At 36.6% G+C, this 288,358-nt stretch overlaps 6 protein-coding genes and 1 long non-coding RNA gene across 12 annotated transcripts in view; 5 read left to right on the top strand and 2 right to left on the bottom strand.

Annotated features, from left to right (window-relative positions):
* ACTR10 (actin related protein 10) overlaps positions 1 to 25,113 on the top strand; it is a 26,059-nt gene extending 946 nt beyond the window's left edge. The window contains exons 2-13 of the mRNA XM_079912196.1: positions 1,374 to 1,446; positions 3,346 to 3,428; positions 4,682 to 4,790; positions 6,416 to 6,523; positions 8,760 to 8,827; positions 9,098 to 9,177; positions 13,857 to 13,892; positions 17,437 to 17,516; positions 17,596 to 17,669; positions 20,229 to 20,310; positions 21,758 to 21,959; positions 23,269 to 25,113. Of these exons, the coding sequence (XP_079768322.1) occupies positions 1,374 to 1,446; positions 3,346 to 3,428; positions 4,682 to 4,790; positions 6,416 to 6,523; positions 8,760 to 8,827; positions 9,098 to 9,177; positions 13,857 to 13,892; positions 17,437 to 17,516; positions 17,596 to 17,669; positions 20,229 to 20,310; positions 21,758 to 21,959; positions 23,269 to 23,450 (1,177 nt within the window). The 3' untranslated portion in view covers positions 23,451 to 25,113. The remainder of the gene's footprint in view (positions 1 to 1,373; positions 1,447 to 3,345; positions 3,429 to 4,681; positions 4,791 to 6,415; positions 6,524 to 8,759; positions 8,828 to 9,097; positions 9,178 to 13,856; positions 13,893 to 17,436; positions 17,517 to 17,595; positions 17,670 to 20,228; positions 20,311 to 21,757; positions 21,960 to 23,268) is intronic.
* Positions 25,114 to 32,543: 7,430 nt separating this feature from the next.
* PSMA3 (proteasome 20S subunit alpha 3) lies at positions 32,544 to 55,205 on the top strand. 4 transcript variants are annotated; one of them, XM_079914455.1, is made up of 12 exons: positions 32,693 to 32,728; positions 35,284 to 35,366; positions 37,834 to 37,912; positions 41,359 to 41,477; positions 44,158 to 44,259; positions 44,338 to 44,411; positions 46,437 to 46,509; positions 48,030 to 48,095; positions 51,044 to 51,090; positions 53,148 to 53,215; positions 54,542 to 54,606; positions 55,012 to 55,205. In XM_079914455.1, the coding sequence occupies exons 4-12, from the start codon at positions 41,475 to 41,477 to the stop codon at positions 55,054 to 55,056; spliced, it is 543 nt and encodes a 180-aa protein (XP_079770581.1). In that variant the 5' UTR covers positions 32,693 to 32,728; positions 35,284 to 35,366; positions 37,834 to 37,912; positions 41,359 to 41,474; the 3' UTR covers positions 55,057 to 55,205. The 4 variants fall into 4 exon arrangements, with proteins under 4 accessions (XP_079770578.1, XP_079770580.1, XP_079770581.1 ...); XM_079914453.1 differs by having other exon boundaries at positions 41,354 to 41,477; XM_079914452.1 differs by lacking the exon at positions 37,834 to 37,912 and having other exon boundaries at positions 32,544 to 32,728; positions 41,354 to 41,477.
* Positions 55,206 to 57,076: 1,871 nt separating this feature from the next.
* On the bottom strand, positions 57,077 to 71,735 carry LOC307182849. Its single transcript, XR_013827276.1, has 4 exons — positions 71,508 to 71,735; positions 70,393 to 70,445; positions 60,813 to 60,875; positions 57,077 to 57,214 (listed from the first exon to the last, which is right to left on the bottom strand). It is a non-coding gene; the product is annotated as an uncharacterized lncRNA (long non-coding RNA).
* A 379-nt stretch (positions 71,736 to 72,114) lies between these two features.
* On the top strand, positions 72,115 to 131,358 carry ARID4A (AT-rich interaction domain 4A). Of its 2 annotated transcripts, XM_079912900.1 has the most exons (24): positions 72,115 to 72,250; positions 73,335 to 73,391; positions 75,395 to 75,505; positions 77,567 to 77,632; positions 78,655 to 78,745; positions 86,876 to 86,955; positions 87,045 to 87,139; positions 88,388 to 88,520; positions 91,739 to 91,818; positions 93,448 to 93,524; positions 93,911 to 94,077; positions 104,202 to 104,274; positions 105,319 to 105,413; positions 105,567 to 105,664; positions 106,213 to 106,444; positions 109,326 to 109,576; positions 112,059 to 112,256; positions 114,921 to 115,005; positions 115,820 to 115,961; positions 118,906 to 120,042; positions 120,326 to 120,430; positions 123,929 to 124,135; positions 124,765 to 124,911; positions 128,923 to 131,358. In XM_079912900.1, exons 2-24 carry the CDS (start codon positions 73,386 to 73,388, stop codon positions 129,024 to 129,026), a joined length of 3,780 nt encoding a protein of 1,259 aa, XP_079769026.1. In that variant the 5' UTR covers positions 72,115 to 72,250; positions 73,335 to 73,385; the 3' UTR covers positions 129,027 to 131,358. The 2 variants fall into 2 exon arrangements, with proteins under 2 accessions (XP_079769026.1, XP_079769025.1); XM_079912899.1 differs by lacking the exons at positions 72,115 to 72,250; positions 73,335 to 73,391 and having other exon boundaries at positions 75,073 to 75,505.
* Positions 131,359 to 142,721: 11,363 nt separating this feature from the next.
* On the top strand, positions 142,722 to 153,581 carry TOMM20L (translocase of outer mitochondrial membrane 20 like; the record flags this gene model as incomplete). Its single annotated transcript, XM_079911889.1, is given in 6 exon segments — positions 142,722 to 143,239; positions 143,243 to 143,323; positions 149,237 to 149,315; positions 152,413 to 152,420; positions 152,424 to 152,555; positions 153,528 to 153,581. Coding segments are annotated over 6 exon segments (477 nt in total). The 5' UTR covers positions 142,722 to 143,116.
* On the bottom strand, positions 153,235 to 167,394 carry TIMM9 (translocase of inner mitochondrial membrane 9). Its single transcript, XM_079911888.1, has 5 exons — positions 167,098 to 167,394; positions 164,704 to 164,792; positions 155,612 to 155,676; positions 155,162 to 155,257; positions 153,235 to 154,162 (listed from the first exon to the last, which is right to left on the bottom strand). The coding sequence occupies exons 3-5, from the start codon at positions 155,648 to 155,650 to the stop codon at positions 154,028 to 154,030; spliced, it is 270 nt and encodes an 89-aa protein (XP_079768014.1). The 5' UTR covers positions 155,651 to 155,676; positions 164,704 to 164,792; positions 167,098 to 167,394; the 3' UTR covers positions 153,235 to 154,027.
* A 393-nt stretch (positions 167,395 to 167,787) lies between these two features.
* KIAA0586 lies at positions 167,788 to 273,314 on the top strand. Of its 2 annotated transcripts, XM_079911887.1 has the most exons (32): positions 167,788 to 167,997; positions 168,331 to 168,612; positions 169,509 to 169,579; positions 171,284 to 171,353; positions 172,288 to 172,357; positions 177,492 to 177,666; positions 178,398 to 178,619; positions 181,203 to 181,356; positions 182,604 to 182,771; positions 184,005 to 184,128; positions 188,063 to 188,195; positions 188,802 to 189,019; positions 189,423 to 189,495; positions 190,941 to 191,168; positions 192,126 to 192,300; positions 195,852 to 196,046; positions 197,513 to 197,700; positions 199,503 to 199,616; positions 201,131 to 201,211; positions 208,511 to 208,704; positions 210,268 to 210,386; positions 215,264 to 215,463; positions 219,274 to 219,433; positions 219,848 to 220,067; positions 220,652 to 220,905; positions 222,213 to 222,289; positions 226,996 to 227,130; positions 231,938 to 232,115; positions 240,753 to 240,907; positions 244,475 to 244,583; positions 265,774 to 265,839; positions 272,832 to 273,314. In XM_079911887.1, the coding sequence occupies exons 2-32, from the start codon at positions 168,357 to 168,359 to the stop codon at positions 272,981 to 272,983; spliced, it is 4,734 nt and encodes a 1,577-aa protein (XP_079768013.1). In that variant the 5' UTR covers positions 167,788 to 167,997; positions 168,331 to 168,356; the 3' UTR covers positions 272,984 to 273,314. The 2 variants fall into 2 exon arrangements, with proteins under 2 accessions (XP_079768013.1, XP_079768012.1); XM_079911886.1 differs by having other exon boundaries at positions 167,788 to 168,612.
* Positions 273,315 to 288,358: the final 15,044 nt, after the last annotated feature.

Raw genomic sequence — 288,358 nt, 5'->3', positions numbered from 1 at the left:
CCTTGTACTGCTCTCAAGAAAAAGGAACGTGACAGCCAGAATTGCATCTTCTATCTGAAATGGAAACATTTGAAAAAATTTTGTATGTCTCTGAACAGTGCCTGACATGTAGTATGTGTTCAATAACTATTTGTTGAACAAGTGGTCAAAAGAGCCTATTTCAGAATTGGAGGGAATTCCCTGGCGCTGCAGTGGTTATGACTGGGCATTTTCACTGCCGAGGGCCAGGTTCAGTCCCTGGTTGGGGAACTAAGATCCCACAAGACGCCCAGTGCTGCCAAAGAAAAAAAACAAAAAAAACAGGAAAATTGGACTTCAGGTGCTCCAGAATTGGATTAAACATAGTCCTTGGTTCATGTTATTCTCTTACTGTTCTAAGCAAGATGCTCCCATAATTATATATTTTTATTTATCTTTAAAGGTTTATTTAAATACCATAGTAAGTACCTTGAGGCTGACACCCAAAGATAATTATTTTAGGTATGCTGTGGCAATGAGAAATGGAACTACTATATAGGAGGACGGTTATTGACAAAGACAACAGGAGGGTGATAAGATGAGTTTGTGCATCCTGGGGAATTTGAGGAGCACTGGTACAAGTCAAGTAAACATGGGGATGTGACTAAAAGAAGATGGAGAGAGCTATTTGGGAATAGGAGGAGAGCAGTACTGAAAACCAGACAGGACAAGGAAAGATATTAAGACTAAACTTACATGGCAATCCTTTTTAACAACATTTTTAGCAAAGTTTTGTTTTACGTGAAACAGAAATGGAAATACTTAAATACTCTAGAAAGGAGAATAGTTTTTTAAAAGGGATGAAATATTTTATGCAATTTAAAAAATGATAGCAGTGAAGACTAACAATATGGGCAGAATCTTATTTTATGAATTCATGATGTGTGAACAGTGTGATTATAATTATGTCACATATGCATAGTTTAAAAACTAGACCAAAGGAAATGCATCAATATGGAAGCTGATATTAGAATGATGGAATTATGAGTAACATGAATTATAGACATGAAGTCAGATAGTGGAGTACAGATTCAGGACTGTAGAGATGTGTTACCTAAAATTCAAGTAAAATTAAAAACAGAAAAAAAAGTAAATGCGACCCTAAAATAATACACTGGTTTATTTCACTGTCACTAATTTGAAAAAATTTTATTTTTTACCTTTAATACATAATTATGAATAGGTGGTATTAACTTTTCCCTAGTTTTTTGTCCCTTTGAATACATCAGAGATGTTTCTAGTTGTTTTTGTGACCACTGCTTTGAAAAAAATACAGAAAAACTTGTTTCTGTGACAAATATATAAAAAGAATGTTATAATAAGTTGAATTGTTTCAATTTTCTATTTATTTGTAGATGTGGATTTGCTGGAGAAACTGGTCCAAGATGCATAATTCCTAGTGTGATAAAAAAAGCTGGCATGCCTAAGGTATTTTTTTTATGACAAATTAGGAAAATAAATGCTGTACTGTAAAATATTTTTAAATGTGACTTTAAATAAGATTGATTAGAACAGTGCTAAATGTATAGCTTAGACTGTATTCCAAGAAAACTTTTTTGATTCTTTATTTAGGTTTAATTTTGCATACCATAAAATTCATCTATTTTAAGTGTGCGATTCAGTGATTTTTAGTAAATATATCAAGTTGTGCAGCCATCACCACAGTTCAGTTTTAGAACATTTTTGTCATTCCAGTAGCATCACTAATGCCTACTTATAGTTAATCCCCATTCCCACCCCGAGCCCACCACGGATGTTCTTTGTCTTATAGATTTGCTTTTTCTATTTAATGTATATAAATGAAATTATATAACATTAAGAGAAAGTTTTTGAGCTCAATAAAATAATTGCCTGAGCCTTGTAATGTAATTGTAGAATCATTTTATTCTTACCCTGTTCAGAATATGAGCCAGGTCCTCATTTCTTTATCTGTAATTCAAAAGACCTGTGAAAAACACAGTTTTTAAAAGCAAGTCTTGCCAAAGTTAATTTTGTAGAGTAGGAATTGTAGAACAATAGAAAGAATAATTTTACATGCCATAAAATTTGCCTGTAAAATCAAATACAGATTTTTCTACCATAACTTAATATTTGCATTCCTGAAAAACCTCTTCTTGATAGCAAACAAAAACAGGTTTTGGGGAAAAGTAGGTTGGGGTAGATTATTTAAAACCCATGAAACTTTGTAATCCGAGCATTAGAAAAACAAAAATTAATACCTCAGGAAAAAATTGGAATAGCTTTGAGTTGCAATTGAGTGTGGCTGGAAACTCTCTTGGGGACATATAAAATAAAATGAAATAATTGAAACTGTTGGTTGGTGGGTGCTGAAACAATGCAGATATAAAAATGAGCTCTGAGCCTCTCTGACTGTTGTTAAGGTGGGACCAGGAAGAAATGCAGCTCAGTAAAGAGTCTTGAAGGGGTCCACTCTGTTACGGGAGCCCCTGGTACACGGGATCATTTAAAATTTTTAAAAATAGATCTGAAAGAATGCTGATTTGTGTGACCACTGAGTTGATGACTTTCTTTACCTTGATGAAGGTTATAACCCTGCTGTCATCATTTCAGCTCCTCTTGCCTAATATGAACTGTACAGCCTTCACATCATATAGACATTATTCCCTTATTTAACAAATATGAGCATATTTGTTTTCATAAAAGCACATATTGGAGCAAGATACAGTAAATGGAGCCCTTGTGATGTGTTAGTGTTGACTTAGCACCCATGGTTTGGTAGGTTTACTTTAGTGCTAATGGTGCATGTTTTCATTTTTGCCACACATATTTATGAGCTGTTTGCTTTGTTCCTGGCACTGTATCAGTTGAAGGAGGATATATCATAAGCAAGCCAGAAGTAGTTCTTGCCCCATGGAGTTTGTAGTCTAATGGGAAGGTAGACATTTTACAAGTAATTAAGTGGGGTGATGCTACAGAAGGAAAAGTGTCAATGCTTTGGGAGTAAATAACAGGGACTGAACCAAGTCTGGAGTATTTGAGGAAGCCTTTGATGCTTTTTAATTGATGCTGCTTTTTATCGGTGATGCCAAAATAATGTCAGATGGAAGAAAAATGTGATGAGTACAGCTCTTTACTTACTGTGGACACAGATTTTTTATTCCATAAACCAAAACATTTTGTCATCTTGGACATGCCAGTTCTTAAACATTTCTAATTTAAGTGATTATATTTGATGTTTGTATCTATTCTCAATACAAATTGCTTTTGACTTATTACCAGAAAATCCATTAGAAAAATAAATAAGCATGTTTTAGTTTGAGATTATTTTATTATTATAAATTAATAAATCATTTTAATTTTTTATAGCCTATCAAAGTTGTACAATATAATATCAATACAGAAGAATTATATTCCTACCTAAAGGAATTCATCCACATACTGTATTTCAGGTAAAATGCAATTGTGTTTCCCCCGCCCCCCAGCTTTTCCTAGTGCCCATCCTACTGATATTTGGTTGTATTATTTCTAATGCAAAAAAAAGGTTAATTTCCATTGCCATTTTAACTTTCTTACTTTCAATCTTTTCAAAAATATATTTGAAGACTAGGAAACTAGCAAGCATAAGGAAATATCGAAAATAAGTCAAATGTCTATTAATAAAGGGGATTGGATAATTTAATTATTGTACATCCATATAGTGAAACACTATATTGTCATTTAAAAAGTTCTGTATCTATATGTACTGATACAGAAAGATGTCTTAGATATTCTGATAATTGAAAACATGTTGCAGAAGAACATCTATGGAATGAATATTTTTGTTAAAATATATGTGTGGACATACACAATAATGAAAATCTATAAACTGCTGTAAGTGAAAGTTTCTGGGTAGTAGAGGTATATGGTATTTTTGTATTTTCCAAGTTATAAGCTTCTATAATATTTGGAGTCTTGTGAGCATATACTACTTTTGTAGCTTAAAAAAAGAAAATATCTTTTTAATGGCTCAACTCAGTATTCATAATAGGCTATAGTTTTTGTTTTCTGAGATAAACGAGTTAATAGATGTAAATTTCCTGACACAGTACATGGCACGTAGTAAGAGTTCAAAAATGTTATCTTTCTGTGGCATATATATTGATATATTCCATGGACTACTACTGAGCCATAAAAAACCCCCGAAATTTTGCCATTTGCAGCAACATGGATGGATTTGGAGGGCATTATGCTAAGTGAAACAAGTCAGACAGAGACAGACAAACACTATATGATATCACTTCTTTGTGGAATCTAAAAAATACTACAAACTAGTGAATATAACAAAGAAGAAGCAGACTCACAGATATAGAGAGCAAACTAAGGGCTACCAGGGACAACATAGGGGTGAGGGAGTGGGAGGCACAAACTACTGGGTATACGATAGGCTCGGGGCTGTATTGTACAACACAGGGATAGAGCCAATATTTTGTAATAACTGTGAATGGAAAATAACCTTTCAAAACTGAATAAAAAATTTTAAAACATTTAAAAATTTAAAAAATGAAAATGTGATCTTTCACAGATAATAAAATGAAGATGTCTTTTTGTTGTAAAGCTTCTTAAGTGAAGGTGGTACGATTTCTCTAATCTTAACAAATTGCATTATGTACCAAAATAAATACAAACTTTTATTTACTTTTAAAACAAAACTATCACTTTTCAGGCATCTATTGGTGAATCCCAGAGACCGCAGAGTTGTGGTTATTGAGTCGGTATTATGTCCTTCCCACTTCAGAGAGACACTCACTCGTGTTCTTTTCAAGTATTTTGAGGTACCTGTTTTTTATTTTGTTGTTTTTAGTAGGTACTCAAAGCTTAAACTAAAAGGTCCTCATTTTATTTCCTTCATTGGAAAGAGGAATTGGATGACAAAATAAACTGAATCCTTTACAAATTGACCGTTTATTTTCTTTCTTTGTGTGGTTACTTCATGCGTAATAAGCATTTCATCTAATACTTAGATAATTGAAGGTTTCTTTTTATTGCTGTTTCCCTTGTTTGTTTAGTTTAGTACAGGTTTTAAGTTTTGGGACTTCTTTCTGAAATTAAAAGTTATATTCTGTGCTGTGAAGTTGATGTTTTTCTTCCAGGTCTTTTCTAGTTTTCATTGTTTAGTTATGCTGACTGTTCTAAATTCTCCAATTCTTTCATTTCAGGCTTTAAATTCCCCTTAAATGGAGTATTCAAATAATGTCTCCCATAGAGTAAGTGGGCAGTGCCAGGAGTGACTCTTATATCTTGATATTAGTAATATTACTTGTAGCTTTCATTTTATAGGAGTCAAGATTATTTTAAAGACCAAAATTATGACTTAAATGATTACATTTCATAGTAGGCCAGAATCTTTATTATTTAACTTTTTAAAAAAATCTCTGCCTTAGGAATTTAGAGTTTTTCAGCAATTTAGAAGAATGTATAAAATGCGTATAGTATATAAGAAATTAAGCACATGTAAATGTAATTTTCATACATTCTACTGAACACAAAATATATCAAAAATCACAATGTATTTATGAGATAAGGGCAGTTAATATTTAGTAAGACAGGCACAGAGAAACAGGTTACATACCCTCCTGTACTTACTGATGTCACTAATTCAGGAATTTGGTTTGCAATAGGGAGAACACAAAACACAGCAGGAAGTCACTTTAGCTCTTACCTGAATAAAATAGATGATTTTCTGTATTTTTACTTGAACTTAGCATTTTAGTTATATTTATGTTAGTATGCTTATCTGGTGTATAACCAGAATACCTGCTGTACTTAGATAAAGGAAATATAGCCATTATTTTGTTTGCCACTTGGTTCTTATGGACTTCCATATTTCGATTGAATATTTACCTGATATTTGGGATGTCACCAGATCTGGCAAATTTTCACTGAAAAATGTCACTTAGAGCTAAGGATTTTTGTAGTTCTTCAATTTAATTTTAACTGCTACATTATAATATTTTTAGAATATAGTTCATATTGTGAACTTTGTGAATGAGGACAATCAAGAATTCTTCTTCTCTATTTCTATTTTGATGATAAAGGCATCTCTTTATTTTTTAAATTTAGCATCTTCCTTTGAATGTATGTTTCTGGACCTCTTCTTTTATCCTTTTCAGTTTTCCCTCCAAAAGAGAACTGAATTAATTAAAATGCTTCATAATTGTCATTTCAGAATGAAAAGACTTAGAGAACTTAAAGAGTGTTTCTATTCGTTACAGTGTATTTTGTTTATTGTGTAAATTCAAATAAATCAACTAATTCTTAATTTAGTGCCATAAAATGGTTGAGTAGGTATCATAATTATGAATTTTTTCAAATATATTTGAAATGTAAGGGAAACACCTTCAACTACTGACATTCATTCTGGTTTTGTTGTTGTTGTTTTGGATTTGTTGTTTTCTAGGTTCCATCTGTCTTGCTTGCTCCAAGTCATCTAATGGCTCTTCTTACACTTGGGATAAACTCTGCCATGGTCCTGGATTGTGGATATAGGGAAAGCCTGGTGTTACCTGTATCTTTTTTGTAAACCAGCTAATTTTGCAGTTTTTACTCTACTTTAGAATAATTAGGCTTATTACAAATTGTTTTTATTGCATCAAGCTATTTTGGGTTATCATGTACAAATATGACATATGTGGAAAAAATTCACAGGATTGTGAGACTTAAATTTACTTTTTGTAGAAATTGTCATTATGACTTGGTCCCAATATAAACTCCAGAGATCAGACCTATTACGTTCAGTTTTTAAGAGGAATATCCGCTAATTAGGATGTGTCAAAGAAGATGGGTAGGATAGTCAAGTTCTAAGAAAAGATCATATGAAGAATAACTGGAAACAGAAATGAAAAAGTTAGGGACTTCCCTGGCAGTCCAGTGGTTGAGACTTTGCCTTCCAGTGCAGAGGGTGCGGGTTCAATCCCTGGTTGGGGAACTAAGATCTGACATGCCTCACGGCCAAAAAGCCAAAACATAAAACAGAAGCAATATTGTAACATATTCAATAAAGACTTTAAAAATGGTCCACGTAAAAAAAAAAAAAGAAAAAGAAAAAAAGGCAGATGTAGATTAGTGGTTTCCAGGGGCTAGAGGGAGTGTAGAATAGGGGAATGAAAAATAAATAAATAAAAATAAAAAAATTAAAAAAGATAAATGAGAAAGTTAAATCAAAAGTTAAAACTTAAATGGCAACGTGAAATCTGCTTTCAAGTAGCTGAAGGGCTCACTGTGGAAAAGTAAATAGATTTTTTTTTCAATCTATTTCCTGAGGCTATGATGGGGGCAGTATGACAGCTAAGCTTCTTTCTAGTTGTATGATTTTGGTCAAGTAGCTTAATCTCTTTTGGGCTTAGTCTCCTCATCTGTAAAATGGGAATTATAATAATTCCACCTCATAGGGGCATTGTGTATCTTGAGTGAGATAATGTATTTAAAATATTTAGCGTAAGACCTAGCACGTAAATTGCACAGTAAGTGCTGTAGTTTTTATATCATTTGCCATTAGGAAGAACTCCCTAGTAATTTAAGCTGTTCCACAGTGAAATTACTGACTATAAACTGGTCCATTCCCCATCATTAGAAGAATTTAAGTAGAGTATAGGTAAACATCTCTTAGAAATGTTACAGTAGACATTTGCTACATTTGAAAAGGAGTTTGAAGTACATAAATGCAAGACTCTTGCAATTTTGAGACCTATATGTGTATTTATTAGAAGAAGTACTCATGGGAAGGAAATCAAGAATCATTAGCTCCTAAAGAACTAAACTAGGCAATAGCTTTTTTAAATATAAAGTATTTTGTGTGTTAGTCCCTGCAACAAAAGTATTATTCTCTTCATTATATGATTGAAAGTTGAGATGGTAGTTGACCCAAGTTAATATTAAGTGTATAGCCAAGATATAAACCCATGTTTGTCTCCAAAGCCAGTGCTCTTAACAATATACTTTTTTCTTTTTCATAAATAATGTACTTATGAAACATCAGCAAAAACAATATATAAAATAAAGTAGCAAACCTACAGTACAGTATTGTCCACTGTCCTCTCAGCTCTGATAGAAATACAGTGTGAGACATATGTAATTTAAAATTTTTCTAAGAGCTACAAATTTTAAAAGTTCAGGGGCTTCCCTGATGGCACAGTGATTGAGAGTCCGCCTGCTGATGCAGGGGACACGGGTTTGTGCCCCGGTTCGGGAAGATCCCACATGCCGCGGAGGGGCTGGGCCCGTGAGCCATGGCCGCTGAGCCTGCGTGTCCGGAGCCTGTGCTCCGCAACGGGAGAGGCCATTAGTAGTGTATTTTATCTAGCTCAATGTATTTAAAATACTATCATTTCAATATGTAGTCAATATAATAAATTATAATGAGATATTTTACAGGTTTTTTTTTTTATTACTAAGTTTCCTGTGTTTGCTGTGGAGGTTATTCTTACAGCACATCTCAATTCGGACCAGCCATATTTCAAGTGCTCAATAGCCACATGTGGTCAGTGGCTACATTGTTGGACACCCAAGCTCTAACGAATGAATTCTGTGTGTGTGTGTGTGTGTGTATGTATTTGTGTATGTATATGTTTAACTGTTTTCTTTGGAGAAGGAAAAAGACTCTGATTTTTCTGTAACTCTTTTTAAAAAAAGAAATAAGAATTTGCCAGCCAAGCTGATTTAGAACAATAATGCAGAGGTGAAGAAAATACTGAGGGAAACACATTTTACCTCCTAAAATAGTAATACCCTTGACTGCCTTATAGATATATGAAGGAATCCCAGTACTAAATTGTTGGGGAGCACTCCCCCTAGGAGGAAAAGCTCTTCACAAGTAAGTTTCTTGGCATTTAGCACATTTGCTTCACCTGTGCCAAAAAACAAGCAATTTTTTTTTACAGTGATCAATAGAGGACTTGTAGTATGGACATTTAATGTTATTTATTCCATTCTTTACTAGCCTTGAGTATATTCATCTTTTAAGGGTAAAACCACTTTTATTTAAAGCATCATGATCTGTTATGAAGTAAAAGTATTAAATAAGAAAAGGATATCAGTTGCATTATTGTAATTCCAGTAACTTTTTTTTTTTTTTAATCTTCAGGGAGTTGGAAACTCAACTATTGGAACAATGTACTGTTGACACAGGTGCTGCTAAAGAACAGAGCCTTCCCTCTGTGATGGGTAAAATCATTATAAACTTTGAGTGGTTTACATTCCCTTTTCGTTCAACTCATTTCCCCCCCCCCCCCCCATTGCATAGCTATTCTCTTTCTCACATCACTCTGGTGACATGGCTCCAATTATAAGGTCATCATTGAGCTGTTAATCACCAAATCCAGTAGTTGAATTTTATTCATTCTTTCCAGAACTTTTGACATTATGGATTATCATATACTCTTTTTAAAAAAATTTTATTGAAGTATAGTTGAATTACAATGTTGTTAATTTCTGCTGCATAGCGAAGTGACTCAGTTATACATATATATACTTTTTTCATATTCTTTTCCATTATGGCTTATCACAGGATATTGAATGTAGTTCCCTGTGCTATACAATAGGACCTTGTCGTTTATCCATCCTATATATAATAGTTTGCATCTGGATTATCATATACTCTTTTTTTTCTTTGATACGCGGGCCTCTCACTGTTGTGGCCTCTCCCGTTGCGGAGCGCAGACTCCGCAGCCGTGGCTCACGGGCCCAGCCACTCCACGGCATGTGGGATCTTCCTGGACCGGGGCACGAACCCGTGTCCCCTGCATCGGCAGGCGGACTCTCAACCACTGCGCCACCAGGGAAGCCCTGTCATATACTCTTGTTATTATCTCTTCCCTTGGCTTTCAGGACTTTTCTTCCTTTATGGTTTTCTCTTATTTCTCCAAGTATTCCTTCTTAATTTCCTCTGCTCTTGCTTTCTCTGCTGATATTCTTCTAGCGGTTTATTTTTTGTTCCTTTTTTTCTTCCTACTGTCTTTTTAAAAGTGATCTCATGGGGCTTCCCTGGTGGCACAGTGGTTGGGAGTCCACCTGCCAATGCAGGGGATGCGGGTTTGTGCCCCGGTCCGGGAGGATCCTGCGTGCCGCGGAGCGGCTGGGCCCGTGAGCCATGGGCACTGGGCCTGCGCGTCCGGAGCCTGTGCTCCGCAGCGGGAGAGGCCGCAGCAGTGAGAGGCCCGCGTACCGCAAAAAAAAAAAAAAAAAGAAAAAAAAAAAAGTGATCTCATGTGTTCCCGTAACTTCAGCTACATCAATATGCTGTTGGTTCTTAAGTGTATCACTGGGCCCAACCCTTCTTCTAAACTTCATATTCATAATTCCAATTGATTATTAGATATAAACTAGGCATCCCTCTCGGCACCTCAAACTTAAGACTTCCAGAAGTAAATACATTATCTCTTTCTCTAAATTCATTTTAACAAATCATGGTTAGATAAAGATAATATCTTACTGAGCTCCCATTTTAGATAACTGGGAGTTTATCAGTCCTTTCAATTCTCCCTCAGAAATCTCTTTTTCATCTCTTTTTTTTCTGTCCTCCACAACACAGAACATCTGAAAACAAAGACGTCAACTAGGCCCTCATTGCTTCTTGCTTGGATTATTACAGGAGCCTGCTTTTTGGACCCATTTAGTCTATTTCACACTGTTAGCAGGAATAACTTTCACAAAATTAATCTGATTACATTTCTCTTTTGCTTGAGAATTTTTGCTGGCCTCCACAGGTTAAAACCCAAATTATCTGTTTGATATGCATGTTTCTTCACAATCCGACTTTATTCTACCTCTTAGCTTTAACTACTAAACTCAACCCTTTGCACCTTATTTCAGCTACAGTAAATTTCATACATCTTCCTGGCACCATTGTTCTTCGACAACCCTGTGCCTTCATTTATACTATTTCTTTACCTGGGATGTTTTTCTTTACCTATTTGGGTTTTTGATCCCTCTACATGACTCAACTGAAAGATTATCTTGATTGTGAAACCTTCCTCATTTTCCCTAAGCAGAATAAATTGCTCCCTTCTCTGTTACACCCTCAGCAGTATTTATTATAGTACATATAACAGCCTCATTTACCTGATAACTGTTTCCCTCGATAGACTTTGAGAATCCCTGTCTTATTTATTTTTCAAGTGCCTGGGCACTGAATAAATGTTGGAAAGACAAAGGTGGGTTGTTAGGACATTTATCCTTGCATATATTGTTTTCCTGTTCTTCTTTAGGTAGTTAAGATAATAGCACATTCTTCATTCTGTAGATCAGATTATTATTTTTCTATTCCAGATAAACTTTGTTACCTTTTTAGTATATCATGATGACAGTTAGTTAATAAAAGATATCCAAAGGTAATAAGTTTAGTGTAGCATCCCAAGTTTTTTTTCTTTTTTTTTTTTTTTTTTTGGTGGCCATGCCACGGCATGCAGGATCTTAGTTCTCAGACCAGGGATCGAACCCATGCCCCCTGCAATGGAAGCGCGGAGTCTTAACCACTAGACCGCCAGGGAAGTCTCCCAGATGTTTTTTTTTTTTTTTTTTTTTTTTTTTCTTTTTGCGGTACGCGGGCCTCTCACTGTTGGGGCCTCTCCCGTTGCGGAGCACAGGCTCCGGACGCGCAGGCTCAGCGGCCATGGCTCACGGGCCCAGCCGCTCCGCGGCATGTGGGATCCTCCCGGACCGGGGCACGAACCCGCGTCCCCTGCATCGGCAGGCGGACGCTCAACCACTGCGCCACCAGGGAAGCCCCCAGATGTTTTTAATAAAGCTCTTCACTAAAACTATGACATTTCCTTAAAATTCTAAACTGTATGTTCTTGGACACCCCTTTCTTTAACCAACTGTCTTGGACTGTGATTCTAATCTTTCCCTCTCATATGCCCCAAAAGTCTTGAGTCTGCAATCCTAATAATTGAGGAATTAAATCATATCACTGTTTGCTGAAGGATCCACTTAGGAGGATCAGAAATGCAAATGTATTTTAAATATCTCTTGTCAAGGTCCTTAGCAAAGATTAGATATAAGTCTTACATATACTGGGATATCCTTAAGTGAACTTTGAATGAGCCTCTTTCATTTAGTATTTAGAACCTAGTTCAAAAAAGAATGAATATACTACCTTAAAACTTACAAAGACTAACCTAAGTACATTGATTTGAAAAGTGTACAGTTGAAAAGTAAACTATATATAGAATATTGTACTTCTTATTCTCCTTAATTAGCTGAAATTTAAATATGATTTTTCAAAGCCAGAGCCAGTGAATGCCTCTTATTTCTACTCCTCATTTGCAAAGTTTAAATGGCTGTGATTATTCCCTAAGATTGAAAAGTCCCTTCCCAAAGCACCATCTACGCCCAGCTAAAATAAGCCCTTTATTTTGAAGCCTGCCTTCCATGTTGCCTAAAGAAAACTGTTTTTCATATTACCAAATGTCTCTGGCACATGTTGGAATTTATTTGAATATTCCTAGAGAGAGTTTAGCACATGTGAAAAGTTACGGTTTTTAGCACTTATTCTTAAATTTCCAGGTTCTTATAATCTAGTTACATTTCTCTTATCTATTCATAGCCAGGTTTAAATCATTTTGGAAATCTTTATCCCCCTGTGAGATAAATTTTAATATTTAACAATAGGAGTCTTCAAACTTTTTGATCACACACTGACCGCATAGTAAAAAAATTTTGAGCATGTACCTGCAATACATATTTATGTCTATATTTATTTATAAACTATATGTGTATCATTATTACTATATTACAAAACACAGAGGTAAGAATTTGGAAAGGACAATATAATAAAGGTAAAATAATAATTCTCAAGTCATACTTACTAATGGTAAATTTTTTTTGCTCCCTCTCAGAATAGCAATGTGATTAAATATTGTTTATTATTTTTAAAAAGTTATGGCTTAACATTTTGAAAGTGTGGTTTTAATTTTATCTTAATTCTTAGTTTCAGTAGCTGTCATAACGTAAAGATGTAGCTAACAAGATACGTAGCTCCAGATGGAAGAAGTGCCTGATTACCCTTATTAAATCATTCCTTTTGTAGCTATAAATTTCTGTCTTCATTGATATAAATAATTTGTTCTTACAGATCAATCAGAATATTTTTACATACTTAACAATGAGTTAAAAATTCTGAGTTTAGAAGATTCTAAACTTAGAAAACTTTGTTTCTCAGTCTGACTTGGAAACCTAGATTTATTGGCAACAAAATCACATAACAGTGGTAACATATGCAAATACTATCTTCTAAAGTCATCCTGTATTATATAGGTTTCTTTGAATAGCTACTTTCTCACTCATTTTTTAAAATGTCACGTTTACCTTGAAAAAAATTAAAAGTCTGTGTGTGATCCTTTTTACAAATATGTATTAGGTTAGCATGTCACTGACAGTCATTTATTATCACAGAAAAGGTAAGCAAACTTGAAACTTCACTTTTTGTTAAAGAAAAGTAAATAGCTCATGTTTAAGCCCTACCATTTCTTCTAAGTACTTTAACACAGATAACCAGCAAATCTTTTTATGGTAGAAAATATTTTCTTGGTCAATTCCTATCTACTGCCAATTATTCTATGATATTTTTAAGGTCTTATTTTTATCAAATTTATGAGTATTAGTGACTTTCTTCAGCACCTTGTGCACATCTGGCTTCAACTTCCGTGCTTTGGCTTGGCTTCGAATGCTGAAGTTTCTTCCCTAAAAGCAAAGTTGAATTTTTTATTTGGCTTTTAAAAAATTATGGTACTTCTAAATTTTTTTTTAGGTTGCTGAAATGGAAAATGGAAATGTGAATGCAATTTTACAGACTGTTTCTGCTTATAAAGTTCTGTAGTTCTAAATAAAAATTTCTGTTTTAGGTTCAATTCCAGAAGGTATCTTGGAGGACATTAAAGGTAAACTAAGTTCCCATTTTTGTCCCCTTCATCATTAAGTATTCATTTGGAGGGCAAGTGTTTCTAAGTATTTACACAGATATAAAATATATTAAATTCATAATGTAATATCCTAAAAATATTTAACATTTAGGCTATAGAATAACGTAAATAAAATATTGGTTTTTCTTCAGATTTATGGAAGCTTTTGGTATTACTTTTTTTTTTTGGCCACACCATGTGGCTTGCAAGATCTTAGTTCCCTGACCAGGAATTGAACCCAGGCCTTCGGCAGTGAAAGTATGGAGTCCTAACCACTCGACCACCAGAGAATTCCCTTTTGGCATTACTTTTGATGTATTATTATTTTTATTTATTTATTTATTTTTTTTTTTGCGCTACGCAGGCCTCTCACTGTTGTGGCCTCTCCCGTTGCGGAGCACACGCTCCGGACGCGCAGGCTCAGCGGCCATGGCTCATGGGCCCAGCCGCTTCGCGGCATATGGGATCCTCCCGGGCCGGGGCACGTACCCGTGTCCCCTGCATCGGCAGGCGGACTCTCAACCACTGTGCCACCAGGGAAGCCTGATGTATTATTGAAGAAACTTCTCAATGATAGAGTATAGAGAGTTACTAGGGAATTAGTAGTTTTCACAGTATGAATTAACAGTTACATTACTTATGAAAGCCACTGATTTTATGTTGTTTAGCATTTTTTTAAACTCTAGTATTTTAAAGGTCATTTTTATAAGGTCAGTCATTTTACTGATTTCAGAAATTCTACAGTTGGGTAAAGTATATTAGATTCACTTTAATAAGATATGTTACTTCTCCTTTGCTAGAGTGTATTTTTATGATAATATTTAAATTGAGTTTTCTGGTATTTTGATTCACTAAAAGGAAAAGCAGTTAAACTATAATGTAATGTTCTTCATTACTGAAAGTGTCATGTAAAATTAATACTCTAGAATATTTAATAGAGAATTAGACAATAATGGATTTTAGAGTTAAATGGGACCTGGAGGTAATCTGGTACAATTGGGTCCCTGAAATATTAAGTGATTTGTTCAGTGTCACACAATAGGTAGGGTTAGACCTAGGGCTGTAAAATGGATCTTGTTCTTCATTATATTGCTTACTTATGTTGTATAATTACCTAAAATCTCTTCAGTTATTATAAAATTTCAGTCATTTGTACATGCTTATTGCAAAAGCTCAAATAATACAGAAATATCTCAAGTGAAACAAATAGTTTCCCTTTCGTTCTTCCAGTCCTATCCCCCATGATGTAACAGTTGATAATTCCTTGGAATGTTTCTTTCCATATAGCTTCCATCTTGTGAAAAGATGTTCAACTTTCCCATTACCCAGGGAAACATCAGATTGGCAAAAATTTGAAAGATAGACATTTAGTATTCGTGAGATTATGGGAAAATTAATATATTGCTATTAGTAAGAATTGAAAATTAAACTCTTTGGAAAGCATTCTGACATATATATAAAAATTGAAAAGTGTGCATCCTATCTAAGAGTGTATGTTGAATGAAATTTGGTGACTTCATAATAAGGAATATCATATAGCTTTTATTTATTTGTTTTTTAAAATATTTATTTATTTAATTTTTGGCTGCGTCGGGTCTTAGTTGCGGCACACAGGATCTTTTGTTGCGGCGCGTGGATTCTCTCTAGTTGTGGTGCACAGGCTTAGTTGCCCCTGCATTGCAAGGTGGATTCTTAACCACTGGACCACCAGGGAAGTCCCACCATATAGCTTTTTAAAAGGAGGAGCTAGATGTATTGATTTGGAAGGATATCCATAATGTATTAAGGGAAAAAGCATGTTGCTGAATAATATGTACAGTAGGAACCCGTTTCTATTAAAAACAAATATGCAATACGTACACATACTCTTGCCCACTCATTTATATTACTTATGTAGTACCTACATTTTTTTCAATTATTTTAAAATCCTTAAGTGTAATTTATCTGTTCTTAGATTTTTAATTCAGTGAATTTGGTTTCCTTAAAGAAGAACACCTTCATATGCCAAGTATATAAGATGTAGAAGTCTAAGTATTTACCTTGCTTAGTTATGAGGACTTAAAGTATAAAATATGTAAATAACTTGAGCACGTAGCTTACTGTCTAGCATATTAGCATATTGTAAACTTTTTTTTTAAAATTGAAGTATAGTTGATTTACAGTGTCTCAGGGTACAGCAAACTGATTCAGCTTTATATATTCTTTTCTTTTTTTTTTTTTTTTTTGGCTGTGCCATGCAATCTATGGGATCTTAGTTCCCCGACCAGGGATCAAACACATGCATTGGGAGCACAGAGTCTTAACCACTGGACTGCCAGGGAAGTCCCCAGTTATATATATTCTTTTTCAGAATCTTTTCTATTATAGGTTATTACAAGATTTTATTGAATATAGTTTCCTGCGCTATACAGTTCTTGGCATATTGTAGATTCTTAACAAATATATTTTGAATTAGTAAATGAAAAGAATTTTGTATAATATATAAGTTTATGTCAGCATGTTTTGCAAGTCATTAACCAAATCATTAGATTTCTTGCTCTCTACATCAATTTTTAAAAATTAATTAATATATTTATTTGGTCTTCATTGCTGCACATGGGCTGTCTCTATTTGCGGCGAGCAGGGGCTACTCTTCGTTGCAGTGCACTGGCTTCTCATTGCAGTGCCTTCTCTTGTTGTGGAGCACGGGCTCTAGGTACACGGGCTTCAGTAGTTGTGGCACGCAGACTCTAGAGTGCAGGCTCAGTAGTTGTGGTGCACAGGCTTAGTTGCTCCGTGGCATGTGGGATCTTCCCGGACCAGGGCTGGAACCCATGTCCCCTGCAATGGCAGGCGGATTCTTAACCACTGAGCCACCAGGGAAGTCCCTCAACATCAATTTTGTCTCTACTTGAAAAAATTTTTTATTCCTTACCTATTTCTGAAAATAATTTGCACCCACTTATTATAAAAGGTACTTTGCAACAGAAATAATCTTTAAAAGAATAAATGTTCATAGTGAAAGAAAAGAAGATAAAGTGTGCAAGAGGGAGAAAATTATCATCCCAGAAAACCCTAAACTAAGGAGTGTTACTGTAACTAAGACCAAAATTTAGCTTTGTGTTCTGACCAACCAACATTTTTAAAAAAGAATAGGATAGATAAGTAGGATTAGATATAAATCAATCTGGTTCAAAGAGATATGCTGTTCAATTAGAATGGCTACATTTTCATGCTGCTAAAATTTATTTTTATTATGGTACTCTTTATACAAGGAATATCAAAGAACATAAGTTTCCTCAAATATGGTTTTGTTTTTTTTTTAATGTGGCTTTGTGGAAGACGAACATGGAACATGTCTTATGATTCCTCAGTGAATGAAAAGTTTTTTATATGTGTATAAATTGTCATAAGCTAACTAAAGACGGAGATAGTTTATAAAATTGGAAGGAACAGGTGATTAACATGTCCACTTGAATAGAATTGTTTTAACTGGGACATTGATTCAATCACAAACCATAACAATGTCTCCTTTTCTTTTAAGTGCGCACTTGCTTTGTTAGTGATCTGAAGCGTGGACTAAAAATCCAAGCAGCAAAATTTAATATTGATGGGAATACTGAGGTAAGCTAAAAATAAATGTATATTCTTTTTTTCAGAGGTTGTAATTTGTATACTTATGCTTATGATACTTATATTTCAGCGTCCCTCACCACCTCCAAATGTTGACTACCCATTAGATGGAGAGAAGATTTTACATGTCCTTGGATCAATCAGGTTAGACCTTAATTTTTATGAGCAAAATAATGAACTAAAATAAATTTTTGGCCTGAATATTTGTATAAGCCTTTAGTATTGTTGATTTAATAATTATGTGTTTTTCATTAAGCCTCATCACTCGTGTTTATTTTTATTATTCGACTTCTTAATGTTTTAAAACATAAAAAAAATTTTTTTTCTGTTCTTCAAAGTAATTCAGAATCAACCATTCTTTGAGATGGAGAATAAAGTATGATACTTTAAAACAGGATTCATCAGACTTTTTCTGTAAAGGACCAAATGGTAAATACCTTAGGATTGGTGGGCCATATGGTCTCTGTTGCAGCTACTCAGCTGTACAGTTGGAGTGCAGAATCAGCCATAGGCAATGTGTAAATGAGTGAGCATGACTTGTGTTCCAATAAAACTTTATTTGAAAAAACAGACAGTGGGCTGGATTTGGCTTGCAGGCCATAGTTTGCTGACTCCTGCTTTAAAACATTGGCTTGTTAGAAAGAATGCATTCTTCCAAATATACTAAATCTTTAGGACCAGTTAGTAATTCACCTTTTTATTATTCATTATTCGGTCTGATGATGCAATATAAGTTGTCAAGGACTTACATGATTATATTGGTAACAATGTAATTTTTGTTTATACCCAAGCTATATAAAATTTGTATTATAAAAGTTTCATCTGTAAAATACTAGATCAGAAGATGCACAGAAAAGAATTATATAAATATAGAAGATCCTGTTAGATTTTGAGATAATTAACATAGAGGTTGAGATACTAGAAGGATGAACATAAATATACAGATGTTAAAGATAGTAGGTTGGGGAAACAAAAAAGTCAGAATGTAACACTTTTTGGTAGTAAGTTTTTATCATTTTACCTTTTAGTTAAGTTATATTCACTAATTTACTACGTAAAAATTTCTCCTGATTGTTTAGTGGAGCCCAGAATAACAGAAGAAAATAAGTGTTTATTTTCTACCATAATATTTCATTGCTTAAGTGATAATTGTTAAATTATGTCATTTCAATATCAAATTAACTGACAAAGATTTGGGAAAAGAAAACTGATGCTTTGTGAGTATTTAGCTCAACTGGTAGAAGCAAAAGTATGCAGGCATAGAGGCAAGTGGCTAACTAACTGTGAGTGAGTGAGTGTTCAGCATACTGTAGATCTCAGTATACTGAGATCAAAATCGACAGTTAGGAAGTAGGTTGAATATCAGGAAGAGAATTTTATGTTTTGAAAAAGATTCAAAACTCTTTAAAGTAGTATGCATAGTATAGTCCCAGTTTTATTTTAAAAGATATTGTATGTATATGTATATGTATAGCTTTATATTGCATTGGTTAGGGTTCAGTTTGTTTACCAGTTATACAAACCTGAAAATAGTGGCTTCAACAGGATAGAATTTGTCTGTCATTTAAAAGAAGTTCAGAGGTAGATAGTCCAAGGATGGTATGATAACTGCTACCAGTGACCCAAGCTTCCTTCCACCTATCATCTTTGAGGTGTAGCCCTTGTCCTTGGGGTCCAGGGTAGCTGGTAAAGTTAGCTACTCCATCCGTGTTTCAAGCATGCAATCCTAGGAAGGAAAAGAGAAAAATGCTTCCTCTCCTTTTAAAGTGGACTTTCTAGCAGTCCCACATACTACTTTTGCCTCCATCTCATTGTCCGGTACTTAGCTATATCTAGCTGCAAGGGAGGCTGATAAATACAGTGTTTCAACTGGGGAGGGGCATTGTATCCAGCTTATAGGAGTTTTATCTTTTTTTATTTTCAAATAATTACAGATTCACAGGCAGTTGCCAAGATAATATAGAGAGGTCCCATGTACTCTTCACCCAGTTTCTCCCAATGGATACATCTTATGTAACTATAGTACAATATCAAAACCAGTAAATTGGCATTGGTGCAGTGTGTATATATTGTTCTGTGTAATTGTATCACATGTAGATTTCCATAATCAGCACCAACCACCACGATCAAGATATAGAACTATTCCATCACAACAAAGATCTTCCTTGTGCTACCAAAAATAACCCTAATAGTTCTATATCTTTTAATTTGAAAATGAACAGGCACATGAATATTTTATTAGGCAACTAGCCATCTTTGCCATGTATTGTTTTTAAAAACAAAGAAATACTTTGGGCTGGGTGGGGGAGGGTCTTGTTTGGTTTCAAATCTGTTGTATCACTACTGATCTGCTTGTTGAATTCTACCAACTATTACAGAATTTCGCTCCTTTTCTGTTATTAGGTTTAAGGTGGACAAAATATTTGTAAATCTATACATAATAATAATAGTTATAGTTAGTACTTAGGGAGTACCTCCTATGTGCCAGGCACTGTTCTATTAACTCATTGAATCTCTATCACAACACCTGTGAGGCAAGTGCTATTATTTTTCTCATTTACAAATGCAAACACCTTGTGTTTTAACCATTACTCTACATTAATATAGTACTGGTACCTAAAAATATGTCAGTAGAACTAATGGTATATACTATGTCATATTATGTGATGCCAACAAAACACTGTCTGTTTTTAATCTCATTAGAGATTCGGTTGTGGAAATCCTTTTTGAGCAAGATAATGAAGAGAAATCAGTTGCCACTTTAATATTGGATTCCCTTATGCAGGTACTTTTATTTTGTAAAAGGTTTCAATTTATGAATACAGCCCTTTACAGAGAAATTTTAAAAATCATATTGTCTGTATTTTTAATTTTAGCCATTAGTTACATTTTTTAGCTTTTATGTGAAGTTTTATAGTTAATGAGTTTTACTTTGGCACTTATATATGGTACCCACAACATTTCAAACCCGGGATAATACGTTCTATAGACACATCATGCATTTTTTCCATGACAATGATAACAGATTTTTATTTTGTACCTAGTATGGCTTGTAGTTTCTTCAAATGTAGGTTTGTGTAGTATGAAGTTTTTCATTCCACAAGGTATATGTCTCTTTTGTTTAATGACTGTGGGACCATAGAACTCCTATAAAATACTATCACTTTGGGAGATATTGTCTACCTCTATGGCTCTACTTGAGGACTTTATGAAAAACATAACATCATTGAAGGACTGTAACATTCCTGATGCTTAGAGAGAACTGATGTGGAAACAATTTTTCTAAGAATGTTATCTTCCCACTCGATAACAGGCTCTGGATATAATGGATATAGTACCTTAGAAAAATCAGGTTTCCACATGTTTTCCTTACTAAAAAAGAAATGAAAAGTTATTTCTTCTCATGTTCTTTGCTCAGCTCAGTCATTCTACCCTGAAAATGAGAATACTCCCATATTACTACTATATTCCCTGTGGAATTTAAAAGTCTACACTATTAGCTTTTTAAATCTTTAAGGATTTATATAAGTACATGATAATATTATCATGGGGTTTATTTGCCACTTGAAAAACTCTTGTCAAAGAAACCTTGCTGTAGCCCTTTCTGAGGGGTGGGATGAACTAGGAGATTGGGATTTACATATATACACTAATATTATAAAATAGATAACTAATAAGAACCTGCTGTATAGCACAGGGAACTCCACTTAGCTGTGCAGCAGAAACTAACACAACATTGTACAACAATTATACCCCAATTAAAAAAACAAAAAGATAAAAGGGCTTCCCTGGTGGCGCAGTGGTTAAGAATCCTCCTGCCAGTGCAGGGCACACGGGTTCAAGCCCTGGTCCGGGAAGATCCCACATGCCGTGGAGCAACGAAGCCCATGTGTCACAACTACTGAGCCTGTGTGCCACAACTACTGAAGCCCATGCGCCTAGAGCCCGTGCTCCACAGCAAGAGAAGCCACTGCAATGAGAAGACCACACACTGCAATGAAGAGTAGCCCCCGCTCGCCACAACTAGAGAAAGCTCGCACACAGCAGCGAGGACTCAATGCAGCCAAAGACAGATAGATAGGTAGATAAATAGATTAATTAATTAAAGAAAAGAAACCTTGCTGTGGCCCTTTTTTGTAATACAAATGATCACCTAATAATGTGTATATTTTCTTAAATTCAATCAAGCATTATTTATAGTTAATTCTTTTTTTCTTTCTCTTTAATAACAGTGCCCAATAGACACTAGGAAGCAACTAGCAGAGAACTTGGTAGTCATAGGTGGCACGTCTATGTTGCCAGGATTCCTCCACAGACTACTTGCAGAAATAAGGTATTTGGTAGAAAAACCAAAATATAAAAAAATACTTGGCACCAAGACATTCCGAATTCATACTCCACCTGCAAAGGCTAATTGTGTAGCCTGGTTGGGAGGTAAGAACTGCTTTTTTTTCTTTTTTGTTTTTGTCTTTGTTTTTGTTTTGTCCATACCATATGTCTTGCGGGATCTTAGTTCCCCGACCAGGGATTGAATCCAGGCACCCCAGCAGTGGAAGTGTGGAGTCCTAACCACTGGACTGCCAGGGAATTCCCAAGAATTTCACTTTTAAAAATAATGATTATATAGTAATTGGTTCCTGAATGACATTACTAATGGTTATATTAGAACAGATGATTCATTGTTCAAAATTGTGTACTTAGTAAACTAATAGAACTATTAAATAATTTTCTTTGAACATTTACTTTTCCTTAAATTATTAGTTTTCAGAATTATATACTTATTTCTCTTATCATTTGCACTTCTATTTTTTTTTCAGTGAACTCTGTCCAATTAAAGTCATCCTGCATAATGATAGTGATAGCTATGCATTTATTTTAATTATGCTACCATTGCTTAGAACCCTTGTTTTAATTCCTTACAAAGCTAATTTGTGAGCCATATATGAAAACTGATCTCTTTATTTTATAATTACACTATATTTTGTGACTGAGTTTATTGAATGTTTTAGGAAATGATAGTTTTATTAGTTTTATTGAAATACGGAAATAGCCTAATAAAGAGACTACTTTGAAGAGAGAACAATCATAGATGTGTATATTTGTGTAAGTTCTGATATGTGTCTTATGATGCAGTTACAGCTCATAGGTATCAGGATCATTTAGAGAGAAAAAACAAGTCTTGAGATTTAAATTGATACGTATTATATTTCTTATAAAGTAGAATTTGGTCAAAACGTAATTTTGATCTAGGAAGAATGGATTTGGTCACTAAGTTATTTTTTTGAAACTGCCTTGTGGGTCTTATAAGGTCTTCAGCATAGACTCTTAGGATACTACGGTTGGCTTATTGAGTTTTGCACTGCTGTTTTTTTACTGACATATAATCTTAGAGTGTGGCAAAGAAAACTAAGATGATTATTTCTTGTGTTTACACAGAGTTGAAAATACTTTCCACCTTACTCTACCTCACTCTACCTGCATTTGAACACAGTAATACTTATCATTTTCACTATAATCTAGTTTAGAACATTTAAGTTAGTTTCAACACAGGAGTTATGGCTTAGCCTGTTTTTCAAAATATAGGATATAGAACAACTTAACCGGAATTAATTTGAAGACTGTGAATATGCATTACTGAATTTTACCTGTTCTCTCTTGTCATATAATGAAGTGGATGTATGTGTACATAAAATTTTCCAGTAAAAGTTTTCATATCAGCTATAAAAATATGTTTACCACACAGGAGCTATTTTTGGAGCACTGCAAGACATACTTGGGAGCCGTTCAGTCTCAAAGGAATATTACAACCAGACAGGCCGTATACCTGATTGGTGTTCTCTTAATAACCCACCTTTGGAAATGATGTTTGATGTCGGGAAGGCTCAACCACCTCTGATGAAGAGAGCATTTTCCACTGAGAAATGAAAGTTTGATTAAAATTCAGCTTTGCTTCTTTTCAAATATCAATTACAAGCAAACTGTACAAAGTATATGGGATGGTGTTAGAGATGACTTTAGTAGACGTGCAAGCGTTTCTGTAATTATACTTCACATTAGTATTTAATCATTTTGCCTTTGGTGTAATGGTAGAATGGTAGCTGATGCTTATTGAAATTAGTTGTATTTATATCAATAAAATATAGTAAAGCAGTTAATTTTGGAAGTTTGTTGCATAGTTCATTTTTCAAAAAGAATAAAAACATTGTCCCTCCACAATTCACATAATCTGTCCTGGGCATTGGAGACTTCATTAATTTCATTGTGTTCAACAATTATTTTATTTAAAGAATAATGTTACCAGTTATTTCAAGTATTAACATGGGTCTGTGTCTTAAAATCCTTTTGTTTTGATGTTTGTGTCCATGTTATAATTATGCTACTTTTGGGCTGAGAATGTTGGGTAGCATAGTTAAGCATTTGGTAAGGAAAATGGGGAAATGTTCACTTTTTAACTTTACAGTTTATTTTATGAATTGCTAAGAAAAAAGATATTTCATTTTTATGCGGAGATACTCATTTTATGCATTTTTATGAAACTGCTTTATAAACATGTATTCATAATGTCTTTAATCTTTTGTGCTTTTTATCTTCTAAGGCAGGGGTTCTTTGAAATATGTACTCAGTCATTATTTAATTTTTATTTTTGTTTGTTTTTCTTCCTTTGTTTTTAATGAACTGCCTCTTACGAGAATTTTGCTGGTTTCATTCTTTCTAAATACCTATGAATGGGAAATATATGCGTATGTATGCTCATAGTCCTGAAGACCGATTATGAATTTATACATTTTCTAGACTATATATCCCAAGTCCATTTTTACTCATAGTTCAATCATTTTGATTGTCCTTTTTCTGGATCCTTCCTACTTTTGCTATATGATTTATGTATGAAGATACCAACACCAAGTCACACTTGAAAGAGCTGGTTCCTGGCATTAAGAACAGGAAAGGATTGGGGCTTCCCTGGTGGCGCAGTGGTTGAGAATCCGCCTGCCAATGCAGGGGACACGGGTTCGAGCCCTGGTCTGGGAAGATCCCACATGCTGCAGAACAACTAAGCCTGTGCGCCACAACTACTGAGCCTGCGCTCTAGAACCCGCGAGCCACAACTACTGAAGCCTGCGTGCCTATGCCTAGAGCCTGTGCTTCGCTACAAGAGAAGCCACCGCAGTGAGAAGCCCAGGCACCGCAACGAAGAGTAGCCCCCGCTCGCCACGACTAGAGAGAGAGCCTGCGCGCATCAACGAAGACCCAACACAGCCAACAATAAAATAAATATATTAAAAAAAAAAGAATAGGAAAGGATTCATTTGTGTGTGTGTGTGTGTGTGTGTGTGTATTACTTTAAAAAATACTACTAGCTCTACTTTGTCACCATGTAATCCTACTTTAGTAGCCCCAAACTAAGATTCATTCAGTATTTATTGACTCTCTACTGCGTACCTAGTATAGTTTTAGATTCTATAACTGCTGCAACAGGAAGACATGGACCTTTGCCCTTAGAGGGGTTGCAGGTTAGCAGAAGTGGATGTGTACACAGGTGACGATAAACAGTGTGGTGTGTGCCATAAAGGGATCAATTGCTTATTGCTGATGTAGTTAGTTCTGACCAGGGAGCCAAGGAAGCCTTCATAGAGGAGGCTTTTGACCTTGTTCCTGAAGGATGAGGAGAATTTCAGTCCAGGCTACGTGAACTGAATTCTTGACACAAAGCATTGAGATGAAGCATTGCAAATTACAATTTAGGATTCAATCACAAAGAACTTGAAAGCCATATTAAACCAGTGAATAAACTATGAAAATTCAGTTTTACCATCCAGTTTCCCAATATATTCATTCCTAAAGTGAGACCCCTCTGCCCTCTGGGACTTAACTGCTTTCCACAGCACCCTTTCCCCCAAGGTAGTGATCTCTCTCATAAGCACATTATCTGTAACCGAGGCACTTACAATTTCACCTTGTATTTGTTTCTATACAGGTTTTATCTTCCTTTCTGGAATATAAGTTCCATAAGAACAAAGCTCCATTTCTTAACTTTGAAACCCACCAGTGGGATGGCCAGGAATAGGTGTACTCATTGTCAGTCTTAAGGATTCAGTATTTTATTAACATTATCTCTTGTAGTAAACATAAAATTGTCTTTTGTAGAATTCGGATTATTTATTAGAAGATTTTCATTATTGGATAATACAAAATATAAGCTGAAATATAGCTTTATAGAAAGCTATAAAGCGGCAGACACCCAGTGGCTGAGGTTAAGGAATGGAGCCCTCTTTTAAGGGTTGAGTTGTATGCCCCAGAGAGATACGTTGAAGTCCGAACTCCTAACACCTATGAATGTGGCCTTACTTGGAAGTAAAGTCTTTGCAGATATAATCAAATTAAGATGAGGTTATTAGGGTGAGCCCTAATCAGGCACTATGACTGGTGTCCTCATACAAAAAGGAAAATACCATGTGAGACAGAAACACAAGGAGAAAGGATGTAACAACAGAGGCAGAGATTGGAGTTAGGCACCTGCAAACCAAGGAACACCAAGGGTAGCTGATGACAGCAGAAAGCTAACAGAAAGAAGCAAAGAACAGATTCTTCAAGACAGTCTTTGAGAGCATGACTCTGCCTACACCTTGATTTCAAGCTTCTAGCCTCCAGAATTGTGAGACAATACATTTCTTTTAAGTAACTCAGTTTGGGGTACTTTGTTTATGGCAGCCCTAGGAAACTAATACACCCTTCTTAATTCACTAATTCAACGCATACTTACTGAACATCTGCCAGATACTAATTTAGGTGCTTGAGATACATTCGTGAGCAAAGACAAAGACCATGCCTTTGTGGACCAACATTCCAAGGGTGTGGGTGAAAGTGAAGAGAGGTAATAATAAAAGAAGATGATACCTTCTATAGAAAAAATAGTGTAGGGCTTCCCTGGTGGCGCAGTGGTTGAGAGTCCGCCTGCCGATGCAGGGGACACGGGTTCGTGCCCCGGACTGGGAAGATCCCACATGCCGGCGGAGCGGGTGGGCCCGTGAGCCATGGCTGCTGAGCCTGTGCGTCCAGAGCCTGTGCTCCGCAACGGGAGAGGCCACAACAGTGAGAGGCCTGCGTACGGCAAAAAAAAAAAAAAAATAGTGTAGGATAAAGTGGATGGTGGGGTAGTTGCCAGTTAGGGTGATTGTGGTTGGGCTTATAGCGACTCAAAGACAAATTAGGCAAGTGTGACATAATAAGTATATATTTGGTGTCTGCCCCTAGTTTCTGACACAGAGCTCCTAAAATCCTTGTCAATTCCTGCATGATGGGGGTGTTAGGAGCATCTTACACAGAGCTTCTAAATCCCTTGGAATTTCCTGGGTAATAGGAGTGTCTTGTTCTAATGAGGCAACTCTTGGAGGGCTCCTGGATGATTTCTGGATGAGGTCTGGTCGCCAGAAAGTCTAAGTCATGATTAGAAACAGAACTTGGAAATTGATCAATAACTGATCATGCCTGTGTGATGAAGCCTCCATAAAAATCCCTAAAATACAGGGTTCACAGAGCTTCCAGGATGGCGAACATATTCAGGTGCTGGGAGAGTGCCATGCCAAGGAGAGGACGTGGGAGTTCCATGCTCCTTCCCCATACCTTGCCCTATGCATCTCTCCCATTTGGCTGCTCCTGAGTTGTAACCTTTATAATAAACCAGGAATAAGTAAACTGTTTTCCGGAGTTCTGTGAGCCATTCTAGGAAATTAACAAACCTCAGGAGAGATTGTGAGAACCCCTGATTTATAGTGGGTTTGTCACAAGTGGGGAGGCCTGGACTTGGAATTGGCATCTCACAGAACCATTCACTTTAGACAAGTTGGTCCCTGTCCAGCTCAAAACACCAAACATCATGCTCTCCTGCTAAATGAGTGACTTTACCAGTTTCAGCTTTATCCCTCCTTTAGTCTGTTTTCCCTATAGGTAAGATTTATTTAGATGATAGAATTGCCCTTGCTTTCTGAGAACACCCAATCCAAAAGGAACCCTCACTTCCTTAGACCCTCCGCAAAATTCCACAACTATAGCCCCAATCCTATAATAGGTTCTTTCTAACTCCCTCTTACTGAGACACCCCACAGGTCTCCCTCGCTGCAAGGGATTTTTTTTTTGGCTGAAGGGCATTGTCAGGTTTAAGAGATGGGAGGAGAGGAATGTGACCTTAGGCGACTGTGGGGTAACTTACCCCAAAGAGGAACAGAGAAATACTGTAGAACGGTAGCCTACAGGGAAACTAGGTCAAAGTTTTCGTTTTCTTTTAAGATAGAGAATTAACAGCATGTTGTACGTTGAAGGGAAAAACCGAGAGAGACAAATGGGTCGTTTAGCAGGAGACACGCCGAGTACAGGAACTAGTGCTTCAGGTAGGAGCATGCGTCGTTCACCTGCAGGGTCGGGTGAGTGAGATCCTGGAACGTGCCTGGCTGTGGTGTGGACATTCTCTTCCTGATTACTTCAAAGTTCTCAGTGAAGAGGCGAAAAAGGCGGAAGTCCTGCCTCCCACAATATCTAATTGTCTATTAGAAATTTCACGTCTCAGTCCTTTTGTGCTTCTGTTTCAAAGAGCCTCCCCTCTACCGGAATATTAATTTCCCTAATACCTATCCAATTGTATGGTTAGATTCCAAATACAGTCCCACGAACAATGGGAGAAAACCTGATTGTGCCCTAGTTGTCTAGATCTCACAACAGAAGGAAACATTTCTCACTGTGTATTTCTCCACAAGACATTCCCCCACCTCCACCCCAGGACAAGCCCTATATTGAGAAGAAAAAAAGTAAAATAAACAAGAAAGGACTTTCTTCGAAGTCCTCCGACTCTCTAACTGCTTTTACATAGGATCGCTTGTTTTAGAAAAGCTGCCAATATTGAGGCTCATAATTTTGGTCCGATAGAATAAAACACTGCCCTCTATCAGCAGTAATGCAGGTATGCACAGTAACACAGAAAATCAATTTCAACTTTAAACAGTGGCCTTTTCAGTTTCTTCTGTGCTTTACGGAGGAAGTAGGCGAGGGATCCGGGAGAGGAAGAAAAACTTGCGCTTTTAAGTGCGCAAGCGCAGTTTGAGAACTGTTTCGTTCGCAAACTGGTCTTTTTTCCGAAGATCTGGTTAATATTGACAGTACGTAAATTAATCCGGTTTAAAAAACAAACAAAACCGTTCTTAATTACAGTGCTGTGGAGAGACCTCAAAATATTCAAGGGAAATTAAGTGCTATAACAAAAGGTACCTTGCGCCCAACGTGGGGCTCGAACCCACGACCCTGGGATTAAGAGTCCCATGCTCTACCGACTGAGCTAGCCGGGCACTTAGGTGCCCGGTTTCTTTTTTCTTCTCTTGAAGGGTTCAATTACATTTCATTTTTGTTTTCCTATGATTCTTTATTTACATTAAAAAATTTGTCATACTATAACCTCCAAATTCGTTTCTTAAATTCTTTGAAACAGTTCTTTAATTGTATTTAGATTTAATATTTTTTAGTGCGTGTGTATCCCAAAGGCACTGAAAACACGCGTTTCTCATTACAGAATCACTGAATCTCTTTTTCTGCAGTGTTTTAAAATATTTACTGCCCAATACGTTATCTTCTTTACATAAACACGTATCAAGACTGTTCACTTTCTATCAAATGGCATAATGGATTCCTACAATTTTGGACGCGGCATTAAAAAACAAAGTTTTTAATGAAGTTAGTTACACACACGGAAGAAAAATGGAGCTTAGCTATTTTCCTTTAATAGGATCTAGTCAAGGAAAGTTAAATTGAGGAAGGGGATACTGGTTCAGTTAAAATAAGCCCTCTTTCCGGTAACTGCCTGACAATTGAAAGATAGGACCCTGAGAGGTTGTCATTACCATCCATCTCAAGAGACAAGCTGAGAGGAAAGGACTGTAGAGACTGTGGGTCTTCTGGCAAAGAAAGTTACTTCTAGAAGAAAAGGAGAAGAACTGATTCTGACCAAATTATGACAAGCTGAGACAATGGAATAATCTTCTATGGAAATATATATATTCTGAGATACTAGTGAAGTTCTCTAGATAAGGAACTCTGCAGATTTCTGTGATGGGAGTGGTGTCTATCCTACTGCTCAGAACAGCAAGCTAAAGCCTAATTGTTAACCTGGGAGTAACAGAATCCTTAGGTTACTATCCCTGAAACCCTAAAACACAGTATTTAGAAGTTAAACACATTGCGCATCACATTTCCGAGCTGCTTAATTAACACATAATAATAAGGTATGGCATAAAATATGTTTAGATTCCTCAAAGTGCACCTAGGATTTAAGTAGAATATTTAAAATTTCCAAGCTTGAAATATTAATGCAATTATTCACCAACAATTTTTTCCTGCAGTTGCAAATTCTGGCTTATTTTGACAATTTTATAACTTGGCAGAATGTAACTGGGAATTGAATTTGTATTTATTTGCATTTTCAACACATTTATTAAGTACCTATCATGTACAAAGCACTGTGTTATGTATTCTAATAGATGGAAGTATAAACCAGACTCTGATAACTAAAAATACCTTATCACCCTCTAAGAAAGACATGTAGATTACATACCGATTTTATATGCACTACTTCTAAAGTAATTTAAAGTAATTAAAACAAACACATCCATACTCACACCTTTTAAGTCTTCTAATGAATCAGGCAATCACGAACCTTAGACCACAATTCAGTGTATTCTTCCAAGATACGAGATATATCAACAATCCAGCCCCCAAATAGGCAGTTCATCGAGTTCAGAAAGCGTTCCAAATTCATAATTATTAATCAATACACAGTAGGCATTAGACACTCAAATTGTGTTTATCACACACAAGCAGGAAAGTTAATTAAGAGTTTAACTGGATCCCTAAACAAGTTTGGAGTACTTGTAGTTTACCTTCAAGGTGAACCCTCCTAGGACTATACTCTTCAGCTTTCTTCAGCACTTTCTTGGCCTACCCTGGACTAACTCAGGACCCTTCATGAAAAAATTGCAACTAGAATATTTCAGTGAGGGTAGGCAAATTAAATGGCTAGTCTTCCAAGTATATCCAAATCCTTTCTTTATCCATTTGTTCAAGAATAAAAACTAACCTTTAATTATAATGCTTCATTAGCAGAAATTAGCAATTGAATTTCCTCCTTCTCTCTCACTTTCTACATCTAATTTTTCAGCAAGCCCTACACTTCTAAAATCCATCCACGTATTTCCACCTCCACTGCCGCCACTCTGCTCATTCTCCATTACTGCTTGCCCACGGGACTGCAATAGCTTTCCAACTAGTCTCTGTGCTTCTGTTCTTCCCTGTATTTATCATTCTTCACACAGAAGCAAGAGAGATCATTTAATAAATAAATTAGATCATATCATTCTGCTTAAAAAACTGATGACCTCATGGTAGAAAGCCAATCATTAACTGTGGAAGGAATGACAGAATTAGAAAATCACCATTTGGCAACCATCATCATAATAATTGATTCAAATATGAATCATGGGATACTATAATTAGTGGGTGAAAGGTGAAGGAGTTGCAGGATATTTACATAGTTTCAAGGTGTTTCTTCACAAGATATTTATTAATTACAAAGGGCAAAATTGAAACTATAGTGGAGAAATCTTAAGTGATCAAAGTTAACATCATCTGTAGTGGAACAAACTGACATCACGTGCCTCCTAATATAAGATTCTAATATGAATACAAGGTTACTTTTGTGGCATTCCTGACAAAGAATGCATCACCCAAATCTAATCATGAAAAAAGTCACACAAACCTAAACTGCAGAATATTCTACAAAGCAAATGTTTTGTATTCTTCAAGTGTTAATGCCATGAAACCTAAAGAAATATTAAGAAACAATTTTCCAGATTAAAGGAGACTAGAGACATGACAACTGAATGCAATGTGTGATCTTGGATTTTCTTTTGCTATGAAGGGCATTACTGAGAGATTTGCCAAAATCTAAATGAAGTCTGCAGATCAGAAAAAAGTATTGTTAATTTTCTAATTTTCATAGTTTTACTGTGGATATGTAAAATGATGTTCTTGATTTTGGGGAAATACACACTGAAGTATTTAGCAGTTAAAAATGGCTTTCCAGGGGAAAGGGGGGGAAAATGGCTTTCCATTTAAAATCAGATTAAAATCCAAACCACTACAAGGTCTGATCCCACTTCCACCTCTCTGATTTCACTTCCTGTCACTCTCCCCCACTTAATCTCTATGACAGGCCACACTGATCTGACAGTTCCCATAACAAGCCAAGTTTATATTTCGATAACAACCCCAAGTTTCAGTTTAAATATCACCCATTCAGAAAGTCTTTCCTTAAGTATCAATAATAGGTCTAAAGTTCAAACTTCCATTGTCTCTTTTTTTTTTTTACCACAAGATGCAACTATTTGCCTATTTACTTTTTGTTGCCTATTTTTTCTCACTGAATGTAAATGTCTCCTTCACCGTTTTATCAGCCAGCAGTATTTAACTGAGTACTTGGGACATATAGAGCTCAACAAATAATAGTTAATCAGTCTTATCCTTAATTCTACTAAATAGAGTCACACTCAAAGAGTCCTAATGCTTCTGTAAAATTCCGACCTGAGCTTAAAGGTGATACCCTTAGAGCGCACGTTCCTTCTTTTTTGTTAGAATAGGTGGATGAAGGGGATGCCATCAATATACTGGTTTAGAACAAGGCCGCCAAGGGTGGAGGGAAACCCTCTCCCCTACCGTTTTCTCTGGTCTTTGTAAGAGTATAAGAACATCTCTCTGCTTTGCTCTAAGAAAGAATTAGGCAGAGAAAGAGAGGGATAAAAGATAAATAATAATTCCTAGGAAAAGGAATGGCGCAGCTCCTCAAGCCATCCGAAAACTTAAAGTTTCTCAACGACCCTCAAGACCGAAACCTGACTCTCAGAAGTAAGCAGAATCCTACGTAACCCCACTTCTATTGCTTCTGCACATGCGCGTTGCACCCCACGCACATCCCCTTCCTTTTCCCACAATCCTCTGTTCCTGGGCTAAGGCCCCAGGAACGAGCCACAGAGAAGGCTATTGGTGGAAAGAAGAGCCAATGAGAGAGCCTGTTACTCGTCTGCGTGCTGCAGCGTAGGGGGATCGCTTTAGATCCTGAAGACCTAGGCGTCCCCGTGGGTTTTAGCGCGATGAGCTCAATCGGCACCGGGGTGAGTTCGTTGTCTCTCGGCGTGATAGTCTACATAAGGATTAGCGTGGGAAGGGAACGCGGACGGACCGCGAGGGGTGCGCCGGCCCGGGGTGCGCTGGTACTTCCTGGAGGCAGGTGGGCCGCTTCCAGTTGCGCGGTGGACCGGGGGTCTTTCCGACGCTGATTGCTAGGCCCGCGTCTGCAGTGACCGTGGCTTGAAGCTTCTCAGCTCAGGTGTGGCGGGCTTGCCGCGCAGCAGTTAGATTTGGAGCCGCTTTGGGTTGCTGAGTCACTTTCTTTAGTCGCTTAGGGAAACCGAAAGTGAAAACTCGTGGGGCCTGAAATTGTGTGTGAGTGAAGGGTTTGGGCGACAGTTAGCCTCTTGAGAACCACTGAGGCAAGGCGGCTTGAGAGTCCAAGGGCAGAGACGCCGCTTTCCAAGGAACCCCTTTGCAGTTCCTGGGGTGCTGCTGCCTCACGGGGATTCTCTGTCTTTCCTTCGAGTGTAGTGATGGACCGCTCTGTATGAGTCCCTGGAGCCTTCTCAGAACTGATAAGAAAAATAGTCTAAAAAGCGGAATCGGAAGAATCCTTTCCATTTTTCCTGTGTCTCAGCTTTTCCTGTACAAATCACTTAACAGCACTATGAGGTGTCAGTACCGTTAAGCGTTTAAATGGTTAGCTACAGACTTAACCGCTTCTGACTTTGAAGACAGTTCAGGATTTTGGAGTTGGATTTGTTAACTTTTTCGGCCTACTACTTTCCTTTGTCAAACGAACTGCATATATGCAATCTTCTGCTTACTCCTTTTATGTATTTCTCCATGTAGAAAATAGTTTTTGTTTAGAAATATTTATTGGTGGTTTTCACTAGAGGCATTGAATGATGGGTTTCTCAGTTCATTTTATACTCCTACTGTGCACAAGACTTTTATACTCACCATTAGGCCCAAATACTGGTTTTCCGAGTTTGATAATACGCAACTTATACTTGGAATGGTTTAATCCATTCGGTTATGAGATGCTAACATTGTCATATAGTTTTTGGATTAGTTGATGCTCAGTAATGCCTGTTGTAGCAAATTGACTTTGCAACTACATTAATATTACCCTAGATTAATAGTGTTCTAAAGGGTTCTACAAACGCTTTAAAAATATTTGATAATATAACCAGGTGAGATATTTCGGTATTACAGTGGTAGAGTTAAGGATCTTCATTTAACAAATCAACAAACTGAGACCAGGAAGCACCACTGTTGAAGACTTATCTCCTGTCTTTACTTGTCCCAAGAACTCTGGATATGAAGACCTGTCTTCTTGACATTTCTCTCCACTTGATTAATAGCCATTTCAAATGACATGTCCAAAGTAGATCTCTGGGTTTTCTTTTTCCCTTGCCATTTTGCATCTCCTACAATTTTCATTTCAGTGAATGGGCGAGTTCTAGTTGCGCAAATGAAAAATAATCTATGATGCACTTTTAATTTCTTTTTTACTCTACTCCTAGGGCCAATCCATTAGCAAGGTTTTTCTGATTGTACCCTCCAACGATAACACCTTCCATCTCTTTTTCTATAGTCTAAGACACTACCTTTGGAATACTTAACCTCTGCTTCCACTCTTGTTCCCTCTCTAATTAATTTTCCAGATGAACAACGTTTTAAAAAAATTAGACATAACCTCTCCCCCTTTCCCCCTCAAACTCCAATGACTTTCTGTTGGATTTAGAATAGAAATCAAAACTTCCTACTCCAGCCTAAAAGACTTAACATAGTTTGGCCCTTATATGCCTCTGATATAGTTTACTCTTCTGTTTACCACTTATGGTGCTCAAGATACAGTGGCCTTATTTCTTTTTCTTATTGTGCTCAGCTTATTTCTACCCTAAGGTCTTTTATGCCAAATACCAGGACGCTCCTCCTCCATATCCTAAATGACTAATTACTTGTTATTAATTCTAGCTTAGCCTAAATAACTAAATATAATTGCCCCAACAATGCCTTACTTGATCAGGTAGTCTGTGGTAGTCCCTGAGACTATCACTTCACCCTGTCTTATTTTCATCATAGTACCTTTTCTGATTTACTGCTGTATCTTCAGCTCCTAGATTTGTTCATGGTCTGATTTTTGAAGATGAAGGACTTCTAGAATGAGTAGTCTTTGTATTTCCTTATAGTGACTAACATATAATAGATGCTTATTAAATGTCTGAATGCTAAATGATGTGTCCAAGGTCCCTCAGTTTCTTAGTGCCACAGCTATGAATTAAAATGCTCCAATGCTGTTTTTACCATAGCAGTTTTTTCAGAAATGAGCCATTTCCTGTGTGGGAAAAGTTCTGACTTGATGCAGGACTTGTATCCATTGCTTTTCTAGCAGAAATCTAAAGTGTATAACTTTGTCTTAGCTTCTGTTGCTGCTCTGACATGCTTCCCCTTTCTCTTTAAAGCAAAATCTGTGTTGAGATTTAACACACATTTCTGATGTGTAAGCCATTTAGGGGGAAAAAAAAGTGTAAGGTTATTACTGCCAAAGATACATCATTATAAGCTTATTATTGCCTTTTCCTCCTAGTATGACCTGTCAGCCTCTACATTCTCTCCTGATGGAAGAGTTTTTCAAGTTGAGTATGCTATGAAGGCTGTGGAAAATAGTAGGTAAGAAACATTGTTTTACTTGAAATTACCATGTTTTAACCAGGTATTAAATGTCTTCTTTTCTATATTTTTGGTAATTAGGGTTTGTTATGTTACTTTGGCACAGAATAATATATGCCCTAAAATAATCTCAATTTATTAGTCATTTCCAGATCTCTCTTTAGGCCAGATCTTTCCATGTGCCTATATTTTCAGTTGACTCCAGAATTATCCACTTAGACATTCTGCCAAGTCTCAAATGAAGTGTATAAAACCAAATTCATCAACATCTTTGCTAGACCTTTATTCCTTTTTCAAATTCCTGATACATATCATTGTTTTCCTTGGCCATTAGGATTGCGACTTTATCGTCTGATCTTTTATTTCCTTGTGTTTTAAATGTCCTGTGCAGTTGGTCACATGATCATCTCAGCAGGGATGTTTTTTATTTTTCTCTTCTGCTGCCATACTCCAAAAGGTGTAGGATCACTAAGATATTTTCCCGTTGGACTTATTTCCTTCACTCTGTCTTTTTTTGTTTAGAGTAATTCACTAAAATGATTCCTTGCCACCACTGTAACATCTTAGTTGAATTACTGGCTTATTGACAAATTCTCTGAGTCTTATATTGAAGAATTTTTGCAATCAGTTATATGATCTTTTTTTTAAATTTTTTTTTTTATACAGCAGGTTCTTATTAGTCATCCATTTTATACACATCAGTGTATACATGTCAATCCCAATCTCCCAATTCATCCCACCACCAACACCACCCCCCGCCGCTTTCCCCCCTTGGTGTCCATACGTTTGTTCTCTACATCTGTGTCTCATATATGATCATTTAAAAAAAAAATCATTTCTAATTGAACATAGTCTGCACAAACTGGTTTCATTTTTAATTTTTTTTAATAGAGTTTGTTTGTTTATTTATTTATGGCTGTATTGGGTCTTTGTTGCTGCGCACAGGCTTTCTCTAGTCGTGGCGAGCGGGAGCAACTCTTCATTGCGGTGCCTGGGCTTCTCATTGCGGTGGCTTCTCTTGTTGCGGAGCACAGGCTCAGTAGTTGTGGTGCATGGGCTGAGTTGCTTAGTTGCTCCGCGGCATGTGGGATCTTCCTGTGCCAGGGCTCGAACCCGTGTCCCCTGCATTGGCAGGCAGATTCTTAACCACTGAGCCACCAAGGAAGCCCCTTTAATTTTTTTTTTATTGAGGTATAGTTAATTTACAATGTTGTGTTAGTTTCAAGTGTACAGCTCAGTGATTCAGTTTTATTTATATATATATATATATATATATATATATATATAAAAATAATCGTATTTTTGAATCTAAAGCAGCTTCGGGATGAAAAAAATTTTGTTCATGACATCTCATTCAGATCTCTCAAAAATTTTTTTTTAGGCCTACTAAACAAATGGTGTTGATGTTTGAGCTTGGTGTTTTCATTATAATGAAAACCTGTGTAGTAGGGAAATGTGTCCAGAATTTTAGAAAAGTCCACGTGTAGATGTAGTTTTTTCACTTTCTACTAGTATCTTCGATATTTGATTATGGAAGTTTCATGAGGGTAGAGACTGTAACTGGTCTTTGCATGGGCTAGCACATAGCCCTCAGTAGTTACTGAATAAATAAATGTTCATTTTTTACATTTTCTGGGTGGTAGAAAGAAGGTATGTGGATTTCTAATGGTTTATGAAATAGTATTTTAAAGTTTTTGAGCAAAAATATTTTTTAAGTCTTCTTACAGGATTTGTTAATGAAGCTAGTAGATTCTGTGTTTAAATGTATTATTATAGATATTGTTACTTACAAACTGTCAGTATCTGATAATATAATAGAAGTAAGGCTGTTAAGAATTTTAGGCTGCACTGTATTTGTCGTTGTGTGCAAGGCCTGAAAGAGTTTAGAAGAGAGTCAAATTCAAGAAAAAAGTTGACAATAAAAAAATTTAAAAATTAAAAAAAAATGAAAGCAAATAAGTGTACTGGGGAAACTGGACAGCTACATGTAAAAAAGAGTGAAATTAAAACATTTTTTCACGCCAGACACAAAAATAAACTCAAAATGGATTAAAGACCTAAAAAAAAAAAAGAAAAAATAAGTTGACACTTTTTTTTCCTGTTGGTTAAAGAAGATAGGCTCATAGGCCAAGGAGCTGGAGAAAGACTTGAGGAAGTCATTGTTTTTCTCTTCCTCCTTTGCATTCTTGCATTTTCATTGGTGTAAAAAACTGGTGGGAGATGTCTTGACTAAGGGAAAAACTGGAGATGCATTTTGAAGTCATCTGTAACCCAGAAAATTGAGACTAGCCTGTGAGGGTCTGGGTATCTTAGCAATTTGTTTTCTATAAAGTATTTCTAAATATGGTTTAAAACAGTTACATTTAAGCAAACTTGAAGAAATATAATTTTTTAAAATGGAAACATTAAAAATTAATGTATTTTTCCTGCATAAAGAAAAATTACTAGGAAAGTTCCTCTTTTAAAGGGATCTGTGTAACTTGATATGATGGAATACTGGATGAGGATCAGAAGATGTGAATTTTTCTCCTAGCTGCTGCCTAATGGTAATATTATATAGGTTTCCACTATTCAGTCCTCTGAATGTTACTTTTCTGTCTGTAAAATTGGGATGTGGACATCTAACCTAACTACTTCATATACCTTACCATAAGAATGAAATTTGAAAATGTTTGTTTTGTGGGCACAGAAAGTAGAAAATAGAAAAATTACATATGAATTTTCTTACGAGTCTGGCATATAAACTGATAGAAAACATTTAACCAAATAATTTGATATGATTATATTCTGCATTAAAAAGAGATAAATTCTTTTTTTTTAATTTTTTATTTATATTATTATTTTTTGGCTGTGCCTGTACAGCATGTCAGATTTTAGTTCTCCAGCCAGGGATCAAACCCATGCTCCCTACAATGGAAGCGTGGAGTCTTAACCACTGGACTGCCAGGGAAGTCCTGGAGATAGAAATTCAATCTCGGGAATTTAGAAGGCAAATACTTTTGAGTACCTGTTACGTTAAGCATAGGAACTACCAAAACAAATAATTGACATATAAGTGAATACTTAAAAACATTTTATTAAAAAAAATATATATATATATATCATGATCAAAACTATTTTATAAAAGTATGCTCCTAGCAGGTAATATGCAAAAGGAGAAACGGGGTAAAATTATAATCGTTCCCTTTAGCCTCATTGAGGAGACAGGATATGAAAGGAAGATTGAGCAACATAACTGAAAGGCTAGATTGTTTGGAACAAAAATGTACACAAAATTTTGGCCTTAGGACCCCTTTATACCTGGAAAAAAAAATCACTGAGGACCTTGAAGAACATTTAATTATGTAGGTTGTAGGTTCTATCAATATTTAACATCACCCTGAAGAGCATTTATTTATGCAGGTTATTGGTTCATCAATATTTACCATATTAGAAATTGAAACTGAAAAATTAAAAATACTTATAAATTCATTTAAGTAACAGTAATAAACACAACTGCATGTTAACAAATAATTTAAATTAACATTTATTAAAATATTTGAGTAACATTAATAACATTTTTTTTGAAGATGTTGGGGGTAGGAGTTTATTAATTTATTTATTTTTGCTGTGTTGGGTCTTCGTTTCTGTGCAAGGACTTTCTCTAGTTGTGCCAAGCGGGGGCCACTCTTTATCACGGTGCGTGGGCCTCTCACTATCGCGGCTTCTCTTGTTGCGGAGCACAGGCTCCAGATGCGCAGGCTCAGTAGTTGTGGCTCACGGGCCTAGTTGCTCCGCAGCATGTGGGATCCTCCCAGACCAGGGCTGGAACCTTTGTCCCCTGCATTAGCAGGCAGATTCTCAACCACTGCGCCACCAGGGAAGCCCATTAATAACATTTTTAATGCAAATTACTTTTCCAAAACATAGAAAAAAATGTTGTGAGAAGAGTGGCATTGTTTTACATTTTTGTAAATCTCAATAATTAATTGAATCTTAATTAAAGAGAGTCTCATATCTCCTTCTGCTTCAGTATGTTGTTACTTTTGTTGGAGCTTGTGAAACAAATCAGGCTTCATGTTGTTTTATGATACTATACCAAAACTGGACAAATGTTAGTTTCTTAAAGATTAGTTGCAGTGTGGAGTCAGAAAACATAACAATGAACTTTTTCTACTTTTACATTAAAATCTGTTGGGCTGTCTTACACTTTGCATGTTTTACCCGTCAACATTGTGAGTTGGTCATTTGGAAAATATTGGTTCACTGAGTTATAACAGAGCTTCCAAATTAGACATATTTCATTATAAACTATCAGAAACATCACACTTTTTTTTTTTTTTTTTTGCGGTACGAGGGCCTCTCACCGTTGTGGCCTCTCCCGCTGCGGAGCACAGGCTCCGGACGCGCAGGCTCAGCGGCCAGGGCCCACGGGCCCAGCCGCTCCAAGGCACGTGGGATCCACCCGGACCAGGGCATGAACCCGTGTCCCCTGCATCGGCAGGCGGACTCTCAACCACTGCGCCACCAGGGACGCCCCTGTCTTTGTATTTTTATGAAAATAATTTTGACCTCACAAACCACACTTTTAGAACTTTTAGTTTAGAAAAAAGAATGTTTTAGGTTCTGAAAGGTGAGGAAGATGATGAGTTGGGATAATTGGGAATGGCTACCTGAGGCTATTCAAGTGACTTTGCAAAAGTTTGTGGAAATTTATTTAAATGGGCAGTGGTGAGGAGGAAGTGTATTCTAGTACCCAGGATAACCGCAATAAAGACAGAAAAGCAAAAATGAACATTAAGGTGTTTGAGGGGTGACAGTGAGGTTGAATTTGGTAGAGCACAAGACCTCTATAACAGGAAACTGAATTCGCTAGATGGGCTTTGCAGATTCTTGGGGAGTGCTGAAAGCTGGGCCAAGGAGTTTAAACTTGAAAAGATACCTGAAGTGTGGGGGAAGGAGTGTCTGCAATTCTTTACATATTTGTGCCTGTGGCTCAGCTCATTTTTCTGGTTGTTTCTCTTTGTTAAAAGAATTAGAAGATTAAAGTAATTCATGTATTTTCATCTTGAAGTGGCAATGTATAATTTCTCCACATTTTACTTCAGATTATTTTTTGATCTACTTTGTTTTAAACAGTTGTACAAAATGTTTATTCTTTTACACTTAAATAGTAAGCAACACATGATTATTGCAGAAAAAGCAAAAGAAAGAAAAAGAATTATAATCTTTCCACCGAGAATAGTCACTGGTAACTTTTTAGTTTGTATGTAGCCTGTCTTTTGTATGCATATTATGTACCATTTTTTTTTAAATAATAAATTAATTTTTTTGGCTGCGTTGGGTTTTCGTTGCTGCATGCCGGCTTTCTCTAGTGTGGTCAGCGGGGGCTACTCTTTGTTGCGGTGCGCGGGCTTCTCATTGCCGTGGCTTCTATTTGTTGTGGAGCACGGGCTCTAGGCGCATGGGCTTCAGTAGTTGTGGCACACGGGCTCAGTAGTTGTGGCTTGCGAGCTCTAGAGCGCAGGCTCAGTAGTTGTGGCGCACGGGCTTAGTTGCTCCGCGGCATGCAGGATCTTCCCTGCCTAGGACTCGAACCCATGTCCCCTCCATTGGCAGGCGGATTCTTAGCCACTGCTCCACCAGGGAAGCCCTTACATACCAGTTTTAATTGCACATGACTTTAGTCGGCATTTGTTGTAAGATGGCTAATATATGCTAGACACTGTGCCATTTGGTACATATTTTGTTGGCATCTTTTTTCACTTATGTATTAATATCTTTCCATGTCATGATATGAGATTTTTGGTCACATGATTATTTATATGGATCTAATTCATCACATTTTAGACTGTCCTTTCTAGTTTTCAAATGTATTTATTTTAAAGACTTGATATGCTTTAAGAAACAAATTTGCCTGTTTTCGTGGTTTTTGTTTTTTAAACTTGGGTTTACAAAGTTTCTTTTATTTTCAGTTAAAAAAATTGATTTTCTTCTACTTGTTTCAGTACAGCTATTGGAATCAGATGTAAAGATGGCGTTGTCTTTGGGGTAGAAAAATTAGTCCTTTCTAAACTTTATGAAGAAGGTTCTAACAAACGACTTTTTAATGTTGATCGGCATGTCGGAATGGTAAGGTTACATTTAAAAATGTTCCTTTTTGCCTTGTCCAGTTTCTTGTGAAATAACTAACTGGAATATGTGAAAATGTGATTGTTAAGAACCCATTTAATACTTCAGCACTGAGGCAGAAACAGCAGAGAGCAGCTATAGAAGTAATCAGAAAGTTACTGGTTTGTGAACAGCTCACTGTCTAAAAGGAAGGTAGCATTCTTATTGTATAACCTGATTGGAGATAGATATGAAAAACCAAGTTGCCTTAAGAAAAGGAGGGGGGGAGGGGGTGAGAAGTATGGGTTAAAAAGAAATCTTGGCAGTATAGATCAATGAAGGTACATGCTTGAGAGGCAATGAATCTTTGGCTTTTTGTATCCTTTCTGGGGATCACTGTTACACTGAAGATGTTATCAGAAAGAGAAGACCTTTATAGTAAGGTGGAGCATCAGGAAAGGATGTCCGATGAAGGGAAAAGTGAACACATGCTTTCTAGTAGCTTCATAAGCATCACTGTATTTATTTCATGCAGCTGGTATCTTGAGTGACTGCTTTGCACAGTTGCAGGCCAAGACATAGATACATTACTGGTATATACTGAAGTCATCCTATATAGATGTCAGACTTTCTTCAGTAAGAGCAACAATCCAAAAAAAAAAGAAAAGAAATGATTTTTAACTTTGCTTACTGAAAAGTCAAGGAAGAAAAGAGAACACTGTGTGCTAGGTACTATGCTAGTTCTTTACATAAATTATCTCATTTAATCCTGACAACCCAGTACAAGTAATATTAATCCCATTTTTACAGATGAGAAAAAGATGCACAGGTGGTAAAGAAATATGCTGGGATTCATACTTGGGTCTGCATGGTCTGTGTGTTACTCTAGAGACCATTCTGCAGGGTGAGATCCTATAGGATCCACTCATTCTGCTGAAATACGAGTAGCTTTGTTATTTCTAAATGAGATGTGTTACAAACACAAAAAGGACTAGCAAAATATAGCCAGTAAACTATAAAGCTACAGATAAAAATTTTTTTTTTTTTTTTTTGCTTCAGATTTTTTTTTTTTGAACTTGTTTTCTCTCCTGAACAAATTTATTATTGCCAGTGAAACTGGTATGTTTTCTTGAAACTTGCCAGATTGTAACCTAGCTGGTATGAGGTAAGGAATCCTGCTTTCTTTCACTTAAAAAAACTTTAGATAGGTATATTTTGGAAAAAAATCATATATGCTTATAAGCATTTTAGTGATGGAAAGAATTTTATCATCCTAGAATTTTCACATTTGTCCCATTTGTTATTTAAAGCCAGGAAACTGATGGCATTCCTTATAGCTGGAAATTGGCAAAACATTTAGACATTGAACAGGGTTGGAGAAAATGAAGGATTAATGTTCTGTCTCCAAGTGATTTGATAAATTTTTAGACTTCACAGTGGGTTTTATCCAAAGCAATGGAAGATTGTTTAAATGGTGAAAATTACTACCTGGGTATCCTTGTGGAAGTTATTGTAAACAGCAGTTTTCTAACCTGCAAAACTATGGTGGTAATAGTACCTACCTACCTTCATGTATAATTATGTAAAATGCTTATTAGCATGTAATGAATGATCAATAATATGTTAAGGATTTTCATCATTATTACTACTACTAGGTAGCAGTAGAAAAAAAGGCTGTTAAAAATTTTGATAGTACTTATTTTTAAATTCTGCAAATCTTCTGTGCCACTGGTTCCCAGTACCCATAAGTGTTTCAGTAGTTTTTTCTGTTTTCATGGCTTCCCTAGACCAAAAGAAATACCCAGTGGTTCTGTTTATTATATATGTAGGTCTAAACAACTAAGTGGTTGTGTCCTAAAAACTTAGTAGCTGTAAAAACAAAACAAAAACAAACTCACCACATACAGCAAAAGAAAAATATTTTTAAACAGTCACAGTTAACTAATGTGCACTGCACAACTTCTTAAACTTTGGAATTGGATTAGATGCCGCCCCCCACCTCCACCCCGTTTCCTGTTCTGCACTGTTTTTTGCACAGTACTTATTTTATATCATGGCAACCCAGCTTTTCAACGAGCGGATGGCAGTAAAAAGAATGTAGAATGATCTAATGTTGAAACCGTTAAGTACTTCAACATATGTTTCCCCCAAACTTAAAATGCCCCACAACTCTGAGTTCACTATAGTGCCCTGGGATGTCTCAGCACGTGGTTTAGTAATTGCAATTCTAAGCCACCAGATTTGTGGTTTGTCATGTTTTGATTTGTCATTACAATTTATTAGTTAAGCTGAAAAAGGAATTTGAGGTTGTGCCTTTTAGGTGAAAACTTTTAATAGCTTTTTGAACACAGAATGGCTTTAAATAAAGGATCAGTTCTAACCAAAACAAATGGTTATATTCTTCTTTTTTGTTGTTTTGTTCTTTATAATGAAGTGGAGAATGGGGAGACATGGAGGTTTTTCTGAATGTGATCAATGGACAAAACAATGTAGTCACACTTGGGAAATTTCCAAATTGTAATCCCGTACTCAAGCATCAAAATGCCAGAATGCCTTGTAAAGAAAGACCTTTAAGCCAAACAGATTTATTCTAATAGTGATACTTGTTAAAAATATCAAATAAGCCTGTAATAATTGCATACTTTCCTTGATTTGTGATAGGAATGTTATCTACTGAATTGGTACTTTTTTTTTCTTTCAGGCCGTAGCGGGTTTGTTGGCAGATGCTCGTTCTTTAGCAGACATTGCTAGAGAAGAGGCTTCCAACTTTAGATCTAACTTTGGATATAACATTCCACTAAAAGTAAGCTGATAACATGTTGAAGAGCCTTTGGAACAGAAAGAGAAGAGTATTAATAAGCTCTTCTGTTTTTCCCCACAGCATCTTGCAGACAGAGTGGCCATGTATGTACATGCCTATACACTCTACAGTGCTGTTAGACCTTTTGGCTGCAGGTATGAAATTTACTGAGATATTCAGTGATATCTGTACTGTAGGTATTTGTTTTCTCAGAATCTAATTAGCCTTTTATACCCTTAAAAAATGAAGTATCATCAAGAAGTATTAGGGCAGTGATTAAATAAAATGATGTACTTAAAAATAAAAACTGAAAAATGAAAGACTATGCAGATTTGGACAGGATAAAACACAGAATTCATAGTAATATTTTAATCTAATTATAATAAATTCTCTGGAGGAAGGTGGTCAAAAGGTATATAAACTTTTTTTAAAATTATTTTTGGCTGCGTTGGGTCTTCATTGCTGTGCACGGGCTTTCTCTAGTTGCAGCGAGAGGGGGCTACTCTTCGTTGCAGTACATGGGCTTGTCATTGCGGTGGCTTGTCTTTGTCGTGGAGCACGGGCTCTAGGCATGTGGGCTTCAGTAGTTGCAGCGCATGGGCTCAGTAGTTGTGGCTCGCAGGCTCTAGAGCACAGGCTCAGTAGTTGTGGTGCACGGGCTTAGTTGCTGCTCCGTGGCATGTGGGATCTTCCAGGACCAGCGCTCAAACCCATGTCCCCTGCACTGGCAGGTAGATTCCCAACCACTGCCCCACAAGGTAAGTCCCAAAAGGTATATAAACTTTTAAAGTACTAGGGATATAATGTACAACACGATGACTATAGTTAACACTGATGTGTGATAAAAAGGAAAATTTTTAATATAGTAGATCCCTTAGAGTTCGTCACAAAAGGAGGAAGTTTTTTTTCTTTTAATTGTATCTATATGAGATGATGCATGTTAACTAAACCTATTGTGCTAATCATTTCACAGTGTATGTAAATCAGACCATCATGCTGTGCACCTTACATTTATATAACAATGTATGTCAATTATTTCCCAATAAAACTGGGGGAAAAAAGTATCTGGAACTAAACCCAAACATTTTCAGGAAATGGCAAACTGATTTTAAATATATTCCATGTTGTTACTATTTAGTAGCCAATTATACTGACACTTCAGTTTTCTCATTAGTTTCCATCTGATATACTTTAAGCAATAGGTCAGATGTTCTTAAATGGGATGTAGCTGTTACAGTATTCTGCACATGAAATGATAAGGCTGGTTTCTTTTCTACTTGTAATTTCAAAATATCAGTAATTCATATGATTTTTTAATACCCTAATTTTAATTTGTTGAGCATAAAAAAAATGCATTGAACCAATTTTCCTGCAATTTTTATTGCAGGAAAATAAATGGAGGAATACCGGGGAATAGCCAGAAAAGAATGAAGGGTGGAACAAGAGTTTTAGGTAGTTTCAGTGTATTCACATCAGGAATTTTGTCCCCTTGGCTTTTTCATGTTTATTCCTTTAGCTGTTGGGCCCCCTTATTACTTGTCCATCTATCAGTACTCCTTTCTCTCCACTGCTGTCCTCTCAGGAAAGTTTCATCAGAAAGTTTAATACTAAACAAAGGCACATGAATTGTGAAAAGTTTTCAAGTATATACTAGTTTTTATCCAAACTACATTATCAAAGTGTTTACTATGAGTTATATGGGTATTAGTAAATGTTTGTCTTAGAAAGTACAATTGCATTTTTATCACAGTACTTTTTATTTTTTAAATTTTATTTATTATTATAAATTTATTTATTTTTGGCTGCATTGGGTCTTTGTTGCTGCGCACGGGCATTCTGTAGTTGCGGCGAGTGGGGGCTGCTTTGCGTTGCGGTTCGCGGGCTTCTTATTGTGGTGGCTTCTCTTGTTGCAGAGCACGGGCTCTAGGCGCTTGGGCTTAACTAGTTGTAGCTTGCGGGCTCTAGAGCGCAGGCTCAGTAGTTGTGGCACATGGGCTTAGTTGCTTAGTTGCTTCGCAGCATGTGGGATCTTCCCGGACCAGGGCTCGAACCTGGGTCCCCTGCATTGGCAGGCGGATTCTTAACCACTGTGCCACCAGAGAAGCCCTATCACTGTACTTTTTAATACTTTTCTGGTATTAAGAATCATGGTTTAAAATTACTAATTTACTTTTATGTAGTTTCATGTTAGGGTCTTACAGTGTGAATGATGGTGCACAACTCTACATGATTGACCCATCGGGTGTTTCATATGTGAGTAGTTTTGAATCATCTGAAATTCTATTTCTAGTTTAATGGTCTCTCATTAAGCACTTAAATCATGTATTTGGATTATATGAGGTTTCTTTAATATTCTTTCAAGGAAGGTAACATTTTTTTCTTGTTTTAACATTAATGACAATAACCTATGAATGTGAGGCAGAGGAAGATCTGTGGCTTTTTTTTTTTTGGTTTTCTGGCCGAGCCATGCCACATGCAGGATCTTAGTTCGCCCAGCAGGGATCGCCCCCTGCATTGGGAGTGTGGAGTCTTAACCACTGGACCATCAGGGAAGTCCCAGATTTGTGGCTTTAAATATGCTATTATAGAAACTGCATAGTGAAGATAAAATCTTGAATATGTGCTATTTCCTTTATTACTACAAATATTAGCAGTATCTTAAAAATGAATGTAAAAGTGAATGTAATGCCATCCTTTTTTTTATTTTGCGGTACGCGGGCCTCTCACTGTTGTGGCCTCTCCCGCTGCGGAGCACAGGCTCCGGACGTGCAGGCCCAGCGGCCATGACTCACGGGCCCAGCTGCTCTGCGGCATGTGGGATCTTCCCGGACCGGGGCACGAACCCGTGTCCCCTGCATTGGCAGGCGGACTCTTCAACCACTGCGCCACCAGGGAAGCCCAATGCCGTCCCTTTTAAAGTTTTGTTTTTGTTGTGTTTTTTTGGCTGTGCCACACGGCTTGTGGGATCTTAGTTTCCCACCCAAGGATCTAACCCAGGTCCATGGCAGTGAAAGCCTGTGTCCTAACCACTGCACCACCAGGGAGTTCCCCAATTCCCTTTTTAAAAAGGATTTCAAGTGGGATTTCTTGGACGTTTCTCTAATTACCTTTTCTTAAGTGTCTTCTGAGATTTTTATGGTTTTTTTAATACTCATTAAAAAAAATGTTCTTTATGTTTTGTCTTTATACACTGGTTACACAAGTAAAAAAACCTTTACAGTATAAATTAGGGGATTCCCTGGCTGTCCAGTGGTTAGGACTCCGTGCTCTCACTGCTGAGGCCCCAGGTTCAATCCCTGGTTGGGAAACTAAAATCCCACAAGTTGTGCTGGTGTGGCAAAAAAAAAAAACAGTATATATTCACACACACATAATTCATATGTATATATTAAAAAAAGGCTTATTTAACTCTTAGGAATTATTTCTTTCTCTAAAATAACTTCCATTGTCAGAATGCTAAAATTTTTTCTATTCCTGTCCTCAGAAGTGCTTATAGTTCATGAAGTGTATATACATAATGAAATAATTTGTTTTTCTTTGGATATACTTCTTGAAAATAATACAGATTACTCTAGATTTAAGTTATTTTAATTGTTTTGAGTCCCTTGGTGGTCATTAAAATGTCTTTTGACTATATTTCTCCAGATGTGCTTTTGAATGTCATTTAACAACCTTTCATTAACCTTTAAATAAACAGTAGCCATTAATGACTTATGATAGTATATTAATTTAATAATACATATGTATTTTTCGTGTATGTTCTTTTTAAATAGGGTTATTGGGGCTGTGCCATTGGCAAAGCCAGACAAGCTGCAAAGACAGAAATCGAAAAGCTTCAGGTAATACATACATATTTACTGCTTGAAATTTTGCTATAGCATTATCCTCATGTGGTGAAATTTTATCACCACAAACTAAACCTTTTACTCCAAGTGTGGTTTGCTGTTTTGAGTAGAGCTTTCTGAAGCTGCTAGCTAGGTGGCTGAGTAGGAAAGCTGGTAGCATATTACCTGTAGAGTTGGGTCATGGATCCCTTTATGATTTTGGTGGCTGCTTAATCCAAAAAAAATACGAACAAATCTTCATATAATGTCACAAAATCCTTGAAGCCCATTCATGGAGCCCTGTGACCCTTAGGCTGAGAACTTTGCTCTTTTATTGTATCATTTCTTCCATCTGGAGAACAGCTTTTGTCTGTGGAAGTCTTACACATTAAGAGTCTGTGCTCCTTTGCTTCTCTTTCCTTTTTGTTCCTAGCTAAATAGGGCATGGGAACCCATCATCTATCTATTAGTGTGAAAAAGGTTTCTTAAAAATTTGCTGGCTTTCCTTTTAGCCATAAATTGATCAACTTTATATTGAAACAGTACCCACCAACTCTTCATTGCTTATCAGAAACTTCCCTAAAGACAGGTGTATGATTCATCAACATTTTGGTAAATTACAGTGAGAAAAAATTTTATATACATTTAAATATTAATGCTCAACTAATTAACTTATTCAGCTTATTTAAGGCTAGGTCCTAGAAAACATTTTTTTAGTGCTTGGAATTTAATGGCAAGTTCTAGACGTATAAAAGCCTAATTTATGTTTGGTATTTTAGTATTGATAAAATTGACAAAAGGACTTTAGAGATCACTTAGTCCAAGTCCAGCCCTGGGTTAAACATACTGGCTAGAGTCATAGAATATTGCTTATGAACAATTCACAGACCTAATAACTCTTAGACCAGTGTTCTTTTCCATCATATACTCCCTGGTTTGTGCTAAGTCCCTGTCTTCTACTATCTTCTCTTTTGCTTTGATCTCTCCGTAGTATTATGTGGAAATTTGAAAATAGATTGTTTAGTACAATTGTTCTTTTGTCCTCTGTGGTTAAATCCTAGCAAGGAATGGGAATACTAACAAATCGTACTTAAGAATTGAGAACGATTACTTCTATTGAGGAACATGTACACTTAATGATGAAAACATATGCTCTAAATCAGAGGTTAGCAAACTGGCCCACTGCCTGCATTTTTTTTTTTTTAAAGTGAAGTATAGTTGATTTACAATGTTGTGCTGATTTCTGCTGTACAGCAAAGTGATTCAGTTATACAAATACATACATTCTTTTTTTATATTCTTTTCTATTATGGTTTATCATAGGATATTGAATATATTTCCTTGTGCTGTACAGCAGAACCTTGTTTATCCATTCTGTATATAATAGTTACATCTGCCAACCCCAACCTCCCACTCCATCCCTCCCCCAGTCCCCTCCCCCTTGGCAACCACAGCTCTGTTCTCTGTGTCTGAGTCTGTTTTTGTTACATAGATAAGTTCATTTGTGTCACATTTTAGATTGCACATATAAGTGATGTCATATGGTTATTTGTCTTTCTCTGACTTCACTTCGTATGATAATCTCTAGTTGCAATGCTTTTTAAAGTTTTATTGAAACCCAGCCATATTCAGTCTCTGGCTTTTGCCCTAGTACAACAGTGGAGTTTAGTTGGTGACGGGGACCAAACACCATATCCCAATAAGTCTAATAAAATATTTACTACTTGGCTCTTTACAAAAAGAGTTTGCCAACCCCTGCATTACTCTGGTCTGCTTTTCTGCTTGTGTTCTGTTTTACCAAGAATATAACTTTATGAAATAAACTTTACCAACATATATAAAAATATTTTTGACATTTAAGATGTATCTTTTCAAGTTTAAGTTTGTCTTTGTATGTTACAATTAATATACTAAATATAGAACTTAACATGTAAGGGCAAAAGTATGAATATTGGTATTTTCCTTTTCTTCACTCCCAGTTTTAACATGAAAAAAATTAATCATCAGAAAAGATACTGTACAACAAAATATCTCCATCTAGATTGAGTGAACAGTTGTTATTTTCCAATATTTTACCTATTTGTATAAGCTGGGTGATCAAGATTTCTAAATATAAAAAAATACCAAAAATAAATAATAAGCCTAGATATACACCTCAAGTCTGGACTGCTGTATGACTATATTCATTATTTTTCACCATTTTCCATCCTCCTCCACATATCCAGAATATGAACACTAGTTTGCTCTTTTTTTGTCAGCTGTGTTCAGAAACACATATTCCTAAAAAAATTTTTGCATTGGTTACTTCCAGTACCTACAGTACAGCAGACTTTTCTGCTGGGCATTTAAGGGCTGTTTTTCTACCCTGATTTCCAAATGTTCACTTTTGCTTTGTGCTGTTCATTTATCTTCCTCAAAATCAAATCAGATCCAACTAAGACCCCACTCAGATCTTGGTTCTTCAAAGCTTTCCCTGACATTTTGCATTTTTGTCTTAAACAGTTTCATGAGGGACAATTTATTTCACTCCTTCATCCCCCTCTAGAATATAGAAGGTATTCGTGGTTTGTTTACATTTTATTATCCTGAATTGGCTATAAAGAAGAAAAGAAAAAAACATTTCTTTGCTAATGTTTTAAATGTCAGGGTCTGCCTGTGAATAAATTCATAAAGGAATCTAGATTTTTATAAACTTTAATATTTTTCACAAAATTAGTGGTGCCCAAGGGTTGTCCAGAATATGTTTTGGCATAATCATTAAAAAACATTACACTGTAAATAAAAAACTTTGGTTCTGGTCTTTTTGTATTTCAGGTTATTTTCTTTGGTTTTATATCTGAGAATCTATCTCAAGAGCATGGGGTTACTGATAAAAGTTGTGGAAAGAACCTGGAAAGTTACACAGGTGGAAAGCGTTCTTCTTTGAATCATAACATAATGAATATATATTTTATTTTCTGTAGATGAAAGAAATGACCTGCTGTGATGTTGTTAAAGAAGTTGCAAAAATGTAAGTTGAAATTTTCCTTAGCATTGACAAAAATATTTCACTTGACCTTACCTTATACATTAACCCTGAGGCCGTTTTGTTTGGAAATAACTTGTTGCATAAGTTTTAGAAGGTGAATCCAACATTCTCAGATGGCTCATTAAGGAGAATATCCAAGTGACAATGAATAGGATGGGGAAAAATAGCTTTTGACAAAATATACTCCTGTTCAGGTGACAGAATTCAAGAATAGGAGGATATAGTGAACCTCTACGGACTTCATTTGATAGCTCCCGACTTCTTAAATCTCAGAAGTCCCGATAATATTAACCTTAGCTTACAACTTTAAGGTCTACAGCTAAAGTTGTAACAAGATGAAAAGAGCAGTGTTTCAAAACATCTAGCAATAGCTGAAGAAAGCCTGAAGTAGTTCATATTACAGTAATAGTAAGCAACAACAAAGCCAGTAAAAGCTCAGTGAACATGCTTCAAAGCCCATGATTTTTTTTACATCAAAGAAGGCAGGCATTTGGTATTTCAAAAAATCTAATAAAATGCTGGTGTTGCAGCCAGCTTTTCAGAGTTAAAAGTAGTAAATGTAATATTCCAGAGAATTCACAGAGACTTCTAACTACTCCACATTAGAACTACATGAACATGGTCTAGTCAGCATTTTGTGCACGTGTCTCAGGTTTTACATCTAATAACACATGCAAGGGAAAAGTCTTGGAGGGCTCTATTATATAATAATAAATATACTATTTGAATGGTACCCTTAATCTCTATACTGATGGTTGTAGCAAAGTATTAAAATCACAAGTGTTTTATAATTTTGTACTAATCGTCCACCACTCCTGCTACCCTCACTTCCCACCCCCCACCCCCCTTTACCATGAGACCCTTCCCCCCTTTCCAGTTGTGAAGAAGCAGAATCCATTCCATTCTATGACTGTCAGTTAATAACAACCTAGGGGACACTGGCAACTAACATATAATAGAACTAGTTAAAAAGTAATCCTTATTGAATTGCACACCAGTTTAACATGATAACTCAATTTCCTTCACTGAGAAGTCTTCTGGAAATCAGTTCTTCCTGCACCTTTTATGTTTAAATGTAACACTAGACTCTACTTTGTTCCGTGTAGGAAAGCCATCCCTTTATCATTTAATAAAATGGAGCACTATGCTTCTTTTACTTAGTTCTAGCAATTTTAAGGTGCTTTCTTAAAGCAAGGCTTTAGGAATACTCTCCAAATTACTTTCGTTACTTTGTTGTATAAGATGGTGGAAAGTATAAAATAAGAAAGTTTTGCTGATACTTTGTTTTTACTTCTACTTTAATATGTTGTGTGACAGTGCCTTCTTGCTGGCAGCAATTTGTCATGTACTGTTTGAAGGCCAGGTTAAGGGACATACCTTAAGGGGTTTAAAAATATTCCTGCCAAGAAGGTGCAGAACGAAGAGACCACTAATTGTAAACTAATGAATTAGTTTGGTTTTTAAAAAAATCAGTTAATGAATGGAAAAAAATATACTGAAAAGGCACACAGGGAATGATGGCCTTTTCCCATTTGAATATATGTTCCTTAGGAGGTATCTTTCAGGTATGTCTCTAAAAGAATGTATCAAGGGCTTCCCTGGTGGCTCAGTGGTTGAGAGTCCGCCTGCTGATGCAGGGGACACAGGTTCGTGCCCCAGTCCGGGAAGATCCCACATGCCGCGGAGTGGCTAGGCTTGTGAGCCATGGCCGCTGAGCCGGCGCGTCCGGCGCCTGTGCTCCACAACGGGAGAGGCCACAACAGTGAGAGGCCTGCATACAGCACAAAAAAAAAAAAAAAAAAAAAAAAATCAAAAGAAACAACTTGGGTTGTAAAGGTGTAAGGTATATTGAATCCTTTGTAGTGAGTGTTTAATTTTTTAATCAGTCCTAGTGTAATTTTCATAATAGACTGTATATAATGTGTGTATCATTTTATAGATACTTACATTAGGAATGGCTGTTCTAATTTGCTGAGCTAGGTGCATGAACTATGTATGTAGATGACCAAATGAATGTTAACGTCCTCTTTCTGTTCTAGAATTTACATAGTACATGATGAAGTTAAGGATAAAGCTTTTGAACTAGAGCTCAGCTGGGTTGGTGAAAGTAAGTTATTTTTCTACATTTATTTGCTCTCAGAGTCATCTGTACCAAACCTAATGTACTACTGGGTGCCTTATTTTTTCTTAAAAACAACAAAAAATTAGTAATGGTGTATACACATATAAGAGTACACAAATAACAAATGAATTGATAACTGTCACAACATGGATACATTCATGTAAATACTGCTTTGGTCAACAAGTAGACCAGCCCCCCAGATCACCCCTTAGGCTTCTCCCCAGAGGTAACCACTATCCTGAATCCTAACACCATAGTTCTTGACCTGTTGTTGAATTTTATATAAATGGAATTAGACATTATGGATTCTTTTGTTCCTCATTTCTTTTCACAAAATTATATTTGTGTAAATCAGTTTTGTTACATACAGTAGTATTTTTGTTCATTTGGCTTGCTGTACAGTGTTCTGTTGTCTGAAAATAACACTTTATTCATCTCCTCTTCTGTTGTTACACCGTTAGGCACTTTCCAGTGTTTGTTTACTGTAAAATGAACAATGCAGCTGTGGACATCTTGTACATCTATTGTGGTACACATATGTAGTAGCATTTTAGAAATATATGTTAAGAGTGGAATTGCTGGGTCATGAAATAGGCACACATTCAACTGCAATATTGGCCACAATGTGTTCTGACCACTGGGTGCCCTTCTAATACAAACAGAGCCAGAACAAATTTAGGAGGTACTCTATTTTTGAAGGAAAAGCTCTGCTTAATAATTGACTAAAGCTGTGACTAGTTTATTTACTTTTTTTGAAACATCCATTGCATTTTTTTTTTTTTTTTTTTTTTGCGGTACGCGGGCCTCTCACTGTTGTGGCCTCTCCCGTTGTGGGGCACAGGCTCCGGACGCGCAGGCTCAGCAGCCATGGCTCACGAGCCCAGCCGCTCCGCGGCATGCGGGATCCTCCCGGACCTGGGCACGAACCCGTGTCCCCTGCATCGGCAGGTGGACTCTCAACCACTGCGCCACCAGGGAAGCCCCATTGCATATTTTAAAGAAGAATTACTGGGAAATCACCATTTTTCTTTCTAGCATGGCAACTGTAAGGCTTCAAGGACAGCTTTTAAAATCTAACCATGCTGTGAATGAATGCTCAGGACTTAATAGCATCAGGATAAATCTTAGCATAATGTATTCTTTATTATAAGAGCTAAATTTGGGCAGATTTAATATGTAGGGAAAACACACAAAGATGAGTTCAGAGAATCTGGTATTTACACTTGTAGATTGGCTAGATTATATGGTATTTGCAAATCACAATTACAGTCCTTGTTTTTAATTCATTTAAATATATGGCTTAATTTACAGTAACTAACGGAAGACATGAAATTGTTCCAAAAGATATAAGGGAAGAGGCAGAGAAATATGCCAAGGTAAGCCACAGCATGAAAACGATTCTAGCTGAAGATATGGAGATACGTTGAATTTTCTTAAATAACCCTTAAGAGTTGAGCTGAACTGAAGGATGAAAACTTTCTAGGTTATCCTCAATGGGGATAAAGTTGCCCTGGTTCCAAAAAAAATTTTTTGTGCTTGTGAAAATGGCAAAGTTTTTTCAGGACATTTAATGCTTTCATACTGTGTGTATCCTATCAAGAATATAGTCATTGATTGTTACAGCAAGATGTACTTTAGTTACCCGTTTCTTTACTTGAATGTCTTATTCTAAACCAGTGTTCATTTTCACTTACAAAGAATTTTAATGACAAGTGCTTAATTAGATTCAGGCTGTTATAGCAATGCTAAAAATTGATTTTAAACACTTTTCTCTTTAACAGGAATCTTTGAAGGAAGAAGATGAATCAGATGATGATAACATGTAACATTTACTTCGTTTACTTCTATTTAACTATTTAGCCCTTTGGATTAATACATACCCACTGACAAACTTTCATTAAATCTTTGTCTTGTAACGACTGAAGTTTGGTTAATATCTGCTTGACAAAATTGGTGGGGGTAGCTGAGCACATATTTATTCAGCATTAGGATGCTGCTTTATGCCTGTTGTAAAATTCCTTGCTCTGGAATCAGATTAATTCAAAACTCCATTTCTTCACTCATCTATAACCTAAAGATCATATCCTGCTGGGCTGTTGTGTAAAAAGTACCTACCAACTTTGTAGGCAATTGATGCCACTGCCCAATTTTGTATTTAGTGAGATGATTGTCGGTCATCAGACACTGTTAATCTTTAGAATTTTATTTTTTTTTACTTTGAGGAGTGGATTTAAGGATTCAGAAAGCCCCTATCCTGTCACTTAAAGAATTTCTTGATCTGTAAAGCTGAAATAAAAATACCCACATTTAATGCTTAAAAATAAATTAGAATGCATGTGGAAACAGAACTGATACTGAGTGGAAAAATGAGTATTGGAAGAAACAGTCTGAACTCAGGCCAAGCGTGCCAGGCGTACACACACCCTTTATTGGCCTCATGCCAGTATCACTCCATTCAACTGTCATGCTTTCCTGAGGTCACTGAGTTTATTAGCAGCAGGGTGTTGCCGGACTTTGAACATCTGTATAGTTTAAACAGCAAATCATTATACCAGAATACTTAACTACTATACAAACAACTCAAGAGCAGTATCTCATTACCATGGCTGCTTTTATGTAAAATTACCTGCTACATCTTACAACCCGTATATTTAACTCAGAATGACACCAGTGGCCTTGGGCAGACACCTAAACAACTTAAGCTGGATGGATAATAAGTTGAGTATCCCTAAGCCAGTCTGACCATTCTATACTTTTCCAACTTCCAAAGTATGAATGGCACATGAATCTTCTATTTTCATTGTACTGTGAGTACATCTGTTCTTAAATTCACATTGGAATAGCTAATAATCCTCTTTAAAAAAACAGACAATGGTTCTCAAGAAACTTAAATCTGAGCAGCTAAGCCACCTCAAAAACATATATCAGATAAATCTAAAACTAAGCTTCTCAGCTATTAGAAAAGAAAAGCAATTGATTTTCATAAAACTATACAAAGGAGTAATAAATAATCTAGGTTCAGCTGTAGGGGCACTTCGTAACTGCACCACTGAGGCATGATTAGCCTCTGGGGGGAAAAATGGCTGGCACATTTTACTTTGACAAGATAACAAATTTATTTTCAGCAAAGACTGAATACCTTATTACTGTAAACCTCGATACTGGTACCTAGGAAAGAAAATTACAAACGTTTTAAAGAATAAAGTTTTGGTTTAGAGATTACAAATAATATTGGGTTGGCCAAAGAAGTTTGTTCGGATTCTTCCATAACATCTCTTCTATTCCACATTATTGTACAGTATCCAATTTTCATTGCCCATCACAATTTGTTTTTAAAAACGGAATGTTTTCGTTACGTAAGTAGAGAATCGCAGTGCAGAAATATGGTCAAGGTTTCTTTCGCTTAACATGGAACCCAAACATCAAAGCGATTAACATAACCAAGCTGGTGCGAATGATTTTCAACACCTGATTTGGAGATTTTGAGTGTGTCGGCTTATCTCCTGCGTGGTATAACGTTGATTGTTCTGAAATTTACGTCTCGATCTGACTGCTATCAACTTGAACTGGTCTCCCCGACCATGGAGCATCGTCCAGTCAGAAATCTCTACCACAAAACTTTGCAAACCACTTTTGACACGTTCAGTCACGGCACCTTTTCCATACACTGCACGAATGTTTTGCCTTTTCAGTTGTGTTTTAACCTTTCTTGAATAAAGCATAATATGCTGCTGTTTTTTTCCTTCCATCTTCAATATTAAAATGGCTACACAAAAATTCACCAATTTTGATGCTTTTTTTAAAAAAGGACGCTGATATGACAGCTATCACAATACAATCTAACAAAATTGTTTCAAATGAAGTTAAAGACAACTAAGCACTACTAAAGCCATCTTATGGAAGAAACCGAATACATTCAGATAAAAAAGCACTTATCTGATAAGACTATCCCTTTGCTTTCATTTCTATCATTCTCAAAGGAACCTGAAAAATAAATGAGAAAAATAAAGTTGTAGGTCCTCAATATGTTTAACTGATTGAAACATTAAAATACTCTTCAAATTAAGATTTGAAAAGCAAATTAAGGTTACAAATTAATATCTCGTTAAAAAAATCTATCAAAATGCTACTAAGAAATCAGAAGAAATCCACAAATGAAAAAAATGAAGTCTTAATGTAAAACAATTCTAATGCTGTTCCTCACCTTGGAAATGAAACCCAGGCGGAACCTTTTACTTTCCTGCGCTCTACCACATCCATATTGTATTTACTGTGCCTAGGCTACCTCTTAACTGGTCTTTCTGAAGGACTCCCACCACCTACAAAAGCAAGCCTTCTGAAATGATTGACATATTTCTCCCTCTCAAAGCCCTTTACACGTTTCCCTCTTAATAGTTTTCAAACTATTTTTTTTTAAAAGGAACTCCGAAATATGAAATAAGAGTGCAGCCTACTCTTAACCCCAACCAAGTAGAAGCTTTTGTTCCACCATTGACCATGTGTATATATCTATTACAGTGTTTACTATAGTAAAATTTACTATAATTATATAAATGTATTCCTCCTCCCCCACCGTCCCTTGGGAGTTGTTCAAGAAATCATCTTTGTATCTCTACTGGTGAGCACACAGTATGTAATCAAATGCTAAAGGTATGTATTTTTAAAACTAAAATAACTCATACTAGTTAACTACAGGGTGAGATATTCAATATATTTAAAAACACTGGTTCACTACTGTATTGATCAGAGGCTTCTAAATTAAGACAAACGTGGTTTAAACGATTTGAACAGATCTGGAAAACCTAAGCTCAGGAAACATAAACTTTGGGGGAATCAATTCTTTTATACCATCATGATAATGGGATTTTTCTTGTTAAAAAAAGTTGGGGCTGCTTCTCTGTCACCATTGTAACCACAATTTCAGAATAAGAAAACCAGCATCATAATTAAAACCAGGATAGTGGTTTATAAGCTAACGTAGGTTTCATACTGGCTTTGTCACTTAATAATTGTGTCACCTTGGGCAAGTTACTTATTCCCTCGTCTATAAAATGAGGATTATGTACCACTTTTAAAATGACATCAAAAACAGGAATACTTAGATATAAATTTAAATTTGTACAAGATTTTGTGTTGAAAATTATAAAATGTTGGTGAGAAAGTGAACTATATAAACAAACTGATCAGAAGACTCAGTATTGTCAGTTCTCCTTAAACTGATTTATAGATTCAATGTAAAACCCAATCAAATTTGCAAGAGGGTTTTTTTTTGGGGGGGGGAGGGGTGTGTTTGTGGAAAGAAATCAACAAGCTTATTTCTAAAATTTATTTGGGAAAAGAAATTAGAATAGCCAAAACAATTTCAAAAGAGAAAAAGTTACAAGGCCTATGCCATCTGATTTCAAGACTTACTATAAAATTAATGTAATATTATTAATGGAAAAGAATAGAGTCTAGAAATAGAAATATATGGTTAATTGACAAAGGTGCAAAGGCAAATCAATGCACAAAGATAGTGTTTTTCCACAAATGGTGCTTGAACAACTGGACACCAAACACCAAACCATACCTTGTACCATATACAAAAATTAACTCAAAGTGATAAGTCAAAATGTACCTCAGGGCTTCCCTGGTGGCGCAGTGGTTGAGAGTCTGCCTGCCGATGCAGGGGACACGGGTTCGTGCCCTGGTCCAGAAAGATCCTACATGCCGCGGAGCAGCTGGGCCCGTGAGCCATGGCTGCTGAGCCTGCGCGGAGCCTGTGCTCCGCAACGGGAGAGGCCACAACAGTGAGAGGCCCGTGTACCGCCAAAAAAAAACCAAAAAAATAATGTACCTCAAAGTCTAAAACTTCTGGATGAAAACAGAAAACCTTTGTGACCCTGGTTTAAAAAAGAGCTCTCAGATACTACACCAAAAGCATGATACATAAATGAAAAAAACTGACAGTGAATTTCACCAAAATTAAAAGCTTCTGCTCTCCTTTAAGAGAATGAAAAAAAACTCTAGACAAAATATTTGCAAATCACATATTTGACAAAGGATATTTGTCCAGAATGTATAAAGAACTCTCAAAATTCAACAACCCAATATTTAAAAATGGGCGAAAGACTCAGATAATTCATATTACAAATAAAACTAATGTTCCTTCTTTAACCATCCTAACCCTGCAAGAGGTAATCACCATATTATGTATATCCTTCCAGCCAATAAATATTAATTCTTTCAAAGAGTAAATGCTAGTGTAATTATAAAGATGTTGAAGAGCAAGGGTACTCACACACCTTGAGTCTGTGTTTGAAGTGTATGATTTGGAATTTGATTTTGATTTTTACTATGTGGAACCATGAAGTGGAATTTTAGGAAAAAGTCATTTAAATAAGTTGAACTATATGATCCATATGGGATTTATTAAAACTTTTTAATTTTTTTAGGAAAAGCCAATAGGCTTCAAGATATAATATGGTAGAATCTGACATATAAAGATGATAACCTACCTTTAATAGACCGATTGGTTTAAGAGTCAGCAGCAACCAAGTGATAGTAAAGATTCAATGCAAAAATTTAGATGTCTAAAATGGATCATACTGCCAGGAAAGATTAAAAAAAAATAATATGCAATTCTTTCCCCAGTGGGAAAAACAGACACATTTAAAAATCACTAGGAAAGTATATTAGAAATACATGGGGACTTCCCTGGTGGCACAGTGGTTAAGAATCTGCCTTTCAATGCAGGGGACGTGGGTTTGATCCCTGGTCAAGGAACTAGATCCCACATGCATGCTGCAACTAAGAGTTCACATGCCACAACTAAGGGGCCTGCTGGCCGCAACTAAGACCCGGCACAACCGAAATAATAAAATTTAAAAAAAATATTTCATATCCATTAAAAAAAAGAAATACATGTTCATGTATTATTAAGTATACATAGCCTGTATGTATATACTGACCATAAATGTGTACTCTGAGAAGGGGGGAGCAGGGGAGGACATAAATCCTGACAAGGAATTTTGGACAGTTCCCTGGATATCTGGTGCATTAGCTCTCCAATTCAGTGAACTGGATGAAAAACTAAGGATGACAATAATAGGAAAAAATCTGAGATGTCAATAATTGAAACAAAGTAAAAAAACTAATCCATATAAGAATATGAAGAACAGAATTTAGATGGGCGTGCACGTAAGTTGATAACTGTTTCTCCATCTTGTTCAGAGACCACCCGCATAAGAATTCTCCATGGATCTGAATTCACCAGATCTGAAGCGAGGCCCAGGAATCTGTATTTTGAACAAACAACTGATGTAATGCTTATGAATACACTAAAATTTGAGAATCACTGATTTGGACACAGCTTATTAAAATGAGAATACAGCAACAGAATGGTTATTAAAGGGTTTCAAGAAAAGAGATTTCTGATATATAGCAAAACGGAGGATGAAGCTGTAGGGCATGATGGGTACTTGGGAAAACTTTTTTCCATTGGATTTTTAAAGAAATACATGTCTCAGAAATAGAAGCACATAACTAGATGATAAAAAGAGAAGTATCTGATAGAAACTTTATAATAGATGGTTTCTAATACCTTATGATTCAGCATCAGTTCTCTCACCATTTCCAACATGAGGGTGGACAAAGAGCCAGGGAGCTGATAAAGAAGAAAATGCATATGAATTCAGAGATTAAAAAGCATCTTTTATATTTTACTGACAGGTCAAGAGAAAGAAAAATAGCTCCGACTTAAGACAGGCCAGGTCAATATGGCCAAAGAAAATTTTATATTAAGGGCTCAGTTCTGCCACTGCAAAAGAACCTTAACACAAGATTCCCTTACCAGCAATATCAAGGGATTCAGGTTTACACTGAAAGTATCTTCTACTGACACGTTCTACTAACACCTAATTCGAAGTTCATTTCATAGGATAAAAATAAGTGACAGATAATTCATTGTTTAGATAAATGTTGTATTTACTCACTATTTTACTAACAAAAGAGTAACATCATTTTACTGCAAACTTTCCCCCAAAGATATTCAATATTCACAAGGCAGCCCATTTCTATTCTAATCACCATTTGACCTTTCACCTGTCCCTACTGAAAATGGAGTAAATGTGGCTGAATGCAGTTCTTACATATTTCTAGAGGAAAGGTCTACTAGAAGTGAACAAAGATAACAACACTTCCTTCAGAGGCAATACAATGATTCATTCACAGACTGAAACACGTTTGACAGGGAAAGTCTAAAAGGCAAGCCACCAATGTTGGCAAGTCATACATTAGTAATTATTTCTGACAACTAAGTTTTTCCTTCCTTGTCGGCAACCCTGGCTTTCATGATATGAAGCCAAATGAAACTTTCTGACAGATGACTTCATGTGAAGACATGACGTGCCACCCCCATTCCTCAATCTAGATATTTGGACAGCTTCCAAAAAGAATTTCAGAAGAGATGCTTTAAACATGAAACTCAAGCTTGTCTACTCTAAATCCATTCTTTTCCCTACATGGAAATCTGACAAAACAGGAAGTACTTGGCAGGATGGAGAAGCAAGTCTTGCGGCTTAAGTATTTACTGGTAACAGACTAAGTTCTTCGTGACTGTGTAATAAAATGCAGAACTACAAATTTGAGAAGAAAACAGCAAAAACTTGCCTTGGTTACCAAGCTTCCCTTGGCAATTTAAAGGCCTTAAAAAGACAGTATATCACATGATACATAGAGGAATAAGAAACAGGAAGATGGCTTTTTTTTTTGTTATGGTACTTCATGTGAGAATCCCTCTCCCTACCCTGTCAGACCAAGATCTAAGCCACCAAAATTATACAAACACTGAAAGGAGTTTTGTGACTATATAAAAACTAAGAAACACAAAGATTCAAAACAAAACAAAACAAAGATTTCTGGTTTCATTTGAGAGAACATACTTGGGGAAAATCTTTGGTCTACGTTTGCCGAAGGATCTGAGTATAAATACAGTATCCTAACTACAAATAAATACAAATATAAATATACACCCTTAAATGGGCTGTTAGGATTAGCAGAATCAATAACACACTAGCAAACATACTAAGGAAAAAAGAATCCCTCCCCCATGACTCCTTCCAGCTGCCACCCCCAGCCCCAACTGAACTGTTGTTGAAACAACTAGAAGCATTTTCAGTTAACAGTTAGTTTGTATCTTCACTTTTAAGCTATCACACTTAAGGGTACAGCAGTATATCAAAGTGCCCAGTGAATGTTAAAAACTACCAAACAAATGTAAAGCACTGTTATCTAGTCCATTTGCCTACCCCTCAAAAGCAGGTTCAGACCCACAGTAAGTCATAAAATCAATTCGTGGGTCACAACAGATTTTATAAAAAAGTGCACTACAGGACAAAATACTGGAGGGCACTGTACTTTCGTCTGTGGTGTGTATGAGCAATACACACACATACACAGAATAGAAACTTCACTATAAAGAAATTAATCCACGACCTTCCTTAGCTATTATTTCAAATATCTGTTTTACTAGAACACTTGTTATATAAAACAGTGAGGTAGGTAAGGACATTAAAGCTTCTGTCAATTTGATAATAGCAGCAACTTCCTTAAGTGCTAAAATTATCAAGTCAGTGTCTGATACTTCTGATTTTCAGAAGTATCATTTAACCTTTCAGGGATACATAAATATTAGAAATATGCTTAGGAATTCTTATTAGAAAAATATGGTGCTGGATTAGAACCATTAAGTATTAAGAGCTGTAAATACCTAGCCCCATGTCCCTTATACTTTAAAAGCAAACACTCATGTAGAGTAATGTATCCCAACCAATGAGAACAGGCTTATGATCAGAACACAGAACACCTGGTCTTCAAATCCAGTGTTTCTACAGTAGGATACTTACTGAAATCAACATCCCATTGAACTATTGTAAAAATTCTGAGCATTTTCGAGCTAAGAGTACATAACTGCTGCTTTAGCTCTAAAAATGCCTACTATGAGCCTGATTTTTTAACTTATCTCCCCATTTCCCAACATTTCCATTTCTTCTAAATCTAGAGGCATAGACCCCGTCAATCTTACAGTAACTAAAGGTCAAGTAAGTGTCCTCATGAAATGTCTCACCCAGTTCCTATTTTCAGCCTACTCCTATTTTCATGCCTAGAGGCATTACGGTATTGTGAAAAGAAAAATGTATGTACAGAGTGAGATTATGGGTTCAATAACCAATCGAGCCACGTGGTTTGTAGATTCTGTTATTGGCAGATGTACCCTTAGTACTGGCCCAACTTTTCACAAATTTGGACCACTGAGGATGAGAAGATTGGTGGGCTGGCAGATCCGTGAAAAATCAGCTGTCAGAAGAAAAATCCCTCTGGTGGTTAATTAGACATACTAGCCTTTATAAAACAATAGGAAATCATTCTAATGAAAATTCCTGACCTGTGGATAGTCCCCAGAGTGATCTACCCCCACTACACATTCTGGAATCTGACCCAATTCCTAAACCTCAAGCGATCTCTCATTTTAAGCAACTCATCAGGCAAGATGTTCCTCTTGTACAAAAACTGACAAAGCACATTTTCACTGGCATGCATTTGTCCATTAAATGTCACCTTTTAGCTTGCTATACCTTTTATAAACTGTCACTCCACAAATGAGTGCGTACTAAGTGCCAAGGCCTGTGACAGGTTCTAAACCTACAAAAGTGAATAAGGTGCAGTTCTCTGTCTGTAAGATGTCATAACTTAGTGAAGGACATATTAGAGGACAAAAAGCTAAAATGCAATACAGAAAGTGGTAGAAATCACATAAAAGGAAATATATGAAATTCATACGGACAGATTATCTATAGTTGCAGAGGTATCAAGGAAAGCATCACTTAAATAGCAGCTTTTGAATATGTGGCAATAGGGCAACGATCCAGATGGTGGGAAAAATATGAATAAAAACAAAGAACTGGGAAAAATACAGAGCTTGTGCGGTGGAGCCATGATAGTTTTAGTGTGACTGCAGCAAATAATACCTGAAGAGAAGAAGTATGAAATAAGTTTGGAGAGAGGTCAATATGACCTTCAGGAAGGGAGAGGCAAAGAGTCTAGGTGCTTTATTTCTGTATATAAATATAACATTTCTTTAAAACTCTTGAATGACAGACATTATGAAACAGCACGATACATACTAACAACACCACATAATATCTGGAATCATTCTAAGCACTTTACGTATATTAATTCATTTAATACTAATCCTAACCAGGTCAGTTCTATTACTATCCCTATTTTACAGATGAGGCAGAGATTAAATCTGCCCTAAACCACCCATCCCCACAAAAAGCCTGGCCACACCCACACATTCTAAAGCTGAAGTATCTTCTTTGCTATCCCTGAATAATTCCCTGGATATTCACTAAACTGTAGTCATCATTTCATGATGTTAAGTCAAATCACTACGCGGTACACAAACTTATACACTACTATATGTTAATACCTCAATAAAACTGGAAGAAAAAAGAATGAAAAACTAACCTTTCTTTAACTTAGTTCAGGAATCATCTGGTTTTCCTGCATTTTACTTAATAATCCACTTTAACTTTTCAAGTTAAAACCAGAAATAAGAAAACCCTAATAAAAGCCCCAAAAAGTCTAATGGAAGAATAGAATTAAAAGTCAGAATACAAGGAACTCCCTGGCAGTCCAGTGGTTAGTACTCCACGCTTTCACTGCCAAGGGCCTGGGTTCGAGCCCTGGTCGGGGAACTAAGATCCCACGTGCCACGCCACGCAGCCACAAAAGTTGGAATACACAAAACAGTATACAGTCCAGCATATGCCTTAATCCAATTAGGGACCTTATAGGCATTTTCACAAAAGAAAGAACAGATGCTTACTGGACATTTCAAGCTCTAACTAGCATGTTTAAAACTGATTTCACTTTCCTTACCAACCAGCAGCCTTTCCTGACTTTCCAAACTGATTAATGGCACAATCTATTTCCCATTTTTTAAAATCTTGAGTTTTCTTTCTTTTTACCTCTATAATCAATTAGAAATCAAATGCTATCAACTCTTTTTTTCTCACAGTCTCTTGCTCACCTATCCTTCCTTACCCTCCCTCCAGGCCCTACTCACTCTAGTTTCACCTCATGCTGACATCACTGCAAGAGTATCTTAATTGTCTCCCCACCTCCAATTCCTGTGTCACTTCTTCAGTCATACTGGACACTATTTCCAAGTAATCGTTCAGGAATACATTTTGTCTATTCAAAAACCCTCAACACAAATAATGAAAATCAAAAGGGAAGTCTTTATGGAAAAATATCTGTAGCAAATTACTACTAAATATTATATAATAAGCTCAAAAAATTAAGGAATATCAAAACTCTAATATATAAATGGACAAAAGTCTTGAATAGACAACTTGTCTACTACTAAGAATCAGTAACTGAAATTATGGAAAGAGGTCCCACTTCACAAAAATATTACAGAGAAAAAGAGAGCTCAACATATTTTGTACCTAGTAACTTAGCAAAAGTTATAATTACAGGCTACCCAATGTTGGTAACTAAACTCACAGGGAAGGTAGTGTAAATTATAACTCTTTTGGAAAACAACATGGCAACATTTCAAAGAGTCATAAAAATGTTCATACAATGACCATTTAAATCAATCCTAAAAGAACAGTGCAAAAAAACAGAAAATACTGTATGTACATAGATGATAATTACAGCACAATATTTAAGAACTAGAAAGAAACCTAAATGGTCCAGCAATAGGAAAATAAAGTCAGAGATAACAGAGTTTGATGGAATATTTTCAGACATTAAAATTACTGTGGAGGACTTCCCTGGTGGCGCAGTGGTTAAGAATCCGCCTGCCGATGCAGGGAACATGGGTTCAAGCTCTGGGCTGGGAAGATCTCACATGCCGTGGAGCAACTAAGCCCGTGCGCCACAACTGCGGAGCCTGCGCTCTAGAGCCCACGAGCCACAACTACTGAAGCCCACGTGCCTAGAGCCCATGCTCCGCAACAAGAAAAGCCACTGCAATGAGAAGCCCGTGCACCACAACACTGAGTAGCCCCCGCTCGCCGCAACTAGAGAGCCCACGTACAGCAATGAAGACCGAATGCAGCCAAAAATAAATAAATTAATTAAAAAAAAATTACTGTGGAGACCATGCAGTCACATTGAATGCCTATTACAACGTTAAGTAACAAAGAAAAATAAAAATTTCTCTGAGTCTAAAGAAAGAATATGCATACAGACAAGGAAAAAGAAAATTTTAAAAATCCAATGGTAGGGTGGGATTAGAAGTAAGTTTTTGTTTGTTTGTTTAATTCCATTTTGATTTGTAAAATTTGAAAACAAAACAAAAAATAACCTTCATTTTTTGCTCATATCCCACCTTTCAAGGCCCTCTGGAAGTTCCCAAACCTATAAAAGACAAGCACTCTACATAATTCTGATGTGCAGCTAATTCTAGAAACCTCGACAAGCTGGCTTCACACAACTTTCCCAATGTAATCTTTAATCAGTCATCCTCTCCAAACTGGTTCACTTACTGTCCCAAACATAGCTTTTCTTATATATTGGGTTGGCCAAGAAGTTCCTTCAGTTTTAAGTAACTATAAAAGACACATTTTTCATTTTCACCAAGAATTTTATTGAATAATGTATTCACTAACCGAACAAACTTTTTGGCCAACCCAAATAACTGCATCCTTGCTCACAAGCTACATCCACTTAGAATGACTTCCTTTCTTCTAATTTTACATATTACGTATCATTAACCTTGAAAAGCCTTCAATGATGGCTAAATTTCTTTCTGTTCTGTATTATAAAACAATTTGTTTTTTAAAACAATTAGATCCAATTGTACACTGAACTTTGACAAATCTATTTTTCTCGTGTGCCATGATTTAAATCTTTAAAAAGTTAAACCAATCTAAATTGATGGAATCTTTTGAAATAACTATATTAACACCCACATGTTTAATTATGGTTTTCTTTTTATTGACAGTAAGCTTCTGAGGACAGATCCTAGTAGGAATGCCACTAGGTAATCTACCAAATCCTAAAATAATGCTCTTGTTTGCATTATATATGAAGGAAAACCAGTTATCTATGACTCCATGTGGCCATAAAATAAGCAGTGACATCTACTAGGGCAAAAGACCATACAGAGATTACAAAGGTTGCTTTGGTTGCAAATAAGCAAATTTAGTAACTTTCCAAAAAATAACAAAACCATTAGGAAAGCAGCTACATTCAACACAACAATCTGTTCTGCTTTTCAACATACACAGACAGTTACAGGAATAACTGTACAGTGGAACAAATTCTATCATTTTTAAAAAGAGATATACATGTAAAGGCAACATGGCCCATCTCGATTACTAAAGAATAGTTAAGTAAAACTGCATACCAGAATTACAATTTCAACAGAGAGCAGATCCAAGTCATTTAAAAACTGGAACACTTTCCTTCATTATTCCACAAAGCGAGGCTTCCTCTAGAAGACAAAGACTTTTTAAAGTTTTGAGTATGTTATATAGCCCACACACTCAGAACAGACTGTTTTGCTTCACTTCTAAACACTTTTCCTGATGAGATCTTTATATGTCAAGTATTTTACCATGGGTTAAAGAAAAAAAAAATCATGAAAATGTTCACAGTGTTCTGTGATTAAAAATCCAGAAATGGGAACCATATGAATGGGTAAAAAAAAAATTCATAGGGATGTTCTAATTTCGAGATTTCAGTCTAAGATACCATGATGGGAAGCTAACTTCATGCCCTCATTTGAATTCTTGACCAAATAAATAAAACATTCTGCTTTCAAAATAGCTTTTTTTCATAAAAACATTATTAAAAATTTGACCATTTTGATTTTGTAGAAACATTATTCTACTAGTTTGGGCTCATTAAAATAGGTTACAAAAATCAATTTTATCAAAATTAATTTTCATTCATTTATTCCTAAGAGATGATTTGAGTGTTCAATTAATATTCATCTATAGTTGCCTTCCGCTAAGGTATCATAAAATCTTTAAAAAAAAAAAAAAGAATTGAGGAAAAAAGTCAAGAATAACTATTCTCAATGAGTTCTCTAAACCTACATTATTATTAGCAATTAGAAATCAAATCAGTTCTGGGACTTCCCTGGTGGAGCAGTTGTTGAAGAGTCTGCCTGCCAAGGCAGGGGACACGGGTTCAATCCCTGGTCTGAGGGGATCCCACACGCTGTGAAGCAACTGAGCCCGTGTTCCACAACTACTGAGTCTGTGCTCTGGAGCCCTCGTGCTACCACTACTGAAGCCCTTGAGCATAGAGCCCACGCTCCGCAACAAGAGAAGCCACCGCAATGAGAAGCCCGCGCACTGCAATGAAGAGTGGCCCCTGCTCGCCGCAACTAGAAAGCCTGCGTGCAGCAACGAAGACCCAATGCAGCCAAAATAAAAAAAAAAAAAGTTTGCTCCCTTCAAAAAAAAAAAGAAAGAAATCAACTCAGTATTAAATCAAGTATTTGGAACATTAAAAAAAATTTCAAAGTTAAGACAGCATTTGTGGAATATCATGAATTTTCAGAAGAGAACTGCTGTTAAAGAAAACATGTTAGCTTACTTCACATATTTTGTATATGAAAGTACATAACGATTCATAAGAAACAGTGACAGAGCACATACCATGTATCAGGTAAGGAAACATAAGAGTGATTAAAACAGCAATTGCAACCCTCTGGGAGTAAAGTCTCCCAGAGACTTTACTCTGGGACTGAGTAAAGTTTGGGGAAGAGCCAAACAAATGCAAAGTAAATGTGATGAGAGAGGCATGTAAAGGGTCCTATGACAGTACAAAAGCACCTTGAGAATGCGCAGAAAGATGGAAAACTTTAAGCCAGCCTACAAGGAAACAATAGTTAAACTCAACTAACTCTACCATAAAAAACAATTTGTTTTTAGTATCCTCTAAGTGTCACTTCTGCATAGCAAAATGTTTCACTGTACAAACGCCTAACTATTCTAGAGCAAAAAATAAATTAATTTTAAGAAATTACTCTTAAGGTCCAAAAAATTCTCAAGTTTATTTTACTATATGTGTGACTTGAAAGACTGATAATTTTACCTAAATAAACAGAGACCCAGGAGAAAAAGCTCAAAAATAAAGCTAAATTAAATTTTTAAAATGGGGATTGGGGAGGAGGAGAGTAATAAAAGGAAAAAGGATAACAAAAAAAGAGCAAAAGCTTTCTGATGAAGCATGGTATAATCTCTTTGGCCTTGTATTTCCACTTATAGAAATTTATTCTAGAGAAATAATCAGGCATGTGAGGGAATATCAAGATGCCTAGAAATTTTAGGCATAGATGTCAGTTCTCAGAGAAAATCTTTTGTAAAACATGCACAAGGATATTCAGACATATTACTGCCATTATAAAAATTAAGAGATCTGGTTACATAAAATACAGTACATCTATCCTACAGGACACTATGCAGCCATGAAAAACATGCAGCATGTTCCCAATATTTTCCAAAAAGGAAAAAAACCTGAGTGACAAAATGAGCATGACTAGAATGATCTCTATTTTGTAAAACAAAACCAGCGAAAGAGAAACCCCTCTGAATAACACATAGGTACAGTACAAACTGCAATCACCTTTTGGTGGTGGTGATACAAGAGATTTTGTTTTCTTCTTTTGGCTTTTTGGTAATTTCCAAATGCCCACTGACATACATTATTTGGATCAGATAATAACCGTTTTAAGTCAGGTAGTGGAATTATAGGTGATTACCCACCCGCTCCGACCCGGGAAGTTAAGTAGTATTTACATGTCCTATAATTTCCTTAAGAAAAAAAATTGCTTAACTTCTAAACTCTTACTGAAATATCTTTTCTACATGCCAAATTTTTAAATATTGAGTAAAAAATCATGAAAATGTCCACATTATTCCTTGATAAAAATATTAAGTACTTAAAAATCTAGAAATGGGTAAACAAATTCTTAAGTATGTCCTAATTTTGAGACTTCATTCTAAAGTATCATATCAGGAAGCTAATCACAGACTCATTTGAACCCTTGACCAAACAAAGACTTTTCAACTACCATTCTTCCATGTTGCTATTTATGGCTCTACTTACTGGTCTCCCTAATTCTAAAGATTTTTACAGACATTAGAACTCACCTCAGTAATACTTCCGGATGTTTGTCACTTAACTGTCCTTTTCTTCAGACCAACTGCCAAAAAAAACCCCAACAAATCATTAAATCACTCGATCATTTTCTAGTCTGGAGCCCCACCAATACAGCAATAGGGTTCAAAACAGAAGTATTATGAGGATAATTTTAAGCAGCTATTCAGATCAGTGTGACTAGGTCACTCAGCAGAAATACTAACATGCCTTTCATTTTCTTAACAATTCTGAAAAAATCACTGTTACGAATGAAAAATCGATGCAGCCTTAGTTAACATGTCCTCTTAACGAGTAAGTTTAGTCAACGTGGATTACCATCGATATTTTACATTTTTTTAATTATTTCATGCTTTAAAACAACTTGCCAATCAATACTCTATTTCCACCATTTCAAATGTGGTTTTGTTTTCTTTAACAGAACACAAGATCGTGCTAATGGAACGAGATCAATGGCTACCCTGAACAAAATCCTATCGGGGAGGCCCTTGTATTTTTATCTAAGGTGTGTCCCGTCCCTGCAAAACCACTGCTCGCTCCTTTCAAAAAGCAGCCTAAGCCTCGTGCAGCATGGCACAGCTACTTGTCTAAGGCCAGAGCGGCAGCGTCTGTGCTAGCTAGGGAATTCCTCAGCACCCCAAGCCCAGCGTTTCCTTCATTTTCCTCACTGCTTAAACGCGTGACCAGCACGCGGAAACCCCTCCCCACGCAGGACCGGTTTGCCTCAGAACCCTGCCCTCCCTGTCTTAACTAAGGAGGAGCACACAGCCGGTGGCCTTGGTCCCAGAACGTGACAAGCTGCCGAAATCCACTTCCAAAGGGAGGAAGCACTGCTCTGAGAGGAGCGGCATCCCGAACATCTCTCACACTCCCGAGAGGAGTCCAAAGGATCAGCCCGGAGAAAAGAGACGTGCACGTCCCCTCCGCCTCTTTCTCTAGGGCCGCGAGAGAAGCCTCGCCCCCTCTCAGCCCGCCCCCAGCTCCCCACCCAGCCGCAGGGAGAACTTACTCTGCTATGGCTGCCGAGCGGCCCCCTCACTTCCGGTGCCGGTGCCGCTAGAGCTGCGCCATCCCCCAGTCCACCGGACAACTACCGCTTCCAACTGACCTTTCTGACAGATCGCTACTCTTCCGATCTTCACTAGGTGCTGTCCTGGAGGGAACGGTGGATGGTTGCCACAGTTAAATGAATCCACGGGATAAAGATTCCGCTCTCGTCTCGCCAGAAACATAAAATACGGTAGACCTGCAGCCACCGCTGCCCAGACAAAATGGCGCCGAGAAACTGGTTCAGCGCAGGCGCTTTGGAAAGACCCTGCCCCGCCCCCGTGCAAGTCCTGGCCACAGCTCCGGGTTCGGTTTCCATGGGACACCCCACCGCCAATCCTCGTGCCGAACTGCTCTTCCTGACCCCTCAATTGACCAATCAGTGCTCAGTTAAGTACATCCGGAGTCGTCTTTACCAATCATTTTTCAGGACTTGCTTACTCAATACCTGATTCTCCAGTAACGTTAGTCTTCGGAGGCAGCCAATCATAAGTGGCAGATGTCCTACCTGCTGTTTTTCGCACCAATCCGTGAAGTTTCAGAGCTACATCCAATGAGGACGGCAGGTAGCGAGCTCCAATCCGAAACTCTTCGGCGTCATGAGCAGCCAATAGGAGTTCGTGTAGAAGCGAGTCTGCTCAACAGCTTGTTATTTGGTGGATTGTGGCAGTAAATCGGGCGAGTGGGGAACGGGGCGCAGGAACTGCCGCCGCGGCCGGGAGTGGTGCTGCCCGGACTGGGGCCCACGGGGGTCAGTGGGGCGGAGGACTCGGGGGCTGACAGCGCGCACTTCACCGGCAGTTGGTAGGTGGGGAGAAGAGAAGCGGGGGATACTGAATGGAAGAAGCGGCACTAGCAGCTGGTGCTGCTGCCTGGGGTCCCGGTGCAGTTGGAAGCTTTGGAGGTGGGGAGGGGGATGCTTGGCAAGCGGGGTGGCGAGCGCAGGGGAAGGGGCAAGTCGTGGAGCAGCGGCAGCAACTGCGGGAACAGCCGCCGCAGCTGCCTCGTCGGCCGCTTCCCCGGGTTCCCCGGGAAAATGGCTGTGGGCTGGCCGCGCCGCTAAGTTTGCTTCCGCGAGGCGAGGAGCGGGCTGCTTGGGGCAGCCGGCCCCCAACTCCCCAGTGCGTCCTCCCCCGTGGAGTCCGTGGTTGGACCCGAGGGACTGGGGGCTGGTACTGCTCTGGGTTGTACAAAAAGTTGAGGCGGGCGCGGGGAGGAGGCGGCGGCTGCCGCTGTGCGGCTCCCCTCCCCTCCCACACCCTGTCCGGGCCACCTCCCCTCCTTCTCTCCGCCCCCCCAGCCTTCTTCCCCTCGCGGGTCTTCCCTCCCTCGCGCGCCTCGGGGCTGAAGGCCACGGCCCCTGCCCCTTCGGGTGAAGAAGTGCTTCTCCTTTCTGATATGGTGCAGAGGAAAGGAAGGAGAGCAATGGCGCCGTGACACTCCGCTGCCGCCACCGCGGGCCCGGGGCGGGCGGAGGGGGCCGATCGGCGGAGGCGGGGCGCGGGCCGAAGTCGGGGTATCCGGGGGGCGGCTGAGCTCGGCGACCGCGCCTGTGGGGGGCCCGGGGAAGCCCAAACGGCGCCCTGCCCTTCTCCAGAGCGACCCGTCCTGGGGCTCTGAGTTGAGCATTCCGGGTCAAAGTGGCGAGCGAGGCGGGGGCGCGGTGGGCCGCTGGCGAACTCCGCGGCGGAACCCACTGCCCTTTGGCGCCCGTGGGGTTCTTGCCACCCCCTCGGCTCCTGCGTCCTGGCTGCCCTCGGAGGGGATCTTATCCCTTCCCTGGTGAGGGTTCTGCCCCTCCCCGCTGGCATTTGTTTACTTTCTTTCCCTGGGTCGCTCCCCTCGTTGACTGATTCTGTGCCTGTCTTTCCCCTCCCCTTGGTTCCAGCGACGGAGAAGATAGCTCGTTGAGCTGGAACCCCACAGATCACCAGTGAAAATGAAGGTAAGTAGAGTCGACGCTGCTCGGAACCTCGTGCCCTGGACACTGACTGTCGTGAGGCCAGTGCTATGGAATGTCATTTTTTGGCTACTCAAAATTGATTCGTCTGCTGAGCAGCGCTTTCTGAAAATGAGGACGTGTTGAATGGGTGAGAGATGATCATTGTGTCTAAATGCGGTCAGTTGGGCCCCTCTCCGAAGCAGTTAGCACTTTGGAAAGGCTGCTGCAGCCTTTCCATTGTTGTCCATTGGGCTAGTATTTTTAAACACTTCCTGTGTTGGCAGCGACCTTTGCAGAAGTAAAGCTTTTGTCCTGCTTTGGTTCTTTGGGGGATTTTTTGATTTTTTTTTTTTTTCCTTCTCCAGTGCCAATGCGATTTTCTAAGGAAGGAATGTGTGGATTGTGTAAGGGAGATACCATTTCTTCTGGGGATAAAGTGAAATTTTGTGGGTAAAATATTTGAAGGTGAACTAAAACTAAGTATTATTATATATTATTATTATAACTAATAATACTTAATTTTAGTTCAGTAAATATTTTAAATGTATATCCAACCTAAAAAAAATTCTTCTGAAGACAACAAATATTGCAAACATCGTATGTGATGTTTAAAGGGAAAGGAAGGTATAACATCCTGCAGTTCCGTGGCATTGAATGTTTCAGGTCAGATATTTATTTGCAAAAAGTATTTCTTTTCAATTTGCGTTATTCGTAAATGCACTAACTTTAAACTTGATTCCTTACTCATTTACTCTTTCAGTGTATTAAGCTCTGAAATACAGGATTTTCCCAAACTTCCTCTTGCTTTCTTATCTCCTTGAAATGACAGTGTACCTTCTTTAATGTTAGTTGGGAAAACTTAATGAAAAATCATTTTCTACTTGAAAGTATTTCTCTAAAGTGTACACTGTCACCTTTGCACTTAGCATTGTTGAGTTGAGCTTTTATGAATACACTTAACTTTTGGAAAATATTCTTAAAATGACAGATTGAGATAGCAGTCATTCTGTTACTGTCAAGATTAAAATGAATGGTGGAGTGAAATTTCTCACATCTTTCCATGTATCATTCTGATCACGGACATTTGCTAAAAGTAGGTATTTCTTTGTGAAACTTTTTTTTTTTAAATATACCAAGAAGATTAATATTGATAAACTAGGTACAGCTACCCTCAGTTCACATCTCTGCATTCATCAGTTAATTTAGATTTAAAGCTTTAAAATGCAGCTTTTAGCCAATGATTTTTCTAAATGCTCTCCTTATCAAAAGGCTTCATTTATTGTCTGTACAGTTATTATGTATCCAAAAACAGTTGCCTTTATGTAGCTATATTAATAAACATTTGGGCTTCCCTGGTGGTGCAGTGGTTGAGAGTCCGCCTGCCAATGCAGGGGACGCGGGTTCATGCCCTGGTCTGGGAGAAGATCCCACATGCCGCGGAGCGGCTGGGCCTGTGAGCCATGGCCGCTGGGCCTGCGTGTCCAGAGCCTGTGCTCCGCAACGGGAGAGGCCAGAACAGTGAGAGGCCCGCGTACCGCAAACAAAACAAAACAAAACACATTTAATTATGTATTTGTTAGTGTTAATTTTAATAGCAATATTTCTTTTAATTTGAAAACAAAATTTCAAGAGGCCATAACTGACTAACTTAAAGTTTTATGAGACACTTAAAATAAATATACCTTTTCTGGATTTTTAAATTTTTTCATTTCTTAAATATATTATAAAATTGTTGAATCATTTTGTATCTGAATGAAAAAACATTATATTTCCTACTGATACTTTCTAGTTACAATTTAAATTGTTTTATGTTTTCGCGATATAGTTTATAAAGTAAAGGATTGCTAATAAAGTGCTTTAGGGATATTTTTCAAATTATCAATGATACTAATAAGCAAATAATGTTAATGTTCTTATTACTTGAAATACAGAACCTTTTGATGGGACTTGGGGTTGGAGTAGGGGAAAATAGTAGTGACATTCATATTGTATGTTCCTTTCATCAGGCGGCGGATGAGCCTGCCTACCTGACAGTGGGAACTGATGTCAGTGCCAAGTACCGAGGTGCCTTCTGTGAGGCAAAAATTAAGACTGTGAAAAGGCTGGTAAAAGTTAAGGTAATTTTTTTTTTAATGGAACAGCTTTATTAACTCGATTGAAGAGAGTTAGGGATGGAATTCGGAGACTACAAATCAACATTTTATTTACTGAACTATTACTTCACTTCGGGAATCATTACTATGTGAAAGCACTGTTATATACAAAACTATAGGAAAAGCACATTAAGAATTGGGAAATAAAGAACTCAAGATGAGAAATTATTCCAAGTGCTTCCATGAAATACCATACTCATGATACTTCCCATCATTTGGATCTTTCCTGTTTGCGGTAGCATGCTTACTTAGGCTATAATCTATTTTCTCTCCTTTCATATTATTCAGGTAGCGATGATTTCAAGTGATTAGAAAAAACAATAGATTACTAAAAACAAAACAGTGGGAATTATCATTTCAAGACAGCGATAAAAATGACTTAAGAATTTTATCCTAAGATAATTTTAAGATGCTTTTGTGACCATAAAAAAAGTTATTGATTGCTGTACAATATTTGGAAGTACAGAAAAGTACTGAAGGATTAAAAGCCATAGTTGACCTCAGAAATCCTACTATTATCATTTTGTGTTTACTCCTAGTAATTTTTCTATATAAATGCTTTTAATAATCTTAGTTACTTAGACTACAAAGGTAATCCATGCTTATTATAAACTTTTTAACATTGTGGAACTGTATAATGAAGTTCATGGAGGTCCTCTGTAATATTACTCCAAAGAGCCTTTATGTGTTCTACCAAATTTTGTGCTGTGCCTTTCAGTAACAGTGTTGATGTTATTATTATCATTGGATCATTCTGTACTTTCAGTTTTGCAATTTGCTTTTCACTTACATATGTGATCCTTTCCTACAAAAATTAAGCACCCTGGAAGGAGGAAATGTTTGCTTTGTTCTGTTCACAATACCTAGAGCAGTGCCTTATAAACAGGGGGCGCTCAGAATGTGTTGAATGAATAAGTGAACAGTGGACCCAGGACCAGCAGCATCAGTCTCACCTGAGAACTGGTTTAAAATGCAAATTCTCAGGCCCCCACCCCAGACAAACTGAGTCAGAAACACTGAGGATGGGGTCCTATGATTGTGTTATAACAAGCCCTTCAAGTGTTTCTGATGCATGTTGAAGTTTGAGAACCATTAAACTAGAGGAGTGTGATTTGTGTGGTAGACAAATAGATTTATCTATGATTATTATAAACTTTCTGTTTAAATTTCCATCTGCTGGTGAAACTTTTCTTCGAGTATTCTTAGGATATCATTTGACATTCATTTCTTCCTTGTTTCATATAGCCTTTTTACTATGTCAGCTATACAGGATTTCCTTACTAAATATTTACTTGGAATTCTTTGAGAATTTTAACTTTTTGTTAGTATTGTGGCTCTTTGTAGATTAATTTATTTAATTTAAAATCAATACAGTGATTGTCTGGGGAGGTCTTATACATAAATTACCTAGAATTTGAAGTTTCCCCTTATTTGGGTACATGCTTCCTTTCCGTCTCCCTCTCCCATTCTCCCTCTCTCTTAATAGAGCAGGTTACCTTATATATGTGGGAGGATCTGTAGTAGAAGGGAGCACTTATTTGTGACTGAATTGCATATCAGATTATTATTTAGGTTTACTTTATAAAGGACCAGAAGACTTCTGGTTTTAATTTGTTTACCTTGCATGTAGGCAATAAAGTTTGATGCTGTTTTTTTTTAAATATACTTGGCGACGGAACCTTTATGACTAGTTGATAAAAAGCAATGAAGGCCATTTTAAGGTTTTACAATAATCACTACAGATTATAAACCTTCTATAGTCAATTCAGCAAACATTTATTAAGTGCCTGTGATATGTATTGACACTTGCTAACTGCTGGAGATATAGTGAGAAGGAGGACTCCAGCCCTCAAGGAGCTCACAGTTAGTGAGAGGGACAATAAATGTAAATACAATGGAATAAGTATTATACCAGAGGTAACTCCAGGATGCTAAGAAAGTATAAAGACATTTTTGTTACAGTATTACCATAAATGTACTGTTTTAAAAGTAACATGCAAACTATTGTGCAAAAATGTTTTTTAGGTACTCCTGAAACAGGATAATACTACACAATTGGTGCAAGATGACCAAGTAAAAGGTCCTTTAAGAGTACGTATTTTGTACAGTTTACAATCTGAAATGATGAATCGTAAATTCATACAGTGATTTATTGGATTTTATATTTGTAGATACACTTTTAAAATGTTAAAAAATGTTAATCAGAAAACAAAATTACAAATAAGGTGTTGTAGAGTTAGTATAAATTACAATATTACAATGGCTGTATCCTTAGTTAAAGAATGTTAAACATCTTACAGAAGGATAATTTAATATATGTGGACATGAGTTTCAGCTACCTTTTGTTTTGAATTCTTGGACTGAATACTACATTTTGTTTTTCATATTGTTGCCACAGGTGTTTAGCTTGATAAGTGTAATATACCAGTATCATAAGTCTGAATCTTCTGTTTTTCTAACTTACCAAGTAAACTATGTTGACTTAATAGTTCAATTTAATGAATACCTACATTATGTTTTCCATCCATTTCTGGCCATTTGTTTATGTTATAAATCTTCATTATGTCAGAGTACCACTTCGGTTAATATCTGATATACAAAGGTCTGGAAGCTGAAAGAAGGTCAACTGGTCCATCCCTCTCTCTCCAGGTGAACCTTTATCTAAAAGGTCCCTTAAATACAAATGCTGAATCCAATATTCAATATTTACATGAAAGAAAATTGAAGCTGTTTTTGCTGTCCTATGGTGTTTTGGTTCTTACATTCCACAATTTTCTTGAAGGCAGTATCATGTAGTAAAAAAAAGCTCTGAAATGAGACTTAAAAGACTGGGTTCTCATCCTGGACTCTTTGCAAATTATTCTGTCTTCCTAAACCACAATTTCCAACACGTAAAATAGGGGTAATAATAGCTATCTTACTTAAGCCTAAGCATTTTGAGACTTGAATTGCATGGTAAATGTATGAACACTATAAATGATAAAGATCTAAGCCAATGTAAGGTATAATTACCATAAATAGATATATTTTTTTAACCCAGGTCATATAGTTGGTACGAGTGATTTGGTTTGTTTGTTTAAATTTGGTGATGAAATTTCGATTTTTTGTTTTAGGTTGGAGCCATTGTTGAAACAAGGACATCTGATGGATCCTTTCAGGAAGCTGTTATCAGCAAGTTGACAGATGCTAGTTGGTATACTGTGGGTAGGTAGTTAGGTAATTTAATATAGAGGATTTAATTTGCGGGTTTCATATCTATCTCTCTGTTTTGTAAATTCATTGAATCATTACCTTGGCAGAGAAATATGTATTCTTTCCTGTCAATTTACTTGATATAGACAGCTAAAATTTTAATGACACCCTGATGGTAAAAAAAAAAACCAATTATCTCTTTATAGTAACTTGGCCACTTATGGCTATTTCATCCAAGAATGTACTTCTTTTTTAGGTTATCTTGATATTTCCCTTCAAGAAAGTTAAATTATATGGTTATTTTTCTTGCGTTAGAAAAGTCAATACAACTTAGTATTGTAAGTCATCAGACTTTTAAACTTTTTCTGGAATTACAATTAAAATTGCATAGTTGCAGTCTTTTTTTGTATTGCTGCCTATTCTATATAAGGGTGCTATAGATATTACCACAGAATTTACAGACTAAAAAAATTTGGGCCAGAGTAGATTCAAGCCTAGGTGATCATAGCTTAATTTTTGATTTTCAGTGCAGTCAGGACTCTCTTAGTAACACCTTTCACGAAAGATACATATGCTGCTAATGTGAATTCATTCTTAACATTTCATGCATAAGCTTATACTGGCTTTAAAAAACTTTACTGTAGTGAGTAGCAACAAGTGTCACAGTGCATGTAAATGAAAACCTAAATGTAGTACCTATATTGTTGCTGTCATTATGTTGATGAGAATAGCAATAATTAAGATTTCCAAGTCTCCTCTCATTACTTTCAGACTACACAGTCCTGTGGGTAACATCCAATCGTTGGCTTTACACTGAACATCTATAGCATTATTTGGTTTTTACATTTATGTCTTGGTATAAAAGATATAATTATAGTGTTGTGGTTTCCTTGCAGAAGGTAAAGAAATGACCCTTTAGGTTTATTTTTAGTTTACTTGATTTGTTGCTTTGGGTAAACATCATTCATCTGTAGTTGATGCTCAAAGCTGTGAAGAACACGCTTTGGTTGAAAATTGTACTTCCTGTGTCTTACTCTGTGGCTTCTATTAGTAGTAGCAATGTGCTGTATGTACCTAATATTTTCTAACCATTTTTATTCTTAGACCTCCTACAAGTTGGTGTTGGTTCACAATAGTGCTATTATTCTGAACTATACATATATATATATATATATATATATATATTTTTTTTTTTTTTTTTTTTTGGCGGTACGCGGGCCTCTCACTGTTGTGGTCTCTCCCGTTGCGGAGCACAGGCTCGGGACGCGCAGGCTCAGCGGCCATGGCTCACGGGCCCAGCCACTCCGCGGCATGTGGGATCTTCCCAGACCGGGGCACGAACCCCTGTCCCCTGCATCGGCAGGCGGACTCTCAACCACTGCGCCACCAGGGAAGCCCTGAACTATATATTTTTAGGAGGCTTAATTGTAACTGTTGATAGTTGTTAGAGATTTAAAAACTAAGCTTAAACTTAACTGTTAGATTTTAAGTGGATACAATTTTGCTGTATTAAACAAAGCAGTGGTAAAAATTACAGGAGTTGATGTGTGCAGACTCATGGGAAATAATATGATGCATGTTTGAATACTAACATGCATCCTGTTTGGTGTCCAATATCAAGGTTACATTCACAATACTTGTGAAGTTTTCCTGATGTAATGCTTACACTTCTGCCGCAGCAATACTTTTCAGGTTTTCACATTTTGGATTTTCTGCACCCCAGAATAATCCTTCATTTATGAATAGCAATCTCTGTCCTTTACCTGAATGGCACTTTAGTATTGATGAAAACTAGTTGCTACTTAGCATTCTTTGTGGTGATTTTCTTTGATAGACAATAACAGAAGAAATTGTATAATTCTTGTTCTCAAAGAGCTTAGAATCTTAATTGCATATGGTTCATATATTAAGCATTAATGTACATAAGAATCACTTGGTGCTCATTTGAAAAAAAAAGGATTTGAGGACCCCAAATCTCTCTAATTTAGTAGGTCTGGGATGGCAACCCAAGAATCTGTTTTATAAGCACATTGGCTGAATCTAATGCAGTTAGTACACACTTAGAAAAACAGACCACATTTGTAGAAACAGAGACCAATTAGGGGAGAAGAATCCAAAATACTTAAAATTTTTGCATCTGTGTAATGAGAGACAGTGACCAAAAAATTTTAAGATGTTAAGAGGCACTATTCTCTTAAGTATTAAGAGTATTAAGTATTAAGAGGCACTATTCTCGTAAGTATTAAGAGAATTAAGTATATTCTCTTATTCTCTTTATAGCACTCTGCTATAAAGAATGTTTAGGTGTTGAAGGATGTAGGCCACATAAAGAATGATCCTTATTAAAAGATGGCAAAATAAAATGTGTGATCTCTCACAGGTCGCGAACTTTCTATAATTTTCTTTAATTGAGTGACGACTTAATTGCTCTTTTCTGGATTTTTTCTTGATTTCTAATTCCTAGCAAAGTGTTATATAGGTAGAATCAGAAAGTATTCAAAGTATTGTTAATGGTCTTGATGTTTTTTGATTTTAAAAGAACTTGAAATTATGTCAGGCTCTTAAAAATGAAACAAAAGGGGATACCATACTGCTGATTTGGATTAAATAGGAGTTATAATTATCAGTGATCAAAAGTTATCTGAGAAACTGTTATTAACTCCTTATATAATATAGGTATTAATTTTTCATATTATAGCTGAATGATCAATTTTGAAAAAGATTATGGATCTAATATAACTTAATTAAAAAAAATCTAATAATACCTTGCCCTCCAGTGTTGAACAACAAATAGCACCAGTTCATGGATTTTTATGTTTTTTGAGACTTTGAAATATTTCCCCTTCCTATCATAAAACAATGCTTCCTAGTAGCTTATTCATTTGGCAGTTCTTTTGCTTGCATTAAAGATAAGGAATCTGTAATGTATGGAAGTATATTGTTATCTGTCCAGCCATTCAGAAGATACCAAAATTGGGATTAGAATTCATATCTCCACTTGAATGTTGCCTTTAATTCCTGACAAATATAACTGTCAGTAAGACATTCTAAAACTGTTTTTCTTTTGCTTTGTTAGAATATAAAAATAACACATGGTATTTGAAAAATAAGAAAAATGTAAAGGAGAAAGTTGCTTTTAATTTAAATAATTTATATATAAATGTACATAAACACATCATATATCAAGTTTAACACTAAAATATTTTCGATCATTGATATATTGTGACAAATGCTTTTTAAGTTTCTGGATTTTTTTCATACCTTCTTATTATTTTGCACATCAGTTTGATCAGATCTCATGGAAATTCTAAGTTAAAGGAGTAGAGGAGGGTTACATTAACCTGGTGAATGGACTGACTTTTGTAGAATGTACTGTAGGCTTATAAGGCTTTTAATTTGATTAGAACTGCTTATGACAAATGTTGTTATAACCAGAATCAACCACAAAATGTTTTCAAAGCCAAATGGTTATTCCCCTGACTAGAAAATCATTCATTAAGAAAAAAAGTACTAAGTAACAAATCTATTTAGTCCTGTGATAGGCTTTAACCCATTGTTTAAATAGCCTTCTGTAAGACTTAACATCTCATGATATTTTGTTAACATAATTATACATTTGAATGTTAATTTCTTAAATTTCCAGATTCCTGAAGTTTTTGATCTTAGCTGCTGAGGGGCTTCTATAGTTATCACAGATGATTTTATGAGCAACAGAACTATTGGTTTTACCTAGGGTATGCATATATTTTTAATTTTAAAGTTTTTACTGTATCACGTGAAATGTTTTGTTAATTGTTACCGATATAAGCAGATATAACAATAATACTTATTTTCACCAAGTCAGAATTCTTTTTTTTGTCAGTTTTTTGTTTATTAACAAGATAAAGTTTGAGGGTTTTAAAAAAATTAATTTTTATTATTGAAATATAGTTGATTTACAGTGTTGTGTTAATTTCTGCTGTATAGCAAAGTGATTCAGTTAGACATATGTATACATTCTTTTTAATATTCTTTTCTATTATGGTTTATCACAGGATATTGAATATAGTTCCCTGTTCTATACAGTAGGACCTTGTTGTTTATCAAGTTAGAATTCTTAAACTCTCTTCCCAATGTTCATTTTATGCCTCTGTTTCTTACCTGTTTGTTAATTCATTTTGATCCCCCCTTAACTAAATTGTAGCTCATAGATGAACCTTCTAATTCTCAATTTCTTTATCTATAAAAGGAAGATAGTGATTCCGACCCTGTAGAGTCTGCTGTGAGGATTAGGGCATAGTAGAAGCTTAATAAGTAATAGCCAATTATATCTTTGGATAGATAAAGTTAATTTACTGTTGTTATTATCTTATTATTCTCCAGCATCTAACAGTGCTATGATAACAGGTAAATCTTTTGTATTTAGTAGTTAGATTAGATCCCTTTTACTTTTGTTTCTTTGAATTCTAACAGTTTAGGGTCAGTCTTTGTTTCCATTAGCATTATTTTGTCTAGTACGATTAATGTTATAGAGAGAGTCTTAGCTTTGTCATTGTCCTCAAATTAGGTTTTAGAATTTTTATGTAATATACTAACAGAGATACAACTTTTGTAGTATCTGCTCTCTTGCACTCAGTGAATGATCTATTCAAATGCCATTTTTGGCAAGTATAAGACATTTCATATCTTATAATTACTAAACCCTTATACTCTGACTTTTTTTCTCTTGGCGTGCTGTAGTATACACCTTGAACCAAAAATAAGCTTAATATACTATACACACACCAGTTAATTATTTCACTCTTATCAAAATGCTAGAGTCAGTGTTCAATGCCTTCAAATTATGTGTTCTTTAAGATGATATTTCTAACATGGAAGTTACAGAGGAAACTTTTTGTTTTTGGCCGCACCGCATGGCGTGTGAGATCTTAGTTCCCTAACCTGGGGTTGAACCTAGGCTCTTGACAGTTAGAGTGCAGAGTCCTAACCACTGGACTGCCAGGGAATTCCCTAGAGGAAACTTTTTTTTTTCTTGCGTTATGCGGGCCTCTCACTGTTGTGGCCTCTCCCATTGCAGAGCACAGGCTCGGGACGCGCAGGCTCAGCGGCCATGGCTCACGGGCCTAGCCGCTCTGCGGCATGTGGGATCTTCCCGAACTGGGGCACGAACCCGTGTCCCCTGCATTGGCAGGCGGACTCACACTGCGCCACCAGGGAAGCCCGAGGAAACTTTTTTTAATCAATTTATTTTATTTATTTATTTATTTATTTTTGGCTGCGTTGGGTCTTCCTTGCAGTGTGCGGGCTTCTCATTGTGGTGGCTTCTCTTGTTGCGGAGCACGGGCTCTAGGTGCGCGGGTTTCAGTAGTTGTGGCTTGTGGGCTCTAGAGCACAAGCTCAGTAGCTGTGGCGCGTGGGCTTAGTTGCTGCGCGGCATGCGGGATCTTCCCAGCCCAGGGCTCAATTCAGTGTCCCCTGCACTGGCAGGCGGATTCTTAACCACTGCGCCACCAGGGAAGCCCTAGATGGAACTTCTTAATGATTTTGATAATCAGGGATGTCATGATTAAATAGGTCCACTATGTTGTCAAGTTTTCTGTTTGTCTTTCAGAAAATCTTGAGAAGTTATATGGCTCAACAAACTTGTATAAAGTACTCAAATACATACCTTTGTATAGTTTTATGAATTAAAAAAAATTCTTAAAAATATTTTTTAAGAGAAACAGAGAAAATTCTGTTTCTCTTTGTTCACTTGAAGTTGGAAGGGGTTCGGTTCCTGTGAAAAAATGTAAAACGCTTATTTGTACCACAATTGACTTTGGTCCTTACCTTATTTCTAACCATGGTAAAATTGTGTTGAAGTGAGATTAATTTTTTCCTTCAAAAATCTGATATATTTTCAAGGTGAATATTTTAGAAAAACAAGAACTCAGAATGTTAAATTGTTGAAATTTCTCATCAGAGCATTTTGATTTGGGGCTGCCATTGATTAATAATAAAACCTTGTGGAAAAGATTTTGTTGCGTAAATTTGATATTAGTGATTTGTCTTATAGTCTCATTTTCCTTCCTCACATCTCTACCACTTAAATGTGGTGTATATAGTGTATATGTGCGTGTCCAGTGTCACCGTCTTTGCTATTGTAGGCATTAAGGAAAATTGGAACTTTTAAGTTTTATTCTTTAGCATACTTATGGACATTAATAATAACATGAAAAATTATTTTAAGTTTGGTATGATAATTTCATGATTTTGAATTTTTCAAAGAGCAGTGGTTTATCAGACTCGATGACACCATATAAATCATAATTGTGATACAAATGTTTAAAGCAGTGTTAATCAAGTGTAGATTGGTGATGTAATTGTTGGAGGATGTTGTGTTTCATCCTGTCATTGTGTCTGCAGGTGGTCATTAATTTCTGCATCATTGACAGTGTATAACACAGATGATTTTGCGGAATTATTATGGTTCTTTAAATATGTGCACCAGGAGCTTTTAATATTCTCTGCATTGTCTCCTGCATGTAAGAGAACCTAAACTAGGTGTCTTTAGTCTAAGAGAAGGAACTGACTGAGGTGGATAAATATTGAAGAAGTTGAGTACTCTTACATAGTTAAGTTTCTACTGTGAAAAAAGTTTATGATTCAAAGGCAAAGTTTTTGCTAATAAAGCAGCCCTTTAAAAAAAATTCAGGATTGTAATTATATAGGTAACAAGGTAAAGATTTTAAGATATTAAATCAAGATAATGTAGAATTTTCCTTTCTTAACATTAATATATTCTGTTAAATTGGAAAAATATTAAAAAATTGGAAAACATGTAGAATTATAAAAATTAGGATTAAATCTTAAAATAATAATCACTTTTGTTTATGTATGCTTTCCTGTGTATGTGCTTTTTCCATAATATATATAAACATTTGTTGATGTGTATATGCATTTTAAGTATCAGAGGTAAGGATTCTGTCTTCTTGTATTTTATTTTTTCAAAATGCTGGGCATCAGGTATCTTCTGAAAAAATTTTCTTTGTGAATATTAGATGGTAAAATCAGAGTACCTTTCTAGAAAATTAAACCTTAGGGAGGGCAGGAGAGAGGGAGACGCAAGAGGGAAGAGATATGGGAACATATGTATATGTATAACTGATTCACTTTGTTATAAAGCAGAAACTAACACACCATTGTAAAGCAATTATGCCTCAATAAAGATGTTAAAAAAAAACCCTATAAAATTATCAAAATAATATATATAGCTAGATATATGAAGAGCATTGGTGGTAAATTGTTAAATTCCTTGCCCCCATTTTCTTGAAATATTTACACATAGTTTCCAAGTAGTATTTCTTTTAAATGTAGTAGAAATAAAAACTTGAGAAAGCTTCTGTGCAATTATGACTTATTTTTTAGAATTAAAAAAATTCTCTTTCTGGTGTTTAAACTTTTATTTCTAAACTTCTTGCATCCTCCTCTAGCAAAAGAAACAAGTTGAATCTTATGACTTTAGAATTTGGCAGCCAGTACTTCTGTTGTATTAGGTTATCATGCAAATAAGTAGAAGCAGTAGAATGAACCAACAGCATTACGAGCAGTCAGGCAGTTTCTGGACATTAGAGATACTCCATTGATAACTGTTGCGAAAAAACCCATAATACTTCTTTTTTTTTTTTCTGTACGCGGGCCTCTTACCGCTGTGGCCTCCCCCGTTGCGGAGCACAGGCTCCGGACCCGCAGGCTCAGCGGCCATGGCTCACGGGCCCAGCCGCTCCGCGGCATGTGGGATCTTCTGGACCAGGTCACGAACCCGCGCCCCCTGCATCAGCAGGCGGACTCCCAACCACTGCGCACCAGGGAAACCCCTACTTCTTTTTTTTAAACCAGGTTTTTGCTCGTTCTTCTAAAATTAAAGGTAATTTAATATCTGTGCTTTGACTAGGTTGCTCATGGTTTAAGAAGGTCGTTCTGTAGTGATAGAGATTGAAAAAGTGAATGGAGACACTTAAGCAGTTTGGGGCAGCCCTTAACCTGTGTTTGTTTGGTATCTATAGAATGAAAAATGTGTGTAAATTTTAAAAGGTTTTGAAGCGTAACTAACAATGGTTCTTAAGCTCCAGGTAAATAGCAATAAGTGTGCATAAATTCTCTGATATTTTCTGCCTATTGCAGTGTTTGATGATGGTGATGAGAGAACATTGAGACGTACCTCACTATGCTTAAAAGGAGAGAGACATTTTGCTGAGAGTGAGGTAGGGTAACATGGATGGACTTTTAAAATTGAACAACAGCTACTAATGTAGAAGCAAAAAGTGATTTAATTTGTCTGTTTCTTATCCAGACTCTTGACCAGCTTCCATTAACAAATCCAGAGCATTTTGGAACTCCAGTAATTGCAAAGAAGACGAACAGAGGAAGGAGGTCCTCTCTGCCTGTGTGAGTGTTTTCATGTACAGTAACATTACAATTATCACGACATTAAATAAGTGGTTTTTCTACGGTGGTGAAATTTGTTTGGGTGGCCTTTCCACAGCATCTTGTATCCTTGTTTTAGACATTTTACCCTGAGTAGACTTTGTTCTTAATTCTTGGACAAAGTAATAGGAATAATGATCTCAACCCCTTTTTAAAAAAGGCTATTTTTGTTTTGAGTTACTTTGCCAAATTCCTTAATTGATAGGATTATTTTGCTATGTTATGTGCGTATATGTGTTTTCTTAGCCTTCTTATTTCAAAAACATTTCAAGTTTAAAAATTGTAAGGATAATACAATAAACTTTCATATACTCATCATCCAGATTCACTAAATTATTAAAACTTTTTGACACATTTGCTTTATCATTTCCTGTCTTTATATACATATATTATAATTATTTTTTATTTAATAATAATTTTAACTGGCTGAACCATTTAAGAGGAAGTTGCAAGCATCATGACTTCTTACCCCTAAATAGTTTATGTAAGAACAGGGACATTCTCTTACATAATCGAAGTATGGTTATCAAATTCAGAATAGATAACATTGATAGAATGCTATTATCTGACAATATATAATACATATTTCAGATTTTGCCAGTTGTCCCAATAATAGCCTTTATACCATCGCCTGATTCCAGGATTCAATCCAAGATCATGCATTGCATTTAGTTTACGTGGTTCTTAAGTCTCCTTTAATCTAGAAAAGTTCCTCAGCCTTTTTTTGTCTTTTCATGACAGTGACATTTTTGAAGAGTACAGGCCAATTGTTTTGTAGATTTTTCCTCGTTGTGGCCTTGTCTGATTGTTTAGTTATCCAGATAGGTTATCTAAATAAACCTCCTGATGTGTTTGGTGAGATCTTTTCCTAACCTGTTGGAGAATTAAGAGTTATATTATCTGGAACCTGGCATACATAAAAAGTGGAAGGGCAATCTCTAAAACTGTATTTGGCACAGTGAATACTTCCTGGTGATATAGGTTTTCTGTCCCAGCCAGTGGTTGGCATGAGAGTCTAAGTCCAGGTCCTCACTGATCTAGTGAAGTGGACTCAGAGTTACCATGGACAGCGCAGGACTACCCCTTTAGGGCTAGGGAAGTATCCATTTCTTCAATTCCGACTTGAATGAAGAGGCTACTACCCTGGGGTAATGACTGTATCAAAAATGGTCGATGTTAAGATTATGATAAAGTTATTCTAACTTTTAGTAACGAAGATGAAAAAGAAGACGAAAGTAGTGAAGAGGAAGATGAAGATAAGCGACGTCTCAATGATGAATTATTAGGAAAAGTTGTAAGTGTGGTATCTACATCTGAGAAGAGTGAATGGTATCCTGCTTTGGTAAGTATGGTTTCTTTGCAGAGTTAATTAACCATTTAAAGTATTTGTTTAACATGGATTTTAAGAAAGCATTTAAAATATTTTGAGAGTGTTACACAAATTTAGTTTGGACTTTATTGCAAAATTGAGCAGTCCTACTCAGGTCCCACATTCTTCACTGTCTTCTTTTGTTATTTCCTTTCTTTAATTCTCTGTAACCAAGTATTTATTGAGATCTTTCAGTTTTTCCTTCAAAATGTGTCCAGTGGTCTGTGTTTACTCTGTTCCCATCACCTTTTTCACCTGATGTATAGTACCTACCACCAGCTTCTCTTAACTTGATGCCTGAATGCTTTCTTTACTAAATTCAGACTTATTTTCTAGAAGTAACTTTTATAGAGAAATTTTAAAACATTGATTTAATCATGATAGTCCCATTCTCAAAAAAAAAAAAAAAAAAAAAAACCGGCACTGACTCTGCCTAGTGAATCAATTCTGCATTTTTAGATGGGTATCTGTGGTCATCCTTAGCTTTTAGTTTGTTTCTCATTTTCAGTGTAAGCTGTCTACTTAGGCTGTTTCTTAACTGCTCCCTGTGTAAGACACTTCACTCCTCCAGTCCTTTACCCCTTAAATCAATTAGTATTTACTAAGGATTTGCAGTGACTTCAGCTTTGCTCTAAGCTCCTTAAGAAAAGAAAGAGGTATGAGACATAACACATTGCCCTCAAGGAGTTTACTATACACATCTCAAAGACTGTGTAGTAGTTAAATATTATACAGTAATTTAAAAAACTTTTGGTGCAGACACTGGAATAGGACAAAGAGTTTTAGGGAAAGGAAGGGTATACCTAAGCTTTAGAAATGGCAAATCTTGGGTAGGTTGGTAGAGAAAACTAACCTTTGCTTACTTGGGAAAGGAATGAGAAGGTATGGGGAAGAGAATTACTTCACAAGAGGAATCAATAGTACTTGGTAATACCTATCTCCCTTTTCTCTTCTTCCTACTCCTCTCTTAAATATGTCTTAAGGCTCAGCTCAGGTCCTACCTTTCCTGCAGATTCTCCCCTAACCACTTTAACATAAGTATGCCCCTTCTTCTCTGAGTTTTGATATCACTTATATCTCTAATAATAATTTTGGCACAAAATACCTCCCAAATTAGGTTAGCCTCCTTTAAAGAACTGAGGCCTTTTTTTTTTTTTTTTTAGGTTTCTATGTGCATGTAAATACATTACTCAATTCCTGTGTAGTAGATTTACTTCACATAGGAAAAGTCTGAAAATCCTTTGAACCTTTCAGTTGTATAGGCCAACAAGTAAATGGGTTTGGATTCAGAATACTCAGGTCATAATTTGTCAAGAGATTAAAAAAAAAAAACCTTTATTTACTCAACAGGTTTATCATTTCCCAGGTAATAAAATGAAAGATGAGTAAGAGTCAATGTAAGACTCAATCTTACATTTGATGATTTTAGTGTACTGCAGAGAATAATCCAAGTAACTGTAATATAAAATAGTATACATTCAATATTAGGACTTCTTGTCCTGAGACCTTGCATTTATTTGAAGGAAATCCAAAAAGAAAAAAAATAAAAAGCCTTCATGAAGCTTTTGAGCTGAGCCTTGAAGGATTTAAAGTTAGTTAGCAGAGCTTCACTAGAGAACTTTCTTAGAAGAAACAGAATAAGTAATAGGAAAGAAGGGGGTTTGTTCATGAAACTATTTGCTCTGGGAATTCATTTTGGCTAAATATTAGATGTGAATAGGGGCATAATAGGAAAGAAGACTGGGAAATAATTTGGATTGAGGACAGAAGGGTCTTTAAAATTTCATCTAAAGAATCTGGACATAGTTCTGCATAGAATTTTGCAGAAGAGTGACATTATTTGAGCTGCATATTTAGGAATGTTAATGACGCAGTGGTATGGTGGATGGATTGTTGTTGAAAGGAGTGGAGGTGATAGGAATCAATTTGGAGGCCATTAGAATGGTTCACAGGTGAGGTAATTAAGCCTTGGGTTCTGTCTACTCATCCTTTAAGACTTACCTTTAGCCTTTGCTGCCACACATTTTCCCTTCCCAGGTCTGGTTAAATCTTCCTCCTAGGTGTTTTTATTGATATTTTATCTTATGCCTAGTTGGTATCACTGTACTTAGCCTTTGTTATGTTTTTTTTGTATATATTTTTGTATTTACCCTTCCATTTCAGTGTTAGCTCCTTGAGGGCAGACACAACTATATTATTAGTCTAGTAATTACCAGCACCTAACAAACAAAAAAACATTTAATACCATCTGATGTTAAAACAGCTGATACAACTGCCAAGAATTTTTGATTGTCTGGACATAACACTGTTTAATATGATAGTCATGAGCCATGTGTGGCTATTTAAGTTTAAATTGTAACTTAATTAATATTAAATAGAATTAAAAATTCAGTCTCTCAGTTGAACTGGCCACATTTCAGGTGCTCAGCCCCATGTGATTCATTGCTGCTATATTGGTCAGTGCCGACAGAGAACATTTCCATCATTGCCTAAAGTTCTGTGGTTGGTGCTCGATTACCACAGAGGGGCTAATGTTGAGCAGGTACAGTTCAGCAATTTATTAGTAGTCTTTAATGTTTTTTAAATATTAAATTCTATAAAGAATATACAGAGATTGGTTAGTTACAAATGTTAAGACATTTGTTATTTTTAAAAGTTAAGAAATTTAAAAGTTCTTCATTCAGATTTTCTCTGACTTGTTTAAATACTAAAAATTGTACATGCCTTGGTAAGAATGGGAACTTAGGTGCTTATTTTAACCAAATAGCCAGATTTCAAAATTGATCCTGATTTAAGTGCATTTAAAAAAAATAATAATATGGCATGTCTTCATCATAGATCATACATTTTGTTTTTTGGACAGTAAATGAGTTGTTATTATTTGGCTTAGAATAAATCCTAATATTTTTAAAGTGGTCACATTATGGTTTATATTTCATTAATTATTCATTTTATTATCTAATGACTGTGTATATTAAATATCTAGAAAGCCAATATGCTAAAGAAAAATTATAAGGCAATCTTTTGTAAGTAAATTTATTATGGTATGGAAGCTGTTGACAATGAACGTATTTCTTGTCAAATATAATCATTTCAAGAAGTTAGGGGATCCAGAATTGTTATTTTAAAAAATATATTCTTTCTTTGAGTAGGGAAAGTAGTAATCAATCTGCTTTTATTTTATATTTCAGGTAGTATCTCCCAGTTGTAATGATGATATCACAGTGAAAAAAGACCAATGTTTAATTCGGTCATTTATCGATTCTAAATTGTGAGTAATGAATCACTTAATAGTGTTACATTGGGAGAAAAAAATGGAAATCAAGACTTTATTTTTTAAAATTTAATCATTTCATGAACTGAGAAGTTGTTACCTAATATGTTTTGACTTCTTTGTAATGTAGGTTATTTAAAAAAAAGTTTTTTTTAATAAATTTATTTTATTTTTGGCTGCCTTGGGTCTTCAGTTGCTGTGCGCGGGCTTTCTCCAGTTGCGGCGAGTGGGGGCTACTCATCATTGTGGTGCGCGGGCTTCTCATCGCGGTGGCTTCTCTCGTTGCGGAGCACAGTCTTCAGGCACACAGGCTTCAGTAGTTGCAGCACATGGGCTCAGTAGCTGTGGCTCGCGGGCTCTAGAGTGCAGGCTCAGTTGCTGTGGCGCATGGGCTTAGTTGCTCCGTGGCATGTGGGATCTTCCCCGACCAGGGCTCGAACCCGTGTCCCCTGCATTGGCAGGCAGATTCTTAACCACTGCACCACCAGGGAAATCCCTAAAATTTTTATATAAAAACTGAACAACAGTATTTGAGAATAATATTTAAAAAGTTTTAAAATAAAGCATAGTATTGATTTTCTTTTTAATTGTAAGAATTCTTTTTTTAATTTATTTTATTTATTTATTTTTGGCTGCGTTGGGTCTTCATTGCTGCATGCGGGCTTTCTCTAGTTGTGGCGAGCAGGGGCTACCCTTCTTTGCGGTGCTCGGGCTTCTCATTGCGGTTGCTTCTTTTGTTGTGGAGCAAGAGCTCTAGGCGTGCAGACTTCCAGCAGTTGTGGTTTACGGGCTGTAGAGACCAGCCTCAGTTGTTGTGGTGCATGGGCTTAATTGCTCCACGGCATGTGGGATCTTCCCGGACCAGGGCTGGAACCTGTGTCCCCTGCATTGGCAGGCAGATTTTTGACCACTGAGCCATCAGGGAAGCCCTAATTGTAAGAATTCTTTATTTTTATTATGTGTACTATTTCATATTATAAAACATGAAATTTACTTTTAATAGAATTTATATTACTAGAATAATTATTTTGACTTTTTTTCTGATTAAATGTCAGATTTTGAACTCCAATAAAAATTAATTTAAAAAAAGATCAGAGTTTTAGAAACCTTCCTTCACTTCAACTTTGCTTTGTTTCCAAAAAATGTAAAATTATGTATTCATTGAGTTGTGATTCTCTGTGAAAAATTTGATACCATAATATATCTTACAATGATAAAAGTATTTTAATGTTACCATCTATTAAATTTTTCATACTGAACTGAATAGTAAATTTGAGAAATATGAAAGATCAAAATAGACACTATAAGGAAAATACCATGCTGATATAAATAAACTACCCCATATTGTAGGTAAGACGGTTGCATAAATTGAAATATTACAAATGTGAGGCTCTCAAATTAGTGTGCTTTGAGTATGTGAATCTTTAGAATTAAGATATTAACTTTGCCTATATTACCTCTTGCCCTTTATTAAGGATTAGGATATACATGGTCTTTTTAAAACAATTTATAAGTAAAATAATTTTGATTTTGAGATTTATATTTTCTGTGTGTTAACATGACTCTTTAAGTGATAATTCTTATTTAGTAATGGTTTCCCTCCTATTTATTTTTCTCTATAATTAGTTATTCTATAGCAAGAAAGGATATCAAGGAAGTAGACATTCTCAGTCTACCTGAATCTGAGCTCTCTGCTAAACCAGGTAAAATAAGGATGAATCAATTCATTATTTCATGATGTGACTCTAAATGGCAAATTTAGTGGCAAAAGCAAGACTGAATATTTTCTGGTGCCATTTTAACTGTTTAGAGTTGGTATCCACTCTTCTTTAATGCCTTTTTTTAATATCTAGATAAAGTATTTGACCTTAATTCTTTGTATGTTTTATCACTAACATTTCTGACAGAATTGCCTAGAGAAAAATAAACATTAATATAATATTATAACTTATATGTTCAAATTTACTGTATCATTTTAGAAATGACAGCTGAATTTGAATCCAGATCTTCTGACTCTGAATGTCATGGCTTTGTATTATTCTGTGGTGCTAATTCCATAACAACTGCTGAAGTACATTTTTATTTTTAGGGCTTCAGAAAGCAAGCATCTTCTTAAAAACTAGAGTTGTTCCTGATAATTGGAAAATGGATATAAGTGAAATCCTTGAGTCATCCAGTAGTGATGATGAAGTTGGCCCAGCTGAAGAAAATGATGAAGAGAAGGAAAAGGAGGCCAAAAAGGAAGAAGAAGAGATGGTAGGTGAAATTTCATGTTTGTAACATATGAAAACATTTCAATACTCTAAAAATAATACCTTCATATATTTTCCCTGTGTTTAGATTCTTTATATTATTTGTTGCTGTCTTTTTCTAGCTCAGCTTTATTTGGGGAAGGGGGAGCTTTCTGGCTTTTAGCTTAGTGGGCAAATCAGAACTAATTTTTAGTGGGTAAGAGATTACAAAGAAGAACTTTTCACGTTAAATGAGCAGCAAGTGCAGACTTTTTTTTTTAATAACATCTTTTCCAAATAACCAAGGAGGAAGGAAATGTAACTTTTAGGTATATTACATGTGTTAACTCATTTAAATTATTTCCAGATGGAGTAACTGTTATTATTCTACTTTAGAGAGAAAAGTGAGGGTCAGAAAGATTAAATAACTTTCCAAAGATGACACAGCTCAAATGTGGAGAGCAGGGATTTGAACACGGGTCTGGTCTGTCTTAACTTTGAAATTTCACCTCTTTCAGACATTTCACAGTATCTCAAGGATAATGAGGATTAAAAAAATCCTATCTAAATGGAAGAATATTTCATTTGGCAGTTGGATAAATCATAGAAAAGATTTAGATTGTATTTTATAGGTGCTAATGGTTTTCTTTGTAATATCACTGTGTTGTTAAGAATGTATATGTAATTGTAGGAAATCATTCATGAAGTACCACATAATTGCTTTCATGAATATTGCTGTCTATTTTTTCAGCAGTGTTTTGTCAAGTGGGATAAACTGTCCAGTATAGTTTTGGTTGTTATGAGGTAAAGGGGCTTCAGGGCAGACAAAGAGAATGAGTTTACTGAAAAAGACCTATTTGAGCATGAAAAATATTTGCTTGGAAAATGTGGAATGTTTGTTTCTGTTTTACATACACAAATAAGAATTTTTGAAACAAAATGAGTGTACTTGTATGTGATATAGGGCATAGGGTGTTTCTTCCCTTTTACTTCCCCTGCAGTATTTGGCTTTTTGCACTCTGAAATCAGAATGGCGGTTCATACTTACAGGCTGCCTACAGAGTTGCCATAGTAACGGGCTGTTGGTTTTAAGTGAGCATGCTCGGAAAGACAGGAAGGTTTTGCAGAGGCTTGGCGGGTTGCCAATGGAGGTTTGCCAGATGCTTTGAAATGGGCTGTCTTTCTTTTCCTTTCATGTAATGTCTGATTTTTATGTGGAAGAGAATGTAAGTAGTGCTGTATAACCCTGCGGATGCTATGCCCTAAGAGGAAAAGCAAATATTGCAAGTCAGACTGAAAAATGTTCAGATACTGTACTGATTAAGTAGAAGGGGAATCTAACCATTTTACATGTGAAAGAAAATGCAGCATATAGGTAAGATTTTTTTTATGTATTACCATTTTGATTGCCAGAAATGAGGTTAAATAAGAATTTTAGGTATTGATGATTTGGCTGATATGGTAGGACTCGTAACCAAGCGTAATTGTTTCATGTAAAAGAGACAGTAGGAGTCTATTTTTAGAATATCAGAGGATGAAGGCTATTTTTCTGAAACATAAGATACAGTTTGAAATGAAAATGACAGTTTGGAAAAATTTTGGGATTTAAAGTCTAAATATTAAATGTGATTTTTGTATTTTATCTGTATTTATTTATAGATTATATGTTTTCAGGGTAAATAGGCCACATTTTCAGGGTGTGAACTGTTGGAGTCTGGTTTTGCTTTTTTTTTTTTTTTTGAATTAACATTGAAACATTGAAGTTAGGATCTTATATTGCCAAATACTGAAATACATAGTCTCTTTATTTTTGCTAATACTTTTGATTTGTATCCCTTTCAAAATGCATTTTCCCTGATCCCCACCCCCCCAAAAAACCTGAAATTTTAAACAAAGAGGGTTAAAAAGGCTGAGTAGTAAGGGTAGAGAGTATGGCTGTAAAATAGTAAGTAGTAAATAGTGGTCTTATTATAGCTATTAATTTTGTAAAAGTCATAATGTTTTGTTTAAGCTGTGAGTAAATGTTAGTAAAAAAGAATGAAGAGCAGAGGCAAGCTCTGTTACCTATTGTTTGCAGGTAGTAAGTAAAGAAATTTAAAAAGGTAAGGACCTTTGTAAGGATAGTATCTTCTTAAAATGTATTACTTAAATTATGAACTGTTAAAATTAAGTGAACCAAGATGCTTTTCATCTACTAAAGAAAGAAAAGCACAATCGCAAAATGTAGTCATTGATTATATGATTATTTAAAACTATTTTTCAGATATTCATTTTCATGCATATACTTCATTGAATTACCTAATAGAAACTAATTTCCTCTTTTTCTCTGGCTGTACAAGTAGATTTTCTTTAGTGAGATTGGGTTGCTTTAGAAAAAAAAAAATCAGCTGCATTTCTTGCTCTTGGATTTAAGATTTAGATGCTGAATCATTCTAACCTGTCTTGGACAGTAATTTTTAAAAATTTGATATATTGTAAAACTGAAAAGCAGTTTAATCTATATTTAGCAAAGGAAAAAAATGGATATGGTATAAAATGAATTAAAATCTGATAAGCCAGGGCCTACCTGGCTTAGTCATTACAGGCCTTTACTATATAAGTGAGGCTAAGCTGTTATATTTACATTACAGATCATATTCTTCCCAAAATGTAATTATGCTATGCTTTCCATGAGGATTTAATGTTGCTTGACAATGATCAAAAAGATCTTTTATAATATTCTGTAAACCACTGTAACAATACTTCAGCCAGCCATTTGGTGTTTGTAAATTTTATGCAGTAGAATCATACAAGTGTTAGATATTCTGCAGTACTAATGGGCAGTGCACATTGTTTCTATATTTGATACTTTGAGTACCCTAACATAGCCTTGATCAGGAGATTTGAGACTTACTGTGGAGTAGCATCTTTTATACTTAATATTATTTTGAATTCCTAAGCATTGGTAGTTCAGGATTTGAGTACAAGAAATATATTTCATACTATTACTGGGTAGGAAGAGACTTGAGAGTCTGACAGGAAGTAGGTCCTACCTATATTGATGACTCTACATTTTAAGTCATTGATAATTATATTGAAAAAGGTTCTGGAGAATATTTTTGTGGGTATTACTTAAATGTCTTTTGTTAGGACATTTTTATATTAGAAAAGATATTACTGAATTTCCTTTTGAGCTTTGAAATTGATTGAAAAGTTCATGTAAACATAAACAATGATGTCAGGTGTTCATTTACTCCTGACTTATATTCACTTTGGATGAATGTAGGAGAGTTGTCTAAGGGTAAAATAAATAGGTGAATGTTTAGAAGACTGAATACCAGGTGGGAATTTAACTAGTCTTAGTTCTTTTATCCTTTTGGTTTGCTATAGGTAGGCTTATATGTTGGGCCCTTTCAAAAATCTCCTCTAATTTCATATTTAGTAATGAAAATTAGAATTTAGTGAATTTTTATAAGAAATGCTCTTTTTTAAAAAAATTTTTTGGCCTCTCCTGTTGTGGAGCACAGGCTCCGGACGCGCAGACTCAGCGGCCATGGCTCATGGGCCCAGCCGCTCCGCGGCATGTGGGATCTTCCCGGACCGGGGCACGAGCCCGTGTCCCCTGCATCGGCAGGCAGACTCTCAACCACTGCACCACCAGGGAAGCCCAAGAAATGCTCTTTTTTGTTTAGAAGTATTGACACCCATTTCTCCAGTCGTTGAACTTCTAGGGATCACTGTTAAATTTAATTCCTAGGATTACATTCTCCTATTACAAAAATCATAAGTGCTTGAACTTTTTAATTCATCGAAATGTGAGGTTTTTTTTTTTTAATGTTTAAATCAAGTGTTTTTTGTGTATTTATGCCTTTTTGTAGATCAACCATAAAGGCATTTGTTAGTAATCTTTCAAGATCACTTTGGGTATAAACCTATAGTAAATGCTTGATAACTCAGGAAAATCCTGTTAAGTCAATAAAATTTACAGAAAAATTTAAAGGTAATATTAGTATTTTAGGTATATCTAATAACTCCAGCTGCCAATCAGGTGTTTGTAAGCAGACCCTATAAAGCCAACCTTCACTGAATAATTGAGACTTTAGCTTGCATTCAAATGTAATAACTTACCTGCTAAGGTCTTAAAATGTAGCCTGTTAAATAAGCAAGCAAAAATGTCCTAATGTCTTTAGCAAAGCCTTTCTTCACAGTGTTAGCATAAGACTCTAACCAAATTAGGATCACCTCATCAGATTAATGAGGATTGCACATTTGTACACACAAATACACCTACATTTTAATGTACTTATAGAAAAAGGTATTTTATAGTTGTGTTAGTAAGACTGATTTTAAAACCTTAGATTTGATAGCATGTGAACCACAGCTTGATGACTGAAAGTAAGATATATGTACCTTTTAAAATGGGGGGGGAGGAATTACTAATTTGTTATAGGCAGGTTGTTTGTAAACTGTTCTGTGAAATTATAAAACAGTGTCTTACCACATAATGAATATATTAGGCATGACATGTGGTTTCTGAAATTTTCTGTTTAAGTGTACACAACAGAGAAGAATGGTACCACTCTAAATTTTATGATGAACAAATTTCACTGGGCCTTCGATACTATTGGTCGGTTCTCAGTTTCTATAATCTAATCATTATCTCCTCCATTAAGCCAGCAACGCTACCCCCACTCCACTCACTTTGGAAAGAAACTAGGAGCTTCAAATTGGGAGCCAGCTCTAAACCCCACCTGCCTGCTCTCCTTCCCTTAATGTACAATTAATAGTATGTTGTCCTCTTCTGTAAGATGAGTCCATCTTTTTAGGCTCTGGATCTCATTCCCTTCTTTCTTGTCTTAGACTGTGAAGTATCTCTTTTCTTTCCAGCATCTTTAATCTATTCCTTTGTGTTGTAACCTTCTTACCAGCTTTTAAAAACATGCTTACATCTCTTCCAACCTTCTAGCAACCTGTCCAGATTCCTTCCACCAACCCCTCCACCTTATGGCCAGATTGCTCAGAGGTATATACACCGTTCTATTTCCTGACACTACCACCCTGCCCCCCGTTCACTCTTAATTCACTGTAGTGCATCTTGTACTTCCACCACACCTAAAACAACTTAACTAAGGTCACCAGTGACCTCCAACAAATTTTTGTGCTAAGTCCAACAAATTTTTGTCATGATTTCATTTGACTCCTTAGTAGGCATTCAGCATCTTTGACATGCCTACCTTCTTAAATCACCTGACATACATGACATTGCATTTTTTTCTGGTTTACTTCGTAACTAAATGATGTAGTGACTCCAAATCTATATGTGCATCAAAGATGTCTCTTTCTTAACTCCAGACATTTATATTAAAATTCCAATGAGGATTTCTTCATATTTTGTAAGTCCTCAAACTCTGTATGTGCAAGACTGCACTCATCTTTTCCCCCAAACCTGTCCTTAACCTGTTTGTTCCTAATTCACTTGAATAGAAGCACCATCCACCCAATTACTCAAGCTAGATAAATGGAAGTCGCCTTAATCCTCTCACTCTTGCCTCCCTATCCAATGAGACATCAGATCCTGTCTCTTCTACTTACTTTATAGCTCTCAAATTTGCCCACTTCCTTCAGTTCCTACTCTCTGTCACCTTAGTTCAAGCCACTCTTCTCTTTCACCTAGCTAGACTGGTGCAGTAGCAACTTGTTCTTTCCATGTCCATGCTTTCCCTACTCCAGTCTGTTCCTCTGTACTGCATCGAAGTAGGTTTTTTAAAACTAGAAATATAAAAATGAGATTCCTCTTGGAATAAATTAATTTTGGGGCACAAAAATAAAAATAAAAATAAATACCAGTCATTGACAATAAAACTGTGACTAAAATCAGCATGTCTTTAACTTCATGGAATTTATTGAGCACTTATAACATGTTGAAACTTTGAGGACAACAAACATGAATAACCTAAACTAAAAAAAATCTCAGCATTAACACCTCTCTCTCACTCTCCCATGCTCTCTTTTCTCTCTGCTTCAGGGGGAGGGGTCATCTTTCCATCATCAGGTGGCAAGACTAATTCAGGCATTGATCCTCTCTTTGTGGACTGTGACAGTAGCTCCCCTTTCCCTTCCAATCCATCAAACTCAGAGAACTTTTAAAAATACAAATCTGACCTAATTCCTCTCTAGCTCTCTCAAACCTCACATCTACCCAGAGTGTCCAGTTCTGATTCTCTAACATATCATTACAAAGTCCTTTCCTAATCACAGCCTGCCTTTGCAAGCCTCATGTTTATGCTCTTTGCTCTTGTTCCCGGGCTGTATGCTCTTCACATTCTGAGGCTTTCCCTACTATTACCACCATCACCGCAGCCCCAGCAGAACCATTCATCCCCTCACCTTGCTCCTGTATTCTTTTATGTATTTTACAACACTTACCATATTTTGTCGAATTGGCTGGTTTTACATTTCCACACCTCCTGCCAGACTTGAGGGCCAAAAGTTTTCTGATTTGAATTGCAATACTTTTGCAAAAGTCTGTGATTCATGGTAACTATCAAAAATGCTTGAGCTGTATTTGAAGACATAGTGTCCAAAGTCAGAAAATACATAATCTAGTAGTAGATAGATATACAACTACTATAATACTAGGAAGTTATACTCCTGCTAACTAAAATTGTAAGTTTCTTAAAATTATGATCATATTCATGCCTCTTCTATATTCTTAGCCCCCTTCCCTGCCCTGGCATTTTAGTGGGTGCATAGTTACTCTTCACATCCTTGACTAAACGAAGGGAAGAAGGCTCATCAGCAGTCTAATGGGCTCCACCTCCCATTATTATAGCCCTATCCCACTTCAGAACCCTTGAGGGATGGAAAACCCTCTTGGCTCCCAACCGGGAGAGAGACCCTGCAGGTATTGTGATAGCAAGCGCTGCCCCCATATAAAAGTCATAAAGGCAGAGTCTTTGGAGTAGTTGGAGGCATTTTCTACCATGTGCAATTTTACTCTAAGGTGACTAACAAGACAGCTGTTTTTTTAAAAAAAATGATTGTGAAGAATTACTTATTGTAAGAGATTAAGCAGTTTTGAGTTTTGCAAAGACCATCAGGTAAATTTAAAACTTTGTTTATAGCATCATCTTTTTTTTTTACTCGAAATAAATTTCCTTTCAAGCAGGCAGTTGTTTTTAAGTAGAATTCTTTATTCATTTATATCTTGTTTTTACACGTGATAACTGCATTCTGAACTTAAAATTTTATGGCCATAGTTTCTCATGGTACTTAAAACACTCTTGACATCCACTAACTTTTAATTCCAATGAATTTAAACTACCAATTTTTATCTATAAAACTATATTCTTAATCATTAAGAATTTCTCAAATGTTTGGTAAAACCTTAATAAATACCTTATTTGCAATTGATGGGTTCATTTTGTTTACTTGCTTTTGGAAGAAACTTTGATTTCAAACCAGTGCTTTTTAAAAACAATTGCTTTTACATATACTGGATACAACAGTCTTCTTTGAATTCTGTAAGATCATAAATACTAAAAATGAGGTGTTAGTCTGAGGAGAGACTGTTGTGATTACGAGGGACAGGCAAAGCATAGACCCAGTGTGGTATAAGTTGTTTTTGTTTTTTTCTGCATACCAGAAGTCCTTAAAATTAGTATCTGAAATGATTCTTAGGCTACCAGATTACTCTTTTCTTGAGTTAACTCATTGGCAGTTGTTTTCACAACCTTGTAAAAGCAAAATTTTTTAATGCAGTTGGGAAAAAATTGCCATGTCTTGATCTGAGTATTTAGTAAAGACCTCTATTAACTCTGTAGTGATTATTAAGTCTGTATGTATATTGCTAACTATTAAGTCTGTATATTGCTAATTTTTTTTTTTTTTTTTTTGCGGTACGCGGGCCTCTCACTGTTGTGGCCTCTCCCGTTGCGGAGCACAGGCTCCGGATGCGCAGGCTCAGCGGCCATGGCTCACGGGCCCAGCCACTCTGCGGCATGTGGGATCTTCCCGAACTGGGGCACGAACCCGTGTCCCCTGCATCGGCAGGCGGACTCTCAACCACTGCGCCACCAGGGAAGCCCGTATATTGCTAATTTTTGAGGCTTACTAGAACTTCGACTTAAGTTTCTTAAATTTTGTTAAACTGAAAGTACTCCGATGCTATAAGTCATTTTTTTTTTAAGAAGATATTGGGGGTAGGAGTTTATTAATTAATTAATTAATTTTTGCCGTGTTGGGTCTTCGTTTCTGTGCGAGGGCTTTCTCTAGTTGTGGCAAGCGGTGGCCACTCTTTATCGCGGCGCGCGGGCCTCTCACTATCATGGCCTCTCTTGTTGCGGAGCACAGGCTCCAGACACGCAGGCTCAGTAGTTGTGGCTCATGGGCCTAGTTGCTCTGCGGCATGTGGGATCCTCCCAGACCAGGGCTTAAACCCGTGTCGCCTGCATTAGCAGGCAGATTCTCAACCACTGAGCCACCAGGGAAGCCCTGTAAGTCATTCTTAATGAATGTACTGAAAGAAAAAAAAGACTGTACTGAGGGAAAGACTTTTCTGTTGATTGCCTCATGCTTTTTATGTTATATATTTTAATCGACCTTGATTGCCTCATGTTTTTTTAATATATTTTAATTAACTACATGTTTATTGATCTTGGCTATATTATTAGCTGTTAAAAACTTAAAAAAATTTTTTGCTGTCTGGATTTGTGAGCACTCAATATTTATTGCTTGACAGTTGCCTTTGCTTTGAATATGGCTTTGAAAGACAAAAGTCTGAATTCTTGTTTTGGATCATGGAAAAATAGTAGTACTCTGGGGCTTCCCTGGTGGCACAGTGGTTAAGAATCCGCCTGCCAATGCAGGGGACACGGGTTCGAGCCCTGGTCCGGGAAGATCCCACATGCCGCGGAGCAGCTAAGCCTGTGTGCCACAACTACTTAGCCTGCACTCTAGAGCCCACGAGCCACAACTACTGAGCCCATGGGCCACAACTATTGAAGTCCGCGTGCCTAGAGCCCATGCTCTGCAACAAGAGAGGCCACCGCAGTGAGAAGCCCGCGCCCCGTAACGAAGAGCAGCCCCTGCTCGCTGCAACTAGAGAAAGCCCGCGGGCAGCAACGAAGACCCAATATAGCCAAAAATAAATAAATCTATTAAAAAAAAAAAAAGTAGTGCTCTGAAATTAAATTATGATAATTTATATGAAAGAAATATATCAGTGTTTTCTTTGTTTCTCCATAGTATTGTTAAACTTCAAGAATTTTCCCAAATATTAATTTATAAGTAGTCTATCAGAAAAGGAAATATTAAAACCCCAAATCCATTTGTTTGCATAAGAAGAAATCATTAGGTTTATATAATTAGTAAAATGTAACACACAAATAGGTATTTGTAGGAATAGTTGTTTCTGTATGAATGTTTCCATTAATTTTTTTTCCACAGAACTAAATTGTAGTTATGTATATAGTTTCCTTCCTTAAGAAATAATTTTCATTGTTCTATTTTAAGGGGTTGCAAAGTCAACTACAGAGGCCCTGCAAGAAAGGCAAATGAGAAAAGCAGGCTACTGTGATACAAGAGGGGCTGGTGGAGTCTGGGACAAAATAAAATTTATATGGCTCATTTACGTGCATTTAAATTTCTTTAAAACATTGTGCTATCCAAACAAAAAACCTTTGCCATGCGACTTCGCAGCCTCTGGTTTATATTCATTCAACAGTAACAAAATTTTAATATTAATTTGTGGATTATTTTAAAATAATAAATACATTTGTGATTATTATGCTTATCTATCAGTATATTCCTATGGGCCACATGATAATTTTGAGGATTTTTAAAAAAACACTAGATGAGGTGAAAACATTCTCACCCCATTCCTAAACCTTTTCCTCATGGCTAATCTTAGTCCCCACAGTGATAATTAACAGGAAGCTTCAAGTGATAAATGGGGTGAAGAGTAGAGATTGTATATCTTGACAGTCGCATCAAACCAGCTCTATCAAAATATGAATTAAAGTATGGCGTTGTAGGATTTTGAGAAAAATTCATATTTTCTGGCTTCATTAAAATTTTATCCCCTTACCTTGGGTTCCCAAAACAAAAAACAAAGAAGACAGTGTATCTCCTATTCATTGTTCTGTATATTTATATAGTTTATCTTTACAGCTTGAGGAAGAACCTGATCCTGAAGAGAGGGACAGCTTCCTTCAACAGCTTTATAAGTTTATGGAAGACAGAGGTATTTTCATGCTTATTATTTAAAAGCAGACATTTCTGGGAATTCCCTGGCAGTCCAGTGATTAGGACTCAGCGTTTTCACTGCTGAGGGCCCAGGTTCAGCCCCTGGTCTGGGAACTAGTGCGGCATGGCCAAAAAAAAAAAAAAAAAAGTAGACATTTCTTTTACTGTTTTATATTCTAGGTTTATGTATTATTTTTGTTCAAATCCTGGTACAGGGATTTGGATTTCAAGCCTAAGAATCAGTTATAGCTGATAATAATAAGTATTGGGAATACAGACAACTACTAATATCTAGTTTGAGTACAAATGTAGAGGAAAAGTAGTTTTGGTATAGTTAAATTTTATCTTCTTGAGACTTATGAAACCAGAAAATATTATAATAATATTTGAGTAATAGAAAGTGAACAATCATAAGGTAAATCTACATACCCATTATTTACTAATGGCGTTTTTGTGGCAAGTAAACTAGTCTGATCCTTGGTCTCAACAAATTAAACATAATAGCCCCTATCTAAACGGAGTAGGATTTCTAATAAAGTTAGAAGAAATAGAAGCTTTATAAATCATCATACTTACTGGCATTATGTAAGTCCTGGAAATCCTCAGATAAATCAGTTCTGATGGCCTTCAACAGTGATCCTTCAGATGACTGCCACCCGTCTTAACGTTTGTGTTGAAGCATTCAAAATGGAACCATGGCCTAAAATGTGCCCTTTCCATTGTATGTTTTCTTGCCCAGGCTTCTTGAACCAGCAACATCATTGGCTACACCTTGCAGGCCCAAGGTTTGATTTAGTTTTATCCAATTCAGTGGCAGTTAGAGAGGTTATTTTATTAGTTGTGGCAGTAAAACTAAAGACCACCACAATACTGTGTAAAGAATATAGAGAATATTTTGTGTTGTCTTATATAATTTGAGGTTCTTTAAATATATGCCTCTGATTAGTCATATTTGGGAAATTAGAAATTGATAAGCTTTGTTTTCAACTTAGTATTTTCCGTTGGAATTAACATGATATTTCTGCTCTCTGATATTTAAAAGGTACTCCAATCAACAAACCACCTGTATTGGGCTATAAAGATCTCAATCTCTTCAAACTTTTCAGACTGGTTTATCATCAAGGTGGATGTGACAAGGTAAGTAAGACTGTAATGCAAAGTTAAATTGTCTAATGTTGCACTATAATATGTACTTTAGGTAATAAGCACATTTTCTTAATGAACATACAGTATTAGTGTAAAGATTATTTCCCTTTGCAAACATTAACAAATAAAAACTTAATTTTCCAGATTGATAGTGGTGCTGTATGGAAGCAAATTTATATGGACCTTGGCATTCCTATTTTGAATTCAGCTGCTTCCTACAATGTAAAAACTGCTTATAGAAAGTAAGTAGTATAGTTTATTCATCAAAGAATACATATTTACAAGGAGTATTTTCCACTTAATTTGTTAACAGTTAAATAAGAACATATCAGTCGAAGAACATTAAAGTTAGAGAAAGTATATAAAAAGGTTTCGGTTAATAAATACTGTGATTGAAAGTTATTTCAGTGTACCAAGTCTGCTTTACTCCATTTTTCATGTTCTGATTTTCTTTTCAAAATCACAGATACAGGCAGTGTTTATAGTCTGAAATTACGATACATTTTATAGAGTTGTACCTTTTGTGGTGAACAGCCTTCGCATCAAAACTATGATAGCTGTGTTCACTTATCACAAGCTCAGATTTTTCAGGAAAGAAATTTTATTTTCTGATCAATATTTTTGTCTGTTTTCCTATATAAAACACCAATAAATCAGTAACAGAAAAAATATTTTGTAAAAAAAAAAAAGGCTTGAGTTTTACTTTTCAAAAAACGTGTGTGTGTTTAATATAGTATTCAAGTTAAATGTAAAGACTAAGATTTCTTAAAATGAAATATTGTTTGTTTAGGTATCTCTATGGTTTTGAGGAGTACTGCCGTTCTGCAAATATTCAGTTTAGAACTATTCACCACCATGAACCAAAAGTAAAAGAGGAAAAAAAAGACTTAGAAGAATCCATGGAAGAGGCTCCAAAAGTAGATCAAGAAATGCCTTTAGTAGAAGTGAAGAGTGAACCTGAGGAAAACATTGATTCAAACAGTGAAAGCGAAAGAGAAGAAACAGAATTAAAATCTCCAAGGGTTAGTAGTTAAGACTAGTTTTATCTAGTTCGTTTTTAGCATTATTTTAACCTTTTTATTATGGGCATTTTCAGATATACACAAAAAAGACTCCTATGAACCTAGTTTATTTTCCAGTATTTGGTTGTGCTTCAGCCAGGCTAGCCTAGCTCCCTTTCTCTAAATATACCACATATTATTTCTTCTACCTAAAAAAACATTCCTCCTCTTATTCTGTTTATGTTTGTTCAAGTCATTCTCATCTGGGGTCAGTCTCAAATATTCACTTCCGTCAAGTCTTTTGCTAAAGTGTCACCTCACTGAAGCCTATCCTGGTCACCTTACCTAAAATTGTAACCTACCTCCTCTCTTTGGCACTGGCAATCCCTCTAATGTTGCTGTTTCTATCTGTAATTTACTTACTTGTTCAGTTTACTATTTATTGTTTCTTTTACCCCACTCTGGACTAGTATCACACTCCACAAGGGCAGGGATTAGTGTTTATTCGGTTAATTGAGAGATCCCAGGCATCTAGAATAGTGCCTGGCACATAGTAAGGACTTATTAAATAGTTGTTGAGTGAATGAATCTCCTCTTTATAATACCTGTGCCCTCAGCCAGGTGGGATCTTTTCTTTCTCTTGACTTCACAACACACTGTACAGCTCTTGTGGCAGTTTTTCATGCTCTGCCTTGTTTCCTAGTCATGTGCACACTGGTTTTATGTTCTAACTCTACTCTTCCTCTCCATTAGTATATAACTCAAATCAGGAATTGTCCCTCACTATTTTGATCTTTGTCTGATGATGTCTACACAGTAGGATTTATCAAATTTTAGAAGTAGAAAGAAAATTTAATCACACTGTCAAAGAAGTTCACTTATTGTAATGCATCTTATTTTTCAGTGAAATTGTATTTAAAAGAAAAGGTGAAATCATCTTCTCTTTTATTTGCTCAGAAACCATTTTTTAAAACTGTCCATTTTATCATCTAGTAAATGGAATCTTCTAGTGAATTTCATGAAACATCCAAAGTGGTTTGTTTCTTTTCTTTCTTTAATTTTTAAAAATTGTAAATACACATAACATAAAATTTATCATCTTCACCGTTTTTACACGTGCAGTTCAGTGGCATTAACTACATTCACATTGTTGTACAACCATCACCACCATCCATCCCCAGAACTTTTTTCATCTTGCAAAACTGAAACTGTACCTGTTAAACAGTAACTCCTCATTCCTCTCTTCCCCAACCTCTGGCAACCACCCTTCTACTTTCTATGAATTTGACTACTCTAGGTACTTCATATAAGTGGAATTATGTAATATTTGTCCTCTTGTGACTGGTTTATTTCACTCTGCATAAGATCTTCAAGGTTCATCCATGTATGCATTAGAATTTCCTTCCTTTTTTTTTTTTTTTGTGGTACGCGGGCCTCTCACTGTTGTGGCCTCTCCTGTTGCAGAGCACAGGCTCCAGACGCACAGGCTCAGCGGCCATGGCTCACGGGCCTAGCCGCTCCGCGTCATGTGGGATTCTCTGGACCGGGGCACGAACCCGTGTCCCCTGCATCGGCAGGCGGACTCTCAACCACTGCACCACCAGGGAAGCCCTTCCTTCCTTTTTAAGACTGAATAATATCCCTTGTATGTATTGTGGACATACTTCCTTGTCATTACATAAAGACCCTCCTCATCTTCATGTAAAGCATCTGCAGAGTACTGCGTAGTACGGATGTTTCATAAATTTACCTTCCTCAAGATTTTGTCCAATTTTTTATGATTATAAAAAGTGATGCAATAAATATGCTTGTAAAAATGTCCTCCCCATTTATCTAAATGTAGAGGTTTGTAAAAATATTCTCCTCATTTATCTGAATACAGAGGCCAGACTTCTAAAAATGGGATTTCTGGGATAAAGGTATAAGTTATACAAACCTAAATTTTGATGGATAACAGATGCTTTCATTCATTTACCTACAAATATTTAAAGAGCACCTGCCATGTGCCAGGCACTGTCTAGATCTGAGGTTACAGAAGTGAGTAAGACAGAGACCCTGCCCTCATGGAACTTACATTTAAGTTCTTTTTTTTTTTTCCCCCGACCTTTGATGTTTAAATAGCACATAGTCGGCGACTAGGTAAAACATTTGTTATACTGAGATATTGTTAAGTATTCTAGTGCTCCCAAAGTTCTTGGCTCTTTTTTTATCCTCACTTTATTCCAAGTAGAGGGGAATTCTGCCAGTGTATAGAGGTTGACTGGAAGGAGAATTTAGGAGATAATGAAATGGCTCAACAGTTTCATGGTCATTTGAGCATGCAGCAAGAGACTGGATAAAAGCTGCTGGGCGTATAACAAGTTACTGCTGGCCTAGTGAGCTCTCCAGATACTCATTCAAAGAAATGAGCTCACTTTTTGGCCATTGATACAGTTCAGTCCTTTTAAAATGTAATCACACTGAAACACAGTGATACGTTAATTTTATCTTAGTAAACAGTAGAATTAGAGATGACAGAACTTCTAAAAACTTAAGGGACTGATTTATTATTATTAACTTACATCATTGACACTTAGATAATTCTTTAAAAAATTTTATTATAGTCAGGAAATATTAAAAGTGAGATAATAGAGTGAACACAGGAGAAAATCTTTATTTTTTGTGTAGTATGTAGCCAGGGATCATAGTACACTTGGACATAATTAAGTGATTTACATGGGTTATTCTTTTCCTTTTGAGAGGAAGAGAAAAGTGTTCAGGAGTTGATGGGTTACCAGTGTCATGCCTCAAGCTAGAGAGAAGACGAGTCATTGCTGTGAAGGTTTAAGGAAAAGATGCATTTTTCTATGTTTTTTTGCCCTTTGTAGTGATAGTTACTTTAAAGCTTTTATCCCCCTATTAGGGACGAAGGCGAATTGCTCGAGATGCAAATTCTATTAAAAAGGAAATTGAAGAAGAGAAAACAGAAGACAAATTAAAAGATAATGATACAGAAAATAAGGATGAAGATGATGACTATGAAACTGCAGAGAAAAAAGAAAATGAGTTACTACTGGGGAGAAAAAATACACCAAAGCAAAAGGAGAAGAAAATTAAAAAGCAGGAGGATTCTGACAAAGACTCAGAGGAAGAGGAAGAGAAGAGCCAAGAGAGGTACATTATCTTATATTTGTTCTCCAGAAGCACCTGTCTGGGGTACAGCAGCGCTCTGTTCCTGCTTAGAGATTCAGGTTTGAGGGAATGTTTTCTTATTGGGACTTCCATTCCTCTTGTCTAATGAAGGTGAGACACATTGTGAAGATGATGTGTATCGCCTTTCGGAATTGGAGAATATACTGGTCGCACCATTTTAATAGCACTTGTGCCCTAAACAGTGGCCTCAAAGAAGGCTGCGCCACCCAGTCAAAAGAAAGGTCCTGCAGTTGACAGCAGGGAAGGGAGCTGGAGAAAAATGGAGGAAGTGGACAAGAGGAAACAGCGACAGCAAAAATTCCATTTTAAAAAAGGTACAATTTGGGAAAGCTAACAAACACATGGGTGCACAGTACTAGCAGATGTTTCTGTGTGTTAGCTTTATCTAAGAACATTTTTCTTTTTCAAGTTATTGTATTAGAATAAGTGGCATGCACCCCTGATTCTAGTTTGGAAAGTACATTCTTGCCCCACATCACGACAATTAAATTTCGGCCTTTTAATGTTCATCCTGTTTGCTGTTGAATGAAAACTGTTTTTGTTTTTTCTCATGTATTACACACGTATGGGCTGAATTGACTTAAAAATAACCAATGATTAGGCAGTCTAGCTAGATCACGGTAATGTCCAACTATGTTCAGTTGGCCATTTCTTTGTTGTCAAATGGATTTACTAATTTTTAGACACTACTAAAAAATGAATTTTAATTCAGCAACAGCAGCATAACACACTTACTTGTATAGAAGCTCTCCTCCATAGTTATTTTTTGATTATCATCTGATGCTAAATTTTCTAGAAATGTGAGTTACTAAGCAAAATTGGGAACAGTGGCCTGCTGCCTCCGACTAGTGGCTGACACCCATCTGAAAATTAACCGTTGAGAAAATTACTGGAAAAATAGTAACGATTGGTGAGCGGGAGGTAATTTTATGATTCAGTACAAATAGGTGCAGGAGCTTTCACAATTACATGTGAATTAGGTTAGTGAATAAAACAAGTTCTGTCGTGAAATAGGATTAGGATTAGGGAAAGTGGGAGGAAGTAATTCGAGTTGAGTATAATGATGTGAGTATAGTATTTGAAGTATTCGGACAATAAATTTAAGCAAAGATAAACCACCTAAAACGTAAGGCCTAATTACAGTTTGAAGATGTGTTAAAAATAAGCATCAAAATGTGTATATTTTATAGTAATGCATCAAACGTGTAATACACATATATACACATACACACTATGTGGTTTGAAAAGCCTTTATAATTAATTGATATGTAAATGGAATATTTATTTTAGAGACAGAAAATTTCAGACTTGAATATGAAGAATGGTATTTCCTTTTACTAAATAAAAATTGAATATACAAACATAGTCTGTATTCTCATTCAGTAGCAGGAATTATGGAAATAGGAAACTTTTTTATTTATAGAGACTTCTGTCTTAAGTAGTTTCTCATGGTGTTTTGAAATTACCTTATCAGGATATAATTGGAAGATGCCCTTGGAAAGAAAACATTCCCACTGCTAATGGGTTATCAAAGCTTCTTCATGTCGGGTCCCCCAGTGGTCCCTAAAATAATGCCCTATGTTTATGACAGAACACAGTACCTCCTTTTAAGCTTTTTAAAACTCTTGTGACACTAGTGTGATCTTTGATGCAAATCTTTTCTGAATCCTTGCCAGGCTAATAAAGAATGTTTTATTTATAAAAATATGAAAAATATTGTTGGACCTCCCTATGTGAATCTCCTTTATATCTGATTATCAAAACAAAGAAGAACTGATGGGAGATGCGTAAAAACAAATAGGAATCAACATTAGATATGCAAAGTTTTGTTCTCCTGGTGCTATGCCACAGTTATAACAAGTGGCCTGATACTCAAGTATCTTTTCTTTGTTAGGGTGGGGAAACCTTTAAAATAGAAACTATCAGTAATTTAAAAGATAGAGTTACTAAGGTAGTTAGCCCTTGTTCATTATTTTGCCCACCAAAAAACTAGTCTTGGTTAAGAACCGTTCTGAATTGAGCCGAAAGTAGTAGTAAAGTAGACTTAAAAGGCATTTTAGTTGCAGGAAGTTAAAAACTATCTTTAGGTCATTTTCACCTGTAAGGTGGCACTTGAGTATGAATCCTAAAGACTTTTTCAAAGCATGTTGTCCTTATTTTGCTTTATCAAAAGTGACTTATTTGACTCCACATCATCATTAACTGTGATTATTGATTGGCCTTTAAGAAGTATGGATTTCCTTTTGGTACAGTGCACCTTTACATAGTAAATAAAGTCCTTAGTAAGTAGTCTGTAAAAATCTTCTCCTTCTCCTCCTTCTTCTCCTCCTCCACTGACATGAATTAGGTTATGACTCTTCTACATGTTGGATTCTTTTAGCATATATTATTTTGTTTTCCATTAAGTTATTAGTAGCATTATCAATGTTATAACTTACTGCAGGGAAGAAACCGAAAGCAAATGTGACTCTGAAGGGGAGGAAGATGAGGAAGACACAGAACCTTGCCTAACAGGAACCAAAGTGAAAGTAAAATACGGACGAGGGAAAACGCAGAAAATCTATGAAGCCAGTATTAAAGGCACTGAAATTGATGATGGAGAAGTTTTATACTTGGTACATTACTATGGATGGAATGTCAGGTAAGCAAGAAATTATTTTCTTTTTTTGAAATTTCTTTCATTGGTTCAGAAAGATCAATTTAATGTTTTAAAGAACTAAAGCAAATAGTGTATTTGTATTTACAAAGCACACCTTGCATCTGAATTTTCCAAGACTCCTGTCATTCCCACTGTTTTACTAGCTATGTCAATACTTCCAGCCAAAGGTCACCAGGATCACATCTGTAGTTGAACAAGTTGGATTTATTACTCATTTTCAGTGAGGGAGAACACACAGCTTGGAGAACCACGTGGCACCTCAGTTAGAGGGTGGATCTGTGAAAGCTTACAGTACCACCTTGGGGAAAAGCAATACCCCAGGATTCTGTGGAAACATCCTGTAGGGAGCCAGGCCCATGGCGCCCAACAGTGCAAGTGGTTTTGTTTGTTTGTTTATTTATTAAATTTATCAGAAATCAAACCTGTATCAAGCACTGTAACAATTCTGAATTGGTTAATTAATAAAAAAAAGAATATTAGATAGGACTTAGATCTGAGCTTCTGTTAGGTGATTTTGGGGTGGGTTTAAGGAAATGGGGCTTTGCTCTAGACTGGATGCTGTCAAGAAGTGGGGGGTAATTCTGTGATTGGTTATCTTAATCTTATCTATAAGGAGAGAAGACTAGAGCAAGGTTAATGCTATAATTGGTAAAGCAGCAGCAGTCAGGAAAAAAAAGGATGCTCGGTCATTTTTGTGGCTTGGAAAATGTTCCTGTTTTTTTCTGGGTTGAGACACAACTAGGGAGTGGTCTTGTTTTTGTCTTGATCCATTATGGTCACGGAACAGACCTGTCTGATGTTGATGTTCTGTGAAATTGTTCACATTCAACATGAGAACAACACGCCCAAGCTGTGAGGGCCAGAACAGCTCCGTAGCAACAGCAAGGCCCAGCTAATAGTACCAGGCTAGTTCCTGAATGGCAGGGACTACTTTTCTCTTTCTCCTTTAGAAAGTCTTGTGTGTTCAGTATCTCTGCTTGCCCTGTAGTTGCTTTGAGCCAGAGTGCTCCAAAATTTCCCTACATACTCAGTGTGTGCCCTGTTACGCCTCAATTCCCTCATCTGAATTGGGGAAGACAGAGTACCTATTTTACAGGGATTCTGTGAGAAGCAGTGCTAATATCTACATTAACGTGCAAAGTTAATATAATTAGTGCCTAATATAGTTAGTAAGTGCTCAATAAACATTAACTTTTCTTTAGTGAGGGGGAGTTCGGTTTCTGTCCTCTCACATCATTTTAAAAGAGTATGGTTTTAATGAATAGCGTATAAAACTTGAAAATTTCTTTTCTCTTTTCTCAAACCAGCCCTTGTGCCCTTCACATTTCTGCCAACACTAAAAACAAACTTTTTCGTCCATCTCCCAGTTGTTTTGTATGTATGTACTGAATTTGGGAAGAAAGACCGCACTTACCAACCTCGAGTCCCTGCTTTGCAGTTGCAGCCCATTGTAGCCTTTTTTCCTCAGATTCTATTTAGTTCACATCCATCTACTTTTATTTACCATCAGTGTGTCTTTTCTGCTTTCCAGAATTTCCCCCTTCTGTCATCCTTCTGTCTCATTTTTTTAATGTTTTACTGTATGACTCTTCTTCACAGTCATTTTATTACATGCTCATGTTCTTCCTAACTGGTTACCTAACTGGAATTCACATGGTTATGGGTTTTCATTGACCTTCCATACTGCTAGATATTGGGTTAATGCAGGAGAAGATCATTTTTAAACCATAGTATAGGTAGTCATGGTACTGTGTCAGCTGAACTTGCGCATATTGGAACAGTGTCCTTCTTTTGCGTGACTTCACGGTAATTCGGTAACAAAGTGAGGGTATGGTTGCCATCATCATGGTGCAGTTCAAAGCAAGGACTGCCTGTAGTTTTTTTGCTTAAATGTTCAGATTTTAGATTCTGGTTGAGCTCTATAAATACCTATATATTCATATAATATGAAAGTTGTTATTTAGTTCTAGGAAGTTTAATTCCTTATTTGCCCCTGATTAGTAACTTGGACTGACTATGTTAAAATTTAGAAGTGATGTCAATATTTTGGGAAAGGGGAAAATGAGGAGTTCTCAACTTGAGCTAAACAGAATAAACGTAGGTAAAGGAAATATCTATAAAAAATTTCAGTCTTAGAGGTGATACAATTCAGAATAAAATTTTATTAGAAATACTGGAGGCTAGAGAGAGTTCTGAGAGGAAAAGAGTTGAAAAGGCCTTCATAAAATAATCCGGAACTGAGCATATTACAAACTTGAATTTACCTGACTTGTTTGGCATTATTCGATCAATAGAATGAATTCCAGTGCAGAATCACTTATTTCATTAAGCTCAGATGTGTGGGAGTTGTGGAAAAGAAGGCAGTTCAAACAATCTTGAATCTGTTTAGAGTTTGCCTACCCTGCTATCCCTGTAAGCCTGTTTTCCCTGAGAAATTCTCTTGCCTTGCCCTGTTGGGGGCAGGTACATAAAACACCTAGTAGAGTACTTGGCACACACGTTACCAGCAAACTAGCATCCGTGCCCTTCGCATTTCTGCCAACGCTAGAACCAAATTCTTTAGCCTATCTCACTGTTGTTTTTATTTGGTGAGTACCTTTCAAATAAGGTATTCTTGTGAATTTTTAATATATTCTTTATTTTAAGGTATGATGAATGGGTGAAGGCTGACAGGATAATCTGGCCGTTGGACAAAGGTGGACCAAAGAAAAAACAGAAGAAAAAAGCTAAAGTATGTACATAGGTGCCATATCCTTTATGATAGGTACAGGAATTATTCATATTGTATTTTCTGTAAACGTTGTTTTCTCATTGTATAATCATCTTGAGTCTTTCAAAGTAACTGTGATTTTCTCTTCTACAACACAGAAGCTTAAAAAGTAAAAAATGTAAACACATTACCACGCTGTTTCAGGAAAGGTGAAAACCAGCGACCCCTAGGGCACAGACTTCAAACACAAAGGCCTATGAGGTTCTCTAGAAAAGGGGTGTAAAGTAGGACTGAGAGTGACAAAGGAGAGGTCAAGTTTCTCATCTAGAGAGAATGGAACTAACTACTCTGCTGTGGGATGCAGACCCAGGGTTGCCAGATTTTAGGATTTTTCAAGACAACTGTATTTTTTAAAATGTGAAATCTAATTTTTAAATGCTGGAAGCTGATACTAAATTTTAAGACATACGTTGGCCAGTTGTACCCTCATGCACGCCCACAATTTTCAGCCTTTGCTGTAGAGATGATGACGTATCTTTCTTTTCCTCAGGGAATAGTAAGAAACAAGGGGGAGAGCTTGAGTAGTGTATAGCTCTGTAATGTACTGACTCTGACCTTCACAATATAATTGCAGTGTTACAAGTTGAAGTTGTAGAACATCATATTCACATAAGTACAAAAATATTTTAGAAAACGATTTAATTTTAATTTTTCCATAACTACAGATTAGGAGTTGACATAACAAACCTTTTTGAGTTATAGTTTTCCTTGGAGAAGTAGACTGTTCATTTTTCATAGGCTGGTGCTTCTCATACATTTTGTTGTTGTTACCCAGAACAAAGAAGACAGTGAAAAGGATGAAAAGAGGGATGAGGAGAGGCAGAAGTCAAAACGGGGACGACCTCCTTTAAAATCTACTCTTTCATCAAACATGCCATATGGTTTGTCTAAGACTCCAAACAGCGATGGAAAATCAGGTACCAGAAGTGCTCACATCAATATGCCAGACAGCTCACCTCTGTCAAATGGAATGGAAGGTGCTGAATTCTGAGAATCACTGGTTTTTTAAAAATCAATAATAAAAATAATAAAACTTCAGTTTTGCGAGAGATTCATAGCAAGTCATCTAGGTTTTTTTTTTTTTAAGGAATCAATTTTATTTATTTATTTTTGGTTGTGTTGGATCTTTGTTGCTGTGCGCGGGCTTTCTCTAGTTGCGGCAAGCGGAGGCTACTCTTCGTTGCGGTGCGTGGGTTCTCATTGCCGTGGCTTCTCTTGTTGCGGAGCACGGGCTCTAGGCATCTGGACTTCAGTAGTTGTGGCTCGCGGGCTCTAGAGCGCAGGCTCAATAGTTGTGGTGCACGGGCTTAGTTGCTTCACGGCATGTGGGATCTTCCTGGACCAGGGATCGAACCTGTGTCCCCTGCCTCGGCAGGCGGATTCTTAACCACTGCACCACCAGAAAAGTCCCTAGGCTTTTACTATATGATTTAAACTACAAAATTTGATTTGAAGAAAATGTTTATTTTGCTGTATCATGTTTATTTAAAATTTAGTGATGTTTTACTTAATTAGGAATAACTTTTCTTGTTAATACCGTAGGAATATTCTTTTTAAAAATTGTTTATTTATTTTTGGCTGCATTGGGACTTCGTTGCTGTGCGCAGGCTTTCTCTAGTTGTGGCGAGCGGGGTCTACTCTTGGTTGCGGTCTACTCTTCGTTACAGTGCGCGGGCTTCTCATTGCGGTGGCGGTGGCTTCTCTTGTTGCGGAGCACGGGCTCTAGGTGCGCGGGCTTCAGTAGTTGTGGCACGTGGGCTTAGTTGCTCCGTGGCATGTGGGATCTTCCCGGACCAGGGCTCGAACCCGTGTCCCCTGCGTTGGCAGACGGATTCTTAACCACTGCACCACCAGGGAATCCCCCCTAGGAATATTCTATTTTAATAGAGGGTGCATTGACAAGCCATGCGTCCTCCTGTGTGCTGCACTGTCCTACAAAGCATGTGCCAGTGTCTCCTGTAATCTATTGCTGTTCACCTAGGATCTTTCAATAAAGTTGTGACTGTGTTGTTCAAAGACAGGACAAACTAATGTGGTAGAGGCATGTTTTGTGATGAATATAGGTGAACATATGTTATTCTGATTTTACCGTTTTTCCCACTTTTCTACCTTTGTATATTTTTCCATGTAATTTAAGAAATGTTAAATTTAGCAAAACGTTCATATAAAAATTTCCCTCCCTTGAAGAAAAAAGCTTTTCTGAACCACAGGATTGCCAGGAGTCCACCGTGTGGAGAAAACGGCATCTTTCTTCCTCTTTACTGCCATCTGCTGGAAGGTTGTCATAATACACAAATGCAAGACGTCCACAAAGTGGAAGATGCCCTCTTAGATGCATGCCCATGTGCAGTGTATAGTCTACAGAACTGTACATGGTCTTGCTAAACTAGTTCATAAAAGTAAAAAACTACTTTTAAAAAAAATTTATTTATTTTGTTTATATTTATTTTTGGCTGCGTTGGGTCTTCATTGCTGCGTGCAGGCTTTCTCTAGTTGGGGCGAGCGGGGGCTGCTCTTCGTTGTGGTGCGTGGGCTTCTCATTGCGGTGGCTTCTCTTGTTGCGGATCACTGGCTCTAGCTGCGCGGGCTTCAGTAGTTGTGGCACATGGGGTCAGTAGTTGTGGCTCATGGGCTCTAGAGTGCAGGCTCAGTAGTTGTGGCGCACGGGCTTAGTAGCTCCGGGGCATGTGGGATCTCCCTGGACCAGGGCTCAAACACGTGACCCCTGTATTGGCAGGTGGATTCTTAACCACTGTGCCACCAGGGAAGTCCCTACTTCTTTTACCATGAGAAAAAATTCTAAATTCTGTATATGATAAAACCACAAAATAAAACCACACCTTTTCACTTAAAAAGTACATTTAAGCTTGCTTTTTTGCACTTCTTTAGAATATGAGCACCATGTGGGTAGAATTTTTGTATTTTACAACTTCTATACCATCTTAGAACCCTAGTTATTATTTTAAAAATTTTCTGAGTTAAAGAGAATGATTTAAGGTAGCTGGCCTGTACTTTCCTGTCTCTTAATCAGAGGAGTATTTAAAGTTTTGAGAATTCAAGCTTCTCATTCTGTACATCTTTTCAGAATTAAGTAGAATATCATATTCCTTTCTAAGGACACAAAATGGGCATCTCATTTATTAATCAGTACCTTCTAGATCTCAGATCAAACCACTTAACATATTAACTTCATATCTCAGTACTAGTCCTTTGCTTTTTCTAGGGGTTACTGTAGCCTAAATACGATACTAGTAAAAATTGCAAAATAGCTCTTTTATGGAATTGAGACAGTAATATTTTCTATGCAATGTATTTTCACATGGAATTTGAGGTCTCCCCTCCCCCATTTTGGCACAAATGTATGATTTATTTTTTTTTAATTTATTTATTTATCTTTGGCTGCGTTGGGTCTTCGTTGCTGCGTGTGGGCTGTCTCTAGTTGTGGTAAGCGGGGGCTACTCTTCATTTTGCTGCGTGGGCTTCTCATTGTGGTGGCTTCTCTTGTTGCGGAGCGCAGGCTCTAGGTGCGCAGGCTTCAGTAGTTGCGGCGTGCGGGCTCAGTAGTTGTGGCGTGTGGGCTCTAGAGCACAGGCTCAGTAGTTGTGGTGCACAGGCTTAGTTGCTCTGTGGCATGTGGGATCTTTCCGGGCCAGGGCTTGAACCCGTGTCCTCTGCATTGGCAGGCAGATTCTTAACCATTGTGTCACCAGGGAAGTCCTGATTTATTTTACATAAGAAATTTCTACAAGGAGGTATTCAGAGGTACTTGATAAAGAGTTTTGTCTTTGGCAGAATTTTTATTATAAAATTGCATTGGTAATTAAGATAGAAACCTTTGTAACACAGTATTTCCTCTTGCAGACTCCTGTTCATCTGATAGTGAAACAGAAGACCTTTTAGAAAAGAATTTGATGAATGAAGAACTTTCTCCTGATATTAAAGAAGAATTAGAAAAAAATGAAAGTTTAAGTGATGATAAACTAGATGAAGAAAATCCAAAGATTGCTGCACATATATTAAAAGAAAATGATAGGACTCAAATGCAGCCTTTAGAAACCTTGAAGTTAGAAGTTGGAGAGAATGAACAAATAGTACAGATTTTTGGAAATAAAGTGGAACAAGTAGAAGAAGTTAAGAAAGAGGCAGAAAAATCTCCTAAAGGAAAGGGAAGACGAAGCAAGACAAAAGATCTTTCTTTAGAAATTATAAAGATTTCATCATTTAGCCAGGATGAAGCAGGAACTGAACCTCATATAGAAGCTCAGAGTATAGAATTTTCTTCATTAGACAATAAAAACTTTTCTTCTGCTACAGAAGATGAAATTGACCAGTGTGCAAAAGAAAAAAAGTTGAAACGGAAAATACTGGGACAGTCATCACCAGAGAAAAAAGTAAGAATGGAGAATGGAATGGAAATGACAAATAGTATTTCTCAAGAGAGGACCAGTGATTGTGTTGCATCTGACGGAATGAAAAACTTAAATTTTGAACAACACTTTGAAATAGAAAATGAAGGAATGCCATCATTAATAGCAGAGCCAAACCAATGCATTCAAGAATTGACTAAAGAAAAATTTGATAGTCCAGCTGAAGAAACTGTAAATACTCCGCTAAAAGAAGAAGAGGATGCAATGCCTCTGATTGGGCCGGAAACCTTGGTTTGCCATGAAGTAGATTTGGACGATTTGGATGAAAAGGATAAGACCAGTACTGAGGATGTAGTAGTTGAAAGCTCTGAATGTAACTCTCTTGTTTCTATTCCACCTGCCCTACCTCCTGCAGTACAGCATAACTTTTCAGTGGCTTCACCACTTACTCTCAGCCAAGATGAGTCTCGAAGTATAAAAAGTGAGAGTGATGTAACCATTGAGGTCGATAGTATTGCTGAAGAATCTCAAGAAGGTCTCTGTGAGAGGGAATCAGCAAATGGATTTGAAGCCAGCGTTGCCTCTGGTACCTGTAGTATAATTGTTCAAGAAAGAGAGAGCAGAGAGAAGGGTAAGGACTTCCTAGGGAGAAAATCAACCGTTATATTAAAACCAAAAACTAGTGAGCCAAGAGTTTTAGGAACTAATGATCTGTTAAGTACCCTCCCTCCCTCCTTCCCTCCTTCCTTCCTTCCTTCCTTCCTTCCTTCCTTCTTTCTTTCCTCTCTCCCTCCCTCCCCTCCTTTTTTTTCTTTTTAACATACACGTGGAAATTCGTGTAGAGTAAATAGGTGAATGAATGTTCTTGCTCTTGATTTTTTTTTTTTCTATATCTCTCTTTTCACTTACTTCAGGTCAGAAAAGGCCAAGTGATGGAACTAGTGGATTATTGGCCAAAAAGCAGAAGCGAACCCCAAAGCGAACAAGTGCTGTAGCCAAAAATGAAAAGAATGGAGCAGGTTGGTACTTTTCAATGCTGGCTTTAGTATGGTGTTAGTACTTTCAGCAGTTTGTTGGCTTGATCATTTGTGTCAGCTTAAAACTCAATTTGGTTTATTATGTTCTGAAAAGTAGCAATTTTTCCATTAGTTTTTAATCTGAAGGTGCTTGTCAATTTTATTTAGAGCTGGGATAGCTGTGGTTATTTTTTATGCTTACTTCATTTGTATTTCTTATGTAAAGCAGTTTAATATTAGAGGAATACATTTGGGAATCTTGAACAAAAGAAAAATAACATTTGCTCTGGTAATAAAAGAAGATTAAGTTTACATTTCTGAATGGAATGTTCTCCTTTCATCTAGAAAAACTGACTTTTAAATAGTAACACAGTAAGTTTGAAATACGGGGAAATAAAATTCTTACTAAAACAAACAGGAAAATTAGTAAACCAGTAAGAATAGATTACATGAAAAACAGATTTCTGTACAATAAGGAGTAAAATTAAGTTGTAGAATATAGTAAATAGAAATAAACATGGTTGATTTTAACAAATGAAAATTTTACCTCCAAAGCATGCCTTCATACAAGTCTGAAAGGGAAATTCTAGATTACAGTAGATACATATTTCAAGGAAGGGGCATATAATTTATTTAAGATAAAAGGCATTTCAAAGAAAAACCTTTGAGCCATATTTCAAGTCCTCAATAACCAGATATGGCTAGTGGCTGGACAAGACAGGTCTAGAGTATAGAGAAAGAGTGATGGGAGATGAGACTAAAAAGACAGCAGGAATTACAAAGGGAAAATGAGAACTTTACAGTGGCTGAGCTAGGCAGACATCACCTTAGTCAAATGAAGTGAACACCACCAGTAATGGGACAAAGTGAAATGTACCACCTGACAGGACGCAATAAGAAGAACATAGCTGCACATCTGTAATATTCCTGTCAAAGATGTATAACCTGACTGTAACCATGAGGACCCATCAACAAATTCAAACTGAAGGATGTTCTATAAAATGACTGGCCTATGATTTTAAAAATTGTCAAGGTTATGAAAGTCAAAGAAAGAGGAACCGTTCCAGATTAAAGGAGACTTAGGAGGTGTGATAATTAAATGCAGTATATAATTCTCACCTGGATCCTATTGCTGTAAAGAACATTATCAGGTCAAGTAGAGATACTTGTGTGGGATCTGAGGATTAGATGATAGTAATATATCTGTGTTAATTTCCTGATTTTGATGGTTGTATTATGGTTCTTTAGGAGCGTGGTGGTTTTTAAAACATATCCACAAATGTGTTGATACGTTTCCCTTCAAGAGGCAAGCCTAATCCCTTCCTCTTGAGTGTGGGCTGAATTTAGTGACTCACTTCTAACTAATAAAGTGGACGTGATGGAATATGTCTTCAGAGAATAGGTCATAAAAGGCATTGCAAATTCCTTCCTGCTCTCCCTTGGATCACTTGCTCTGGGGGAAGTTAGCTGCCATGGTGTGAGGTCACTCAAGCAGTGTATGGAGAGGCCCACGTGGTGAGGAACTGAGCATATCCTGCCAACAGCCAGCAAGGAACTGAGGCCTCCCAAAACTCACTAACAGCCATGTGAGTGAGCCATCTTGGAGCATATCCTCCAGCTCCAGTCAAGTCTTCAGAGACCAGAATCTTGGCTAAATGCTTGACTGCAACCTCATAAGATTCCCTGAGCTGGACCACACAGCCAAGCTGTTCCCAGATTCCAACCCTCTGAAACCGTGTGAGATACTAAACATTTGTAGTTTTAAACTGCTAAGTTTTGGGCTAATTAGAAGATAACTAATACAGGGAGAATGTTCTTATTTGTAAGAAGAGAACACTAAAGTATTCAAATATGGCAGGGCAACTTATCCTCAAATGGCAGAAAAACATTCTTTGGTAATTGTTCTTCTCTTTTTTGTAAGTTTGAAGATTGTCTCAAAAAGTTAAAAAGATTAAAAAGGAAAAAAAAAGGAGATGATCAGTTTTTCCTTTTGGAAAGAATCTTTGGCTTAACTAAGGCAGTGAAAGAAGGAATGAATTAAGAGAATTGGGACATAAAATCACTAGTACTCAATTATTATTAGTTAGATATGAGGAACTGGTTAACTGACATATAGCATATAGGAGTAGCAGCAGGCTGTTGGAAGAGTAATTTAGGGAATGTTGCTTTTAGAGATACCGCGTATTAGGAAAATAAAGCTCTGGAGCTTCGAAGAAAGTCTGTTTTTAGAAGATAGTTGTTGAAGGATTACAAGATGATAAAGCTGCTATGGGAGAGTTGTAAAATGAGAAGAAAAAGAACCAGAAGTGGAATTATGTGGCATATCCCTTTAAATGGGCCAGGAATAGCAGAGTAGAAGCAGATTAGAGATAAATGAAAATCAGTAAACACTAGTTGGTTTGAATAAGAAAGACGTTTCAAATGCAATAGAATATTCAAGTAGGATTAAAATATATTCATTGAATTTGGTGAATAGTAAGTGTTTGGGGCCCTAACAAGAGCATGGGAAGGAGACATGATTAGAAAGTATGGAAATAAGAAAGACAAAGAATTTCTCTTTCATGAAATTTGACCCTAAAGAGAAGGAAAGAGGTGCCAGCTAAAGGGGGAGGCTTTCCTCGCCTTCCCTCCCTCCCTCTCTAAGGGTAGGAACGCTTTAGGCATGGAAAAAGATGCTTAAAGAAGCATCTGGAAAAAGAAGAAAGATAAAATGACATTGGGATATTTCAGAGGAGCTGGGAATAAATGGTTTCAAGAGTATAGCTGAAGAGATTAGTTTGCCCAGAATTAACAGTCTCCTCTTTTTGAGGCCCAAAAAGGGAGATAAGGACAGATACAGTAGGGGAGGGGCTGGGAAAGTGAGTGTGTAACCCTCAACGTTGCCTTTTCAGTAGAAGGGAAGGTTGGCTGTTGAGAGTGAATAGGATGGAAGTAGGGTGTAGACTTTGGAAAAAAGCAGAAAAAGTTGAGAGAAAATTCTAATTTGTTATTAAGTGAAAACGAAAAGCATCTTTAAATACACATTTGGTGAGGAGGGATGTAGACTTGCAAACAAATATCTGACACATTTTATATATTATACATATGTTAAAAGTTGGATGTGTATTTTATGCTTGTTCATGTGTAGTTTGGGTTGGTCCCCTTTTGGGTTGTTTTTATGTTTTGTTTTAAACATAAGTGGGGCAATACTGTGCTTACTGTTTTTTAACTTTATCATTTCACAGTGTATTTTGGATATTTTGCCATTTTTGTTCTTAGGAACTCTAGCTTATTCTTTTTAACAACTTTAGCACAGTATTCAATAATACTGATATATAATTCTTAGCCATTTCCCTTTTGGTGGATATTTAGGTTACTTCTATCTTTTTATTGTTATAAAAGTTGGCACATTTGTGCATTTATTTCTTTAGGATACCGAAAAGTGTAATTACTGGGTCCGTTGCATTTTAATATTTGAGATTTTTATCATTTATAACCTGAGTCAACTTTTTCTTATTATAGGACAAAGCAGTGATAGTGAAGATCTTCCTGTCCTAGACAATTCAAGTAAATGTACCCCAGTAAAGCATCTTAGTGTATCTAAGCCACAGAAGCTTGCACGATCTCCTGCAAGAATATCCCCTCACATCAAAGATGGAGAAAAAGATAAACAGAAAGAAAAACATCCGAATTCATCTCCTCGGACATATAAGTGGAGTTTTCAACTCAGTAAGAAACTTACAGAAAACTTGAATGTATATTACAAAGTGGTATATATTTTGAAATGTCAAAATAAGGAGTAATGATTAGCAAATTCATTTATTTACGTATCTTAAATGTTGTCTTATTAATAATCACTATTTATTATCTTAAATACAAATCTGTGTCTTTTTATAATACTAACTTGATAAATATTGATTGGAGAAAGCTCTCCAGTTATGGAATGAGACATGTATGATTTATATAAATTGATGAAACTTAAACACCCTTTCTTGTACTGACAATTGGAAATAACTAATAAATGAGGAAAACATCAATACAAAGACACTATTTGGATAAATAACTACAATTATAGATCAGAGTTGCTGAATGTTGATGTTTCCTTGTGCTTTTCTGATTATTTCAGTAATACATCATTAAGTAATACATGTTTAGTGGAATATTTGGGATATATATAGAAATCTTATTCATGAATTTAATTAAGGCCTTCCATTTTTATAGAGCCTTATTTAGTGTACTGTTAGGTTTTAATAAACTAAAGCATTTGTTGATTTATGAATTGGACTTTTGATAGAACTGCCATCATTTTTTCTCATAGAATTATTTTTAAATCCAGATTAACTTTTTTTCCCTTTTAGATGAATTAGATAACATGAACAGTACAGAGAGAATCTCTTTTCTCCAAGAAAAACTACAGGAAATCAGAAAGTATTACATGTCTTTGAAGTCTGAAGTTGCAACCATAGATAGGAGGAGAAAAAGATTAAAAAAGAAAGACAGAGAAGGTAATTTGATTATAATTTTTCTTCCCCCTGTTTTTCAAATATATGTCCTATCGTTTTATAAGATTTAGGTTTGCCACTTTTTAATATAGTATATACTTATTGTTATCTTTAGATTCCTAGTGTTTTCTTCTTTGTTGCTACTGTTGAAGTGAGCCAACAACTGAATCAGAATGAGACTCTTGAAAGAGACTATGAACTGTTTTACAAAATGTGTGATTTTACTAAATGTGGTGGGTTCTTAAGAAGAGCTTACTCCCTCTGAATTTCTCTCACTGCTCAACAAACATTTATTGGCTGCCTATTAACAGGCACTATATTTTTCATTATGGGGTTCATCAAAATGAAGAGGGATATGGCTTATCCTCTAGGAGGTTATCTTGTTGGGATCATAAGTCATTTCCTAAGCAACTACTATATAAGATAGTTCAGCTTTACAACATTAATGCACACATACCATATGCCAGGCCCTCTTTCAGGTGGTGGAAGTACAGAGATGAATGAGATACAGACCTCGATCTCAACGTCTTAACGTCTAGTGGAACTGTATGTTGAGGGCCCTGAGAGTGATATTAACAAGAACAGGAGTTGGTGGAAGGAGAGATGACTTCGGAATAATCATGAGGAGAGAATAGCATCTGAACTAAACCTTAAAACTGCATAGCATTGACTTCTAGTTAAACATTGACATCTCATATCTACCCCAAGCCCAGGCCTCACTAAAATAATAGTAAAGAAAATTAAAAGCCCTATACCCACAAGGATGAGAGAATGGGACAGCAGACTGACTACGGTAGACAAGAAATGTCAGCAGCATATCTTTTGGAAGCTGAGAAGCAGATGGACTGTAACTGTCCTAGCAGATGACAGAATGCTAAACACCTAAGCTTGTTTATCCTTCCAGTGGGACAAAACAATGAGAAGCAAGCTAATTCACACTACATCACCCCAGAAAAGCTCTGAGGACAGTGTGAGGTGTGAGGATGAAAATTGGAGATGGTTTGAAAAAGGAAGGAGAAATTGGATCCTTTCATCCCACCCTCTGAAGCAAACTACCTTTTCCCCTAACTCCAGCAGAAAATAGGAGATTAAGTTATTGGAGGCTGAGAGGGATCAACAGGCTTATAGAAAGACCCAGGGACACCAGCCATAGCTGAAGGTGAGGGTTAGGTGCTAAACCAAAAATAATGAGCTTGAGTGAAAGTTTCCAGTACTAAATGATGAGACTTCTGTCCCTTTTCCAACCAACGATCTCATCTTCTTGTCTGTCTGAAAGCTGGGAACCAAGCTTATGCTCATTCCTGGAAGGAGATTGAAAGATTCCTCTGGAGAAACTGGTCAGCCCAAGGGAAGTGATCTAACATAGATACCAGCATTTGGAGGTTCCTGAACGGAAAAGCAAAATCCTTACAAATCACTATGTGTGCACTGCCCAACATTTAAAAGCCCGGCGGCCTCATGTATAGCCTCCAGTTAGCTTTTTAATGCTCCCCCTTAAATATGGAAGCCACAAGACCAGATGTTTGAGGAAAGCCTTTACATAAAGACAGAAACCAAAATATTCAATAGAAAAAAGCAACTTGGACAATGTGCCATATAAAAACAACAAACTATAATTAATATACAGAGTTACAGGAAAGATATTGCCGTCTTGAAACAAGAATATGATACTATCAATGAATTCATCTCTTAAAAATTAAAAATATGATATTTGGAATAAAAAATAAATAGAAGGGTAAGATAGCAAGGCTAAAGAAATCCCAGTAAAATATCAAAAAGATAATAGGAGAGAATAACTAAGAGAAATATAGGATCTGGCTGGGACATCCAACTTCTGAATCATAGGATTTCTAGAAAGAGAACACTGAATAAACATAGGAGGAAGTTGTGATCAAAGAAATAAGAAAAACTTCCAGAACTGAAGGAGATGGGTTAGAAAATTGAAAGGACTCCCTGCGACCTCTATAAAGAATGGAGGAAAAAATCACACCAAAGCACATTATGAAATTTCAGAACCCTGTGGATAGAGGTAAGGTTCCAAAAGCTTACCATATAAAGGTATATACAAAAAACTGGGTCTCAGAACAGCATCAGATTTCTCACGTCAGATTTCTCAATGGTGGCATTAAAAACTAGAAGCCAAGCTATTAAGATAACATGACATCCAGCAAACAAGGAATCCCACATAGGAAAACAGTAAGGAAAATCTCAAGGTGATGGCACATGGAAGCCCTAGAATGATCACTACATAACAGGCCTACAAAGCAACTATTTCAGGAATAGGATGGAACAGGAGGGGAGGGCTCTAGGAGGGATGTCCCTTTAAGAAAAAAAACAGTAAATTATCTGATAGGCTTGCCCATCTTGAGAGAAGTTTTCTATCTATGGCAGAGAATTAGGGGATGAAATACTAATAAAATGGCCTGTGTCATATGTGGTCTTGAATCTACTCCAAGTCCAGCAGTTTTCAATTCCTGGAAATGTGATGGAGCAAAAGGAAAGAGATCGACCTTCCATGTTTGTCCTTTTCTTCCTTTTTTTTTTTTTTTTTGGCAGTACGCGGGCCTCTCTCTGTTGTGGCCTCTCCCGTTGTGGAGCATAGGCTCCGGATGCGCAGGCTCAGTGGCCATGGCTCACGGGCCTAGCCGCTCCGCGGCATGTGGGATCTTCCCAGACTGGGGCACAAACCCGTGTCCCTTGCATCGGCAGGCGGACTCTCAACCACTGCGCCACCAGGGAAGCCCCTGTCCTTTTCTTTAAAAACTGTAAATAGCAAGAAGTCTTTACAGCATTTTTAAACACAGAAAGAAGAACAAATTAACAAATTGAGCTTTTCTTCAGAGAACCTTCAACGGCTTTGAGTTTCCTAAAGGTCATATAAGTTCAGACAACTAAAAAGATGATTTTCTTATAGTCTTCTTCCCTTTTTTGTTTTCTTAATTTTGTGTGTGTGAAGTGAGTTATTAAAGTGAAACATTGAGTGACTTCTAGCACACATATTAGAATTTGTAGTAATGAGTTACATGTCATTTTGGCAGTACACACATTGAGGAATGTATACTTAAACAAAAGTTAAGACTTTAAGTAAAATAGGAATAACTGGGCAAACATGAGCAGGAGATAGGAGGGCCCTGCAAAGAAAAAAGTAAAAACTAAAAAATGACAGAGCACCTGATGTATAGAGTAATGATCTTTAATCCAAGCTCCATGCTCCTGGAGAGTTTTGTTAAAGTCATTTGAAGACTTTTTCTAATCACTCACCCACATTTCCATCCTGATCCCATGATTCTGATACCTGACTTAGATTACTGCTTCTTGCTTATGAGAGTTTTGTGTCCATCGGGTATATTGGGACAGGATAAAGATAGGAAGCCAATGTTTAGCTGGTTAAAAGAAATTCTCTAGGATAAGTGAATTCTTTTATGGTCCTATAACCCAGAGATAAAGCAGGAATTTGCTATAGTGAAAATTTATCTCAGGTTGATCTCATTTCTGATTTGGGACAAGGTGAGTTTCTTTCAGGGATGTTTCAAGTAGGGATTTAAGATTTTTTTTTATTTTTATTTTTTTTTGCGGTACGCGGGCCTTTCACTGTTGTGGCCTCTCCCGTTGCGGAGCACAGGCTCCGGACGCGCAGGCTCACGGGCCCAGCCGCTCCGCGGCATGTGGGATCTTCCCGGACCGGGGCACGAACCCGTGTCCCCTGCATCGGCAGGCGGACTCTCAACCACTGCGCCACCAGGGAAGCCTGGGATTTAAGATTTTATATCTCTTTAGTCTTTACATTTTCTGGTGCCTTTTTTGAACTGAGTTACTTAAGTGATGAGAGACTGATTCCACTCAATTGAACCAAACAAAATTTTTGCTGACAAAATGTTGTTATTCCTTCATGCACCATTTAAGAGGACTATAATTGAAGTGAATAATGTTAAGAAATTTATTTTTGATTTGCCGGTGGCTGGGTATCTTTGTGTGATAGTTGTCGGGTCTAACGTAGCTTCTTTGATCCTACAGTGTCTCATGCAGGAGCCTCCATGTCATCTGCTTCATCAGACACTGGAATGAGTCCCTCCTCATCATCTCCCCCACAGAACGTACTTGCTGTAGAATGCAGGTGATAAATGTTTTCTCTGCCTTCCCAGCAGTTTGCTGCCAAGGACATAAATCCCAAATCCCTGAAATACAACCACAGAAAGCACTCAACTGGTTTGACATTGCTAAGTATATCCTGTACACTTTTCCAGGCTGGATTGTATCTATTCCCTTCTCTTTTCTTTTTTTTTCTGTTGCAAGAAAAATAAGCTGATTAATAACTGAAGTTTAGGCAGCCTGCCATATTTGTCATAATTTTTAATTTTTTTTTTCGTTTTTTTGTGAAGATAGAAAAAGGGCACTTAGCAAATTTGAATTTGTATAATAAAGCTTTCAGGTGTTATAGAAATCATAGACAAGCAAGTGCACATGATAAACATCAAAATATCCAGCTAAATAGTTACTGCTGCACTTTCACTGAGATGTATTTGAACACTTGGTGACTAGGGGGTTTATGTTGTGTTTTTTTATTGTTGTTGTTGGTTTTCTTTTTTTTTTTTTCTTTTTGTGGAAGCACTTGCTATTTAGAACTGCCAAAGTATATGTTCAGCAGTGTGCCCAGGTTTAAGGTGTAAATGGGACAAAATAAATTGTGAAAGGAAGTGTAGTTGACTGAAAACTACAGTTGTAATAAGTCTTCCACTTTTTATAGGATTTTTGAGCACACAATTATGCAAATATTTTAATGTTTATTAATGTTTACAGTGGAATTGTGAATAAGTTTTCAGTGGACTATCTTATCCCTTGACAAAAATATTTTGTCTTTTTTCTATGTAATTTCAGAGTTTTTATTTTGTTACAAAAAGACAAAAATGAAATATATAACAACAATGAAGTTATTTAACAAGATTTCTAAAGCTGAAAATTTTGTGTAAAATAAGGTATTATCTTGCAACTTGTTAAATATATTTATTCAGACATTGGATGTTGTATTTTTATGTATTTTTTAAAATATTAATAAAATTGAAAAAAAGAAAATTCTAGGTTAATTCACTCTTCGAATGACAATAGCTCTCAGCTGTCCCTTTTACAGGAGGTTGCATCCAGCGGCTTTGCCTGTACTGAAGGGAGTCTGTCTCAGTCCTTCAAACAGTGTAGAACTATAAATGGGCATCTGGATCATTAAAGTATGTCCTTGTTTAGAAACTTTGGCAGTCCTAGTACTTAAACTGTTTTGAGGATCAAATTTTTGGTTGCCCTTAAGATATTTTGTCACAGTTTTTATGTTTGCTGTACTGCCGAATAAATTTATATCTCCCAAAGTTGAGATGCAACAACTAAGTAAAGCAATTATGTATGCTTTGTTTGTGAATTGTTTCACAGACTGATACATTTTGTAAATAATTCTTCCAAAACCATGTATTTAAAGCAGTTTTGCCATATACATTATGTAAAAAGGTGATTTTTTAAAATCAGTTTTTAAATTCATGTTTGTACATTGAAAGGGTTTTTTTTTAAACCTTCTTTCCTGTGTTTAATATGCGTAGAGTAATAACCTAGATGCTCTAGACTGTATATCAGGATCTGATTTACAAGAACAGAGTCAGAGCCAAACACTAGTGATGGCATAGCATTAATGAAATCATTGTTTCTTAATTTCATTTTACCACATTGTGAACTTGTGATTCAGATTCCTTCCATTTTCGCAGAGAATTAAAAACAAAAAAGTACTCTTGTAAAATGCACTTTTCTGTCTTTTCTTTGCAAAGCAGAAGTATTTCAATGTAAAATAAAAATGGAGCTCAGTGGGCAGTATTAATAAAGGCCATGTTTTAAACATAGGCTTTATATTTTTAGTTTTCATTTAAGTGATTGTTTTTTTCCCCTAAGTGCCAATAACTCACAGTTGGAAAACCAGACTTCATAAAACAAAGCATATTCAATATATTCTTCAGTCTCTACAATTAAATATTTCTAGTACTTAATTATAAAAATTTTAAAAGTGTGTCATTCAAATACAGTTGGAACTAGGAGGCAACTTTAGATTCATACATTAGATATTTTAATGATGTATCAGCTTGAATATTGTCCTTTCTAAGCAATATAAATCTGGTGATGATGTACTGGGATCTTGCTACAGAGAGTAAAATTATAAATTCATTGAATGGGTATATGGACACTTAAAATCCTTTTATTTTGGGGGGCTGGAAAGGATTATGAAAGTTACTGAAATTTGTAAGAATATTGACTAGGTATTAAATTCAGATATTGACCATATTTTGAGATTAGCTAAATTTTGAGTAGATAGCTCTTGCATATGACTAAAAAAATAAAAATATACTCTTTAGTATCTAAAATGAAAGGTGCTATCTATAAAGTCAAGTTATTTGAAGATTATGGAGATTTCTGTTTTAATATTCCATGTGTGCTTTTATTATTGGTTATGTTAAATTTCTAGTTTTCCTGCCCTTCACTAAGAAAGATGTTCGTATCTAGCACATATATGCTATGTCTTCTACGAAATTGCTTTTAATTGGCAATCTTTATGCATCATGCTGTTAATTTGCTTATATACCTTTCTTATACGCCCTGTAGTATAACATAGCTATCAACATTGTGAAAGCATTTGAAGCTATAGTCAACCACATGTTTTAGAATTCAGTCATCAAAAATTTATGAATTTTTGATCATAAAAAATTTATTGGGTATCTTTGATGTGCCAGGCATTGTGCTAAGGCTCAGGAGACCTAACAGTGAACATGACAGAAAAAAGTCCCTGTATTTGTGGACTGTATAACCTAAAGAGTTATATGTTAAACAATTATCCCATGTAATTCTTTTTTTAATTAATTAATTAATTTTTGGCTGCATTGGGTCTCCATTGCTGCGTGCGGGCTTTCTCTAGTTGCGGTAAGCAGGGGCTACTCTTTGTTGCCATGCATAGGCTTCTCGTGGTGGCTTCTCTTGTTGTGAAGCATGGGCTCTAGGCGCACAGGCTTCAGTAGTTGTGGCGCGCAGGCTCAGTAGTTGTGGCGCGCAGGCTCAGTAGTTGTGGCTCACGGGCTCTAGAGCGCAGGCCAAGTAGTTGTGGCACACGGGCTTAGTTGCTCTGCGGCACATGGGATCTTCCTGGACCAGGGCTCGAACCCATGTCCCCTGTATTGGCAGGCGGTTTCTTAACCACTGTGCCACCAGGGAATCCCCCATGTAATTCTTAACTGCAGGTGTGATTAGCATATGAAGTTATGGTGTGCCACGAGAAAACGATACAGAGCCCAACTAGTTTGAAGGCAAAGATGGTCGGCGAAGACTTTGCAGAGAAAGCAACAGTAAAACTGGGCCCCAGTGGGGATTATAAATTGGTTAGACAAATGGGAGGAGCGATATGGTGAGTAAAATGCTCAGGCACATTGAGGAGGAGAAATTGGTGGTAAGAGAACAGACCTGAGGCAGAAGAAGCAGGAGCCAGGTAAAGCAGAGTTATTCAGGCATTGCCTAAATCTTATACCTGCCGACCTTGGCCTCTTGCTCCTTCTGTCCCCCCCACCCCATCCCTACTTATCCAGAGCCATTTCAAGAGCCACTTTTCCGGGAAGCTTTTGCTGACTTCTTACCACCCCCCCAGAATATCACACTCTTTTATGCTCTGATAGCATTTTCAATCTGTATTATTTTACTTGACAACTCACCTTGTATTGAATATATTGCATTTACTTATGCCTGTGTCTTTCTACCCGACTAGGTGTTTAGTTCCCTAAGTACTCCTCAGTCACAGGGGTATCCCACAAAGTGCCTGGTCCGGCATCTAACGTATAGTAAGATGGTCAAAAGCTATGTTTACTTAAATTGAGAAAAATTACTTTTGAATTGCCATTGTATTTTTACCAGTGATCCTTATGCACAAAGTCAGACATTTAAAAGTTGTCTTTGGTGTTCTTTTCATAAAGTGATTTAAAAGTATCATTTGAAAAATGTAAAACTTGTTTAACAGTCTAATCCCCAACTTAAAATATTCTTAAGCTGATGAGTTCTTTTCCCTCCTCTCCTTGTTTCTTCTTCCCTTCCCTCTTCCATTACTGTCATGCAGTTACAGACAGACTTTTGTTCCATTACAGGAAGACTACAGTATGTGATAGCATTCATCATTAGTGAGGGTTGAATGACTCTTAAAATGGAGTTTGCACTAATAGGGAATTTCTAACAAATACATACTTGGTGTTTTCAGCATATAAATATTTTTTTAGTCCTTCACATTTACTAACAAAATCAAATGTTGTTTTCCATGTTGAGAAGGACAACAAAACCTTTTTATTCATAGAGACCCATTATATCTTTTTAAACAGAATAAGAAGGGCAGTGTTTATAATTTTGGAATTTGTAGTTAACATAATTATGAAGCCATCTTCATTTTGTAATCTATACCATGCAAAATTCATTTTTAAAAGTTCTACTTTTGAAAAACTTAAGGAACTTCCATGTAAATATAATAAATGATTACTCTTCACAGGTAATTGGATTTCTTCTCAAGGCTAAATTACATTAAACAAGACAATCTGATTCAAGAGTCTCACCAGTTTAGGGTTGCCAGATTTAGCAAATAAAAAATACAGGATACCCAGTTAAATTTGAATTTTAGTCAAACAACAAATAATTTTTTAGTATAAGTATGTCTCATGTAAAAATTGTTATTTATTGGAAATTCAAATTTAACTGGGCATCCTATATTTTATCTGCAAATCCCACAACTAGTTCCTTTACTGTTATATTCCAGTACATGTTATCCTCTAGAGAACCTTGGTCTCCGATGGAGGATAATAAACTGCTGAAGTTTCCCTTGGTTTCCAACGATGAATGGTCCTGGGAAGTCCGTAAGTGATTTCTAGAATTAACCATTTCTGTGATGCAGTCATTTTCTCCACAATTGGCCCTATAATAGCTAAGCTTTAACAAGATAGTTGTGAACACAGATTTTACTGGTAGTGTTCCTTTGATGGGGCACCTTTCCCACCAGTTGCTAACTGCTCTCAGAAATTCTCTTTGATCCTTATCCAAACCTACTCTTAAATAAAAACCTAAACTAAATCTGACTGCATTAAAATTAAAAACTTCTCTATGACAAGGCATTTAATAATTATGAATAGAGCCACTGTAAATATTCATTTCTCCGGTAAACACCTAGGAGTAACTTTTGTATGACCGTACCATTTTGCATCCCCACCAGCAACACACAAGAGTTCCAGCTGCACTATGTCCTTGTCAGCACTGGATATTGTCAGATGTTTTTGTTTTTTAGCAGTTGTAATAGTTGTGATATTTAGAAGGGTCAAGTGATTTGCCCATGTTCAAACAGTTAGCTAAGTTATAAATGACTGCTTATAAATCCTACTGAGCAGAATCCCAGACCCTGTAAGTTCTCCTTAACCATACCAAGTGTTGGGGAGGATGCAGAAGAACTAGAACTCTCTTACGCAGCTGGTGAGAATACAAAATGGTACAAATACTTTGGAAAATTTTTGGCAATTTGTTAAAAATTTAAACAATGTGACCTAGCCATTCCACTCCTAGATATTTAGCCAAGAGAAATGAAAGCATGTCCACATAAAGCAACTTTATTAATAACAAATACTTAAAACAATCCAAATGCCCATCCACTGGTGAATAGATTAATAAATTATTGCATATCCATACAGTGGAATACAACTCAGCAGTAAAAAGGAACAGATGATACAGGCAACAAATTCGATGAATCTCAAAATAATTATGCTGAGTGAAGCCAGGTAAAACAGAGTACACACTTTGACTGCATTTATACAAAATTATAGAAAATACACATTAGAGCGACAGCAAGTCATTGGGTTCTTGGAAAGTTGGTGGGGGTCGTGGCGTGGGTGGCCTGGGAGGGAGAGATTACACAGGGGCCAAGGAAACATCTGGGGGTCACGGTTGTGTTCATTATTTTGGTGGTTGTGATAATGGTTTCATGGGTGTACACATATGTGAAAATTACTGAAAGTGTATACTTTAAATGTGTGCAGATTGAATGTAAAGGAAAACAATCTTCTAAATCAAAAAAGCATAGGGCACATGCAAACCCAAAGTCACTGTGGTTGGCTAGTACAAAACTCAAGTTTAATCAAGTCAGTGATTTTTTCTTAGCCTGGGGAAAGCAAGGAGAAATTTGTGCTTTTTCCCCACCTACATATGTTATGACCCTTTTGAGGTTCCTTCATTTGACCAGAAATCTTAAGATCTTCCTGCTAACATAGGTAAAATAGACCCAGTATATTATTTTTCAGTGTTGAGTATAAATAGAAATCCTATTTTTCATAATTTACTGAAGCTAATTTATGTAACCTTTTCCTCTAATTTCTGAACATTTCTCAAATATCTTTTTGAAACACTGATGCTATTAAATTGAATATTTTACCGTAACTTTGAGTAGTCACTCTTGAATTAGATTTTATGTGACCATTTTTTTTTTTTTTTTTTTGCGGTACGCGGGCCTCTCACTGTTGTGGCCTCTCCCGCTGCGGAGCACAGGCTCCTGACGCGCCGGCTCAGCGGCCACGGCTCACGGGCCCAGCCGCTCCGCGGCACGTGGGATCTTCCCGGACCGGGGCACGAACCCGCGTCCCCTGCATCGGCAGGCGGACTCTCAACCACTGCGCCACCAGGGAAGGCCGACCTTCATTTCTTGTTACTAGAGTTTATACTGTTTCATCCTGTTTAAGTTGCTAGTTTAATATCCCAAGATTCCTGCCTTATAGTTTTATTATACTTTCTCTGATTCACTGTGTCCTCAGCCTCCATCTGTTTTCTTCATTGTTTCAAGGTTCCTTCTCTCCTCAGTGCCAGTCACCTGCCTCACCTCCCTTTAGCCTTCTCTTGGAACACATCCTCAAGCATTTAACCTGGCCTCTGGCAATTTTGCTGATTTGTATCTTACTAGCCCTAAATAACTGACCTAAGAGATAAGGAAATGGTTAATGTCTAAAAGAGAGTAATAATATTAAAAGGACTTTACATGCAGAAATCAATGGGTTTTTTTTTCATTCATTGGATCAGTAGAGTGCTTTCATACCGTGTACTGCTCTGGTAGAGTAGGATTTTAGCACAATGGACTCAATTTGCCAATAATAGACTTCAAAAATAAAGAACTATCTTTAAAATTGATAAGCCTCTAGCCAGGCTGATTAGGAAAGGAAATAGAGAAGACACAAATTACCAATGTCGGGAGTGAGAAAGGTGGCATCACTGCAGATTGTATCTATAGCTATTATAGGGATAATAAAGGAATACTATGAACATCTCTATGCTAATAAATTCAACAACTCACATGAAATAGAAAAATTCATTGAAAGACCCAAATTTCCTAAATTTACTCAAGAATAAATATATAACCTGATTAACCCTATATCTGTTATCAAATGGAATTAATATTAAAAAACCTTCCCACAAAGTAAAGGTCCAGCTTCACCATGAATTCTACCAAACATTTAAGGAATACATAATATTAATACTAATTTAAGGAAGACATAATACTAATTCATCAAACTCTTCCAAAAAATTGAAGATGAAGGAATGCTGCCAATTCACTCTATGAGGCCAGCTTTACTCTGACACCAAAACCAGATATTGCAAGGAAGGAAAACTAAAGACCAATATCCTTAATGAATATGTATGCAAAAACTCTAAACAAAATTTTAGCAAATAAAATCCAACAACATATTAAACGGATAATACAACATGGGCCAAGTAGGGTTTATCTCAGGAATGTAGGGTTGGTTTGATATTCAAAAATCAATATAATTCAGCTTATTAACAAATTAAAAAAGAAAAACCATAGATGCAGAAAAGGCATTTGACAAAACCCAACATCCGTTCCTGAAAAAAAAGCTCAACAAACTGGGAATAGAAGGCAACTTCCTCAACCCGATAAAGGACATCTATGAAAAACCTACAGTTAACATCATACTTGATGATGAAAGACTGCATTATTTTCTCCAAGATTAGGACTAAGACAGGGAGAGCTACTCTCACTACTTCTATTTAACACTGTATTGGAGGTTCTAAAGCATTCAGGAAAAAAGAAATCAGAGGCATTCAAACTCGTGAGTTTAGCAAGAATGTAGGATGCAAGATTATAAAAATCAATTGTATTTCTATGTACTAGCAATAAATAATCAGAAATTGAAATTTTAACAATATCATTTACAATAGCATGAAAACATGTTACAATGAATCTGACAAAGGATGGAAAGACCGAAACTGAAAACTACAAAGAATTGCTGAGATAAAATAGAGACAATCTGGGCTTCCCTGGTGGCGCAGTGGTTGAGAGTCCACCTGCCGATGCAGGGGACATGGGTTCGTGCCCCGATCCGGAAAGATCCTACATGCTGCAGAGCGGCTAGGCCCGTGAGCCATGGCTGCTGAGCCTGCGCGTCCGGAGCCTGTGCTCCGCAACGGGAGAGGCCACAACAGTGAGAGGCCCACGTACTGCAAAAAAAAAATAATAATAAAATTTTAAAAAAATAGAGACAATCTATGAGGACATGTACCTTGTTCATAAAACCTAATATTGTTAGGAATTTTTTTGCTTCTCAAATTTAATGTAATCCCAATCAAAACACCAGGAGGCTTTTTTGTAGAAATTGATAAGCTAATTACTAAATTCATGTGGAAATGAAAAAGACCTAGAATAGCCAAATCATCTCAAATAAGAGCTAAGTTGGAGGCCTAATGCTGCCTGATTTCAATAATTATTATAAAGCTATAGTAATCAAAATGTTGTTTTGGAACAAAACAGGGAGTCCAGACCCATAGAACAGAATAGAGAGTCTGGACTCATGGAACAGAAAAGAGAGTCCAGAAATAAGCCTCCCATGTATGGACAATTGATTTTTCATAAAGGTGCAAAGACAATATAATGAAGAAAGGACGATCTTTTTAAAGAAATGATCCTGGAACAATTGGACATCCATATGCAGAAAAAATGAACTTGGAGCCATACCTCACACCATATACAAAAACTCAGAATGGATTACAAAACCTAAAACCATAACACTTTAAAAAAGAAATCAGGAGAAAATCTTGCGACCTTGTGCGTAACTGGGTTAGGTGAAGACTTCTCAGATACAACACCAAAAGCACAATCCATAAAGGAATAATTTGATAAATTTGACTTCATTAAATTTTAAAACTTTGGCTCTTGAAAAGACATCGTTAAAAGAATAAAAAGACAAGAAACAAACTGGGAGAAAATATTTGCAAAGCATTTATCAAATAAGGGACTTGTATCCAGACTATGTAAAGAACTCTAAAAACTCAACAGTAGAGAGCAAACAATGCAATTTAAAAAAAAAAAAAGACTAAATATTTGAACACACACTTCTCCAAGGAAGATACATGAATGTCAAAGAAGTACATACAAATGGTGTTCATCAAGAGAATGAGAAGGCAAGCTATAGACTGGAGAAAATATTTGCAAAAGACATACTTGATAAAGGACTATGTCTTAGTCTGTTTGGACTACTATAACAAAAATATAAACTGGGTGGCTTAAAAATAAATAACTTATTCCCTATAGTTCCAGAGGCTAGGGATTCTAAGATCAAGGTGCCAGCATGGTCCAGTGAGGGCCTTTTGGAGTAGAAAGGGATGGGTTGTTCTGTGGGGCCTCTTTTATAAGGGCACTAATCCCAATCTTGAGAGCTCCATCCTCATGACCTAATCACCTCCCAAAAGCCCCACCTCCTAATACCAGCATTAGGAATTAGGATTTTAACATAAGAATTTTGGGTGGACACAAACGTTCAGGTCATAGCAGACTTATCCAAAATAAACAAAGAACTCTTAAAACTGAACAATAAGAAAATGAACAACCAGATTTGAAAATGTGCTGAGGCCCTTAACAGACACAATCATCGAAGAAAATAAACAGATGGCAAATAAGCACATGAAAAGATGCTCCACATTATATGTCATCATGGAAATGCAAATTAAAATAATGAGATATATGACTACACATCTAATTAGAATGCAAAAATTCAAAACGCTGACAATGCCAAGTGTTGACAAGAATGTGGAACAAGAGGAACTCTCATTCATTGCTGGTGGGAATGCAAAATGGTACAGCCACTTTGGAAGACAGTTTGGCAGTTTCTTACAAAGCTAAACATACTCGTACATATGATCCAGCAATCCTGCTCCTTAGTATATACTGAAATGGGTTGAAAGCATGTCCACACAAAAACCTGCCCAGATGTTAATAGCAGCTTTATCTATAATTGCCAAAACTTGGAGGCTTCCAAGTCCTTTAGTAGGTGAATGAATGAACTGTGGTACATCCAGACAATGGAGTATCATTAAGCACTAACAGAAATGTGCTATCAAGCCATGAAAAGACTTGGAAAAGGCTAAGAACTATATGGTTCTAAGTATATGACATTCTGTAAAAGGCAAAACTATGGAGACAGTAAAAAAAATTAATGCTTGCCAGGGGTTGGGGAGAGAGAGGGATGAACAGGTGGAGTGAAGAGGGTTTTAGGGCAGTGAAACTATTCTGCATAATACTATAAGGATGGATACATGTTATTATACCTTTGTCAAATCATTATACATTTGTACAACACCAAGGGTGAACTGTAATGTAAACTGTAGACTTTGGGTGATAATGATGTGCACGTAGGTTCATTGATTATCACTAATGTGCCGCTCTAATGTGGGAGGGAGGAGTTTGTGCTTATGTGGGTTCAGGGGGTATATGGGAACCCTCTGTACTTTTCAATTTTCCTGTGAATCTAAAACTTCTCTAAAAAAATAGTCTATTTTTAAAAAGTGTTCAATATCATTAGGCATTAGGGAAATACAAGATAAAACCACAGTGAGAATCCACTACCTGCCTATTAAGTTAAAATTTAAAAAGGTTGACCATACCAACCGTTGGCAACAATATGGAGGAACTGGAACTCTCATACACTGGTGTAGCCATTTTGGAAAAATGTTTGGCAGTTTCTTAAAAAATTAAACAGACTCCTACCATACGATCCAGCCATTTCACCTTTAGGTATTCTTAAGAGAACAGGAAAAATGTGTCATATAAAGACTTGTATACAATTGCTTGTAGCAGCTTTGTTTTGTTTTCTTATCCTTTTAATTTTATTTTTGTAAGCGCTAGTCTTTTTTTTTTTTTCTTCTCTTTTTAAATTTTGGCCATACTGCACAGCTTGCAGGATCTCAGTTCCCTGACCAGAGATTAAACCTGGGCCACGGCAGTGAAAGCCCGGAATCCTAACCACTAGACAACCAGGGAACTCCCTCAGCTTTATCTGTAATAGCCCAAAACTGGAAATAATCCAAATGTCCATCAACAGATGAATGGTTAAACAAATTGTAGTATATCCATAAAATCAAAACTATTTACCAATAAAAATGAACTACTGATAAAACAACATGGATAATCATTATGCTTATTGAAAGAAGCCAGACAAAAAAACAGTACACATTGTATGATTCCATTTAGAGTCGATTCTGGAGAAACATGGGTTTGAACTGCCTGGGTCCACTTACACATATTTTTCTCAATAGTAAATGCTATAGTACTACACAATCTGAGGTTGGTTGAATCTGAGGATGTGAAACTACGCATACAGAGGGCAGACTGTAAGTTATACAATTTTTGACTGCACAGAGAATTGGCACTCCTAACCCCCCCACTTTGTTCAAGGGTCAACTGTATATAATAATCTAGAAAATGCAAACTATAGTGACAAAGCAGAGGATGGTGGGGGAGGCAGGGAAGGATAAGCAGAAGAACAGATTAAAAAAAGGGGCCAAGGAGACTTTTGGCAATGATGGATATGATTATTATTTTGATTTTGGTGATGGTTCAATGGATGTATACATATGTCAAAATGCATCAAATTGTACATTTTATTTTTTTAATATTTATTTGGCTGCGCTGGGTCTTAGTTGCAGCACGTGGGATCTTCAGTTGCGGCATGTGGGATCTTTAGTTGTGGCTTGTGAACTCTTAGTTGTGGCATGTGGGATCTAGTTACTGGACCAGGGATCGAACCCAGGCCCCCTGCATTGGGAGTGCAGAGTCTTAGCCACTGGACCACCAGGGAAGTCCCAAATTGTGCACTTTAAATATAGGGAATTTACTGTATACCAATTATAACCTCAATAACGCTGTTGAAAAGAAAGAGAGCGGTCATCCATCATAGAACAATATTAATGCGATCTCAATTTTGAAAAAGCTTTACTGGAATTCTTTTTTTTTGACTGCATTGGGTCTTCATTGCTGCGTGCAGGCTTTCTCCCTAGTTGTGGTGAGCAGGGGCTACTCTTCCTTGCCGTGCACAGGCTTCTCATTGTGGTGGCTTTTCTTGTTGCGGAACACAGGCTCTAGGCGTGCACAGGCTTCAGTAGATGCAGCACGAGGGCTCAGTAGTTGTGGCTCATGGCTCTAGAGCGCAGGCTCAGTAGTTGTGGTGCATGGGCTTAGTTGCTCCATGGCATGTGGGAATCTTCCCAGACCAGGGCTTGAACCCGTGTCCCCTGCATTGGCAGGCGGATTCTTAACCACTGTGCCACCAGGGAAGTCCCTACTGGAATTCTCATCACCAAATTAGCAAGAGTGGTATCTATATTTGAGAAGAAAAATCTACCCTTACCTTAGAAACTTGCTTGAAAAATTTTCAATTACTTTATGGCATGGTCTCTGTGGCAATTTCAACTTCAGTGAGCTGTTTATTTCTATTTGCCTTAATAGTTCTCCTACCTTTACATGTCACTGTTTACTTTGTCCCTGAACACCCTGCTAGTCTCCACAGTTTCCCTGGCGCCACCCCTCTCCATGTACCACAAGGATTAACTATGAGCTCAGTGGAAGTGAAGGATGGGAAGTGGGGGACAGGTAGAGTAGTTTTATTAGAAGACAAGAGCAGTCAGCCTAGAAAAAGATCGTATGGAGCTGGACTAAACCCATCACCAGGATTCTGAGCTAAATACCACTCCCAGATCACCAGTAACACTGGAGGCTGATTCTACCCTATCTTCTGTTTGTGTTTATAATCAGGTTTTGACAATAGCCCAAGCTCCCAAATAGAAGATTGAGTTATAGGAAGAAACACACAGTACTCAAGAAAACAATTACATGCATGTAACTTACACCGGCTAACTTTTGAATAGTGAGGCCATGGGCTGCTTCTCAGCCCCAGTGGAAGTCACAGCAGAGATGATCATTTTGCTATACACATGGTAGTAATATCAGGAAATCGTAAGTAGCAATTGAATAACCAATCAAACAAAAAAGAAGGTCCTTACCTAGCTTATGCCTTCTCTTTGGCTTTGTATAAAGTCAAAACTCTGATATTTGGAATAAAGTCTTACTTCCTTTCTGCTATGTCTGCTGAATAAGGCAAGTATTAGAAAAGCATCTAGGCTAGTAAGTGTCATGGGTCTCTTGGAGTTGCTTTTCCTCTGGGACCTTTGGCTGTCAGGCCCGGCCCAGACCAGCAAATTAACGTTTTTTTCTAGGCTAAATCATTATTGTTGTTACTATTATTATTACTTCAACATGCCTCCTACCGCCTGCTATCGAGCTAAGGTGGTTGGGGACTTTGGACTGCTGGGTTCTTGCAGGTGACAAAGCATACCAGGTTGGGGAATACGGACTAGTGTCCAGGTGCTCGGTGGGCAGTTCTGTGAACTAGGAGATGACCAGAGTTATGACTCAAAGTTGCAGTTGAGGGAACACAGGCCTAAGAAGGATCAGTACCTGTAATCTGGTTAGCTGAGAGCTAACCAGATTCCCAACATACTGTGATTTGCCGGAATGGGCGTCGTAGGCAGAGGTACTGGGGTGCGTTTGGGTAAGGGGTTCGGAATTTGGAGTACGACCGACCTGGGTTCGAACAGAGCTCTCCTACTCGGTGGTTGTGAGACTCCCACAGGCCTCCTCTAGGACCCTGGGTTTCCTACTCTATCCGCCGGCCGAGGTGCGAGGCGTTGATGCTCAGCTCTTCACGCCCGCTGCCCGGCGTACAGGAAGCCCCGAGGCTGGGAGGGGCGCGGCGCCGCGCCGACGCCTCCTGCCGGCCGGCCGGCCGGGCTCCCCGCGCTGGCGGGCCCGCGCCCAACGCTCGACTCGTGGGACGCCCTTGGCCGGATGCTCTACGTCCGCACAGTTCTCTGCCTCCTGGCGGCCCTGGCGGCCTGTGGCGCCGTCGCCTTCCTCGGCTACTGCGTCTACTTCGACCGGAAGCGGCGTGGCGACCCCAAGGCGGGAAAGTGAGTGCGACGGCGGCGGAGGTGCGGCGGGCCGGGCTGGGAGGGCGGCGGACGCGCTGACCGGGCCGGTGGCGGAGGGGCTGACTGGGCCCACGGAGCGAGGCCGGGCCGCGGGCGCCGCCGCCGCCGCCGAAAGGCCCGCGGGACGGAAGGCGGGGTGGGGACGGCCCCCTACAAGCACGTGCCACGTTTTGTTTGCAGAAAGAAGAGCCCAGCAGCAAAAGGCTGAGGGACGGGGCGCCCAGGGGAAGTACTTTAGCGACGCCGAGGTGGCGTTACAGTGAGGAACCTCCCGCCGATGCAGATCGCGGCTCGGCCTCAGGGTCCCAGGCCGCTTCCTGAGCAGCGGTTTCCCAGCACCGCTCTGCCTGCCCTCACCCCGTTTCCGCTCAACTTACGTTTAGTTTTTATTGTCCGCTACGAAAGGAAAGGAACGAAGGAAGAACCATTCGGGGTCGTGAAAAGGCAGCTATACAGTAAACGTGGTAGGAAAAGGCGCTACGTTTAGTTTATAAAAAAGAAAGAGAAGCCTTTGCCCTTGCTGAGCAGCACCAGACACTTAGAAACCCACGCCGGGCCTCGGCCGGGTGACAGTGATGCACCGCCCACTCCTGTCCTACTGGGCCTTTCTTCTTGCTCAAAAGCAGAACATAGCTTCTTTTTCTCCAAAATGGAATTTGATTAGGTATTTTTAAAGATAATCACAATCATCTTAGCGATCGGTCCAACTTAACTAACTCACATCATCTTTCAAACAGAGGGTTCTTAGGTCCTTCTATGAATTTTCATTCATTCAGTCGGTTGAGCACCTCCTACGTGTGAGGCGTTGTTCTAGGTGTGGCAGAGGTTAGCAATGTGGGTGTGGGGGGGGGGAAGACTATCCCCCACGTAACAGGAGCACAGAGGAGGTAGAGGATCACTTCCAGGGCAGGGTTATCATGGAGGTGTTCTACTGATCTACTGCTCCTTTAACCTTAGTGGCTTAAAACATCTTATTTTGCTCCTGAATCTGCAATTTGAGTAGGGCTGGGTGGGAATCACACCTTTCTGCTCCGCTCAGCTTCAGCCAGGTTGACCCCAGGGCTAGGTGCTGGGTCATCTGAAGGCTCGCTCCCTCACACGTTGGGCAGTTAATGCTGCTGGCCACTTAGCTGGGTCTATTGCACAGAACACCTGCACATATCCTCTCCATGTGCCATGGTCTTCCTCGCAGTATGGTTGATGGGTCCCACCGGGCAAGCAAGTGTGTGGTATATTTGTGTGTGTTGTGTGTGTGTGTTGATACACACAGTTGACCCTTGAACAACACAGTGGTTGGGGCAACGACCCTTCCCTCAAAAATCTGAAAATAACTTTACAGTTGGCCCTGCGTATCGGTGGTTCCAAATCTGAGAATTCAACCAACAGCAATTCAACTGTAGTGCCTATTTATTGAAAAAAATCCGTGTATATGTGGATCTGGACAGTTAAAACCCATATTGTTCAAGGGTCAACTGTATATATGTATTTATACATATATTTGTGAGAGAGAACATGTGGGCGCGTGCCAGGTGGTGCCACTTCTACCGCATTGAGGCCCACTCAGTTTCAAGGGGAGAGGCAATAGCCTCTAGCTCTGGGAATATTGCTGTGGCTGTTTTGGAACATGCAGGTGTTCACAGAAGACTTTGGAAAAGAGGTGGCATCAAATGAGTGTGGAAGGATGTGTTAAATTTGGGTCCTGGTTTCAGGGGAGACAGCATTCAGGATGAAGGGAACTGAATGTACATAAAGGTGCAAAATGGGGGATCTGCCAGGCCTATTCAGTAAATCAGTTTGACAGAGGAGTCCCAGTGGGGGATAGTGGGAGGTGAGGTTGGAGAGCTAAGTAGGGGCCGCATCGGAGAAGGCTTTGAAGGCCAGGTTAAGGAATTCACATTCAATGGGGGAATTACTGAAGATTTCTGAGCAGGAATTTTTTTAAAAAGGAGGAAAGCAAAAAACTTTTTAGGTTACATCAGGCAGGAGTATGCTAGATAGAGTGGAGGAAAAGAAAGTTATTGCAGTAGTACAGGTGAGAGGTAATCAAAATCCTGAACTGCGGTGGTGTCAGTGGCAACTGGTGATGAGAGATGTGAGATAAATTTCCCAGAAAGAATAGATAATTCTTGCTGTCTGATGAAAGGGCCATGGAGAACAGAAGTCAGAGATTTCTGAGGTTTCAAGATGGAGTCTCTTAGAGAAAAAGGTGCAATTGACAGTTAAGAAAGCAGGACAGGGAGTATCCATGGCTGGTCATGAGAGAGATGCTTTCCCTGGGGCAGAGCCTGGGTCAGCGCCATGTCCCTCTCCTTCATTGCCCTTATCCATGGTTGAAGTTACACCATTTGTTTGTGTGATTATTTGATTAATGCTTTCTGTTTATTAGAATCAGCTCCATAAGGGCAGACCTTGTCTGTGTTTTTACTCTCCATTGTCTCTCCAGTGCCTAGAACAGTGTCCAGTACATTGTAGGTGCCCAGCAAATATTTGTTGAATATTGTTTATTGTAGGCAGAGAGAAACAGCTTGTGCAGAGGCACAGACTACGAAATTGCAATATTTAAAGTGTTGTGGCCAGAGAGATAGCTGAGTGGTAGTTTGGTGTCTTATTGTGGAGGGCTTTGAATGCCAAACCGGAAAGTTTTGATATTTTTCTGTCATGGCAGATAACCAGTCATGGTGATTTTATTTCAGAGAATGGATGCAATTTTTTTTTTTTTGGAGTATGGGGTGGAGGAGGGAAGTCAAAGGCAGAAACATCAGTGGCAGTCTAGGTGGGAAATGATGAAAATCTGGATTATTTCAAATGAAGAAGAGGCAGAAGCAGGATTTTTCAAATGTTCTTTTATATAATCCTCATAACCACTCTGTTCTTCTAGGTTTTTGTTTTTTTTGTTTTTGTTTTTTTTTTTGCGTTACGCGGGCCTCTCACTGTTGTGGCCTCTCCCGTTGCGGAGCACAGGCTCTGGAGGCGCAGGCCCAGCGGCCATGGCTCACGGGCCCAGCAGCTCCGCGGCATGTGGGATCTTTCCGGACCGGGGCACGAACCTGTGTCCCCTGCATTGGCAGGCAGACTCTCAACCACTGCGCCACCAGGGAAGCCCTGTTCTTCTGGTTTTATAGATGAATAAACTAAGGCACAGAGAGATGTCTCTTCCTACTTCCAGGATCTCTCTTCCTTCTCACCCCAGGCCCTTTTTGTTTCCCAAAGTATGGTCTGTGGTCAGTCTGCATTAGATTTACCTGGGGCATTTGTCAAAATGTAGATTATTTGACCCAAGCACCAGCCATTCTGATTTAGGAGGTCAGGGGTAGCCCAGTGGTTATGGGGGCAGTGATGCTCAGACTTCAGAATTTATAAGAATCTTCTGAGGAGCTCATTAAAAATGCACATTCCTGGACTCTACTTAGACTGATTTGCTAGGTCTGGGTGGAGCCCAAGAAAACTGCAGTTTTAATAGCTCGTTCAGCCCATCCTTTGTGAAACAGTGCTCTCAGACTCTGCATAATCCCTTATCTCCCTGGAAGCTCCTTCCCTTCTCCATAAGTGACCTCAGATGTACTGCTCTAGACCTGGGGGCCCAAATTTTGCCTGCCTGCCAGACTCTGTAGCCTAGATGATCTGTTGGCACCTCAGCTTTGTGTGTTCAGAAGTATATTCATCATCTCATCCCTTGCCACTGTTCCTCCTCCTCTGTTTCCTTGTGATGCTTGATAGCCCTAGGCTCCCTGCTGTGACCCAACTCATCTTGCTTAAAATATCAACCTCATCTTCCACAATCAATCCCCTTGTTTTTCTGTTCTCTATCTCATACCCTATTCCCTTTCTATTTCCATTGCTCCTGTACTACCTCAGACTTTTATCACCTTTTACCCAGGATACTGTAATAATTTCTTAACTGTCTCACTGCCTCTTTTCTTATGCTCTCAGAGTAAATTCCTTCTAAACCGCAGCTGTGTATATGTAACACTTTGCAGTAGCTCCCTACTCTGCAGATGAAAGACGAACCCTCTCAGCTTGGCACCAAGGACTTGGCACCATGGGTGCCTTCTGTATTGACAGCCTTATTTTCCTAAGGATTAGAAATAATACATGGAAAGTTTTCAGTCCCTAGCTGGCCTTCAGTAATTGGTAATTATTTTTGTTGTTGCTCCATTCACCCTATCATAATCCAGCTACATAAGCTCACTTGATATTTTTCCCTGCAGTTTGGCGTCACTTGTACTTTCTTCATCAGACTTTCACTGAGCTTCTCCACATCTCAAATGCTATCTTTTCTGAGAAACTTACCCTGATCTTCCAACCAGATGGAATGTACTATGAGCCCCAGAGACATTGGACTTTGTTGTTAATGTGTTATTGATATCAAGCATACTTGTCTTTTCTCTTGGTTAGACTCTGGACTCCATGGGGATGGGCACAGGAGTCTTGATCTCCTTCCCCTTCCAGCTCTCCTTAGAGGGTCCTGCTCTTGGCTCACTAAGTATCTGATGAATGAAACCTGTGGTTGTTACTGATCATCAGCATGTTTGCTGATAAAAGCTTAGAATATGATCTCATCTGCAGGTTTATACCATTTAAAAAGGAGAATTCTTGGGGAAAATAAACAGAAAAACTCTCTGAATATAAAAGACTGAAGCTGAAGTGACTGGCAGTGGAGTTGATACTTTGGGCTAGGGATTGCCCACTTTAGCTTTAAAGACCAGCCCTTGGCATGGTACCAGTGATGATGCCATCCTGTGAACCTCGTCACCTTCATGAACCAGCCTGCAGCAAACCACAGCATCCTTCTGAATATCACCAGCTGCCCGGCCAGCCCCCGCCATGCCCTTTGCTAAATCAACAAGCATGGTTAATACCCTAGGCAAGAAAATAGGTTTGCAACATACAAAGAAAACTACCTTTGTTACAGTTGATTACAGTGTGATTTCTCCTATGTGTACTTAGCAAGCTGGGTAAAATATGAAGTTATTACAAACACCTCAACCAAACTTGAATATGCCATTTTTTTCATCTTTTTGTTTTAGGAGGGAGCTTCAACTTTTTTTTTTTTTAATTATAACATGAGCTAAATTTAAGAAATTACCCTAGTCTTCTGACTTTATTTCTCAGAGTTGTTAGATCTAAATGACAATATAACTCATGAAAGTATATTGAAAAGTACAAGAGCTGATATAAAATGGTAATCAGGGTTCCAGGTGTCAAGGGATTAGAGAAGCTGAAGAATAAAACTGGCCAGGCTGCAGCCTGGCAGACGCTGGATATGCTGGTTTAACAAGGTACCATCTAGGAAGGCCATCAAATGTGCATGGTGACAATTCACAGCCATCGCCTGCTGTATATATATATATATATATATATATTTTTTTTTTTTTTTGGCGCCTGAAATTATAACTCCATTTTAAGAAATTGTCTTAAATATAAAGAACAACTGCATTTGTCATGCTTGGATTTAGAGACTAGATTCAAGATGTGCTTTTTTGGGGGTTTTTTGTGGCACGCAGGCCTCTCACTGTTGTGGCCTCTCCCGTTGCAGAGCACAGGCTCCGGACGCGCAGGCTCAGCGGCCATGGCCCACGGGCCCAGCCGCCCCGCGGCATGTGGGATCTTCCCGGACCGGGGCACGAACCCGCGTCCCCTGCATCGGCAGGCAGACTTCCAACCACGGCGCCACCAGAGAAGCCCAAGATGTGCTTTTAAAATAAAAGTTAAGGGACTTCCCTGTGGTCCCTGGTGGGGTAAGACTCTGTGTTCCCAATGCAGGGGGCCCGGGTTCGATCCCTGATCGGGGAACTAGATCCCACATGCATGCTGCAACTAAGAGTTTGCAGGCCACAACTAAGGAGCCCGCCTGCCACAAGTAACACCCAGTGCAACAAAATAAATAAATAAATAAAATAAAAGTTAAATAATTTTGATGAGTAACCATATACCTTACATTCGTTACTTATTGTTAAATATTCTGTGACTCTTTTAGTTGTGGGATCCAGCAAAGAATGAAAAATTACAACTTTTTCTGCAAGAAGTACGAATGGGAGAACTTTGGTTATCCAGAGGTAAGAATGTAAACATTCTTTTGTAAGCAGTTATTTATGATAATTTATATTTGAGAAATATTTATGGATTAGTATTTGTATGTCAGATAACTTAACTAGCTAGACGTGTTAACCAACTTGCTTCAGTTTAAGAGAAACTGTCCCAGCATTTTCACTTTATTACAGTTACAGCTCCACGATGTTACAGTTAGTGTTAGTTTTGGTTGCAGTCTTGGAAGTGGGCAGATGGAGAAGCAAAGCCAAATACAAGAACACCTTATTTACTGTCAGATAAAATTCTAAGTAAATGGGTTTTCCAAATGACTAAATGTTGTATGAATCAAAACTTAAAAAAATTTTAACTGCTTAAGGATACTCCCTGGATATAGGGGCAATTAAAATACAAAGAACCTTTCAGCTTTAACATTTTTTGAGCTGGGATAGTATAAATATGGAGAGGAAAATTATGAGTTATAAATTAAAAGAAAAATAACAATTATTTTATTACATTTTATTTTTACTTACTTTATGTTTAAGAGCTATCATGTAATAGTTTAGATTTAGAGGTGAATGTTACAAATATTGAGATGATGAAAACAAAAATTGCAAACTTGAGTTTTTAAATTTTTCTCTCTCAAAGGTGATTAACATTATTTCTATGAGCCCCTAAATTAATTAGCACTTTTAGGGTTATATACTTCTACTATATTTTACTTATGAAATTCTCATCTTGGTTGCTTATTCTTTAAATCCCCCACCAAACCCCAAACCAATTACATAAGAATCTCTGGGGTGGGACCCAGGCATCAGAATTTTTTTTTCTTTTTTTTAATTGAAGTATAGTTGGTTTACAGTGTTGTGTTACTTTCAGGTGTACAGCAAAGTGATTCAGTTTTACATATATTTACCTATATCTGTTCTTTTTCAGATTCTTTTCCCTTATAGATTATACAAGATATTGATTATAGTTCCCTGTGCTATACACTAGGTCCTTGTTGGTTATCTACTTTGTATTTAGTAGTGTGTATATGTTAATCCCAAACTTCTAATTTATCCATCCCCTTCTCCCCTTTGGTTACCATAAGTTTGTCTTCTCTGAGTCTATTTCTGTTCTGTAAATAAGTTCATTTCTGTCATTTTTTTAGATTCCATATATTAGTGATATCATATGATATTTGCCTTTCTCTGACTTAACTTCACTTAGTATGATAATTTCTAGGTCCATCCATGTTGCTGCAAATGGCATTATTTCATTCTTTTTTTTTTTTTTTGCTGTACGCGGGCCTCTCACTGTTGTGGCCTCTCCTGTTGTGGAGCACAGGCTCCGGACGCGCAGGCTCAGCAGCCATGGCTCACGGGCCCAGCCGCTCCGCGGCATGTGGGATCTTCCCGGTCTGGGGCACGAACCCTGCATTGGCAGGCGGACTCTCAACCACTGCGCCATTCTTTTTTATGGCTGATAATATTCCAATGCATGTATGTACCACATCTTTTTTATCCATTCCTCTGTCGACGGACATTTAGGTTGCTTCCATGTCTTGGCTATTGTAAACATTGCTTCAGTGAACATTGGGGTGCATGTATCTTTTAGAATTATAGTTTTCTCCAGATATATAGGTGTCAGTATTCTTTAAACCTCCCTAGGTTATTACAGTACACTGGTTGAGAACCAGTGTTCTAATGCAATAATTTTTCACCCAGTTTTCTGTAATCTCAGTTTTCTCTACTCCCTCCTGCCACCACCCCATTTTTACTACTTTGCTGCCAGGTAGTTCTGTAGCCGTCTCAGTTGTGTTTATGTCTATATAACCAGAGGGACCATAGAGCCAAAAGTTTTAAGAGAAATTTCTGATTAGCTGATTTGATTGGATTTATTGGTTGGTTGACCTAATTAACCAAACTGATTACTGTTTTTAGGTTACATTAGCTCCATCAACTTGAGAGGCACTATTATATATTTTTCTTTCTTTAAAAGGTTTGATACAAAGTGTTTATTTCCTACTTAGTTATATTAAATATGTCAAAATGTCAACTTCTGTTATTACATAACACCTGAAGAGAGGCAGCACACTATAGTCTCAAGGTTCAGAAAATTAGGTTCTGTTACTAATTCTGGCATTAATTAGCTTTGAAACCTTAAATTATTTCACTGATCTTTGCCCGTTTCCTAAAACGAGGTAGTGAGACTAAGTGATTACATGTTTTAACTTAAAGAGAGACTCTATCATTAATTTCCACTATTCACAAATTTTCATTCTTAGTTACTTTACAGCCAATCATCCTAAAACTCATTTTAAAACCACCTTGAAATCAAAGTTCATAAATCTCTTCTCCTCCCCTGGATATGTAATTCATGTTACACTAAATCTTGTTTCAGCTCGTTGATAATACAGTCTATGTTTTAAAAGTCTTATTTAGCTAGAACATCAAGATGTTTCACCTGTAATACTTCATCGATCACATATGTAGAGTTAAAGATAACTCGTATCAGTAATGGCAAACCCCAGCCTTTTAAAAAAACTCAGTACCTCCCTCTTGCATACCCAAATAGCAGAACGTGAACATTTCCAATTCAAGAGTGCACTTTTAAATAGTAATTTGGGTCAGAAAGTTATTTAATTGGCAGCTCAACATTTTCCCCTTTATACTCTTTACTCTTTTTGTGGCTTGTTCAAATAGTCTTTATTTATTTTTTAACATTTATTTGTTTGGTTGCATCGGGTCTTAGTTGCGGCATGTGGGATCTTTTGTTGCGGCATGCGGGATCTTTCGTTGTGGCATGGGGGCTCTTCGTCGCGGCGGGTGGGCTTCTCTCTAGTTCTGGTGCACGGGCTCCAGAGCACGCGGGCTCAGTAGTTGCAGTGCGTGGGCTCCAGAGCACGTGGGTTTAGTTGCCCCACGGCATGTGAGATCTTAGTTCCCTGACCAGGGACTGAACCCGCGTCCCCTGCATTGGAAGGCGGATTCTTAACCATTGGACCACGAGGGAAGTCCCCTAAATAGTCTTTAGTTTGATGTGTTTTTTTAGTTTCAATGCTTGGTGCTTTCTTGGTAATTTGTAGAATGTATACTTTGAAGAACTTTAAAATTCTGCTCTAATCTTATAAATCTGTTTCAGGGGAGCATTGAATGGGGCTTGAACATCTCAGCAATGCCCTTTTGGTGTGTGGGCAACCACAGGAACTTCTGAAAGTTTTCAAACACACACTTCCTCCCAAGGTATTTGAGATGCTATTGTGCAAAATTCCCCTCATTTGCCAGGTAAGCACATACTTAATTATCTTTGTGAAATGAACACTGTAAATAACCATGTTGGGCTTAATTACGTAGAAACAGTGAAGTATTGATATGTGTGTGAATGGCCCAAAGTTTTAAATGAGTAAGATCTCCGAATTTTTGTTTGCTTTTCTTGTCTTCAGATGAAACAAGCTTATTCTTTCATGTTCCTTTGACCATAATGAATTGTATATTTTGTTGAGTATTATACGTTTCAACATTTCAACTTTAAAGTTAACATTGTTAACACTGTTTATCTTTGTACTTTCAAAGACATCACAATTATTGACTGACTGCAATGTCAACAGAGGTCTATAAGTTAAATGGTATTGTTAGTTAAATGACCTAATGGCTTAAAAATTAGATATAATACAGAAAACTGTAAATTATCAAAGCAGAATAATACTTCTACTTTCCAATAATATGACAAAACATAGAAATCACTTTGGTAAATTTAAACATATAGGCTAGTTAGTGTTCTCTTGAGTACAAGTTTATATTGGTAAATGTAAGCAGACTAATACCTATTAATAAATTGGCTCATGAATGGATATCATTTGATACCAAACTGCTGGGTGTACTTATGCATCAACTAGAGTTTCCTGCAGTGTTTGGATTTGTTTTAGGATTCATTTAGCTCTAAGACACTACTTTAACTTTGGTTTACTTTTTATTACATTGATCACATGCAGTAGCTGAGAGTACACTGTATATTGTTGGTCTGACTTGGAATCATTCATGTTGGCTTCTCAGCTTTTGAATAAAACACAAAGCAACATAGTCTCCACTAAAGCACAATAATCAATTCTTAAACATTTTGCAAGCTAGTCTCAGATGGGATGTTTCCTGAAGGTACATGAAAATGTTGCTAGGATAAGAGTGTGTAGTGCCCACCCTGACACAAGAAGGGAGGCAAGAAAAGGATCGTGCATTAAATTGATTTTATGTATTTACCAGCAATTTGAGGCAGACATGAATGAACAGGAATACTTGGAGGATGATCCTGATTGAAAAACATTTCAATGTATCCACAATCCAGTCAGAATGCTATGGTGCTATATAGTATAAACTGCTCAGTGATATTTCCATTTATTTTCCTTTTAGTAATAAAATTTTTTTTCTATCTCATACATGATTGAACACGAATTTACTTTAAAATTAACAGTCATAATTGAAGAAACCATGGTTTATTTCTCTAATCAAGTGACCCAGCTGCTGAATCTTAAGGCCTCAACAAGTGTTGCATCTTATTATTTTCATTGAACAATAAGACCTATTTTGATTATTCTGGTAAACAGCAATTTTGTTTCCCCAGTGGTTTCCGTTTGCCAAACAGTCATGACAGATGGTTTAACATGGTGGCTACTGCTTTCATGGGATTCTGTCAGGTGAATCCTCATTTCCAGTGCAACAGTTGTTGGCAATCTTTCATCAAAAGTCCATGCATTAGGACTTCTCTATCGTGGTTGGCCAAGGAGTCCTGCTTTGGCAGCCAGGGCTTCATTCTGCTGAATATGATATTCCTGAAATCTCATAGATATTCGTTGAGTCATTTTTAAATATTTCTGTAAGCAATGCTCTGAACAGGTGGTCTAGAAATAAAAAGATCCAAGAGTCAACACAAAAATATTAATTAAAAGAAATTGCATCTATTCTAAAAAAATAACCAGTGGGTATTTTTCTTTTCTTTGAATATATCTGAGAATTAAATGGTATTAATGAGTAGCAAGTGATCATAGCTTTCAATTGTTAATACTTTCATCGATTTACAAAAATTAATATATACTGAATGCTTACCAGTTTGGAGGTACTAAAAACAATGGTAAGTCAGTCCCTGCCTTCTGGACTAGATTTTCTGCAGGTGTGTTTCAATATTAACTGAAATCCCACATTCCCATCTCTTATTCTGATTGTTAAAATGTAGGCCCAGTATCAGGTTTGTTCTTTTTAATGAGAAACTCCATTCACAACATTCTTAATTTTCAACTTTTTACTTTTTAATAAGACTATTGTACTTAGCATCTCTCAAACTTCGTCATTTATTTAACAAACACTTATTGATTGCTGGTTATATGTTAAGTTCTTGGCATGAATATTTATCAACATATTCCACTGGAGGAATTTTATGTCTCTTTTAGCCAATATATAAATGTTTTGAAGAGGATATTAAAAGTTAAGACTTCTAATAGGGTTAGGCAATATGAGCCACCAAATTCAAACTCTACTTTTTCCAAAATTAACCTGAGTTTTCAAGGTCAGATAGGAAAGCCATGTCAAGTTTCTCTAGCCTGGCCATCTTGACTGAAAGCTAATTATTAAGAATCTTTGCTTTGGAACAATGTATTCAGCAGGTCCCAGGCACCTTCTCTAAAAAAGTCTGCCGTAGTTCAGTGTGGCTGTGATATTAAATTTGGCATCTTTAAACTCAGTGCCACGAGTCTGGCTGCTTCAAGTTCCTCTGAGCAATGGAACATATAAAAGGTAGCCTAAATTCCTGTAATAACTAGGAACAAGCAAAATGCTTAGGGGGATCCCATTTATATTGTTTATGATGAACTTAGAGAATTTTTAGTGGGCAACACTTTTCATACCTCTTCAGGTTTTACTTCTCTTGTTGTGAAGTCTTTAACACAGTCCAAAAAGCAGGTTTCTGTAAGTTTATTGTAGGTTCCAAGAAATTCCTTAAACTACAAACAAATCAGAAGGTTCTTTAATATTTGGTTTTTAAAACAAAGATGTTTTAAATACTGATGTATTTAGGCAAAATACCCTGTAATACTTGAAATCAAAGGTTCTTTTGCTACCTTAAATGGGTATAATATGATCTACAAAATATAGTCAGATTTTCTAGTTGAATATTTATTATTTCCTGGATTATCTTTCAAATTATCTGAAAAATGAATATGCTTCATATCATTTAACATCCATCTGTGGAAATGAAATATAAATAGTTATTTTGTGAGATCACTGACTGACATGGTTATATCCAGTAGTGCCTTAATTTTTTACAAAATCCTTTTTCCTTAATTATAATACCTTACCTGTTTTATCTGATCAGATTCTGGTATTTGTGCAGCCATATTCTTTTGGTATGTTTATTAGTCACCTGATTTAAAAGTAAAAAGTTTGTCAGTTTGTATACAAATTTCTTTAGGCTAGTTGAAGGTAATCAAAACAAGCACAGATTTTGAAATAGCACTGAAACGAGTCTACCTGAAATTACTGTTCATATTTTATAAATTTCTGATTATGTAATTATATGCCCCCCCACAATCTCCCAGGTCATTAATAAGAACCTTACAGTTTAGAACTCGATTTTCTTAATGCTAGCTATGAGAACCAAAGGCCCTATCTACATCTCCATTTTTTAGACAGTTTGCTCTGTTACCTTGCAAAGCTACGTATTAAAGTCCCATGCGTAGTACGGCTTTATGGGAAAGAGCTCTCTGGTGTCTTCCTATAAGTACTTAAGTTAACTATCCCCCTGGTTCCTAATACAACTTAGATCTGTGCTACTAAAGATCCTTTTACTATCTCTATGTAAATGCAAAGGTTCTATTAATTAACAAACGCCATCCACTTATTAATCAACAACACTCATGAAAGAGAGTTCTAAAAGACTCTAAGAGAAAGTTATAGGAGTTGTGCATTCTACAGTTCAAAAAGGGTAATCACAGAGACTTACCAGAAACTTCTGAACATATGACACTTTTGATCTAACTTGGGGGCAACAGAGAAGTGAAGATAAGGAAGTCAAAGAGTGTTTCTGAATTACTGGGATTTTCACATATCCTAAATGGAGGACCCAGGATCAGTTAATTATGATGTAAGAATGTATCACGTTATTTACTTATTCTATCCTGGCTAGTTCTAAAACAGATGAAATCTCATAAACTGGATGTGTATGTCATTCTTACTAGCTCATCAATTATTATTTAAAGTGGCTGTGAAAAGCACGAAATTTTCATGAAGCTCACATGGAGATTAAGTAGGAAATTCAAGCTTAGGGCAGAGTGTATGCTACTATCGTGAAAGAAAATTCTCATTTTGATTAACAAATACAATCAATGGTAATTCCACTCCAGCATTCCCAACCATGTATAAAACTTTACCCCTTTTGCATTTATTCTTCCCTCCTCTTTTGTCCTTATCCTGTATGTTCACAAGTATTACTGCCATTTTTAAAAAGTTATTTTTTCCACATGCAAGGGAAAGCACCAGTTCTTTTCTATTTGCTATCCTAGTCTCATTCCAAAATTCTGACTGTCTATACTTCAGGGAATCTCTGGTTTAGTAGTAACAGTTATAAACTATCTTTTCTATTAAAATTCTTCGAAATCTGCTACAAACAATGCAGTAGAGGTTTCAGATTAGCCCAACATGCAGGCAACTAGTGTTCCATAAACACCTAAAAAGTTACCAAGAACGCTCTTTATTCCTATTTTACTTCACAGATTTATAAATAATATATATATTTTAACCACATAAACTACCTGAAAAATACCAGGAATTAACTGAAGGTCACAATTTTTCAGGTATTGCTGTGACTATCATCATTGATGCGTCCCAGGTAAGATACTTCCATTATATTTACTCTTTGCTCACTTAAGTCATGAAACACTGATTCCACACCCTCCAACTACGGAACTGCATAGAAATACAAACCTAATTATTCCATTATTTTCTAATATCAACTTCAAACTTATTTACAGTTTGAGATCTCAGCAGTTACTATTTTGCTAGATAGATATGGGTAGATATTCATTCAGTAAACATTTATTTAATGTACCAAGTACTGTGCTGTTTATGAAACCAGCCATGCTTCTGAGGTAAGATGAATCTTTATAGCTGCTATAAAATTTTATCACTAACCAGCCAAGAAACAGAGAATCCTGTAAGTATATCATACAGTGAGGTTTAGGATTTGTGCTTCTGGGAAGGTGGGGTAGATGTGCTTTTCCCTATTCTTCTCACTAAGTACAACTAAAACCCCTGGACATTACACATAAAACAAACATAAGACTGAAAAGTAGAGAGGAGAAAGTATATTAGCTAGGGCCCTTGGGACCCGAGAAACATCACAGTAGTGAATTCTCTCCCTTGTCTGGGGTCTCATATATCACAAACTTGGAGCTGAAAAAGCTGGCAATCTGCAAATGCCAGTTGGAGTAGTCAAAAAGCCCCTCTGTACCCCCAGCCAAAAGTCTGCCTTCTCTAGCCAAAAGGCTAGGAAAGGGGAAGCCTGCCTATAAAACAGAACTCATTTAAACAATAACTGCTGTACTCCAGGCCAACACAGAAAAAACTGGTTCTCATCCCCACCCACATCAGCATAAGCCAGATAGACTTCCACCCTCACTAGGTTGTAACGAGACACTCCAACTCCCACACCAGAATAGTGTCAGAGAAGGGTGATTAGGGAGCAGGGACTTTAATTCTTGCTGGGCATTAATAAGGACCCCTCCCCCAAGTGTCAGTGGAAACTGCATGGGGAGCCTAGACTTCCACCTCTGTTGTCAGTGATGAAGTACCTTTCTCCCTTCCCTCTCGGGTGGTATCAAAGGAGGCCTAGTTGAGATTCAGGACCTACATACTGCCCCATGGTAATCAGGCCACATGCCCTCCTGTGGTGTCAGTGGAGGCCACGTGGGGAGTAGTAATGAGGCACTCCAGTACTCAGCCAGGGAGACACCAATGAAGGCCTAGTAGAGATCCGTAACTCCTACGCTCACCCAGCAGAAATGAGGAACATCACCCCCACCCCCTGGCGTGCGCGCACGCGCGCACACACACACACACACACACACACACACACACCACCCACCCTCTCTAGTGACAGAGTGAGGAACTTGGACTTCCACCCTCACCTGGCAGTAATAAGGTGCCCCCACCCCATGAAGCAGTGTCAAAAGCAGTCAGCTAGAGGAGAAGGTTTAAACAAGATCTAGAGTCTCATAACACAAGATGCAAAATGTCTAGGTTACAAAAAAACAGAAACAAACAAAACTCATTCCAAGAACTAAGATCTTAAGAAAAAAAAGATGTCAAACACTGAGATGAGAGATGTTAGAATTATCTGACAAAGATCTTAAAATAGCTATTATAAAAAATGCTTCAATGAATAATTAAGAATGTCTGAAACAAATTAAAAAAATATAAAACTCAGCAAAGAAATATAAGATATCAAGAACCAAATGGAAATTTTAAGAAGTGAAAAATAGAAAAAAACAAAAGAAGCTCAACAGACAGAATCAACAGCAGATCGGAGGGGATAGAAAAAGGAATCTGTGAAGGAAGGAGGAAGATAGAAAATAGAATTATCCAATATGAATAACAGAAAAATAGAATAAAAAAAATGACAGGGTACCAAGAATCTGTGTGACTGTGACAAAAGAACTGACATTTGTTTTATTAGAGTCCTGGAAGAAGAGAAAGAGGGCAGGGCTGTTAAAGTACTAAAATAATGGCTGAAAACTTCCCAAATGTGGCAAAAGAAGAGAGGCTTACACATTCAAGAACTGAATTGCATTCCAAAAAGCGTAAACACAAAGAAATCCACATCAAGATACATCACAGTCAAACATTTAAAAACTAAAGACAAAAAATTTAGTCTTGCAAGATGTCGCTCGCAAGAGAAAAGCGACATCTTCTATGGGGAAAAACAATTAGGATAATAGCAGATTTCTCATCAGTCAACCCAGAAACCTGTATCTAGCAAAAATATCCTTCAGGAATGAAGGTGAAATTAAGACATTCTCAAATGAAGGAAAACTAAGAATTTGGTGCCAGCAGACCTGCCTGAAAAGGATTAAAGTTCTGAGCAGAAAAAAACTGATAAAAGGAGACTTGGAACATCAAGGAGGAACAACATAGTAATAAAAATAGGAACAGGTACAGTACCCTTTCCTTTTCTTCTCGAGTTTCCTAAATTATATTTGACAGTTGAAGCAAAAATTATAAAACTGTCTAACATGGTTCTAAATGTATATTTTAAATGGGGAGGGTAAAGGGAGGTAAGGTTAGGTAAGGTAAGGTTAGGTAAGGTAAGGTAAGGTTATCACAGTCTAATGACACCATTAGACTGTGATAAGCTTTGTATATGTCATGTAATACCTAGAGCAACTACTAAAAAAGAACATAAGGAGATACACTCAAAAACATTATAGATTAATCAAAATAAATTACAAAAAATATTCAAATAATCCACAGGAAGGCAAGAAAAGAGAAACAAAACCAGAACAAACAGAAAATAAAATAGCACATTTAAGCCTTAATAAACAATTACATTAAATATAAGTAGTCTAAAGAATCAAAAGACAGATTGGGGGCTTCCCTGGTGGTGCAGTGGTTGAGAGTCCGCCTGCCGATGCAGGGGACGTGGGTTCGTGGCCCGGTCCGGGAAGATTCCCACATGCCGCGGAGCGGCTGGGCCCATGAGCCATGGCCGCTGAGCCTGCGCGTCCGGAGCCTGTGCTCCACAACGGGAGAGGCCACAACAGTGACAGGCCCGCGTACCAGAAAAAAAAAAAAAAAAAAAAAGACAGATCGGCAGAGTGCATTAAAGAAATGACCAAGTATATGTTGTCTATAAGAAACTAACTTCAAATACAGTGATACAGACAGAGTGAATACAAAAGGATGGAAAATGATTTATCATGCAAGCATTAATACAAAGAAAATAGTGGATATATTAACATCAGATTAAGTAGACTTCACAGCAAAGGAATTTAACAGAGACACAAAAGGACATTAAGGGTCAATCCACCAAGAAGACATAGTACTCCTAAATGTGTGTGCCCCAAGCAACAGAGCTACAAAATATGTAGAGAGAACTGAAAGGAGAAAAAGACAAGTATAGTTTCAGACTTAAACATCCCTCTCCCAATTGATAGAACAATTGATAGAACAACTCAACAGAAAATCCACGAGGATACAGAAAAACTCAACAACATTAACCAACAGGATACAATCTACATTTATAGAACATTTCACCCCACAGAATACACATTTTTTATTAAGTGCCCATGGAACACATACCAAGATAAACCATATCCGGGGCCACAAAGTAGCCTTAATAAATTTAAAAGAATTGAAATCATACAGAGTCTGTTTTTAGACCACAATGGAATCAAACTAGAAACCAGTAACAGATAACAGGAAAATCTCTTTTAACATCTGGAAAATAAATAACACTTCTAAATAATCCATGAATCAAAGAGGAAGTCTCAAGAAACTTTTTAAAAAAGTCACTGGACTGAATGAAACTGAAAATACAGCATATTAAAATTTGTGTGACACAGCTAGATCAAGTGCCAAGAGGAAAATTTTATAGTACTAAATGCATACATTAAAGAGGAGATGCCTCAAGTCAACTTTTTTTTTTCTTTTTACCTCCAGAACCTAGAAAAAGAGCAAAATAAACCCACAAAGCATGTAGAAGGAAGAAAATAATAACAGAAATCAACCAAAATGAAAACAGAAAAGCAACAGACAAAAATCAGTGAAATAAAGAGCTGGTTCTTTGAAAAGACTATAACAGACAAACCTCTAGCAAGACTAACGAAGAAAAGTCACATATTATCATTATCAGGAATAAAACAAGGTATAGTACCATAGACCCTGCAGATATCAAAAGGATAACAGAACTATGAACAACTCTATATACATAAATCTAACAACTTACTCATGAATTTACTATTATCCTGATATCAAAACCAGATAAAGAAGATACATACAAGAAAACTACAGAAAAATATCTTCATAAAATAGACATAAAAATCCTTAACAAAATAATAGCAAATATAGTTCAGTAATATATATTAAAAAAATACACACCTCTAATAAGTAGGGTTTATTCTAGAGATGCAAGGCTAATTCAATATTTAAAAATCAATAAATGTGATCCACGATATTAATAGATGAAAAAATAAGTCATGATCATATCAATTGATGCAGAAAAAGCATTTGACAAAGTCAGTACCCATTCATGTTAAAAACTGAAAATTAGGAAGACAGGGGAACTTCTTCAACTTGGTAATGTACACCTACAAAAAAATCCTACACCCTGTACTACATAGTTAATGGTGAAAGACTGAACACTTTCCCCTAAGATAGTGAGCAAAGCCAGATGTCTGCCCTTACTACTCTTACTGAATATACTGCTGGAAGTTCTACCCAGTGCAGTAACTCAAGAAAAAGAAATAAGACATATAAATTGTAAAGGAAGAAAATAAAACTGTCCCTCTTTGAAGATGACATGATTGTGAACATAGAAAATCCCAAAGAATCTACAAAGAAACCCTAGAACAAGATAGTTAAGCAAGTCAGCAAGATCACAGTATACAAGATAAACATGGCAAAAATCAGTTGTAAAAACTGTAATTTTCCGTGTTACTGAAATTAAAAATACAATACCATTTATAATCACTCACAAAAAAAAGATTTATGGGTAAATCTAACAAGGCATGTACAGGTAAATATAACAAGGCATGCTGAAAACTACAAAATGCTGATGAAAGAAATCAAAGACTTAAATAAATGGAAAGACACATTGTGTTCGTGGATTGTAAAACTCAGCATAGTAATGACGTAAATTTTCCCAAAATTGATATACAGGCTTAATGCAATTCCTATCAAGGTCCCAGTAACATTTATTATAAATATAGACAAGATTATTTTTAAATTTATATGGAAAGCAAATGGACTTGAACAAATTCAAAAAAAGACTAATAAAGTGGGAGGAATCAGTCTACCTGATTTCAAGACTTATTACATAGCTACAGTAATCAATATTGTGTGATTTTGGTGGAAAAGCCGACACATAGATCCATGAAACAGGATAGAGAACCCAGAAATAATAACACAAATATGCCCAATTGATTTTTGGTAAAGATGCAAAACCAGTTAAGTGAAGATAGCCTTTACAACAAGTGGTGCCGGTACAACTGTACATCCATAGGCAAAAAATTTAACCTCAAAGTAAGTCTTTCACTTTATACAAAAATTATCTCAAAATGGATCTGGGACTTAAATATAGAACATAAAACCCATTAAAACTTTTAGAAAAACAGGAGAAAATCTTCAGGCTTTAGGGCAAAGAATTCTTAGACTTCACATGAAAAGCAAACTACATATGTGATAAAGAACTAATAACTAGACAATATAAAGAAGTCTGCAAACTCTATAGTAAAAACACAAATAATCCAATTAGAAAATGGGCAAAAGACACCTCACCAAAAAGATATAGATGGCGAATAGGCACATGAAAAGATACTCAACATTGTTAGCCGTTAGGGAAACAAATTAAAACCACGATATATAGCATTACACACCTGTCAGAATGGCTGAATTAAAAAAATATAGTGACACCACCAAATGCTGGTGAAAATGAGGAAAAACTGGATCACTCAGATATTCCCTAGTGGTAATGTGAAATCATATAGCCACTGTGGTAAACAGTTTGGCACTATGTTAAAAACCTAAATGTACAACTATCATATCACACAGCAATTGCATCCCTGGGCATTTTTCACAGAAAAATGAAAACTTATGTTCCCACAAAAACCTGTACATGAATGTTTATATACACTTTATTCATAACAGTCAAAAACTGGAAGCAATCCAGATGTTCTTCAACAGGTGAATGATTAAACAAACCGGTACACCCACACCATAGAATACTACTCAGCAATAAAAAGGAATGAGGTACTGATACACACAACAGCCTGGATGAAACTCTAGAGGATTATGCTGAGTGAAAAGCCAATCCCACAAGGTTATATACTATATGATTCCATTTATATAACATTCTTGTAATGACAAAGTTACAGAAATGGGGAACTTAGTAGTGGTTGCCAGGGGTCGAGGAGGGGGTAGGGGAGGAGGAAAGTAGGTGTTACTATAAAAAGGCAACATGAGACTTTTGAAATGGAAATGTCCTGTACTTTGACTGTAATAACATCAGTATCCTGGTTGTGATATTGTACTACAGTTTTGTAAGATGCTACCATTGTGCAAAGCTAGGTAGATGACACAAGGGAGCTCTATTTTTTCTTACAACTGCATGTGAATCTACAATAATCTCAAAAAGTTTGAGGTTGCCCAGCTTTCTAATCCCTGCCAAAGAACAAGGTACAGTGTGCATTGTGGTAAATGTTAGCAAATGTTCAGAACTAGAGTTCTTTTGGCTTCCTACTCAGAAAACAGCCTGAAAAGATCCAAGAACTGGTAAGATAACTTTTGTGGTTAGGTGTTAAAAGAAAACTTTGTGGGAACTTAAAAAAAAAACAACAAAAAACAAGAGCAATAAAACAGGAATTAAAGGAACCTGGTTCACCAGCAGGCCTCTAGCTGAAAGCACAAAAGGTTATCCAAAGACCTGTTCATGTTTGCTAATTATAAGGCCAAAATCAGCTTCTTTTTCCTGTTCCTATCCTAGTATTTCTTCAGGTTAAAATTCACGTATAATATGACTTTTTCAAGCAGAGGTCAGAGAGGCAGAAAGTATGAAATCTTTAAATGTTGTGTAACACTGCTGACTCTACCTCACTTCCCTCTTGGTATACAACTCATAGTGACAAATGATGATTGTTATTGGGAAGTCTTTGAAGAGATATAGATGAGGAGCACCCCCAAATGTTGTTTGTATGAATTTTTTTGATATTGTCTTTTTTTTTTAAACCTAAGTGAAGGCAGTTGTTCCTAGAAAATACTGGAGACGGTTGAGTGAATAGATGATTTTCAAATTTACTTGCTAGTTTGTGTCTTCTGAGTCTTCCAGCATTCTATCTTGCAGTTATTTAATCATTAGTTATGTTGACTGACAAAGTCCAACAGCCATACAAACCACCTGATAGTGAGAAGCGGTAGAAGCAATGTGGCTGCCCTTTTATTAGGTCCTAATTACCAGATATTACAAGCAAATGTTTGTTACTGTAGAGGCAAATATCCAATCAGGGGATACCTTCTGGTTATATCCCTGAAACCTGAAGAGGGAGGGAAGGGATAGAGAGTTCTAGCATCTCTGGCTTGGGCCTTAGGAATGATTACAGCAATGCTAAGTAATTTTTGTGTCAAACAAAATGTATCATAAAACCAGGGAACTTAAGAGAATTGTTAGTCATCAAGCTCAAACCTTTTCTGATGCATGAGTTTCCTTTCTGTTCTGGAAAAGTCGTTGTCCAACCTTTGCTTGAATGTCTCCAGTGAGGCCTGATTTCTCACCTGAAAAATGAGGGGATTACAGTATGACTGCTGAGGCCCCTTCAAGCTCTAAGCCTGTTCGATGAAATCTAAACTTCTGCTGGCTAAGTCATTTTTTGAAAAGCCTTTTCCTTTTCAATAAGTGAAATTAGTTTCCTCAATCTGTTCTGAGGTTACAGTTATTTAGCATATGTGTTATTATGTATTAAAAAATACTTAATATCCTGTTTTGCCATGTAATATGTATGTTCAGGTGAACATACAAGGACAAACAATTCCCAGAAATTTCTGAGTATTAAAAAAAATAAACTAATCAGGATGTGGTGGGAAGATACCCTCTATTTAGTCTTTAGAATCATATGCAGATTTCTACCAGGTCTGGAGCCAAATTTCTAATTCTGTTCAAACTTAGTTTACAATAAGTGATTCTTCTGATGTCCTTGGCCACTATCACTATAACTGATCCTGGTCGCAGCATGGCTGGTACTGGTAATTGGTAATCTTGTGATTCAGGCAAGGATCATGAATGGATGATAAAACTACTGGGTGATAGGTTGGGGAACAGGATATATGCATTGTATCAAAGCATCTCCACAGGTTACTTATCACAAAAAGAAAACTGTCCCTTTACATTGGGAAGATCTGCCAGTCACCACCTTAACCAGTGTGGTACCACCTATGTGCTATTCTTGCCAAAAATGTTTTATGTGATTGATTATGAGGGAATAATTAGGAACAGCCACAATTTGGGACTATGTGTAAGATGACTAGACTGGTCTTTTCTAAAAAAGTCATAAAGAAAAGGAGTAGAAAGGGCTGTTCTAGAATATGACTAAAGAATTAAGATAACTAAACAGTTGTGAACTTTGGAACTCCAAACCATTTTTGAGTTTTAAAAATAAAGACTTTTTGGGATAATTGGAGAAATCTGAATATGTTATCTTAGGTGTGATAGTCATATTGTGGCTATGTAACAGTATGTTCTTAAGGAGATACATGCTGAAGAAATAAGGGTTAAAGGTCATGATGTCTGCAACTTGTAAGTGGTTCAGCAAAAAAAACCTGTATATCTCTCTGTATATGTATATATAGAGATATGAGAGTGGGAAAGAGAAAGGAAATAAGTAAAAGTGTTAACAACAAACAAATGAAAGAACAATCCTGTGAGCCATGTTTTTTGTTCCCGGGCTATCTGTTCTTTATTTGATAGGTCAGATGTCTAAACTGATCTGAACTAACTTGCTAGATTGACATAAAATAGGACTCTACCACATGTCCCTTTACTTTAGATCATTTGCAGCAGCTTTACGAAATTGTGCCTGATTAACTGGCAACCCTAACTTAATCAGAGCAAAACATTCTTTTGAAAGATCACTGCATACTCCTTTTGGGTTTAAAGGATGGCTTCAAGGCCTTAAAGGATGAGCCTATGAGCACTGGACTAGATGGGGGCAAGATTACTTGGGTTTTAATCCCAGCTCTGATTGAAGAGTTGTAAGATCCAAAACAAGTCACATTTTTAATGAGTTTCTACACCTACGAGCACACCTTAGAGGGGAAAGGTCACTTTTTCTTTTACATCTAAGTTTCACCTAGAAAATAAGGGAGATAAATCATCTCAAAAGTCTCTTACAGCTCTGACACTGTCATTATATCTTTTAATTTACATAAATTATAAAACAAATTGTGAACAGATAACTACCTAAAAGCCTGGTAATGAAGGAAATGTAACTGAAATACAGAAACTCATCAAGATTTAAAAGGTTCTCTAAAGCTGAGCCCTTAAGGTCTCTTTTAATTCTAGGATTTCTTCTATCAAAGTAGACAGCTAAGATGTAAAAATAAATAAAAATTTGTTATTTAACCTTTACATCAGATTACATTTTTTGCTTTGATTAATCTTTTAGTAATGCGTAAAGGGAAACGTTTAAGTAATGCATCCTCGAAAATCAGCAAATCAGATAAGGTGTGTTGGCCCTGGTCTTCTGTCTAGAGAGAATTTTTCAGTTAAAGGAGGGTTCAGCTCAAGGTCACAGGGTGGATGCCTTACAGTCTAACTCACTGTCCCAAAACAAGACCCCGACTCCCCAAACTTGGGTTGAAGGTGGCTCAGAGCCTCGTATTCGACCCTCGCCACAGTGATGACACTGTTCCAAGGCAGGTCCCAAACCCGCTCTGGGGACGCGTTGCCCGGCTCCGCAGCCCCCGCATAGCACCAGGTAACCGCGGCGGCCTCCTTCAGAGACCCTGCCACCTTTCCCGAGCGTAGCTTGCAGCCCCCCGCCTGGAAACCCGGGATTCTGTGGACAGAGAAAAGAGACCATACTTAAGGACAGACTCTCGCATCCGACACCAGTAGGAGGCTGCGGGGCTCCGCTGCCAGTCGAGTCTGGGGGCGGAGGATCTGGGTCAGGGCCGGCGCCGCAGCCGCTGGATGAAGGAGAACACGTGGGAATGGCGATGTCAAATAGCTCTTATACCCTACTTCACCGATTCGTTATAACGCCGGAAACTCTAGAGGAAAAAGCCGATATCATAAACAAATTCTAAAATCCCCTGAAAATTGATTTTTTGATTGTCTGCTTAGATAAAGCTATTTCTGACTTTCTCTTCAATATCAACACGAATCTGTAGAAACTTTTTGTAAAACTAATTTACTTAATCTCGCGTCCCTAACGGTCTGCGGGAGCTACCCTGTAAACAGTCCCTAATAAACAAGATTGGTATTGTCATCTACGTTGGGCGCTCTTCAGGTCTTGGATGAAACTCCCGAGTGTTATTCAATGTTTTAAGCCTTGTGGGGCAATGTACTGCCTTTAATAAAACAAAAAATTCACACCCGTTTTAAGCCTTTTATATTGGGTGTTTGTTTCCACCCGGAGAGGGATGGAAGAGCACCGGAGAGCGTTTAGCTTTTTGGTTGGACGATTTCATGGCGCGCATGCGTGTTGTGTGTGAAGGGCAGGTTTAAAGGGAAGTAGGTGTTGACCCGCGGCTAACTGAAGCTGTTGTCAGCTTAGACCCGTGACTCCGCTGTTGCCGAGGGTTCGGAAGAAGCAGAGGGGAGAATTTAGGTGTCTGATGGTTGCTTCTGGAGGGGTGTGTAAGACTCTTTGGCTGAAGAAAGCTATTAAGCTTCTTATGTGGGTGATTTTGAAAAAAATAGCATTTCGGTTTTACCTGCTTGACTCCCTCTTTTCAAATTTTAACTCCGCCTCCACATCTGGTAGGTTTTGCACTGCCATCTCTCCGGTTGGGGAGTGCTCTGTTATTGTTATTATTGCTTATGCGGTCATTCTCTTGTCATCCTCACTTTCAGATTCATTGGCATGGTGCATTAATAGACTGAGTGGGATTAATGGGTAAATATGTTCTAGTCGTCTCTAATCCTGGATTAAATACCAAATTGAAATTTCTAGCTTTGTGCATAGTCTCTTTAGACGTTTTATTTAAAAGTTGATGACTGCATGTTTCAAAATCACTTGAAATTCACGTTTTCTTTATCATACTCCCACTTTATTTCTTCTCCCCTACCCCTGCCCCCCCGAAATCCTCAAAGCGGTGAAAATTTTGTTCTGAAGTTTAATGGACCCAGAAGAAAATTCTGTTCATAATTGTGGGACTAGTTTTGTTACCAGTAATATGAAAGGCTCTGAGTTTAGCCCGGAAAAGAAAAAAAAGGTTAAAATACCAGCGAGGAGACTTCGTGAGGTAATTTCTCCAAATCAGGGAGATAATTCGCCTTTGCTGAAAGATGAGTTGTGCCGTGTTCCTCCAGCGTTGTCTGCAAATAAACGTCTTCCTGTTAGAACTGGGAAGAGCTTGAATGGAACGTTATGTGGTATGTGATTCCGAATAGTTTCAACCAGTTTTCACTTCTGTAAATCTTTAGTCTTTATTTTCATTTCGTTTTTTGTGTTTCAAAATTTAGAGGACTTTTGATGATTAAATTCCTAAATATATGTCTAGTTTGTACAGGCGTTTGAAAAGTGACCCCTTTTCCTGGGAAAATGGCCAGGTACCCACAGTCTACATCGAATAATACTGAATAGATAGAATGAATAAAACATTTTGTATTTTGTTTTTTCTTTGCGTGTTTTTGGCACACTGTTCTTGTCCACAACTGTGATGGACACACTCAGCTAGTGTGATGTGCTTCCTTTTCACCAGTAGTGCTGGCTTTTTACCTTCTGTTTGGATAGTAGAAAAGCACAATTTCTGCATTTTGATGGCTTCCATGTCCCAATTCACTTGTCTGGAGCTCCCTGAAAGTGAAGATAGCATACGTTTTACCCACTTCACTGGTAATCAAATTAATGAATATAAGCACAAAAACCAAAGAATAAAGCAGCTTTTATAGTGCTGCTTTTGAGGGGTACAGCATAACATAGGCCTGCTGTTAAATCAGGCTTTTATATCATGTGCATGTTTTATTCCTGACAAATGATTGTACCCATAGTTTGTCCAAATCCAATAGTGTAATGATATATTTTATAACATTTTATACTTATCTCATTTGATTGTCAGTTCTGAGCCCTTATTTTCCAAAATATCAGATGTAAAAAACTTCATCAGGATATATTTAAGTACATTTTAAGATTTTTGCATGAAGAGTGGCTTCCAATTTAATTAATTGCATTAATATGGAGTTTATAGTTCTTGAATTATATTTGTACAGTTTCAAAAGGTAACATCCTGATTTAAAAATCACTAAAATTGATTCCTTTATTTTGTTAGGTTCATCAGACTTAACTTCTGCCAGAAATTATCAGCAGCCTCCATTAGAAAATCCCACTGTGTCAGAAAGTGTAAGCAAAAGAATTCTTAATTATGCTCATGTTAAAATTTTAAGTATTGGCAAATAATGCTTTTTAAAATTTTGTTTGATTAGCAACAGACCTTGTTTTTATTTAAATTGCATTTACCAAAGAAATGTTTTTACAAACTGTAAGGTAAAGGTAAAGCAGCCGTAACAACATAATAAAAAAAAAGTGAGGTGTAAATTATATATCATTCAAACTATTCTGAAGCCTTTTGTGTACTTTATTTTTCTTTTTTTTTGCGGTACGCGGGCCTGTCACCGCTGCGGCCTCTCCCGCCGCGGAGCACAGGCTCCGGACGCGCAGGCTCAGCGGCCATGGCTCATGGGCCCAGCCGCTCCGCGGCATGTGGGATCTTCCCGGACCGGGGCATGAACCCGTGTCCCCTGCATCGGCAGGCGGACTCTCAACCACTGCGCCACCAGGCGCCTTTCCTAGGAACTTTTAATGGGTTCACAGAATTTCAGTGTATGTATGTACCAAAGTTTATTTGTTCATATTCCTGTCATTTGACATTAAGGTTTTTTTCCCCGTTTTTTATAATATAAACAAGCAGGTGATGAACATTCTGGTATATATCCTAGCTCATTTCCTTGTATTAATTTCTAGGTGTAAAATTGTTAGATAAAAGATTATGCACGTTTTTTTGCAATGTTTCTAAATTGCCTCCAGAAAAACTGTATCAATATATATTCTCCAGCAAGGTTATGAGTAAGAATTAGTGGGGTTATTTCTCCCCGTCTTTATTTATACGAAGCATTAAAATTAAACCCAAAAAACCCCTGCCATTTTGATAGGTGAAAAAGGCATCTCATTGTTTTATTTTCTATTTCTTTTATTATTAGTGGAGGGGAAATTTTTTTCATTTATATTGCCACCTGTATTTACTCTTTTGTGAATTACATATTTATGTGCTGTGCTTTTTGTAACGGATTTGTGGGAGTTCTTTACATTAATTTCCCAGATACATTCTACTGTATTGTTAGCCTCATTGGCTATTTTTAGGAAGTTAACACCTGTTATCAGCAGGTAGCTTGGATCAGTTTTCTTTTATGATTTTCTCTTTTCCCTTTAATGATTTAGCAGGGAAAAAAAATGTGTGTGTAAGGAAGATGAAGCAATGTTGACTGAACCTAGTACTTAAAAAGTCATGGTGTCTTGGCACTGAATAGAATCTTAGAAACGAAGTCTAGGGTTACACATGTGAGCAGAAAGCTATTTGCCAGTAGATGTCACTTATATAGTGAAGTCTTCTGAGACCACATTATAGCTTAGTGACAAAGAATACTGTGATTAATTTGTGATATTGTGCCATGCGTTGACCATCCTTACGAACTTCATTTGATTCACAGTGAATCACATTTTCACATTTAACTATAGCCACTGAGATGTTACATAAGTTGCTCTGCTGAGAGTACCAAATCAGGATTTGAATCTGAATTTCAAGGTCGCAGTTGCTTGCTTGTTCACTTACCCATTCGTTCACTTGATGACAGCTCATTACTCATTCAACAAATCTTTGAGTAGCTTCAAGGTACCTAAGCATTATGGTGGTGCTGGGAATTAAGCATATAAAACACACAGTCCTGTCCTCCCAGGGCACAGTAGTCACATGGCTAGTAAATGGTAATTGATAAATAATAAATCATAAAGTTTATTTAGCCTTTCATTTCTTCCTTTCATATCTTAAAGGATTTTTCTAAAGATGTTGCAGTGCAAGTGTTGCCTTTGGATAAAACAGAAGAGAACAACAGACAAAAAGGTAAAAGGATAGATTTGATTTTTTTTTGGTAAAACATACATAACATAAAATTTACCATCTTTACCATTTTTAAGTGTACAGTTCTGTAGCATTAGGTATATTCATATTGTGCAGCCATCACCACCGTCCATCTCCAGAACTTTTCATCTTCCCCAACTGAAACTCTGTACTCATCAAATACTAACTGTATTCCCCCTCCCACCATTCTACTTTCTGTCTCTATAAATTCCACTATACCTCATATATATGGAATCATACAGTTTTTGTCCTTTGGTGACTGACTTATTTCACTTAGCATGTCTTCATGGTTCATTTATGTTGTAACGTGTAAGAATTTCCTTGGTAAGGATAGAATTTTAGATTTTTAGACATTGATTTTTCTTTTCAGATATTCATTAAACAGCCTTACAGTTTTTTCTTATTATTTTCATTTTTAATTAGTTTTTCCTTCCAAATTAAGCTACTAATGGAATCTCTAAAGTCCAGAAAATGGTTTGTAACAGTAAGGATACTTTCATTATTGCCAACATATTGCATAGGTTTGGTATTTGATACCTGTTTATACATGCTGAATTCAAGTTTTGTATAGTCTTTGGTAAGATAATAGATTAAAATATGCATTGAAAAAATTTATTTAATGACAGTTAAAAAGTAGTTGGTTTTATTTTCATCTAAGCAGTTTTATTGTTAGAGTTTGAACAAATGTCTCTAATTTGGCCCCAGGTGTTTTTACACAATTTTTTTCCTACAGTCTAGGGTTATAACTATTATTACTCAGTCATTTAATGTGTTCCTTACCTTTTTAAATTGAAAGGTCATATTGCTGAATCCCCAAACATTTTCTTTAGTTAAAAAAGTTTTTCTTTGAGTAGCTTATCAAAATTTAATAAATTTTCAGGAATCTAAAGTATATTTTTGTGTTTTGATTTTGCAGCAAATGACATCTTTATTTCTCAGTACACTATGGGACAGAAAGATGCTCTAAGAGCAGTTTTAAAACAAAAGTAAGTTTCATTTACAGAAAATAGGTGGGCCATTTCTTGTGTTTCTATATGGTTCTCTAAAATCAGCTTTATTTATACTTTGCACCTAGGAAAAAGTTTTTTTTTCTCCAATGTGTGAAATATATATATGTGATAATATGTATAAAGCATTTTTCATGGTGCTGGGCATGTGTAAAATACTCAGTGGCTGTTAATTATTATTATTATTATTGAAGATGTATTGTTCTAAGCACTTTATGTGCATTAACTCATTGAATTCTCTCAAAATCCAATGAAATAGATTCCATTACTATCCCAATTTTACAGAATCCCCATTTTATAGATAAGGAAACTGAGGTAGAGAGGGATTGATTTTCCCAAAGTCATTTAGCAAGCATTCACTGGGCTGGGATTCAAACCCAGGTAGTCTGTCTTTAGAGTCCTCTCTTAGTCACCTCACTATACTGCTTATAGCAGTAGTCAAGTAGTTCCAAATATATAATACTTACTACTTACTATCAAAGGACATTTAGACTTTTTCTGGTTAAGATTTGAGAAAGGGACAAGCTTAGCATCTGGATGGAGTGAAGGGGAATGTGGCTACTACTCTATTCAAATGCTTCCTCCCAACTTTATCTTTAATGCCAGTGAAATACAGAACCAACCCTGACAACAGCACCATGCTAAACATGAAAGAATATATCACTGGAGGAATTTTTTTTTTTTTATCATTAGTGGCGGTGGAATGAGATACATATTCTTAGGCTAAATGTATTCTATTCCTAAACCAGAGCAGCCTGGGACACCCCTTAGAAAATAGGAAAAATGTTTACTTACTTTTGAACTCTCATTTTATTCAAAAAGGAAATTTTAGATTACTTCTATAAGTGGAAAGTTGGTATTTCTAATAATACAATGAAAATAAGTATATAACTATTAAGATAAAGTTTATTCTTTTTCACCTATAGTTATCCATGGTATACATATTATACTCTGGGAAACACTAATGAAATAAATATTACCTCCAAACTACAAGGGTGTGATCTGAGCCAGCCAGAGTTTCACAACTGGTTGTTTTGCTTAATGGTGCTTTTCCTTTTTGCATTTGATCAGCCTCCAGTTCCCAATATGTGATATGGTGGTTAGGAGGAGAATTTGGATGGTAAATTGCATTCTGGGATTTGTAAATATATAAGAAAAGGCAAAAGTAAGGGCATGAGGGAGTAGTGCAGTCTCCCAAATTCTATACTTGAACTAAAAATTGCAGACTACATCTGACTCATTTGGAGAGAAAGTGATTACCATTTCCATCCAGCTGACCCCAGGTGGAAGTGGCTGCTTGCAACCGTAATGGGGACTTTATCAACTTGCCTTCAAGTCAGAACTCTCAGATCTGAGAGGGAGAAGTTGTTTATCTACAAGTGGACAGTGAGAGGTAACTGTGAACACTGCTCCTCTTATCTGTTCACAGTAGGTCTCTCCCCATTTCAGGATGGATGCACAGAATTTTTTTTAAAAAGCAAAAAACAAAAAAACTAGGAAGGGCCTCTGAGAAGGTCATTGCAATGTAGAGAATAATAATTGAGTCAGAAATATAAAATGACTCTCATACTGGGTTAAGAGAGATTTTGCTGTAGTTAGTGTCACTTGAATTTTTTTTTTTTTGAGAATGGTGGATGGAATTTGGCAAAGTGATTCTAAAATTTACTTGGAAGGACACACAAATTGAGAATATATACACATACTGTTAAGAATACATACATCTAGAATGCACACAGTTGAGAATAGCTAATTTTGGAGAAACAGAAATGGAATGATGGAAAATCTGCCCTATTTGCTACTATAATATGCTGTAAAGCTGTGATAAAAGGTAATCAGCTGGAGCCTTTGAGGAATGAAGAGTCTGTCCAGAGTGTCTAGAACAAGGGTAGAATGTCCTTACATGTGGCTGGAGAGGTTATAAACTACTTTAAAGAAGTTTGGACTTAAAGAGAAACAGCAAATCATTTAAAAGTTTTAAAGCGTGATATATTTTTCTTAAAAGGCTCACTCAGGTAGTTATGAAAAAATGATTGGAAGAGGACTGGACTGGAGTCCAGGAAACCAGTTGACTATGAATTTTTCAGGAATCTTTTAAAGAGATGAATTAGATTGGTCCTGAGTACATTGGGGAGTGGTGGAATGTGAGGGTGGGAATCATGCTGGGCTGTAGAGGAGTACACAGGTTTGGAAGATGATCTGGAGATAGAATTGACAGGAACTGCTGCTTAGATGTGAGAGTGAGGAAGGAGCTAAGGATGGATCCTAGATTTTTAGCTTGTATAAATGCATAGTCAGTAGTAATATTCATTAAGAAATGGAAGCCTTGGGGGAATAAATTTCATTTTAGATGTAAGCAGGGGTTTGAGGTACCTATGAGACATCCAGGTGAAAAATGTCTGATAGGAAATTGAATATAAAGGTCAAATTTACAAAAGGGGTCTAAGCTAGAAATCCATAAGTCATCTGTATGTAGATAGTAGTCTAAGCTCTGGAAGTGATTGAAGTGACTCGGTGGGAGTGTGAGAGTGAAAAGAGATGGCATAGGGTAGGGCTCTGAGAAAACCAAACCTTTAAGAGATGTGCAAAGAAAGCAATGTGGCTTCTAAATGTTACTCAGAAAGTTTATCCAGAGGTGTAAGAGAGTATGGTCTTAACAAAACCAAGGGAAATGAGGTTCTAAGTTTGATAGCTGCTCAGAGGTAAAGAAAGATAAGGACTGAAAAGTGTCCATTGAATTGAGCAAGACGAGGTATTAATGGCCTTGGTAAGAGCAGTTTCAGTGTAGCATTGGGATAGATGCCAGATTCAGAGGATTTAGGAATAAAGAAGAAAGTTCTAGAAAAAGACTAGAAGGAAACAGTTTCTTCTGAATGGGAGAGTTATGTGCATTTTTTCTAGTTCTTTACACTTAGAAGCTCATTTGCTACATTGAGCATTTATTAATTTGATAATTGGAAAAAATAAAATTTTAAAGCCTGTAAAGTTGATGTCTAGCCTTATAATGTTATTTTTCTTGTTGGTCAATTTAATGTATTAAAGTAGAATGAAAGATCTTAAAGGGTAAATCACATTCAGACTTCAGACAGAAATTCTAAAAGATACAGATTATCTGAATTACATTTTCTTAGTACACCACTCAGCTAAATATATATTGAGCACCTACTATGTGCTCTTTCTTAGTTGCTGTTTGGTATAAAAGAAGTCCCCGGCCCCCCACCCCAGGTTGCTTAGAGCTTGGCTGGGGAGAGAATAGGTAGATATATGGAGGAATGCATGATTAGAGCTGTGAGAGGAAACATTCAATACATTGTTAAACTGTTCTGTACAGACATTTAAACCATAGGATGGCTGACTGTCAAGCCTCAGTTGTGTGGTATAGGAAGTAAATGCAAAAGTAATTAATGAATGGAAAGATCAAGAGGAAATGTTATGAGAGCAGGCTTATTGAAAAAGGTAAGGCTTTTGTTGTATCTTTAGAAGGATAGAGTAAGTTAGGTGAAGAAGGTTGAGAGAGTGAGAAAAAGCATGGAGTCAGCTGTGGGAGTGGCATGGCATAGTCAGTGAGAGCAGTGTGACTCAGGAAGAGGTGGTTTTGGGAAGAAAAGTGCAGTGTGTATAGGGCAGGGCCAGAGGATGGAGTGTGTGGAAGGCCAAACAGGAAAGTAGCCTATTCAGTTGTCTATAAGGAATGATTTTAGATTTTTGAATGGTGGGAAAATGTGTGTGGAGAGTTTTTAAGCAATTAGAAATGGGAAGAATGAAATAGTTGGCTAGAGATGATGGTTTGTACTAGAGCAGAAGTCTGAAGGGAGAAGTGCTGTTTGAGAGAGAAAGCTTGGTGTTATGGGACGATCTCTGGGAACTGGTCGTAACTCAGCTACTTACTAGTTCTGTGACGTGATCAAGTAAATCCCATTACCTCTATGGACCTCAGTTTCTTGATGTGAAAATTAGGAAAGATGGGCTACTGGGTTCCCCCTACCTCCATAATTCCATGACACTAGTCCTGCAATTGTGATGAAATAATTGACAAAACCTGATGACTCAGTTGGGCATGAGAAGGTAAACGAGGACAGAGAAGTTAACTTCAAAATTTTGAGAATGAGAGAAAAATGATGCTCTTAATAGAAATGAGGCAACATCAATGAGGAGTAAGTTTAAGAGCTCTGTGGCCTTCTTCAAAAATCAAAGGATGGGGGTCTTCCCTGGTGGCTCAGTGGTTGAGAGTCTGCCTGCCGATGCAGGGGACACGGGTTCGTGCCCCAGTCCGCGAAGATCCCACATGCCGCGGAGCAACTGGGCCCGTGAGCCATGGTCGCTGAGCCTGCGCATCCGGAGCCTGTGCTCCGCAACGGGAGAGGCCGCAACAGTGAGAGGCCCGCGTACCGCAAAAAAAATAAAAGGAAAAATCAAAGGGTGGAAATTCAGCAGCTGGAGATGGAGCTCATTCCTGTTGATTTTACTTAGACTTACCTTAGGGAGTCTTCAGTTTTGTCAGTGTTTTCTTTCATTGATTTCTTTTAGGCCAAATACAGCACAAAATTGACCAGTCTTTTTTTTTTTTTTTTTAGGTGTTTAGTTAAATGCCTTACTGTGAATATGTATCTATTTTCTGGACTCATTTTTAATCCAGACTGCTTAGTAGTGTATTTTGTGCCCATTTTAATAAACTAGGTGACATTTATTAAATCTAAATGAGTTAGAATTTAAAAAATTCTTTTCAGCAGTTTTAACGATCCCTCTTGGGCTGTCTTACTTTGGGAGTAAAACTTGATACCTAAATTCTTAGAGCCTTTTCTGCATGTTATAAATTTGTACTTCTTGACTATAAATCATTGTAATTGTGCCCATGTCTTTTCCACATGCATAAGTCATATTTTCTGAAATATCAGTGCCTTCAAGGAATTACCTTTTTATTTCTTTAGTGTGTAGTGACCTGAGCCTTAATAGATTTCATTAACCAAATGACTAATAAGATGCTGATAGTGAAAAATAGGGATTTAAATTAAAAAAATCAAGAAAACTCACCTGCAGCAGATTACCACCTGTAGGTATTTCTTCTAATGGTTCAGTAGAGGTTACTGAATAGATTTTATTCCTTTTTTATTTACAGAGCTCAAAGCATGCCTGTCTTTAAGGAGGTAAAGGTACAGCTTTTAGAAGATGCCAGCGCAGAAAAGGACCCTATTATTCAGGAGAGTAGAACTTCACCCAGTGGAATTGATTCAGCTGCAACTGTGGCTGCAGCAACTGCTGCCGCCATTGCAACAGCAGCTCCACTGATAAAAGTATATCTGTTTCTTCCCAGATAGTCATTACTACTTTGTAAAATGTAAAAATGTTTATTAGAAACTGATTCTGTAATTGTTGTGTCCAGCCATTGGCTAGGGATATTGCTGTCTGTAGTTGTGAATTATTTCTCAGAAGTTGTGAGATTTATCTCTCATCCCTGTGTTAGTTCTAGAAAATCCTGGACTTTCTTAGTTTTAGCACTGAAAAATATCATCTTGGGAACCCCTCAGTCCTGGGTACCTGGGATGTTTTGTCATCCTTATTTTAGAGCTAGAAGGGACCTTACAGACCATCTATGCCATACCCCTCAGTTTGTAAATGGGAAAAATGAGAAACAGGTCAGAGTCAGCAATAAGGTCTTAGAGCCAATAGGGGGAGAGCCAAAACTGCTGACCTAACTCAGCCTCAGATTAGTGAAGTATCGAAAGCTACTTTGTTTTGCTATTTCCTTCTTTTTAATTTCCATTTAAGTATTTTTAATTTCCATTAAGTATTTAATTTCCACTTAAGAAATAAAAATTGTATGTGACAAATTTGTTATTTTTTATGAGAGAAAAGATCTACTTAAGGATAACTATCTTCTGCCTTTTATTTCTGTGATTCTAAAAATAAAGGCATAAAATCATCAGAAATTTGGTTTGATAATTTCTCAATACCAGTCACTTTATATAATCTTTCTAGTAATTGAGCATATTTTTGATATCTTTGGATATTTTTACTGTTTTAGGTGCAGAGTGAGTTGGAATCAAAGGTCAATACTGTTACAGAATTACTCAATAAGTTACAGGAGACTGATAAACAGCTACAACGCGTTACAGAGCAGCAGACAACCATTCAGAATAAACATGAGAAACTACACTGCCGTGATCATGGAAAGCAAATGAATGTGTTTATGGAGCAGTACATTAGGCATCTTGAAAAACTGCAGCAACAACAAATAGATATTCAGGTAATAAAGGGATTACACATTCCATGACCTTTTATCACGTGGATCTCTAAGCTAATATTCATTGATTATTGCAATAGCTCAGGAGATTGTAACAGTTTTAGTTCTTAAATAATGATTTGCTTTTGTTCAGAATTCTTTTCCTCTATGGGGTAACTCTGCATGTTCTAGTTCAGACGTCTAGCTCTGTGAGACCTCTCCTTATAGTTGGCTTTTCCTTCTTTTGTGGTATTTCCGTTGACGGTGTTTTTAAAGGGCATTTATTGCATTGCAGTTTTTTGTTTACATCAGTGGCTCTTAGCCTGGGAATGTGCATCAGACTCACTTGGAGAGCTTTATAAATATACACGTGCTTGTACCTCTCAGAAAGTCTGAGACAGCAGGTCTCAGATGGGGTCTGGGAATCCTTGAAAGCTCTCTAATGATTCTGTTGCACACCCTTGGATGAGAAACACCTAGTATACTTATTTGCTTCTACATTTACTTAATTAAAAAGAATAAATATTCTTATGCCTTTTGAATATGAGGCACTGGGCTATTATAAAAAGAAGAATTATCCTCACAGAGAGCTGATAGTATAGTTTCTTATTTATTTTGGAATTTCTAAGTCCTGGGATACTACCCAGCACTCAGGTACTCAGTATACTTTCCTTTTGAATGAGTGAATGACCAGCATCATAAATGCATTGGGTTTTTTAAAATAAATTTATTTATTTTATTTATTTATTTTTGGCTGTGTTGGATCTTCGTTGCTGGGCACGGGCTTTCTCTAGTTGCGGCGAGCTGGGGCTACTCTCTGTTGCGGTGCATGGGCTTCTCATTGCAGTGGCTTCTCTTGTTGCGGAGCACAGGCTCTAGGCACGTGGGCTTCAGTAGTTGTGGCACGTGGGCTCAGTAGTTGTGGCACGCGGGCTCTAGATCTCAGACTCAGTAGTTGTGGCGCATGGGCTTAGTTGCTCCATGGCATGTGGGATCTTCCCGGACCAGGGCTCAAACCCGTGTCCCCTGCATTTGCAGGCAGATTCTTTTTTTTTTTTTTTTTTTTTTTTTTTTTTTGCGGTACACGGGCCTCTCACTGTTGTGGCCTCTCCCATTGCAGAGCACAGGCTCCGGACGCGCAGGCCCAGCGGCCATGGCTCACGGGCCCAGCCGCTCCGCGGCTTGCGGGATCCTCCCGCACCGGGGCACGAACCTGTGTCCCCTGCATCGGCAGGCGGACTCTCAACCACTGCGCCACCAGGGAAGCCCCTGCAGGCAGATTCGTAACCACTGCGCCACCAAGGAAGCCCTGCATTGGTTTTAATTTACTTTTTTTCCCTACTTAGTATGCAGTTTAAAAACTTTTAAAAATAAAATTAAAATATAACATTCAGAAGAATATATAAAAATAAGCTTATCATAGCTCAATATAAGATCACAGAGTGAACGCTAATGTCCTATTATTTTCAAGACTTCCTAATAGAGCTTGTCTTGAAATTTTCATGGGATTAAGATATTATTTTTATTGGAATGATTATGGGCATATAAAATAAAGTTTTACTAAGTACTCCATACATTGCTAAAATTGAGTATGCAGCATGTTATCTGGAGAGGCTAGGAGTGGGCCTATCAGAGTGCTGGTCCCCAGTCTACAGGTAACTTTGCTTCTCTGAGCCTTGATTTCTTTACCTAGAAAATATTTTTGGTTCAGGATAGAATGAGATGACACATTTGAAAAGCACATTGAGTTTTTTTAAGGTAGTTCTAGGTGCCTGCCATTCATTTATCCTTCCATAAATAAACGCATAATTTATTAACTTTCTGATTTTGGAAGAATGGAATCTTTGCTAATTCAGACATCTTATTTATAAAGCCTATAACTACAGAGAAAATTGAACTTTCAGTATTTTAGTAGTTCAGTTAAGGCTTAATGAAATGAAATTCTTTTTGAAGAGTGATCTCAACACACTTTTAAGAATTCTGTAAAACTATAAATCTTTTCGGTTTTTCTTTGTCTAGCATAAAACTCTTTTAAAATCCATTTTATTAGTTAAGATACTTACACATTTCAGATGTTTTAATAGTGTTAAAACTGTGTTGTCACTATCGTTTCCATTTATACGTAAATGCATAAATTACTGCTGCTACTATGCGCGGCTACTATTTTATTTGAGTGCTTTCTGTCAATGGTTTTTAAACCTTTAATTAAAATAAAATCTTACCATCCAGGATATAAAAGATGAGATGTTTTGGTTTTAAATTCTCTGGTTTAAGTAGAGGTCTAGGGCTAGGGTCCCTTCTTCCTGGTCCTCTCCTACCCTGCTTCAGTGTCTCTTGAGCCATCTCTGAGGTGAAAAGGAAGAAACGGAGGTTTAGAATAAATTAAATGATCAGGGCCACACTGCAGAGCCAGACTTAACCCAAGTGCTATTATATGCTTCCAGTGGCATTGCTGCTGCAGTAGATAGTTGCATGTAATGTATGTATTTTCATTGTTTATTAAATCTAATAGATTGTTTTCAAGTCTTCTAATAAATTCAAAGTATTTTGTCATCTAACTCTTTCAAATGATATTTGAAATTAACAAAGTAATTTTATGTTTTCTAGACTCACTTCATTAGTGCTGCACTCAAGACTAGTAATTTTCAGCCTGTTACTGTGCCCCCTTCTAGAGCAGTGGAAAAGTATTCTGTAAAACCAGACCATTTGAATTTTGGTAGCAGTAATCTATCTTCACATAACACCTTTGCTTCCAAACAAGGTAAAAATATGTAGTTTTCTATGAATAAAAAATGCCAGCTATGAATGTTCTTTGCAGTATATAAGCTGAAAACTTACTTACAAGGTTGTGAGAGACTCTTTGTTTTATAAAATTAGGTTTTGGTTTTTTTTAGGTCAGGTAAGTTTTAGATTATTTTGAAACTTGTTCAGTCAAGTTATGGATCATGTTCTACTTAATGGTTTTAATTAATAACTTTCATAAATTGTCAGAAGCACTTCTATATAAATTTAGAAAAATTTTACTTATCTAGCATCAAAAATGCTTATCATCAATTCACCAATTTTCTGACAAACTGGATATTTGCTGTTTTCTTGATTCTGTCGGGGAGAAACCATCTGAGTACAATTAGAAACTATTTCTAAATATTTTCAAAGAGTTAGTAATGCAAGTCTATTTTAATGGAATTTTTAAAATCTCTTTATAAAAACAAAGGAATACATAGCTTATTTGTGTTAATCCTTTGGAATTTAAACTATATCAATAAATGTATCTCCAAATTATTGATATTTGAATAATGAACTAATGAAAATCAAGGGCCTATCCCTTTAATGATATACAGATCCGTGGAGTACAATATTCCCGACATTTGATTTGTTAGAACATTGTTGGATTACAGACACGTTAAAGGTTCCTTATACTTGCAAGGTGCTTTACGTTTCCCCCAAATGAGTGGGTCTTACAAAACTTTTGTGAAGTGATGTGAGTCAGTTTTTAAGTTGTAAAGGGAGGAAGATGAAGCCCAGAAAGGTAATGACTGCCTGCTCAAGGTCACCTGGCTTGAGAGTGAAAGTGTCAGAGCTACAGCCAGAACTCAGGTTCCCACGCTCACCGTTTATAGTTGTCTAATGTATCTTGTACTCTAAAGTGGGATCTCTCTAGATCAAAGTATATAAAAATTTTAAGACTTGCTATACTTAGCACCAGATGGTCTTACCAGTTTTCATTGCCATGAGCAGTGTCTGGCTATGCCATTTTTCACCACAACTTGAATAGCACTGACTATTGTCATATTTTTTTCTTATTTATTAGGTATAAGTATAAAGTGTTTATAGTTTGTATTCTTCTGATTCTAGTGAGGATGAACTTATTTCTATATATTTGTTAATAATTTGAGTATCCTATATAATTTTTGTTTTATTTTTAAAATATGGGGAAGAGTAATATTACAATTTAAACGTTTTTAAAAAGTAAGTTAAATTTATTATTTTCTTTATTTTCTATTGAAGCACCTTCAATAGAGGTTGAAGATACCAATTTTGATAAACAGAGATCTCCTTTGGAGACACCAGCGCCCCGCAGATTTGCTCCTGTACCTGTTTCAAAGGATGATAAAATATCAAAGCGGGAAAATCCTACGGATAAAAAAGAAAATATGGAGATATCACGTCATACAGGTAATAAAGCAATTATAATTAGCACCCACTACTTTTATTAGACCGATCTCAAATTAGGAACAGATTTCCACACTCAGGATTTATAATTCTCTAATGTGCCTTGTAGTAACTGAAGTAGGATCTCTATTTTTAATATTTGTATTTAAATGATACTTTCTGGGCAAATCAAGCTTCTTTAGATTCTTTGTAGAAGGAGTTGGAGATATACCTTTATAATTATTCTGACTATCTTCAACATGTTATTACTTAAACCTTTAATGAAAAAAATTTGTTATTAATAAATAAAAAATAATGCTTTATAGAAGGTAAGGTTGATTATCATGTTTACTTATATTGTTTTTAAGTGTGAATTTAAATACTAAAACTCAGAGAAATTTAACATTTATTATTGTGTTCAATTGGAAAAAGTGCTAATAACCTTTATAAGTGACAGGAAATAATAATTTGTTATAGACACTTAAAATATAGCCTTTCTAGTAAAAGTAAGTAAAAATGTTAAATGTAAGCTTTCATTTTTGGAGTCATTTAAATGCATTCCAAGTCTTGTCTTAGACACATTTAAAGAATCTTAAGGAATTTAAAAGATAATAAAATCTTTAATTAATAAACTAACCTCACCAAAAAAAAAAAAAAAAGTTTGTTATGTAATCTCATTAAAGCTGAGGCTAAAAGGAAGATTCAACCAATAGTTGTTGTGAAGAAATAGTTAAATCTCCCTTTTACTGTTTATAAAAATAGTTACAGGGCTTCCCTGGTGGCGCAGCGGTTGAGAGTCCACCTGCCGATGCAGGGGACACGGGTTCGTGCCCCGGTCCGGGAGGATCCCACGTGCCGCGGAGGGGCTGGGCTTGTGGGCCATGGCCGCTGAGCCTGCGCGTCCGGAGCCTGTGCTCTGCAGTGGGAGGGGCCACAGCAGTGAGAGGCCTGCGTACCGCAAAAAAAAAAAAAAAAAAAAAAAAAAAAAAAAGTTTACTGGGCTTTGTGATGATGTTACTTCTCGTTCAAATTCCTTTTTTCTGTGATGGAAATAAATTCAGGCCTAAAATTTTACCAGTATAGTTTCCTTGAGTTATAAATATTTAGTTTTATTGATGAATGTATGTACAGTCTACATTGTAAATTGAGTAGGTCATCACCACATGAAACTAATTTAGTACAAATATATGTGAGATAGTATATAAAAGAGAAATGAATTAGTACTTGAAAAATGATACTGTATTTCTTCTATTGTAGAAAATGTAGGACTCTTGGAACAAATTTTGAATAACTATGATTCTTTGTCAAGAATAAGTGAATCTTCAGACAAAAACTTACTAACTAGATCAAAAATAGGATGGAATCCTGAGAGGAGAAACAGGTAAAAACAAGAGATTGGGATAAAAGCTACATTGAAAAGAGCTTTGTTTATATTTTTAAAATTTCTTTAGAAATTTTAGTGAATTTAAAACATTGCTTTTAAAAATTGTCTTAGATTTAGATACTATTTTCTTCTGCTAATAGATCTTTCCTCTTTTCTATAATATAATTATGAATACATCTAATTTTCTCAAACTGTGGATTATTTACTATTCATTTCTGATGAAATGATATCTGGGATTTGCTTCAATAATAATCCATTGCAGGGGCTTCCCTGGTGGCACAGTGGTTAAGAATCCACCTGCCAACACAGGGGACATGGGTTCGAGCCCTGGTCCGGGAAGGTCCCACATGCCGTGGAGCAACTAAGCCCGTGCACCACAACTACTGAGTCTGCGCTCTAGAACCTGCAAGTCACAACTACTGAAGCCTGAGCACCTAGAGCCCGTGCTCTGCAACAAGAGAAGCCACCACAATGAGAAGCCGGTCCACCGCAACGAAGGGTAGCCCCTGCTCACCGCAACTAGAGAAAGCCCGCATACAGCAACGAAGACCCAACACAGCCAAAAATAAAAAAATAAAAATAAAATAAATTAATTTAAAAAAATCCATTGCAGGGTGGGGAAAACTGGGTTGGAAGTATAAATGAAATGAGAATAGCCATAAGTTAGTTATTTTTGTAGTTGAATAAAGGTACATAGAGGTCATTATACTATTCTTTCTACTTTTGTGTATGTTTGAAACTTTACATTATAAAGAGTTTTTAAAAAGTCAAGTAAATCTAAGCCACTATAATTTTTTTTGAATGTCATGAAAACTACAATAATAAAAAGTAAACGTGTCACATTTTGCATAATCTCATAAGAAGACATTACAATTTTAGTCCATTACATTTAATGTAATTACTGATAAAGTAAGATTTATGTCTGTCATGTTGTTATATGTTTTTTTATATCTTAGGTCTTTTTTTATTACACTATTCCTACATAATGTCTTTTTTTTTATTAAATAGATATATTCTAGTATAAGATTTTCATTCCCTTGTTGCTTCTTTTACTATATTTTTTGAGTTATTTTCTCAGTGGTTGCCCTAGGAATTACAATTAACATCTTAATTTAAAATGATCTAGTTAGGATTAATACCAATTTAATTTCTATAGGATTCAAAAACTTTGCTCTGATATAGATTGATTCCCTCCCCCTTTCTTTCTGCTATTATTTTCATACAAATTATGTCTTCTTGCATTATAAGTTTGTCTATACAGCTTGATAATTATTGCTTTATGCAGTTGTCTTTTAAATCCGATAGAAGAAAAGAGTTATAAACAAAAATAATTTAATACTGTCTTTTATATTTACCTATGTAGTTAACTTTTACCAGTACTCTTTGTTTCTTCACATGGATTTGAGTTAGTTTGTGGTGTCCTTTTATTTCACTTTGAGGGACTCTTTTTAGTATTTACTGTAGAGTAGGTCTGCTGGTGATGAATTCTCTCAGTTTTGTTTATCTAGGAATGTCTTAATTTCTATCTTTGAAGGGTAGTTTTGCCAGATGTAGAATTTTTGGTTGACACTCTTTTTCTTTTAGTGCTGTGAATATGTCATCTCACTACCTTCTAGACCTCATGATTTCTGATGAGAAGTAAGCTGTTAATCTTCCTGAGGAAACTGTATATAATTAGTTATTTTTCTCTTGCTGCTTTCAGGATTCTCCCTGTGTCTTAGGCTTTTGACAATTTGACTATGATGTAGCTAAGTGTGGATCTCTTTGAGTTTATCCTCCTTAGATTTTGTTGATCTTCTTGGATGAGTGGATTAATATTCATTAAATTGGGGAAGTTTTTGGCCGTTATTTCTTTACACAGTTAAATAGTGCACATGACCTTTTTTTTCTCTCCAAGGGCTATGTTGTATGCTTGATGATGTGCCACAGGTCTCTGAGACTTTTAATTTTTTTCATTCTTTTTTTCTTCTGTTCCTCAAACTGGATAATTTCAATTAATCTATCTTTAAATTTGCTGATTCTTTCTTTTGCCAATTTGAATATGCTGTTTAGCCCGTCTAGTGAATGTTACATTTCAGTTATTGTATTTTTCAACTCTCAGAATTTCTATTTTTTTAAAAATAGTTTTTATCTTTATTGATATTCTTTGGTGAGACTTCATTCTTTTAGGTTTCTTTTTGGCCGTGTCGTGCAGCTTGCAGGATCTTAGTTCCCTGAGCAGGGGTTGAACCCAGGCCCTCGGCAGTGAAAGCACGGAGTCCTAACCAGTGGACCACCAGGGAGTTCCTGAGACTTCATTCTTATACTTTCTTTTAATTGTAGTAGCTCATTTATGTTCTTTTTCTAGTAAGTCCAATATTTGGGGTTCCTCAAGGACAGTTTCTACTGACTATGCTTTTTCCTGTGTCTGAGTTATACTTTCCTGTTTCTTTGTGTCTCACAACATTTTTGTTGAAAATTAGACATTTTAATGTGCCAGTTCTGGAAATCAGATTCTTCCAACAACTGCCGCCCCCAACCAGCGTTTGTTGGTATTGCTGATTGTTGTTGTTCATGTTGTTGCTGTTTGTTAAGTGATTTTCCTGGACTAATTCTATAATTTTAATTCTTTATCATGTGTAGCAAGTCTCTATTTGGGTAGCTAAGTCTGCTAATGATTGGAAGGAGATTTCCTTATCTGCTTTGAATGAATAAGTCTCCCTGTCTTTGCAAGGGGCTGTGTGTATGTGTGTGTGTGTGTGTGTGTGTGTGTGTGTGTGTGTGTGTGTATCTACATGTTGGGGCATACCTTCAGTGCTCCAGCAGTTTATAAGTCTGTCTTAACCTTAACTTCCTACTCGCACAGAGCCCACGGTCAGTCAGATGTGAAAGATTAGGCCCTTTTTAGGTCATTCTTTTGCATGCACATAGCCCTGTACGTGCACATGACCTTCTAGATCCCCAGTAATGTGTTGGAGCTTTTCAGAACTCCACCATGGACATCTCATTCCCCAAATTTTTGGTTTATTGTTTACCCTCTTGTTTGCCTCAACTGGCATGACCCCCTCAGGCAGCTAAGATGTTGAACAATTGGCACTGTTTTCGAAGAATGACCTGGGGATGGGATTTCTCACTGAGATAAGTCTGAGTCAGGTCTAAGGAGAAACCCTGAGAAGGGACTTTTTGAGGTGCTCCAAACTCGTTCTGACTTTTTAGTGGTTGTGAGGCTGTTGGTTTTCTTTTTTTAAAAAATGTTTTTTTTATTTATTTATTTTGGCTTTGCTGGGTCTTAGTTGTGGCACGTGGGATCTTTCTTGCGGCCTTTTTAGTTACTGCATGCAGGCTTCTTAGTTGCAGCATGCAGACTTCTTAGCTGTGGCATACATGTGGGATTGAACCCGGGCCCCCTGCATTGGGAACATGGAGTCTTACCCACTGGACCACCAGGGAATTCCCGAGTCTGTTGATTTTCAAAGCTACCACAGAGTTGGGGAAAGGGCTCTGGGAATAGGGCAAGTTAAAAATGCCATAGAGCTTGCTGTTCTTGTCAGCCATTTTCTTACTTAAATATTCCTTGGGTTGTTGCAAGCTTTTGTTTAATTTCCAGCATTCTGCAAAAGCTGATTTGACCATTTTTGCTAGTGTTCTCTTTACTCTTAACAGGAGTAGATTTTTAGAGATTCTTACTCCACCATTCCAGAAGTGCTTTTGCACGTTAGCTTTTTCCTGCTCTTTTTCTACTATTCCTAAACCAGTCTGGCCAGAGTAATCTTGTTTCTTGTAATTTTTGGTGTTTCATATGTTTAATCACATAACTGATTAATTCTGTTGTACAATTTTAATAAGACTCATTTAGAATTCATATAACTAAGGATGTATCAAAGATTTATATAATCAACTGTTTACTGAACTTATGACAATTTAGAAAACTTTAATTTTAAATCTTTTACAGCATTGACCCTCTATCCACTCAGAAATTCCCTTCCTATGAAGAACTAGGAACAGCTAAAGTGACTGTGCAGAAGTCTGATGATATTCTTCATGATCTTGGCCAAAAGAGGAATGAAACAAATGGCATACTCCAGGTAAGGTGGGAACAAGATACTAAAATTAATGATTAGTAAAGGTAAAAATTACGAAGAAATAAAGTTATCAAGACAGAAAGCAAGAGGAAGGATGAAGACAAAGCATGGAAAGATATGTCAGCCCAGCCTGTTCCCCTTACAAAACTTTTCCAAAAGCCCTCATCAAATGATTTCTACTTACTGCTCCTTGGCTAAGACTGAGCCACATGGCAACCTGTAGCTCTCCAGCTTCTGTTGGAGAGGAAGGAAGGCGGAAAGGAACTGTGAATGGCCCTCATTTATCCGGTTCACATTGTCTGCTCTGCCTACCTAGAGCCAACTTGCTCTTATTTTGTTTTAGCTTTCTTCACCAGATAGAGCTTTTGTTGGCCACCGAACTGCTGTGGGCTTCCCAGCCCCATTTCACTGAACATTCACATTAGTGCTTCTAAATGGAAAGAAACTTTAGTTGCCAAGTATTCTTTTATAGCTCTTCAATTTGACAAATTGATTCCTTAGACTATATTGGCATAGTATATGTCCCAAACTATAGTAATAGCTCTTATTTGGATTAAAATATTAATATGAGTTTTACATATTAACATTCTTGCCTTTTTATCTTTTAAGCCAAAAGAATCTCAGATTGTGTCAGGGGTTGCTGATCTTCCACAGAATTCCATTAAGCTTCAAATAACCAATACGAGATCCATATTGAAAGATGCTGAGAAGATTTTGAGAGGAGTACAAAACAATAAAAAAGTACTTGAAGAAAACCTGGAAGCTATTATTCGTGCAAAGGATGGAGCTGCCATGTATTCATTTATCAATGCTCTATCTACCAACAGGTAGGACAGGATGTTGGCATCCCAAGGTTTTTTATGAAACTGCCAGTTTACAGGCTCTCATATTTTTTTTCTAAGTGCTTCATTTTGTTTTAGTGTGTTTTAATGTTTAGAAAATGTTCTTCATTGCCTTTGACATGTGGACTTATTATAAAGTTGGAATTTGGGTATGTACATGTTGCTATTATTTTTCACAGATGTTAATTTTCCCTGTTTTTTTCTCTCCTTGGTACATTTCTTCTGGGATCTACATGTGCTTTTCAAACATTCGATGAAACTAATAACATTGGTTTTTCATTTTCAGATGAAGGATATTGGGCTACACAATAGGTTCAAAATTAGGTAAGAGATCTATTCTTAGGACCTTTAATGTTAATTTAAGAAAATTCTTTTTTCTGTTTTGTAGAGAGGTGTCAGAGAAGATTCGGATCAGAAAGGCAGTAGATAACTGGATTAAAACTATTTCTGCAGAAATTCAAGTAGGTATTGGAAAAAAAAAGAATTAATTGAATTCTTAGGAGATAACATTTATTACAATTTACAAGTATCATACATATTCTCAAAATATTCCTTTTAAGTCCACTGATAATTCTTAATTTCACTCTCTCACCCTTTATACTTACTTAGTAATAAGTTTCATTTTACTTAACATGTGCTTTGTCTCATAAATTATATTATGGCTGTTAACTGGAAAATTGTGGATAATAACTAAAATATGAGTGATTTGAAAGAAAATTTAGCAAAAGCATTTAGAAAAGAAAGAAGTATACTTACAAAAAAGGATCCTTTAAAAAAAAAGACAGCAGATTTAGAAGCATTGGCTTACCAAAGTAAAAACATCAAAGTTACTTAAAAGGAAAATACTCCACAAGATTTTTAAGGTTACTAAGTTTAGAGAAGTCAGTTCCAGCTGGAAAAACTGCCACTTTCTCACCTCCACAAAGCTCATGGTGTATCTTCAGACATTAGCATTGCAAAAATCCACGACAGTTGTTTTTATCAAGGGGTCAGTAATTTAAAGGAAATTCTTAAAATTCTATGTATTTGAAAAAGCAAAACTAGACAGGGTAACTCATTTTTACCTTGGGATGCAAAGTGTTTTTTCCTGACTGTAAGATGTGTGTATCTACGTACTCACAGTGGTAGAAGATGAAGTGTTAGTTTTTTTGGTTTGGGGGATTTATTTTTGTTTCTTTCTTGTTTTTTGTTTTTGCGGGGTTTTTTGGCCTCACTGTGTAGCTTGTGGGATCGAACCTGGGCCCTCAGCAGTGAAAGCACAGAGTCTGAACCACTGGACTGCCAGGGGATTCCCTAATATACACTTTTAAACACTGTTGTTTTAAGAATATATATCTTTAATGTGGTTATAAAGAATTTATATTAACTGCTATGTAATGCGCCAGAAAAAAAGTGAGCTAAGCGTCAGAAGACTTGGAGTTCATATCTGGTTCTGCAGACGACTAGCAATATATGTCACTCTATAACTGTGGATTTCATGCAAAATATGCTTGTTTAAACCTACAAGTAACTTTAATTTATAAATAAATCTCAGTGTTTTATTACAAAATTGTTTACTTTTTGGAAACTTATTTTTTAATTTAATTTTTGGAACAGTTACTATATTCATATGGTTTAAACATCAAGAAGTGTAAAAAGCTTTATAATGAAAAGTTGCCCTCTTATCCCTGAACATCATCTACTATTTCTCATTCCCTCTGCTCCATAAAACACCAGTCTTTTAAATTTTTCGTTTATTCTAAAAAGAATTTTTATTCATATGTAAACCAATATCATTTACTTATAAAGCCTTTAAAACTGCTAAATTATATTTCTATAGCAGCAGAAAATGAATTCTAGTACTTTTGATGTGAAAGCATTACTACTTGGATAGATTTTAAGTAATTTTAATTTTGGTTATGTTAAGGATGAACTGGCAAGAAAAGATTATGAGCAAAAGAGATTTGATCAGAAGAACCAAAGGACCAAGAGAGTTCAGAACATGAGTAAAGATATTAAAACCAACACACAAGACAAAATGGTAAACAACTCTGTAATTCCAAGAAAACATTCTCAAAAACAAAAAGAGGAGCAAATTAGAAATCCACCTACAAGGAGCATGCCTGCTTCAAGCTTACAGAAAGAGAGAAAAGAGGTAAGATCCTAATCTGGTTTTGTGATGTAAATGTTGCATTATAATTGATCATTTTTTAAAGACATAAATAATGAAATGACTGTGAAAATGTTTTAAAAATATGAATGACTATACAAATGTAAAACCATCTTTAAACTATTGATATTTAGAGTTTTGGATATCCATAATGTACAAATCACTGCACAAAGTACACAGTTCCTTCCTTCTGACATCTCACACTTATAATCACGGTATTTCAGTTACAGCAGGTATATCTAGAGATCATCTAGTCCAAAAATTAGATCCTCTAGTTCATGGTATTCAAAATTGTATTTCATCTTTGTATGTTGTATATGTGTGTGTGTGTGTAAATTTTAGTTTGTTTATTTTTCAGTTTAACAAATGTCTGTTTAGTGCCTAGTGATTGGGAGGCATGGTACTAGATCCTAGAGGGAATTTTTTGGCTGTTCTAACTAAGCTGTAACTTTGTTAATGCCAAACATAGATTGTTGGGCAGATTCATAAAGCATCTGATTAATTCAGTACTTAGTACTTAATAGATGCTCAATAAATGCTACCTTTCTGTGGCATTTAGATTATGATTGAAGGTGAGATCAGGAATGTAGGAAATTATTTAAAGACTTGATTTATGTTATTTTACTGTACTTGACAGTTATTACTTTCATATGTAAAATGTATTTAAGCTTACTTTTTGGTGCTGATAATATGCTTAGTAGTGTAAGAACCTTCATGTTTTTTGGGTGGATGATTTTTGTATTTAATTTTTATGCTTTGGAAAACTTTACAACTGTAGTTTGAGAACTATCTCCAGAAGTTAAGAGCCATTCAACATAGAGGACTTTCCTGACCTGATCATTCTTAATATAGTACTTAAGCTGGCAAAAGGAGTTTTTAGAAAAATGAGATAAGTGTTTGATGACTGTTTTGCTGGTGAGTTGAATAACTTTGTGTACTTAGGGGTTTTTGAAAGCAGCCACAGTGGTACAAGACAAGGATTATATGTTACAAATCTATGGAAAACCAGTTTATCAGGGTCATCGCAGCACTCTTAAAAAAGGACCATATCTCAGATTTAATTCTCCATCTCCTAAGTCCAGACCACAGAGACCAAAAGTAATAGAACAAGTTAAAGGTAAGGAACCTCATTTTTTGGTGATAAAACTCATTTTTTGTGGTATTGGTTTAATATGTAAAGTTTAATTTTTGCTTTTTATTACTTATAAATACTGTTCAAATTATGTAATGCTTAGGGATGGAAACATTTCCTTTTAGGAAAGTAGGGAAAAATAGACCAGATTCAAGATAGGATCAGTGGGGAAAAAATAGGATTAGATGGTATCTTCAGATAAAGCATCGTAAAATTTATGAGATGATGACTTTTAAGCAATTTAAATTATAATCTAGGGAACGTAGACATTTCCTTGCAAAGCTTACTCCATCACATTCTTTTTTTTTTGTTTGTTTCTTTTTGCAGTACTTGGGCCTCTCACTGCTGTGGCCTCTCCTGTTGCGGGGCACAGGCTCCGGATGCGCAGGCCCAGCGGCCATGGCTCACGGGCCCAGCCGCTCTGCGGCATGTGGGATCCTCCCGGACAGGGGCACGAACCCGCGTCCCCTGCATTGGCAGGCGGACTCTCAACCACTGTGTCACCAGGGAAGCCCCATCACATTCTTTATGAACAGAAAGATAAGTCATATGCTGTACATTATCATAAAAGTGCTTATGGGCACTTTTGCAGTTTGGTTTGTTCTCAAAGAGCCTTAGTTAGCAAAGGGGAAAATTTTTTGTTACTTTTGTACACAACTAAAAGTATCTTTATTTATCATATGTTTTGACTCACACCTACCATTTCACTAGTATATTTAAATATAACTCTTAGTTAAATATTGAGTCCGTTGACTTTGGTTACATTTTGAAGTTTCTCAACTTGTGCTTTAGCAGTCTGTAAGGCACTTTGACAACATGCCGTCACTCATGGATCCCAACTCATTTTCCTTTCTGATCCTTTCTGGAAGTTGGAGCTGTAGCAGTTGCTTTATTTTTCCTTCCTTTCCTTTCCAAAAGTTAGTTGATCATATAGGGTGTCAGTTTATCTAGAAATCCTATAGATTTTATTTTACTAGGCTTGTGGATGATATTTACCTTAATGTTTCCTTGTTTCTTAGACCTTGCTATTGACTTATATTTGGGGTTTGGTAAGCCTTTGCAAAAAAATAAGTTAAGGTTTTAAAATACTTTTAAATCCAAAAATCACTTTATGAAGTAACCCTTTTAATGGTAGAAGTGATTGAGAACCTATGGACCCAGGCTCCTCCTTGGGCCTTGGTGCCTGTTATTCCCTCTGCCTGGAGGGCTTTTCCCTCAGACCCTTGCATGGCTCACTCAGTTCTTTCAATCTCTGCTCATAGCTGTTAGCTCCTCAGAGAGGTCTATGTTGACCATCCTATCCAAAATGTTATCATCTAACCCTCTCTATTCCCTTGCTCTACCTGTTGTTCCTCATAGCACTTTTCACCATCTGACATTATACTTTTATTTGTTTATCAATTTTTTTCCTTACTAGAGTGTAAGCTACATGAATACAGTTGGTTTATTCAGTACTTGTAGTCCCTGTGTCTGGAATGATGCCAAACACATTTTAAATGCTGAAAAAATATATTTTAAATAAACATTCAAGGGGCTTTCCTGGTAGTGCAGTGGTTAAGAATCCACCTGCCAGTGCAGGGACATGGGTTCAAACCCTTGTCTGGGAAGATCCCACATGCCACAGAGCAACTAAGCAACTAAGCCCGTGTACATCTGACTTTGATATTGTTTCTAAAAAATCTTTAAATACATTTTTTAAATCTTTAAAAGCATTAAAAGTGCTTACTATGATGTTACTATTAGATACTATCTACATTCACTATTCACTTCCCCCTCTGCCTTTAAGTTTCTGAGTGTTAGCAGTGAGAGAAGTTACTGCTAGGCACCTTTCAGATTCTATATAGCACCTACAGTACAAACATGGAAGCAGAGGTATCAGTACCACTGCAGGGGTCCCCTCCATTGAAGAACCATTTGTTTGTAGCAAGTAAATTAAATGGCAGTCTTCTCTGAGGTGGTTGCCTGGAAGCCCAGAATTCAAACTAATCTATTGTATTATAGTAAGAAATAAGCAACAGCATCCCTTTCAGACTAAACAAAACTGGGTGGAAAGAGAAAAAGAAAAAGAAAACCTACCTTAGGTCTAGCTAGGGTTTAATTAAAAAGTTTTTTACAAATACCTTTTATGTGTCCATTATTATTATACTGGGTATTGTGAAGGCCACAAAGAGTAAGACATTGTCTTAATCCTCTTAAACTGGAGGACTTCCCTGGTGGCACAGTGGTTAAGAATCTGCCTGCCAACGCAGGGGGACATGAGTTCGATCCCTAGTCCAGGAAGATCCCACATGCCATGGAGCAACTAAGCCCATGCACCACAACTACTGAGCCCATGTGCTGCAACTACTGAAGCCCGTGCACCTAGAGCCCATGCTCCACAACAAGAGAAGCCACTGCAATGAGAAGCCCATGCACCACGACGAAGAGTAGCCTCCGCTCACCACAACTAGAGAAAGCCCACACGCAGCAACAAAGACCAAAAATAAATAAATAAATTTATTTATTTTTGCAGCCAAAAATAAATAAATAAATTTATCAAAAATAAATAAACATTCAAGAAAAATATTCCTTCAATTGAATGAATGAATACTTGAGAACATGATGAAAAAAATATATAGATGTGGTACTAAAATTTTTCTTCCTCGGATCATAAAACTATATTTAAAAGTCTAGATTTATAAAACTACTCTTATATTAAAAGTAAAAATGTAGAAATGTCAGGTATTTATTTATCAATAGAGGAGATTTTAGTTTCTTTTCCTTTACACTTTTAGTTTTCTTCACTTTTCTCAGGTTCCACAGAAATTTATGTTCTTCTCCAGAGAGACAGATAATCAGAAAAACTTCTAATTATTTAAGAATTCAGGATTTAATATCTATATAGGTTTACTAAATAGTGATTAAAAATGTATAATGTTATTAACTTCTGCAGGGTTTTAATAAGTATAGAATTTGATTATCTGTACATAATTTCAAAGGATAAAGCCTGGTTATACAGAATAATGAGAGGATGAAAAAATTTTCAATTCCAAAAATGATCATTAACTTTCTTATACTCATAGGAAAAAACGTAACGAGTTAAATAATACGTTCTGAATATTCTTTTGAATCTTTATTCAACATTTTATTCTAGTTATTGTATCTTTTCTATCATAGTAGCTGCACAAGTTGTTACATCTATTGAGAGGTTGAAAAACCATGACCTGCAGGTCAGCTGCCTGTTTTTATAAATAAAACTCTATTGGAACATAGCTTTACTCATTCATTTAAGTATTGTCTATGAGTGCTTTCATGCTACAACAGCAGAGTTGAGATGTTGCCACTGAGACCACACGGCCAATGAGGCTAAAATATTTACTATCTGACCAATTAAGAAAAAGTTTGCCAACCCCTGGTTTACTTTTATTTTGGGGCCCTGTAACCTTATTATATAGAATGAGATCTTTCTGTGAAGAAGGGTTGCTATATTTGTAGATGACTGCATAGTAGATGTTCAAACAATATTTTAAAATATCTGCCGTTGGTCATTATTATAGGCACTAAAGTGAAGTCAATAAGAACACAAACTGACTTTTATGCAACAAAACCTACAAAGACAGATTCTAAACTGCAACATACCATAACTACACTGTCTCCTGGTGAGCAGCAGTATTTGTTCAGCCCAAGCCGGGAAATGCCTACTTTTTCAGGTACACTGGAAGGTCATCTAATTCCTATGGCAGTTCTTTTAGGTAAGACGCAACAAAATATATGGGGTAAATTTTAGAATTCTAATCAGCAATAGCAGAAATTACAAAGTCATACTGACATAGTAGTCACCTACCTTTTCCTTTATGTGTTGTTTGTATTTGTGAGTAGGGCCTCAGAATGTGTCTTACTTGTGTAGTAGCAGTCTCTGAAATGATGCTATATTTTCACTTACAGGAAACATTCTTTTGGTATTTTATAATATATTTCTGTAGATGAAATGAAATTAAAATAATGTTTAGACATGTCATAGATATTCATAATAATTAAAGAACTTGAGGATTTTGATAGGTTTAATATCATCATATCTTAGGAGAAAGTACTTTGAATTACCTTCTATATACTTTTGCACTAGGCCGTGATAAGTAAAAATTATGTAGTTGTGTGTTCTAAGCTAATGGTTTGTTATTAACTTATTTGAGGCCTCTCAGATCCATCATTGTAAAAGTTGAGCAAATAATTTTTGTTCTCACACTAGCTCTTCAAATTTTGATAGCTATTTTTTTCTTTAAATATTACTGCGATTCTTAATTTTGGTGAATTATTTAAATGTGAATATTTTTCAACATAAGAGAATTTTTTATTTTTGATATTATGTGTTAATGGCATGTCAACTTGGTAGCTGTCTGTTCAAACATGTCTTCTACTAAAATAATAGCTGATACTTATAAAGTCCTTACTGTGTGCCAGGGACAGATCTAAGCACTTTATATATATTAACTTATTTAATCCACTGTATAAAATGCATGGTAATGTACCAATTTTATAAATGAAGAAACTGAGGCACAGAAGAGTTCAGTAATTTGTCAAAGGCCACATAGCTAGAGTGGAGCCAAGAGTCAAACCCAGGCAGTGTGACTTTAGAGTCTGTGTTTTTAATGAATGCACTGCACTGTCCCTCTTTACTTTGAAATTTAGGAAACAAGTGGAACTTTTGAAGTGAAAGGTAACAAAATTTTGACAGCTATGATAGTTAGCAGATAATTGGCCTACGTGCTCTTTATTGGTAGTCAAACACTAGTATTTTGTTGTCGGTTTTATTTCTGTCTGTTGCTGCCCTATGAAGATTTGAGAATAAAAATAATACAACACAATGCAATACACTTTAGTTTTGGCTTTGCCACTTACTGTCATAACCTTTGGCAAATTAAGTTATGTCTCTAAACCTCTGCTCCCTCAAATGTAAAATGTGGATAATATTAATACTCCATAGGCTTATTTAAGTTAGATAGTGTATGTGAACTGTTTAGTACATATGAGCACCTAATGTTAGTCGCTGCTAAAAGGGTGACATGGTGAGTATGGTGGCAGTGGTGATGATAGAGGAAAAGGTGATTGCAGATAGTGCTTTCCTTTCCTATGAGAATTTAGGCCTAAAGATCTAGGTTTTATATTAGAATTTCTCTTTACTTCTGAAATGGTTGACTTCTTTTCCCCCCAAATTTTTTAGGACAAACCCAAAGTAATAGTGATTCCATGCCACCTGCTGGAGTAATTGTAAACAAGCCACACCCTGTAACAGTGACTACTTCTATTCCACCATCATCTCGAAAAACAGAAACTGGAGTAAAGAAACCTAACATAGCAGTTGTAGGAATGAAGTCAGAAAAAAGGGATCCTCCTCAGCTTACTGTGCAGGTATTCAGTGTGCATGAACAGAAAAATTTAAGGAAAAAAATATTTGGCTTAACTTTAGTGCTTAAAATCTATTATATTGCTTCATGAAAACTGTGCTTTCATGATGGGTCTTTCCTTCTTTAAAACTATGATATTAATGTGATATCGCTATCCTTGTTCTGCATGATTTAAGCTACCTTTTCTAAGCTGATAACTCATATCCAGATGACTTGATGATATTCCAAAGGGAACAATTCAATAGTATATAATAATTAATTTTAAAAAGGCTTAATGTATTTGTCTTATATAATTAATACTTTAATTTTATACAAACATATATAAGAGGACTTGAATGAATGGAGAGAGAACTTATAATGTGAAGCTTAAATATTCAAGATGACAATTCTTCCTAAGTTAATGTATAATTTAAGTGAAATTTTATTAAAAAAAATAAAAGCCATAGTTTTTTTAAAACTTGAACTTTAGGATCATTTTGACATTTGAAAGAACAAAGGTTTAGAAAAGTTAAAGTGTTTTGATACTGGTCCTATTTCAGAAATAGCCTTGGTTATTTAAAAAGACTGTAATATGTGATAGATAGTTCATTAGTCAGTGGGAAATAAGATTATTTTAAATGAAATAATGTATGTTATAATTAGTTAGCAGTGTGGAAAGTAGATCGGTGTATCTAGTGAGTATCTAGTGTGTATCAAGTGAGTTCCAAATAGGCAATAGGCTAAAGTATAACTACAAGATATAAAAACATAGAAGAATTAGAAGATAATTGCGTGTAGTCCTTATCAAAAATGAAGTTAAGTCTGGATATAGAGGAAAAATCTTAGTTATGATAGAAAATAGATTTGAATCTATAAAATCTAACACTTATATATGTAAAAGATTCCTAAATGAAAAGGAAAAACAACATACAGTGAGAACATATGAAAGGAATATGACAGAAAGTTTTAATTTTTAAATATAAAAATCTCCGTAAATTAATAAGAAAACATAAGAGCAAATCCAGAAATATTCAAAGAACATGTATAAGACTCTACAGAAGAGGAAGTTATAAGCAATCAAATTGAGTAATTTAAATCTTGCTAGTTACCAAGGTAATGCAGATTAAAATAACAATAATATACCTCCATTTAAAAACTGTTCTTGCTGAAACACTTCTATTATCTAATTTGGGTGAAGGTTGGATAAAACAATTAATTATGTTTTTGATGATGGAAATAGAGCTCTTCATTGCATTTGGGCAGTAATTACCAAGTATCTTAAATATTTATGCTTTTTGGCTCAAGAAGTTAGCCTAATATCTGGCTATCTAGCATAATGAAATAATTCAAAGTTCAGGGAAAAAACCCCTATGTATATATGACGTTTTTTGGAGTGATATATATCTATCTATCTAATAGTGAATATCCTAAATGTTTACCAACAGGAAATGATTAAATAAGGCATGTATTTTCTTGAAATACTATACAGTCATTTAAAATACTATTATGAAGTCTATATGGAAGTATAGTAAGGTGTTTATGACCTAATTACAATGGAAAATCAGGAATGAAACTGTTTTAGATTTTAGCTATGCATAAGTGGATAGTAAAAACATAAAGGGAATAGTAAAAATGATGTTGTCTTAAGATAATAGGATTCTTTGTGTTTCCCTTTTATTTTCCAAATTTTGTAAAATACGCTTTCATAATTTAAATTTGTTATCCATTGACTTTGCAATAAAAAGTTAAATATGTTATTGATATATAGATTCACAAATTTTGAGTCAAAATGATGAACTGAAAACTGGATGTTGTATTCTGTTTTAGGTATTACCCAATGTAGATATTGACAGCATTTCAAATGGTAGTGCTGATGTTGGTCTATCTCCGTCTTGTCCCAAAGAAGCATCTCCTCCTCCTCCTCTGAAATCCTGGATACAGGTATGTTCAGAAATGTGTATCTTTGAGCAATGTCTGACTATGGATTTTTAACTAATGTTATTCCATGCAAAGTCTTCCATTATAATCTATTTTAATAATTTTCGTTTTAAGGAAAAGATTCAAAACAAATATGAAATTGCTTTTTTTTTTAATTAATCAATTAATTTATTTTTGGTTGCATGGGTCTTTGTTGCTGCGCATGGGCTTTCTCTAGTTCCATCGAGTGGGGGCTGCTCTTCATTGCGGTGCGTAGGCTTCTCATTGCAGTGGCTTCTCTTGTTGCAGAGTGTGGGCTCTAGGCTTCAATAGTTGTGGCACGTGGGCTCAGTAGTTGTGGCACGCAGGCACTAGAGCGCAGGCTCAGTAGTTGTGGTGCACGGGCTTAGTTGCTACACAGCATGTGGGATCTTCCCTGACCAGGGATCGAACTGTTGTCCCCTGCACTGGCAGGCAGATTCTTAACCACTGCTCCACCAGGGAAGTCCCTGAAGTTGCTTATGAACTTGAAAAAGAAAGTTTGTTTAATATCCTTACATTTATAAATGTTCTGAAAATGATAATCCTTAGTGTAACTATTTGGTAACTTAAGTTGTAAGACTCATATGTGAAGAAAGAATTTCTGTCTCTTTGGAGAAGAATCTTGATTTAAATGGGAATTAAATTATAGTTTTCCTGAATGTGAACTTTATAGTGACAATTGGAGTTTATGTTTTGGGATGTTACTTTGTCGTCATAGTGTTGACACGATGCAAAAATATGCATTTCTTTCTAATATTTATTTGCTGCTTGTGATTGAATGACAAAATTATGACTTTACTACACAACAAAATAGCACTGTAACATTTCCCCAGGTTTCCTCTATTGTAAGCAAACTTGTTCATTGAGGATACAGTTTTAAGGAGAGGAAGAACATCACTTTTTCACAATCAGAAATAGTAAAATAGAACTGGCCCTGAATGGCTCTTGTGCCTAATTTTATTTTTCATCAATAATTTTTTTAACCAGAAGTTTATTAAAACATATATGATTACAAATAATTGTTTGGACTGTTCATCATTCTGCTCTCAGGAATTGTCTATTGTGGTTTTTGATGACTAGAGGCTAAATTTGTAAAATAATTATTTTGTTTGTCTTTCTAAATTATTTGATTCTGTATCTGTCTTTTTGTGAGTTTGTATATGTGTAAACTCATATATCTGTACATACAAACACATTTCTTTATCTTAATTCTAGGAGAGAAATCACAATTATATCAACTTGATCAATTGACTTAAGTTGCATTGTTGGTGGAGTCCTTAATAGAAAAACTGATACCTAGTTTTTTATAGCTATTGAAATGATAACTTGGAGACTAGCTTGGATTTCATTTACTAGTTAAATCAAGTCTGAGCAGGATATCAAAATAAAAAATAGGGGCATGTAATTATAAGCTTATGCTATGGTATTATGATAAATTAGGTATAAATTAAAAAGACATTAAACACAACCAAAACTTTCTGAAAATGCTTTCTTAGACTCCAGAATTTATGAAGGCAGATGAAGAAGAGGTGAAGTTTCCAGGAACTAACTTCGATGAAGTAATCAATATCATACAGGTAACAAAGCTTATTAGCAATCATGTGAATTTATTTTTCTACTAGCATTTTTTTACGTGATTTGATTATCTTTTCTTTTTAAAGATTTTATTATTTTTAGAGCAGTTTAGGTTCACAGCAAAATTGAGAGGAATGTACAGAAATTTTCTATATGTTCCCTACCCCCACACATGCATGGTCTCCCCCATTATCAACATACCCGAACAATTTTGACTTGTTAAAAACTGACACTTCATAATCACTCAAAGTCCATGGATGACCTTAGGGTTCACTCTTTTTTTTTTTTGGCGGTATGCAGGCCTCTCAGTGCTGTGGCCTCTCCCATTGCGGAGCACAGGCTCCGGATGTGCAGGCTCAGCGGCCATGGCTCACGGGCCCAGCCGCTCCGCGGCATGTGGGATCTTCCTGGACCAGGGCACGAACCCGTGTCCCCTGCATCGGCAGGCGGACTCTCAACCACTGCGCCACCAGGGAAGCCCGGGTTCACTCTTTATGTTGTACATTCTATGGATTTGGAAAAATGTGTTCATCATTATGCTGTTATACAGAGTATTTTCTCTGCCCTAAAATCCTCTGTGTTCTGACTATTCATCTGTCCCCGCTACCCACCCCAGTCCCTGGCAACCACTGATCTTCTTACTGTCTTCATAGTTTTGTCTTTTCCAGAATGCAGTCTACTTGGAGTCATACAGTATGCAACTTTCTCAGATTGGCTTCTTTCACTTAGTAAAATGCACTTAAGTTTCTTCCATATCTTTTCATGGCTTGATAGCTCATTTCTTTTTAGCACTGAATAATATTCCATTGTCTGGATGGACCACAGTTTATTTATCCATTCACCTGCTAAACCACATTTTGGTTGTTTACAAGTTTTGGTAATTATGAATAAAGCTGCTATAAAAATCTGAGGGAATTCCCTGGTGGTCCAGTGGTTAGGATACCGTGCTTTCACTGCCAGGAGCCCGGGTTCAGTCCCTGGTCAGAGAAGTAAGATCCCGCAAGCCACGCTGTGCAGCCAAAAAACCCCAAACAAACAAATACAAAACAAAACCAAACATCTGATTTTTTCTGTGGACATAAGTTTTTAACTCCTTTGAGTAAATATCAAGGAGCACAATTGCTGACTTATATGGTAAAAGTATTTTCAGATTTGTAAGAAACCGCTGAACTGTCTTCCAAAGTTGCTGTACCATTTTGCATTCTCACCAGCAATGAATGATAGTTCCTGCTGTTTCATATCCTTGTCAGCATTTGGTGTTGTCAGCATTCCAGATTTTGGCCATTCTAATAGGTGTGTAATGGTATCTTATTGTTTTTTTAATCTACATTTCTCTACCTCAACATAATAAAGGCCATATATAAGCCCACAGCAAGCATCATTCTCAACAGTGAAAAACTGAAAGCATTTCCTCTAAGATCAGGAACAACACAAAGATACCCACTCTCTCCAGTTTTATTCAACATAGTTTTGGAAGTCCTAGCCATGGCAGTCAGAGAAGAAAAAGAAGTAAAAGGAGCCAAATTGGAAAAGAAGAAGTAAAACTGTTTGCAGATGACATGATACTATCCATAAAAATCCTAAAGATGCTACCAGAAAACTACTAGAGGGACTTCCCTGGTGACGCAGTGTTGAGAATCCGCTTGCCAATGCAGGGGACATGGGTTTGAGCCCTGGTTCGGGAAGATCCCACATGCCATGGAGCAACGAAGCCCATGCGCCACAACTACTGAGCCTGCACTCTAGAGCCCGCGAGCCACAACTACTGAGCCCATGTGACACAACTACTGAAGCCTGTGTGCCTAGAGCCTGTGCTCTGCAACAAGAGAAGCCACCGCAATGAGAAGCCCACACACTGCAACGAAGAGTAGCCCCCACTTGCCACAACTAGAGAAAGCCTGCATGCAGCAACAAAGACCCAATGCAGCCAAAAATAAATAATAAATAAACTAATTAATTAAAAAAAAGAAAACTACTAGAGCTCATCAATGAATTTGATAAAGTTGAAGGGTACAAAATTAATACACAGAAATCTCTTGCATTCCTATACACTAACAACAAAAGATCAGAAAGAGAAATTAAGGAAACAATCTCATTTACCAGTGCATCAGAAAGAATGAAATACCTAGGAATAAACCTACTTAGGAGGCAAAAGACCTGTACTCAGAAAGCTATAAGATGCTGATGAAAGAAATCAAAGACGAGACAAACAGATGGAGAGATATACCACGTTCTTGAATTGGAAGAATCAATATTGTTAAAATGACTATACTACCCAAAGTAATCTACAGATTCAGTGCAATCCCTATCAAATTACCAATAGCATTTTTCACAGAATTAGAACAAAAAATTTTAGTTTGTATGGAAACACAAAAGACCCCGAATAGCAAAGCAACCTTGAGAAAGAAAAACGGAGCTGGAGGAATCAGGCTCCCTGACTTCAGACTATACTATAAAGCTATAGTCATCAAAACAGTGTTGTACTGGCACAAAAACAGAAATATAGCTCAATGGAACAGGATAGAAAGTCCAGAGATAAACCCACACACCTGTGGTTACCTAATCTGTGACAAAGGAGTCAAGAACATACAGTGGAGAAAAGACAGTCTCTTCAATAAGTGGTGCTGTGAAAACTGGACAGCTACATGTAAAAGAATGAAATTAGAACACTCCCTAACACCATACACAAAAATAAACTCAAAATGGGTCAAAGACCTAAATGTAAGACCAGGGACTATAAAAATCTTAGAGGAAAACACAGAATGCTCTCTGACATAAATCACAGCAAGATCGTTTTTGATCCCCGTCCTAGAGTAATGAAAATAAAAACAAAAATAAACAAATGGGACCTAATGAAACTTAAAAGCTTTTGCACAGCGAAGGAAACCATAAACAAAATGAAAAGACAACCCACAGAGTGGGAGAAAGTATTTGCAAATGAAGTTACTGACAAGGGATTAATCTCCAAAATGTACATATAACTCATGCAGCTCAATATCAAAAAAACAAACAATCAAAAAATCGGTGGAAGATCTAAATAGATACTTCTCCAAAGAAGACATACAGATGGCCAACAGGCACACGAAAAGATGCTCAATGTCACTAATTATTAGAGAAATGCAAATCAAAACTACAATGAGGTATCACCTCACACTGGTCAGAATGGCCATCATCAAAAAATCTACAAACAATAAATGCTGGAGAGGTTGTGGAGAAAAGGGAGCCCTCCTACAGTGTTGGTGGGAATGTAAATTGGTACAGCTACTATGAAGAACATTATGGAGTTTCCTTAAAAAGCTGAAAATAGAGCTACCATATGATCCAGTAATCTCACTCCTGGGCATATATCCGGAGAAAACCACAATTCAAAAAGATACATGTACCCCCGTGTTCACTGCAGCACTATTTACAATAGCCAGGACAAGGAAGTAACCTAAATGTCCATCAGTGGAGGAATGGATAAAGAAGATGTAGTACATATATACAATGGAATATTACTCAGTCATAAAAAAGAACAAAATAATGCCATTTGCAGCAACACAGGTGGACCTAGAGATTCTCATACTGAGTGAAATCAGACAGACAAATATCGTATGATATTGCTTATATGCGGAATCTAAAAAAATGATACAAATGAACCTATTTACAAAACAGAAATAGAGTCACGGATGTAGAAAACTTATGGTTACCAAGGGGGAAAAGAGGGGGGAGGGATAAATGGGGAGATTGGGATTAACATATACACACTCTATATATAAAATAGATAAGTAATAAGAACCAACTGTATAGCACAGGGAACTCTACTCAATACTCTGTAATGACCTGTATGGAAATAGAATCTAAAAAAGAGTGGATATATGTATATGTATAACTGATTCACTTTGCTGTACAGCAGAAACTAGCACAACATGGGAAATCAACTATACTCGAATAAAAATTAATCAAAAAATTCACATTTTGCTGATATATGATGTGGAGCATCTTTTCAAATGCTTGTTTGCCATCGTTATATCACCTTTGGTGAGGTGTCCATTAACGTCTTTGGCCCATTTTGAAAATTGAGTTGTTTTCTTATAATTGAGTTTTAAGAGGGTTTTTTGGTATATTTTGGATAACAGTTTTTATCAGAATGTGTCTTTTGCAAATATTTTCTCCCAGTGTGTAGCTTATCTTCTAATTCTCTTGACATTTGTTTTCACAGAGCAAAAGTTTTTAATTTGAATGAAGTCCAGCTTATCAATTAGTTCTTTTCATGGGTTGTCCCTTTGGTCTTAAATTTAAAAAGTCATTGCCATACCCACAGTCATCTATGTTTTCTCCTATGTTATCTCTAGGAGTTTTATAGTTTAGCATTTTACATTTAGGTCTGTAATGCTTTTTTTTTTTTTTTTTTGGCCATATGTGGGCCTCTCACTGTTGTGGCCTCTCCCGTTGTGGAGCACAGGCTCCGGACGCACAGGCTCAGTGGCCATGGCTCACGGGCCCAGCTCCTCCGCAGCATGTGGGATATTCCTGGACCGGGGCACGAACCCGTGTCCCCTGCATCGGCAGGCGGACTCGCAACCACTGCGCCGCCAGGGAAGCCCTGTAATCCATTTTGAGTTAATTTTTGTGAAGGGTGTAATCTCTATGTCTAAATTTTTTTTTTTGCCTGTGAATGTCCATTTGTTCCAGCACCATTTGTTGAAAAGATTATCTTTGCTCCATTGTATTGCCTTTGCTCCTTTGCCAAAGATCAGTTGACTATATTTATGTGGATCTATTTCTGGGTTCTTTGTTGTGTTCCATTGATTTATTTGTCTGTTCTTTCACCAGTACCTCACTGTCTTGATTATTGTTAAGTCTTCAAGTTGGATAGTGTCAGTTCTCCAACTTTGTACTTCTCCTTCAATATCATATTAGCTATTCTGGGTCTTTTGCCTCTCCATATATCTTTTAGAGTAAGTTTGTTGGTATCTCCACAATAACTTGTTGAGATTTTTATTGGAATTACATTGACTGTATAGATCAATTTGGGAAGAACTGACATATTAACGTTATTGAGTCTTCCTCTCCATGAACGTGGAATATCTCTCCACTTATCTAGTTCTTGATTTCATTCATTAGAATTACGTAGTTGTCCTCATATAGATCTTGTACGTGTTTTGTTAGATTTATACCTAAGTATTTCATTTGGGGGGGGGTGCTAATGTAAATGGCATTGTGTTTTTAATTTCAAATTCTGCTTGTTCATTGTTGGCATATAGGAAAGTGATGGACTTTTGTATGTGAACCTTGTATCCTACAAACTTGCCATAATTGCTAATTAATTCCAGGAGTCTTTTTGTTGATTTTTTCAGCTTTTCTACATAGACGATCATGTCATGTGCAAAGATAGACGATCATGTCATGTGCAAAGATAGTTTTATTTCTTCCTTCTCAATCTGTATACCTTTAATTTTCTTTTCTTGTCTAATTATATTAGCAAGGACTTCTAGTACAATGTTGAAAAGGAGTGGTGAGAGGGAACATCCTTGCCTTGTTTCTGATGGTTGAATATCTTTTGACCATCAGTATTATGTAACAGAGCTTTGAGAAACTTCCTTTTACTTTGGAGTTAAATATATTTTTATTTTAAAATTGTAAGGTTGTTATTCTGTAGTACAGTATTATCTTCTATATCACCTAGCTACCTCCATGAAACTTAATGATTGTTAGCTGTTTCCCACCTGCATGTCCTCTCTCCTGCTTCCTACTTCCTTATTCCTTTTTGTTTCCTTTGGTTTCCCTCTCTCCAGTCTGTCCTTTCTTCATTCTATTACACTTGTCTGTTTTCATTTCTGGATTATTGGCAAGTTTGCCAGTTAGTTCATATTGAGGAAAAAAGTTGTGAGGGGTCTAAAATCCAAGGGAAGAGCCCATATAGCAGGAAGAGATATAGAAATGATAGAAATGGTTAAATAGAAGGAGGGAAAAAGTAGCTGGAAGTAAAATATAAAGGATGGGAGAAAAGATCATAGAACATAGAGACTACTTGAATAATGATGTGTCAGTGAACTTTAAAGAAGACATTTGTTCATATTTCTTAGACTTTCAGAACCAAGACTAGTTTTGTCAATCATAAAATAAAATCCTATTTTAAACATTAAGAGATATGCCCTACATTAATGTTACTTGCTCACCAGTGTGTCTTCTCATGTGAGCTCGACATGAATGTTTTGAAGGTAAGAATATAGCAAAGACATTAGACAACTGTTCAATATATAAGTGAAAGGAACATTGTAGAAATAGCAAAGAATTTGGACTTCAAAGACAAGTGTTTCTATCCTTGCTCTGCCACTTAATAGCTGTGGACTTCATTTTTCAATGGGACAGTATTATTGAGTTATATTTTTTAAAGAGCCCTAACTTCTTTTGAGATACATATTGCATTACAGATAAAATGATATGGTATCTGTGGTTTACTTCAAAATGGTGTGCAAAGGGGAAAGTGGATGGGGGAAGTATAGATGACACAGAGTTCGTTATGAGTTGATAATTGTTAAAGCTGGGGAACAGGTAAGTGGGATTCTTATTATTTATATGTATCAGATATAGTGCATGAGCACTATTTTGTTCACTTTTAAGCATGTATATTTTTCATAATAAAAAGTTTAAAAATTCTGGAAGTAACTCTTTTGATCATGATGTGATGGTACAAATAATGTGTAAGATGACCTAACTGCATATTTAACTGTAAATTATATGTTCTATAAGGATGAGCAGTAATATTTGGAAGTGTTAGTTTTACTATGATAATAAATTTATAGAGGGAAATGTTAATAATGTTTTATGTAGGAATAACCAAGTTTTCTAGTTTGTTTTATGATTGTTTAAAATAAATATATATATTTTAAAATATTTATTTATTTGGCTGCGCCAGGTCTTAGTTCTGGTACGTGGGACCTTCTTTGTGATGTGTGGGATCTTTTAGTTGTGACATGCAGGATTTTTAGTTGCGGCATGTGGGATCTAGTTCCCTGACCAGGGTTGAAACCCAGGCCCCCTGCACTGGGAGCATGGAGTCTTAGCCGCTGGACCACCAGGGAAGTCCCTGAATATTGGGCTTTAAAAACACAATATAATTGTGTAATTAAGTTTCTTCAATGTGATTTCTATGACAAGTGTGTATACTATAAATAATGTGATATCACCAATTAGAAAATGCTATTGATTAATTTAGAAGTGTTGGTTAATTCACCTACCTAAGTTATCTCTACTTAGCACTCAGTAAGTGTTGAATAGATACATGAATATAATAGTTTTGTTTTTATTATTACCAGGAAGAGGAAAAATGTGATGAAATTCTGGAATACTCTGAACCAGTTCTGGAGTTTAACAGAAGTGTTAAAGTTGTTTCTACAAAATATAATGGCCCTCCGTTTCCACCAGTTGCTTCTACTTTTCAGCCCACTACTGATGTTCTGGATGAAGTAATTCAGAGAAAAGAAACATTGGAAAATAGCTTAATTCAATGGTGAGTTTACAGTGGTGTTGGGATGAACAGAATTATAGTAGCAAGTATAAATAGAACGTATGAAATTTTGGTTGAAAATCTTCCTTGTCTCCTTTTGTTTATTAAATTTTTCCTTTGCTGTAGTCACTGGACACTATCTGACATGAGGCTGAGGGTTTAACTAACTGTTGCAAGTATTGTTTCTGTCCTTGAATATTTGTACTGAGGCAGTCTATTATGACAAAAAAGGCTATTGCTGAGTAACAAAGCATTAAAAATGTACAAGTTCTTTAATCCAGTGGTTTATTAACAGAAATTTATACTAAGGAAATAATCAGTTCTGCTACTAGGACATAGAATACTTAGCACTTATAGTGCTTACTACAAACAAGGCACTGTTTTGTTTGTTACTTATATAAACTCATAAACTCTACTTTTATACCTATATTTACCTGTGGGAAACCTTAAAGAAGTTATGGAATAAACTAAACAACTGAATATTCATACAGTAATCAAGATTGGGTTTAGAAAAATACTTAATGATGTAGAAAGATATTAATAACACTGGTGCATAAATGAAGCAGGATACTAATGATGCAACCACAGTTTAGAAGAGCTCACTCAAAAATAAATGTGTGTGGGAAAAATATTGAAAAATAATACCAAATTGTTAACTAACTTTGTTTATTCTTGAATCTGGGATTGTGAGTGAGCCTTATTTTTTTTTTAACTTTTATGTGTTCTCTGATTTTTACAATGAACATCTATTACTTGTATAATAATAATTAAGAAGGCTGTTAGCTTCGCTAAAGAAATGTACAAAAAAAGCAGTCTCTTATTGTGTTTCCCTTCCTTTTCCTCTCCTACTTCCCTTCCTAAAAATGACCTTGAAAGTAAATTTTCTTTCCCTTTTTAGAGGAAAACTACCTGTGTTGCAGTCTATATATTTATTTCCTTGAAGAGAGGGCAGCTGGACTCCTTTTCTAGCTTTGATCTTGTGGGGTTTTATATGTGCTTTCAGAGTAGGGAACCCAACATTTTAGGTGCATGGTATGCCAGGTAATCATTGACCTAAACCTTATTTTGAATTTACGAGGGCTGTTAAAGTTTTCATTAGACTGATCAGAAAGATTTTAATTTGATAAACTGTCTCCCACACAGAGATTCGGTTTGTTTTTCTAGGAGATATATTTGAAGTTTTTCTTCTTTCCAGATTCAACTTTCAGAATGACGGCTTTCACATTTAAATGTTTGTGTCCATGGGTACCAGTTACTTTTTTTATTTTATTTTTAAATTTTTTTATTTTTGCAGTACGCGGGCCTCTCACTGTTGTGGCCTCTCCCGTTGTGGAGCACAGGCTCCGGATGCGCAGGCTCAGTGGCCATGGCTCACGGGCCCAGCTGCTCCGCGGCACATGGGATCTTCCCGGACCGGGGCACGAACCCGTGTCCCCTGCGTTGGCAGGTGGACTCTCAACCACTGCGCCACCAGGGAAGCCCGGTACCAGTTATTTTTAAGGGTGTTATTTCTAACCATCTATACATTTCAACTAAATTTAGGAATCCTTAACTTTTTTCCCCCAGGGTAGAACAAGAAATAATGTCAAGAATGATCTCTGGGCTTCTTCCAGTCCAACAGCAGGCCACAGCTGACATCAGTGTCTCAGTCAGTGAGGCCAGTGAGCCATTGACTTCTGACATTGGTAAGTGAAATGGAATCTTTTAGCTTTTTTTGTTATTATAAGACAAAACCTTCAGGTTGTTGTGGATTTATATATTCTAGAGGTCACATAGTCCTTGGTTGACAAAAGATAAAAGTCCTCTTCTTTTCAATGTCACTTCCCAGTTTCTGTAGTGGAAGTTATTTCTCCCTCATTCCCTTATTACATACTGCAGCATTCAGATTATGCTATCAGCATCCATCCCTCCTACCCCCAATCTCTCCCTTCTTTCCCATAGCACTTTGTGTGTGTTTGTTTGTGTGTCTGTGTATCCTTTTTTTTTGCAGTACGCGGCCCTCTCACTGTTGTAGCCTCTCTCGTTGCGGAGCACAGGCTCCGGACACGCAGGCTCAGCGACCATGGCTCACGGGCCCAGCCGCTCCGCGGCATGTGGGATGTTCCCGGACCGGGGCACGAACCCGTGTCCTCTGCATCAGCAGGCAGATTCTCAACCACTGCACCACCAGAGAGGCCCCTGTGTCTGTGTACCTTTGTTATAGTAACCATCAAACTGTATTATGATTGGCTTGCATATCTGTCTCACTCACTAGACTATAAATTACTCACAAGTAAGCGTGATTCTCCTTTAGAGCCTAGCCCTTGACTGACACCTAAGAAGAGTTTAAGTATTCCCTGCATGGATAGAGCCTCTTTCTTTAGGGAGCCCACACCATTCACCTCTTCTTCCTCCTTCCTCTTCCTCTTCTCTCCCTCCTTCTTCCTCCTTTTCATCCTCCTCTCCTTCCCTCTTCTTCCCCCTCTTTCTCCATTAGCTTTTTGAGGCATAATTTACTTGCCGTAAAATTCACGAATTCTAAGTGTACCGTTTGACAAGTTTTGTTAAACAAACACAGCCACATGTTAGCCACACAGTCATGTTATAGAAAAACATTTCCATCATCCCCAACAGTCCCCTCATGCCACTTTGCAGTCAATCCCTAACCCCCTCCCATGCCTACTACACCCTAACAACCACTGATCTACTTTCTATCATTGAATTTTGCCTTTTCTAGAATTTCATACTTATGTAATCATACAGTATTTAGTCTTTTGTGTCTGGTTTCTTTTATTTAGCATAATGCTTTGACAGTCATGTTGTTGCATATAGTAATAAATATTACACTCCATGTATGTACCATAATTTGTTAATCCAGTTACCCGTTGATGGACATTTGTAGTCTTAGTTTTTGACTATTATAAATACAGCTGTGCTATGTATATTTGCAAACTAATCTTTTATATACATCTTTTAATTTCTCTTGGTCATATGGTAAGTAGGTATCTAACTTTATAGGAAACCGCTAAATGTTTCCAAAGTGGCTGTTCTATTTTGCATTCCAACCAGCAATGAATGAGAGTTTTAGCTGCTCCACATCCTTACTAATGCTTGTTGTCAATGTTTTTAATTATAGCCATTCACTAAGCATGTGGAGATATCTCATTGTGGGTTTTGTTTGCATTTCCCCAGTAACTAATGATGTTGTACAATTTTTCTTGTGCTTATTTGCCATTTGTATATTTACTTTGATGAAGTATCTTTAAAACTCTTTTGCTCAGTTTTTAACTGGGGTCTATGTCTTACTATTATTGAGTTCTTTATTCTGGATACAAGTCCTTTATTGCATATGTTTTGCAATGTGTTATCCTAGTTTTTATCTTACCTTTTGCTTTCTCAGCATTGTCTTTTGAAGACCAGAGATTAATTTTGATGAAGTTTAATTTATCAATTTTTCTTTTATAGCTTGTGATTTTTGGGGTATACTGTTTAAGAAATCTTTGCCCAACATCATTAAGATTTTCTCCTGTGTTTTCTTATAGAAGCCTTATAGTTTTAGATTATAAATTTAGGTCTATGGTATGTTTTGAGTTAATTTTTATATGTGGAGTGAAGTAAAGATCAAGTTTTTTGTGTGTGTATGGATATCCAATTTTTCTAGTGTTATTTGTTGAAAAGATTATCCTTTCTCCTGCTGAATTGCCTTGACACCTTTGTTGGAAATCATCTGGCTATTGTATATGTTTGGATCTGTTTCTGGACTTGCTGTTTGGTCCCATTGATCTACAAGTCTGTCTTTACATCAACACTGCGCTTCTTGATTATTGTAACTTAAAAGTAAGTCTTGAAATTGGATGGTATAAGTTCTCCAGCTTTCTAACTCTTTTTTTTTTTTTAACATTCCTATATATCGTTACCTCTATTTTTTTCCCACTTCTTTCCAGTCCAGAATAACCTCCTCTTCCTCCTTCTTAAACTACCCCTTAACTGCCTAAATCCTAGACATTAGAGTCTGTATTTACTGCTTTACTTTCTCATTTCTCACTTTCTCTTTAGTTTTTATGAGCTGGCTTTCTTCTTCCTTCTCGTTAATGAAATTCCTCTCTTACAGCATTTGGTTCTCAGAGATAACCTTTTTTCAAATCCTTATTCTCCTAGAAGGCTCTAGTATGGGCATTGTTGACTACCTCTAATTATTAAAATGTTCTACTGGTTTTGGTTTCTTAGAATTCATTCTATTGTTCTTCCCCTTATCTTTTTAATTTCTTTAGGACCTCATTTCCTCATCTTTTTTCTACTTGAATAAAAAATTTCCCCCAAGCTTCTGTCCCCTACCCTCTTTCTTTTCTGTTTTTCTAGTCTCTTCTTGGCGATAGTTATCCCGTGTCAGTTGATGACCCCTAAGCTACACATTTAGGCTGTAAACTTGCAGTTTTGCCTGTTGATGAATATTTCACTTGATGCTCCACTGGCATACCAAACTTGGTGTGTCCAGAATGCATCTCATTTTTCTAACCAACCTTATTCCTCCTTTGTTGCTCTTTCTGTTAATGATACCACTATTTTCCAAGTGCCCAGTTTCCAAAGCCTTGGAATATCACTTGTTCTACTTTGTTTTCTTTGGTCTTCCTCAGTCCACACCCAGCCACATCCAATGTCCTGGCTCCATGCAATTTATTCTTATATTTGATTAATTCTTCCTATTTAGTATAACTCAAATGCCTCTTCCACTGCTACTATCCCAGGTTTTCTTTCATCTTCTCATTTTTTGAAGGAAGGAATAAAATGACCAACAAAGTTATGAGGAAATTTTTTTTACTTAAGATTAGTGCTTCTTTAATGATAAAATCATTTTGTCATGTTAGAAGATACTTTTTCAGAAGAAGACATCTAGGAATACAAATCCAAAAGAAAACCAAAACCAGTTCATACAAATAATTGCTCTGAGACTATTTCAAAATCTGTTGAAAAAGGAACAGATGGAAAATACCAAGTGAAACTGGAATAAAAAAGGACTGGAAGCTAAAAAGGCAAAGGACCATGAAATATGCCTTGGAGAAACAGATAGTCGGACTTCTGTAGCTTTTGGTCAAAATTCTTGTTGTGGAGATGGTATTCAGCAGTCCCAAGACAAGGAGACCAGTCCAGGAAAACAAACAAGTGTCTCCAAAGATTTGTCCGGTTTATGATGGATACTGTCCAAACTGCCAGATGCTTTCTTCATTGCTAGGTCATACACCTCGATGGCATATTTTGGAGTGCTTGGACTCTCCACCAGTCTCTCCTGCTAGCGCAAATCAGGGCTAGTGATAGTCCTCTTAGCAGTCCTTCACATGGGTCGGGTGGTGGTTTCAGTGAGACTAATTCAGGCTTTGTAGCCTTAAGGAAAGATGGTCTAATATAGAGGGTATTTAGATCCTGTTCCCTTTTCTTTAAAAGCATGTGTGTTTGCTTTTGTTTTGCCTATGTCTGGGTAGGACTTTTGGGTTTTATAACAGAGATATTCTGATTTTTGGTCATGCCAAAACAATGAATTATGGGAACTAAAAATGGAGATGTGTTGATATATACTGTTGAATATAAATTTGGGATTGTGATAGTCTTTGCTATGGAGCTCCAGAGTAAATTGCTATTACTTATCTCTCAACAAGTGATCCCAAGACACCTGTACCTACCTATTAGGGAATTCTCTGTAATGCTGCCATAGTTGTACTAATTAAGGAGTACTCTTTGGAGAGGTCATGTCTCCATCAAGTTTTATAGATCACTGTTTACATGTTTTCCACACAGTGCTTTAGAAATATAACCACTTTAAGCCTAATAAAGTCTGTTTAGGAAATTTTACTGAATTTCATGTACATTCACACAAGTGAAAAGTACAACCCATTTGGAAAATTAATATACTATAGAGCTGCTGACATCAAGCACCTAAATACTCTAAAAGTTTGAGGAGGATTAGCCTGTAATGTTAGTAACTGAAGTACCTGAAACTAGACGGAAGTAAGATTTGTCTTCATATTTATGAAGAAGCTGCCATTGCTCTAAAATCCCCCCACAGTCATTGTGTCCCTGTGTTTTGCCACGATCTATCACAGTGTTTCCTGGTGCCCTACTCTTGGAAATGTGGATTGTTTTCAGATGAAAACATTTAATGTGGATACAAATCTTTTTTTGTGGGGGGGGGGTGGGGCGTGCTGAGCGGCATGCAGGATCTTAGTTCCCTGACCAGGGATTCAACCCGTGCCCCCTGCAGTGGGAGCATGGAATCTTAACCACTGCACCACCAGGGAAGTCCCTGCAAATCCTTTTTATCACTAAATGTTGTAGTGGTAGGGAAGAGGCCATATAAGTAAATTTTCATCTAGATGTTTTCCTCCCCTTTTTAGTTTGTTTAGAGAGGATGTTCATTATGTGAGTTACCATCTTATTCTCTGTCACAATAAGTAGATTTTGTATTTTCATTTTATTCCTCCTCACACCATCTCATACACATATGTTCACATCTCTAAAATTTTAAGAATTAAGGCTTAGAATGCAAGCATGTTTCCTGCACACTTACTCTGAAATTCTTTCATTTTTTTAGTGGAAGGAACCAGCAGTGGTGCCCTCCAGCTTTTTGTTGATGCCGGTGTTCCTGTGAATTCAGACATTATTAGGCATTTTGTGAATGAAGCTCTTGCTGAAACCATTGCCATCTTGCTGGGTGACAGAGAAGCAAAGAAGCCAGGTCCTGTTGTTACAAGTGTTTCTGGGGATGTTTCAATAAGCAAAACACACTTGCTGGTAAGTGTGACTTTCCTTCATGACTTGGAGCCCTGGGGAATTTTTGATACCTTTGTTAAAGAACAGTAAAATGGACAGATTTTAAATTGGGTCATAAGACCATAGTTTGTGGTGGAGATTGGTTTCTTGTGGCTTTGATTACAATAACAATTCCTCCAGCATTTTATTTTAAAAACTTTAAAATCTATAGAAAGTTGAAAGTATGATACAATGAACATCTGTGTAAGCTTTACCTACATTTACCAGCTGATAACATTTCGACACATTTTCTTTATCTGTCTTTACATATTGTTTATTATATATGCTTTAAAACTCATTTGAAAGTTGCAGATATCATGACACTTCTAAAAGCATCAGTAGTATCTCCTAAGAACAAGATTCTTTATTACATAACCAAAATACCATTATTATGCTCTCCATATTTAACATGGATCTGTTAATACTATATAATATAGAGTCTATATTTGAATTTCCCCAGTTGTTCCAAGAATATCCTTATAGCTAATTCTTTTAAAATTCAAGATATAGCTAAAAATCACATGTACTGCTTTTGGTTCTTATGTAAAGTGATATTTTTAATCTTTAAAAGAAAGTATATTTCAGACATTTTTGTTATTGTTTGTTTAATCAGCCTTTCTATGTTAAATAGAGTTTCTAATTTATTATAGCAACATGAAATTATACAAAACCACTACCAGTGGAGGGTGGGAGGAGCAATATAGGGGTGGGGCAGTGGAAAGTGCAAACCATTGGCTGTAAGATAGGCTCAAGGATGTACTGTACAACACAGGGAGTAGAGCCAATATTTTGTAATAAATGTAAATGGAATGTAACCTTTAAAAACTGTATGAAAATTTTAAAAAACTAAAAAGAAAAAGAAATTATACAAAACAAGAATGTACTCTGTATTACCAACTGTTTAAAACTTAATGGTCAATTCTGATCCTGTTGATCATAAAAACATCATTTTATATAGGTGAAACACTTAAACTGACTCATCTGAGGTATATAAACATAAAGTTACATGTTTGAATTCTATGGAGATTGGTGTAATGTAATTGGTGTAGTGTGATTAGTGTGCCAGAGATTTGGTACATACTTTTGTTCTGTGCTTTATTTATTAGCTCATTAGTAATGCATGCCAATATCAGAATTGTGGTTATCTCTATGCTAATTAACTTTGGTTTGTCTTCTGCCCATATATTTCGGATATTTTCATAAGGGTGATTTAATGAGAAAATACAGAAAAATCAGTATAAATAGGAAATAAATGTAATTGTTGAGAGCATGGACTCTGGAGTTGGGAAGTTCTGAATATGAACCCTCAGCTCTGTTACTTTAGTCTTATCTGTATACTAGAGATAAAATACTCAGAGTTTAAATGATGACGGCTTTACCAAAATCTGCTTTCCAAATATTAAGGAGGCCAAGTTCCCCTCCCCCATTGCCATATTGTTCCTTATCTTCAGAATTGCCATGGCTTTTTTTGGCCTTTTCATCTTTGATATATGTTTTAAAATTAATTTTCAAGTTCTGTAAAATATTTTGTTGGGATTTGGGGGGGAATTAATTCAATTTTGATTGGTTTAATTTGAGGAGAATTGACATCTTTATGATACTGTATCTTGTGAGCCATCATAGAAGATTTTGTGGAAGATTCAATAAGATGGTATATGAAAGAGCTTAATCTAGGGCCTGGAACTTGGTAAATACTCAGTAACTCATTGTTTATCATTATTACCCATTACCAAGACTAGTAGGATACCTTTAAATCCTCTCATGATGATGAGTCAGTAGCATTATATTTGAAAACAACTGCCTTAGGCTATAGGTTTATGCAGTCAAGAAGAATAAAACATAGTATATTTCTATCACTTAAAAAACAAAGCTAAGAATATGCTAATAATTAAGCAATGCTATAGAATTTCTGATATGCTTCATAATTTTTAAATTGTGTATCTCTTTGCAACTCATAATACAGAATAAAGGCCAGTCACCCCACTATAAAAATATGTTTTAGAAAGAGAAAAAAAGGACAAATAGAGAAATGGGGAAAAGACATGTCCAGACAGTTCACACACAAAAAGGAAATACAAATGGCCCACATACATACAAAAAGATGGTCAGTCTCACTGATAGTGAGAAAAAAAAATCATTGAATCCATTTTTACTGATCAAATTGGTAACACTCTAAAAGTTTGATTAACACCATGGTTCAGCAAATCTTTGGGAATTGGGAATTCTCATACCTTCTGGTGTTATTGCATTGATAAAATAATATAACCGTGTAGAGGGAAATTTGGTAATATGTATTCAAATTAAGAATGCAATTAGCCCTTTAACCAAGCAGTCTCACTTCTGGGAATTTATTCTGTAGAAAATCTATACACATATGAAATGACTTAAGTCTCAAAAAACTAAAAATAGAATTACCATGTGACCCAGCAATCCCACTGCTGGGTATATATCCAAAAAAACCAAAGACACTAATTTGAAAAGATACATGCACCCCAACGTTCACAGCAGCGTTACTTACAATTGCCAGGTTATAGGAGCAACCTAAGTGTCCATCAGCAGACGAATGGATAAAGATGTGGTGTGTACACACACACACACACACACACACACACACACACACACAATGGAACACTACTGAGCCATAAAAAAGAATGAAATTTTGCCATTTGCAGCAACATGGATGGACCTAGAGATTATCTAAGGCAGACAGAGAAAGACTAATATCATACAATAGCATTTATATGTGGATTCTAAAAAAATGATACAAATGAACTTATTTACCAAACAGAAAGACTCACAAACATAGAAAATAAACTTATGGTTACCTAGGAGAGGTAGGGAAGGGATAAATTAGGAGTTTGGGATTAACAAATTAGTAGTTTATACAAGCTACTATATATAAAATATATAAACAACAAGGACCTACTGTATAGCACAGAGAACTATATTCAATATCTTGTGATAACCTATAGTGGAAAAGAATCTGAAAAAGAATATATATATTCAGTTATATATAACTGAATCACTTTGCTGTACACCTGAAACTAACACAACATTGTAAATCAACTATACTTCAATAAAAAAAATTTTAAAGTAGGAATATAGCCAATATTTTATAATAACTGTAAACCTAGTGTAACCTTTAAAAATTGTATAAAAATTTTTAAAAATAGAGTATTCTGGACATAAAAAAATGACAAGATTATATTTGATAATTCTGAGGAAAGGAACTAAGTAGATAGGACATGGGTAGGAAAGGAGACTTAATTTTCACCATCATCCTTTTGAAGTTTGAATCGTTTGAATTACCTGTTTAACAAATTGATTTTAAAATGTGTGCTTTTTTCTTCCCCAGGACTTTCCATCTCTACATTGTCTTCCTTTTATCCCTCCTACTTTTTCTTATCCTTCCATTGCTTTTTATAAGCTTTGTTCTTTTGTACTGAAAGGGGGTTTCTGATAATCTTGTCAATTAGTTAAAATGCTCTCTTTCTGTTACATGGTCTACCCAGTTTGTGTTTGGGTTTGATCTTCAGCTGTCTGTTTAATCTTCCTCTCTATATTAGATAAGGGGACCTAGTTCAGAGGCAGAGCTGTTTCAGTTGCTGGAGGCTTTCTGTAGTCCGGTCTTGAAACTAATAGCTAGAAGTTCAAGAGCTAGGATACAGAGGACTCCATTTTTACCCCCCATCCATTTAAATTTTATGTAACTCTGAATGAGATCATTTTATTTTTCAAATTACCCTTATTTGGGGATTGTAAGCACCACTTATCTTGTTTTATTTATTTTAGGCAAGAGTGTGTACCCCAGTGGCTACCCCACAGCCAACTCCTCCTCTCTCACCTTCATCACCTCCCGAGGAGCGTGTGTTGGTAAAAACTCCAGATTCTTCTCCCTGTGTTTCAGATCATGATGTAGCTTTTCCCATGAAAGAAATATTTGCTGAAGAAGGTAGAAACCTTATTTCTATAACTCAGTTTTAATTTTAGCAACTATTAAATAAAATATCATGGTTTGTTTTATAAGAGTCTTTATAGATTAGTATACACATACCTGTTGCTTACTAGGTTCTAGTAAGTCATTTTTTCTTACAAGGAAACTAAGGGGTTGGTTACCACTTTTTAAAGTATATAATCTAGTAGACATTTAGACTATTTTAAGTTCATGGTGATGTTGAAAGTGATGTCTTTTCAAGGTTATTTTTTGTACTTCACTAAATTAATTTGGAGCTTTTCCCAGTAATGGCCATCATTATTATTATTAATTCTTGTTGCCATTATTTGTATGCCAAAATGTTAAACAATATATCTTGCCTTCCTGTGGAATTCTTATTGACTTTTTTTTGCTTTTACAAAAAACCTTTAGGAAATAATATGCCTCCCATCACACTTGTTAATACTCCAACTGTTACCCCTGCAACTACACCTCCTCCCGCAGCAGCTCTTACCCCAACTTTGTCAGAGACTTCTATTGATAAATTGAAGATGTCAAGCCCAGAGCTTCCCAAGCCATGGAGTAATGGAGACCTGCCACTGGAAGAAGAGAATCCCAACTCTCTTCAAAAAGAACTTCACCCGAGAGCTATGTAAATGACAGTATATTCATTTTTAGTAACTATACATTTCATCTTATGTTGACTTAGGTGACCCATTGAAAACATCAGAAATGATAAACGAAGGTTGATAAACCACAAGCTAATCTATACTTTAGTAGGAAGAAGTTTCATAAATTTTATGTTTTTAAAATTTTGACCAGATTTATTTATACTTTCAGTTCTCTTCTTTTAAAACAAAATTTTGGGGGAAACAGATTAAAATAAAGATAACTATAATATTGTTAATAAAATAGAAGAAGATTTTTCCCCAGTGTGAATCTTCATTTACTATGATCAGTTGACTTTTATATTACCATATATCCCTATGTAGATTTATTTTAGAGATGGTAGAACTTTCAAGATGGTTTGTGATTAAAGCATGAAGATGATTTTGGAAAAATAAATCTTGTTGGTTAATTATAGTAGTGCAGATTATAGAAATATATAGATATATCTATATATTGATATAGAAATGTCTAAAGGAGACATAGTACTTTTGAATCTATTTTTTATATAAAAATTAATATAGGCCTTCACCGATGTAATACATTCAAACTATGTCTCTTTCTTCTTAGTGTAATGTCTGTGGCCAAGGATGAAGAACCTGAGAGCATGGACTTCCCTGCTCAGCCTGCACCTCCAGAGCCAGTTCCCCTTATGCCGCTTCCTGCTGGCACCAAGGCCCCTTCCCCCATACAGATGTCAAGTTCAGATTCATCAACAGTGGAGAGTACCTTGAGCGTTACTGCCACTGAAACTGAAACCTTAGATAGACCCATCTCTGAAGGAGAGATTTTATTTAATTGTGGTCAAAAAGTGGCTCGTAAGAGTAAGTTAATTTTGCATCAATTGATTTCACTGGTTAGCTTATGATAATTCCTAAGTAATGCTTTTCTGTTTAAAGTGTTTTTACTTAATTTTCAAGATGTAACAGGGTATAGTAGAAAGAACATGGACTCTGCAAGTTAACTTTTCTACACCTTAACCTCAGAATGTAAAATCTCCCTCATAAATCCCACCCTCCAGAAATAGTATCACTGTTGAAAGTTTGGGGTATACCCTTCCAGTCTTTTTTTTTCTATGCATATATAGACACCTAAATACATTTGTATGTATATATATTTTTACCTTTTAAGTAGGGTCATATTATACATATTGTTCTGAAATCTGAATTCTTTAACCTTAAATATGTTATAGACATTTTTCTATATTAATACATATAGCCCTGCCTCTTTTTTGTAGTGGCTGGGTAGTCTGCTAAAACAGTGCCACAGTGGTGGGCATTTAGATTGTTTTCATACTATACATAACTCTCCACTGACCATCCTTGCACATATATTTATTTATCTTTGTGAACTTCCATAACTGATAACTTCCTTAGAATACATGCCTAGAAGTGGAATTGCTGAGTCAGAGTATGCACCTTTAAAATAGCAATACATAGGGAATTCCCTGGCGGTCCAGTGGTTAGGGCTCCATGCACTCACTGCCAGGGGCCTGGGTTCAGTCCCTGTTTGGAGAACTAAAAAATCCCACAAGCCACACAGCGTGGCCAAAAAAATAAAATTAAATAGCAATACATTGCCAACATGCTCTCCAGAAAGGTGAATCGGTTTTTAATTTTAATCAGTTATTAATTATATCAGTAGTATATAGGAGTGCCTCTTTTTAATTTCATGGTTACAGTTGATGTTTAATAGCTCTTTTTAATTTCTGACAAGCTGGTAAGTGAAACAAAAATCTCATCTTTGTTATAAAATGTGCTTTTCTTTTTTTGTGGTACGTGGTCCTCTCACTGTTGTGGCCTCTCCCGTGGCTCCGGACTCGCAGGCTCAGAGGCCATGGCTCACGGACACAGCCGCTCTGCAGCATGTGGGATCCTCCCGGACCGGGACACAAACCCGCGTCCCCTGCATCGGCAGGCGGACTCCCAACAACTGCGCCGCCAGGGAAGCCCCTAAAATGTGCTTTTCAAAGAGCTAGTGAGATTGAATAGCTTGTGAACTATGATTTATGAACTTTGCCAGTATTTTTATTGTGTAAGTTTTAAGTGTAATAGTCTATGGCTTTATGGTGAGATTATTTACTAAATTTATGTTTCTTCTTTTTTCCAAATTTTTGCATTTTAATTTCTAGTTTTAGGAGATGAAGGACTGTATCTGACAAACCTAAATGATAGCTTATCCAGTACTCTGCATGATGCCCTCGAAATGGTAAGAAGTGATTGACTCCACATTGAATTCTGAGATGAAGAATATCTTGATGAACTTGTTGCTACTGATCAGGGTTTTTTCTCAAATATTTGAGTTATAGTCATAAAATTTAATAAAATATCCATGAAGGAATTTAAGGTTTCTTACACATGTCATTATCATATTTACACATTTCATTATCATAATCGTGAGAATGAATAGAAAATTGTTGTTAACCCCTGTGGCTCCAGTAGTTGAAAAACGCAGTTAATGTAATTAGGTAATGAAAATCTAAGTCAAGGCACATTGTCACCTGGATATGTTGCCTTTACAGTGTTTCAGGCAGGACCTTAGCTGTGGAAACCAGCTCTCTTATAATACGTTTGTAATTTTTCCCTAATCGTGATTATAATTCTTTATGCTAAAAAATAATTGAATTTAGTGGCTTTAAAAAAAAAATACTGGGAATTCCCTGGTGGTCCAGTGGGTAAGACTCCGTGGTCCCAATACAGGGGGCCCGGGTTTGATCCCTGGGGAGCTGTGGGGTCAGGGAACTAGATCCCACATGCAAGCTGCAACTAAGAGTCCGCATACCGCAACTAAGAAGTCCACATGCCGCAACTAAGAAGTCCACCTGCTGCAACTAAGACCTGGCGCAGCCAAAATAAATAAATAAGTAAAGATTTTAAAAAATAATTTAAAAAATACTGAAATAGGACCCAAGGGTACTAACTCTCCTAGTTATTATCTAGCTTTATGGAAGGAAAATTCGCATTTAAAAATATATATCTTAACATATATATCAACATGTATAATATATATAAAAATACCATACAGAAATGATAATAGGGATTTTCTTTTGAAAATTATTAAGGAATAGAAATCTTTACTTTTTATGTTTTCAAACAACCTAAGCAAGTAAGGGTAGTTGTGCTCAACTTTCATCTACATTCATCCATAGCCTTTGCTAAGCATTGCTATTATTGTTGCTCTTTAAAAAAAAAACGTATTTGATAATTTTTGACATATGTATATATCTGTAAAGCCATTACCACAGTTAATGTAATGAACATATTCATCATCCATCACTCCCAAATCTCTCCTCAGGCCCTTTTGTAATCCCTCCTTCTCATCTCTCATCATTCCTCTCATTCTCTATACCTCTTCCAGTAACCACTGACCTACTTTCTGTAACTATAGATTAGTTTGCATCTCTAGATGTATATAAATGGAATCACGTGGCATGTATTCTTTTTTTTTGTCTGATTGTTTTAACTCAGCATAATTATTTTGAGATTTATCTGTGTTATACTTTGTATCATAGTTCATTCCTTATTATTGCTGAGCAGTAATTGTATGGATGTGCCACAGTTTGCCTATTCACCTGTTGATGGACGTTTGGGTTCATTTCCAGTTGGGGGCTATTACACATAAAGCTGCTATGAAGACTTGTGTACAAGTCTTTGTATTGACATATGCCTTCATTTCTCTCTGGCAAATATCTAGGGGTGGAATGGATAGATAATATGGTAGTTATATCTTAATCTTTGAGAAAAGCTGTTTAGGACTTCCCTGGTGGCTCAGTCGTTAAGAATCCACCCGCCAATGCAGGGGACACGGGTTTGAGCCCTGGTCCGGGAAGATCCCACATGCCGCGGAGCAACTAAGCCCGCATGCTACAGTTACTGAGCCTGTGCTCTAGAGCCTGCGAGCCACAACTACTGAAGCCCGCGTGCCTAGAGCCCGTGCTCTGCAACAAGAGAAGCCACCGCAACAAGAAGCCCACACACCACAACGAAGAGTAGCCCCCCCTCACTGCAACTAGAGAAAGCCTGTGCTCAGCAATGAAGACCCAATGCAGCCAAAAATAAATAAATTAAATAAAAAAAAGAAAAGCTGTTTAATTTCATCTGCCAAAATTTTGCATAGACTTTTTCCTTCTATGTTTTATATTACTATAAATATTTTGGAGCTTTGCTCAGGACATGGTTAAGTACTTAGAGACAGTTTTACCCTTTTGAGTCTTGCTTTTAAGATTTGTTAGGCAGTACCAGAACAGTACTCAATCTAGGGCTATTTATCCCCCGCTATGGAGAGAAGACACTTCTATGTACTCCACCCAGTGCCTCATTAATGAGGTTTTCCAGCCTGGCTAGTGGGAACAACCATTATCCAAGCCCTGTGTGAGCATCAGGCAGTGTTATATCCAGTCCCTTCTCAGGTGCTCATTCCTCCAGCCTCATGTAGTTATCTCCAAAGCATCTCCTGAGTAGTACTTAGCTTAATACTCAAAGGGGATCTTCTGCAGATTTCCAGAGTTTTCTCCCTCTGCAGCTTTCACTTTTCTAGCCGTCCGTCTTATGAACTCTAGCTGTCTTGGCCTCCCTGGAGTTACATCTCCATCTTCTTAGCTTAGGCTCCTGTGCCACAGCCTGGGAACTCCCAGATGGTAAGCTGGAGCAGTCATAGGGTTCTTCTGACTTGTTTTTCATTTCTCAGGGATCACTGTCTTTTGTTACCTGATGTTCCATGTCTTGAAATGCAGTTTTTCACATACTTTGTCCATTTTTTAGTTGTTTCAAGGGGGTGGGTGTATCTGGTTCTTATTACTCCACCTTGACTGGAAGTTTTAGAAGTCTAGTTGCATTTTTATCTTTCCATTTGTATCATTATATAGGATCATGATGAAAAAAGAAAGAGATTGGTGTACTTTTGAAACATCATGCCCTTCTATCCCCTTACAATCATAATGCTAGAAATTTCTTATTTTTTCTTTCTTTTTGGCCGTGCCACGCAGCTTGCGGGATCTCAGTTTCATGACCAGGGATTGAACCTGGGCCACAGCAATGAAAGCCCAGAATCCTAACCACTAGGCCACCAGGGAACTCCCTAGAAATTTCTTTAAAGCAGCCTATTCAAGTGATGTAAACTAGGATTGTATATTAAATTCACCAGTGGAGCTTTTAGAAATATGCATCCTGCCCCCACCCTCTGATATGTTGATTCGGTAGGTCATGAGTGTTATATGGTATGCATGCATGTGTGTGGGCGGTTAGAAGCCTAAACCTGTATATTTTTAAAAAGCATCCCAAAAGATGATGCTCATTCTTTGTTAAAAATAGTAACTACTCATTTTACTTTGCATTGAATGAGGTTAAATCACTTGTTTGTGTCACATAGCTGTATAGTGATAGATCCACAACTCTTTTTATATGGATACATGATAATTTGTCTTTCATCTTAAGCTATCAACTTAAGCTAAAAACTGTAAATTTTGAGTTCTAATAGGAGCTATATGAATCCTAAAGCTTGAGTTGCAAGCAGCTGGGTGTGTGTGTCCGGTGTTTGTCAAGTCCAACAAACAAAAAGCAAAAGATGCCATGTAGCATCTTTACACTATTAAAGACACAACAGGGTAAAGATGTCAAATCTGGAGATTCATATATTCAAGTAATGTGTTAAAACAATTTGCTTTACTATATGTAGGAGTATGAAATAATTAATGAAGGAGAGTTTTGATAAGATTTTAATAGCAGTTACTTTTTAAACAGTAATTATTTATTACAAGTAATTGAGTCTGTTCTGAAGAGAGTGGAAATCACTTTTATAAAATAATATGGGGGGGAAGCATAAAGGAGAAGTCTTTATTTTCAGAGGAGCATTACACTAACATTTGGCTTACTTAATATGTCATTAGGGCATTTTTATCCATTCTTAGAACTTTATCATGGTGCCAAAGCACATTTAAGTTTGTTTAAATAGCTGAACTGAACCAGGACTAAATTATAACATCTTTCTTTTTTTACATTTGAAACTAAACTTTAATTTTGATATTTTTACTAAGCCTAAATCAGATATGCTACAAATTCATGATAAAATCACATGCAGAAGTACAATCTTGAAAAAGACTAACTTTGCAGTTATGTACCAGTAGGTATTTATCTGTGTCCACCTGGGGGATAAAGACTTGTACTCCAGAGTTAAACTTTATTTCATTAAATGTAAGATACTTAAGTAAAAAAAAAATACTATTAATGGAGTTTAAAATCATGCTAATCCTTGTATTTACAAGGGAATCCAGTTTTCTGACTGTGGCCCACACTGTCCTTCATTTTCGGGACTGGTCTATTTTGAGGCACCAAGAAGTCTAAGCTGGGTCTTCCAACTAGGGCTTTCAGTACCTGCTCCCTAGCGAGTACTGGCTGTCAGCACAAAGGCAAATGGACAATCAAAGGTCTATAGGTGCCTCAGCGTATTTCTGCAGTTTTTCATTTCTGCCTGTGGTCCAGGTTGCACCACTGCTACAGTGCTTTGCCCCCATTGCCATACTGGGGGCGCAGCTTTGTGTGCTGCATCAACATGAAGCAGGGAAACCGTGTGAGCCAAAAACTTGATGACACTGTATAAAACGTTTATGAATCATTGTAACTCAATCACATGGGACAAAGGGTCCAACTTTCATATGATTTTATAGTAAATCCCTAGTTTAAATGTAACCCAATTATTTTATACTGTTATTTACATTTGAGGCAAAAATAAAGGGTTTTTAGTATAGTCGAATGGAAGTGAGATCTAAATGATAATAAAGAGTCCATCTTCTTTCTGTAAAGTGCTAATATGACCATGTTCATGATGACTGTTAAGTTTTATTAATCATAAATTATGAAAAATGTAATTGATGCATTAATTTTTGTTTTTTTATTGTATTGTCTTTATATTTTACTTAGGAAGATGATCCTCCCAGCGAAGGACAAGTGATTAGGATGCCCCATAAAGAAATTCATGCTGATGCAATTCTTTCTCTTCTTGCTAAACAAAACCAGGAATCGTTAGTTTCACAGCAAATGGTCTATCATTCAGAGGTATTTTTTAACCTTAATTTTTTTTTCTGTTAGATCTAAATACAGGAAAAAGATAACAAAAATATTCCTACTTTTAGCTAAAGCACTCTAATACTTCAGCTTACTCAGGGATCAGCCTTGCAGTAACTTTAACCTAGAACCGTAGTTATGACTTTTACAGCTGAAAGGAATTTAGGCCATCTGTTCCAACTCTCTTATTCTACAGATGAAAAAAGCTGAAGCCCTTTCAAATGATTTGTGAGGATCGTTCATTCATTCTTTCTTTCTTTCTGCAACCATTTACTGAGTATCTACTATATGCCAGACACAACCTCCGAAAAGGTACAAAGATGAATGAGGCAGGGTCCCTACCTTTAAGCAGCTTACAGTCCTGTAGGGAGAAAAGAGCTTAAACAATTACTCTGCCATGCAGTAACTGATCAAATAGCTGGAGAAGTAGATTGAACAATATGATCGTAAAGAACCTTGTAGGCCATGGTAAGGCTTGGACACTATGGAGCCCCTTAAGATATTTTTGGGCAAGGGAGTCACAGGCTAAGATATTTAGGAAGACATATGGAGCCGTGGACAAGTGAGGGAAAGATAGAGGTTTGTCAGAACACCACTGGAGTAGTCCAGAATGAGAACATGAACAAAGGCAGTTAAGTAGAAATAGAAAGGAGAGAGATTTAAATATGAGTACTGATTGGCAGTAATTGGTCACTGGTTAAGGGAAGTTGTGGTTGTGTAGCTGTTGGCTTAGAAAAGCAGAGAGAAGAGTGCTAAGTATTGTGGGGAAGGTAATGAATTTGATTTGAAACATTAAGTTTAAGGTGCTTAAGGAAATTCCAGGTGGAAATGTACAGTGTAGTTGCTCAGGCTGGTTAATGATAGAGGTGGGACTAGGATTCTTGATTCTATTTAGTATTCTTTCTATTGTATTTGGTTGTCTTTGCTTGAACAGGTGTGAAACTGGCTTTAGATGAGCTGAAGATCTGAAGACTATACAGAATCCAAGGAGATGGCTGGCTTTATTTTCTATTAATTTTTATCTTAAAAATTTTAATTCTTAGGAAAGGTAGAAGAAAAAAGATATGGAACTTAGTAATGGAAAAAATGGAAATTTACTTACTCCTTCTTATTGAAAAATGACTAAATTTTCTGCAACTTTACTTAGCTTGACCAAAAATTGATTTCACTGGAAAGATACTAGTTGTGATTGCTGTTGCTAAACTCAAGAAAGTACTCTCATAGCTGTAGAAACCACGCTGCTTAGTATAGAAACCAGTAGGCTGAGAGAGAAAGAGGAGAGAGAAAATGAGACAAACAAATGGCACAAAAACTAGTAGAAATGTCAGTGTAGTTTAGAAGTTCCACTAACTAATCCCGCTTTCCTTCATTTTGGAAATCAGTCATATTGGCTCATTTATTAATTCGATGCTCAGACTTTTCCATCTTTTTAATGCTGGGAAATTTCTCTCACTACTTTTTCAATTTTTTTCTTCCTCTCATTTTTTCCCCCTCTGGCTAGAACTATTATTTCCAGATATTAAAACTTCTGCTTCTGTTTGTTTTATCTCTTAGACTTTCTATGTCTTCATTCTTTCCTACTCTCTTCTGGGAGAGTTCTTCAATCTGATCTGCCAACCACTAAGTTGTTCTTTAGCCTACTATTTATCTGATTTATTATATTTTTCATATCTGATAGTCTTACTTGGTTCTTTTTTTAATGATTTTTTGTTTCACATTGTTAATATCTTTCTTTATTCCTTGTGTGTATGTATGTATGATTAATGTTTTTCACTTTTTTTTTAAACACTAATTGATTCCTCGAGTATCTGTTTCTTTTTTTCTTTTTTTAACATCTTTACTGGAGTATAATTACTTTACAATGATGTGTTAGTTTCTGCTTTATAAGAGTATCTGTTTCTTTTGGTATATGAACTCATGTTCCGGGGCCGGGGTGGGTGGGGTGGTGGCGGTGGGAATAAGCTATTCTGTGAGAAATCGTATTGCGTAAGGACGAAAATCAGGCCATAGTCTGTTCCTGTGAATATAAGAAGAGAGGAGGAGATGAGCCCCAGGGATGGGCGTCTCAGGCAGCACAGAACCACTGTTGATCGTGGCCACTGCTGTTTGCTGGTACTCTACCGTTTAGTGTTTCTGATGGTTGTTGTGTCTTTAAAACCCTTAGCAAGAAGTTTCTTTGGGAAGTTTTGTATTCCTGTCCTGGGGTGAAGAAGGGAGAGAGTGAAGGAATGAATGGTCATGGGTTCCTGGTCAGATGTCACCTATAACTTTTTACCCCGGCTGGGCCTTCATGCTCCCTGATGTTACTCTGGGGTACTAGTATCTGCAGCCCAGATTGTTGCCAAGATCTTTATGGTTAAGGGACAAGCAGTGATGATCTCACGTTAATGAAGGAAAAAGGGAATGACAGCAGCACTTTGTACCAATCTTTCTTCTCACTAAACCTCCTCTAGCGACCCTCCTCCTCAGGATGCAGCCCCTTTCTCCCCACACACACCAAGTCAAGCTAGTCGTCAGTCTTTCTTAGTGGTTTTTCACAACTTTTACCTAGTTCTCAGAATCCTGGTTTCTTCCCACATATGTAGTTACTACAACATTGTTTTGGGGACAGGGAGCTGGCAGCCTTTGTTAGTGTGCCATCTTGGCTAGACCAGAAGCCCAGAAGTTGGAAGTTTATCCTTTCCAGATCTTTTTCTAAGCATCTAAGCATTTGCATATGTGTGGTTGTGTATGTTTGTGTGTGGTCATGTGTGGATAATTTTGAGGTATGTGTATGTGTTTTTCTGCCATCTGATTCTTAAAATTTAACTATAAATCCTAAAGATCCACCATATCCTTTTTATCTACCATGTAGTATACCCTAGTTTAATTATTCCACTGTTGAAGGATTTTTAGATTGGTTCCAATTTTTTTTCTCTCCAAACTGTAATAAGAATAAAACCCTTTTTACATTATGAGGAATTGCTTTTCTATAGAAGATGAGGGGTGGAATTACTCAAAAGGCACGAGCATTTATAATTTAAACAGACACTAATAAATTGCTTTTCAACTATATGAGATTCCTTTCCAACACCACATATGATATATATATATATTTTTTTTTTTGCGGTACGCAGGCCTTTCACTGTTGTGGCCTCTCCCGTTGCGGAGCACAGGCTCCGGACGCACAGGCTCAGCGGCCATGGCTCATGGGCCCAGCTGCTCCGCGGCATGTGGGATCTTCCCGGACCGGGGCACGAACCCGTGTCCCCTGCATTGGCTGGTGGACTCTCAACCACTGCGCCACCAGGGAAGCCCACATATGATATTTTTAATTTTAAATTTTTGCCAGTCTGGTTAACAGCGACATTTAGTGTGTTATCCTACATTTACAGAACTATCAAACATTTGTTTTGTTTGTAATAAGAACTGGTAGTAATGATACATTTGTAAGTTAAAATATTGCTTTGGTAAGAAAATAGTAACCATTCTTTGTGCTTAAACAACTCTTTGCCCAGAGGGAGCATCAGGTCAGTGAGAGTAGTCTGATGACAAAACTGCAATTTGTACATTTATGTGGATGGGCCAGGTGTACTACTAGAGATCATAGGTAGCCTAACTTAGAATTGACATGAGTCTGAGCTTTGAGTATAATATTAAAATGATAACTGCTTATGAGTACGAGAGCATTTTGTGAATAGGGAAGCTAAATCTTCGGTAGGGTCATAGAGTATTAAGGTGTTAAGTAGTTCAGCAGTTACAAGTACCTTAAAAAAATTGGTTCACAACAGAGAAGGTACTATATATTGCACAACATTTATATGGTAGTGGCAGAGTAAAATAGGCACTGTGAAATATTTTTAATTAATTTCTAGGGAAAATGTATCTGCTGTCATTCTAAACTTTGCCCAAGAATCTCCAAGGGTTTTATATTAATTGCAAAACAATCTTTTTCTTTTTAAAGAGTGTTGAGCAACTGGTATTCTTAAAGAAAAGTCAGATTACAGGATAAGGGGAGCTACAAATCTGTAGAGGATAATTAGGGCAAATTGTAGAAAATCTTGAATGATGAGCTAAACAGTTAGATTTTAGTTTGTAATCAACAGAGTCATCAAAGATGTTTCAGCAGTGATTTCTTCATATATTCTAGTAAAAAAACTCTACTTGATTGAAATTAAACTCCTTTTAATAAAAAACATGAGAACTCTCATATACTGGAATTTTTATCCAGTTCTTGATTAGTAAACTCATTTATTAGACTATCTCCAAGTCACAAGATGTGCTAGTGATTAGGGCATATTATTTTTAATACCAAAAGAAAATAGAATTCAACATTTTTTTAGTTTTTATTTATTTTGTATATTTGATAAACATATTCATACTTTTTGTACATTTTCATCAGTTGTTTTATTATAAAGTTCACACTAGCAACTTTAGCCAATTTTCATTCATAAAGAACAAGAGGTGAATTTTCTATTCTTCTAATTAAGCTGTATGAACAATGTATAATGTGTGACAGCATTTAGTGTTTTAAATAATAACATTTTTCCGGTGTGTTTTATTGTTGTCTAATTTGGAGCTTGAAGAAAACAGATAATGGGTATTTAACTTCATAAGAAATAAGATATGGAGAACAAAGCCTGCACTTAGATATCTTATTAAACTAACTTTCCTGTAGCGTGTATGTGGCATAATAAGGACTTCCTAAAATAGCTTTCAAGCAGTCATGTGGTCTGCATCATGATACATTTGACAACTATTTCTTGTTTTGACTTGATTTTAATGTAATGTTTGTAACAATGGTTTCTACTTTTTACAGGACTTGGAAAACAGTGTAGGTGAACTTAGTGAAGGACAAAGGCCCAGGCTGACAGCAGCAGCAGAGAACATCTTAATGGGACATTCCACCTATATGCAGCAGCCTGTAACTAATGCAGAGTCTTCAGATCAAAGATGTGCTCCTAAGCCATTATCTCAGCAGTGTGCCACAGTTACAGGTATACACCAAAATATTGCTTCTTGATGTATTGTCTGTTAGAATATTCACTTCGAATCCCATCATACTTTTTTGGTTACTGTTTCCATGTTGAATGCTGTATTTTGTATTATAATCTACAGTAGTGTTCCTGATCTGAATTAAGAAAAGCATAACTATTTTCAGGTAGGGGCTTACAAAATTTCCTTATTAAAAGGGGTATTCATAATTGAAAAGTTTGATAATGACTTTTTCTATGGTATTTATAGCAGTATTTCCCCAAAGTGTTGGTACGTGAATCACTGGATGGGGCATGAGATAATTTTGGTAATATGCATGTGTCCACCTAAAACTTTTTAATAGTGATGTATTTATTTTAATATATACTGGAAAAATATAACCAGCACATCAAAACTGTGACATAACAGATCTTGTGTAGGACAGTGTTAAATTAGGTAGTACTGTAGAAGTTCAGTCTTCTGACTCAGTGCTCAGTGTACTCAGGACTGTTTTGGAATTTTATTAACTAAAACTTTCTGCTGTAACACTTTGGGAATAAGAGTAGAATAGAGAATACCAATTTCTAGCATATGTAGTTGATTTTCATTATCTATAGTACTTATGTCCTATAGAGTCACCAGAAACATTGAATTAGCAAATACTGAGCCACTGCTTCTAGGGGAAATACAAGGTTAGGTTCCTGTGAGCCTCTGATTATCACATTTTTGACAGTTGATCAGTACATAGCTTTGTTTTATGTGTGTTTCTATTTAAGGACACTTATTTAATATATATTGTTGATTCATTAACATTGAACCTCACGGCCAACAGCACTTAACTCATTCCTGAATGAAACTTATCTAACACATATATTTTTTCTGTAAGGCCCGTCGCAGCCTTCTTGCACTTAGGTACACTAGAGAGCACTTCTGCACTATGTTTGGGGGCAATTTTAAACACCCACAAAATCACCAACAAAGCATTCAAAAATGTGAAAAATGTGTCACTAAATAGCGAAAAAGAACACTTGTTCACAGTGTAAGAGCTGATAAGAAAGCAGAGCAGCACCGTGTTCAACCTCATCTGCTGAAGTGTGTGTAGGGTGATTCAGGTTTCTGCTGCTCTACACATGTCCACAAATGACTGCGAACATGCTGTGAGTATTGATTTCAGGGTTACAAATAAATTTTATCAGATAGGTGAATTTGCAGAAATGGAATCTTCAAATTAATGAGGATCAGCTATATTCTCATTTATTGATTTTCTCATGCCCATTGCTGCATTCTCTTAAATGAAAAGAACTTCTGGAGGTATGCAGATTTGCCAGAAGTTGGAAGAGGAGATGCTGGAAGTTAGAAAAACATTGGCACAAAGTATGAGCGAATACCTTATCATTCATATCTGAGAGACATTCAAGACTGAATTTTCTATGGGAATGAATGTAAATTAATATTTGAATTATTTATTTTATGCACATAGTAAGAGTATTAATTTTTTTACATTTTTAAAAATCAATATTCAAAGTGGCATTAAAATATGACTTCTATATTTGTATCCAGCTAACAGTGCAGAGTGCAATTAAATAGAATTGACACTAGATGGCTCTCGCAGATCACTTGAGAGCTGCTTGGTACTTGGCGAACAAAGGTACTTGTTAAATTGTTACAGAAAATAAAAATAAATAATAAATGTTATAGAATAAAATCCATGAGGATATATCCTGTTTAGCCCCTCCTTATACCCTGGTATCGCCTAGCAGATTACTTATAGTACAGTTCATTTTTAATTGTAGGCACGCTATAGATATTTATTTAATTTAATTGGAAAAAATAATAAGTAATGTGGCATAAGATAGAGCATATAGATGGGTCAGTATGACAGAGTGGCTAAGAGTTTGAGCTTTTGGAGTTTCAGAAATCAGTTTGAATTCCTGCTCTGTATTTTTGGGCAAGTAACAATCTTTCTGAGCCCAAGTTTCTTCATCTATCAAGTGGGGATAATATTAATGTATTAGTTACCTATTGCTGTGTAACAAATTACCCCAAAATTTAGCAGATGAAGACAGCAAACATTTATTATCTCACACATTTCTGAAAGTTATGAATCTGGGAGTAACTTAGCTGCATGGTTCTCAGGATCTCTCATGAAGGTGTAGTCAAGCTGTTGGCTAGAGCTGCAGTCATATGAGGGCTTCAGCTAGGGTTGGAGGATCTATTTTCCAAGCTCACTCACATGGCTGCTGGCAAGATGCCTCAGTTCCTCATTACTGGAACCTTTCTATAGAGCTGTCATGACATGGCAGCTGGCTTTTCCCAGAGTGGATGATCTGAGAGAACGTGAACAACCAAGATGGAAACCACGATGTCTTTTATAACCTAGTCTCAGAAGTGACATGCCATTACTTCTGCCACATTCTGTTGATAACACAGACCAATCCTGGAATAATATCGTAGGGGACTACAGAAAGGTGTGAATACCAGGACCCAGATGTTAGGGGACCATCGTGGAGGCTGCTTATTGCAAACAATATCTACCTCCTAAGGTTATTGGGGGTGGGTAGTAGGTGACAATGCACATAAAGTAGTTAGCACTGTGCTTGGCACATGGTAACTGTTACTATCTTTAATAATGCTTGGAGAATGTAAAAATATCAATACCTTCTCAAATGTATTTAATGGAACCAGAAACTATCCACAGTTGCTTAAAAGGAAGGTGCCTATAGAGAGCTAGTTTGTTCCTCTTGCTTTAAGTATTTTGTTACATTATGTTTACTGTAGAAGAATGAGTCCCAGTGTATCACTATTTCTGCTGCTGGCTAATCTCATGCCTTTCATGTTGATTTTTAGTAACTTTGTTTACAGAGGCTCAGCTATTCTTACCTTGCCTGTCCCCACCCCTGCTCATTTTCAGAAAGCATCCTATTTGCAACCTATAGTCCCCTATCACTGTTTCTAATTCTGAGGCTTTCACATTGGGTTGAGTAACAAAAAGATGCTAAATAAGGTTTGAAGAATTGTCTCGAGAACCCTAAAGTGTAAACTGGTATTTCGAACAAACTGTGAGGACTCTGGGACTTACTACCAATTATAGCTCTTCATTTACTCAGAAAACTTGTATTGAGTACCTACTGTGTACTCGGTACCAATATATTAGTACAATATTAGGGTCTTGAGATGCAGAGGTAATAGACATCTGCTCTCGAAGTTTACAAACTCGTGTAGAAGAATATGAGACAGGAATTTTAATACTGTGTGATTAATGCACAACACAGACTGCTTTGGGAGCGCAGAGGAGGAACAGCCCACACATGAGAGCTCAGAGAAGGTTTCCCACAAGAGCCAATGTGAAACTGAATCTTAGAGAAATCAGCCAGATGATGAAGTGTGATAAGCACGTTCCAGTTTATTCATTTACTTATTCAGAAAATATTTTTTGAGTGCTTGCTCTGCTCTAAGCACAGTCTAGGTGGTAGGAATATAAAACCTGGTAAGGCCTTATCCATAATGAATTTTTTCCCTAGTAGAGGTAGTAGAGAGAAGGCAAAAACATGCAATAAATTACTGTAGTTATTGTGAAGCAGTCTGTATGGGATGGGAGTACAGGTCAGTTGTAACTGGGGAGGGCAATCAAGAAAGACTTCATGTGTGAGGAGCTAACTTGAAATGAGTTCTCAATGATGAATAGATGTTTGCTGTGTAGTAAGTGTAAGAGAAACTTCCAAGGCAGAATATGCAATGAGACAAGGGGATAAAGTAAAAAAAAAACAAAACAGTGAAACTTAAGCAGGGAAATGTAAGTACTTTATCAGTGAATTAGACTTTAGGATGCAATGGGATTGGAACAGTAGCAGAAACCAGGTGGATATAGATAATAATATCAAGTGGTTTTTCGATTTACTCTAAGACAGTAGAGATTCGTTTGTGTGCAAAACGGAAAGTAATTCCAATCTTACTTTATATTTATGCCCATGGAAAATTCAGTCTTGAATTTCTGTCAATTCTGAATGTTTTGTGATATTCACAGATCCATTAAAGATTGGATGTAAATGAGTGACATGATCATATTTGCCTTTTATTTAGCAAGATCATGTGAGGTGCAGTGTGTTGGATAGATTGCAGAGGATTAAGACTGGAGGCAAGGAGCCTCTGGCTTAGACAGTTATTAACGTAAACCTGGTGAGACATTATTCAGCAGCGAAGAAATATGAAAAGGGAGACTTGAGAGACATTTGAGGAGGAGAGTGGACAAGACTTAGTTGAATATGAGAGGTACAAAAGAAGGGAGGGTCTAAGATGACTCCAGGTTTTTGGCTAGAATGATTGGATAGATGGTATTTCCATTCACTGAGGGAGGGAGGGATTCTGGAGGAAAGACAGAATTAGGAGGAAATAAGAATGAGTGGGGTTTCATCTATGTGGAATTTGAGGTACCTTTGGGTTTCATACAAATGGAATAATTTATTAGACAGGCAAGAACCAAAGCTGCTGCTGGCACTGGCAATTCAAGCAGACTTAGTCTTCTCTGAAAGTCTACCATGGTTGCTTTTTCAAAGCAGTAAGATTCTAGAAAAGTAAAATTAGGGATTTTAAGTTATGGTTAATTAAATTTGTCTTGAATGGAATAATACTTTAAGTGTCTCTCTTACAAAGGGCTAACTAACGTACATTACACTCAATGAGCATACTTTTTAGAAGTGACACATCAAGTTCAACATTGTTGTGATTGCTGTCATGGAATCCTTTCCTGATCCCTTATCACTGGGTTAGGTACCGTCAAATATGCTCTCTGTGTAGTCCTCTAATGTCGCCTGCCTAATGTTGCTCTTATCACACTGATTTGTAATCTCACTTGAAAATGGAGACTTTATCTTGTCCACTGTCATAGCCCTGTCATCTAGCAGAGTATGTAGCATAGTCAGTAAATATAGGTTAAGTGATAGGGTGTCATATGAGCTGAAAGCTATTATGCACTTTTAATGCTTTTGGGAGATGTTTGATTATACACTTTCTTTGTTTCTATATTTAATTTTTTTCTTCTTTTATCGCAATCTACCTTGTGTCCTTTTTTTTTTTTTTTTTGCGGTACGCGGGCCTCTCACTGTTGTGGCCTCTCCCGTTGTGGAGGACAGGCTCCGGATGCGCAGGCTCAGCGGCCATGGCTCACGGGCCCAGCCGCTCCACGGCATGTGGGATCTTCCCGGACTGGGGCACAAACCCGTGTCCCCTGCATCGGCAGGCGGACTCTCAACCACTGCGCCACCAGGGAAGCCCCCTTGTGTCCTTTCCAATTAACTTTTTTCCTTACACCCATACGTCAGCCACATATCATTTTACATAAAAATAAAATACGATTATATCATATATTACTTTAAGTTATAGACTTTTTTTGAGTGCTCTTCATCTACCCCTCCTCCTCACATTTTCTCCTGTCCAACTTTATGCCTTAACTCATGTTAAGATTCTGGTATGTAACCTTCCTGGTTTTTTTTCCTTATGCATATATAATAATTATATACACACACACATACAGTATACATGATAGGTACATACGATGTGTGTGTATTTGTTGTTATTTTACAAGTTGAGATTGTGTCATGCACACTCACCTGCATTTTGTTTTCACCCAGTAAACCCTGCAGAAATTACTCAAGGTCAAGTAGTAGTGCTTAAATTCATCTTTTTATTGACTTTTTATCCACTTTTAGTATGGATTTCCGATAATGTATTCAATCATTGCTCTGTTGATGAATATTTACTTTATTATCATTTCGCCCCTACTGTAAACAGTGCTAAAGTAAATATTCACACGTGTGTATCCTAACATATTGCTGCATTCTATATTTAGGGAATAGTTTCCCAGAAGTAGTTACTGGGCCCAAGGGAAAATATATTTAAAAATTTAAAAGAGATATACCAAGTTGCTGTCTTAAAAATTTAAATTACTTTATTTTTATTAGTAATATATTACAACCTTCCCTCTATATCGCTTCCAGAAATTGTGTTTACTACTATTTTTATTTTTGTCAGTTAAAGTATAAAGATATGGCTGACTACTGCTGAGTTTATGTTTGTTGGCTATTTGTATTTGCTCTTCTGTGAATTACCTACTTAAGTTTTTCCCCCGTCTGTTAGGTTCTAAGTTTTTCTTGTAACTTTGTAAGAACTATTTCTGTATTTTAGATATTTTCTATCATCTGTATTGCAAATGTCTTTTCCCAGATTTGTACTTTGTTCATTGACATTATTTATATTCTTTTCCATATAATTTAAAAAATTTTATAGAATTATTTACATCGTTTATACTTCCTGTGTTTTCATCACATGGTTAGGTTCCCCCAATATAAGCTTATACCTGTAGTCTCAGATTCTTTTTGCAAGTTCATTATTTAGTATATATTTATATTTAAGTCTATCTGGAATTTATTTTTGCAAGTGGTGTAAGGTAGAAGTTCAATTTGATTTTCTTCCAGATAAGTAGTCAGTTGTGCCAATTATCATGTATCTTTTTCCTACTGAATTAAAATATCAACCAATTTGTATATTAAATTCTCATAGATCTAGGAATTTTTTTCTTTCGATTCTTTATTCTAAGTATTCTAGATTCCTTAGGATCTAAAACACATTGGAATACTGTGTCTTTATGGTAACATTCTGTTAACAGATAACATTCTGTTATCTGATAGGGCAAGTTTACTTTTTAAAATAAATTTTCCTGGGGCTTCCCTGGTGGCGCAGTGGTTGAGAGTCCGCCTGGCGATGCAGGGGACACGGGTTCGTGCCCCGGTCCGGGAGGATCCCACATGCCGCGGAGCGGCTGGGCCCGTGAGCCATGGCCGCTGAGCCTGCGCATCCGGAGCCTGTGCTCCGCAATGGGAGAGGCCACAACACTGAGAGGCCCGCGTACCGCAAAAAAAAAAAAAAAAAAAAAAAAGTCCTGCTTTTCTGGACAATTCTCAGGCATTTATCCTTCCATATAAACTCTAAAATTATGTTTTTCAATTAAAAATCACCCTGATTGGAATTGTGCTAATTTATATATTAATATTGGAAGAATTGACATTTTTATATGTATGTATAAAAATACATTTTATGTATTTTACTATTTGTCCAGATCTTGTTTTGTGCTCTTCAATAAGATTTCATAATTTTCTTCATTTTCTTCTTCTATACCTTTCTTAATTATTTTACAGTTCTGGTCACTATAGTAAAAGATTATTTTTCTGTTTCTAAGTGCATATTGCATAATATAGAGAGAAACCAATGACTTTTGTATATTTTTTTAGTATCCAGTCATAGTACCAAATTGTCTTATTACGTCTAATAAAATTATTTTTCCTCACTAGGGAGTCTAGGGCTTTCTAGGTATATAATCATATATAATCAGTACAAAAAGTTTTTATGTGTGTATGAATTCTTTTAATTCATTTGCCAGTCTTAAGAAAATGTAGGAAAAGTGACATAGGAATAGAAAAAGCCATATCAGAATATAAAAAGGCCAATGTGAGGCTTGGAACAATGGTTGCTCTAAATGATGCATGTTATTACAATTATTTAAATTAATCTTATAAATAAAATGAGAATAAAACAGGTAATAATTTTGAGAAATTGTTTTGTGTAGATCAAATTCTGGAAAGGTAAAACTTAAAAGTCAGTGTATGTATTCTGCTTTATGTAAAACCCACCTAAAAATATAGATTAACATAAAAAAACCAGAGAGTGCTTATTTGCTAAACCTAAGAAATTGTCAACATACTGCTTTTAAATAGAAAATACCTGTGGGGTCTTTAAAATGTCATTTCTTTTAAAACAATTTATGTATATTGCTTCAGGTCTATTTCTACTGATTAAAATGAGACTGCATTGTGCTATATTTAAAAGGTGACCATTAATTAGGAAAAACAATTTTCTTAGAAATAATTTAGCGAGAATGTGAAATAAGGAACAGTGACTAGGAGTTGAAAGATGAGGATTTTAGTTCCTTTTCACCTCTTAGCTCTGATATTTTGACAGTTAACTTCCCTGAGCCTTACAGTGAAAGACAGTTATAAAACTATCGGATCCTCCTGCCTTACAGAATGATTGTGAGGTTCAAGTTAAACGAGATATTATATGTGAAAGTGCTTGGAGTATAAAATGTAATGTAAATGTACAGTGATATTATTAGATAAATATTTATCTCTGCTCTTATTGTCTTCTTTTTATTGATTTCATTGAGATGCCATTTGGTTGAGGAAAAGAGGAACTTGATCTTTTGAAGAAAAATACCAGAACAGAGCTAAGCAATACCAACATTTTCTAGTCAGGAAATTGCCCCTTGATTTAAGATTACATTTTAGATGGAAAGTATTCTATTGACTCTTATTGATAGAAAAAGTAATCTGGAGTGTTAGGAGTTGGTGTGTAGGAGTGAGTGTTGGGTGTGGACTGCGTGAACAGCTTGCTGATTGGAACCTTAGAATAGTCCACAGATTTGTTTGAACATAGGTACTTTTTGCATTCTCTATGAGCTTTGGTTTTAATTGCAGTGAAGGCTTGGTGACACGTATTTTCTGTTGAAGTACTTCTAATTCAGCAGGTAAGAAATATTGGTAATTTTAGCCAATTTTTCTTTTTCTAAGAAATAATTTATTTTAACTTTTTGTTTACATACTTGATAACAGATGATATTTATGAAGATTTATGTGCTAGTCATGGTCCAATGAGTTTGGGAGAATTGGAGTTGCAGCCAGATCCTCACCTTGCCCTTCCCACAAAACTTCTGACAACACAAGAAGATGATGTTAAATTATCAGTAGCAGCTGAAGATTTTCCTCAGGTACCCAATTAATAGCACTTGTACTTTACTTAAATCAGAATGGTAACAATATTGCCTTAGCATAGAACACTGTCAAGAGCACAGTCTTTGGAGTCAGACAGCCTCAAATCATGCCTCCTTTTTTCACTAACTCAAGCCTGGCTATAGATCTTAGCTCATCCAGTCTCTAGCTGTGACCTTGAATACATACTTAGTCTTTTTCTAAGCCTTAATTTCCTCATCTTTAAATTAAAGATTAAAATAATGTATGTAAAAATGCCTATTACCAAGTTAGATAGCTATTATCATTTACACCTCTATATTCCCCTGCAATATCTAGTTTAGTAGTTTGTGCATAATAGGTACTCAATAAATATTTATTCTTTTAAAATTTGTGAAGTGTGTTACCGTGAAAGTATGAGATATTTCATACTGAGTTAAGCCAATGACCCATGCAATCTTGTGTACTGAAAAAGTAGGATAATTACTCTCCAAGGTGTAAAAAAAAATGCTCATGTTAAATTAAATACAGTTTTTTAATCTGTGTATTCTCACTGTAGATTAATTTATTCAATAAATAGTCATCATGGTATGGTATTGTGTTGCATTGCATGGTGTTGAGGGTGAAAGCCAAAAGTATATAAAATAAAGATTGCTTATGGAACACACTATTATGTAGGGTTCAGTATTAATAACCTGTGACCAAGCAAAGATCAGGAAAAAACTAGTCATGAATAAATATCTGTTAATTAATTCTCTAATAAAAGAAAAATTGTTTGTGACCTTGGGTTAGGCAAAAATGACACCAATAACACTATCCATGAAAGAAAAAAAATTAATAAACTGGTCTTATCAAAAACAAGAATATCTGCTCTTCAAAACACACTGTTAAAAGAATGAAAAGACAAGCTACAGATTGGGAGAAGATATTTGCAAATCACTTATCTGGTAAAAGGCTTATATGCAGGATATATAAGGAACTCACAGAATACGATATTAAGAAAACAAACAATCCAATTAAAAAATGGATAAAATCTTTGGACAGATACCTTACCCAAAGAAGATATACTGATGGCAAGTGAGGACATAAAAAGATTCTCAACATCGGTAATCGTTAGGGAAATGCTAATTAAAACCACAAGGAAATACTACTACACAGGCATTAGAACATCTCAAATTAAAAAGACTAACATGCCAAGTTTTGGCAAGGGTGTGGAGCACTTAAACTCTCATATGCTGCTGGCTGGGAATGTAAAATGATTCAACCACTTTGGAAAAGAGTTTGGCAATTTCTTTAAAAAGTATTGATAAAATGTACACCTACCATATGACCCAGACATTTCACTCCTAGGTATTTATTTACCCAAGAGAAACTACCACATATGTCTAAGCAAAGGCTTGCACATGAATGTTCATAGCAACTTTATTGGTAGTAGCCCCAAACTGGAAACAACATAAATATTCATCAATTGCTGAATGTACAAGTTGTGGCATATCTATAAGATGGAATACTACTTAGCAATAAAAAGCCACGGATGGACTTCCCTGGTGGCACAGTGGTTAAGAGTCTGCCTGCTAATGTAGGGGACACGGGTTTGAGCCCTGGTCCGGGAAGATCCCACATGCCATGGAGCAACTAAGCCCGTGCACCACAACTACTGAGCCTGTGCTCTAGAGCCCACGAGCCACAACTACTGAGCCCGTGTGCCACGACTACTGAAGCCCGCGCGCCTAGAGCCAGTGCTCCGCAACAAGAGAAGCCACTGCAATGAGAAACCCATGCACCACAACGAAGAGTAGCCCCTGCTCGACACAACTAGAGAAAGCCCACACACAGTGGCAAAGACCCAACGCAGCCAAAAATAAATAAATAAATTTATTAAAAAAGAAAAAAGCCATGGACTATTGATACATACAGTGACATGGACGATTCTCACAAAAGTTGTGTTGAGGGGAAAAAGCCAGAACCCCCACTCCCCCAAAATAGTGCATACCTTACGATTCCACTTACATGACATTCTAGAAAATGCAAACTAATCTATAGTTATAGGAGGGAATTCAGGTTATTTTGAGCTTGGTGGATATGTTCATCGTATTATCTTGACTGTGATGATGGCTTCATGGGTATATACATATGTCAAAACTTAACGAATGATACACTTTAAATACATGCAGATTATTGTCTATCAGTTATACCTCAATAAAGATATTCTAAAAAATAAAAGAAAGATTGCTCTCCTTTAATTATTGGCCTGTTTTAAAATAAAACTGCAAGGTGTTACCAGAAGAACGGCTTCAAAAAAATTCATTTGTTAGATTTCTTTTATTAACAGAGAAATATGGCTAGTACTAATACTAGCACACACTTGTTTATAGTGCTTACTCTGCCAGAGGCTGTTCTAAGTTCATTACGTATTAACTCATTTGATCCTTTTAACAACCTACTGAGGTAGTTATTATTATTATCATCCCCATTTGATGAATGAGAAAATAGAGGTATTGGGGGGTTAAGTAACTTAACCCAAGGTCAAAGCTACATAATGACTTAGCCAAATTTGAACACGAGCAGTTTAGCTCCACAATACTCAGCTCTTAATCCCTGTGGTTAAGGAAGGGAGCCAGTAGGAAGGTTCTAAATTGAAGCAGCACAAAAGAGTCATAGTACCCATCTTAGAAATACACACCAAAATAATATTTCCTTCAGGGAAGAAACCTATATGACTAATGGCTCTAAACTTAGAAGACCAGAGGTGAGGCTAGTTGTTATTATTGCAGACTAAAGCTACTCATTTTTATCTGTAGATAAATAAGTACCTGCCAGAACTGGAGTGGTTACATTTGAGTCCATGTGGACAGGTGTTTCACATTCTCCTCTGCTTGTATCTGTTGTTAAGAGTTCAGAGATACCTTTTTAGGTTCCTGTCAGATTATATCTGACAGTTGTTTTCAGAGACTCATTCATAATTAGGCTCATAAAACAGGAAAGGGGAGAAAGAAAATGGCTAAAGTCATCACAATTTGTAATGTGTGATTGTGAAGGAATTTGTGACTACTGTAAATTTCAAATTTCGTTAGGTGGTAGTAAGGAAGAGAGATGATGGGGCTTATGGTAGAGTGTACTTTTCTTGAATGGCAAAGGAGGGTAACAGTACCTACTCAACACTTGTGAGAATTCAGTGATGTTATTATATATAAAAGCTCTTTGAAAATTGCAGTGCATTATGCAGATTTTCATTTTATGCAAAAATGGTTATATGGAAGTGCTTACAGTCAAATTAAGTTTTTATCCTGTCTAAATCCATCATGTATGTATCTAGAATAGTTGGTTTATAAGTAGTTCTGAATTCTCTAGGAAAAATAGAAATGATTTGAATATCTGAAATCTGTGTATATTACCCAAATCTTTTGAAAGATTTTATTTGCAATATCTTTTCTTTAGTAATATGTACTCCATCACCCATTTGGTAGTTAGAAAGCATGCATGATATCCAAATTTTATATAATAAACACCTAAATAATTTAATTGCTCAGATCTTTTTAAAGTAACTTAAAAAATAATATTATGACTTCATGTCTTAAATTCTTCAGTACCAACAAAAACAAGACCAAGATGTTAAGCAAGTTGAACACAAGCCAGTTCAAAGTCGTTTAATACGTGTAAGAAATAAATGTGATATTTCACTTTCACAGCAACAAGGTAAGATTTGTTTCCTTGTAATAATATAAGAGTTTGATATATGTTGTGAATTGAACACATATATAATGAGAATTCTTTTATATAAGTTTTATTCTTATTCTCTAGGGGTTTTTTTGTTTTCTTTGATTTAGCCCTTTGGGATAAAGAATCTGGTATTGTATTTGAGTATATTTGTTAGTTCTCTTTACCAATAAACACTATTTCTAATGGATTTTAAAAACTCTTAGGTAGTATTTTTATTTTAATCTTACCTTTTGGTTCTTGTACAATTGAATGTCAGTGTCTTTTTATCTATGTATAAGTCTGTATCTGTATCATAGTTGTCTGTTTTAAATTATAATATAAAGGCAATGGTTATGGTTGTTGAGGAGCTTTGTAAAGGCTATTTATGTTGTGTGGCGATTTGATCAACAGGTACAAGTTAGAAAACAAAGAACTCATGTTAGATGCTATCATATGAATGAACTTTTCTGTACTGCTTGATTACCAAAATTGTGTGGCTAAATGATTCTGCAGTCAGCATCCCGGCATTTGATGTTGTCTTTGTGTTTCTGCAAAGCTGTTGGCCTTGTGCTTAGTTTGCCTTCTTGCTTCTTTGTCATTTAAATTTTATATAACCTAAATTCTGAAATTTGGCAGTAGAAATTAAGATGTCTTCTGTTTAAAAACTTTCTGTCTACAGTCCAGGTAGAAGTATTAGGAGTATTTTGAGCAGTGGAATGTTTTTCTTCACTTTTGTAATTGTGTTTTTTTATCTCATATATTGAATGCCAATATAATTACAAATGTAACTGTTTGGCAGTTTGGGGAGGACCTAAATGAGGAAGTGCTTAAGATTATGTTATATGAGGTTTAGGTTTTTACTTTTCTGCTTGTTTTCTGTTCCTTTCTTGCTCCAGCTTTTCAGAACTTTCCCCTCCTGACCGCTTTTTAAAACCTAACAGTGGTACAGTAGTGTTAGTGTTATATCTTAAAATCCTATGGAAAATTACCTGTAACACTTTCCTCATTGTGTTTAAAAATTAATCATGACAGTATATAGATATAAGCAAATGAATATTTCTAAGATAATATCAGGACTGACTTGATGTCCTTCTACTGAATTCTGTTACTATTCATGATCAATGACTGTATATTTAATTTGGTTTTTTTTTTAAATTATAATTTCTTAAAATTATAAATGAATTTTGTCTCCTTGGAGAATGTTGTATGATCATTTTTCTCACCTGATAGGAAAATACCTTTGGTAAGATTTTAAGGGTAAATACCTCTCTTTAGGAAAGTGGCATTGTTTTCAGTTTCACATATATGAATGTCTGACCACAAGATGGCAATATTTAAATTTTTGTTGACTTACAACGTCATTAAATAATAGTGTGCAGTTAACATTTAATGCCAGTAAAAATCATAAGAAAAATAAAAGAAACCAATGTGTTAGCTAGTAGGAGGAAGTTTTATTTAGAAAGAATCTAGAACAGTTGGATTTAATATGTGTAAAAATTATTTTCATTTAATTTTACATGCAATACAGAAGTTAGGAGAGCCGCAGGCCTATGTCAGTTTTAACCAAGATATCTTAACCAATATTTATTTATCTTAACCAAGATAAATAAATACCCAGTGGGCTATAGATAAAACATCTTAAATAGGAGCCAAGTGTTTCACTCTATAATTGATACATATCTCCATACTAAATACTTTTTGAATGAATACAATTCCCTTGGCAAATATAGTCAGTTATGACTTTTTCCCCTATAAATTTTGTGGATTTAATTTTTTTTCTCTGATGAAGCTCTGATACACTGCCAAATGTTTCAAAGAATAAGAGAGTCAGAGTGCCAAAATAATCCTCTAGGGCTTTCACAACTTTGAGTGACCTTGAAGGAATTCAATCCTATCATATACAAAGGGCTTGAAGATAATGAAGGAAATTCACCTTATCACAAGGGAATCAAAACCACATCTTTTCTGGAAGATAAATGCTTCTAAGAATACTTGAAGCCCAAATTATGGCTGTTTCAGGAAGAAGTATTATGTATTTCACTTTGAAATGCATAGTAGTTTAATATATGTATATAAAGAAATCAAGCCGTTTACTAGCAGTAGCAGTAGTTTAGTGATCATCCATTAAAAATTGACTGACGATATGGTAGGACGTAGGTTCTAGCACTATGCTTCTGGGATATCTTTAAAGTACTTGTCTCCTTCCTCTCCGCTTGATTATTACTTTCAGATTTTAATACAAAAGAGAGAAATTGAATTGAATTCTGAAAGATAATATCTGTTTCTTTTGGTATTTAATTCATTGGGTATATTTTTGGGCACATGATACCACTTATCTGATTCTAAGTCCTGATTAATGTGTCTAACAGTTTTATAGTGAAAGCAAACTTTTTAAGTAATTTAGTAAGTCATTAAAATTTTTTTCCCTTTCACTGTGCAGTTAACTTTCTTCAGTACAAATGAGAGACTAGTTTTCAATCCATTTATTTGTTATGAACCCAGGAACAATTAAATTCTATAAAGTGATGTATTAAAATAGTTCACTTTTAAAAATATTTTTCTTCTTTAGTTTTTCTCTTAAAATTTTAAGAACCGCATAATAAAGAATAATTAGAAAGTCAAATAGGCTATACTATAATCAATGGGGGAAAATTAGAACATATGTTGTATGGTTAAATGCTAGGACAGATTAGTTGTCAAAGTTGTTTGAAAACCACAGCATTCTTCAGTTTTCTTATTTGTAGATGAAATACGTTGCTCAGAAAATATGTATCAAAGTGCTAAAAGTAATTACTAATGTAATTGCACTAATTTATCAAAAGCAGGTTACATTTTTGTGGGAAATCACAATAGGTTTTTTTTGACATTATGTCCTGAGTTTAATTCCTAGCCATCGTAGCACCTTTTATACCTTAACATACAGTGATTGTGACTTTAGATATGTGAGAATTAGGAAATTCAAAGCTTATATATATTTAGAAGCCATTTCTAACCGTATGTGCAAATGAAAATTTTTGCTTTTGTATTTGAAATATACCTAAATTATAATAGCTCAAAATTACAGTTGATTTTAGTAATTTTAAAATCACAGTTAAAAGTTTTTTAAATTGATTTTTTTTCTCATAAAGTATGACAGTGATTTAAAAGCCATGTGTGTAGATCTCTGATAGGGAAGGGATGGGGCACAGAGTAACAAATCTGCCCAAAGTCCATGAATCCAAAGGTGTAATCTGAGTAAATGTGTCTTTCACAAATCCATGCTATTATTGATTAATAAAATAGAAATTCACTTTAAAATGTTGCTGAATGTGGGCGTTCTGTTTCCACCTAGGAGGAGGAAAGTGGAGAGTGTCTCTTCTCCTAACTGTAATAAAATGTCAGATAAACTCTAAAATCATAACATTTCTTGAACCCATCAGAGGACTTATGATGTACAGCAACTAAGTAGCCTGAAGTCCACGGAAAGACAGACTCCTCCCGAGATATGAGACACAAGAACCCTGTCACTGTGCCAGAGCACAGTTACAGGAAGAGATACCAGGCACCATACAAACAGATAAGATGTATTTGACTAGACTTTTCTTTAATGAATTGCTAAAGGCCAAGCATAGAGCCATTGGTAGCTACTGATACAAAAGTGGTTCACTCTCACTTGCAGTTCCTTCTCCACAGACCTCTAGAAACAGAAAGATTAGGAGACTGGAGAGATTCTTCTTCACTGGTGCAGGCCTGGAAGAGGAGAGTGGCCGCCACTGCCAGAAGGACTGAATTCTTTCCAGCATAACCCTGATACCAAAACCAGGCAAAGACATTACAGGAAAAGAAGATTATAAACTAATATCTCTCATGAACATAGACAGAAAATTCCTCTACAAAATATTACCAAATTGAATTGAAACTTCTTATTCTTCAACATTCAGCTGCATTTTCCTGAGTCCTTATTGAACCTTCAATTGAAAATGGCTTATTCATCCTTAACCCCACCCTCCAGATCTTTGGTGCCCGGAACATAATCATAATCTTAACAATAGTTTCCATTTACTGAAGCCTTGCTAGGCACCTTATGCTATCTCATTTATTCCTCATAATACCATGCCACGCAGGTAGTGTGGCATTTATACGAGAAAGGGTAAGATTCATGAAGGTTAACTAATTTTCCCAACGCACACAGTTTAGCAAATGAAGGTGTGGAATTCAAGCCCATATCTACTTGAGGGCAAAGCTGATGCTCTTTTCCTTGTTTTATACCATTTTATTGAGTAAGCACTTAATAAATATTTGTGTGACTTAACAGTTTGTGGCAAGAGCTGCCTTTACCATCGCTGTATTCTCCAGACTGATTATTTAAAGTTTCAGAGAAAGTGATATATGGGATAGTTTTGTGGTTTATTTATTAAGATAGGTTTTCCTATTTATTTAATAGACCTTGTTTCCCAACATAGCACTGTGCTTAAATACAGTCAATGTGTTCATTGAATTGAATTTGATAATTCATTCCATCATTTGCTTTTGACACCAAACAATGTTTAATGCTGTTATTTAGTAAAGGGTACAAGGAAGAAGAAAAGGTGAAAAATGAGAATAGTTCCTTATAATCATTTTTCAGTTGAAACTTTTGAATGTAGACATGGTACAGACAGCCACGGTGGAATAATGTAAAGTCAGTTTTACTTTTCTAAAAGATTTTGTCATTTCTTTTGTAGTATAAAAATTGTTCGTTCTTTGAGGACATATTAGTTAAGCAAGGGGAAGGGGCAACCAAGCATATGCTAAAGGGTAGAGAAAGTTAAATCGGGTTACATGTTAGTCAGTGGGCAGTATTTTTTAACTCTAAATGAAAGAGAAATAGTGTGAGCATTCATTCACTCATTCTTTTTTTTTAATTGCGATATCGTAAAATTTTCCCTTTTATAGTGTACAGTTCAGTGATTTTTAATATTTTTAAAAAGTTATGGAAATTCCAGAAAATTTTCTTTGCCCTAAAAAGAAATCGCATATTCATTAGTATTCATTCTCTATTCTCCCCTCCCCCCAGTTCCTGTCAACTGCTAGTCTACTTTCTATGTCTGTGGATTTACCTATTCAGCACATTTTATGTAAATGGAATCATACAATATGTGGTTTTTGTGTCTAGCTTCGTCAACTTAACATGTTTTCAGGGTTCATTCATGTAGCAGATGTCATTACTTCATTCGTGTTTATGGCTCAATAATGTTCCATTGTACATTTATTTTTAGGTCAGTGTTTTTAGCATCCTTTTTGTGTAAAGGACTGTAGAAGGTGCTTTGGAGCTAGAGAGATGGATAAGACAAAACATCCGCTCTCAAGGGATATGAAGAAGAAAGGGGGGCTTCCCTGGTGGCGCAGTGGTTGAGAGTCCGCCTGCCGGTGCAGGGGACGCAGGTTCGTGCCCCGGTCTGGGAGGATCCCATATGCCGCGGAGCAGCTGGGCCCGTGAGCCATGGCCGCTGAGCCTGCGCGTCCGGAGCCTGTGCTCCGCGGCGGGAGAGGCCACAACAGTGAGAGGCCCGCGTACCACAAAAAAAAAAAAAAAAGAAGAAGAAGAATAAAGGGGGTAGTTTGAGAAGAGTAATTTCTTTAAAACACTGAGTCTCAGAAATAATTCGTTAGAATACTATGAAATTCAAAAAGACAAACATCTTTAGGTAATCATACTGTCAAATTGTCACTTTTTTCTTATAGTGCTGAAAAAATAAACACATGGCAGCAAGTGTGTTAGGTCAACTTGCTGATTGTCTTTATGTATATACATTTCTTATATTTTCTGAATGGATGGAGGTGGGAGCGTAAACCATATGAGAAAAGACACTTTTCTGGCACATTAATGGATTTTTATCATAGATTATTATTTCAACTGTTTGTTCCTACAAGAAAGGATTTACACCTTTGATTTAAAAAATAGAAATATATACACACACACACACACATATATATATATATATAAAATCTAGGAGATAAATGTGCTTAACTAAGGCTATTCCCTAAAAATAAGCAAAATGCAAAGAGGATTGATAGGGAAAATCTATTTGAAAAGACACTGAAAATTATTCAAGGATTTCCATAACATTTTTGCTTGTTGGTGCTAAAGTGATTTCTTTTTCTATGTAAGAGTATTTTAATTGTGGAAATTATTTAATTTTCTTATTGTTGTAGAATTATTTATACACTGTGTATGGAGCATGTAGATTTTTCTCAAGTCTTTGATATTAAACCTGTCTCACCAAATACATATACCAGGATTGTTCTGAAGACTCACCAGTATTCCAGAAACCTCTGCAACCCTTTCATTGTTCTTAGCCAGATTTCCTGAAACCTGACTTTAAAGTTTTTATGCTATTTTTTTTAGAAACCAAATTGATGTAAAACCTGATTTAAACTCTTCATTAAACTTAGTAGCCTTTTTATTCAACAGCCACTGAGCAAAATTTAACCTTCCAAAATAATCACAGAGGTAAGTGTAGATTTGATAATATCTTTATATTTTAATATCAATGAAATACTGAACTAGGAGTAAGAAGATCAGATGCTACCACTAATCAGAATGATGACTTTTGGTTCTGTTGAACTGGGGATGATGCCGCTGCTCCCAAGAGCCAAAGGTCATAATTCTGATTAGTGGTAGCATCTGATCTTCTTACTCCTAGTGTAGTAGTATTTCTATCATACTACACTGCCCTCCTCCAAGTAAAACTAACAACATTGACAAGTTAGTGTATTACAGATGCTTTTCTTCCAATCAACAGAATAATCATTTAAATTTTTTGTGATTTTAGTTTTATATAAATAAAATACAAATTAGATAGACTATTTCAACCACAATAACAATGGATTATTCTACTAACCCAGCTCTACCCTAAATAAAAGAGAAGCTGGATTATTTCAATTCAGAATGAATTAGAACAGAGAGGTAATATTTTTATACTTGTAGGATGCACTACTCCTGGATTGTTTGTTAGTCTCTAATACATTGTCTCTCAAACTTTGACTTAAGAATCTCTTGCATTTCTAATTTAAAATGCAGATCCCTGGCTTTACTGTGAGACTCTGATCGGTTGCCTGAGGTGGGGCCTGGGAATCTGAATGTTAAACTAGCACCCCTGGTCATTCTGATGCAGAAGAAGAAGGACCACCCTTTGTGAAACATTGCTTAATGACTCCAGATGTTCATGCTGATGTCTGTTCTACTGTAGAATTTGAAGCACTACAGCATACAGCTTGTACTCTGGAGTCAGATTGCCTGGGTTCAAATCCTAACTCTGCTAGCTATTCACTAGCTGGTGACCTTGGGCAAGATACTTAACCTTTCTGTGCTTTTTTCATCTGTAGTATGGTATCTCTTCCAGAAGGTTGATATCCTAGTGGAAGACAGGTAGTAGTGCACTTAGAATAGGACTTGACACATATTAAGAGCTGTGAAAATATTAGCTATTATTAGCATGACTGTCTCCAGGACACCTCTCCTTTTTTGAATACCATGTTGTAATCAGCTCTTCTTTAACAGATAGTCGTTGAATCTATATTGGTTCTGAGCTTTAAGGACGTTGGTGAGAAAATGCTAGAGATGGTACATGTTCCATATAGTGTTAGGGAGATAAAGTGACTTTCAACAAATTTTTTTACTCTTCAGTGAATATATTTAAGATAATTTATATTTATTAAACCTTGAGGACTTAAGGACATGGGGAGGGGGAAGGGTAAGCTGGCACAAAGTGAGAGAGTGACATTGACATATATACACTACCAAATGTAAAATAGATAGCTAGTGGGAGGCAGCCGCATAGCACAGGGAGATCAGCTTGGTGCTTTGTGACCACCTAGAGGAGTGGGATAGGGAGGGTGGGAGGGAGACGCAAGAGAGAGGGGATATGGGGATATAAGTATATGTATAGCTGATTCACTTTGTTATACAGCAAAAACTAACAACAATGTAAAGCAATTATACTCCAATAAAGATGTTAAAAAAACAAAACAAAAACAAACAAACGAACAACACCTAGAATTCTTTTACAAAATTTTTAAATAGATTTGCATGTTGGACAATTAAATATAGTGAAGCTTATTAACCAGGATGATTTCCAATCTATAATCCTATCTACTGGCAAGTGACTGTTTTGGTGAATTGCGTTCTGTCAGCAGTTCTCTCATTTTTTAATCCAAGAGAGAAACTGATAACTCAAGAGCTCAGTAATCATTTATGAGCTGTTGCATCCTGATTAAAAGTAAGGATTAAAATTAGGGGCAGTATTGGGTACACATAAAGGTATTAAAATGATTAAATTTCTTAGGGAAAAAACCCTGTAACTCTAATGGCAAAAGGCGATATAATTTCATTGTCATTCCTAGGAACCTTCCTCATGTGTTCTTGAAAAACATTTTTCACCGTTTTATTGTACTTACATATTTTATTTTATTAAATTAATACTTTATTTAAAGTTTCTTATCCATAATAATTTTGCTTTTTACCACTATTATCACTATTATTATTGATGTTATATAGAATAAGATTTTATTTATATAAAATGCCCTCAATTTTTGCCTTTGGGCTCAGCCTTTTCCCTATCCCCACTCCAAACAAAGTTCTAACATCATCTGGGTAGGCTTAATACTACTAGCTTTATTACAGAATCATTAAAACATTTTTTTAAGTGGGAAAAATCTCCCAAGATCATCTTTTGCTACAAAAAACAAATAACATTGGTGAAGTAAAAGGCATATTTTTAACCATGTAATTCATATGTAAACATGTAATTCAGGCCTAATGGCAGCTTTTGAAGACATGTTCTACCAAAGCAAACCTGTAGTGATTTAGAAGTGAAGTACAAATGAGAATCATAGACACTGTTTAGAGATGGGAGAGACAAATTAAAATTTAAGCTGAGGACTATGAAGTCTTCTAGGCAAGTTTTATTGATTTTGAACAGTGTTTATGATGTCTTTAAGAAGAAGAAATTCCAAGGGGATTGTCTTTAAACAGTTCTCATTGCTGGTCTAGGGAGAATTCAAGTTATTGACTCTCTTATTTCCCTTATGTACATAGAGTGATCTCCTTTAAGGAACAGAAGAGATGAAGACCTGGACTTATATGATGTCATTCAGAAGTAGTAGGGTACTAATTAGCTGGAACTAAGTTCCCTAAGTTGGCTTTTTTTTTTTTGCCGTACGCGGGCCTCTCACTGTTGTGGCCTCTCCCGTTGCGGAGCACAGCCTCCGGACGCGCAGGCTCAGCGGCCATGGCTCACGGGCCCAGCCGCTCCGCGGCATGTGGGATCTTCCTGGACTGGGGCATGAACCTATGTCCCCTGCATCGTCAGGCGGACTCTCAACCACTGTGCCACCAGGGAAGCCCTCAATTCTCTTTTAATATATGCTTTTGTTTTTCTAAATTCTACTCTTTCAAATGTGTTTCAAAAGTTCTACTCTTTCATTTATAACTACTCTAGTTTCAACTTCTTATGGCTTTACATTAATCCTTGCATTTTTTTCCCCTTTTGGGTTGAAGAAAGAGCCGTGCTTTTTAAAACCTCCTTAAAGCTAACTCTTCCACCTGCAGCCTTGATCCCATCTCATTTCTACTCTTGACAAAGGGAGAGGGAGAAAGATACAATCCTGAGAGAAGGAAAGAGTGCAGAGAAAGGAAGGGAGGGAATAGGAAGAAGGGAAAAGGTGGGGTTACATGAGATAGTAGAGGAGAAAGGGAAGGGGGAGAAGGGGAAAGAGCAGGAGTGCAGGGGAATGAGGTTGGAATAAGCAGGATCATTCATTCTTATCTACAGAATGAGGGCTGGACTTGATGATTCTTCAGGTCAGTTGTGGCCATTCACATTTCATAATTCTATTTCTTCTCAACTCTCATCCTACTACACTTACCAGTATCTCCTAAGCTCCCCTCCGCCATGCCTTTCTCAATGTCTTCACTTGGAACTGTACCCTCCCTTGCCCACTTTCACCACCTTTCCATCCTAGAAACAAACATTCTTGGTCCACTTTGTGTCCCTGAAGGGCCCGTAGTATTTGGTATATACTTCACTTTTAGCCCTTGCATCATACCTTGTAGGATTATTTTCTTATAGCCTCTCCTTCTCTAGAAAGTAAATTTCTTAGAGACAATGGCCTTGCTTCATTCATCTCTGCACCACCTGCTCTCTAGCACAGCACCCTAAATGGTAGGTTCCCAGTAAATGTTTATTGGATCAAATGTATTAGGTAGTCTTATTCTCCCATCTAGTGCAAGGGCCTTGTTAACAGTTTTCTTCCTTTTTCTATTCATTCTTGAGTAGTTGCTATGTGCTGGGTGCTGTTGCAAACCTTGGGGATACTGTGGTGAACATACTAGTTGAAATCCTTGCTTTCACAGAGCTTACATACTTGTGTACATCATAGAAAAAAGTAAATTAATTTACAGCAATTTCAGATGATGTTAAGTGTTGTGAAAAAACATAAAAGGTTTACAGAAGAATGCCAGGTGTCAACGGGCAAATGTGGAGTGACTACTAATGTTGGAAAGTCAGCATTTTGTAACCATCCTAGTAAAGATTAGATGGGGCAAAGGTCATCAATGAATGCTAAATGTAGAGGGAAATTTTAATAAAGAGCAGGATATTTGCATGGTCTTAAAGTATCTCCTCATAGATTGGTTCATTTAGTATAAAGGGAAAACATAGGACAGTACCCAGAATCGATGATCAAAATTAGTATCGCCATAGAGGAACAGATGAATACTGTGTGCCTCCGGATGGGATATCTGAGTATATAACCTGAATGTAGTTACAGGGAAATATCACACCAATCTAAAACATGGGGAAGAAGTTAACAATTGTGAATCTGGGTAAGTGAAAAAAGGTGTTCTTTATACTATTCTTGTAATTTTTCTCTTAAGTATGAAATTCTTTCCAAATAAAAAGCAAAACATTTTTAAAAGGTATTGCTTTATTTATTTTAAAAATAATGTCTATGTCAATTTGTATTAATATTTCTACTAGTATCAATTTAAAAAAACATAAAGCAGGGATGAATAGTGAAGGAAGCAAAGTAAGTGGTTTGTTCCTTTAGATCATGTGGTTAGGGAAGTCCTCTCTGTAGGAATGGCATTTCCATATAGAATGAAGGGAAGGAGAAAACTTGCAGACATTTGGGGAAGAGTATTTCATCTAGAAAAAGTAGGAAGAATGAAGGTTTTAAGGTGGGAATGAACTTGTTGTGCCCAAGGAACAGCAAGAAGGCCAGTGTGGCTGGAGGGGAGTGTGCAAGGGAACTGTGGTAGGAAATGAGATAGGAGATGTAGGCAGGTCCTGTCGAGCCCTGCAGACTCTGGGAAGGAATTTGGATTTCATTCTGAGTGTGATGAAAAGCCTATGGAGGATTTGAGCTGGGGAATGACAAACTCTAATTTACATTTTTAAAAGGTTCCCCCTGGCTTCTAGGTGGAGAACAGACCATAGGGAGACAGTCATGGAAGCAGGGAGATCAACTGGAAGACCGTTGCAGTATTACACATGAGAGGTGATGGTGGCTTGTGCCCTAGTGGAGGTGTCACAGTGGTCAGGTTCAGGCTGTGTACTGATGGCATATACCTGATAAAGCTGAGGAATAACGTTATTTCAAAAATTACTTATTAAAGCAGATTAGATGTGGAATGTAATTGAAAGCAGAGTCAAGGATTAATTACTCCTAGATTTCTGGTCTGAAACTTACTGGGCAAATGATAGTGCCATTTATTAAGATTAGGAAGACTGAGGAAGGGTGTGTTCACGTGTTCAGCCTCAGTTTTTAGGGTGGGAAGAGTCAATGAAAATAATCTGGATAGTGCAGCAAATGCAAATTGGGAAACCTGAGTTGTGTCTCAAGTACCACAGTAATTTTCACAGTTCCACAGATACATGTCTTCTCTTTTAAGAAACCAATGTGTTTATTATGAAAGTACGAAACAAAACAGTTTACTTAATTATAAAATATGTTCAAATACGTACATGAAAAATGCTCTTATTTTCAGAGTTTCTTTGATGGGCTCCTTATTCATCACCTAAGAATAGTGATTACAAATATAAGGCTTTCTTGGGGTGTGCGTGTGGTTTTTTCCCCCTAAATATTTATTTATTTGGCTGTGCCGCGTTTTAGTTGCAGCATGTGGACTCTTAGTTGTGGCATGCAGGATCGAGTTCCCTGACCAGGGATCAAACCCGGGCCCCCTGCATTGGAAGTGCGGAGTCTTAACTGCCGGACCACCAGGGAAGTCCCTTGGGTGTGTTTTTAAATTAGTAGTAAATGCAGAGGCCCAGGTTGTGCTGGGATTTCCAATGGAAAAAGATGCAGTTACCTGTGAATCATTTTAAGCTAGAATGCTATTTACTATCTTTTAAAATAGCAGAACAAACAGCTCTGTTGTGGAATATATACATACAAAGTCTTTAAGTGAAATGTTATTGCCAAAAGTTATCTTAGAATCTAATTGTTAATCTCTGTTATATTGTCAACTTAAGATGGACAGGTACTTTTTAGTGTGATGAGACTCAGGTAGTAAGGTTATGGAGAACACTGGCACTTTTTTCCTGTGAATATAATTGCAATAATACTGTCCCATCTAATAAAGTCAGAAAAAAATCACGTAGGTAGAAGTGTAGTTCCGAAAGTCTGTGATTACTGCCTTTGTGTTATTCTGCCTACGTTAAAACAAATCAGACTTAGGAAGTCATGGAAATATTATGTTGGCTATTTTCTAATTACTGTGTCAGCCTGATAAATCATTTTCTAAATTTGCCAATTTCTTGAAATAGCTTAACCTATGTTCATAACACTTTACAGGAAGCAGCATAAAATTTCTATGCCGCCATATATTTCTCTTGGTGTCACAAAAATATATATTGTATAAATGAAATGTTTTTCTTTGGCAAAAAGCCCTGTACACCAAACTACAGTTAATGAATACAAGAATTAGAAAGCAAAACTTCGTTTAGTCTGAGGAAAAACAATTCTTTAAACTGTAACCACATGGCCGTTTCTTGTTTGCATCAACTCTGGGTGACTGTTATTGTCTTCTGTGAATTCTCTGGGGCAGGGGCCTGACTTTGTTGAATGAGCCAATTGTTTTCCTTTGTGTTGCCCATCTAGTAAGTTCCCATCTGGTTTGTATCAGACTGTTTTCACAGCCAACAACTGCTGCCTTCTCTATATCCTGACACTTCAGGGCCCCATGCTATCAAAGCATGCTGCGATGGCCTTGCTGGCAGGGCCCATACAGCTGTGCCTCACAGCTTGGAACTATTACCCAGAGTAATGGTAACATAGAACTTGGACTGGCCCTTATTCCCCTTGGTGTCGTGTGTACACTGAGCAGAAATTCCCCCTTGCCTGCCTGCCCCCTCACCGCGAAACTTACTAGTCAACAGAAAGTCTTTAAAGCTCTAATTTTAGGATATGGAATAGTGTTGTTCTTATTTTCTAGTGGCTTCCTGTATTTGAAAGCTCATTTTTCATTCTTTCATTCTTTTTCAAAAGTTACCAGGTCTGGCCTTGAGGGACGTGAACTGGTCACTATGTCACATTTAATTTTTGTTTCCAAATTTAGTTAGGAATGACTAGATATGGCAAAATCCACTGTAAAGACTACACAAATAATACACTGTATTTTTAGCTATAGTCACAGGCCAGAACTTGAGAGAGGTTTTCATATTAGAATTTCCATCTCGGAAAATGGATTTTCTGTGTGTAAATTATAGAAGCTCTTAGATTCAAACTGTTAAGTAACTATATTAGGGACCTACTTTGCCTTCAGCTTTGTTAGTTATCAAATATCATTTATAAGAATGTGATAATAGTGACGTTCTATAACAATCTGTGGCCTCACGTAATTAAAGTTATATGAATTACTATTGAGTAAGAGTTATAGTTGAGTTTAAATGTAGTTATGATATCATTGCTTTATAGACATAAACTGAAGCAACAAGGATTTTTTTTGTATCCAAAATAAGGAATTAAGTGGCTTTTACAGGATGTTTTAATATTTTTTTAAATATTTATTTATTTGGTTGCACCGGGTCTTAGTTGCGGCAGGCAGGCTCCTTAGTTGTGGCTTGCCAGCTCCTGAGTTGTGGCATGTGAACTCTTAGCTGCGGCATACATGTGGGATCTAGTTCCCTGACCAGGGATTGAACCCGGGCCCCCTGCATTGGGAGCGCAGAGTCTTATCCACTGCACCACCAGGGAAGTCCCAGAATGTATTAATATTTTAGAAATGCTTTTAGAAATGCCTTCAAGATTAGTTAAACTGAGATTGGTTTGTGCTTTCAAGTAAATTGAGTGGGTGATTGTTGTGAACATCAAGCATCCTAAGTAGTAAGTCAGACTAGACTTGTGAGAGTCAAACTAAAGCAACAGCGACAAAAGCAAAAACTCACCTTCTGCTTCTGAATAATTTCAGCTTACAGGTTTTTCAAGATTTTAAGAAAAGAAATAGGAAGGAATTTGTCTTTAGTCAGCAGTGTGGCCTGCTGCTGATGTTAACTTGATGTAAAAGCCTACCTAGTACTGTTAGTTATTTGGCATTTTCATTCATTGGAAAAGCAGTTTAAAACTATATGGGAATCATCTTTTTTGTGTGTGTGTGTGATACACGGGCCTCTCACTGTTGTGGCCTCTCCCACTGACGAGCACAGGCTCCGGACGCACAGGCTCAGCAGCCATGGCTCACAGGCCTAGCCGCTCCACAGCATGTGGGCACGAGCCCGTGTCCCCTGCATCGGCAGACGGACTCCCAACCACTGCGCCACCAGGGAAGCCCCTAAGGGAATCATCTTTTAATTGATGAGACTAACCTATTGGGTTTTTTTTTCAACCTCAAGTTTTTCTGGAAGTATAATATACATACAGAAAAGTACACATAAGTGTACAGCTGAAAGAATTTTCAAAAACTGAGCACACTTGTAAAGCCCGTATGTAGCTCAAGAAACAATATTGCCAGCACCCCCAAAGCCCCTCACTTTCCCTTTCAGACACAGCTTCCACCTCCGAAAGGATAACCACTATTCTCACTTCTAGCAGCATAGATTAGTTCTCTTGTTTTTGTACTTTAAATAAATGAAATCGTACAGAACGTATGGCTTCTTTCACAAGGCAAACCTATTGTAATTTTTAAGATTCTTTTAGTTTTCAAACCATTATGGCATGTTTTTATAAAGGATTATCTGAGGGGAATTTGTTTTAGTAGCTGTGTCATAGGCTGTTCAACCAACAGGAAGCACCCTGTAGATAAAGTTGTCTACTAAAACATCGTCTCTCCGTTCTCAACCACATTTTAATGCTGGAATGTCTCTCTAGACATTCCTGCCCCTGAAAGGCAGGAACTCTCTTTGTCATTACACTACACAGCAATACATTCAAGCACTTAAATGGTTTTTAATGAGCCTTAATAATTGAGTGTACATTATTCAAATAAATCATGTCTGCATTCAGGTTAGGTGGGTCATCTATTTTCTGAATTACTAATCAGTTTCCTGGCATTTGAATATAAGCTTTTATGCTGCCAACATACTATTTCTGAAAATCCTATTATTGACAAGAGTTGTATACCTATTAGATATGCAGCCAATGAGTAACTTATTTGTTTCAAAAGTGTTAACTTCTTCTATATATATTTAACTACTTTAATAATATTCCCTTTTTTGTTCCTTCAGTGAACTCAAATTAGTATAAAAGCACCAGCTATTCTGAATGTTACTAATTGTAGATTTCTCCTTATTAGATTTGTTTCAAATTCTGGATGTCACTCATTTAAAAACTCTTGTTTTTGGGTTAAAAAAATTCATGTTTTGGAGGCCTTCATCTTTATATCCTTGTTTTGCAGTTAACAGTCCTGTAGTACTACATGGTTTTCTTAAATACATAAAGAATTTGTTTAAAACAATAATATAATGATTTACAGCTTTAAGTATTGCTATACTAGTGATTCTTACTAAAGATAGTATTACAGAGCAGAAGATAAATTTTCAACCAAAAATAAAAATTTTTTAAATACAAGAGTAGAACATAAAGCCCAGATTCCTATCCTTTTAAATACCACTTTTTGAAATACAACATGGTTACTTTCAAATTGGCACCATATAGCTACAAGATTTTGAATGACCATTTAAAATAAGTTAAAGTACTGAAATACGGTGAGTGTTTGGAAGAAGCATAGTGTACAAGTGGTACAATCCCGGTACCGTTGGTGTGCCCTCATTTAAAGCTTTTTCAGCAGTATCCCTGCTTTCCCAGCCTTGGATTCTATTTCCAAATCTAAGATCATTTGTTTTTATTTTGTGGTACTTTTAAACATTTAAATAAAGGTTAACACATTTGCCTTTTGTGATAAAGGTAAAAGGCTAAATTATATTCATAGGTAATTTATGACTCAATTTTTAGTCAATATTATCCACTCAGAATTTCCACAGAAATGTTAATAGAAATTTATAGATAAAATATTTAGAAATTTTCTCTTCTCATTCTTTCACTTAAATACCAGTGAGTATTATGTTTGCTCAATTTTGAACAGCGGGATGAGGAAGTGTAAGAACCAACAAACTTGATAAGCAGTTTTCAAAGCACGTTGGCCATGGTGGAAGTTGTGTTTGCTACCTTAATCCTCACCTGCAGAGCACAGTATTCACACTTCCAGTAAACCCTATCACCAGCAAGTGACAGTTATGAGGCAGCTACAGGAAAAAATGAGAATAGTCAACTCTGATATTGACATGTTGGCCTTTTTTTTTTTTTTTTTGACTATTAGGAGAAATCATTGTAGAGATAAAGATTCTCCCCCAGTTTTGGTACAGGAGAGTTTTGTTTATGGTTATAATAACAGCAATGACAATATGTAATAGCTGCTATTATGTTTACTTCCTTTATGTGATGCACTCTGCTAAGATCCTTAATCAGTCCAATTAGGTAGGTAATAGTCGTCTCATTTCATATTTGAGGAACCTGAGACTCAGAGAGGTTACATATTTTGCCCAAGGTTACACAGCTAATAAATGATAGAGCTAGGAATCAAACCAAGTCCAATTCTGAAATCAAAGGCTATGCTCTTCAACATACTATATATTTCCTTCCTTGACAATTTTTAAAAAGTAGAACAGATAATTTCTGATTATTCTTACAGGTCTCAATATCTGAAGATACATCTTGGTAGAAGAGTGTGAAAATGTTGGGTGGTGGGGAAAGAACTGTTTACTATGGGTTTTTAGTTCCTACTACTAATTTGTGACATTGATTTCTTTGTCAGTGAAACTTCCTGAATCACGATTTCCTTATTAGTAAGGATAAGATCATCTCTGAGATCCCTTATAGTTCTACTGCTGTAATATGTGATCTTAAACCAAAAGTCTCCCTGTCAAAATATATTTTGAAAAGATTGCCTTAATGAGATCAATTTTTTGTCAATTGGAAAAAGTTAGAAAATAATCATAGGTTAAATAATAATACAACTACCATTTATTGAGTGCCTCTGTAGACACTGCTCTAAGTTATTTATATATATCATTCCGGTTAATGATCATAAGAAACCTATGAGCTAGAAGAGGAAATAGAAGCACAAAGTGGTGATACTTCACGGAGTGTGGTATTTCTCCCAGGTCTCACAGTGGTTGGCACTGTGATTTGCATTCAGGTAGCTTAGCTTCTAAGTCTGTGCTTTTAGCCTCGAGCTTACAGCTGTCTCTCTAATAAGAGTGTCTGGTTGTTATTTACTTGCCAAAAAATTTTTTTATCTTGCATACCACAGTATAGAATGAACAGAAAAAAAACAATTTTTTCTAGAAAATGATCTATAAAAGATCATAGAGTATTATATCCATTCCATATAAAGTTTTCAGAAACATTGGTCAGCTGGATATTTCTTGAACAACTATATACAAAGAACTGAAGTAGGCATCTTAGGGAAAATGAAGAAAGATAATGGAGGGAACCATTTATTTTCTTGTCCTTTAAGGAAATCTGGCATTGCAGTAATTTTACTTCAGCCTATGAAGTGGCTTATTGGAGACATTCCTTTAAAAAAAATAACAGATTTTGTATGTTATTTTAATTTAGACAATTTTACTAATAATTTAGCTTTTTGTTGGCTGTAAAGAGATGACTAACATTTACTTGGTTTGGACTAATGAAATAGTTGTTATTTTTTTTAGTTAAAATTCATTTTTTAATAAAGCAAAAATAAGCTGCTTTTGAAAGTTTCAAGAAAATGTTTTTATTAAGCAAAGGACCTGAATATTAGAGAAAACATTCTCCATTTTTTATTGAAAAAAAAATGGAGTGTATAAAATTCCCATTTAGTTATTATGAATTTAGAAGAGTGTTCCATTGTAGCAGCAACTCCCTCTGGGGGATACATCCCCATTGGAGTGTGAGCCTGTCAGAATAGAAGGGAGCTCTTGTTGGTTTGAGAAAGCCCCAGAAGTGATTCAGACTTTCACTTCTCCTACCCCAACCCTTTGTTGAAAATCACTGGTTTGAAAAAGGTATCACAGCTCTTTTTTCCAAAGTATCTGGGTACACTATTTAGCACCTTCTTTATTAACTTTTTATTTATTTATTTATTTTTTGGCTGCGTTGGGTCTTCGTTGCCGCACGCACACTTTCTCTAGTTGTGGTGAGCGGGAGCTACTCTTTGTTGTGGTGTGCAGGCTTCTCATTGCGGTGGCTTCTCTTGTTGCAGAGCACAGGCTCTAGGTGCACGGGATTCAGTAGTTGCAGCACTCAGGCTCAGTAGTTGCGGCACACGGGCCCTAGAGCATGTGAACTTCAGTAGTTGCTGTGCATGGGCTTAGTAGTTGTGGCTTGCAGGCTCTAGAGCGCAGGCTCAGTAGTTGTGGTGCACGGGCTTAGTTGCTCCATGGCATGTGGGATCTTCCCGGACCCGGGATTGAACTCGTGTCCCCTGCATTGGCAGGTGGATTCTTAACCACTGTGCCACCAGGGAAGTCCTCCAGTTAAGGAGGATTGAGACAAAATGTCTTACTCTTTGTGGCCTTCACAGCACCTAGTATAATAAGGATGGACACATAAAAGGTATTTTAAAAAAATTTTTTAATTGAACCCTAGCTAGACCTAAGGTAGGTTTTCTTTTTCTTTTTCTTAGTTTCCACCCAGTTTTGTTTAGTCTGAAAGGGATGCTGTTGCTTATTTCTTACTATAATACAATAGATTAGTTTGAATTCTGGGCTTCCAGGCAACCACCTCAGAGAAGACTGTCATTTAATTTACTTGCTACAAACAAATGGTTCTTCAGTGGAGGGGGCCTCTGCGGTGGTACTGATACCTCTGCTTCCATGTTTGTACTGTAGGTGCTATATAGAATCTGAAAGGTGCCTAGCAGTGACTTCTCTCACTGCTAACGCTCAGAAACTTAAAGGCAGAGGGGGAAGTGAATGTAGATAGTGTCTAATAGTAACATCATAATAAGCACTTTTAATGCTTTTAAAGATTTAAAAAATGTATTTAAAGATTTTTTTTTAGAAACTATCAAAATCAGATGCTCAATTTGGGTCAATTTTCAGATTATCAGTGTATAAGTAATTTGTATTCACCTACAAATTCACCCTTATAAAATTATATTTTCTTCTAAAACTGTACTTTTTAAGCTTTAATTTTTCTTCATTGATCTGTATTGCCTTTAAGTTTTTTATTGAAGTATAGTTGACGTACAATATTATGTTACAGGTGTACAATATAGTGATTTACAATTTTTAAAGGTAATACTGTATTTATAGTTATAAAATATTGGCTATATTCCTTGTGTTGTAAAATATACCATTGTAGCTTATTTTATACATAATAGTTTGTACCTCAGCAGATGAATGGATAAAAAAGATGTGGTGTGTACACACACACACACACACACACACACACACACACAGAGTGTAATACTACCCAGCCATAAAAAAGAATGAAATTTTGCCATTTGCAACCACATGGACGGACTTGGAGGGTATTATGCTAAGTGAAATAAGTCAGACAGAGAAAGACAAATACTGTATGATATGACTTATATGTGGAATCTAAAAAATACAACAAACTTGTGAATATAACGAAAAAGAAACAGACTCACAGATACAGAGAACAAACTGGTGGTTACCATTGGGGAGAGGGGAGGGGCAACATAGGTGTAAGGGATTAAGAGGTACAAACTGTTATGCATTTAATTTTTTAACATTTCAATATGTGTTTCCTACAGCGTAACTACAATAGTTTAACATGAATGTTTGTCACCAGTGGGAATATATTGCTTGGCTTAGTGAACTATGTAATGCTTAAAATCACTTTCATTTAATTATCTTCTTTCAAATCCACCTGAAATTTTCGTGAAATAAAGGAAGCTTGAGAGATTACTGATTTTTATCTTAGAGAAAATCAGAAAATACTGATTATACCATACTGTAAATTTTTTCTGAATCATTCTGAATAACAGTGGTTATTAACAGTAACTGACTATATTTCAGAGCAGAGGTTAACAGCATGCCATCAACTGGGGCATATGCCTTAGGCACCCAGTGTATCTTTTTGGCCTGAGAACTATATGTACCACAGGTTTCTCTCTTCAGTTATTTAACTTTTCTCGGCTTTATAATTCTCTAGCTATAAAAAGAGTTTTTCCCCAGCCTATTTCATTTCAATATTAAAATTTGGCTTTGGTTTAACAGGGTAGTGTTCTTCTGTGCTCCCTGACAACTTTACTGTTTTTTTCACATGGATTGTGTTGGGCAATATGCCCCAGGCTGGCCTAGGGAGAAGGGAAATTCTAAACTTTTTTTTATAATGATTAAATCCTTAAGTAAGAGAATCTGTGAAAACTTTTAGCCTTGGAAGAAATGGCCCATGAGTTTCTCTTTTTAAATACAAATAATTATGCAAATTCTTTCATGATCCTTGGTTTCCCCCTTTCCCTAATCTTCGATGCATAAAGATAATAATCTATTAGGTTAAAGTATTATTCTATTGGCGGTCATTAAAATTCAGCTGTTTAACTTCCTTCTTTATATTAAGGCCACAAGGTCAGGCTTCTGTTTGCCTGGTTTTATGAAAATAACTGTGGGAGTGCATTTGGTTTGTGGGTTTTGTTTTTTTTTTTAATAGCAGGAATGAATCATGATTATTTCTATGCTTAACTGATTTTCTTATGAAAAAAATTTTTTAACTGTAGCTTCACCAGGTGATATGGATCGGACACAAATTGAGCCCAATCTGTACCTAGCATCCGTATTTACAGGTAAGATTTTTTACTTTAAAAGTTTCAGATTTTTTTCATTTCCTTCTTTCTTTCTCTCATAATAATCAACACAGTAGAGAAAATAATTCCAACTTTTTATTCTTTTAAAATATCTATAAACTTACTCCAGGTATAGAACTCCCTTCATGCACTAAACTCAACTCTCCAAAAGTTAGGAGACAAAAAAAAATCTATCATTTCCTTTTGGAAAGTTTATAAAATGTTGAATTAAAAGGCTGCAGGTGTGGTATTCAGAGCACTGAGGCTAGTACTCGAGATAATTCCATCTGGGGGAGGTTATTTGTTGGGACAGGACACTGTTTAAACTTTGAAGTCAGTTTTAAACAAAGTGAAGCAGCTGGAACCTGGCATAAGAAGAAACAAATCTTTCACGTTAACTATTGCTTTTTGGAGAAAAAAAGATTTGGACTTGTTTTTACAGGTGCCAATACATTTATTCTTCCTATAGGAACTGCTGTATTTTTATCTTAAATTATAAATTTTAAAATAAGCATTTGTCAACTCACTTAAAAAACAGAAGCAATAGTAAACTTAAAAAATGTAATAGGGTGTTTATTTCTAAAACACATTTTGGGATGAGATTATAGTAACATTTTAAATCACTCTTTTAAACATGAAAGTAAGGAAAGAAATGTTTAATACTGACTAATTCTGTAAAGCGGAGGCAAATCTCATTTTACATACTATATACTTAACATCAAATGACCAGGCATCTTCTTCATCAAGGCTTGTAGTATTTGTTCTCAAGCACTGAAGCTATGATGTTGCAAAATCTGTAGGGCTGGGTTAAGTATGTGAGGAGAATTGAATACAGCAGGAGAGTTTAGCAGCTGCTTAAACAAGGAATTTAAGCAAGAGTAGATGAACCCACGGTGGACAGGAAAAAATGCTTCAAGAACTCAGTAAAACACAGCTGAAATACTGTAACATTTTCATAGACATCTGGGAAGCAACTGTTTTGCTGGAACTCAGGGTTGATTTTAAAGACTGGATGAGTCTAAGCAAGCTGGTAGCCATAAGGAACCACAGACTCTCTAGGTAGAAACAAATCAGTTTGGTTCAGCAATCATTTTAAGGCCCAGTGTGTACCTAGCATTATGCTACAACTTTGTAGAATGCAGACGTAAACAAGACAAAGTTGTTGTCCTCATGGGGCACATTTAACAGGAGCAACAGACCCACAAGCAAATAACAGTAATACAAGAGATAAGGTCACAGATACTTAGTGTGTACCTACTGTACTAGTCACTCGGAAGACAATGAGTGTAAGTTGCAGTCCATGCTCTTAAGGAATATATTGTCCAGTGGAAGTGACAGACACATAAATAATTACAGTGCAGTCTCCTATGTGCTGCAGTAACATTGCCTTCAGAGAATAAGGCATCCGCAGTTAACAGGAGAGGAACCCCTGTATTTCACCACTACGGCTGGGAAAACAACTGAGAGTGTAATTCATCTGCACATGTTCTTGAGTATTTAGGGTCCGCAGACCCCTTAGAGACATTGATAGCTATGACTACCTGTCTCCTTTCCAAACTGTACTTATATGAAAATAATTTGCATATGGTTTCAGGGTATTCACAAATAGATCCTGGGTCACCCATCCATGGACTCTGGATTCAGATCCTTCGGGTACTTGATTAAAGATTATTACCTTTGTTTCCTTTTTAATTTTATTTTTAAATGTGCAGTGTATAAGAAACTCATCTTGATCTGCATGTAGAAATACCCAAATCCAGGCAATTTAAAGTCACTATACTATCTATTCGTCAACTCATAGAAGAATCCCATAAGTTTATGTGGCTTATGCCATGTGCAGTTACTGAATCTGAGTAGGGAGTGTGCAGTGCTACCTTCTTCTGTGAAGTTACTGAGGAATTTTTTACTTCTTTTCTCTGCTTGTCTCCTGTTGTTTTAGGAGAGAATACTCTGTTTGGATTCCTCTCAGTTTGCAAATAACAGAGACATAATAATGGGTTACCAACTGTTTGAAGATTAGAGTCAGAATCTAAAACCTGCTGATGAAATGGATTATCTAAACCTAAAAAGCTTTTAGAAAGTTTTGTATATGTATTTTTAAAAATACACATGTGATATACAGGCAAATTCTTAAATGGACATAAAAAATCTTGTATTATTACTTTATTACTTAGAATAAATTAGTTTTAGATTTTCTGTTCCTTAGTCTTACAATCAAAGAATAGAAAACAAAATTTCTTTATGAATTTTAAATATTTTTAAAGCAAAAAAATTGAATTTCAAATGCCTAAAGAGTTTTACAAATACGACTTAGGATGCTTCAAATACATGGTCTCGCTCAGTGACATCTCCTGCTTAAATGCATGCCAGGTTAAATGACGTACTGCCTACCCACAGAATCAAGGAATAATCTCCCTTTTTTAAAAACAAATCTGAAAACAGCTGTTGAAACAATTACATCATAGAGTAATGACATGACTGTGGAAAGTTAAAAAGTCAAACTTTGAAAGCATCAAACTACATTTAATATAGGTAGAAAATTTATGTTTGCTTTAATGATGATTTATTAAGATATTATGTCTTTTCTTTAAAAACAAATTAAACTCTGTGAGGACCATAACTGCATATGAATGTGACTCTTTTTGCCTGTTAACAGTGATGCTTTTGAAAAACGTTTCCAGTCTAAAAAGTTCTCTTTTAAAGCTCTAAAACTGTGACTGTTTAGCTTGTGTAAATGAGCGCTTCAAAAAACCTTTCCAAAATGTACATTAACAAACACCTTTAGATAAGGTGATGTATTTTATTGATATAACTCATTGATTAAAACTCAGTTACTAGGGCTTCCCTGGTGGCGCAGTGGTTGAGAGTCTGCCTGCTGATGCAGGGGACACGGGTTCGTGCCCCGGTCTGGGAAGATCCCACATGCCGCGGAGCGGCTGGGCCCGTGAGCCATGGCCGCTGAGCCTGCGCGTCCGGAGCCTGTGCTCCGCAACAGGAGAGGCCACAACAGTGAGGGGCCCGCGTACCGCAAAAAAAAACAACCAAAAAAAACTCAGTTACTAGAGTTAAACGTAGCCTAATTATTTGGAGGCCTTCTAAAGCTGTGGGGGTTTTTTCTTAGTGTATTTCAGTGACACATTCTTATCCCTCTCTCCTAAGTCGACTGCCTTTTGCAGCCCACTCTGAGGGTCATTGCCTCTTAGGATAATTTCTTTCCAGTTCCATAAAAGTAAGTGCTAATCTGTTAAGTGCTTTTGATTTGCCAGCACTATTCAAAACACTTTATATGCATTATCCCATTTAATCCGCATAAAACCCTCTGAGGTAGGTACTCTTACCTTTATTTTGTAGATGAGGAAATGACGGTTTAGAGAAGTTATGTAACTTTCCAAAAGTCCCTTATCACTCATTCTCCCTCATACCCCTTACCTATTTTTCATTATAGCACTCATCACTGCCTGACATAATATATGTTTGTTTCCTTACTTGTTTGTCATTTGCCCTTCACATCCAGCTGGGATATGATGTCAATGAGATTAGAGCCTTTGTTTTCTTCACTGCCGAAATCTCCAGAGTCTAGAACAGTGCCTGGCACATAGGTGCTCAGTTGATATTTATTGAGTTAACAAATGGATGAGCCTAGTCCTGCCCTATTATGGAATCCATGCTCTGTTCCTCCCCCTTCCTCTTTTACTCCTTCCCACATGAAAACCTCACACTGACAGTCTTGATGGGACCATTCCCAGGTGACTGAACAATAGATCTCATTTGGACCCCAGACTTGACTGATCATAAAGGGACTTGTGCTTGAAACTTCATCACTGCTCCTCTCCTTAGCTGCCCCTACCATTACATACCACTACTAAAATGGAATTTCCCTCAACAACCTTTAAAAGTACTAATTTTTTATGTGGATAATTAAGGTATTTGGTATCAGGCAAAAAGCAATGAGTTGTAGTCTCAGCTCTACCAATTACGAATTAGGTGAATTATACTAGACTCTTTTGAAAACCTTGTGTGACTCTTACCTTGTGTGACTCTTCATTCTTGGGTCTCTTCCTACTTATCTAACACTTTCCTTTTGTGTTCCTCTATTTTCTCTTTATTCACCTTTCTTTGTCCTTCTCTTATTTCTGTCATCATTTATTTTGTTGTCCTCTTTTTCTTCATTGCCTTCCACATCTTTTAAGTCCTATCTCACCTGCTACTTCCACCTAATTTAAACCAAGTATTCCTCTACATGTTTATCTCCACTGCTAGGTTTTAAGCTTCTTGAAGATGAGGACTATTTCTTTTTCACCTGTGTATCATCTTCTCTACACCATCTTAGCTCCACACATACAGTAGGCTTGTATAGATGTTTAGTTAGTGAGCATATGCTTTCAGAAAAGCCCTCTCTGACATCTCTGTGCCTCAGTTACCTTTACCTTGTCTGCCTCCCAGAATTACTGTTAGGATGAGATAATATGATGGGCAAAAGATCTTTGCAAAATTTTAATTGCTGTATAAATCTAAGGCAGTAACTATAAGAAATAGCATAACTTTACAATAATTGAATTTAATATGTTCCTTGAGACTTGGAAACTTCTTCAAGGTCCAAAATAAAAAATAGTTATAGCTCTTGTTACATCACTGAACAATTTAATCAGTAATTTAATGTGCAGAGTAGAAAATAAAGGCACATGTAAAGCAGTTTTGTGAAACTGGATAACAAAGAAAAGAAGAATATCTGGCATCAGTGTAGTTTTTGACAGATATGTAAGTAATGCAAGGAATGGAATTTTTCTTAATCGGGGGAAGATAACATTTAATTGTACAGGTTGAAAATTAATTTTGCTCTCAAGCCTTAGTTATAGCCTGTATTGGTTTTTACTTTATTGACGAGGTAAGCTCTGATCTTGGATACTTCTCTTGTTTATTTTGTATATTCTGCATCATGGCTTTGTAAAATGTCAGAATATTTAAACAATGCTTATGTCCTATGAAGGTTTTTTTTTTTTGCGGTACGCGGGCCTCTCACTGTTATGGCCTCTCCCGTTGCGGAGCACAGGCTCCGGACGCGCAGGCTCAGCGGCCATGGCTCACGGGCCCAGCCCCTCCGTGGCACGTGGGATCTTCCCAGACCGGGGCACGAACCCGTGTCCCCTGCATCGGCAGGCGGACTCTCAACCACTGCGCCACCAGGGAAGCCCCTATGAAGATTTTTTAAAAGAAGTTCTTATTGTTTCTTTTTTTTAAATTTATTTCTTTTTTAAATTTATTTTTATTTTTGGCTGCGTTGGGTCTTTGCTGCTACGCTCAGACTTTCTCTAGTTGCAGCAAGCGGGGGCTACTCTTTGTTGTGGTGTGCTGGCTTCTCAGTGCGGTGGCTTCTCTTGTTGCAGAGCACGGGCTCTAGGTGCGCGGGCTTCAGCAGTTGTGGCTTGCGGGCTCTAGAGCACAGGTTCAGTAGTTGTGGCGCATGGGCTTAGTTGCTCCACGACACGTGGGATCTTCCCGCACCAGGGCTCAAACCCACGTCCCCTGAATTGGCAGGCAGATTCTTAACCGCTGCCCCACCAGGGAAGTCCCTTGAATGTTTATTTAATATATATTTTTTCAGCATTTAAAATGTGTTTGGTATCATTCCAGACACAGAGACTACAAGTACTGAATAAACCATAAGTTTATAAACAATGTTTCTTAATTTTAGTTTTTATCATATCCTGACAGAGCTAAATTTCAACAAGTCTTTTCCTATTTAAAATATTTGTTCTATTTAAATTGATATAATAATTGCTTTCTTCTTAAAGGATTATGCTGTTGCATTATAGTTTGTACTACTGCTATAATTATACGAAATCTTATTTCCCTTTCCTCTTTCATTAAAAATAAATTGATACAAGTAACAAAAAGGAACGGTATATTAAAATAGTGTTTGTTAGACTTCCTAATATGAAAGGAATTTTTCTTTTACAAGTATTTTGATCATCTTGAACAGCTGTGATTGAGTCATCATTGAATCTCCAAAACTGACTACTTTTACTGTGGTCCCTATAAAAACTTGATGGAAAATTTCACTTTATTACTGTGGCAACTATTTTAAAAGTATAAAGGAGTTTTAGAAAAATTACTATGACTCTTGACTCAGAGATGTCTTTAAGATTATTTAGGATAATTTACTTTTAAGATGCTTATTATTATGTATATATGGTAAGTACATGAAATTTGAAATGAGGATTTTTGTGGTCTTAAATAGTACCAAGTTGGCATTCTTTATGCTCTTAGGCAATGTGCTTTTTAAACTTAGAGGAGTGAATTAGGGTATATGCAGATAGATATATATATATGTAGTCAACTCTGGGTTTTTTTAAACATATTAATGAATTCTTCATTTCAAACTGCCTCCCTGACTTGGTCTTACCTAGCATTTATCATCTGTACCACAGCTTTGGGCACTTGTATACCATCTTAGTCTATTCAGGCTACTATAACAAAATGCTATAGACTGAGTGGCTTTTAAACAACAGAAATTTATTTCTCACAGTCTGGAGGCTGGGCATCCAGAATCAAGGTACCTCTTCCTGATTCCTGTGTCCTCACATGGTCGAAGGACTAGCATGGTCGAAGGGGCTAGCAAACTCTCTGGGGCCTCTTTCATAAAGGCACTACTCTCATTCATGAGGGCTCCATCCTCATGATCTAAGCACCTCCCAAAGGCCACACTTCTTAATACCACCACACTAGGCATTAGGATTTCAACATATGAATTTTGGGGAGACATAAACATTCAGATCATAACATATACTTCTAAAATGTTGTTTCTTAATTGTTCAGGGGTGGAAGTGGAAAGGAGGGTGTATTTTACCTCTGTGACAAGTTCTGAGCACCTTGAGAAAAGAAATTATCACAAATGCAATCCTTTTTTGATCCCCAATATTATTTAGGAAAATTTAAGGCATGTAAATACCCGGGTACACTTGTTTAGCTGAAGGAGTTTCTCCTTTTTACAGGTGGTAAAGCAGTTCCACTCTTCACTTCGCAGACATCACCTGCCAAGATGTCCGTGACACCAGCCTCAGTGAACCTGGAGGACCGCTCTCAGTCTCTGAGCATCAGCACTGTCCAGGGGGACACAGAGTCCTCGGGAACAGATACCTTCTGAATGTAAAGTGAGAGCCAGTACAGTATTTGTGCTGCTGGTTTTGAGGTCATTTTTCTCTGGCATAAAACTATCTCTCAGACCCTTTTGGTCCTTCAACATATTCAGAAAAACAATTTTTAATTTTTTATTAAAATGAAAAGTGTAATTTGGGTATTTAGGTGACATTTTAAAATAAAATAATTTAAATGGATATCATCATGAGTCTGTGTTATTTCTTAGAATCCTGAGGCAGCGTAGAATAGTGGAAAGGGCATAACTTTTGACATCTAAAAATTTCTTCTACAGATATAATTATCTGTACTTAGTTATGAAATTAAGTTGCTCAAGGTTATTCTGTTTCTCTTTTATATATACATTCATTTGTATTATTTTTTAGATTACACATATAATTGGTGTCATACAGTATTTGTCTTGTCTCGCTTATTTCATTAAGCATAATAATCTCTAGGTCTGTCCACGTTACTGCAAATGACAATGTTTCTTTTTTTTTATGGCGGAGTAATATTCCATTATATATATATATATACACCACATATCTGAGATATATTGTTAAAGTGAAAAAGGCCATGTGCAATATAGTGTATGAATTATGCTACCATCATTTAAAATGAGGTGGGAGGAATCCAAATATATGGCATGTATATACACATATGCTTACATACACATATTTGCTTATGTATCCATTAAATATCTTTGGAAGGATAGACAAAAAACAGCTAACTTGGTCTCCAAGGGGGGAGACTGAGTGGCTAGGTGATAGAGAGGTTGAGTGACAGGAGTTAGGTATGACTGTATTTACTGTGGATTTTTATATACCTTACATGTACACCTTATAAATCTTTATAGTGTATAAACCTCTGAAATGTGATTGGATTAACTTTAAAAGTGTAAATACATAAAATTAAAAGAAAATAAAACATGGCTTTGTAATCAGACACATGTATGTTCTAATTCCAGTTTCTTCACCTTGGTCTGTGATGGGGCAAATAAACCCCTCCTTCACAGCTGCCTGGGTAAATGGGTTTAATACCTGGTTTGCAGGATACTGGGGATTATCAATTGTGTTGGGGGTAGCACCCACCATGGTGCCTGGCACCACATAAGTGCTCAATTAATGGTGGATGTCATTATCTTGAGGGGTTTAATAAGCATCCTACACTGGACAGTAAGCATATAAGAAGAAGGGCAGCTTAGCATTAGCAAAGACATTTATCTCTCTGAAAAATTTTTTCTGTGACAACTAAAATTCAAACACAGTAACTATAGTCATCCTTGACTTTTCTCAGCATTTTTCTGGTGAGTCTCAGCCCTGGCTGTACAGTAGAACCTCTGGGAGCTTTAAAAATGCCTGGTTTCCATATCCAGGGATTCTGATTTAATTGATCAGAGTGGGACCCAGGCATTGGTATGAAAAAAGAAAAAAGACCTTCCCAGATGATTTTAATGTGCACTCAAGGTTGAGAATTACTGAAGAGCAATTTAGAATTCCTTAAACTTCTAGTAGGACCCATTGTCGGGGAAACTTAGAGTCTGAGTGTTTTTTCTCACTGAAGATAGAAGATTCAAGAACCTGTGGAAACTCAGAAATGTGTCCACACATGTTTCTTCTTATGTCACAGCTCCTCAAGCTTCACTCAGATATTTGGTTACTGAAATGCTCTAGGTTTCACTTTAGAACCTATTTTTCTTTGCTATGGCCTTTTAGCCATGTCTGCTTGTAATAGTTCCCATTAAACAAGAAGAAGAAAAATGCTGTTCTGTGGATCATAATTTGGTTTTGATGTTCACTTACAAGTCTCTGATATACGAAAGCTGCCGAAATGTTTCTAAGTGCTGCTTCGTTTTAAACATTACCCACCCCCCGCCCCAGTTTCTGGTTTTCAGGACTTTTTCTGTTTGGGAAAGATGTTTCTTAATTTTAGCAAAAGCATTTTAAATGATTTTAATTATTGTGATTAAAATATTTTTATTCCACCTGCTTCTTTTTTCTTTAATTGAAGTATAGTTGATTTACAAAGTTGTGTTAGTTTCAAGCGTAGACGAAAGTGATTCAGTTATACTATATATATAGTTTATATATATACTTTATATTCTTTTTCAGATTATTTTCCATTATAGGTTATTATAAGATATTGAATGTAGTTCTGTGTGCTATACAGTAGGTCCTTGTTGCTTATCTATTTTATATATGGTAGTGTGTATCTGTTAATCCCAAACTCCTAATTTGTCCCTTCCCCACTCACTTTCCCTGTCAGTAACCATAAGTTTGTTTTCTATGTCTTTGAGTCTATTTCTGTTTTGTAAATAAGTTCATTTTGTATCTTTTTTTTTTAGATTCCACATATAAATGGTATCATTTTGTCTTTGTCTGACTTATTTCACTTAGTATGATAATCTCTAGGTCCATCCATGTTGCTGCAGATGTCAACATTTCATCCTTTCTATGGCTGGGTAATATTCCATTGTATATACCACACCTTCTTTATCCATTCATCTGTCGATGGACATTTAGGTTACTTCCTTGTCTTGGCTATTGCAAATAGTGCTGCTATGAACATTGGGATGCATGTATCTTTCGAATTAGAGTTTTCATCTTTTCCAGATACATGTCTGGGAGTTGGATTGCTGGATCATATGGTAACTCTATTTTTAGTTTTTTAAGGAACCTCCATGCTGTTCTCCATAGTGGCTGCACCAATTTACATTCCCACTAACAATGTAGGATGTTTCCCTTTTCTCCACATCCTCTCCGGCATTTATTATTTGTAGACATTTTGATGATGGCCATTCTGACCAATGTGAGATGATACCTCATTGTAGTTTTGATTTGCATTTCTCTAGTAATTAGCGATGTTGAGCATCTTTTCATGTGCCTATTGGCCATCTGTATGTCTTCTTTGGAGAAATGTCTGTTTAGGTCTCCTGCCTATTTTTTGATTGGGTTTTTGTTTGTTTGTTTGTTTTTGCGATATGTGGGCCTCTCACTGTTGTGGCCTCTCCCGTTGCGGAGCACAGGCTCCGGACGCGCAGGATCAACGGCCATGGCTCACGGGCCAAGCCGCTCCGTGGCATGTGGGATCTTCCCGGACCGGGGCACGAACCCGTGTCCCCTGCATCGGCAGGCGGACTCTCAACCACTGCGCCACCAGGGAAGCCCTGTTTGTTTTTCTGATATTGAGCTGCATGAGTTGTTTGTATATTTTGGAAATTAATCCCTTGTTGGTTGCATTGTTTGCAAATATTTTCTCCCATTCTGTAGGTTGTCTTTTCATTTTGTTTATGGTTTACTTGGCTGTGCAAAGTCTTTTAAGTATAATTAGGTCACATTTCTTTATTTTTGTTTCAATTCCATTATTTTAGGAGATGGATTCAAAAAGATGTTGCTGCAATTTGTGTCAAAGAATGTTCTGCCTATGTTTTCTGCTAGGAGTTTTATAGTATCCAGTCTTACATTTAGGTCTTTAATCCATTTTGAGTTTATTTTTGTGTATGGTGTGAGAGAATGTTTTAATTTCACTCATTTACATGCAGCTGTCCAATTTTCCTCAGCACCACTTATTGGAGAGACTATCTTTTCTCCATTGTATATTCTTGCCTCTTTTGTCATAGATTAATTGACTATAGGTGCATAGGCTTTCTTTCCTGTTCCATTGATTTATATGTCTGTTTTTGTGCCAGCACCATAACTGTTTTGATTACTGCAGCTTTGTAGTATAGTCTGAAGACAAGGAGTATGATTCCTCCAGCTCCATTCTTCTTTCTTAAGATTGTTTTGGCTATTCGGGGTCTTTTGTGTTTCCATACAAATTAAAAATTTTTTCTTTTAGTTCTGCGAAGAACTAAAGAAAAGAACTAGGTATTTTATTCTTTTTGATGTGATGGTAAATGAGATTGTTTCCTTAATTTCTCTTTCTGATATTTTGTTGTTAGTGTATAGGAATGCAACAGATTTCTATATGTTAATTTTGTATCCTGAAACTTTACCAAATTCATCGATGAGCTCTAGTAGTTTTCTGGTGGCATCTTTAGGATTTTCTGTGTATAATATCATGTCATCTGCAAACAGTAACAGTTTTATTTCTTCCTTTCCAATTTGGATTTCTTTTATTTCTTTTTCTTCTCTGATTGCTGTGGCTAGGACTTCCAAAACTATGTTGAATGAAAATGACAAGAGTGAGCATTCTTGTCTTGTTCCTGATCTTAGAAGGAATGCTTTCAGCTTTTTACCATTGAGTATGATGTTAACTGTGGCTTTGTCATATATGGCCTTTATTATGTTGAGTTATATTCTCTCTATGCCTACTTTCTTGAGTTTTTATCATAAATGGATGTTGAATTTTATCAAAAGCTTTTTCTGCATCTATTGAGATGATCATATGGCTTTTATCCTTCAGTTTGTTAATTGATGTATCACATTGATTGATTTGCAGATATTGAAAAATATTTGCATCCCTGGGATTAAATCCCATTTGATCATGGCACATGATCCTTTTAATGTATTGTTGGATTCAGTTTGCTAGTATTTTGTTGAGGATTTTTGCAGACAAGTTCATCAGTGATATTGGCCTGTAATTTTCTTTTTTTGTGATATCTTTGTCTGGTTTTGATATCAGGGTGTTGGTGGTCTCATAGAATGAGTTCAGAAGTGTTCCTTTCTCTATAATTATTTGGAACAGTTTCAGAAGGATAGGTGTTTACTCTTTTCTAAATGTTTGGTAGAAATTACCCTTGAAGCCATCTTGTCCTGGACTTTTGTTTGTTGGGAGTTTTTAAATTAGTGATTCAATTTCAGTATTGGTAATTGGTCTGTTCATATTTTCTGTTTCTTCCTGGTTCAGTTTTGGGAGATTGTACTTTTCTAAGAATTTGTTCATTTCTTCTAGGTTGCCCATTTTATCGGTGTATAGTTGCTTGTAGCCTCTTACGGTCCTTTGTGTTTCTGTGGTGTCAGCTGTAACTTCTTTTTCATTTCTAATTTTATTGATTTGGGCCCTCTCCCTTTTTTTCTTGATGAGTCTGTCTAAAGATTTAGCAATTTTGTTTATGTTTTCAAAGGACCAGCTTTTAGTTTCATTGATCTTTTCTACGGGCTTTTTAGTCTCTATTTCATTTATTTCTGCTCTGATCTTTATTATTTCGTTCGTTCTACTAATTTCGAGTTTTGTTTGTTTTTCATTCTCTAGTTCCTTTAGTGTAAGGTTAGGCTGATATTTTTCTTGTTTCCTGAGGTAATCTTATATCACTATAAACTTCCTTCTTAGAACTGCTTTTTAGCAAAAGCATTTTTTATTTAAAGGTGTTGGTAGTTTTTTCACCCTAATCAGAAAACCTGCCTTTTCTAGTTTAAGGTAGAAGTATAATCTTTGATTTATTCCACTTTGTATGTACTTGAGCTTTTCTTAAAAAAAAAAAAAAGTTTAGTATCTTTTCATCAGTATTTTGTTTGTTTATAGGATTATTTCTGGCCAAGTTTCCATCTGTATATATTCTGCCAAGCACCTCAAACTTCTTGGAGTAAAATTATGTAAGTAAAAGTAAATGGCTTAAAAAAATTTTTTTTAAGTAAATGGTAATTTTGATGTTACAAGCTTTAAAACGTTCATTTTATTTTTAATTTTATAATTTCCATCTTCCAGCATGAACTATTTAAAAGACATGCTGTTAATAAGTAGACTCTATCAAGATCAAGGCTGTTACTATTGTTGGGCTTACATGCCAGGGTAACAGGTATTTTAAATGTTTCGTTGGTTTAAATCCTAAAATAAATTTGCTTTTTGTGCATTTTAATAGAATCTTGAAAAAATGTTTTTATTTTCAAAAGATGATTACATCAGTATATTTCTTATCACTTGCATATTTCTGATCTCTTAATTTTTCTTTTAAAATATTAAACATATATTTAAAAGTTTTTCTATTAAAAGCTCAACATTTTTCTAAAAAATAAATAAAATAGCATTTCTTAGTTTGTGGTGGATTACTGCCCCCGATCCAAGAATAATTCTGTAGTTGAAACATTTTTTGAAACAACTTTTAAAAAATGTCCTGAAGCCATCATTTCCTTATAGATGAGTAACTTGAACTTGTGATGTTGCTAAGAAGAAACACACTGAAATATTCTTTTCTACTATACATCTATATATATACCTGTTTAACAAAAATTAACTCTGAAGGCTGTTGGACACACAGTGCGGTGTGGATACTTACGGCCCAGGCTGGGTAGCCATCTCAGGATTTGTCATTCTCGCCCTTTGGTCATCTGCCTCTCCTGGAGAATGAAGGTTGACCAAGGAATTGTCTCTTCCTAGTACGGGATCACCATTTGGTCACCTAACATCAGTTACACAGCAGTTTTAAAAACTCTCTTACAGATGCATTGGAAAAAATGAATATTATAATGAGAAATCCTATCATTACAGTTCAGAAAATTTCAGGAGGCCAGTTTTTTACTTGACCTAGCCCATGCCAGGAGAATAGATTCCAAGTCTCAGACTGTCAAACCTTTGAGAGTAATCAGCCTGTGTCTGTACTTTTTAAAAAATTAATTAATTTATTTTTGGCTGTGTTGGGTCTTAGTTGCGGCATGCGGGATCTCTGTTGCAGCATGCGGGATCTTTCGTTGGCGGCGTGCGAGCCCTTCATTGTGGTGTGCGGACTTCTCTCTAGTTGTGGTGCACAGGCTCCAGAGCACATGGGATCTGTAGTTTTGTGGCACGTGGGCTCTCTAGTTGTGGCCTGCAGGCTTAGTTGTCCCGTGGCCATGTGGGATCTTAGTTCCCCGACCAGGGATCGAACCTGTGTCTCCTGCATTAGAAGGCGGATTCTTTACCACTGGACCACCATGGAAGTTCCTGTGTCTGTACTTTTTAAAGGTATTATTTCTTCTTGTACTGAAGTGTTTACCTAGAAACAATCGGAAATATTAGCTAGAGTGCAGATGTCCCCCTGGTGAGGCCAATAAATATTGTAAAGCTATGTGATGGGAAGCAAACAAATCAAACCTCTCTTGCTGGATTATTATAGTGTGAATGGTCTCATTTAATAGTTTCAACCAAAGTAAGGGATAAATTACTGACACATCTCTTAAATTCAGGGACCCCTAACCTAGGTAAAAACCCTCAAGCAAATCAATAGACTCCTCTAAACTTCTGGGAGGTCGCTTCTCTGAGACCTCTGAAGAGACCCAGATAGTGAGACTGAACAGGATTTAAAATCTTGAAGGGAACTGGTAAGAAGTCCCAGGAATAGTTCTTGGTATGCATAGAGGTCACAGATAAAGAACAGGCCTGGCGCTGCACAATTGATATGATCTATATGTAAAGAGTTGAAAGTGTATGTCTTTTTCCCTGAATCATTATGACAAACAGTGATAAGGATTTCAGTCGACACTTTGTAGCCTGCTTTTCCTGAATGAAGATATATTTTTCTTTTCTATTTTTCACGAGATGTTGCATTAGGAATAAGTATCAAGTGAGGAGGTATTTCTACCATGGGGATAGTTTAATGGGATTTCTTGGTAAGCTTGGTAAGTATTTTTATTTCCTCTTTGCATGGGTTATGAAAGTACCATAGACACTCAGGATTATTTTAAAAGGTGATTGGGTTGATTTTTCTCTCTGGATAAAATATTGGCTGTGTGTAATTCTATATAATTATAACAACCAGCCTGAATGTCTGGGTTGGGAGATAATCATTGTAAGTATAAAGGAGATGTTCAGATCATAGTCTTGACGGGCTGTTTGCTAGTGTTAAGCAGAGGTATTCCTATGATTTGAGTGACCCCTGGAGTTGGAAATGGGTAACAGGCCCAGCAAGAGGTCAGGTTAGTAGATGAGGAAACATTCTTAGAAACAAGGTGAGGAAGTAATATATTTTGTTTCAGAAAAGGGAGGGGAAAATGAAGAAAAGTAGAGTCATAGAAAACACAGAGAAGGAAATCAGTAGTCCATAGTGACATATTAACAATCTTACAAGGAAGGCAATAGGTTTGATTGGATACAATAAAGTTCTAGTTTTGTTTCATTGTCTTGGGTGGAATTTGCACTTCTGAAGTTGTCTGCTTGATCAGAAAGGTCTCCGATAACCTGTTTGTGCCTTGAAGCCATCTGCTTCTGGAGGCTTCTTTGGTTAGCCTCAACTTGCAGTCTGTCATGGGAGTGAAGTCCATTGGTCTGAGTTGGAAGTTCCTTTTCATTATGACATATTACACCCTGGGTAGACTTCTGTAGCTGTTGTCAAGAGGACCTGAAATGGCTCCTTTCAGTAATTTAAAGCATTTTTGCATCTATGTCACTTAGTATTTTCTGCAAAACAAACCACCCCCAGACTAGGTGGCTTAAAACAACCATTTATTTATTCATGATTCTGTGGAGCAATTTGGCTGGGATCAGCTGGGATAGCTTTGCTCTGCTCTGCTCCTCATGGTGTTGTCTGGCCTTATACACGCATTATAGTCCGCTGATAGTTGATGGTCTCATTCACACATCTGGCGGTTGCTGGCTGTTGGCAGGGCAACGGAGGTAACTGGGCCCATCATCTAGCAGGCTAGCCTGAGCTCATTCACGTGATATTGGTTGAGAGTTCCTAAGAGCAGCAAGAGAGGGCAAACTCCAATGTGCGAGCAGTTTTCAAACCTCTGCTTGGGTCATGTTGTTAATGCCTTGTTGGCCAAAGCAAGTCATTTCCAAGCCCAGACTCAAAGAATAGAGAAATAGTCTCCATCTCCTTATGGAAAGATCTGCAGTCACATACAAAGAAGCATGCATATGGGATGGGAAGAATTTGTGGCCATTTTTGCAATTAAACACACACTGATATCTTTTCTGGTGAAGCTGGTCACTGAGCTAGGAGTCATACAAAGATGTGGATGATGTCTCTTTTGGAAAGGTGGCTTGTGCATGTTGAGCATAAGACAGTACACTAGATTTACTTCTTACAGTATTCAGCTAGATCTGCATGCAACAAAATAGAGTGATTGGTGGCATTTTTCCCAATCACATAGGACATCCTGTAATGATGTCCTATGGAAAACAATCTGTATGAGCTCTGAGGAGGTGATCATGTGGCCGTTAACAATACTGACAAAACATTAGACTAAGGCAGATTAAGGATTTTTGATAGTTTAGGAGTCAACAAATTTTCTCAGTGAAGGGCCAGATAGTAAATTTTATATCGGCTTTGAAGGCCAAATATAATCTCTGTCACATATTCCATATTCTCTTCCTCCTCCTTTTTTTTTTTTAAACAAAATTTTAAAATACGTAAGAAACAGTTTTTTAGCTTGTGGACCGTATGAAGAGTCTGTAGGCCAGATCTGTCCCATGGGCTGTAGTTTGCCAACCCCTGATTGGGACAGTTTTATCTTCAGTGTCTCATTTATTCTTTCTGCCTTTCCTGCATGGGGAGTACAGTTTTTATGTTAGGAGAGAACCCCTGCAGAGTTCCTATGTGATTGTTACAGTGAAATGAATTCCACAGTCACTGGGTAGGAAAGTAGGCATTCCCCATGCTAGGAACACAAAGTCTAACAACTGTAACATCTGTAACTTCTCATCAAGGAATGGGTTTTTCCATCCTGAAAACTTACAGACTACTGATAATAACTATAGCCTAGAGACCTGGGTAGTTGTATAAAATCGGTTACTAAATGTTCAAAGGGCCTTGAGAAGGAGTTTCTGTATTTTGTCTTGACCCTCTCGGGTTTACCTGGGTTACGTTAGCACAGGTAAGATGTAATTTTACCACTTCCTAGTCAAATTTTGAAAATTTTTCCATTATTTATCTACTGTGGAACCTGATTGGTTCCTGATGTAGAAAATCATGGGAAATTTAATTAGCATCCACTGGTTGGATCGTGGTACTCCTGAGCAGTTGTCAGGAGATTCTCAGAACCCATCTTTATGGAGAAAGTGTCCCTGTAATTGCCAATATTGTTTTTCAGAAGTTTGGGTTGACTGTTATGAGCCAATTATAGCAAGTCTAAATTGAGCCAGTTTTCCTTCCAAGTTTGGTGGGGATACATGTCGATTTGGTAGAACTCATAGTTGGGATAATAAAAGCTGCTTGTTAGAATGTGAGTTAGCAAGGGCATTCATTGGTTTCTGGAAGAAGGTATTGTCTATGAGTATCTCCTTTAACTGACAGGTGTTTTTCAATATCGAATAGCTTTTAGTGAATCATTAATATCTTTACCATTTTCATTAAGGTATCTTAAGAAACCAAAAATCCCCTTTTTTCCCCATAGCATCCCAAAGTTATGAACAATTCCAAATTCATATATATCTGTTTAATGTTTACCATTTCTCCATTTGCCAGAGTGCAAGTCAGAGAAATCAGTTCATTCACATGGGCAGATTGAACATTAGGCAAAATGGAGCACTTTGGTAGCTGCATGTTCAGTGGTGACAGTGTATCCTGCTCAGGAAGTGCCTTTATCCTTTTTAAGATAAGAGCCATCTACAAACAGACTTAAATTAGAATTGACTAAGATTTGACCTGGGCATTCTTATGTATATAGTTTTTGCTTTTTCCTGAAGTATATGATTTACACAGAAAATTGCTCATCCTGAAGAGCTCAGTGAATTTTCACACGTGTATACATACCTGTGTAACTACCTCCCAGCTGGAAATAGAACATTTCCTAGCACTTCAGAAGGTTCCTTTGTGCCCCCTTCCCAGTTAAAACATACCCCTTCTTGTCCAGAGGTAACCACCTTTCTGACTTCTACCACCATCAGTTAGTTTTGCTTGTTCTTGAATTTCGTGTAAGTGGAATCATACAGTGGATAGTCATTTCCTTTTGTCTGCTTTTGTGCAGTATAATGTCTCTGAGTTCATCAATAGTTTGTTATATTTATTGTCATGTGGTATTCCATTGTATATATATTCCACAATTAAGTTATTTATTCTCCTTTTGACGGACACTTGAGCTATTGCTACTCTTAATTCTGAATAAAGCTGCTATGAATATTATTGTATCCTGGTGGACAGATGCACTAATTTCTCTTGGGTATTTTTCTAGGTAATAGGGTAAGCAGATGTTTATATTTAGTAGGATTTAGGCATTCTTAATCCCCAAGATATCATTAAACAGTCATGGATTCCTCTTCATCTAGAAGGGGAAGTGAGTGGTGGAATTAAAATGTGAATGACGTTAAGCTGCGATACGTGAAGTGCACAGTGAAGAATTTCCTAAGCCGTACAGCAGCTGACAGAGAAAAGCTGAGTGTTGCCTCTAAGTATCAGGGATTGCACAGCACATGGAATGCAGAGTTAGTGCAGAAGTAAGCGCTCATCAGCCTAGAGCAGAAGCTTTGATCAATTAGATGCTGCTGCCCTCATATGCGGGCAGGGAGGGTGGGTTGTGACTCCAGATCAAAAGAGTTGTTCAGATAGGCAACAGACTTCTGGTGTGAACCTCTCTACTAAATTAACACACCTGGTGCTCGCTTCGGCAGCACATATACTAAATTAACACACCTATTAGGCAACCTTGTCTTCCCTGAACGATTAGAAGGGTTTGGCACAATTAGGGACATGCAAAGTATAGAGTTGCTGTGGGGAGCTTCTACCTTAGGAAGGGTTCTGGATTCATGTTTTAGTACTCTTGTTTGGGCAATCCTGAATATCCTCTCAGTTGTTTTTTGAGTTTAGGCGCTTGAATATAATGGCATAGTTTTTATTTTGGAGGAGGACAGAGAGTGTCTGCCTATAGACAGATCATGACCAAAATTAAGTAGTTTCATATTTTATAGTTAGTTTGTAATTACAAGTTTTCAATTATGTAGACCAGAATTACATAGAATTGTAACTTTTCTCTAGACGCTTTATGTCCTTTTTCAGTCAATTTTATTAAGAGATATTTGAAGCCTTCCTGTGAACAACTCGGATCAGGAGAACACAGCAATAAATTATCTACCTGTTGTATTAGAGTGGATTCTCATGGGAAAATGGAATCATTAAGGTAATTTACTTGGACACTGAGAAAAATATGAGGGTGATTCCATAAGTCCTCAAGCCCCATGGTATTTGCACATGTCCTCAAGCCCCTCAAGTCCTCAAGCAAGAAAGCAACCAATTCTTCTTAACTACTGGTTGCTAAAGAATGCTGCACATATATCCACTGCCATAAAATAATTACTTGTGGAGGGAATGGAGAACAAGGTAGTATCTGGGTAGGAATATGATGAATCTAAGAATCATAATTCTTTTGATTTCTCTGAGGTCTTAAATCAGTAGCATTTCCCATTAGGTTTATTAATTAGCAATGTGAGCATTGCAAGGACTGGTGCAGCAGAATTAGCCCATGTTCTTAAAAAATGGCTTTGAATATGAGATCCTTCAGGTTTGAGTAAGTCTTGGGTAATTTAGGCAGGTGTTTATAAGGATAGATCTGAATCTTAATAGGGTCAGTATTAATAAGCATAGCCCTTAGCCTTTGGATATGGTTCTTATTCCTAAGCTATGGCCCTTCTAGGATTTCAGTGGAATGTTCAAATTGTTTACCGGGCTCCTCTCAATTGGAGGGACTCTGTCTTTCCAGTATTAGGCAACTGTTGACATCTCTACTCAGCTCTTTCATACTTCCAGCTGTTGCTCTCCACTGGATCCTTGGATTTTCACCCAGCACATGTCAGGAGTCAGCTAAGGATTTGAGAGTTTGTATGAAAATATTGCAACCCCCATCTGTGGCTCTCTTCTTTATGGACTTTCCCTGACCAATATTCAGCCTTTCTGAGAGCCCTGAACACTGGTCCTGACTTCCAAGCCCAGCAAAACTGCCCCTTTGCTTGAGTTTATCCTCCACACGTTGGGAAGTACCCCGGATAAATGTGGATCTCAACAAGTGTGTTTTCCTTCTTTCAAGGTATGAATGTTCTCTTGTTCCTGCCTGTTTTTGGTTCCTCTTCAGTGCCTTCAAATGACTGGTTTTTATATTTTGTCCAGAGTTTGTAATTGTTACTGGCAGGAGGCTTAGTCTGTTATAAATACTTTACCATTACTAGAAACCAGAATAGGAGCAGCAGTAAAATGGTGAGTGAGAGGTAGCCAGACCTTCATTTTTTAACCTTCTCCTTCCTTCTGCCTCCCCTCTCTGCCATCAATCTTTCCACCACTGACCCTCACCTAGAAAGGCCCTGGACCTCAGTAAGAAGAAAAGAACAGAATAGGCTATTGGCATGAAGGGGTGGCTCAAGAATTTGGGGAAGAAAGATGATCTCCCTCTGCAAGTAAGTCTCCTCTCATCAATGATATCCTGAAAACACTAGAGTGGTTCCAAATCTGGCTCTGCACAGTTTAAAAACCAAGATGCACAGGCCCCACTCCACACCCACCAAATCAACAGCGGGTGGAAGGGCCAGGTGATTCTGATGGTTAGTCAGAATTGGGAACCATTACTAGAAGAGGCAGGACTCAGATGTCTCTTGAATGAACGAGTGAATGAATGCATATGCACAACGGGCGATGGTGAGGTCATTCCCACAAGTTAAAGCTGCCTGCTCTTCCAAGCCCTGGTCTCCAGTATACTGAGTTGTTGAGGGCTTGTCCGAGTGCTGTGGAAAGTAGCAGCCAGAGTGTGTTTTGACAGTGATATATGATGCCTTGCTTCACGGGAAATAGTTCAGGAACAGCCAGGAAGTCTGAAGTCCACTGAGAATGTGTTAAATGTGAGGTATCCTGTTAGGTTTCTCAGTCTCTCAACAGTCTTGAAATTTGTTTGTCCTTGTTCCAGTTTATATGCTCCTGAAAAAGGCCTTTTATTGTCCTGCGTCTGTCACTTAAAGATATCCTTAACTCAGGAAACAAACCTCACTTATCTTTAGAAGTGTTTTACTTGGATCAAAAAGCAGCTGAATACAAATGCTTTATGATGCCTGAAAAACAACACCCAGAGGCACAGCTCTAAAGCGACTTTGAAATCCTCCCCTTTTAATACAAATCTTTCTCCTTCGGGAGGATAATTTTTTGAGAGGTAATAATCTGGTTCTTGGTATCAACCCAAGACCCTCTTGCTATTAATTGTTGTAAACAAAGCTCTTGCTTGTAAGATGAACATACGTCAAGTTTCAGGGACTTTAAGCTTCCCAATAAGAAAAGGGACGATTTGCAATGAATTAATAGCCTCATTCTGTGACCACATTGGAGGACTTTGGTTTAGGGCAGGCAGACCATCCACCAAAGGGCTTACTTGGGGGTAAAAAGATGTGGTTCCCATCCTCCAAGTGCTAAAGATGGTATAAGTTGTCCCCTAATAGATTTCTAGAAGGTACATGGTTATATCTTCACTTTTACTGCAAGTTTATTGCAGTAACACTAATCAATGTGTGTGTGTATTTGTGTTGTGATTTTTCTCTTCTGAAACACAATCAATAAACCAGTTTTGTTTTTAGTTGGTTCTCTTTTTTCTTGCTGCACATTCACATCTGGATTTTCTCTTTTGGAGTGTAACTTCCTGTGAAGCAGCAATGATGATTTTAAAGAAAAAATGAATATAACACCTAGCATAAAGTCGTAGTCCTTTAATATACAAAAGTTTTTTGATACTTATTAATGATAATCATATGCACCATTTGGGTGCCTTGTGAAATCATGGACTATGAAAGCAGAGCTCGAATTGTACTTCTTTGCCACCTATTTTTCCAACAGAAAAGACAACTAGGTAAAAGAGAGTATCTATTTAGAAACTTTATCAATATATTTTCTTTTTTTTAATTGAAGTATAATTGATTTACAGTGTTTCAGGTGTACAGCAAAGTGATTCAGTTATATATATATATATATATATTCTTTTCCAGATTCTTTTTCATTGTTGATTATTACAAGATACTAAGTATAGTTCCATGTGCTGTACAGTAGGTCCTTGTTGTTTATCTATTTTATATAACATACTTTCCTTTTCATGTTAGAGTTTTCTAAAGTTTTTGCCCAGCATTATTGTTTTATTTGATTTAATCATCCACATGGAATAGAGAATTAATTAGAAGGAAGAGAAGTGGAAAAGAATTAAAATGTGTTTTGGGCAACCAAAGAATTTAAAATGTATACTTTAAACTCAAATTGCATTGATCCTTTTCATATCTATTTGGACATAAAGTTTATGAAGGGGCCCCTAAATTCCTTGTTTTTATGGGATTCTTCCTTAATCTTCTCCCCTTTTTTCCTTTCTCCCTTAGAATGCTAAATATCCTCCTTCTATGGAGACTAAATTAGGTGCATCTTGAATTCATTTCTTAGAACATAAGAAGTCTTTCTCTTCCCCATAAGCTGTCAGTACCATTTATATTTTAAATGAAAGGCAACCCTTTTCCTGAAGGAGGAACTCCAACTTTCTTTAGGGATTATCTAAACAATGTCACGTGTCCTCTTTTCTCTGCTCCA

This window comes from Stenella coeruleoalba, assembly GCF_951394435.1.
Source record: "Stenella coeruleoalba genome assembly, chromosome: 2".
Classification (NCBI taxonomy): Eukaryota; Metazoa; Chordata; class Mammalia; order Artiodactyla; family Delphinidae; genus Stenella; species Stenella coeruleoalba.
This window is presented reverse-complemented; position numbering and strand designations above follow the sequence as displayed.

Excerpts from the sequence above, each read along its gene's own strand:
- TIMM9 (XM_079911888.1), bottom strand. The coding sequence starts at position 155,650 with ATGGCTGCACAAATACCAGAATCTGATCAGATAAAACAG. Across the intron at positions 155,258-155,611 it reads AATCTGATCAGATAAAACAG|TTTAAGGAATTTCTTGGAAC; the intron begins GTAAGGTATTAT and ends ATTTGTTTGTAG. Across the intron at positions 154,163-155,161 it reads GAGAAGTAAAACCTGAAGAG|ACCACCTGTTCAGAGCATTG; the intron begins GTATGAAAAGTG and ends TTTTATTTCTAG.
- ARID4A (XM_079912899.1), top strand. The coding sequence starts at position 75,290 with ATGTTAATGTTCTTATTACTTGAAATACAGAACCTTTTGATGGGACTT. Across the intron at positions 75,506-77,566 it reads AAAGGCTGGTAAAAGTTAAG|GTACTCCTGAAACAGGATAA; the intron begins GTAATTTTTTTT and ends AATGTTTTTTAG. Across the intron at positions 112,257-114,920 it reads TACTATGGATGGAATGTCAG|GTATGATGAATGGGTGAAGG; the intron begins GTAAGCAAGAAA and ends CTTTATTTTAAG.
- PSMA3 (XM_079914452.1), top strand. The coding sequence starts at position 32,708 with ATGAGCTCAATCGGCACCGGG. Across the intron at positions 35,367-41,353 it reads AAGGCTGTGGAAAATAGTAG|TACAGCTATTGGAATCAGAT; the intron begins GTAAGAAACATT and ends TACTTGTTTCAG. Across the intron at positions 44,260-44,337 it reads GATATAACATTCCACTAAAA|CATCTTGCAGACAGAGTGGC; the intron begins GTAAGCTGATAA and ends TTTTCCCCACAG.
- KIAA0586 (XM_079911887.1), top strand. The coding sequence starts at position 168,357 with ATGGACCCAGAAGAAAATTCTGTTCATAATTGTGGGACTAGTTTTGTT. Across the intron at positions 220,906-222,212 it reads TCAAAAAGTGGCTCGTAAGA|TTTTAGGAGATGAAGGACTG; the intron begins GTAAGTTAATTT and ends TTTAATTTCTAG. Across the intron at positions 232,116-240,752 it reads GCAGTGTGCCACAGTTACAG|ATGATATTTATGAAGATTTA; the intron begins GTATACACCAAA and ends ACTTGATAACAG.